The 288,358-nt window shown below is 35.8% G+C and overlaps 1 protein-coding gene and 2 non-coding genes across 3 annotated transcripts; all 3 read right to left on the bottom strand.

Annotated features, from left to right (window-relative positions):
* Positions 1-73,498: 73,498 nt before the first annotated feature.
* Positions 73,499-191,688, bottom strand: PARM1 (prostate androgen-regulated mucin-like protein 1). The gene is made up of 4 exons (XM_049790299.1): positions 191,470-191,688; positions 111,409-112,110; positions 90,541-90,619; positions 73,499-74,860 (listed from the first exon to the last, which is right to left on the bottom strand). Exons 1-4 carry the CDS (start codon positions 191,510-191,512, stop codon positions 74,776-74,778), a joined length of 909 nt encoding a protein of 302 aa, XP_049646256.1. The 5' UTR covers positions 191,513-191,688; the 3' UTR covers positions 73,499-74,775.
* Positions 87,330-87,493, bottom strand: LOC126033322 (U1 spliceosomal RNA). The gene has a single exon (XR_007504430.1). It is a non-coding gene; the product is annotated as a U1 spliceosomal RNA (small nuclear RNA).
* Positions 106,363-106,469, bottom strand: LOC126033099 (U6 spliceosomal RNA). The gene has a single exon (XR_007504253.1). It is a non-coding gene; the product is annotated as a U6 spliceosomal RNA (small nuclear RNA).
* Positions 191,689-288,358: the final 96,670 nt, after the last annotated feature.

Below are 288,358 nucleotides of genomic sequence, written 5' to 3'. Positions count from 1 at the left end.
TTTGGATGCTGAAAGGAGATAAATATGTGAGTGATAAGCAAGATTGCCCTTTAGTAACAATATTGCAAACCAGTGTCTAAAAGGAAAAATGTGTGGAAGAGAGAGAGAGAGAGAGAGAGAGAGAGAGACAGAGAGAGACAGAGAGAGACAGAGAGAGACAGAGAGACAGAGAGAGACAGAGAGAGAGAAAGAGAGACAGAGAGAGACAGAGAGAGAGGCAGAGAGAGACAGAGACAGAGAGAGAGAAATGTCAGCCATGAAGGCAGGGAGGGATGGACAGCGGGGAGGGGGGAGGGAAGAAGAAAAATTGGGGATATTGGAGGTGGAAATGTGTGTGGTAAAGGGTGTTGTACATTGTATGACTGAAACTCAACATGATCAGCTTTGTAATTGTGTATCTCATGGTTATTCCATTAAACTATTTATTTATAAAAAAAAATCAAAGAAAAAATAATTATTCAATTAGAAGGTACAATAAAATAATGAATAATAATGTAAAGAAAAGGAATAGAGTAACAGTCATAATTTTTTATGGTTTTACTGATTTCCTAACTCAAGATGTTTATCCTACATAGAGAGCCAAACTTTTTGTTATTTATGAGAGCCAATTATATGGTATTGTTTTCACATACCTTAAAGGTTACACAGGTGAAGTGGGGGGGGGTGTTCTTGTTATGACTGAAACTCAACTACAATTATGTTTGTAATCACGGTGTCTAAATAAAGAAATTTAAAAAATAAAATAATAGTATTCATAATAAAAAAGAATTTTAAAAATAAATAAAATATAATTAAAAAATAAAACAATTTATTTTAGGGCCAGAGCAAATTCACAGCAGGTAGAGCATTTGTCATGCATATGGCCGACCCTGGTTCGACCCCCAACTTCCCATGTGGTTCCCTGGACACTTAAAGGAATAATTCATGAATCCAGAGCCTAGGGTAATCCCTAAGCACTGCTGAATGAGGCCCAGAAACAACTGGAAAAAAAATAATTTTTTTTCTTGGTTTCCTAAGAAATTTAAATTTGTCTTACTTTGTTCTGCTTGCCTTTATTTTTGGTGGGTACTAGTTTGTTTCTAAATTAATATAGTAGTTCTCTGCCTTTGGCACTTCTGTTTTCTGACTGTATTTTCTTTCATTTAAAATCATATTATGGATCTTTATTTTCTATTTCTGTTGTCTATTTTTCCTAATGCATTTTGCTCTTTTTTTGACTTACATAGAAAGATATTTTTGTTCATTTTTAAAAATCTTGTTTAGATATTAAAAATTAAGAATTTATATTTTTAAGTACATAGCCAAATTGAGAAGGCAAAGTTTCTCCATATAGCCCCTGTCACATATCATTAACCACTTCCCACCATCATTACCTCCTATTACTTGGATATATTTCTTATAATTGATTAAGCCACACTGGCATATAATAACTCACAAAATTTCTAATTTGAATTATGGTCCAGATAGTCTTGTATGTTCTATGAATTTGGACAAATGTATAATGAGTACTTTTATTATTATTAATAACAGAATATTTTCATCAGCTTTAAAATACACTGTGCTCTATTTACTTGTCTTTCACACTTTCAATCCATGGCAACAATCATTTTTATACCATCTTGATTGTTTTTCCTATACTAAAATGTTATAATTGAAATTGTAATGTATACAACCCTTTTCAGAGGTTTATGACATGTAATAATATGCATTTAAAGTACCTCCATGTCTTTTCATTGATTGATAGTTTATTTATGTTTTAGCATTGAACAGTGTTTCATTATCTACTTGTTTTACAATTTAGCCCTACATTCAATGAGAGAAGTCTTGGTAGTTTCCAAATTAGAAAATTATGACTAAAGCAGTTATAACCATTTGCAAGCAGCCTTTTGTGGGAACCTCTCGCTTCTTTTGGGTTAATATCAGAGTATAACTGCTAACTTTTGTAGCAAAATATGTTTATATTTTTTAAGAAACTAACAATTTATCTGTTCAAGTGGCTGAGAGTTTGTGTCTGCACCAGCAGTAATAAATAAAATTCCTGTTACTTCACATCTTCATCAGCTTTTGGTATTGTAGTGTTCAATTTTTTTCCTTTCTAAAGACTTTCTCATTCTTGTCTGTTTTTTGGGGGGGAGGGGCAGGTTTCACTGTTTCTGGTGGTAAGAGCTTACTCCTGACTCTTTTTTTTTACCTTGGGGTAACTATTAGTAGTGCTCAAAGAACCATTACTAGTGATCTGAACTCAGGTCGGCTATTTTCAAAGCAGGCGACCTACTTGTTATACTATATTTCATGAATCCTCTCATTCTTTTCTTAATAGTTTCTTTTGGGGGGTGTTGTTTGTTTGTTTTTGGGTCACACCTGGCAGAGCTCAGGGGTTACTCATGGCTCTGCGCTCAGAAATTGCTACTAGCAGGCAAGGGGGACCATAAGGGATACCAGTATTTGAACCACCATCTGTCCTGGATCTGTTGTGTACAAGGCAAATGCTCTATTACTTTGTTGTCTCTCTGGCCCCCTTAATAGTGTCTTGATGCAAATAATAAGATCAGCTTCTTACATGCTTTTTGGTTATTTTATATATAATTTATGGGGCTGTGCCTTATCATCTTTGTCCAATTTTTCATTATTATATTTTTAAAGTTCTCTGTACAATTATATTTCCCATTTCTTCCTCTATGTCTTCTTCCTAGAAGACATATGACACATTATTTCCCAAAACTTTAATTTTTTAAATGCCTGAAGGCCAGGTAATACATAATTGGCTCATCGCTATCCCCAGTTAGAATTTTAAGTTCTTTTTTTTCTTCCCAAAGCTTATTATTCAGATAGTGGACGTGAGGTATAGAACAAGTGCCAAAACAAATTTGCTATCATCTCTCTTTCTGGCAGTAACTACTTTTCTTTGGGCCCACACTTAGTGGTACTCATAACTTATTGCTATAGCGCAAGGATCACTTCTGGTAGTGCTTGAGAACAAGATGGGGTGCTGATTTTGAACATTGGTCAATTGCTTGCAAGCCAAGAAGCTACTCACTGTACCATATCTTGGTAGGTTGGCTTGGCAGGCGCGGGGGACCATATAGGATGTTGAGAATTGAACACGGTACATCCTGGGTCGTCTGCGTGCAAGACAAACACCCTACTACTGTGCTATCGCCTGGCCCAACAGTAAATTCTAATACAAGAAAAGATAGTAAGCACCAAAGTGTCCAGTTTTTGCCTTTGAGATGAGGTAAAAGGAAGGTATAGTTTATAAGAGAACTTTTGATTTATCAAAGTTTAAAGGCTAGAAGTTAAGATTCATGAGTCCCAGTTAACAAATTAAAAATTACATCACAGGGACCTGGAGATTGTATAGAGCTCAGACCCAGCTTCTCTCCCTGCACAATTCTCAGTAGCATCACCAGGTGTAATCCCCCCACAGTGGTGGGGTGACTCCCTAAGACTCTGCATCCCAATACTAAAGTATCATTGTACCCTGGAGTAGTTAAATTAAACTTTTGGCCTACTCGGCCAAGAAACACCTATGGGAATCCCAGGCTTCCTGAGCATATTTGGAGGTTCCCCCATATTGTCATTGTTTTTTCTTAAAAATGATGAACATGGGTGATGAGGAATGAGGCAATATGGTGTGGGAAGATAATTATTAACTACATAGTTGGGATTAAAAAAGAATATAACCTTTTTCAAAGGGCGTATTTTATATGTTAATATGCATTTACCTCATGTTAATTAACTTGCTGTGTACGATCTACTGATTAAATTGCCTTGTGAGTGAATCCACCCTGTTTATTATCTCTCCATTAAATCTTCTCGGTTTTTGTTTGTATTTTACTATCAGATCCATGATCTCATATAAGCAACTTTCTTGTTATGTGATGCTTTGAATCCCATATAAAGGGTCCCTTTGTTTTTCCTGACAATTTCTGTTACTCATTGTTCAGCGTAAATTGCTTTATTTTCCTCTTAATGAACTTATCTCCAGAGGGTATTAGCTCAATACATCCTTAAATATATGCACATGCTTTCTTTATTTCCCTTTCTTTTGCTTTTTTTTTTCCAGAATATGTTTCCATTCAAGATTATTGAGCACTCGAGTTTAACATAGAGTGCATATTAATTTAGGGCTGATATTTTTAAAATTCTCAGAACAGTTTTAAGTGTATATATAGTTCAGTGAAATTAGGTATATTCATATTGCTGTGCACCATACCCAGAACTTTTTGTTTTTTAGCAAAATGAAACCTTACAGTCATTTAACAACTTCCTTTTTTTCATTCAGTTTGATTATCTATGAGAGAATGACAACACATAATGAGACAATTCTCTGGACTGTAATGAAAGGGAAAAAGAAACTCCTAATTCTTGGATCCTAATCTTATGGTAAATTGAGAGAATTAGAAATATTATCATAAAACCATGAAGAGAAATAATTTTGTCCAGAGTATTACATATCTTTCTATATGTCCAGGTGGGATAACACTTAGCCTCTGAATCACCTTAAATACAAAACTACCTAAATCATAATTGATGTGCAGAATACAGGACATAGATCTTTTAGTGGCAATTTTCAAATGCATTTATAGTCATAATACCCTCTCCTCCTAGTGTTCTGACTTTATACCTTTTCTCTTGACAAGACAGCCCTAAAATTCTATTCCCAGAGGAAGCCTGTCATCTGTTCATCAAACTTGGAGAAGGAGCAGCTGTGATTTCTGTCTGAGTCTGAATGTGTATGGGTTAGTCATTAAGAAAAAAATTAGTGTTCATTTATGTTTTGAGTCCTAACTATCTCACCAGTTGGTCCCAACAAAACTGTCAATGGCAATCTTAAGGAACAAGATCATGGTTCTGAATCCAGATGTCACTAGATTTTGGGAATCTAAAAACTGAAAATCTAGAATTGATTCCTTGGAAAGATAAGATTAGTACTTATATCTTGATCTGAAATATAGAAGTTTTTATTTTTATTTTTAGTTGACTTCATTTTTACCTTGTTAAAAGTAAAGAGGCAGAGTATTTTTTTAGCTTCCATATTTTATTTATTTATTTAATTTATTTTTATTTTATTTTTTTAAGAGGCAGGGTTTTGAACTCCTGTCTGGCTGTTTCTAAGAGAGTAGTTGTGTTCAGCTCAAGGAGCAAAACTCTTCTTAAAGAGAGAGTTTAAGGTCAATCAAGGCTAAAGGTTGTGATCAATCAGTCTACTGTATATTACTGGTACATACATAACCAAAATCACATTAAATTAAATATTCTATTTAATAAACCCTATCATGAACAGTATTATAAGTCACGGTGCTGCAAATAAAATAAAGTATTTGAGGTTTGGGGCATCAAGATAGCTCAAAGAATATACAGGCTTTGGGGCGGAGTGATAGCACAGCGGTAGGGCGTTTGCCTTGCATGCGGCTGACCCAGGAAGGACCTGGGTTCTATCCCTGGTGTCCCATATGGTCCCCCAAGCCAGGAGTGATTTCTGAGTGCATAGCCAGGAGTAGCCCCTGAGTGTCACTGGGTGTAGCCCAAAACCAAACCAAAACAAAACAAAACAAAAAAGATTATACAAGCTTTGCAGTCTTAGAACAAGGATATGTTCCCCTTACTGATAATAACAACTCTGGAAAATCCAGCCAGAAGTAGACTCCGAGTTTAGTAGATTGTCTTCAAGCCCTATCCTGAGAGAGAGAGAGGCGGGGGGAGAAAATACTGAGATGAGGACATAGTTGAAAAGTAGAATTAATGCCTAAGATGTGGAAGACCTTCAGTTTGATTCCAGGCACCACTTGCCATCATGTCCCTTTCAACATGGCTGGGCATAAGCTGGTGACCCTGAACATTGCCAGATGTGATTCAGATCCAGAAAGTAAGATAGCATTTGTTTATGAGCACTTTAAAAACATATAAATAATTTCCCACTTCCCCTTAGAAAACTGGAATGCAGGACTGCTCATTTTTAACTCAGTTTTTTAAGACATGGAAACATAAAGGGTGAAGGAACAATCTCTGTAATAATCTTATCTGTAATATAACCTGAATAATTTGGGGAGATAAAATAGCTTTGTAAACATCTTAGAAAAATGTGAAATATATTAGACATAGGAGTAGAAACTCAATAAACTCCAAGCCTTGTGATCAAAACAACTTTTAAAGTGTGGTAAATTTTACTGGGTATTTGTATATGACAATTTGGATGGAGAATAAAGTTCTCTGCTGTAGGCGGCTTCTGTCCCACAGCCATCAGTGATATTTCAGTGAATCCACTTTAGAGAAAGTGGGTTGCACGGATGGCGAAATATGAAATATAAAATAAATGAAACCACACAGAGTATGTGGGGTCAACACGTTTCTGGCAGGAGTGCGACAAGTTTAATTTTTTGAGCAGGAGATTTTATAGGGGTAAAATTAGCCAGAGGTAAAGAATAATTATAATTATAAAGCATAGTAAAACAGTAACAATATCTAAACTATGGGTGTGACTGTAAAAATTCTAGGTTATAAACGAGAAGGTCACAACTCAAGGTAACTCTTTGCAAGCTTACTTTAAATGCAAAATTAGAATTAGGAAGGAGTAGAAAATATCTAGGAACTTGATCTTTATTAGACTGGACTCTATTGTTTTAGAGGTTAAGTGAAGGGAGGAGCCAAAAATGAGTTTCCCTTTTTCTAAAGGAGGGTCAATAGTCAAGATCTGCATTCTGGTTACGCCCTTGATTACCAGAAACTGCAGTTGCAAAGGACAAATTTGAAAAAGAGAGAAAAATTGTCTTTGCTTTTAGGGCTGGCTATATCTAGAAAAAAAGGGATTCTCAAATAAACTTTGGTGCTGTAATTTCTGAGCCAAATTATTTGATAGAGGCCGTTATTTTGCCTGACATATACGAAGGAGAGATAGTCAAATACTGGCTGAAATACTGCCAGGCATCTCTTTGGAAATTCCTCAACCATCCACACAGGGGAAAAAGGCGTCCACAGCAGCCCTTTTGAGGAGCCCCCTGGGGGTTAAATTAGTTCTGAGGATACATCTGGTGGGCTGAGCCACGCCTAAAAGCTTAGGTATGCTCTGGCAGTTCTCCATAAAAATATACTAACTTTTACTAACTACCAGTAGTTACTAACTATTACTTAGGAATGAAAGTTATTTTGGTTATCAAATAATGGAAATATCTATATTAGGATGATTGCTCTAGTGCATCATAGAAAATGAAAAAGATGCTATATAGACTAAAAGAGAGGAATAGGAGGTGTTGAATCAGTTGCAGGAAGCGCACTTGACCAAATCTAGAGAGCTGTTTTCTTAGGCAAGATGTGGGCATGCAGGGAGAAATGGCATTACTCTCCTTCACTTACTTTGTAAAGACAAATAGAATTAAACTAGGATTGGAATTAAACTAAATTGGGAAGTAGGGAAGTATCTGAGCAGTTGTCTAATTTGTGTATGTGGTTGCAAGATGAGGTATGACGATAATCCTAATTCTGCACTATAGCAGAATCCTCCTGAGCAAGGAGGATTATATAAGGGATGATAGAGAAGGGTGAACATAATGAGAAAGTCACCTGGGACCCACAGATTAATGACATAGCTTTCACTGTGAATAAGCATTTTTGCATCTAACTCAGTTCACAGTGAAAAGCACCATACTTATTTTATTTTTTGCGATTTCTCATAAATACCTCTAATAGTTTCCCCAAAGATAGCATGACAGTTAACATTCTGTGATATCATCTTCATGACTGCAGAAACAAACACTTTAATTAATATCGTGCATGGCATCAAAATTAGTCTTTTTTCAGCTAATTGCTGCAAAAGAAACTATCTGCAAATGCAGTGGCTAACAAACACAACAGTTTAGCACTATAACTGTCATGATTTCTTATTAGTAAGGTCTAACAGTTGTGGCTTTCTTCTATTTTGTATTCCTCCTTCTTTTGCAACAATAAGTCTAGATTGTTTTTTTTTTATGTTGATGGCAGAAATTCAAAAAGGCAAATGGAAAAGATAAGCAACTTTTGATGTCTTTGCATACCATTACTTTCCTCTGATTCCTTAGACTACAAATTGTATGGCAGAACAAAAAGTGGAGGGCGGGGAAATATACTTAATCTATATAATACAAACTATGATATCATTTTATGCATAGGATATGGGTACAAGGATAATGAAGAATTATGGGAGCGGGGTGTTTTAATTCAGTAGCAATGTGTGAAGACAAGAGACATGCATATTTCATCTCTTCTATTTTCTGGTTAAATCTTAGAGGTTTCATTTTAGTTTTCATCACAAAAATTAAAATAATACAATATTGGATTTAGTAAACATCTGATAATGGAACTATTTTTTCTTTTTTTATAAAAAGAATTTTATCATCAAATTCTTATAACAATAACCAGATGTTGTATTGCTCAGACCAGCTTTTGTCAAGTTGCAAGCATGTATTACTGATTAATAGAAAATAAAAATAAATTATTTTCTTAAAGAAAAAAAAAGAAAGAAAATGTGGAATTTTTCCCCATTGATATAGTGTTTAATAATGTAAACCTTGGTAGGTGAAAACTTTTTTTCTTGGCCTTTGAATGACTATCAACATCATACTAATTTTCTTCTGGATAATATTTTTACCAAAATATTGAGAAATTTGCTAAATACAAATGATAATTGCTTGCACACTATATCCCCAATTATTGCTCACAGAACACTATTTGATACATTCAGTGAGAGTGATCTAATTTCTTGTTCAGTCTACATAGAGAAAATGTGTAACTTCTGTATGGAGGCTTTATTTTATAAGACTATCTTCAGAAGGCAGTAAAATGTTGTCTTAATATAAAATAATAAGTCCTAGTGTTGGTTTTGGGATGATGAGGCCTTTCTGGACTCGACCAGCTCCGAAGCCCCTACGGCCTGGCGGGTCTGACGGTTACAGGGTGAGGGTGGAGAGATTCACAAAGCAGTCAGATGAAGTTTGAGGAGTCAGCCAGCTTTATTTCACAGTCCCTACTGCCATGCACATCTCCTCACATGGCCTTTCTACTAAACCTTTTCCTAGCAGCTACTTCTCTACTCCTGGCTCTCTCAGCCTCCGTCTCCCTTTCAGCTGCTTTTTCCTGGCTTTCTAACTGGCTTCCAGGCTGACTAACTCCCTTTGGTGATGCTACTGCTCCTGCTTCCTTGATGATACTTAATTGCTGATGCTGAATCTGATGCTGTATCTCTGATGATGATGGCTCTCTCTCACTTCTCTCTCTAACTCTCCTTATCCCCTCTCTCTCACCCCCTGCAGACCCCTCTATCTGTCCATTCCAGGTGTGGGCATTCAGGTGAGATAGATGAGTTGGGGGAGGGGATACCCACAGTGATAAGGATTATAAATAATGAATAGGTCATATCCTTTATTTTGTTTGGCTCCAAGACAGCTCTGTGAAGTACTTACCCATTTAAAAAATGCACTTGTTAGCAATTACAAAGGTAGAAGAATTTCTCAATAGCACATAACTCATAAGTTTTGCAAACTAGTCTTATAGATATAATTCTAAGGTCTGTATAATTATTAGCCATTTGTATTATTTAAAGAGTAAAAATATATGAAGGAGTGGCATTACTGATTTAATAGAACTAAACAGCTATGTTTAATAACTGGTATAAATGATTTAATAAAACTAAACAACTTATGTAATATCTGGTATTTAATATATGATAGATACCAAAGGTTATAAAATGTTTTATTGAGTGTTGTAAAATATGTCTCCAGTATATTGTTAGTAATACTTAGTCTTGAGCCAGCATAATAGTGCAAAGAGATGGAGTGTGTGTTTTGTGTAAAGAAGCTTCAAATTTGATCCCCAGTGCCACAGTCTCCTTAGCATCCCCCGAAATATCACTGGGGTTGAGTGCTACTGGAATTGGCTCTTGGACACTTTGGTTTATTGCTTAGAAATTAAAAAAAAATTTTTGAATATATTTATTGGGCCACCTCGTTTGATGCTCAGGGATTACGCCTAGCTAAGTGCTCAGAAATTGCCCCTGGCTTGGGGGGACCATATGGGATGCCGGGGGATTGAACCGCAGTCCTTCCTTGGCTAGTGCTTGCAAGGCAGACACCTTACCTCTAGTGCCACCTCATCGGCCCCCAAAATTTTTTTAAATGTTGCTTACCTCTAAAAAATTTTTCAGGGCTTTGGGGATAAAACTAAGGACACTTCTTTTTTTTGGAGTCTCAAGAGGAATTCTGGATGAATATTCTCTCCTTTTGCCTTTTGTGGGTAGATTTTTGTAGCAATGGAAGTCTTCCAAATTATTTGACTGTTCTCAAGTTGAGACCACTTGAGAAAATTTAAAGTTTGATCATTTTTTTCCTTAAATAGCTATTACAACAGCTAAATATTTGAATCCTTGGCTAATGATTTGTATCACAAAAATCTAGAGAAGAGACAAATTACACTTTCTTTTTGTGTCTTTCATTCTTTGATTTCATATGTTTATTTTTCAGTCTCTGTCCTACCTCAATGGTTCAAAGAAGTTAACAAAAATGAATGTGGAATTCTGGATGTGCTAGTTTTTTGAAGATAGGCTTTATGATTTGTACTCTTACACAGACTGGCAGACTCTTGGGGCTTTTCAGAATAAATGTCCAATTTAGGTTGCCTGTGTCACCACACAGAGAATGTAGGCAAAGTTAGTGAAATTGAAGCATTTTAATAAAACAGAGAAGGAAAGAGGCACCAAAAGATCTAAAATATACCAAATGTAGGGAAAATTAGTTATTACAATTAAAAATTTGATAAACTTTCTAAAAGCATTTAGGGGGTAAATAACCTTTTTTCCTTGGGTTTTATGATAGAACAGTTCAATTTTCTTCATCACTCTCTCTCCCTGAGCAGGACTCCTTAGTTTCTTTTGCATACTCTCTTGACTATTTTTAAATATAAGCATTTTTTAGAGTTTAGCACTAATTTTCAGTTCACTTTACATTTCCAAACCATGTTACATATCATTTGTTTTCCAACTGTTTTAATTGTTTTCTTTTTCTATCTTGGATTTCTTCCATGTTTCAGATTTATGAACTATCACCAATTTGAATCCAGCAATCTCATGGGCATCACAAACTCAAAGGCTTAAAACTTGTTTATCACTTGATTTTCTTTTTCTGTTAGTTTGTGCAATTGTTAGTATACTTGGTTGCTTATGCTAGAAACTCAAGACTCATTCTTTTCCTTTATTTTCTCTTTCAAAACAGTAATCTAAAATTTAGACCATCTAGGGGTTGGAGCGGTGACACAGCAGTAAGGTAGATGTTTGCCTTGCACGTGCTAGCCTAGGATGGATCACGGTTCAATCCCCCAGCATCAAATATGGTCCCTCAAGCCAGGAACAATTTCTGAGTGCATAGCCAGGAGTAATCTCTGAATGTCATCGGGCATGCTACCCCCAAAGAAAAAACGAAAAAAATTAGACCATCTATAATGCAGGTTTATCTAAACCCATTTCCAAGACATTATGTTGTGCTTGTTTATCTGATTTATAGATCTGTGTACTTTTTGACACTAGAGCATCTTTGGAGTTTGGTTGATAAAATAGTGATAAAATGAGGAAAAAAAGTTTTGAAATAGTTGAGGTAAGCATGTGCTGTGGTTCTAAGACAAGTGTCTTTATTATTATTTTGTGTTTGGTTAATAAATAAGAATCATTTATATTTTATATTATTCTTTAAAGTTTAATATGTTACTAGTTGAATGATGAATTATTTTATGTAGAGTTGTCAAAAATAAAAAGTATTAATAAGGACTCTCATTAGGGTCTATAATTGGAGTTTAGCAATTGCTATGTTCCTTTATTAATGATATTAAAGCCATGGTCTTTGATTTATTTTTGTTTTGTGTTTTACAGATTTTTTTATAATTTTTTATTATGAATTATGAGAACAAAAGATGCAAAGAAAGAGGATAAGGTAAAGTTACAGTGGAAGGACAATCACCCATAACATAATTATCAGAAGAAGTCCCCTTGCTGTTATCTTAACTTTGAACTTTCACCAAAGAAAGTTAAGATAAATAAAACAGAATCCATGTGCAATTACTTTGTCCCTCAAGTCCCCAGATTGTAGCACATTATAATATTTCTTAACAGCACACAAGGCAATCTAAAGCCATCAAACTTACATAACTCCTTAAACATTAGAGGCATAGTATTTTTTACATTTCCATGTACATGCATATTAGCTTAAGTTAACCTCAAATTTTAAGTGGCTGTGTTTTAAGGATTAGAGTCAAAGGAGCACAGTAAAAACGGTGTTAGAGTGGCAATTGTTGTTTGCATAGGCCCACCAAAATATGAGAGGCATGGAAAGGAATAGCCTTGGCCTAAATACAAAGAGATCCTACCCCTGAAGTTTCCTGGCATAAGACCAGCTCTAGGCCTCAGGAAAGTTATCGTTCGCTCCAAGACATTGTCCGTAGCGCCAACACACTTATCACACAGTCTCTGTTGTTGGTCTCATGTTTCTGTATTAAAGATTCTGGAATCTGCATGTCCTACATTGAAGTCATGATGTGGAGTGCCTTCTCATTTCACCTCACCATGAAAGGGGAATGCAGGAAGCCCTTTCCTGTAAGCAGGTTGTTGTTGTTAAGTCTTCTCAGTGTTAAGGGAAGTCTCTTTTGAGCAGGACGATGTCTGAGCAGTGGTAGGGTCTTCCGTGGTAGAGGATTGCTTCCAGGTGATGTTATAGACAAACCTCACCATAAAGGGGCAATACAGCAAGCCCTGTCCAGTAAGCAGGTCATTGTTCTTGTTGTCTTCTCAGTGTTAAGGGATGTCTCTTTTGAGTAGATCGATGTCAGAGCAGCTGTAGGGTCGTCCCTGGTACAGGAATGCCTCCGGGTGATGTTATATACAACCTTGGATGTTTTGTAAATGTCTTCTGTAGATCAAGGGGTAAATGGAGAATGCCCATTTTTCTGAGGCCTGTGCCAGGTCTTTATGTCAATGTTCAGGGTGTAAGGTCTCATTGCACTACAAGATTTGTGTGTTCCCATTTCTATTAGATAAGAACTTATTGGTATGTATAGTATTTTCCCATGTTAGTGTGCCTACGCAAACAAGATATAAAGCTACGTGGTGCTATCAGATATATGGGGGCATAAGAACATTTCCAACAAGACCCATGACTTGGTTCAAACATAAGTATTAAACTGAGGGATTCTTTCACACCAAATTCCATATTGAGAAGTTCACAAAGAGAAGATAAAAAACATGTGGGGGGGGATCATCACTGTATAAGAAAGTATTTAGCAAAAGTTATAGCCATCAAAGAAAACACCCATAAAATGTTGAAAAGATATGTATCCTTTTTATGCCTTTTAAAATAGTTGGGTGGGTGTTAACTCTAGGGCACCACTTTGGTCTGTGAATTAGGACTCAACAGTACTTAAGTTAGAAAGGGTAAAAAAGGAGTAATGATGATAGGAGATAAAGAATTTAAAAAGAAATATGAACTTATGAATGGGTATGCAAAAGGGCAGAGTACAAAATGGACATTCTGCATACATAAAAACATAATTCAATGATAGTGAGTACTATTAATGTTTCTTGTGAGAGTACTGTTAATGTTTCTTGTGTGCGCGGGGGCAATAGCCCCCGCACAATTTTGAAAATGTAGACTGGACAGAGATTACCAGTGCCAGCCAAACCTCCTCCTGCTAGACTCCCGGCTCCCAGGAAGGAGAGATCCTTCATGAAGCTGGGAGACCAGAAGTTCAGAGCCCCACCCAGACCCTCCCTAAGGAGCCGCATGGATAGTGGGGGAAGGCCTAGGGTACCTTCAAGCTCCACCAAGGGACCCAACTCACCGGCTTGCCCAGGATTGTGGCCCGGGGAAGCTCTGGAGATCTGGAGCAAGGCGGCAGAGGGGTGCTGGGGTTACCCAAGTTCCGCACCCCCCCTAGGCCTGGCCAAGCAGGCCTCCGGCATGGCGTGGGCCTGCCAAACCTCCTCCTGCTAGACTCCGCGTTTTACAGATTTTTACTCAGGGTGAATGTATTATCAAACTCCAGCTTACTGGAGAACTGTCTTTTTGCCTTACACCATTTTTATATAACACAGATTATATAGGAAGGACAAGTCAGAATGGAAGATGGGTTGAGAGGCAAATCAGGACTGAGTACAGGGTCAGAAAGGGACAACATTGAGACACTGGGAACCTACTTTAACTTCTCCTTTTCTCAATCCCCAATCTCTCTATATTACACCCTGGAAAAATGACTCAAACCCATCTTTTTATTTTTATTCCACCAGTTAAACAGTCTTTTCTTGTATTATTTATTCACCACCTCCATATTCTTTTTATTCTCCACTTTAAATGCATTATACAGCAGTTTCCATAAATATATGAAATGATATCTTTTCCCCCTTTAAAATCTTTGATGGTTTTCTACTACATTCAAGACTAAATTAAAAATCCAAAATTCATAAAGTTCTTTTTTTCTGCATCATCTGTTTTCTTCTTCATAATCCTTTTAGTGCAGATTCTGATATTCCTTCCACTTCAGCCATATTTTTATCAATATCCTTTAGGCTGTTTTTCACTTATGGTGGGGTATATATACTCTCTTGTGCCAGGAGGCTCTGCCAAACTAAATCATACTCCCTTCAACTCTGAGTTAAATTGTTACTCCTTCAAAGGCTAGTTTTTAAACTCGTTTTGATTTAAATTGTTTATATTTACACAAAATCTCACTTTATTTTGTTTATCAAAATTTCCAATTTTATATTACTATTATAAATTGTCTACCAGTTAGTAGGGTCAGTAAAAACTTTGCCATCATTAACACATATCTAGCTCATGTGGTCAAAATATCTATTGGAGAGGCTCCACAGCAGACAGGTGCCATCTCTCTCTCTCTGTCTGTGAAGGGGGTTGGTGTCTGACCCCTACTGTGTGCTGAACCACAGGAGAAAGCCTGAAAAAAATCTCTCTCTGCCTCTGCCCATTTGCTCTTCTGTCATCTGAAATTCTCCTGAGGAGGCCAAGAAAGATCCAACGAAAACTGTCTCCTAAAAGCTCCACAGCAGACAGGGGCTCCAGAAGAGGGTGGCCACTCCTCTTTGCTTAGTGGCTTCGTGCGTTTTCTAACTAATGAACCCTACCATAACAAGTAAAAAAATCACACTTAAAGCATGACAATAGGGAATCCACATAGGCAAATACCATGCACAGAGAAAGATGATAATAGTTCTGATGACCAAAAAAATACCAATCACCTGATTAATCTCTTAGGTAAGGTGTTTAGAATAGAAATATGGAAATCCTCATAGAAATCAAAGAAAGCATAGATCAAGCTGAACAGAAACGAAGATAGAAATCAGAAAACTCCAAACTGACATAACAGGTCTGAGAAACACAGTAGATGAATTGAAAACCTCAGTGGAATGCCTCTCAAACAGGGTAATAGCAGCTGAGGACAGAATCAGTAAACTGGAAGATGAGATGCATAACACCTTTATACAGCAAAAGAGGTTGGAAAAGAACCTTAAAGCAAATGATTAGACAATGGAAAAAATACTCAAAGAATGTAGACAGATGAAAATAGAAATTTTTGATAAACTCAACAGAAACAACTTAAGACTCATTGAAGTTCCAGAGGTCTAGGAAGAAGATTCCCCAAAAAGAATAAACAGTCAAAGACATCATTACAGGGAAACTTTCAGAGTTAAAGACTGCATGCAACCAAATCCCTCTGCATGCCTGAAGAATACCAGCTAAAAGAGACCCAAAGGAAAGCACCCCTAGACACTTCCTAGTCACAATGACGAATCCCATAGATAGAGATAGAATACTGAAAGCAGCAAGATGTAAAGGGGAAATTACATTCAAAGGAGCATCCTTAAGATTTGCAGCAAACCTGTCACAAGAAACCCTCAAGGTCAGAAGACATGATGGGATATTGTGAAAAGACTGAATGTAATAGATGCTTTTCCTAGAATACTGCACCCAGCCTGACTCAAGTTCAGGTTTGAAGGAAGGATACATAGCTTCACAGTTAAGCAAAAGCTTAGAAACTTTACAGATGCAAAACCAGTCTTAAAAGACTGAAAGTTCTACTTCAAGACAAGACAGACCAACAGACACACCAAACATATACACAAAGATGACATTAAAGTCCATGGCAATTATCTCCCTCAACGTCAATGGACTAAATGCACCAGTTAAGAGAGACAGAGTGGCAAAATGGAGAGGATATCAATAATAACACAGTACTTGTGGGAGACCTCAACACAGCCCTGTCAACACTTGATAGGAAAACCAGACTGAAACCCAACAAAAATATACTAGCCCTGAAAAGAGCAATGAACACTTTGTCAAAGAAGAAATACAAATGGCCAAAAGACACATAAAAAAATGCTCCACATCACTAATCATCAGAGAGATGAAAATCAAAACAACTATGAGGTGCCATCTCACGCTACAGAGATTGGCAAACATCACAAAGAACAAGAACAATCGGTGCTGGCGGGGATGTGGAGAAAAACGAACTCTCATTCACTGCTGGTGGAAATGCTGTCTAGTCCAACTTTTATAGAAAGTGATATGGAGATTCCTCTAAAAACTGGAAATTGAGCTCTCATATGATCCAGCTATTCCACTCCTAGTGATACACAATGAAATATTATGCAGCCATCAGAAGATGAAATTATGAAATTTTGCTATACATGCATGTACATGGAATCTATTATGCTGAGTGAAATTGTCAGAGGGAGAGAGATAGACACAGAATAGTCTCACTCATCTATGGTTTTTTTTTAAAGTAGACATTATTGTAATAATCCTATAGACAGTAGAGTAAAGGGCTGGAAGGACTGGCCCACAATATGAAGTTCACTACAAAGAGTGGTGAATGCTGTTAGGGAGATAACTACACTAACTACTAGCATGCAAAGTTAATAAATGAGAGAAGTAGAATGCCTGTCTCGAATACAGGCAGGGGTGGAGGAGGAGGGAGATCGGGGCATATGTGGTGGGAATGTTGCACTGGTGAAGATGGGTGTTCCTTTTTTTTTTTTTTTGGTTTTTGGGCCACACCCTGTGATGCTCAGGGGTTACTCCTGGCTATGCGCTCAGAAGTTGCTCCTGGCTTCTTGGGGGACCATATGGGACGCCGGGGGATCGAACCGCGGTCCGTCCTAGGCTAGCGCAGGCAAGGCAGGCACCTTACCTCCAGCGCCACTGCCCGGCCCCAGGTGTTCCTTTTATGACTAAAACCCAACTACAGTCATAAATAGTAAAAAAAAATTTTTTTAAATCTATTGGAACATAAGTAATATAACTTGTATTGTAAATGGAAGAAAATGTTTTTCTGTAAAATAATATTTAAGTGAACCAAATTATTTTGAAGACTATCACAAACTCATATAAAAGACATTACTAGGTAGTACAACAAGTTGTATATTTAATTGGGATTTATTTGAAATAAAAATGTTCATTAAATGATATTAAAATTGAATAGCTGAATTTAATAATAAAAAGTAATGCTTACATAATAGATGTTTTCAACAGGCAGAACTCTAGGGATACATTCAAAATTCCATTTATATTTTATATTTCACTTTGTTAAAATGTAATCACTGGAAGATAAGATTTTTATCTCTGGTCTTTCTTCATGTAATAATAATAAAAGTCATGGATTCTTTGAGTTCTTTGAACATAACAAAATATACAATAATAAGCAGCTATAGTTTTGTCTTACTTTTTTTTTTTGGTTTTTGGGTCACACCCGGTGGTGCTCAGGGGTTACTCCTGGCTGTCTGCTCAGAAATAGCTCCTGGCAGGCACGGGGGACCATATGGTACACCGGGATTCGAACCAACAACCTTTGGTCCTTGGATCAGCTGCTTGCAAGGCAAACGCCGCTGTGCTATCTCTTCGGGCCCTTTGTCTTACTTTTTAATGGCAGTATAGTATTCCACTAGACTAGGCCCATGACTCGAGGCCCATGTTTTTTTTTTTATTGCCAACTCTATTTTCTTTTTGTTTTATATTTTTAATTTAATCACTATATTTACAAAAGAATTTCATACTGGGGTTTCAGTCATAGAATGTATACTAACATCACCAATGTGATCCTCCTACCATCAATGTCCCCCCATTTCCTCCCCCAGCCTCTACCTATCTCTTTTACAGGTATTTTTGCCTCTCTCTTTCTCTCACTGAGATTTAGTAGCCCCTGAATATTATTAGGTGATCCTGCCTCTCAAATAAATAAAAAGCAAATATATTGTCCTTGTTGATCCTTTATATCTATCTGGAGTAGGTCATAAACAGGCCCTGAGATTCAACATTTGTAACACACTCTCAGATAATACAGCTGCTTCTCAGACCAGACAAAGCTATAGGAAACCAAAAGCCAGGTCAGGGATGATTTAAACATTCAGTCCTTCCAGTTGTCAAAGAACCTGGCACATCCAGGAATGACTAATATAACTTCTAGGAAATGTGACATTCATCTTAAAGGGCTAGAGAGTGATCAGGGTGTGTAAAATGGAATAATCCACTTGTACCAGAAGAAATGCTAAGAGATCACATGGTGAGGAGATCTACTAGCAGGAATTTTTTTAAAACAAATTTTCTCTTTCTTCTAGCCTCTTACTGATATAAGAATATTAAAATTTTAAAGAAAAAAAATTTGCTCTTTATATAATTTGTCACTGTATGTTTTAGGATTAAAAACATTAGTATTGACACTGGTGGAATGGAATTGATGTTGAAATATATATATATATATATATATATATATATAATACAACTATCAATAACTGTATGTTATGTTTCTTCAACTAAATTAAAACATTTAAAAAAACATTGCTGATTTCCATTTACTTTTTAGTTGTTTTCAAACATTTTTATTGGGAAAGAGTCTGATTTAGGGAAGGAGGACTAGAGACAGAGGATTTATTACATAGTGCTCTAGCAGCAAGCAAGCAAGACACTTTTTCAAAGAACAAGAAGGAAAGGAGAAAAACAGAAAGACCCAAGGGAAAGAAATCATATTTTCTTCAGAAAGCTTGACTTCAATGCAAAACTAAAAGCAGAAGGCCCTAAGGAGCCCTTCTGCTTTTGGGGACAGTGCATATTAGATTGACCTTACGCTAATCAAATAGACCTTGATGCTAATATCTCTTAAATCTTGTCAGTGTAGCTTTTATTTGTTAAGCTTGTTTAAATTTTGTGCTCATAATTTTAAATGAGGAAAACAGCAAAGGAAACAATTATGTAAATGAGCAAGACATGTTCACTAAGGGAGTTGTAGACTAATTGGATAACTCCATTGTAACACCCATAAGCTAGTAGGCACTTGCTCTGGACTCAGTTGACCTGAGTTTGATGTGTGGTATCCATGTATGGTCCCCCAAGTAACTTCTGAGCATTATCAGCTATGGCCAAAGAAGATCCTCTAAATAAATACATTTATAAAATTATAACCTCTATTCTGAGAGCTCTTTAAATATATGACTATATTAAGATAGACCAAATGTTCAACCACAAACATTAATTTCCAAAGACTGGGATGTGATTCAGAGTTAGAGCACTTGTCTTATGTGTGAGACTTTGGCTTTGATTCTTAGCATCTAGAGTACCTATGGTCTCTAGAGTACTTCCAGGAGCAACCCCCAGTACAAAACAGGAATAACACAAGAGTACAGCCATGGTCATAAACCCCCCCCACACACACAAGTACACGCACACGCACACACACACACACACACACACACACACACAAGAAATTCCAGATGAACTCACCTAAGATGAGGGGTAGTGATCAAAATAACCAGTCTTCTTTCTCAAAGCTAAATAAGTTGTCTAAGACTGAACTTCTCCCAGAAATATCTCCTTTACAGCTTGTTCTATGTTGTGTAATAGAAAGAACTTTTCCTTGCACATGGCTGACCTAGGACTGATGATCCCCCGGCATCCCATATGGTCCCCCAAGCCAGGAGCAATTTCTGAGTGCATAGCCAGGGTAACCCCTGGCTGAAAAACAACAACAACAAAACAAAACAAAAAGGACTTTTCCTGTACAGATCTATTGTTTTCACTTAATCCTCACTTTAGAATGTCTTATTTGTTAATCTTATTTGTTTTTAATTATAATTCAATCTAATTAAAATCTTTACTTATATGGCCTGGTTCCTTTCTGTTTTAAGTACTTCCTGACACAGTGCTCTCATCACAAATGGTATTTGTTCAATTTAAAACATTTTGACATTGCTTGCTGTTTTTTTTTTACCTAAAATTGATTTTTCTCCCCAAGGAATCCTTTATTCATATTTATTAGAATAGATCAGGAATAGATACTGAACACATTTTTTATGTTGCCTGATAATTCATCCTTAGTTGTTTATATTTGAAATTAGTTGGAGTTAGAAAATAGTCTCTTAACTTTGTCATTTACAAGTATTATATTTTTTTTCAGATCTCAAAACTAGCACAGGTAGGTCTCAATAAGAATTGCACTCAGCAACAATTATCAAAGAGGTCTAAAATCACCCCAAAACTTGTTCTGTATGTTTTTTGAAATCTTATATCTTCCTTTTTATGCTCCAAGAAAGTTTTTTATTTGAAAGGTTCATAGGAGTTAAATTTGAAAATTCAGCAAGTGGAGTGAACCAAATTTATAATTAGTATCAAATAGCAACTAAATGGTAGGATTGAGGCTAGAAGAAATACCAGGACCTAAGGCATCATTTTTTTAAAGAGATAATGTTATCACACTCAGTGGATTTGCTGTTGATGCATACTGAGCCAAAAGACAGGGTAGAGAAAATGAGTTTATTACTTGCAGTGAGATATGTAGACAGGGAAACTGATTTTTCAAAACACTACTTTCCCAAATTTTTCCTCTGGGAAGAATTTGTGGACTTCAAGGATTTTGTGTACTTGGAAAGTCAAGTGATTGGATTACTTGCTATTGGGTTGTTATATTTGTTTTGTACATGCCTGAGGATAAAACATTTAGCTAAACTCCCATTAAATGGTAGTAAAATTTCCTTTCTGGGTGGCAATGGTATTCAGTTTGTAGATGAAAGTGAGATTCTTTGGGTTCTGTCCATATTTTGGTGGGGGTTTAGATCCTCAGCAAAAGCAACTTTCAGGGTCCAGCTAGATCTGGATCTGTAATATTTCTTTTGAAGCTTCTAAAACAAGACTAACTGGGAAGACAAGATATTCTACTACTAGAGGGATAGAGTTGTGATAATAGGCATAAGGTATGATGGTGGATGATAAATATCGCTGGCCAAAAACAATCCCTTTCCATTTGCTAGACTCCTATATTTACTTATGCAAGATTGGAAGTGCCTCTATCATTTTTATTAGTCAAAAATACTGGAAGATGATTTATTTCACCAAATAAATATCATTTTGTTGTTGATAGAGTGCAAAAGATAGTCACAGAGTGAACAGAAGGAGCCACAATAAACTGTTTTACCACTATCCTGCCAACTCCTCCTTGATGTTGCTGGCAAAGACAGTGCAGAGAGTTCAGGAAGGGCAAAAGACTGCATGTACTCCTGATCATGTTTACAGTGTGGAAAATGACATTCTTCTAGTGTTGCTAAAGCAGCAATCACAATGTACCTAATAGCATAGAAAATGGCTTTGCCACTTTGATTTTTGAGGGAGTCATGGTTCTCAGGTTAAGGCAAAAAAGAGAAAGACCATTGTAGCAAAAAAGAGAAGGCCTCAACTTTTTTCTTTTAGTCTCTCTGCTTTCTCTTAGGCTAGTAATTAAACCCAGGATTTCATACATCTGAGTATGAAATGCACTCTATCCATTATGCACTGTGCTCTATGCACTGAGATACAGTTCTGGTTTAAATTATCATTTGGAAACCTATTTTTTAAACACCTCTATGTTCAGCGTCATGCCATTTCATTTCACTTTTGTCTTTTTTTTTTGCTTATAATTACTTTATTTAAGCAACTTGATTACATACAGTTTATGATTGAGTTTCAGTCTTACACTGTACACCATCTTTCACCAGTGCACTGGTTTTCCACAATCAATATCCCCAGGTTCTTTTTCACCCTCCCCATGCCTGCCTCTTGGCACATTTTACTTCTCTCTCTCATTCCGTCTTTCTCTTCTTTCCTCCCTTTTTATACTGTGCAGTTTGCACTATCATTAATGAAGAGCATGTATCAGGAATTGTCACTTAATCCCCTTTTAATACCTTATTTTTGTCCAGAGGTATCAGTTCCAACTATCATTGTCATAGTAGTCCCTTCTCTACCCTTAATGCACTGCTCTACTATATTTGTGGCACACTTCCTACCTCACACTGGTCCTCCTGGTTCTCATCTATATTAGTTCTGCATATTATTACCATATTATTATTATTATTAATTATCACAATTAGGTAAAAAATTTATGTCAAATCCTCCTCCTCTGACTCACTTTACTCATCATAATAATATCCATATGCACCTAAGTATAAGCAAATGTTATGACTTTATTTTTCCTACAACTACATGATATTTCATTGTTCACTTATCTATTTTCCATTTGGGCACTCATTTGTTCTCAGGCATATGGATTGTTTTCATTTCTGGCTATTGTGAATAGTGTTGCCATGAATATAGGAGTGCAGAGTTTTTCTTGAATTCTAGGAGTATCTGATATACTTTGTTGAAAAATATCATGGGTATTCTTAAAGAAATTGCATTAAATCATTACAATGCGTTGGGAAATATTGCCATTTTGATTATGTTAATTCTCCAAATCCATGACTGTACCCCTCCATTTTCTTGTGTCCTCTTTTATTTCTTGTAGCAGTTTTATATATTTTTTGTATAGGTCTTTCACCTCTTTGGTTAAGTTAATTAGAATATACTTGATTTTCAGAGGTACAATTGTGAATGGGATTAATTTTAGACTCTCTTTTTCACTATTCGTGTAGAGAAAAATACATGGATTTTTGCTAATTATTTTGTAGCCTGCCACTTTACTATACAAATTTATTGTTTCTAGAAGCTTTTTTGTAGTCTCTTCAGAATTTTCTCAATACAGTATCATGCCATCTGCAAACAGTGAGAGCCCAACTTTTTCCTCTCCTTTGTGGATAGCCTCAATATATTTTTCGTGCCTAATTGCTATGGCAAGTACTTCCATCACTATATTAAATAGAAGTGGTGAGAGGAAGAGACCTTGTCTTGTACCATATTTTAGAGGAAAGGCTTTTAGTTTTTCCCCATTGAATATAATGCTTGAAATGGGTTTGTGGTAAATGGCTTCGAAAATATTGAGGAAATTTTCTCCAATTCCCGTCTTGTTGAGAGTTTTTATCATGAATGGATGCTGAACACTGTCAAATGCTTTCTCTTCATCTATTGATATGATCAAATAAGTTTTATTTTTATTTTATTAAAATGGTATAACAATTGATTGACTCACATATGTTAAACCTTTCTTGCATCCCCAGAGTGAATCCTATTTGGTCATGGTGTATGGCCTTGGTGAGTTGCTGAATTCTGTTTGCTATTATTTTGTTGAGAATTTTTGTTTCTGTGTTCATCAAGGATACCAGCTTATATGTTGCTTTTTTGTGATGTTTTTGTCTGCTTTTTGTATCAAGGTGATGTTAGTTCCATAAAAACTATTTGGGACAAACATTTAACAAAATAAAAAAGAAATAAAAAAAAATAAAATGAGTTAGCGAAGTTTTTAAAGGACCAAAGTGGTGCAAAAGACTACTTTACATTTGGGGGAGAACAGGTAAAGAGGTGGTGTATTACAGGTCTTATGCCTATGTTGAAAGTACGGGTTTTCCCGTTGTCTTTTGGATTTTTCTTGTGGTGTGTGGGTTCCCAGGCATCTTCCAATCACACCTCCTGACCTTCTTCAGATTGGTAAAAAATTTGATCCCCAGTCCCAAAGGTCCGGCAGAGACAATTGTAACGGAAAGGGGCTTCTGGAAGCACAAAGAAAGACGCTATCCTAGGTGCCATCCTAGGTTCAGGGCAAAGACCAAGATCACCAACCACAGAAGATGGATTAAAATGGCACTGAGGTAACAGAACCTCTAGATTCACAAAGACTGACCTCACCATAAGTCCCACCTCAGGATCTGTATAGATACTGAGACCTCTAAACACAGAGCTCTGATTGTATCACCCTGGACAGAGCAGAAGTCTTCCACACACACACACAAAAAAAAAAAAACAAAAACAAAAAAACACCCACCACCGGAAGAGCAATTATCCTGAGCAAAGACTAGAGCTGATCCCATGACAGTATACTCCAAGGACGGAGAAACCCCATATCGCATAGGGCAAGTGAATTCCTTTTCGAATGACCCCAATATTTACTGTGCCAGGGCAGGAGGGAAAAAAACAAAAATACAAAAAACACAAAACCTTGGACATTTATATATATATATATATATATATATATATATATATATATATATATTACCTTCATTTATTATTGTTATTATTATTTTTATTTACCTAGCTATTTTGGTCGATTTCTCTGTTTGGATGTGATTATTGAAATTGTTGTCCCCAATTATCCCTATTTTTTTTCTCTTCCTTTCTTTTCTTTTGATATGTGCTATGCCATGTTTCTTATTTCAAGACCACGGCGTGTTTTTTGTTTGTTTTTGTTTTTTGTTTGTTTTGTTTTGTTTTTTTTTATCTGTTTCTTTTGTGGTGCTTATCGATATAGCTGGAGTCCTCACTGGATATTTGACACTTCTTTTGGTACTGGTGGAGTGTTTCACCTTCTTTTTCTCATTCATTTCCCAAATCGATGATGAGAACCTCTAGAAGGATTCAGCCCATTTTCGGGGCATTAGACTCTTACCCCCAGTTTATTTATTTTCTCTTTTTCAGGCAAAACCACGCAACTTGAACTAGCTAGCCCTGCCCCCACTTAGAGGGGGAAATAAGGGAGGCATCAAGACCAAACTGATGCAAGACTACTAAGTAGTGGGTTAGATACAGAGGGGACCACATATTCTAGACGCCCTGGAGGTGAGAGAAGAGGAAATGGGAGGTAGGACAAAAACGGAGGAGTAGGGAGGACAATTTAGGGATGGGAATCCCCCCTGATTTTATGTAAATATATACCTAAAATATTAATGTCAACAATATGTAAGCCACTATGATCAAAATAAAAATTATATTATTAATAAAAAAACTATTTGGGAGTGTTTCTGTTTCTTAAATTTCATGAAAGAGCTAGAAAAGTACTGACATTATTTTTTTTAAAGGTTTTTAAAGAATTCACTAGTGAATCTATCTGAGCCTTGGCTTTATTAGGGGGAAAGCATTTCGGTTGCCATTACATTTTCCTCAATCATGGTAGGTAGGCTCAGATATTCCAGATCAACTTGGTTCAACATTGGAAGGTTATAGGAATTCAAAAATGTATCCATTTCTTCTAATTTCTTTTGTTTTGTGGCATTATATTCTCAAAGTAATCTTTGGTTACCCTTTGAATTTCTGTAGTTCCTCATTTCATTTCTGATTCTTTTTTATTGAGTTTCTCTTTCTTGTGCATCTTATTAATGATTTATCAAACTTGTTAGTTTTTCAAAGAATATTTTTCAAACTCTTGCTTTGATTATCTTTTGGATTGCTTTTAAGTGTCCAGTTTATTAATTTATGCTCTAAGCATAAATTTCCTTCCACCTGCCTTTTTTTTACTGCATTTCCTTGATCCTTTCAATTCCATCAGTTGTACCATTGCTATTTATGTAGTCCTTTTTCTTCCTTCCTAATGAATGCTTGCTAAGCTTTGAAATTTTTACTTACCACTTTTGCTGTGTTCTACAAATTCTAATGATTCATGTCTTCATTCTCATTTTTAATTTTTTCTTTGATTTTGCCTTTGACCTACTGATTGTGTAGTAGTGAGCTGTAAAATTTCCTGGTGTTAAAGTTGCTTTTCAATTTCTGGTTGTGATTCACTTCTATTATAAATGCATTATGATAGGAGAGGATAGTTGCTATGACTTTTATCCTCTTAATTTTATGGAGATATGTTTTATGCCCTAGCATGTGGTCTATTTTGGAGAATATTCCATGTGCATTGGAGAAGAAAGTGTTTTTAGTTTTTACAGAATGGAAGATTTGATATATATGTACTAAGCTACTCTTTTCACCTTTTTTTTTTAATTTTTTCTATTTATTTCTTCTAAGCCAGTGTATCCTTGTTGAGTTTTATCCTGGTGCATCTATCAAGAGGTGACAGGGCAATGTTAAAGTTTCCCACTACCATTGTGTTCTATTAATGTTTTTCTTCAAGTATATTAACAGTTGTTTTAAGTATTTTACTGCCCCCTCATTTTATATATATATATATATATATATATATATATATATATATATATATATATATATATATGTTTAGGAGTGTGAATTCTTCCAAATGTACATTTTCCTTGATTATTAAGAACTGACCCTCTCTTGGGCCTGTGAGGTGGCACTAGAGGTAAGGTGTCTGCCTTGCAAGCGCTAGCCAAGGAAGGACCACGGTTCGTTCCCCTGGCATCCCATATGGTCCCTCCAAACCAGGGGCAATTTCTGAGCGCTTAGCCAGGAGTAACCCCTGAGCATCAAATGTGTGTGGCCCAAAAAATAAAAAAAATTAAAAAAAAGAAAAGAAATGACCCTCTCTGTTTCTTGTAACCTTCTTAAGCCAGTAGGCTTTGTCAGTCTCTACCTATGATTTTTGTCATTGTGACTAGGATGTGCCCTGAGTTGCTTTAATTTGTGTCCCTTTTAGCTGGTCCTCATTGGTCACTGGTGCATGTTTTCTTCAATTCTGGGAACTTCTCAGAAATGTTTATTTTTTTTTTGATCGTTGCTTTTTCTCCTTTTTTTGTGGGAATAAGTACGTTTTAATAATAGTTTTTATTGTGACCAAAGAGTTAATAACAAATCTTTCACAGTAGTATTTAAAGTACATAGTGACAATGAGTCAGGGCCATTCCCACCACCAGGGGTGTCCTCCCTCCAACCCTTTTTCCCAGCATGTGTCGGTATCTTCCCTTTGTCCTACTGAAACTGTTCCCCTCTGTGTATAGCTTGTTGTAGGTAGGGTATCAATTCTATTGTTGACTCTAGGTTTGATGTTTAAGTAGGATCATTTTTTAATTCCACTCAATGTTCATACAGCTGTTTGGTCCTGGTACCATTCATTTTTATTTTTTCCCTTCAACTCATGAGGCAGAATGAGATCCAAATTGCATGGTTCTGCTGGAAGAAGACAGAGAGAGAGAGAGAGAGAAAAAAAAAAAGAAAACCCAACCATTTTTTATTTTGGATTTTAGGTTTTTATTTCAGTTAAAATTATACTTATATCACTTTTTCTATAACACAGGAAATTGTGGTTCCTAATGATATGAGTGTGTTTATCATTGCTCTGTGGTTCTTTTTACCCTTTGTCTCACTTGAATGTAGAGTGAAAATATCATCTCTAAAATAATTTGAACAATACGTTCCCTTGGCAGTCATCATAAATTTGAATGGTTTTGCATGTTTTTTTTTATTAATTTCTGACTTCAGAAATTGTTTTACTATATGTTAGTTTTACATTCTGTGAGTTCACTAAATTCTCTTATTATCTTAAACAAGATTTTATTTGGTATCCTGGATATATAATTATATCATCTTTTTTTTTAAAAATTTTAATCAATGTACATCACAAATGTTTCACAGCAATATCTTAGGTACATAGTGATAGTAAATCAGAGGCGTTCCCACCACCAATGTTGTCCTCCCTCCACCCCTGTTCCCAGCATACATCCCATATCCCCCTCATTAAACCTCCAGGCTGCTAGTATAGGTGGTCCTCTCTGTGTTTGGTATGTTGTAAATTGGGTATCGATTCTGTTGTCATTGGCTTTGGATTTGATGCTTAAGTTTGAACCTTTTTTATTTCTACTTAATGTTCATGTGACTGTTTGTTCTTGGCACCCTCCATTATTTCCCCCTCCATTTGTGAGGCAGAGCAAGATGGTTCAAGTTGTGTGGTTTTGTTTGAAGGAAAGAGAATAAAATAATAATAAAATAAAATGGGGCAGAAATCAAACAAGCAAAAAACGAGAGGAGTCCTTCTAGAGGCTATATCTATCAGTTTAAGAGCAAAGTGGGGGGCTGGTGAGGTGGCGCTAGTGGTAAGGTGGTAGTGCCTTGCAAGCACTAGCCAAGGAAGGACCACGTTTGGATCCCCCGGTGTCCCATATGGTCTCCCCAATCCAGGGGCAATTTCTGAGCGCTTAGCCAGGAGTAACCACTGAGCATCAAATGGATGTGGCTGAAAAAAAAAAGAGCAGAGAGGGAAAAACCAATCATTTTTATAAAAAAAAAAAAATGCAACTGCCAAAAAAATAAAAAGCACACAGCAGCAAAACAAAACAAAACAAACAAATAATAAACAGAAGAGTGAAAAAGAAAGAAAGAAAGAAAGAAAAGAAAGAAAGAAAGAAAGAAAAAAGAAAGAGAGTGAGAAAGAAAAGAAAGAAAAAGGAGAAAAAGTAAAAATAAGAAAAAAAGAAAAAAGAAAAAAGTGGTGTGGCAAGATTTTGTGCCCCCCTCTTTTTTCTTTCTTTCTTTCTTTCTTTCTTTCTTTCTTTCTTCTCTTTTCTTTCTTTCTTTCTTTCTTTCTTTCTTTCTTTCTTTCTCTTTCTTTCTTCTTTTTTCTTTCTTCTTTCTTCTCTTTTCTCTTTCTCTTTTCTTCTTTTCTTTCTTCCTTCTTCTTTCTTTTTCTTTCTTTCTTTTTTCTTTCTTTTCTTCTTTCTTTTTCTTTCTCTTTCTTTCTTTCTTTCTTTCTTTCTTTCTTTCTTTTTTTTTTTTTTTTTCTTTCTTTCTCTTTTCTTCTTTCTTTCTTTCTTCTTTCTTTCTCTTTCTTTCCTTCCTTCCTTCCTTCCTTCCTTCCTTCCTTCTTCCTTCCTTCTTTCTTTCTTTCTTTCTTTCTTTTTCTTCCTTCTTTTCTTCTTTCTTTCCTTCCTTCCTCTTCTTCCTTTCTTTCTTTCTTTCTTTCTTCCTTTCTTTCTTTCTTTCTATCTTTCTTCTTTCTTTCTTTCTTTCTTTCTTTCTTTCTTTCTTTCTTTCTTTTTCTTCCTTCCTTCCTCTTCCCTTCCTTTCTTCCCTTCCTTCCTTCCTTCCTTCCTTCCTTCCTTCTCCTTCCTTCCTTCCTTCCTTCCTTTCCTTCCTTCCTTCTTCCTTCCTCCTTCCTTCCTTCCTTCCTTCCTTTCTTTCTTTTCTTTCTTTCTTTCTTTCTTTCCTTTCTTTCTTTCTTTCTTTCTTTCTTTCTTTCTTTTCTTTCTTTCTCTTCTTTCTTTCTTTCTTTCTTTCTTTCTTTCTTTCTTTCTTTCTTTCTTTCTTTCTTTCGTGTGTATGTGTGTGTGTATATGTGTGTGTGTGTGTGTGTGTGTGTGTGTGTGTGTGTGCACGTGCTTGCATAGGCACAGCAAGTATTGGGGAAGTAAGAAAGAGAATTCCCCTGACTTAAGAGATTCAGGGTTTCTCTGCTCTTGAAGCAAACCTATCATGGGAACAAACTACTGACTCCTTACATGCTCATTACCACACACAAGGTCTTTTTTGTGGTTCCAGGAAACTTTCCACTCAGTTGTGGATGACAAAATCAGGCCTCTGTAACTAGAGATCTTGCTGTTTGCACAGGTCATAGGACAAGGTCTAGGATATAGTCTTCATGGTTCTAGAAGTTCTGTTTCATCATTGTTGTTGTAATCAGTCTTCTGTAATAAGTGGTCTTGGTTTTTGCTCAGATCTGAGGCCGAGGCCTAGGATAGAGTCTTCAATGTGGTTCCAAAAATTCTGCTACTCTCTGTTGTTAAAGTCGAGCCTCTGTAATTAGAGATATTGATCTTTGTACAAGTCCTAGGCTATAGCCTAGGGTAGGTTTTATTATTGGTCCCAGGATAAGTTCTGCCCAGTCATGGTTGTCAAAGTCAGTCTTCTGTAGTTAGCGCTCTTAGTTTTTGCAACAGATCAAAGAATGACATGTCTTCTGATTTCCTCATACTGTTAGGTGAGAAGAGCAGATTGTTCTCAGATTTTTTTTTTTAATTTAGTTTATTTTTCATTTATGTTTCATTTATTTTTAAAGGCTTTTCTCCAGCTTCTTCTGTAGTATGGAGTTGTTATTGCAGCTTATGTTCTAGCTCACTGATTCTGTCCCTTAGCAGGCTGTTACTCTGTTATTGAGTCTTCCAGTGATATTTTTACTTTTGCCACCCAATTTTTCAGTCCTGTAATATCTGTTTAAAGTTTTTCTCATTCCTATTCTTATATCCTCTTGAGTCTTATTGCTGTCTTTTCCATGGTTTCTTTGAGTTCTTTGAACATCTTCCACATTTCCTTTCTAAAGTCCTTATCAGAGAAGTGATCTAGTGATGGTTGATATTAGTTGGGTCCTCAGAACTACAATGTTTGTTCAATAGGTGTTGTGGGATTCTGCATTATTTTCCCATTGTGACCATTGTAGTGTGGTGGTCTTTTTGTTATGTGTTGTGGTGGGACTCTTTGACTAGAAGAAATGTGAGGCCACAGAATAAGGTGGAGCAACTGTGCTTATCTCTAGGTGACTAGCCTGAGTTCTAAATAGTCCTGATTCCAGAAGCTGACCACCATCACTGCAGCTGCTGGCCTCTGCTTTTTGCCCTCTCTCAAGGCCAATGCTTTTGTCTGAGGGTAGGAACCTAAGCTAAAAATGCAAGGTTGGCCCAAGGTCCTGACCTGAGCTGCCAGGGAAGTGAAACCCGGGCTGGGCAAAAGAATGCTCACAAGTAGAGTGGCTTCCAGGCCTGATGGATGAGGTTGGCTTGTCTGCCTGTCTGTAGCTTTGCTGAACATCATCTGCCAAATTACAGGTCCTCGCCTCCTTTAGCTTCACTTCGTCAATGGCTTAGCTGCACTCTAATGCCCATGTCCTGAGAGCTTGGTCCCTGAGAGTTTGGACCTGAGCTGCTCTACAAAGCTTCAGCTCAACTCCCTTTGTGCCTTCAGCTGTTCATGTTCTGCGAACTTGGTCTGGCAATGGACCTATTCTACTATTCAGAGCTTCAGCCCATGGGGACAAAGGTAGGACAAAGTTCAGGCACCACTCACTATATTACCATCAATTTCTCTAGAGATCTTTTTAGAAGGTTGATTTTTCCATCCATTGATGGCCAGTGTTTCCTCTTCAGTAATTGGGTCCTGTCGTGGGCTCAGGAATTATCTGAGTTTCACTCTCAGTCCTAAGAGACAAATTGCTTTTCTGCCTCCACGTTCCACTGTGCTGCTACTGTAGTAGAGGCTACTGCTGTTGCTGTATTCTACCATTTTCTATGAAAACCCTAAAATTTTTCGTCTCATAAAAACAGGGTTACAAAATTATTTATAAGTTTCAGAGATATAATGTTCCAAAATCATCCCCTTACCAGTGTTCACTCTCCCTGTCCTCACTGTCCCATTTTGCTCTTGCCCATCTCAGCATGAAATTATCTCTTGATGTTTATGGCCTTTGGCTTTGAGTCAACATCTTAAGTCTGGAGCCTACTGCTGGTAGACAGGATAACTACTAAACATTTCTTAATTTATGACTTCATGAAATTAATTAACAAAGTCTCTCACTGTCTACTTAAGCTTCCTATGCTCTTTATCACAGGGGAAAACTTACTATGGATCATATATTAGACACTGTAGATGACATTGGAATAGGAATTGCTTTTTAAGGAATAGCTCCAGTAGTGTGGTTCTGTTTCAATAGTCAGAACTTGTGCTGTGCTTCTGGCAGTTACGAGGCTCATAGGACCATCCAGAAGTGCCAGTGATTGAACACAGGACCTCACATATGCTAGATACATGCTAAGCAATTTGTGCCACATCCTGACTGGATGTGTACATTATTTTTAAATTTAAGTATTTTATTTATTTGTAAATAATTTATTTAATTGAAAAGTTGTTTATGATTGAGAACAATTGAGTTTCAGTTATTCAATGTCTCCAACATTCTTCACCAGTGCACATTTCCCATCACCAATGTCCATCAATATCCCTCCCACCCTCCCATTGCCTTCCTTTCTTCTGTCTGTCTCTGTAGAGGATATTTGTCTTCTTTCTATTCTCTTTCTTTTAGATGCTGGTGGTTTACAATATTGTTACTGAAGGGATATCATGCATAACACTTTATCTTCTTTCAACACCCAGTTCTCGCCCAGAGTTATCATTTGCAACTATCATTGTCATAGCGGTCACTTCTCTGCCATAAACTGCACTTCCCCCTTTATCTTTGGCAAGCTTCCTATAATAAACTTGTTCTCCTGGTCCTCTTCTCTATTGCTTTTAGATAGTATTAACATACTACCATTTTTATATTCCACAAATGAGTGCAATCATTCTAGACATAGCCTTTTCCCTCTGACTCATTTTTCTCAGCAAAATACTCTTGATACTCATCCACTTATAATGAAAGAATAATTACTAACTTCATTTTTCCCAGTAGTTGCATAGTTTTCCATTATATAGATGTACTACAGTTTCTTTAACTACGCATCTATTCTCCAGCATTTAAGTTGTTTCCAGATTCTAGCTAATGCAAATTGTGCTATAGTGAACATAGAAGTGCAGATGATATTTCCACATTGTGTTTCTGGGCCCCTGGGGTATATTCTTATGAGTGGTAATGCAGAGTCACATGGAAGATAACTTTTAGGTTTGTTTGTTTGTTTGTTTTTAGGCTACACCACAGTGATACTCAAGGATTACTCCTGGGTATGCACTCAGAAACTGCTCCTAGCTTGGGGAACCATATGGGATGCAGGGGATTAAAACTGAAGTTCATCCTGGGTCAGTCATGTGCAAGGCAAATGCCTACTGCTGTGCTATCACTCCAGTCCCAGTCTCGAGTTTTTAGTTTTTGAGAAATAACCATATTGTTTTCCCACAAAAGACTAGTTCAGTCTACATTCCCATCAGCAGTGAATGAGAATCCCTTTCTCCTGCATCTGTGTGAGCTATGGTTGTTCTTGTTCTTTGTATCTAGTCACTGTTTCTATTGAAGTTTAACTTCTCAGTTTAATGTAGTCCCATTTGTTTATCTTTGTTTCCACTTGTTAGGTTAGTGGTGTTTCTTCCATGAAGATGCCTTTAGCTTCAGTGTCATAGAGTGCTCTACTACATTTCCCTCTAGCTAAAAACTTTATGGTTTTATCTCTGATATCAAGGTCTTTATTTATTTTTATTTAACTTTTGTACATGGTATTAAAGAAAGGTCTGAGTTTTTTACATGTAGCTGACCAGATTTCCCAACATTACTTTTTAAAGAGAATTTCATTGCTCCATTATGAATATTTTAATTGATCATATACCTGAGAAGCAGTTTAGGATATTCAAGTCTATTCCATTGATCTAAGGGTCTGTCTTTTTTCCAATAACATGTTGTATTAATGAATATCACTTTACAGTACAGTTTGAAGTTGGTAATAGAATTTCCTCCCATCTTCATTTTTCCCAAAAATTGCTTTAGTTATTTGTGGATATTTATTTTTCCATATTGTGCTGTCAGCTGCTAAGAATCAAGTTCATTCTCCCTGTGCACTCAGGACAGAGAAAATTTTTTTTTCCAGCTAATAATTGGGAAAGAATAGGTACCAGGCTGATGAGACACTTCATTCAATTCTAACAATGCTTAATTGGGAGAAGAAGAATTTAGATAAGTACAGGGTGGCAGGACACAGCAGATGCATAGCCAAGGGTGTCTGAGGCACCAGGGATAAAAATAAACATTAATACCGGGACTTTAGAAATACCTCAGGAGTAACACAAATGTTAATATGTAATTGATCCTTTAATCAGAGGCCTCTGTTCGGGAGGAGGCATGGCCTGGCATCAAGCCTGATTAACCACTGATCCTGGGTAGATGGTACCCTTCTTTGTGCTGTCCTTTCTCCATCTCTGAGCCGTGTTTCTTTTAAGTTTTTCACCTCAAGAAGAATTTCCAGGAACAGTTGCTTTATGGGATTCCATCTGGTTGCTTGCATACAGGGGGATACAACAGGGAGATATAGCACATATGAATTATATCAGTGTTTGATCTGTTTCTTTGAAAATGTCATGGGTATCTTTATAGGGATTGCATTAAATCTGTATAGTGCTTTGGGAAGAAACTGTCATCTTAATGATGTTAAATCCTCTCAATCCATGAGCGGGGATTGGTTTCCATTTTCTTTTATCCTCTTTTATTACTTGAAGCAGTTTCTGTAGTTTTCTTTGTTTAGGTCTTTCACCTCTTTCGTTTAACTTGATTACAATGGTACCTACTTGCTTTCCCCCCCTAAAATTACATGTTTTATTTATTGAAAAAATTACTTCTACCATTTACTTAGACTCTAAGTCTTAGAGCATTCTAGTGAACCTGATTTCATAACCGATCTGAAGAGATAAAATCAGAAGACAGGTACTTAAATTGAAGAAAATTAATAACAATAACAATATAAATACATATCTTCGTATGACATAAAATATGTCTACATTGCTTTATTTATTTGATTTGATATTAGTTAAGGCAGAAAATAGATAGACTATTATGACAATAATAAGTGGAAATAATCACTCTGGCTGGACAAGAACTGGGAGATGAAAGAAGAGTTAAGATAATATAGATGATAGTTGTTCAGTAGCTATATTGCAAACTACAGTGTCTAAAAGTAAAATAAAAAAGGAAGACAGAGAGGAAAGACCAGAGAAAGACAGAGACAGAGAGAGGACAAAAACAGGACAGAGAGAGACAGAGACTAAGGCACACTTGTGAATAGGATTTTTTAAAATATTTCTTTTGTTTAGGTCATTATTTCAATATAGAAAAGTCATGGATCTTTGCATATTAATTTGCAGCTTTCAACCTTACTATACAAATCTATTGTTTCTGGAAAGATATTTTAGAGTCTTAGGATTTTTTTAAATGCTAGTATATCATCTGCAAAGACTAAGAACTTCACCTTCTATTTTCTTATCTGGATTGCCCTTTATATCTTTTCCATTGCCTAATTTCTATGGCAAAAAATTCCAGGTTACTATATTGAATAGAAGGGGTGAGAATGGGAAACCTTATCCTGTGCCAATTTTTAAATGAAAGGCCTTTTAGTTTATTCCCATTGGAGTATAATGTATGCCTTGAGTGGGTGGTAAATGGCTTTGACTATATTGAGTAAAGCCCCATAAATTTCCATCTTGTTGAGTTTTTATCATGATGATGTGCTGGATCTTATCAAACACTCTCTGATTCTAATGCTATGATTATATAATTTACTTTCTTTTATTGACAGAGTGCATTATGTTATTTGATTTGCATATGTTACGTTGGTCAGGGTGGTATGACCTTTTTGATGAATTGTTGAATTCTATTTGTGAGTATTTTGTCTGAGGATTTTAGCATCTCTGTTCATTATTAGATTATCCTGTAACTATTTTTCTGTAGTGTCTCTGTCTGCTTTTGTTATCAGGGTGATGTTAACCTTCATAGAAACTATTTGAGTGTGTTTTCTGTCTTCTTAATTTCCTGGAAGAGACTGAAAAGAATTGGCAGCAAGTCTTCTTTAAATGTTTGAAAGAATTCATTTGTGAATCCATCTGGCCTGTGTTTTTGTTTCTGGGAAGGTTTTTGATTACCATTTCTCAATTTTCTTAATAGCGATTCTTCTGTTCAGGTATTCCACATCATCTTGGTTCAACCTCGGGAGGTTTGGAGAAGTCCAAGAAATCTATTTCTTTGAGGTTTCTTATTTTGTGGCATAAATTACTCACAACATAAACTCTTATTTATCCTTTAAATTTCTGTATTCGTAATAATGTGATATTCTCCCTTTCATTTCTGATTTGGTTTATTAGGGTTTTCTCTCCTTTATGAGTCTTGCTAAAATTGTACTGATCTTGTTTACTTTTTTTTAAAAAAAAACTATATTTTGCTTTTATTGATCTTTTGGATGGTCTTTTTTAGCTTTCCAATTTATCAACTTGTGCTCTATGTTTTTTATTTGCTTCCTGCTGCCAGCTTTTGGCTCATTTTGTTGGTCATTTCCCAATTTTTTAAGCTGTGCCATTAAGTTATTTGTGTAGGCTCTTTCTTCCTTCCTGATGAATGTAAGACTATAAAATTTCCTCTTAGTACTGCTTTTGTTGAGTCCCACAAAATTCTGTATAATTTATGTCCTCATTCTCCTTTTGTATCCAAAAACCTTTCTTGAGACTTGGTCCTGGGTGGAGTCAGCTGGGCCTGGCTGGAAAACTTTCCTTTTCCTGTGTGCTTCTCTTTTCCTTGGGGTTCACTGAACTGGGATGATAATAACACTTCCGAGTCACAAGTAGGGCCCCACTACCCGACTGTCTGCCTGCCTTGGTTTCTTGGAACTGGAAAGTAAATTTTTATTATAACCTTTGAAATGCAGACTAACTCATTCTGAATGGAGTAGTTTAGCATTAACCAATTACTGGAATTTCATGTTATTTGGATTTACTTAATGGAATGTAAGCTCCTCAGAGAGGTAGAGTACATATTAATCTACATAGAATCTGCCAAACGCCAGATCCATAAGGACTCTCAGACTTCATGGAGATCATTCTGCCCAACCTCATTTCCATCCTTTCCAATTCTTTCTACCTTCTCATTTTTTTCTTATCATGCTATTTTTTATTTCTTTTTTTTTCTCTCACTTTATTTTTCTTCTTTAAGTGGAAAAGTCTTGACCTTTACATAATTCTGGTTGAATAATCTACTCTTGAAAACCAGTGAGTGTTTAATATTTGCTTTATATTGCATAGTAGTAACTTTGAGACTTTACTAATCTATTAAAGGAAAACTCGTACCTTGTTAAGACTATTTTGAGAATTTGTATAGTGTTTTTATAAAACACATAATACCACCTTGTAGTCATACTTATAATTTAATTAGAGGTCCCCATTTATTAATTTTGTAATTACTTCAGTTTCTTTTATTATGATATAATGATTTTCTCTTACCTAACTGGTTAAATTAAAATATTAAATTATCACATCTTTTCTTAGATGTGTATGTATATGAGATAGATGAGGCAGGTCAAAGACACTTTTTCTCTCATAAGCTATTTATTTGTTTAATCTTTTTCTCATAAGCTATTTATTTGTTTAATCTTTTTCTTTATATGCATTATATTATGTTGCCAACTTCAAAATCATGAGGATAAAATAGGTGATAAATATGATGAAAGTTGGCTACATAGATGTTCAACAAAACTTTGGTGGGATTGACTGATTCATTTCAACAAATGCATCAGACTTCAAATGAAAGATGACCTGTTTGAACTTCTGGATAAAGAGGTAAAGCAAGAAATAATTCAACCTTATATAACTGAGAGAGGCTGCAGAAGTATCTGAAGGATGTAGAGGAATACCTTAGAAGAAGTCAATGAATCTTCAAGACAGGCAAATCCAGCTACCAGAGTGAAAACAAAAGAGAGTTGATGTGAGTGGTTTGTATTGATTATATGTATCCACAGTCATTTATATATGAGCCTGGAAACTCATTAAATATCAAACATGAGCAGTGTTTAAAAAGTACTTGACTTGGAATGGAGAAGAGTTTTTAAGAATGCGAAGCCCTTTGCTACTTGCATCCTATGAGCCATGTTTAAGTTTTAATAGCTTAGAGAATAATAAATATTCATTCATATAGTCCTTCAAGTCTTCATCCAAATTTTATGTCTAACTTTAATTTTTTAATAATATATAGGTCATGCATTCTAGGAAATGTATTTTATCTTCTACTAAGCATGACCTCAAAAAAATACCAATATTTTCCATTTTGCAAACTAACTTCTTTTGATTTTGATTTAAATTACCTGTTGTTTTCCTTCAAGAAATTCTAAAGATGACTTTTTAGCCATGTTTATAAATTTGTGGAGTTACATAAATAATTTCTTTGTGGATAATATCTTCTACTTCACATCTAAAAATATGATCTCAAACAAGACTTTAATGTGAACATGTATTGGTTTCTTTACAAGGTAGAAAGGAGGATTCAGTGACTATAATATGGATTTAAAATTTTAAATGACCTATAAAATCAGAGTCTTTATCATTTATTTGCTATTTTTCCTGTGCTACTAACTTTTGAGTTTCCTGATAATGGGAACATTGTCTATATCTGAATGCCATGGGAATTCTCGCACAGAAGCCCGGATTTCATTAAAACTTGAGATTCTTCATTTTCTTTTTTTTTAAATTAATATCTTTATTTAAACACCTTGATTACAAACATGATTGTGGTTGGGTTTCGATCATGTAAAGAACACCCCCCCTTCACCAGTGCAACATTCCCATCACCAACATTTTCTATATGTTAGATAAAGACTATCTAGGAAGGACTTTCTCTATTCAGTGCCTAAGGGCGTTAAATACCAATGTTAGAGCCCTATATAATTCTTCTTTTTATTGATGATTGATTTTTGCTGTAGTTTTGGAAACATAATTCTAGTCGTGTTAATACTAATAATTTTGATGTACAGTAAACTGCACCATCACCACCACCAGTGTTTAAGACCTCCCCACCATTTTCTCTCATAATATTTCCTAGATCATCTTTTTTTTTTTCTCTTTTCCCTCCGCTTCCATCTTGCTTTATAATCTGAGTTTTATGATCAAAGGAAAAGGATTTGTTGTTCTTTACTACCTGGTATTTTGTCTCATTTCTCTTTACACCACCTATAAGTGATATCCAGCATTTTGCTCTATTTTCCTCTGAATTACTTTGCTTAATATGATGCCCACTAGGTTTATTCCAGACTCCAAGGTTTGATTAATAAAATTTTCTTGTTTGCCCTGAGTCTGGCTAAATAACGTAAGTGTTAGATTGCTCAGTATGGGAGGTCAGTATAATTGAAGATAAATCTCTTCTTGTTAAGTAAGTTATGGGGAATGGAGGATGAAGAGGTATCTGACATTATCTCATAGAAAATAAGATGTAGTGTGTTGTGGGGAGGGGGAAACCAACAATGTAAATATAGCTTGGACTTTGGAGGAAAACATGTTCTACCTAAGAGACAATAGCAACCAGGGGGTAGTAAGCTAGAGAAGGTTGGGACTTAGTGTGTTTCATTAAGCAAAGAATGCAGCAGAATGATTATTCCCCAATAGAGATAATTTAAAAAGTTCAGAACATTTAATTAATCTTTTAGCAGTTCTGGTTCAATGAGTTGCGATGTTTAGTTCTTATTTTAACAATTGAAACCCAGCAGCAGAATGATATTGATCAGATATGAAAGAAAGCTAAATAAAATTTTTGTTATCTTTGTTATTTTGTTATTGCAAAAGATAGTTTTTAGTGGGATGAGGTTTATTTTATGTCATCTCTGTCCTTTGGGTCTACACTTATTTTCCTTTACAATTAGGATATATGTAATCTAAACTAGAATTGTTTCTTATTTTAATATTATAACTTGGTCCACTAGCTGAGTCTATTTTCCCAATTAAACTTTGTCTTTATCTGATTCATTGGGGATCTCAATTGTTTATTAGACTATATTTTAATTTTAAAAATAATTTATTTACAACATGCTAGACACAGAGGGGACCACTTATACCAGCAGCCTGGGGGGTAAAGGAGAGGGATATGGAATGCATGCTGAGAATAGGGGTGGAGGGAGGACAACATTGGTGGTGGGAATGCCCCTGATTCAAGGTCGCTATGTACCTAAAATATTACTGTGAAAGATTTGTAATCCACTTTCGTCAAAATAAAAATTAAAAAATATTTAAGCATCATGAGGATGTGCAGTTACTTGAACTGTTAGTGCCCCAGATCTTCAGGGCCATTCCCAAGATGATTGGCTATTAAGTTTATATTTTAGTCAGAAATTCACTCATAATTCAATTATCTTGCATTTGTAGTTTCATAAATTAATACTATTTATTGTAGCATTCCATTTGATAAAATTATTAGTATCTCTTTACATAATAATTAGTATCTCTGGATGACACATTAATATAACAACTGGAGGACTACTGAAAATAGACCATGATCCCCTGAATACCTTGAATTTACACAGTTGTTTAATCTCTGTAGAGTATTTTTATAATATAACTATTATTGAAGCCTCCAAATAATAAGAATTTGGAGCTAGGGTAAAAAGAAGAACAGATAACTTGAGGTTGAAGGGCTTTTAGCATCAATATATCCACACTATGCAACCCCAGGGGTGCCTATGACATGGTGAGGAAGGAGAAAAGAGAGAAAGAGGAAAGGAAGGAGGAAAAGAGAGAAATAGGAAAGGAAGGAGGGAGGGAAGGAAGTAAAGAAGAAAGGAGGGAAGGAAGAAGAGAAGAATGGTATCTCTGAGCCATAATATGTACTACCAATGAGTTGCTAGAACAGAAATTCTGTTGAAGCTAATGCTTCATACTCTTGGATCTTCTGTCTGTGCCCTAGAAAATGGCTTACACTTACCAGTCAGCAATGAATGCAAAATAATTTGATGGAGGAAGAATTGGAATTTAGCCCTACACTTCCCATAATGTACTAATTCCCAGACCCTTCTTCTGGGAGTCCAGAGATATTCATAAAGATAAATTTGGCAGAAATATTTTGCTCTTCAGACTCACAGTATTTCTCCTGGAGTTATGATTAAATCAGATACCAGAGATTATAAAACTATAAAAACTGATCCTTTCTCCTAGGTAGCTGTCATTTGCAGTTTAGTTGCTATGATAATGTTGCCAAGGACCAGCAGACAGGATGCTGTAATTTTTTGTTTATCTCGATGAATTCAGAAGGTTCTAGCGAGGTAGAAATTATTTGTAAGATTGCTATGCCCTGATTGTCAGTGCCCTTTCTTATTAACTGTTCATACTAAAGTGGCATCTTTAAGTATCCTGGTGTTACTGCTGTAAACTTATTCTCTCCTGTGACACTTCTGCTCCAGAAGTTCAGCAGGTCTTCAGAAACTATTAGTTGTACCAGTGGACTATTAAGAAGCTCCCCATAGTGTGGCAGTTGTGCTAGAAAAAGCAATGTGAGATTAATTATAGGCTTCAAATAAATTGTTACAATTTGAACAACCCAAAAATATTCTAAAAGACCTTAGAGGTCAGCTGTCAATATTCACTATATTTTTTTTACTGCTTTTATATTTTATTTTAGTTGCAAAAAGCTTATAATAATTATCTCTTACAAATGCAAATAAACTATTTAGAATATGTAGGGACCATTTTATATAACGGAGGCAAGGTTTCTTTTACTAGTCATTTCTTTACTCTTCTTACCATTTTTTCCCTCTCTCCCTCCCTCCTTCCTTCCTTCCTTCCTTCCTTCCTTCCTTCCTTCCTTCCTTCCTTCCTTCCTTCCTTCCTTCCTTCCCTCTCTCCTTCATTTTTCCCTTTCTCCTTCTTCCTCCCTCTTTACTTACTTCCTTACATTCTCCTTTGCTTCCCTACCTCCTCCTTCCCTCATTTCTTCCCTCACTTCTTCTTTTCTTCTTTCTTTCACTTCTTCCTTCTCTGTTTCCTTTCCTTCTTCCTCCTCCCCCTTCCTTCCCTCCTTCCCCTCTTTCTTCTCTCCATCTTTCCTTCCCTTCCTCCTTCCCTCCCTCATTTTCTCCCTCTTCTCCCTCATTCCTTTCCTTTCTCCTTTCCCTCCTTCCTTCCTTTTCTCTTTCTCTTTCTCCTTCCCTTCCTCTTTCTCTCTTTTCCTCCTTCCTTCCTTACTTCCCTCTCTCTTTTCTCCTTCCTTCCCTCCTCCCACCTTCCTCCCTCCCTTTCTCTCGTCCTTCCTTCCTTCCTTCCTTCCTTCCTTCCTTCCTTCCTTCCTTCCTTCCTTCCTTCCTTCCTTCCTTCCTTCCTTCCTTCCTTCCTTCTTTCTTTCTTTCCTTGTGCTCTGTGTTCAGGAATCATTTCTGGTGGTTCTTGGGAGACAAGTATGTTCTGTTGAGAGTGTTTTTAGAATCTGTCATGTGCAGGTTTATCTTTACATTCTGGACATTCTCATTTCTATAATACAGGCTAAAGGTTTGACCACATTGATATTGTGTATTCTCTTTTTAATGCTACTCTGCATACCACTAATAAATGAGAATATCTAGTATTTATACCTTTTATTATGATTTACTTTGCTTAACATGACAACTTCCAGTTCCATACTTTTATAGTGCAGCAAACAACATGTGGTTTCTTGTGGCTGCATAGGGTTTTATTATGTATATATTCTACAACTTCATTGCCACTCACTTGAGTGGTTTCTATAGCCTGGTTATTGTACTAAATTCTGCAGTGAACATGAGTATGCATTCATAGTTACGAATTAGTTTTTGGTGTGTTTTGAGGGTAAATGTCAAGAAGTGAAATTACTGGGTAAAATGGAAGCTCTGGTCTTACTTTTTCCAGAAAAATTTATACTAATTTCCACAGGGACTGATCCAAACAGCATTTCCACCAGCAGTAAATAAGAGTTCCTTTTTTTTTTTTATCATATCCTTGCCAACATTGGTTCTTTCTAGTATTTTTGACATATTTCATTTTCACTGGTGTAGAATGCTATTCATGATTGTTTTGCTTTGGATTCCTCAAAATATTTTTGATGTGGTTATTTAACTACAGTTTTAAATTGGAGCAACAAAATATTAATATTTTGTACCCAAGAAATGACAAATCCTAATAATAATAATAATAATAATAATTTTAATATAATATTTCTGAGGCATTGTGAAACATCCTCTATTAAACTAGAGCAGATTTATCCATCTTGTATTTTCTACAACCAGAAACACAATTTCTGAAAAAAATTTATTTCTAGAGATAGGGTCTTTGAAATATTGATTTAATATATGTATAGACTGAAATAAGAGATTGTGAGCTACGCCTGGAACCCAGTTCATAAAAATGATCTGCAGTAGGTACAGGATATAGAGTCTCTTAAACATTGAACTTGGTGCCTATTGCAAATATGCATTTACCTTTTTTCTGGCTGCAATGTCTTAGTCAGTACTACTTATTAGTGGCTTATAAAGAGTTTTGATACTTAAGAAAGAGACCCGAAGGACACTGCATTGGACCAAATTTTGTATTGTAGAGTAGAGTAGAGTAGAAGAGCTATAAATTTATGACTAATAACTAAGGTCCTATCATGTTTCCTAATCCCACAGACTTTGGGACTAACAGAATCCATTTGAGACACTGGAGAAGACTAAGTATGATTTACTGCAGATGCAATGCTGTCCAGTGGGAAATATTATGTAATCTAAAGCACCGAGTAATAGATAGTGCTTTTTTTTTTAAGATGTAGAAGGCACGGGTTCAAGAATCAAGAAGTGGAAGAAGCAGGGGTCCCTCTTATCATCAGCTTTTAGTAAATTTGTTTTTTATTCTGTATTCCATATTTTGGTGTCTTGGGTTTTTAAAAGGAAGTGCTTCCACCAAGAAGTAGTAGGTTTATTCAAAGATCCTTTCATGGCTGTAAATACTATTAAGGCCCATTGTTGTTTTTTTTTTTTTTTTTTTTTTTTTTTTTTCCCCATCCAGTGATGTTCAGGGGTTACTCCTGGCTATGCACTCAGAAATCGCTCCTGACTTGGGGGACCATATGAGATGCCAGAGATCAAACCAGAATCCGTCATCAGCTAGTGCCATCAAGACAGATGCCTTACCACTCCGTGTCACTGTTCTGGTTCCAAGGTCCATTGTTAACTTCAGTGATTTTTATCCCACCAAACAAGCAACCAAGAAAATGAATTACTGTATGGAAAAAATAATTAGCCTTGGCACTCAAGCAGATGTAGACCTGCTGCAGCACAATAGGGAAATTGTGCCAATGCCACAATCTGGGATGGTCATGGTGATCATTTATGGCCATTCTTATTTAGAGAGAAGTATATAGGATAGGGCAACTGTTTACTTATCTAAATTAATAGAGATGCTAGTGGAGGACAAAAGCTAAAATACATATATGTGTATTACAGTGTGTCAGTTATTTCCTTAAGAATTATGGGGCCAGAGAGATAGATAGCACAGCTGTGGGGCATTTGCCTTCATACAGGAACCTGGAAGGAACCTGGTTTCATTCCTGGCATTCCATATGGTCCCCTATCCTGCCAGGTGCAATTTCTGAGTGCAGAGCCAGGAGTAACCTCTGGGTGCTGCTGGGTGTGGCCCAGAAACCAACCAATCAATCAATCAATCAATAAAAGTTAAAAAAAAGAATTACAATGAGACTGGTAGTTTTTCTAACAGACATTTCTTTTGTAAGGCAAGAATATTATTGACATATAACTGAACTAAGTTTTCTTTATAACAATTATGGACACAAGAGGACTTCATTTTCCAAAGTTTTGCAAAGACAAATTTTTCACAAACACTCCAATTTGTGACAACTCTGAACAATCACCATTAGTCCCATAACTCTTATAGAGTTGCCCAAGATCTTGCTGTTTTGATAAAGCAATTTCAATTCACCGTCAGCCCAATCATTCTGCATTTTTTTCCTTTTAGAGGATAGTTCGAGAGGAGCTATTCCTCTAGTCTACCCCTCCCCACCAATAAGTCTATGGTACACAAATCTGTTTCCTGTAGTATGATATGAGACAACAGGTTTTTAATCTATAATAGAAGGTTTGTGACAAATTATAGTTCCCCAAAATTGTAGGAAAAAAATAGTTCATCAGGAAATTTTTGCTATTTAGCACCTTTAATTTTGAAGTTGAAGGTCTAAGAGAGATGCCACATTTTATGCATACATTTGTTATTCAAAAATATGCATTCAATTTTATATAAAAATTTAATCAATACTATAAAGGTTGAAAATATTCTTACATGTTCATCTTTAATAAATGTCTGTAGGCATGAATATTGTTGGACCTGATCCTTTTATGTCATCTAGAATAATGAGGATTATTTTATATTTCTTTTTCTCTCTCACATATTACCATTTTGAATTATGCTGGTATTGTTTACAATCAACCAAGACACTATTCTCTGCTCCATATCTCCCAAATCCAAGAAGAATCAATTAACGAATCCATGTGTGGATTTAGATGGAAAATGTGCTAAATATAAATAGACTTATTATTAAAGTACTATAAACATACTCATGACTTTTCTTTGTTTGCTTAAGCTTTTCACGTTTGTGACTTCAGCTTTTCCAAGAATGGGCTATTTTTTCTGGATGTAGTACTAAATAGTTTCTGACTAAATGTGCAGACAGAGCATCCAGCATCCATGGCACTGTGTTAGGATTGCCTTCAGACTGACAAAACCTTGGGTTTCGTCTTACTTCATTAGAAAAGACTAAAAACAAACTTGAGGATATTTGGAAGCCTTTACAAAAGTCAGGTATATTTTAATTACCCTCCAAATTACTATTGACTTCAAAACTTGATTATGCAAAGAAATTCATCTCTGAAACTTGGAATTGTTAACTGCCAAAAATAACTGAATTGAGAACTAGAGTTTTTTTTTCTAGCTCTGAGAGAGCAATGTTAGTAGAATCACCTAGCAAACCAGAAACCCCAATTTGAGCAAAGGCATCATACGTGATTAATGGAATATTTGGAAATAGGCACCTCCTAACTTTACAATGACATAATTTAGGAAGTTTAAGACTTATAAGCTTATTGTAAGTGGAACTCTAATTTTAATAACTTTAATAAAGTTTTTTGTGGCTAGTAAAAATCTGAAACTCATGTACTTTTTTTTTTTTTTCAGGCCACACTGGACAGTGCTCAGGGCTTGCTCCTGGATCTGTATTCAGGAATCACTCTAGAAAGTGCTTGGGAGACCATCTGACAATTTGACCCCAGGGATCCTGAGGATCAAATCTGGGTTGGCTGCAGAAATACTCTTATAGTTAAAGTAATGTAAATAAATAGTGTTAAGGCAACGTGATATGCTGATTTGAGAGGTGAAAATAACTTAATTAGATTTATGATTAACTAAGGTGTGTGTTTCCTAAAATAATGACAAAAACAACCATTACCACTTTAAAATTCTTGTGAACAGAGCTTAGGAAATCAGTAAAAGAGGGTAAGAGAAGCAAATGATGATTAAATCAATCAGACAGAGAACTGGTAGATATATTACTAGATTAAAGGGTAAGTAAAGGGTTTGTGTAAAAATATGGAAGACTCTTTACTATAAGAGAACTTAGTGAAAGCTTTAAAAATTAAGGCAATTACTTTATGCTTAAGTGATTTGTGGCTTTGGATCACCAAGAGAAGTCACTTTTAAAAATCCTCCTTTAAAATTGATTGACATTTAGACTTACTAACTCATTGTTAAATGACACCTGTGTTTAATCAAAATAAAGGCATTTCCCCCAATTTCCTCTTTTCTTTTCACCTAGCCCTTTGACTTGTAAAGTGCACTTAGATTTCACTAGACACTCCCACTCCTGTTGAATTTGTACTGGGAGCATAAGAAAGATTAGTTTTTGTGCAGAAAAATCACAAAGCAAGAAGCCAAAGGACTCCATAATTCTCTCTTGACTAGCTTGGTTTACAATTCTTTGTGGCTACCCGTCTTCATACTTGTCTACATGAGGTTGAAAATACAGCACTTACGGGTGATATCACAACTCATGAATTGCAAATTTTGCCTCGGGTAAACCAAATAATGAACATTTTAGGATTCTTAGAGAGGTCAAATTGCTGAGAACTCTACTAGGAGATGAAGACATCTTTGGTGTACAGAAACCAAAATATTTGCCTATCATCAACTCTAAGCTCTCAAATATTTTAAAATAAAGATTTTTGGTTACATACTTTTTTTTGTTTACATACTACTTAATATGTCAAACCAAATCATTATATTTTGAAATGATTAGACTTTCAATGACTTGAAATAAATTTTCAAGAGTGAATTATGATAATGATGATACTATATGATAATATTACAATACTCTTACTTATCAATCATCCCAAAACTTACTGGTATACAATAGATTTATATCTGTATTTCTAATTCCAGGTATTTTTTATTCCTTTTTTTAAAAAATGTAGGAATTAGTAAGTATTAAAGCTATGCAAAAGAAATCTCATTTGGTTATTAAAAAGAAATTGCATTTGAACTGAGGTGTTCACACCAGCAGGAATGGCTGTGGTCTATGGCTGGAATTTGGACCAAAAGAGCCATTTTGAATTGAAGTAAGATTTGTGAACCCAATAGATTGACTGTGGACTGTGGCCAGAGATTGGACTGAAAAAAGAAGCAATGACATTTTTTTTAATCTGTGTTGTTTATTTTCCCCCTCCTCAGAACCTGGAAATTATTATTTTTTATTTTTTGACAGTTTTGCATTTCACAGTGTGATGTATATATGGAATTAAAATGTATATACATTTTTCAGGCTAGCTTCTTTGTCTTGGCAACACACATCTAAAGTTCTTTATAAATTTCCATAATTTAATAACTGAATTTTTATTTCTAATATCTTTATTTAAGCATCATAGTTACAATCATGTTTGTAGTTGATTTTCAGTCATAAAAAGTATGCCCCCTTTCATAGTGCAACCTTCCTGCCACCAATGTTCCCCATCTCCCTCCTCTCAATTCCCTGCCTGTATTTGAGACAGGCATTCTATTTCTCTTACTCCCTACCGTTGTCACGATAGTTGTTAGTGTAGTTATAGCCTTGGCTTTTAACACTAGTGAATTCACACTAGTGAATACATTCAAACCTTTAAAGAGGAATTACTGTTGATCCTTTTCAGGGTCTTCCAGGAAACTGAAGAAACAGAAAAACTTTCAAATAGTTTCTATAAAACTAAGCTATACTACTCCTAGGGATACACCTTAGGAATACAAAAATGCAATAGAAAAACCAGTTTCTCACACCTATATTCATCACAGAGGTATTTACAATAGTCAGACTCTGGATACAACCAGCTGCCCTTCAACAGTTGAATGGCTAAAGAAACTGTGGTGCATATACACAATAGAATATTATGCAGCTGGCAGGAGAGATGAATTCATGAAATTTTTCTATACATGGATGTACATGGAAACTATTATGCTGAGTGAAATAAGTCAGAGGAAAAGACACACACAGAATAGTTTAACTTATCTATGGGTTTTAAGGGAAAAAAAGACATTATTGTAATAATACCCAGAGATGAGAGTTAGGACAAGCTCATGACATGAAGCTCCCCTCAAAAAAGAGTGAGTGCAGTTAGAACAATAACAACCACCATGACAATGTAAATGGATGAGAGAAGTAGAATGTCTGTCTCGAATACAGGCAGGGAGTATGGGTGGAGGGAGATGGGGTGCATTGGTGGTGGGAATGATGTACTGGTGAAGGGGGTGTTCTTTTTGTGACTGAAACACAACTACAATCATGTTTGTAATTATGGTGTTTAAATAAAGATATTTAAAAAAAGAATAAAAAAGAAATAAAATTAATATGTAAGCATAAAAAATAACATCACATGAATAACAAAAGCAGACAGAAATGTCACAAAAAACCCAAAGAAATATAGGCCAATAGCCTTGATGAACATAGATGCAAAAAGACCCTCAACAAAATTATAGCTAATAGAATCCAATGTCTTATCAAGAAGGTCAGACATTATGACCAAGAGGATTCATTTCAGAGATGCAAGATGGTTTTATATAGCAAGCCAACCAACATATTACACCATATTACCAAAAGGAAAAATAAAAATCCTGTGATCATATCAAAATGTACAGAGAAAGCATTTGGCAAGATCCAACATCCATTCATGATAAAATAAAACTCTCAGTAAGATCAGAATTGAAAAACTTTTCTCAATATAGTCAAAGTCATTTACCACAAGCTCATGGCAAATATTATATATAATGGGGAAAAATAAAAGCTTTTTCTCTAAGATCTGACACAGACAAGGTTCCCCCTCTCACCACTTCTATTCAACATATCAATGGAAGTACTTGCATAGCAGTAAGGCTTGAAAAATATACCACTGGTATCCTGATAGGAAAGAAAAAAGACAAGCTTGCACTGCTTGCAGATGACATGATTTAGAAAATCCTAAAGACTCTACCAAGAAGCTTCTAGAAATAGATTTGTATAGCAAAGTGGTAGGCTACAAAATTAACACTCAAGTATGCATGGAATTTTTGTTGAAGTTATAATTTTTTATTTAAACACTTTATTACATACATGATTGTGTTTGGGTTTCAGTCATGTAAAGCCATCACTAGTGCAACATTCCCATCACCAATGTCCCAAGTTTCCCTCCTCCCCACCCAACCCTTGCCTGTACTCTAGACAGGCTTTCTATTTCCCTCATACATTCTCATTATTAGGATAGTTCAAAACGTAGTTATTTCTCTAACAAAACTCATCCCTGTTTGTGGTGAGCTTCATGAGGTAAACTGTAACTTCCAGCTCTTTTCTCTTTTGTGTCTGAAAGTTATTATTGCAAGAATGTCTTTCATTTTTCTTAAAACCCATAGATGAGTGAGACCATTCTGCGTTTTTCTCTCTCTCTCTGACTTATTTCACTCAGCATAATAGATTCCATGTACATCCATGTATAGGAAAATTTCATGACTTCATCTCTCCTGACAGCTGCATAATATTCCATTGTGTATATGTACCACAGTTTCTTTAGCCATTCATCTGTTGAAGGGTATCTTGGCTGTTTCCAGAGTCTTGCTATGGTAAATAGTGCTGCAATGACTATAGGTGTAAGGAAGGGGTTTTTGTATTGTATTTTTGTGTTCCTAGGGTATATTCCTAGGAGTGGTATAGCTGGACCTATACAAAGAAAGCTATAAATCCCTGTTTCAAGAAATAAGAGAGGACACACGAAAATGGAAACACAAACCCTGCTCATTAATAGGCAGGATTAATGTCATTAATATGGCAATTCTTCTCAAAGCATTATAAAGATTTAATGCGATCCCTCTAAAGATACCCATGACATTCTTCAAATAAGTGGATCTAACAATTCGGAAAGTCATTTGGAACAAAAACACCCTCGAATAGTTAAAGCAATTCTTGGTTAAAGGAATATTTGAGGCATTACTTTCCCCAATTTTAACTTGTATCACAAAGCAATAGTTATCAAAACAGCATGGTATTGTAGTAAAGACACACCTTCAGATCAGTGGAATAGGCTTGAGTACTCATAGAATGTTCCCCAGACATACAATCACCTAATTTTTTTTCTCTTTTTTCCTTTTCTTAATTTTTTTTCTTTCTTGGGTTCAGGAAGTTGCTATGATGAGGAAGTGGCCCAAAAGGAGTTCCAGTTGGGTGTGTAGCACCAGCAGCGGAGAACAGAGTGGAAGGCTGGGCCAGGTCATGGGGGTGGTGGATAGCTCCAAAGAGGTTGGGACCTGGGGGGCGGCTCAGGAACTCAGGCTTTAGTCTGAAGTCTAGTTTATGTGGGTCTGACTGCATCTGTTTCTTGACTTTCTGTTGATGGTGATATATCTGCCAGTTGATGTGAACATGCATAGCATACCACTTCCTGGGTTTCTCACAGGGTCTTCAGAATCTTGACAGACAATCACCTAATTTTTGATATGGGGCAAGAAATCCTAAATGGAGCAAGGAAAGCCTCTTCAACAAGTGGTGTTGACACAACTGGTTAGCCTCTTGCAAAAAAGCCAACTCAGACCCCCAACTAACACCATCTACAAAAAGGGTAAAATTTAAATAGATTGAAGTCCTTGATATCAGACCTGAAACCATAAGGTATATAGAACAAAACGCAGGTAAAACATTTCATGACATTGAGACTAAAGACATCTTTAAGGAGGGAACAGCACTCTCCAAACAAATGGAAGCAGAGATAAAAGGATGAGAATATATCAAGCTCAGAGGTTTCTGCACCTCAAAGAAAATATTGCCCAGGATACAAGAGCCACCCACTGAGTGGGAGAAACTATTCACCTAATACCCATCACATAAGGCTAATATCCAAAATATACAAGTCACTGACAAACTTTACAAGAAAAAAAAATCTAATATCAAAAAATGGGGAGAAAAATCAGACACTTTGTCAAAGAAGAAATACAAATGGCCAAAAGGCACATGAGAAAATGCTTCACACCACTAATCATCAGGGAGATGCAAATCAAAACAACTATGAGGTACCATCTCACACCACAGAGAGTGACACACATCACAAAGAATGAGAACAAGCAGTGCTGGTGGGGATGTGGAGAGAAAGGAACTCTTACTCACTGCTGGTGGGAATGCCATCTAGTCCAACCTTTATGGAAAACTATATAAAGATTCCTCCAAAAAACTGGAAATTGAGCTCCCAATGATCCAGCTATACCACTCCTAGGGATATACCCTAGGAACACAAAAATACAATACAAAAATCCCCTTCCTCATACCTATATTCATTGCAGTGCTATTTACAATAGTCATATTCTGGAAACAACCAAGATGCCCTTTAACAGATGAATGGCTAAAGAAACTGTGGTACATATACACAATGAATATTATGCAGCCTTCAAGAGAGATGAAGTCATGAAATTTTTCTATACATGGATGTACATGGAATCTATTATGCTGAGTGAAATACGCCAGAGGAAGAGAGATAGATGCAGAATAGTCTCACTCATCTATGGGTTTTAAGAAAAATAAAAGACATTTTTGCAATAATTCTCAGAGACAAAAGAGAGGTGGGCTGGAAGGTCTAGCTCATGACATGAAGCTCACCACAGAGTGATGGGTGCAGTTATAGAAATAACTATTATTGGGACAGGGAAGGTGGCGCTAGAGATAAGGTGTCTGCCTTGCAAGCGCTAGGGTAGGACAGACCGCGGTTCGATCCCCAGGCGTCCCATATGGTCCCCCCAAGCCAAGAGTGATTTCTGAGCGCATAGCCAGGAGTAACCCCTGATCATCAAACGGGTGTGGCCCCCCCAAAAAGAAAAAACAAAAAAAAGAAATAACTATTATTGAGAACTATCATAACACTGTGAATGAATGACGAATGTAGAAAGCCTGTCTAGAGTTCAGGTGGGGGGTTGGGGGGGAGGAGAGATATTGAAATTTGGGACACTGGTGATGGAAATGTTGCACTGGTGAAGGGGAGTGTTCTTTACTTGACTGAAACCCAACTACAATCATATTTGTGTTTAAATAAAGATATTAATTTTAAAAAGTAACTATAAGTTGTAATTGGCACAATTTATTTTATAATTCCAAGCTTTTTTAATATAGTTTGATCATAAGATACCTTAATATAAAAAGGGAATATGACATAAAATAAGTCGGAAATAAATGTGATTTTCACTTGTATTTATCCAAAAGTATGATTATTAGCTCAGTGCCAGTATATAGTAGCTGACCAACATGATTATATGTAGAAAGAGATAAAGCATAAAATATTGATAGTAGTCTTCAGAATCACCCTCCTACACTCTTGTGTTAGATTTATCACTAAGCAGAGATTGTCTCAGGCAAGTACCTTTTTTCATGTGATAATGGGAATAAAATATTCATTTTGGAGCATGATTGTGGTAACTAATGGAGTTGATGCTAGCGAATGATTTAAAATGTCTGGTGGGTGGAAAGATAATATAGGTGGTAAAATGCTTGCTTTGTGTTTAGTCAACCTGGGTTTGATCTCAGAGTTTTTTGAGTTCTAATAGCACTTATCCTTGAACACAGTGGCAAAAATAAGCCCTGACACAGATGACTGTGGCCCCAAAACAAAAAAGAAAAATGAGTGGTGTATAATGACTCTTTATTGAATATTAATTATTATGGCTAATTTTAGCTTTCATAAGAATATGGGTAAGATTTTGCGTCCTCATCTGTAATATACAAAAAAAATCCAAATGTATCTTGTACAGCTATTTTATTTACAAAGACTATATTCTTCTATAGACTTTTTTCTGTAGCCCATTTATGCATTCCACAGGAATTTACTTAGTTTTTCTTACCAGCATAATGGGGTAGTTCTATTTTTTTTTTTTTTTTGGTTTTTGGGCCACACCCGTTTGACGCTCAGGGGTTACTCCTGGCTATGTGCTCAGAAATCGCCCCTGGCTTGGGGGAACCATATGGGACGCCGGGGGATCGAACCGCTGTCCGTTCCTTGGCTAGCGCTTGTAAGGCAGGCACCTTACCTCCAGCGCCACCGCCCGGCCCCGGGGGTAGTTCTATTTTGACCCACAATTTACAGATAAAGAAACAGAAGATAAATAACATTGTCAAAAGGATGCAATTAGCAATTACCTGAACTAAAATTCTGACTCAGATGCTGTATCTTCAATTTGAAATGACTCTCCCTTTTTCACACCTATATTTATTGCAGTGATATTTACAATAGCCAGACTCTGGAAACAACCAAGATGCCCGTCAACAGATGAATGGCTAAAGAAACTGTGGTACATATACACAATGGAATATTATGCAGCCATATGGAGAGATGAAGTCATGAAATTTTCCTATACATGGATGCACGTGGAATCTATTATGGTGAGTGAAATAAGCCAGAGGGTGAGACAGATGCAGAATAGTCTCATTAATCTATGGGTTTTAAAAAAAAAATAAAAGACATTTTTGCAATAATTCTCAGAGACATAAGAGAGGAAGGCTGGAAGGTCCAGCTCACAACATGAAGCTCACCATAAAGAGTGATGAGTGCAGTTAGAGAAATAACTACATTGAGAACTATAACAACAAAGTAAATGAATGAGGGAAGTAGAAAGCCTGTCTAGAGTACAGGTTGGGGCGAGGTGGGGAGGAGGGAGATTCAGACATTGGTAATGGGAATATTACACTGGTAAAGGGGGGGTGTTCTTTACAACTGATACCCAACTATTACCATGTTTGTAATCAAGGTGTTTAAATAAAGATATTAATAATAAATAAATAAAATAAAATTACATCCAGGGGCCAGAGTGGTGGTGCAGCAGTAGGGCATTTGCCTTGCAAGCAGCTGACCCCAGCATCCTATTTGGTCCCCTGAGCCAGGAGCGATTTCTGAGTACTTAGCCAAGAGTAACCCCTGAGTGTCACCGGATATGGCCCAAAAACAAAAAAAAAAAGAAAAGAAAAAAGAAAAAAGAAATCACATCCAAAACATTAAAATTTCTTTGAAATAAGGTAAAAAAAAATGACTGTTACTCCTTGCTACATATTCAGTACAATAATGTTTGATGTCACTCTTCAGTTTGTAACACATAGAATAAAATTAGGAGATATCTGCTCCTCCTTCATCTATTCAATAATTATCTTTGATAATTCTCATGGATTGAAAAATGATTTGATTTAATGGGTGGGTTTTCAGATTGTCTTAATCTGTCCACTTTTGGAAGTAAAAGGAGAGGATGCAGTCTGAGTGGTAAAAAAAAAAAATTCAACTTTGTGTAATAGCAACATCAGAGATCTTTTAGACCAGTTAGAAAAAATGCACATTGTCCTCTCTGACTAGATTCTTTATGGAATATTATTTATATTGACATGTGGGATATTCAGGAAGCAGGACTCAACATGCACTCATGCATGTGCAGTGATATCACTTAGAACAGATGCGCATGATGACAATGGAGAACAGAACAGATGGAGGACAGAACTTTTGTTGGTAATGATGGAGAATAAGTAATAGAGCTATGGCAGAAAAATGGATCATGTCTGACAGCAGTGCACAAAGCCTCAGACTGTTTTTATAATTTATCCTGATTAAAAAAACTTTAGATGAATTAACTCTTGGTTGAACTATACGCCCCTGTAAAAATCTGGATTATTTGTTACCTAGTAGATTTATAATATCCTTGACCGCTCAATAAAAATACAAATAACTTTACAATTCTTAGCTACACTAAGAGCCCAACCCAAAATTTGCTGCTGAGAAGTAAGGGGTTGGATGGAGAGGTGTTATCATACCTGTTGAGAACTATTCCCTTCATGGTACTTGAGTTTGCCTGAGATTATGCATACAGGCACATCTTTATATTGCCTTGCTATTCAAAATGAGGGTGCAATGGGGGGAGCCTCTTGCATTAGCATATCCTGGGAACTTATTACAAATGCAGTCTCAACTCCCACTGAGACCTATAAATCTGCATGTTAACAAGATCCCAGTCATTTGCATGCACATTAAAGATTGAGAAGAATGGTACTACTAGATAGAAAGTGCAATTTGGGGACCTGCCAGTAGCTACAGGCACCCAGACAAACATTGCTTCCAAGAGCAGAGACCCCTGCCCCTCCAGTGAAGAACAGCGCATCAACACAGGTGAATGGACTCTGCCGTGAAGGGCCGAGACCACACTCTGCAAGCTATGCCTCTTGAAGCTGATGAATGGATTCTGTTGAATCTGCCAATGGCACTGGGCGCTTAGACAAACATCATCCCGAAGAGCAGAGCCTTCTCATCATCCATTGGAGAGCAGTATGAGAACACAGGTGAAGAGACTTTACCCAGAAGGGCAGAATAAGAGTGCTCCATGCACTTCTCCTAGTAAACGAACTCCAGAAAAACATGAGAAAACACCATACTACATGTGTGACAAAGGGGAAACAAAGCAGGCTTCTACCAGGCTTAGAGAAAAATGATGGCAGCTCTGATGACTCGAAAAGTACAAACCACCTGTTTAGCCTCTCAGATAAGGACTTTAGAGAAGAAATATGAAGGGTGTTTATAGAACTCAAAGAAAGCATGGAACAAACTAAATCAACCACAAATAAGAATCAAGAGGATATGAAAGTAAATATGAGAAAGCTCCGAACTGAAATAACAGGACTGAAAAACTTGATAGGTGAAATGAAAACCTCATTTGAAAGCTTTTCCGACATAAAAACAACTGTTGAGTACAGAATCAGTGAGCTGGCAGATGAGATGCATAACAACTCCATACAATAGAAGAAGTTGGGGGAAAAAAGCATTAAAACTAATAATCAGGCAATGGAAAAATCCTCAAAGAATGTAAATAAGTGAAAATAACAGTCTTCAATAAACTTAATAGAAACAACATAAGAATCATGGAAGAGACCCAGAAAGAAAATCCCCAGGAAGAATCAACAGTCAAGGACATCATTGTAGAAAAACTCCCATATCTAAAGAGTACACGCAACCAAATCTTACATGCTCAAAGAGTATCAGCTAAAAGATATCCAAAGAAAAGCATTTCAAGGTTAGTCATAATGATGAATCCCCCAGAGAGAGATAAATTACTAAAAGCAGAAAAATAAAAAAGGGAAATTACATTCAAAGAAGCATCCTTAAGATTTACAGCAGATTAGTCAAAAGAACCCTCAAAGCCTGAAGGCAGTGTTGGGTTATACTAAGAAAAGGAAATAAGTGTTTCCAAGAGTACTTTAAGGTTTGAAGGAAGGATACACATCCACTTCATGGATAAACAGTGGCTTAGAAAATTTATGGACTCAAAACCAGCCTTTAAGGATGATCGGGGAGATGCAAATCAAAACAACAATGAGGGAACCGGAGCAGTGACTCAAGCTGTAAGGCATCTGCCTTGCAAGTGCTAGCCTAGGACAGACCGTGGTTCTATCCCCCCGCATCACATATAGTACCCCAAGCCAGGAGCGATTTCTGAGCATATAGCCAGTAGTAACACCTGAGTGTCAACAGGTGTGGCTCCCCAACAAACCAAAACAACACAAAAATACAACAAAGAGGAATCATCTCATGCCACAGAGACTGGTACACATTATAAAGCACAAGAACACTCAGTGCTGGCAATCAGGGATGTGGGGAGAAAGGAACTCTCATTCACTGCTGGTGGGAATGCCATTTAGTCCAGCCCATATATTCATTGCATTGTTTCCAGTCTCTGGAAACAACCAAGATGCCCTTCAACAGATGAATGACTGAAGAAACTATGGTAATATACACAATGGAATATTATGCAGCCATCAGAAGAGATAAAGTCATGAAATTTTCCAATTTTCCTATACATGAATAAACATGGAAATTATTATGCTGAATGAAATAAGTCAGAGAGAGAGACACACACACAGAATAATCTCACTTATCTATGAATTTTAAGAAAGATAAAAGACATTATTGAAATAATGCCCAGAGATGAGGGCCAAATGACTGGCTCATGATATGAAACTCACCTCAAAGAGGGGTGAGTGTAGTTAGAGAAATAATATACTAACAACTACCATGATAATGTTAATGAGTGAGAGAAGTAGAATGTCTGTCTCAAATACAGGCAATGGGTGTGGGAAGAGGTAGATGGGGTGCATTGATGGCAGGAAGATTGCACTGGTGAAGGGGGGTGTTCTTTTTGTGAGTGAAACCTAACTACAGTCATGTTTGTCATCATAGTGTTTAAATAAAGATATTGTTAAAATATATAAAATAATAAAGATGTTGGTCTACTTAAAACAAGGCAGACCAACAGACACACCAAATTTACAGAAAGATGACGCTAAATCCCATCATAATTATCTCTCTCAAGATCAATGAACGAAATGCATCAGTTAAGAGACAGCATGGCAAAATGGATTACAAATCTAAGTCCAACATTCTGGTCCCTATAAGAAAACACATCTGAATATTCAAAATAAATATAGACTTATAATCAAAGGTTGGAAGACAATCATCCAAGCAAACAAGTCCCTTAAAAGGGCTGAAGTGACTATACTAATATCAGATGACACAGACTTAAAACCGTTAAAAGGGAAAGAGATAAACATTTCTTAATAATCAAGGAATATGAGGCTAAAGAGATAGCACAGTGGTGGGGTATTTGCCTTGCACACAGTTGATTCAGGACAGATGATTCTTCGAATCCCAGCATCCCATATGGTCCCCTGTGCCAGGAGTGATTTCTGAGCATAGAGACAGGAGTAACTCCTGAGTACAGCTGGGTATGACCCCAAAAACTACAAAAAAACTACAAAAAAATCAAGGAATATGTACAACAGAAATAAATGACAGTCCTAAACATATATGTACTCAGTGAAGGACAGCAAAATATTTAAAACAAATGTTGACAAACTTAAAAGAACACATTGATAGCAACATGATAGTAGTGGTAGACTTCAACACTAAACTGTGACCCCTTGATATGTCAACCTGGTTAAAGTCTCCCACTATTATCATGCTGCTATCAATGTGTTCTTTTCTTTCTTTTTTTAAAAACTTATTTTAATATTTTATTTTTCCTTATTCTCATGGTTATTATATGTAGGTGGCTGTTTTTAGTAGCTGTGCTTTCCTTTTTTTGTAGATGCTGATTATTTTTGTTTGTTTTTTTTTGGCCTTGTTTTTCTTCTCTTTTTCCCTTTCTTCTTTTGCATTGATATTTATAACCTCTAGAAAGAAGGATATTTATAACCTCTAGCCAGGGGTTACTCCTGGCTCTACAATCAGAAACCACCCCTGGCAGACACGGGGGACCATATGGAATGTTGGGATCCTAACCATTGTCCTTCTTGATGCAAGGCAAATGCCCTACCTCCATGCTATCTCTCTGGCCCCCATCAGTTGTTTGGTTTGTTTTTTTCTTTTTTTTTTTCCCAACAGAACCACATAACATGAATCATCTTGTTCTGCCTTATGAATTGAGGGGAAAGAAATAAAAATGGAGGGTATCAGGACAAAACAGTCAAATGAACATTGAGGGGCAATAAAAATTATCAAACTCAAACACCAAACTCAAAGCCAATGACTACAGAATCGATACCGAATCTACAACAAGCTATACACAGAGGGAGCAGTTACACTAGGAGACCGGGGCGGGGGGCAAGAAAGGGATGCAAGCTGGGAATAGTGGTGGAGGGAGGACAACATTGGTGGTGGGAAAGGACCTGAGTTAATGTCACTATGCACCTTAAATATTATTGTGAAAGATTTGTAATTCACTTTGGTACAATAAAAATCATTAAAAGAAAAAAGAAAATTTGTGAAAATTGCTATATCTCAAAATAGGGTCATCAAAGTGATTGTGTAAGAACTTAAAAAATGCAATCAATTAGCATTAGATAGGGTGCAAAAATACAAAATGGAGCAAGCGAAGCTTCTTCAACAAGTAATGTTGGGACAATTGATCAGTTACATGTAAAAAAGTGAACTCAGAATTCCATCTAACACCAGGCACAAAGATCAAACAAAAATGAATTATATATCTTGATATCAGACTGAAATCATAAGGTATTTAGAAGAATACGTTGGCAAAATACTCAATGACATTTAGACTAAAGTCTTCAAGGAGGAAACACCACTGTCCAAACAAGCAGAAACAGAGATAAACAAATAGGACTACATTAACTGAAAAGCTCCAGCATGTCAAAGGAAACAGTGATGAGCATACAAAGGCCACCCACTATAGGGGAGAAACTATTTATCCAGTACCCATCAGATATGGTGCTAATATTGAAGATAAACAAGGTACAGATAGATCTTAACAAGAAAAAAAATCTAACCCCATCAAAAAATGGAGAGACGTGAACAAACACTTTCCCCAAGAAGAAATACAGATGATCAAAACAACAATAAGGTATCTCACACCACAGAGATAAAAACAAGAACAACCATCATAAAAGTATACTTTATAAAAAGTGAGAACAGTCATTTCTGGGGTGAATGTTAGGAGAAAGGAACTCTCATTTACTCCTAGTAGGCATGCCATCTAATCTAGACTTTCTGGAATACAATATAGAAAGTCCTCAAAACACTGGAAATTGAGCTCTCATATGATCCAGCTATATCATTGTTAGGGATATACCCTAAGAACACAAAAACACAATACAAAATATACACTCTGCTTGCCTAAGTATATCCCTGTACTATTTACAATAGCCAGAATCAGCAAACAACTCAGGTGCTGACAACAGAAGAGTGGAAAGATACTGTGGTGGTACATCTACACAATGGAATAGTGGGCAGCTATTAGGAGAAATGAAGTCATAAAAATTTCCTATACATGGAAGGACATGAATACTGTTATGCATATAAAATGAGTCAGAGGTTGAGAGATAGAAAAAAGAATATCTATAATATGGACATAAAGTGGGATTTAAAAAAATACAGTATGATAATAATACCCAAAGGCCAAAGTGATGAGGGCCAGAGGACAACCAATGGTATGATATGTTTACCACAGAGTGGTGAGAACAGCTAGAGAAATAACTACACAATCAACTACAATGCCAATGATAGTGACATAGAGAAATAGAATACCTGTCTCGAAAACATGCATGCTGGGGGAGGGGAAGGAAAATTGGAGGACAAAGATGGTGGGAAAGTTGCACTGGTGAACTCTGAACATATTTCCAACCATGAGGCTCAAATAAAGAAATTATTTTAAAAAAAGAAAAGCAAACTTAGTAATTAGGGTGTCTAGATTTGAAAGTGATGTTTTTCCTTTATTATAGCTGTATGTCCTTAGGAAGTTTACTTATACTTCCTGAATTTCTTAGTCTATAAAATATTTTAATATTTTAAAACAATTTTAATGATATAAATTCATAGGTGACATAAAATATATTTCTTTTTCTTTTTTCCCTTTTATTAGAGAACACACTAAATCCCCATTTGGTTCTTTGGTAGTCATTAGGAAGTTATTAATCATGAGACATTGTTGACAAGCTGTAAAGAGGGTGATATTCTTGCCAATAGATTTTTCTTTGCTTATGATTTCTCTATGGTTGGGTTAAAAGCCTATTAAGTGTATCTTCTGACTCAGTGCTTAGGAATATCAGAAGAAAATAACTGGGGAATTTGTTTTAGTCTTTTTTTTTTTTTACTTTTTTACTCATGAGCTACCTGTCAGCTTCTAGATAGAATGGCCCAAATTAGGACCCAATGTCTCTGATGAGAACATTTTAAGTGATGTATGACAGACATACATAGAATCTATCTTTCTCTCTAATGGTTGGGGGTATCAGATTATGAGGGAAACTTTGAGGGAACAGGCAGAACAATAAGGCCATTCACCCTTGGGGAGGACTGCTTAGTGTCTTGGATGATTTCCCCGAACATAGATATTCTGGAGTAGAGGGCATAATGCCTCCAACAGCTTGTGTACCTCAGGGCTGGAGATTAATTCCCATTGGACATTAATCATTCTGTAACAGTTAAATGCACAGTCATTTCATTGCCTGCCAGTGCCAGAGCTTATTCTCATGGATTAATAAAACCATCTACAGACAGGTATTTATTTCCTTGTGGAGGTAAAGAATGGTGAATTTGTAGGATATGGAGTAAGGAAGACCATAGAACTTGTATGCTGAAAATAAATAAATTGAAAAAAAAACCTGCTTTTCTTTTTTTAATTTTTATTTTGACCACATTGGCTAGATAGATTGCTATCTACAGATGACTGATTGTTACAACCATGACTGGACAGTACGCATCCCGGGACCACCACCAACAACAACATAAAAGCTCTAGCCTAGGTTTTGGTCTACGATCTGTTGGACAAACAAGATCTCCAATTCCAGAGGTCTGACTGAGACAATTGCAAAACTGAACGGGTCTTCCGGAAACATAACGAAAGACTCTATACCAGGCTTCATCCTAGGAGCAGTATAATGACTAAGACCACCAATTACAGAAGATGGATTAAAACGACACTGAAGAAACAGAACTGCTAGAACCACAAAAAAAGACTTCATCATAAACTCTATTTCTTGAGCTGTACAGACAAGATCTCTAGATACAGAGGTCTGATTTTACCATCCATGAGGAAGCAGAAGTCTTCCATAGACCACAAACGCACCGAGGGAGGAGTAAATGATCATGCAAGGAGTCTATAGTATACTTCAAGGATGGAGAAACCCTGTATCTCCTAGGCCAAGGGAATTCCCTCTATAATGTCCCCAATAGTTACTGTGCCTATGCAGGAGGGAAAAGAAAATAAAAAGCACAAAATAATCCTTTCATCCACTTATATATTTATTGATTGATTGATTTTTGACTTCTTATTTTGGTGTAGATATTGAAGTTGATGTTCCAATTTTATTTTATTTTGTTTTGTTTATTTTATTTTATCTTTTTCTTTTTGCACTCTGGCATGGTTTGATTTCAGGACTGAGACTATTTTGTGGTGCTTATCTTTATTGCTGTAGTGCTCACTGGATATTTTATTTGATATTTCTTTCTGTATTGTGGTGGTGTTTCAATTACCTTTTTCCTGTCCTCTCTCAAGATGAGGTTGAAAGCCTCTAGAACAGGGGTCTCAAACTCACAGCTTGCGGGCTGTTTGCGGCCCTCCATACAACATTTTGTGACCCATGGTGGGCCTTCAAATATAGCAGTATTTGTAATTATTCGCTTACCAAATAATAGCAATAAAAATAGCATTACTAAGAAAAAATCGGGGTATGCAAATGTTTAATGCGATTTTTTGCGTTTTTTTTATTGCGAATATTCGGTAAGTGAATAATCGCGAATACTTTGCGCCTAGCTCAAAAGTCATTTCCGCTGCTCCTGCCCGCTGTCCCTTGCATTATCAGAGGCCTACGGGAGAGAAGGGAGAGAAGTTTATTACAGAATCAGATTTTGTCATACCTTTATCATGACTTCATGAAAGCCTGCAGTGAAGAGAAAGATTGATGACAAGCACAGACAATTTCAGGAAAACTTGGAGACACAGTATTTCTTTGTTGAGCACAGGGGCATCCCCACATGTTTTATTTGCTCAGAGAAAGTTGCAGTGCACAGGAATACAACTTGAAACGCCATTATTCAACTAAACATGCTGAGGAATGTGCAAAATATCAAGGAAATGAGAGAGCCAGGTGGATTGCCAGTCTTAAAGCACGTCTAATGAGGCAACAAGATTTCTTCAAGAAATCAACCAAAGAGAATGTTGTATCAGTCGAAGCTAGTTCTATGGTTAGTGAGATGATTGCTAAGGCAGGGAAACCATTCACAGAAGGAGAGTTTCTTAAAAGATGCATGTTACAGGCTGCAAGTATTATCTGTCTGGAAAAGAAAGGTCATTTTAAAAAATCAGCCTTTCTGCCAACACTGTGGCAGAGTGCATTTCTGACATGTCAAGTGGCATTGGTGATGGGAATGTTGCACTGGTGATGGGTGGTGTTAAGAAAAAAAATATTGTTATTCAATAATGGAATACAATGTATATACAATATATTATTATATACAATACATTGCATTATTTAATACATTGTAGTTCAAGCTAAAGCAAATAGCAATTAAAAGATAAAAAAAAAGTTCTACACCCCAAGCCTTAAAAAAAAAAGTGGCATTTATCATCAATTGTGTGAGAAAGCCAAATGTTTTGATGCATACCCAGTTGCTCTTGACGAGGGCATAGATATAACAGACACTGCGCAGCTCACAATTTATGTCTGTGGTATTGGTTGCAATTTTGAATTGACAGAGGAGCTGCTCACAATAATTCCAATGCATGGCCAGACCACTGCTAATGAGATATTTCGGCATCTGTGTGATGCCATTGAGAATGCAGGTTTGCCACGGAAGAGGTTTGTTGGAATAATAACCTATGGAGCACCATCGATGACAGGGAGAAAAAAATGGAATTGGTGGCACTTGTTCAAAAAAAACTTGAAGAGGAGGATGTAGAGAAGGCCATTGCTCATCATCAGCAGGCCCTTTGCAGTAAATGCCGGGCTTGTGACAATGTGATGTCTGTTGTTGTGAAATGCATTAACCAAATCAGATCCAGGGGCTTAAAGCACAAGAGGTTCCATGCTTTTTTTTTTTTAGAGAAAATGGAGGTCAGAATATGGAGATGTGCTCTATTTCACTGAGGTACATTGCTCAGCAGGGGAAATGTCTTCCTGAAAAAGATTTTTTTTGAGTTGAGAGAAGTTGAAAGCCTTCATGGAGAAGGATGGGAAATGCTGTTTCTGAGTTTGAGTGATCACAAATGGCTCATGGACTTAGCTTTTTCTTGTTGACATCACACATAAGCTGAATGTACTAAACAAGATGTTACAAGGCCCGGGGCAGCTTTATCAGTGCTGCCTATGAAGCGTGAGAGCATTCTCCACAAAACTTGGTGTTATGAAATTCCAGCTCTCATCAGACAACCGGTTGCCATTTCCCAGCATTCAAAGGAACTTGTGATGCAGGCTACCATTCAGTGGTGAGAAATATGGTGATGCTATTTTTAAGCTAGAGAAGGAATTTGATCACAGATTTGCAGACTTCAAAAAGCACAGAGCCACTTTTCAAATTTTTTTGGATCCCATTTTCCCTTTGATGTGCAAGATGCCCCCTCCTGTGCTTCAAATGGAGCTCATTGACACTGCAATGCAACTCTGATCTCAAAGCCAAGCTCAGGGAGATTAGTGGAAAAGCAGACTGTATGGGCAATTTTTGAGAATTGCCCCCCAGCTTCCCTGAGCTTTCCCGAATGTTTCAAAGTGCACCATGTACCTTTTTGGGACCACATATTTTGTGTGAAAAGTTATTCTCCACATTGAACTTCAATAAGTCAAAGTACAGGTCTAGACTTAATGATCATCTTCAAGCCATACTGAGGGTCTCAGCTGCTTCCTCTCTAAAGCCAAATGTGGTTCAGATTTGTGAGAAGAAGCACTGTCAAGTCTCTGGCAGCAAGGAATAGGCAAAAGATGCCATGTTCAGAAGAACTGTTCATAATCTTCACCCTCAATGTTCTATTCAAGTTCAGAAGAAATAATTAAAAACTGTTAATAATGACGTTTGAGGACTCTCTTTTGTGAAATCCCTTATGTGGCCCTGTTCACTCCGACTTTGCCTCCTGTGGTCCCCAGGTAAATTGAGTTGAGACCCCTGCTCTCGAAAGACCTCCTCCCATTCAACTTATTTGATTTTTTAACCCCAATTCTATTGCTTTTCTTTCCTTCAACAAACAAAACCACATAACTCAAACTATCTATCTCTGCCTCTCAAATAGAAGGGGGAAAGAAGAGAAGGTACCAGGACCCAAATAGATATATGATCACTAGTAGTAAGCTAGACACAGAGATGACCACTTACTCTAGCAGGCCCAGGGGGTGATGGTGGAGATATGGGTTGCAGGAAAAGGGAATGGGGGTGAGGAGGGAACAAATTTAGTGATGGGAAATTCACTTAATTTAATGTTAATATGTACATAAAATACTACTGTGAAAGATATGTAAGCCAATATGGAAAACTACTTTTCTCTTCCCACTTCTCCTAGCTGTTCTCGAATCAACTTCTATTTTCTGAAGAATGCATTGTTTTCCTAGATTCTTCTTTTTTTCTTAATAATATCTTTATTTAAGCACCATGATTATAAACATGATTGTAGTTGGGTTTCAGTCCTGCATTCTTCTGAAAATAGCTGTAATAAAAATCAGAGATAGGAGAAGTAGGTAGGTGAATGGGGTGTTGGGGGATGTTGGGTGTTGATTGATTCCAGGTGCAGCAAGCTAAGTACTGGAAATAGTTTTTTTTGTTATTTTATTTTTGTTTTGAGCCACACCTGGTGATGCTCAGGAGTTAACTCCAAGGCTATGCGCTCAGAAATCATTCCTGGCTTGGGGGACCATATGGTGATGCCAAGGGTCTAACCAAGATCTTTGCTGAAATTAGTCATGTGCAAAGCAAAGCAAAGAGCTACTTAAATCATATATATTAATTAATATATAATTAATTATAATATTAATTCATATATATGCACACATATATATGGAAATTAAGTAGCTCTTTTCTAGTTTCCAAGTTCTGGCATTTTGAACAAAAATGTTGTTAACTGCCATGTAGAGGACTGTGACCAAGTGGGGATGCCTGTGGGACATAAAGAATATGCGAGTGGCAAGTGGAGGAGGAGTGGTATGCATACTAATGGCCCATGGGGCCAATTGCAGCAAGGAAAGTCTTTTGGAATTGCATAATATTATAACTTATATATAAGATACATATATACAGTACACACACAAATAAAATCAGTTCTTTATCTTTGCTTATAGTTCTTTAACCCTTGCTCACTTCTCCTCTATCCAATAGATAGTGGTTAACTTTATAATTTATTATATAAGAAATAGGATACCAAAAAAACCTCTGATCTAGAGAATAATGAATTATTACTAGAGATAAAGTGACATATGGGACATATATTTAAAGAGGGCATGTGAATAATCCTCTGTCATGTCATGGCTATTGTGTCATATCAGTGATGAATATCATTGCCCTTTTATAGGAGTCCTAATCTCAGATCACAGGGAGACTCTGCTCACTTATTTTCAGTACAGCTTTGTTACCACTCTTTTCTAAGACCTTTTTTGGCAATACTGAGAATACAGAAGCTGCATTTATTTAAAATCCTTTCTCCTGTATGATTTTAGCAAAGGATATCTCACAGAAATTCTTAAGCAATACATGGAAGATGGAAAAAGGGTAAAGTTAATCTCCAAGAACCATTGCCCTCAGGTGTGTGAGCAGCTGCAGTTTCCCTTGAGCTCTGAGGCTCCTCCACCCACACGCCCCCCCCTTCAACCCCACACTCTAGCCAGGTGCACCCAGAGACAGTGGCAGCTTTTCAGAGATCTAAGAATTTTAGTAATTATTGCCAATGGTTTCACTAACCTTTTCCTGCTTAGCATTTGTGTAAGATTCTAATATTTATGTAGATCTGTTAACCCACTATATATAAACTCTTAAAGACTTTAACACATGTGCTGGAATAACAGAGGTGTGATCTTGTTTTTGTTTTCTAATGACCTTCTGTTATAAGCTGAACTTACTGGCCAGGGAACTGGTGCCCAGCATGTCTCTTGCACCTACAGCATTCAGCTTCTGATTGACATGAACTTTTCAGCACTCTGCTCAGCAATATTTGTTGCAGTAAATTTTGCCAAATGCCAGTGAGAAGCCAGGTCAGCATTCTAGACTGTCTCACCACAGCTGTTATGTGGATCCGGTGACAAGGGGAGGGTCAACCTGGAGTTCTCAGCTGTTAAGTTGCTGCTGTTGAGTGGAAGACCTTGTCTGCAAGTGCAGAGAGAGGCAGCTGAGTCAGACAGGCTGAGTGCTATGTATGGGGCCTTTGAAACCTTCCCTCAAGTAGGACCTTGTACTATGGTAGACACTAACCCTGGAGCTCAGATTGTCCAACAATATATTCAGACATGACAGCCTTGTCTCTAGGTTTGGTAAATTTATGTGTCTGCACTAAAATGGGAAAATACTATACATACATTAGTTCTTATCTAATAGAGATGGGAACACACAAATCTTGTAGTGCAATGAGACCTTACACCCTGAAACATTGACATAAAGACCAGGCACAGGCCTCAGAAGAATGGGCATTCTCCATTCACCCCTTGATCTACAGAAGACATTTTACAAAACTCCAAGGTTGTATATAATATCACCTGTGGCATTCCTGTACCAGGGAAGACCCTACAGCTGCTCTGACATTCTATCTACCTCAAAAGAAACACCCCTTAACATGAGAAGACAACAAGAACAATGACCTGCTTATTGGACAGGGCTTGCTGTATTGCCTCTTAATTGTGAGGTTTTGTCTATAACATCACTGGAAAGCAATCCTCTACCACGGAAGTACCCTACCACTGCTCTCAGACATCGTCCCTGCTCAAAAGAGACTTCCCTTACACTGAGAAGACTTAACAACAACAACCTGCTTACAGGAAAGGGCTTCCTGCATTGCCCTTTCATGGTGAGGTGAAACGAGAAGGACACTCCACATCATGACTTCAATGTAAGGACATTGCAGATTCCAGAATCTTTAATACAGAACATGATACCAACAACAGAGACTGTGTGAAAAGTGTGTTGGCACTACGGACAATGTCTCGGATCGGACGATAACTTGCCTGAAGCCTAGAGCTGGTCTTATGCCAGGAAACTTCAGGGGTAGGATCTCTTTGTATTTAGGCCAAGGTTATTCCTTTCCATGCCTCTCATATTTTGGTGGGCCTATGCAAACAACAATTGCCACTTTAACACCATTTTTACCTGTGCTCTTTGACTCTAAACCTTAAAACGCACCCCACTTAAATTTGAGGTTAACTTAAGCTAATATTCATGTACATTGGAAATGTAAAAAATTACTATGCCTCTAATGTTAAAGGAGTTTACGTAAGTTTGATGGCTTTAGATGCCTTGTGTGCTGTTAAGTAATATTATAATGTGCTACAATCTGGGGACTCGAGGGACAAACTAATCGCACATGGATTCTGTTTTATTTTATCTTAACGTTCTTTGGCTGAAAGTTCAAAGTTAAGATATCAGCAAGGGGACTTCTTCTGAGAATTATGTTATGGGTGATTGTTTTTCCACTGTAACTTTACCTTGTCCTCTTTCTTTGCATCTTTTGTTCTCATAATTCAAAATAAAAAAATAAAATAAAATAAAAAATAAAAATTTGCTTATAAAATAAAAAAAATTTTTTTATGTGCCTGGGGAACCTGGAATAGAGTGAGGGCTAGGTGGAGGTGCTTCAGAGCAGGGACTCTAGATGCCAGAGTTGGCATTTATTTCTGCCTTCTAATAGCAACATTTATTACTTCTGACTTGGGCAAGTTTAACCTTTTTGACCTTTACTTTCTGCAGCTGACTGATGGGTTGATTAAGCACATTCTACAAGGATGTTAACCCATGCAAAGTTTGAACTGTATTTGACTCAGAGTCAGTGCCACTTGAGAATGAGCTTTTATTATCATTTATGACACCAAGGAAAGGCCAGTTCGTGGAGGTATAGGGTAGAGAAGGGTATAATTCCAAGACTAGTACCCTATCTCCAAGACTCATATCTGACTTTTGAGGGTAGAGAGAAAACTAAGTGGGTTTTATAAGACTATGGAAAACAGTGGGGTCATATTTGGACACCTCAGCAGAATGAGTAGTGAGAATAGATAGTGGGATACAGCTCAGCAAGGTACATGAGTCAGCAAAAAGGTCACAGTGCCTGGCAGGGAACAGATACATAGGAGTTACCAGATTGTTTGAGTTGCACATTAGGGCAACCTCAAAACTACCTAAAATAATTGAAAGGAACTTCGTGAAGGGTGGAAACACCTATATTATTAAGAGGCCTGGTTTGATTCTTACCTTTGTCACTTAACTAAATTGTAAAGATTTAGGAAGCAGAGCCCATCTTCTTCATTATGGAGTGTTTCAAAGGATTTGATATAGGCTCTAAATGTAATATCTTGAAACCTCAGTCTTCCCATATGTAAAATTAATTCCATTACAGTTGATATAAAGATCACATTTACCTATGACCAGTGGCTTCCAAAATCTCAATGAGCCTTTGATTCCTTTTATTTGTGGGGGGTCACACTCAGGTGTTCTCAGGTGTTACTGCTGGCTCTGCACTCAGGGTCATTCCTAGCAGTGCTCATGGGACCACCAGAGATTTGGGATACCAGAGATGAAACCTTCCTTGTATAAAGTAACTATTTTGTGTTCTGCTTAAAATAGAAACAGTACATAGTTTGATTTATCAGTTGAAATGAATCCATTCTATTTTAGTACAATACAGTCTGGTCTATATTTGGCAAATTTAATCCTTAAGAAAAAAAATTCTGCTTTATAAAAAGTTTCCTTTGCTCCTAATTTTATCAGTGCTTTGTAACTGTTTTTTAAACCTCAGTATTTTTGGACAAAAATTGAAAAATAAAGAAATTTATGGCTAGTATTTATATATGGGTGCTATGAGATTTTAAGAGAGTAAAAGATTGCAGAGTAGTTGTTAGATAATTGAAACAGATTATGATATGATTTTGAAAAGTTATACTACCTAAAAATAATTGATTTGGACCCAAGAATACATAGTTATAAATACTAAATAGTATATAAATACTATCCATGAGCAGCCTTTTTGTTTTTTCCCTTTGATGGCAACTTTCAGCTGTTCTCAGGAGATACTCCTGGTTCTGCACTCAGAAATTATTCTTGGCAGACTCAGGGGACCGTATGGGATGCCACGGATCAAACCCACGTTGGCCATGTGCAAGACAAACTCCTTATCCACTGTGCTATCACTCCAGCCCTCATGATCAGATGTTTTTTGTTTTGTTTTGTTTTTGTTTTTGGGCCATACCCGGTAACATTCAAGGGTTACTCCTAGCTATGAGCTCAGAAATCAGTCCTGGCTTGGGGGGACGATATGAAATGCTGGGGGATCAAACCACGGTCCATCCTAGGTTAGGATGTGCAAGGTACATGCCCTACCGCTTGCGCCACCACTTTAGTCCTTCAGACGTTATTTTTAATGAACACTTGAAATGCTTGCTGATGAATCTTGTTTAAACAGGCTATTGGAATACTGGGATCTTTTGTTTATCTGTTCAGAACAATTTTTCGAAAAATGAATAATAAGTAAAAAAAGATGTTTTCATGCTTGGATCACCCCATCTTGACTCTTCTCTGTCAGTCCTCCATATTGTACTAATAAAGTATGTTATAAGCATATTAAGCCTGACCTTCATTTTCATCCATCATTAAACCTATGTCTTCTAGTTTGCAGGTGATCTAGTTCTTCTCCCATGTTAAAAAATGCATAAGCTTTGTTGTTGCCATTTCTTAGAATCAGCAAACCTTTGGTTAGCTTCTGGATTTGAAATTATATTTGGAGTAATTAAAATGGCCTGTTGTTTACTATTAGGTAAGGATGAGTATACTAATTTTAATTTTGTGCAGACTGAAGCAGACATCAAATGTGTCACTAATGCTGATCTGTGGTAATGGGACCTATTATGTTTCACCATGTACTTATTGAATCTGTTTATTTTTACATGTATTCTCTATAACATGTGTAAAGCTATGAGTAACATTGGTAATTAAATAGGTTCTTCATTTTTGACATTCTTCAATTCTGTTTCGAGATAAAAAAAGGCCATCTTGCTTTACAGAAAATATTATTTAGTAATGTGATATAAATGTTCCTCAAGAACAAGCTAGGGCTATTAATATGTGCAGTATGAAGCATATCGAATGAATTCTTTGAATACAAAAAATCAAAATGTGAGCCACTGTAAGGTGCAAGCTTTTAAAACTTTAATTGATATAATAGATATGCAATATGTTTTACAACAAATGTAGATACAATGGCATCAAAGAAGTTGAGTATTTTTGCATCTTTTAACGATGTTGGCTAACGCACACTAAGAAAACAATGTGGCATTGATCTCTTGATTAGCACTATTGTCAATATTAACAAGCACTTTACAATCAAAGTTGAAATGGTACATTCATTTGCCAAAAGGAGATTAAAGGCAAAGAAGGTGAATCACGTGCAAATTAGCATCTGGCCCAGTTGCAAAATTCATTTCCCAGATGCTAGGTATTGAACTATGCACCCTTGCATGCAAGATGAAGGGCAAATATGACATCAAACCAAAATCATTTCTACAAAGAACCCTGTAGATTTGAGAATGGCAGAGGCTAGAGATCTCTTACAACTAATTCTCAGGTTACCTGATCCGACCTAACCTCCTGGAGCCTTACTTAGATTATTTTAATTTTTAGACAGAAACCATCTCTAGGAATGGTTCACCTTATAATTAGTCAGCTGCACCGAGGAATATCCCAGGACAATTGTCAGATGTGGCTATGACACAGTTGTTATTTTATAGATTTAAGTAAAATTGACACACTAATATAACAACAAACAAAAACTGAGATCTCTTATATAGCTAATTAATACTTAAAATATTTAAAATGTTTATAAATATTTTTCTCCAGAAACTAAAAACACTGTCAACATGATTTCACTAGTCCTCACGATACATTTGTGAGGTAGCATTGGATAAGGTCAGTATGAAAGTATCAACCTTTTAAGGAACAAAGACACAGATATCCAGGAAGGGAATGAAATATCACTGAAAATATGGGAAAAGAAAAAAAAAAAAGATGAACCCAATTCTTTCATTATTTTCAGTCAATGTTTTAGAAGAGATTGATTGTCTCCTTCTAGGTCTGATGTTCTCTCTTACACTCTATGTTAAGTCCTATTTTTGGGTGGTACATGATTGTTTATATTCACTAGAGCAGTGTTTCTCAAATTTTATTTGGCCATGAACCATCAGGGCTTGTTTCCCTCCTATAACATCCTTGTCCTACAGGTTGGCCTCTAGTTGTTTCATGCTATCACAATCACTGACCATTTATGCATTTTTTTTTTTTACCTTCGGTCTCTGAATATTCTAGGGATTCACAGTGAGATCATATTGACCCCAGTTGAGAAACACTCCGCTAGCTAGCTGTACTACCTCTACCTTGGTTAACCTGACCAGACTCTCTCTCTGAGGTAAAAATGTTAGTTAGGTGCATATAGTTCTGATGTATGTATGCCATGTGCCTGTGGGTATGAAGAAGTCATTAAGTAATTTTTTTATTGAGCTCAGTTGCTCATATATTTTGATCAACACAAAAATAGGGAAAATAAATTTGTCAAAATTAGGTTCAAACCATAGGTGTTTTATACTAATATAATGAGATTGTCAGAGTTTGTTAGAATATTGTCACCTTGTTTAATGTATCTGCTTTAGGTCCAGATGCCTATTTTCCCCATATAGTGCTGCTGCAAGTGAGTAAGACCAACAATTCCAACAAATGTCTTGCACAATAAACCCACATGGAAATATGCTAACTGAAGCTGTGACTTGTCATAATTCAGGATACCATGGAAAAAGGCTGGTCCCTCTGACCCAATATTTAGGACTAAAGCAATATCCAGAGTACAGTTCTCCAAATATGCTTCATGGACAATTTATCAGAATATTTATGGTCAGGGAGGAAAATATGGAATGTCTTTCATAGAATGATCTATGAAAAATGAAAAAAAATGACCTCAGGAAGAGAGACAATTATTCTATCTATACAGGACCAGAGAACACATTGTGTTTCTGAGAATATATACATTTTGTCTTATAGTAATCTGAGATGTCAAAATTCCAAATATTTTCTATGCCTGTTATAAAATCACGTCTTGATGTTGATCATTCTCATTTGGGTTTGGAATTCTCCTTTGGTTTAGCTTGTGGGGTAGAGGATTGTGAGATGACTCTAATTTAGTACCTCTGATATGAGAGGCTCAGAATGTCATGACGGTGGGCTTTTATTCTAATAACACTTGAGCCACAGCTAGTGATGAGAAGGAATTAAGAATTAGGTTTTTAAAAACTAACCAGACTCATGCAGAAGGTCCAGGTTTTAAAATACAAATTGGTTCAGTTTTAAGTTCTTTATGACATTTCAGGAGAATATAAACACATGCTGAAATAGGACCTAATGCATGTTTTGGTTACATGAAATTAGGACATAGAATGCTGGGTAATAATCTTGGGTATTACAGGAGGACATTCATAGCCGTGAAATAAAGCTCTTGAGAAAATGGTATGGAAATAGAAGGGAACCATGTATGCTCCAAACAGCTTACTAACTAGCATACTTAACATTGAAAGAAAAACACTTAGTGCATTATTTAATTAAAAATTAAAAGGTAATACTGTGTTGTGGGCATAACAATCAATCAAAATTTCTCAAATTCTTTGTTGGGATGTTTATCCTATACATTGCAGATGTTTAGTAGATCCATGGCTCCTATTCACTAATAGCATCCCCAGATCGTGACAGATTAGACCATTCCCATTTTCAAATATTTCCTGTGAAATGAGAGGACTAGGAGCAAAATAAACTCTTGGTTGAGAATCACTACCTTTAAAATGATCAACTCTTTATAAAAACATGTAATGAGAAGTTTTAAGACTATATACCCAAGGGAAAACATTAAAGAGAAGAAATAGTAAGGTAAATAGATAATTAGGGTTAAAGTATTATCATGTTGTCTTTTTCTTATGGAAATGTCCTTCTGAGCAACTGAAGATAGACTAATACCTCAGAAAAAGTTTATAATAATAAACAGCAGTGAACCAGTTACTTGATGGAAATAAAGCAAGATTCTGTAGGTTCAGCCCAGAATCGAATATTTCTGACAGTGCTGGAGGGCTGACTTTCTTAGGGAGTCTCAATGCTAGCCCCTACCTTGTCTCCTACTCACTCCCCACACTCGCTCTCTGATCATAATGATCACACAGCATGCTTCTTTTCACTCTACAACTCAGCTTAATTCTCATAACCATCTCCTGTGGAACTGTGCTCTGCTTGAAGCTTGTGGGCTGAAATCCTGTGGTTTACTAGAACTGGCATCTTAGCAGACAGGTGGCCTGGAGTAGGGAACAGGTATAGGGCACACTGAGATATGACAGCAACCTGCTACATTGCCCCTGGGCTCATGGAACTCACCTGGCACTTTGCTGGTTTCCTTTCAGTTAATTAGGCAACTCAGAAGAGCTTCTAACTGGCCTGCAGAGTCAACTAGACATTCTGTCAGACTCTACCAGTTAAAAAGAGATTTCAAACAGAATTGGAGAAACTCTGGCTTCTTCACTCCTGACAAAAAGAAATCCTCTCAAATACTCATTCCTTTTTCCTGCAGGGTTATTTAATGCAGAGTTAACTTCCTAAATTAAGAGTTGGGAAATACCACAAATCAAAAGTGCCTCTAAAAGTAACTCCTGATAGAACAACAGAATCCTTCTTCAGTACTTCTCAAAGTGGGTTCTGTGGTGGCTGCAGTTGTCTCTACCATGGGTATCTGGTCTGGCTTTCTCCAGCTTGACTCATTTTAATCACAAATCAGCCTGCACACACCATTAAAGAATGATTCTCTTTGGATCAGAAAGGGGAAAGGGTTGCAGCCAGAGGTGAGGGAGGAAAACAGAACAATCATACCAATAAAACAGGGCTTAAGATTGTCGCTCAATGTGCATCAGGTACTTATGAATTCTACTGGATAAGCACTTATAAATAAGGAACAGTTATTCCACATTCCAGGTCTCATTCTTCTGTTAGGAATCATCATAGAGAGGATTGTTGTAGTTTCCCCAGGACCCGTAGTCATGGTCATCCAAAAGCCTTCCATAGGAGGAATGCCTAGAAAGACAAAAAAGGAGTTAGTTGGAAAAATTGCTCATCCAAGGAAATCCCTAGGCACTATAGACTAAATTGGGATTCACAGAACCAACAAGAGGAATACAACAAACTTTACTAGGACCTTCCTTTGGCCAGAGGCCAATCAACATGATAGCCCCATTCCACAAGCCCCTGACAGAATTGAGCCTCTAGGAATTTGACTGGAATTTTCCATAGAAAAGAAGAGGAGGATCCACTTCTGTGACCATTTAATAAGAAGTAATTAAAAGAGAAGTTTGCATTTCTGGAATTTTGACTTAGATCCTAGACTTATTTTCCCTAAAGTAACTAATTTTGTCACTATTCCTCCAGACATTTTATGTAGTGTTTTGTTATATACAGCATTTGCTTCTAAATAGTCAAGATTTGTTTGATCCTCAAAATAAAGTCATGGGGCTGATATTGTTTATCTTTATTTATATGATGAGGAAAGTGGGAATAAAAATAGTAATTAATATAGGCCGGAGAGATAGCATGAAGGTAAAGCATTTGCCTTGCATGCAGAAGGACGGTAGCTTGAATCCTGGCAATAGTCCCCTGAGCCTGCCAAGAGCGATTTCTGAGAGTCGAGCCAGGAGTAACCCCTGAGTGCTGCTAGGTGTGACCCAACCCGCCCCCCCAAATAATTAATGTAGTCAGTCAACAAAGCTATGAGTCAAATATGTCCCCTAATTTAATATCTAGTATTCCAAATTCAGTTTGCTGGAATAGATTTCCACCTTATTTCAATGGTAATATCTTTAACTACTTTCCCAGAACAAATATTATTTTTCTTTTTCTCTTCTTTTCCTTTTTGTGGTTTTTGGCTACACCTGATGACACTCAGGGGTTATTCCTAGCTGTGAACTCAGAAATCATTCCTGGCTTGGGAGACCATATGGGACGCCGGGGATCGAACCCAGATCTGTTCTGGATCAGCCACATGCAAGGCAAATGCCCTACTGCTGTATTATCACTTCAGCTCCTAAATATTATTTTTCTAAGAAAACAATGTCATATCATTATTATTCCTCTGTCCAAATCCACTGAGTTGATCCTCATCTCAGAGTCGTTCTAGATCCCACAGAATCTGGTGCTTCTTATAATTCTAAGCATGTCTACTGTGACTAAAGATTCTCATGTTTCCTCTGCTACTCACATCAATCTCTCTGCTCTGGCCCCTAATGCTTGGCACTTCTCTTGCTCAGGGTCTTGATACTTAACTGTTCTCTCATTGCCCTGAGAACACTGACTTGAGACATCTACAAAGTTCACTTTCTTTGATCTTTTAAGGCTTTGCTCAGATGTCACCTACTCAGTGAAGACTTCCTTTTGAACTTGAAACTCTCAACTACTAACACTACTGCATAATTTTTCTCACAATAATACTCATCACCTTCTAGTACATTATCATTTACTTTAACTATTATTGACTCACTAGACTATGATATTATTATTATTCTGCATATTTTAGTTGTATCTTCAGCATTTAATAAATACCTGGAAATAGTAAATCTTTAATAAACATTTTTGAAAAGACCATAAACTACATTAACATACATATTACATGCAAATATATATATATATATATATATTTTTTTTACTTTGGGAGGTTTCTTTGTTTTGATTCACACAGAGCAGTGCTGATTCTGTGCTCAGGGATTGCTCCTAGAAACCGTGGGGGATCAGATAGGTATTAGGAATTGAATCGGGGTCAGCTGCATGCAGTGAACTATCATTTCGGTACAATTATATTCTGAACCCTTTTAATGTGTTTTAAACAATTTATTCACAAAGTGGAAACATCTTAGAGATGACCATAGTCATTGCAATGTAATAACAAGATTGGGAAACACCACAAAATGAGAATTTGGTACCTTGAGGTTTACACTGGTATGTGAGTTATTACACCTTGTCACTGGAAATTAGAGATGCTATTCATAGACAAACATGTCTACATTATCTGTTTATTCTCAGGTGAAAACTGAATAAACTGGAAATACATTTGAGAGCCATAATAATATTTTTCTAGATCAGTTCTTAAGCTAATTGCTGTGGCTCTTTGGAAATTTATTTACATCAACTTGAAAAGAAATGATCTGCTTCATAAGACCATTCAAAGTTTTAGCCTTCAATATTCTAAAAACCAGGGTCAGAGCAATGTTACAGTGGGTACAACACCTGGATTTGATCCCTGGCTACACATAGGGTTCACACATCATCACTCCAGAAGTGATCCCTGAGAATACATCTAGACTAACACCTGAACATTGCTGAGTGTGGCCCTCAACAAAACAACAAAACAAAACTTCTGATGTCCACCCAAAGGGCTTGTTTAGTTGGCCCTTTCTATATGTCTGGGAACTTGAGGTTATTTCACTGTGTACTTTATTTCCCCCTGTTGACCTATATGCATTTTTGTGGCTCCGAAAAGGAAAGAAACTATATAGAACACACCCTGGGTCCATTGGAACAGGATCAGAGAGTGGGAGGAAAAGATAATGACCATCCATCTCCAACACATCACCCACATTTAACAACTCCAGTAACAATGAAATTCTTTAACAGCAGAGTTGACCAAAAAAAAGCTATAAAATTCACAAGTAAAAATCTGAGAATTACAAAACTGAAGGTAGGTCTATGCTTTATCATGGCTTTACTGCTGCTGGGTTGGTGCACATTGACCTCATAAATGTTTCCCTTGATTAATGGGCTGTCTCGCCCTGTCTCACCCCTGTGTATGGCCATTAAACTTCTCACATTTTATTTCTATCATATAGTTTTACTCCTATAAAATGTCAACTTGGTCAATAATTAGATGTCTCTCCTTGAATATGTTTTCAGGCCCTTGTTTCTTCACTGATAAAATAAAAAAAATAAAAAAAAGTTGTTCTGGCATTTTTAGAAGAATTAAAACAGTGTAAAAGACATGACACACATATATGCACAGTAATTACCACCCAATATTGCTGTTTTGTTTCTGTATAATGAAACTTATATAAACACATGCATATCTGCAAGTAGTAGTGAATAAGTGAGCCTCCCCATACTAGGAGCTCCTGAAACTACTCTCCTGACATAGTTACTGCTCTGGCCCCCAAATCTAGTGTCTTATATTATTGTGTTTAGCAGGGAGGCCAGGGAGATAGTGCAGTGGGTATGCTGCTTGCCTTACACACAGCTGTCCTGGGTTCAATCCCCAGTCTCCCATGTAGTCCCCTAAGCTCTACTAGAAGTGATCACTGAGTAGAGAGCCAGAAATGTGTCTTGAGCACTGCCAAGTGTGGACCCAAGACCAACAAACAAAATTTATTCAAGTTTTGTTGTTTATGCTATTTTATGTGAGACTGTTACTATAGAAATCAGAGCTATAACCAATAATGAAGCATTAGGAAAAGGCATCTTTGATATAAACACTAGTAAAATAAAGGGAAAATGGATTGTTTTACTCAGTTTTCTCTGCACATTTACTTGGATGAATAGTAACTTGGGAAAAATGTGACAGGCAAAAAGTATGAATATAATAAACCATATGAATGGAATGAACTGAACCCACAGGTTTGTTTTAATATGTTAATGATTCTAAACAAGGAGCATGTGATCTGGGATGCAAGCCATATTTGGATAAATTCCACAATACTAGAGAAAGATCGCCAAACACGTGTGTGCATGTACCTATATAAATTCAAATATGTGAGATAAAGGAAAAGTAGTAATTTTAAATTCTCTCTAGGTTAGAGCTTCATAATTGATGGATGTATTAGATGTAATTAGGGAAGTGTTCAGATTGATATAATTGGCATCTACAGGGTGAAAAACTGCCACTTGCATGTCTAAGAAAGTGAGGCTCAAGGAATCTAGTGACTTTATCCATGTGATTCAACTGCTAAACTGGTAGTAAAACTTCATTGCTGACCAGAGCAATAGTGTTGTGGGTAAGGTGCATGCCCTAGGTTTAATATGATCCCCTGAACCCTGCCAGGCCAATCCCTAAGCAGAGCCAGGAATAAACACTGAACACCATCAGATGTGACCCTCCTCCACAACAAAACCAAAACAAGCAAAACAAAACAAAAAAATTGATTTTTTTGTATTGATAATGCAATATGCCCCATCTAGTTTCAATATGAATAGACTCTGTATGAATGACACCATCACTGGGTTAGTCTTATTTATTATTTACTCAGTTCCTTTATAAAGTTTGGTCCCTGTTCTGTTTTCTGCCTGCTGTGCCTCAGCACCCCTTAAAGGGCAAATTTACTTAAGGGTATACTACATATTACTTTTCAGAACTTTTAAAATGTTTTTCATGATTCAACAGTTCTTTTATAAAGATTTTATTATAACAAGCTGCAATTAGTAGGAAATAAACTGTTTATAGAAAATCTACTTGGTCAATACAAACAATGTGCTATAATAATTCAGTGTGCAATATAACTGTGACAAAGTGAAAATATTTTACTAAAGGAAACAAAGGGCAATATATCATTTCTCCCTTAAAGACATATATTGTAGAAGTGAGTTATAGTTAAATTTCTCCCATAAGATGGGTGGGTATACAGCACTCAGTACAGAACTTACTCTCTCATTAATTGATGGTACTGTGCCTATTCACAACACTTTTTACTATTGTACAGTTAAGTTAGGTAACAGAGAATACAGAGAGAAAAAATAATTTAACTCTTTTATTTTCAAGTATAGGAAGCAGTATTCACTATGCCTTATTACTGATGCTTCCTTGATGACAACTGGTACATAATGTGTTGACATTTGCCATAACTGAATAATGGTTTTTAAGATAACTGTGGCATTAATATTTAATATAATTCAATTGACTTTGAAAATAGGTGAAGAGTTTTATGTTCCTTAAGTTTGAAGCTGTTTTAGAAAACCTTTCTCCTTTTAAATGTTAACACCAATTCTCCACCAAGCCTCCCACTTTGTTCATTGTTACCCCTTCTAAAGTCCTCTTCTCTTTTGTCAGCTGAGTCTGCCATTCCATCAAAAGTGCCCCTAGAGCTATAAATTTGAATAAGAATTTGGTGTTTAGTTCTATAAAACACACATTAGAGGTGTTTTCTAAATGGATGAATTTGTGACTCTCTTACCATTAGTAAATAAATCCTAAAGTCTAATAATCCATTAAAAAGGTTAATTTGGGATATCCATGACTGTCTTTTTATTGCATGCTTCTTTTCTTCCTATTGGTGGCTTTAATTCTATGTCATTTCCTTGCCTGTTTCTTTAATTGAAATATTTATTGAAATCTAACTATTAGATCCTATTCTTGTATACAAAGTGAACAGATTTAAATTTTTATCCCAGGGAGCTTATAATTTCACTGGTTAGGGAAACAATAAATAAGATAATGAAAACAGTATGGTAGATAGAAATAAATGTAATAGAAAATAATATAAAGCAAATATAATACAAAAATAATATTATATATAAATATATAATATAATATATATACAATATATGTAAATAATATAAAGCAAGGAAGGAAATGAAGAATTCCCAATTATAATTTGGCGGGCTTATAGTTTTAAATATGAAAGTAAGGGCAAGTCTCACTAAAATGACATTCAACAGGCAGGTAAGCAAAATAGAATTGCATAAAATGGTTGCATGAAATGCTCTGCTGTAGGAGCAAGTAATGCTTTGTTTTACTTTATTTTAATAAATAAAATATTTTATTTATTTTATTTTAATACTCTTTTTACAAAATATATTTTTATGATGGAGTGGTTTTAGATTTATTGAAGTTGAAAAGATAATACAAAAAATTCTTACCGGTATATATATTTTTTTTTTGGGGGGGCACACCCATTTGATGCTCAGGGATTACTTTTGGCTAAGTGCTCAGAAATCACCCCTGTGTTGGGGGGGACCATATGGGACACTGGGGGATTGAACCGCGGTCCGTTCCGTGGCTAGTACTTGCAAGGCAGACACCTTACCTCTAGTGCCACCTCACCGGCCCCCCCGGTATATATTTTTTAATGAGCTTTACTGATCTATCATCTACCATAATGCATGGCACATTAATATTATAAATTACAATTTTGAAGCTAAGAAAACTCTGTCTATTAGGGAGGAATTTATTTGCCCATAGTTTATACAGCAAGGCATAATGAGTATCATAATTCAACAATCATCTCAGTTCTGTCTTTTTCTACGCAAATCCCAATGGTAGAAATATCTTTAAACATTCATTTTTCAAAGCGCTTATTCCATACTCTGGGTTTCTTTGGAAAAATGATTACTTCAAATTTATCTTCATATAGTCATCTGTGCTCTGAAAAGTCAAATGAAATTTACTAAAAATTTATCTGCTAGATATCAAACTGGTAGACACTTGTCATAAAATATGCCTGTACGTCAGAACATCTATCTATAAATAAGATCAGACGTGAAGTATCTGGGCAAAATCCATTGTTGATCTCCTTCCCATTTCTTTTGATTTTAAACAAACAAATAATGCTTCCACACCCCGGACTTCCTTCTTGGAATCATTTACTCAGCAAGCAAATATTTATTATGCAACTTTTTATCCCTCTAGTGGAAAAGACTGGCAGAGAATACAATAGTTGCAGTGTGGAGAAGAGAGAGGCCCAAATTTGATATGTGTAGCAAGGAACTCACCAACAAAAGGAGCAGGGCCGGAGTGGTGGTGCAAATGATAAGGCGTCTGCCTTGCGCACACTAGCCTAGGACAAACTGAAGTTTGATCCCCTGGTATCCCATATGGTCCCACCCCACCCAAGCCAGGAGCACACAACCAACCAGGAGTAACCCGTGGGGTGTGATCAAAACAACAACAACAACAACAACAAACAAACAAAAAAGGGAGGGACAAGCTTTCCTAAAGAGGTCTTTTTTGAATCAGAGAAATTAGATAAATGAACCAAGCACTTTCAATTAGGGTATAGAGGAGATATAATAGGAGATATACTAGTATTATAGGAGATATACTAATATATATAATACAGGAGATATACTAATATACTTGTTAGATTAGTATATTCAGAGTTCAATGTTCAAAATCAAAATTCAAATATACATAATTAACATGGCGCTAGTTCTTGGAAACTCAAACAAAGCACGTATTTAGAGGTGAGGGTAGTGCTGCTCTATACAAAATATGGTCCACTGATTAGTAGCATTGATCTCAGTTGTGAGCTGCTAAGAAATGCCAAAGCATGACTCCACACTGACTTATTATTTCCAACTCTATGAGGATGATGCCAAGAAACCTTTTTTTTTAAGAAGCCTTCTCATTGATGATTAGGGTTACTAAATTGAGAACCATGTCAATTAGATTGATAGAATGTCACAAGCTGATCTGAGTCAGCCTGTTGTAAACCAAATCTGGAGGCTTTCAGATGTCACAGCTATCTGGGCATTTTTTTAAACTAACTAACTAACTAACTAACTAACTAGCTGGCTAGCTAATTGACAAACCAACAACCAACTACTAGCTAGCTAACAACCAACAAACTACTTAACTAACAACCAGAAAGAAGCCAGAGTATAAAATAAAATAACTAGAACTCAAGTAAAACAAACGACTTCTAATAAGATACTTAAGAGATAGGCCCTGTTGTATCTATAGATCAATATCACATTTATTTTTGTGAAAAGAACAGTCTGTGTTGCCTGTGTGGGTTACCAGCACAACTAATTATAGCAGCAGCAGCCACACTGCTGGTGATAACAGATATAATCTTATGCTCAGGGAATTATTCAGTGGCCAAACAGTTTTGAGCCAATTTAAACCAAATGAAGCAGAGTCACCTCATACTTCAATCATCACTAACTAAAGATAACCCTTTTCATGAGGGAGGCAGCGCATTTGCTCTCTTTGAAAGTTTCACACAATCTCTCAAATAAAGACTGCTTAGAGACAGTTTCTATTTGTGAATGTATAACTTGGACATAATTTCTAAGGCATATTTTTGGGACCATTGAAATTTCCAAAATAGTGCAAGGCACTTCTCAGAGATACTTGGGTTTGATTTCAGACTGTTGTAATAAAGCAAATATTACAAAAGAAATTTACATGGATGTTTTGGTTTAACAGTGAACATTAAAGATGTGTTCATAGTATACTGGAACATGGTAGGTAGACAATTGTATTATCTGAAATGTATATGTCTACAAATTCTTTAATAATAAAAACTGCTAAGCATCATCACATGTTGCTATGTTGAGAATTGTTCAACAATGGATCATCACAAATCTAAAATTTGTAAAAAGTATAATAGAGAAAAGTTAAAGCAAAGTATGTTGTACAGAAAGTAGGGTGCTTTCCTTGCACATAAACAAACTGGGTTTAATTTCCAGCACTAAACTATGGTCCCCCAAGACTGCCAGAAGCAGTCTTTGAACAGAGACAAGAGTAAGCCCTAAGTAATTCTGCATACAATCTCAGACCTTCATCTAAAACCATGCACAAAGGTCAAATTCAAATGGATTAAAGACATTAATATCAGACCTCAAATCATAAGGCATAAAGGATAACATGTAGGTAAAACAGTTCATTACACTGAGTTTAAATGCAGCTTCAAGGAGAAAATATCACTCTCCAAACAAGTGGAAGTGGAGATAGACAGATGGAACTATATTAATCTGAGAAGCTTCTGCACCTCAAAGGAAATAGTGACTAGGATACAAAGGCCACTCACAGAATGGGAGAAACTATTTACCCAGTACCCATCAGATAAAGGGATAATATCTAAGATATACAAGATACTGACAGAAATTAACAAGAAAAAAACATCTAACCTCATCAAAAATGGGGAGAATAAATGAACAGACACTTCCTCAGAGAAATACAAATGGCCAAAAGGCACATGAAAAAATGCTCCATATCACTAATCATCAGGGAAATACAAATCAAAACACAATGAGGTACCATCTCACACAATATACACTGGTACACACCACAAAGAATAATCAGCATTGGTGGGGATATGGGTAACAAAGAACTCTCATTTAATGCTGTTGGGAATGTCTTCTAGTTCAGCCTTTATGAAAAGTAATACAGAAATTCCTTAAAAAAATGAAATTGAGCTACCATATGATCCAGCTTTCCACTCCTAGGGATATGCCCTAGAAGAAAAAAACACAATACAAAAATGCCATCTGAACAACTATATTCTTATAGTGCTATTTACAATAGCCAGAATCTGGAAACAACCCAGATTCCTTTCAATAGATGAATGGCTAAAGAAACTGTGGCACATATACACAATGTAATATTATGCAGCCATCAGGAAAGATGAAGTCATGAAATTTTCCTATACATGGAAACTATTTTGCTGAGTGAAATAAGTCAGAGGGAGAGAGATAGACACAGATTAGTCTCACTAATCTATGAGATTTAGGAAAAATAAAAGACATTATTGTAATAATGCCCTGAGACAATATTGATGAGGGCTTTGAGGACTGGCTCATGATATGAAGCTTACCACAAAGAGTGGTGAGTACAGTTAGAGAAATAACAACACTAACAACTATCATGACAATAGTAATGAGTGAGAAGTAGACTGACTATATTCAATACAGGCAGAAGGTGAGGGAGGAGAGTGATGTGGCACATTGGTGGTGGGAAGGTTGCATTGGTAAATGGGGGGGGTGTTCTTTTTATGAGTGAAACCTAACTACAAATATGTTTGTAATCATGGTGCTTAAATAAAGATATTATTTAAAAAATAAATAAACCAAACAAACCAAAAAAACAAACAAAAACCCACCAAAACTAAAACACCTTGCAAACTAAAAAACAAAAATGACCTCCAAACAAACTAACAAGATTTGTGTAGGCACAATTACAAATCTGGGCTGCTGCACCTTTTTCTTCCTCCTCTCTTCTGAGTCCTTGATGCCTATCTGTTGCAGGTCAGCCCCTGTCACAACTTAGGGTAGGGCACGATCACCGATCAGGGTAGGATCAGTAACATAATAATTCCATAAAATATTTACATACACAACACCTATCAATGGTAATTACTATTTTACTAAGCATCTAAGTAGTAAGCACTGTTCTTAACAATTATAACTGTATTTTGTCCTTCTATTGCCCTTACCTTGTACTCAGCATGGAGTTTAATCTATCATAATTCAATTCATATATCAATCCTGAGTTAGGTGAAGAAACTAAGAACAACATGATTAAGAAATTTGTACCTACCCATTCTTTATCTGTCACATAAACTCTTCAGGTTCTATCCTCAACATTTCATATGAAACAACCTTAAAAAATAGGCTTTATTCTTTCATTTTTGCATGTGGATGAAGAAATTAATAAAGTTGTAATTTGCCCAATGCCATTTACATAATAAGTAGAAAGGTTAGTATTAAGCTTATCTGAAAGTATACATTCCTATCTTTACTTCATAGTAGCTAAATAAAATGGGAGGACCAATAAGAGAGAAGAATTTGGGAAATTTGGGGAAGTTCATGGAGGTGAGTTGGTTTACAACTGTTAATGTCCAGGAGCTATTTTTGCTCTATGCTAAGGAGTGAACCTTGGAGTTGTTCCAGGGACCATATGCAGAAGCTGGACATTGAACTAGGAATGACTCAAGTTAGACAAGCACTTGTAATGTCTTTCAGGCCCTGAGACAATTTTTTTGTGGGGTGTAGGTTGGACACAATTAGTAGTGTATGTGGCTTACTTTTGGCTCTGCACTCAGAAATCATTCCTGGCAGGTGTAGAAGTCTGCATAGGCTATCAGCAAGATCCCTATCCATTGGTACTAGTTCACTATCTCTGTGATAAATAATTCATGTAAACCATATCCCAGGGTGCCTTAGATTACAGAAATAGGTGATTCTGTAGTTACGGAATAAAATGAAAAAAACAAAAAACAAAAAACAACAAACCTAGACTTTACAGGTCTTAAAGAATAGGAGTATGAAAGTAAATTGGTACTGAGTTTAGAAATACCTTCAGAGGTAATTGGAAATTTGAGAAAAAGGTAAAACTACTGAATCAGTAGAGTGAAAGAGACATGTCCTTTTTTTTTTTCTAGTTGTGCAACTGCTTTTTCAAGCGGTCTCTTCTTTTGCAGGTATATAGTCAGTAATTACAGGCTCAAAACTAATGATTCCCTATGGGCTCTCATTTCAACCACTTGTTACTTTAGCCACAGACAACAGACTTCTTGTCATGTTATTGTTTCTAGCAATCTAAAATGATAGTAACATAACAAATTTTCATCCAATGCAAAATTTGCCCTCAAGCAACCACACTCACAATCAAATACACACAAACATATCAATTGAACTAACTGCATATTTGATGAGTGATTGGTATTTTCTGAAATTTCCAAAAAATAATACTGGAAGAGGGTTTCGCACAGCTTTTAAGATTCATGAGTGTTATTAACCTCCTTTTTTTTTTTATTATTTTGCAGAAATAAATTAACAGCAGCAGAAAGGGATTTTCCTAAGGGGGTTTATAAACAGAGGGCTGATCCTTTACCCTTTCCCCATCTTTACACTTGTAGTACAAGAGATAAAAAGCAATCTTATATTTACTCCACAGGGGGCCTTTCTGCATTCAAGGGGTGGATTTATATGGAGGAAAGACACAAATAATAATTCAATTTAATCATTCAATGAGTTTATCTAATGTTGAGAATGCCTGAAGAAAATAAACTTTAACTGTTTAAAATAAAATTTAGTGTTGTTTTAATCTGTGCTCATTAGAACTTTTAATGATCTGATAACAAATTTTTCTAAACACAGTAAATTCTGTTTCTAGAGCTTTAGGCAACAAGGCTAATGCTATCAACTAAGCAATTCCCTGACAAGGTCCATTTCAGTTGACAACTCTGCTGCTGGGGACAATAGTACCATATACTTGAAAAGTACCTAGTGAGACTCTTGTAAAAGAGTAAATGAGAATTAGTAAACTCAATAGCTTTAGGTCTGCTAGAAAGTGACATGTAGGTAGGATTTTAACTAAGATCTCTGTTCGATTAGCAGTCTTTATCATATTCTAGTGTACCTGTATATTCTAGATATCGGTAGATTTGAGATGTAAATAAAAATTCTTCCCTGAAATAAAGGAATGGGGCAAAGAGAATAATAAAAGAAAAGAGGGATGCCATAGAGAAATGGGTGTTGAACCTTGTATGACTGAAATTCAATTACAACAATTTTGTAACAGTGTATTGCAGGGTGATTCAATTAAAAAATTCTTGTTTGAGGTTGGAGAAATAGCATGGAAGTAAGGCGTTTGTCTTTCATGCAGAAATATGGTGGTTCAAATCCTGGCATCCCATATGGTCCCCTGTGCCTGCCAGGGGCAATTTCTGAGCATAGAGCCAGGAGTAATCCCTGAGTGCTGCTGGGTGTGACCCCCCCAAAAAACAAAAAAAAGTAATTGTTTTTGTTTGAAAGCAAGAATCTGTAGATTATTTTAAAAAATATATTTTTTCAGGGAAGAGCATGAATACAGTCCCCTGTTACCAAAAATTATGTAGTTGAATTTCCCATATTTGGGGAAATCGCAGGGGTCAGCACATCCGGAGTGCAATGGATAAACCTTGCCCTGGGGAAACCACCTTTGTGATCATGGTATTTCACCTTCCAGGTAAGTATTCATAGACTATTTTAATATCATTTTGGCAAGTATATAGTAGATAGTCTAGAGCAAACCATAGTTTTGGTGACAAAGACCTTCAAAAACTCATCTATGGTGATTCAGAGAAATTCAAAGTAGTGATTTTCAATCACCACTACACCTTTGTAAAAAGGTTAAAAACTACTGGTATCACACCTTGGTCATAAATGCAGGTCTGTGGACCGGTTTGCAGGACAAATGCTGGCCTGGCTGTGCAAAGATGTTGAACACTATTCTAATGGTTACCAAAAGCTGTCTCTATTTTATCTCTTCCCCATCGAAAAAAAGTAATTTTGTAGTAAAGTGGAAATAATTTTCTGATAGCAGCTTATAAAAGCAGTATCAAGTTATAATTAAAACACAGTATCTTTGTAACTATACAGTAGAAATTAGATTAGCTGGAATAGAGTGTCATCCAGGTAAGAAATAATTTATAAAATTTAGTTTGCAGATCAAGAAAATAAAGACTTAATCAGAAGAAAATTTTTTTTTCTAAATAAAGGTACTTGAAAATATCTTTATGATAATTTTTCATATTAGAAGCAAAAGATCTTTAATTCCCAGTTTGTCTTTGAAAGCTAGTTTTCCTTATCTCTGTACTTTAGATTCAGGTGATGTTAATAAAAAATTTGATTGACTGATACACGTAAAAAATGAAAAGTAAAAGACAATCTAGGAAGACAAAAGGGAAGGTAGAAACAGAAGGAAGGATACACACCTTGAGAGGAAGCCAAAGACTGTGTGGAATGGTTGGATGTTTTTACACACTGTGTACATGTGACTGTATTCTCGGGGTTACTCATTACTTGACTTATAGCCAATCTTAGTAGTGTCCAGCACTATGTCCACTTAAGATCTGAGTTCTCCTGGGGTTTACATTCTTATGAGAGAGATAGTAGAAAAATCAAAAAAATTATAAAACTCAAAATGGCAGGGAATGTAACTAGGATAAAGTGATAGCCGGTCTTCAATTACATTGCTTCACTCAGTATGAAGAGATTAAAAAAAAAATAAAACCTTGATTCTCAGCAGCAGGACTAGATGTGTGGAGTTTGTACATACTCTTCATATCTGCATGCAATTGTTTTTTTGCCCACATCCCAAAATATTTACAACCAGTTCATTGATGTGTCTGAATTGTCCCAGCTGGAGAGAGTATGGCAATAAGTGTGCCCTTGATAGAAAGGCATCCTATCCAGGGGTGGGTCTTGCTTCATGTTCTCATCTAGCAGGATAACTCTGGGCACTGGCACACTAAACTGGACAAGAGTTTGGAAAATGAATGAATGGATGAATGAATGAAAATGATTTTTGAATCTTAGCAGTCTTTGAGGTCTTTATTTAGAAGATTGGTCATTTTCTTTTTGTGAACAAAACCATGTCTCAGAGGTACATAATTGGTCAAATTAATTTCATTATGCATATTTTTATTTGTATTGCCATTTCCAAGGGCATATTGTTAACATTAAGCAATCACTTAGTATAACTCAGGCATAAAAGAATAAATGAACAAGTGAAGTAAATGTTCCCCTGCAGGGTGTGATGTGAAGGCCACTAACAAGGAAGAGCTAGAAGGACTTCAATTTAGGGAGAGAGAACAAAAAGAACAAAAGTTTTGTAGATACAAAAAAACCTGCCGTGTTCTAAGAACTACACAGAAAGGTAGGGTGACTGTAGATCAATGGTCAAGAGAAAAAGAGAGGGGCCGGTGAGATGGCGCTAGAGGTAAGGTGCCTGCCTTGCAAGTGCTAGCCAAGGAAGGACCGTGGTTTGATCCCCCACGTCCCATATGGTCCCCCAAGCCAGGGGCAATTTCTGAGCGCTTAGCCAGGAGTAATCCCTGAGCATCAAATGGGTGTGGCCCGAAAAACCAAAAAAAAAAAAAAAAAAAAAAAAAAAAAGAGAAAAAGAGAGAAGAGCCAGGCCAGAATAGGCTTATGAATGACAGGACCAACCTAGAGTTAGAAATTCATTTTATGTGCAGGAGATAGCACTGTGCTACTGAGCTGGCCCCTTAGAGGGAAAGGGTTTGACCCATACTCAGTAGAGCTAAGGATTTACTCCTGGCTCTGCACTAAGGGGTCACTCCAGGCAGTGATCAGGTATCCTTATGGGATACTGGGTTCAGCAGCATGTGAGGTAGATGCCTTCACCTTGTACTATCTCTCTGGCCCCACTAGGGTTTTAAAGGGAAATTGTAACAGGGTCAGAAGCACTTCCATAAAGAAGGTTCTGGCTGACAGGAGAAATATGTTGGAGTTCATGTGACTGTCCATCATGGTTGCATATGTTCTTGTGTCCTTTGTTGCTGTACAGATTGATAAATCAGACTGTAACTTGCAGTTTGGGGTTTTATAGATGAAGGTAATTCTGTGAATACTGTGACTTTGACCCTTTGTGAATTTACAGAGCCACAAGCATTAAAATTGAAAATCTGTAGAATACTTCAATGTTCTATTTGGCTAAGGAAAATAAGAAATCAGTTAACATCTGTGATCACATTCATTGCAGACAAAAATACCTTTAAGCCAAAAATATAAGAATGTAATCTCAAGGGAGAAAAGAAATTGATACGTCTTCTATGTGTTGCATGCAGAACTAGTGAAAAACTTCATTAATGATTAGGTATATAAATATGCATCAACATTCAGAAATATGAATTTAGAAATCAAAGAGTACTCCACTCTATCCTATATCATGGAAGAGAAAACTTGAGGTTCAGGAGACATGTGGCTTTTGCAATGACATCATTTAAGGGCAGAGAGCCAAGGCCTAAGACTCCTGACTCAGGGTCATTTTCATTCCATTACCTCATCATGCTATATATTTCAGTCTATGCCTTCTACTTTGCCAATATTTCATCTATTTCTATCCAGTGCAGTTACAGTGAACAGTTTCACTTCTCTGCCAGTACTTCTTAAAGTAAGATACTTATCAATAAGCAAGCACTCAGCAAAACAGAGCTCAGGCTGGAGCCAACAAAATAAAATTCTTCTCTGCATAATGAGAGTATAGCATGCCTCACCTGATCTTCAGATATGCTGCAACTCCAAACACCAGCAACACCACAGCAATGACAGTCACTGTAATGGCAGCGACACTGCCTATGAAGGAGGAGAGCACAGGGGAAGAAAAAAACACCAAGAGAGGTTATTCAATTCGGAGCTATAGTAAATGCAGGAGTTAATTCTGTTACCAAATGATTCTCCTGTTAGGCAAGGTTCAGGGTATGATCAATATTTATTAAGACATTTGCATAGCCTGGAGTTGAGAGAACAGATCACAGTAAAATTTGATTATAAAAATGAAGCCATCTATTATTGCTGCCACTGCTGTTCAAGGTTGTAGTCAATTTAAATATCCTAATGTGTCACTTTATATTAATAAGTATATATAAAGCATATGTATATACACAAATATATAATATTTTTCCTTTAGCCTTTTGGTACATCTTGTATTGCTTATCTCTTTCCTAACATTATGTTGAAAATTGCTAATAGCCTAATAAAAACTCCTGTGCATGTAACAAAAATAATTTTTTATTACTGCTTTTATATCCTGTCTTTTAATTTTTAACCTTTTTAAATGGAAGTATCATAATTTACAATAGCATTATTATCAGTGTTTAAGATATACAATTAATGTACAAAATTATGTACTCACTACCAGATATTTTTATCATTTTTAATTATAATTTGTTTTGGTATTTATCTCCTTAGGTTCCTCTTATTTGGTACACTCTGAGTTGCCTATCTCTGGAAATCTATTTCCTTCTCATGATTAGGGCATTTTTAAACATTGTTTTTTGAAATAATTTTTCTAATTCTTCCTTTTCTTCTAGTATGCCTATAATGTGGACATGATTCCAATTGATGTTGTTCCAGAAGTCTCTGAAAATGTCTTTATTTTAAAAAATAACCCTCTCTGCTTTGTTGTTCTCAGTACCATTGCTCTATTGTTGAACTCAGGATTCCACACCTCTGTTTTATTATGTCTTCCATAGGATAATTCATTATTCAGTGATCTCATTGTATTTTTAAGCTTTGTAACTTCTTTTTTCTCTTTTTTTACTATCTTTATTTAAACACCTTGATCACAAATATGATTGTAGTTGGATTTCAGTCATGTAAAGAACACACCCCTTCACCAGTGCAACATTCCCATCACAAATGTCTCAAGTCTTTCTCCTACTACCCCAAACCGCCTGTATTCTATCTAGACAGACTTTCTACTTCCCTCATTCATTCATATTGTTATGGTAGTTCTCAATATAGTTATTTCTCTAACCGCACTCATCACTCTTTGTGGTGAGCTTCATGACATGAGCTGGACCTTCCAGCCCTCTCTTTTGTCTCTGAGAATTATTGCAAAAATGTTTTTTTTTTCTTAAAACCCATGAATGAGACTATTCTGCATCTATCATCTATCTCTCTCCCTCTGACTTGAAGCTTTGCAGCTTCTATTTGTATATTCCATTAGTTTTTTTTTTTTTCTGTTTTGGTGCCCCACCTAATGATGCTCAAGTGTTATGTCTGGTTCTGCATTTAGGGATCACTCCTGGTAGGAGCTATGCAAATACTACTCCATGACCACTCGAGTTTACTCTCTTCTAGATAATTCCATAAGTAGTTGCAAAATAGTTGTGTCTGAGGAAGGGAATTTGGGAATTTCCTATACCAACACTTGAATTTAGCATAAAAGCATTCTAACACAAACACACACACACACACAAACTGTAGTGAAACTCTTCTTTGGGGAATATGTCTGGTTTTCCAACTTAAATGCTGACTTTGATTTTGTAGGGAATGAAATTGGTTTTAGTATATATACCAAATCTGGTAGGTAACACTCAGTTTTGTTTGTAGAAATAACCAGGTGCAATTATAAAGAAACATGAATGTTTTATTGTATAGTTTGAAACCTAATTCCAAAAGCAATTATTAATGGGCAGTTAAAAAAAATCTTTTGAGCATGTAGCCTTATAAGAACAGCCATACTCTTTCCAAAAATTACAATTTGAAGCACAACACTTTTTTTGTGTGAGCTTTGGACTATAAATGTATATACTTCAGTTTTATTTCACCTTAGACATACCAAGAATCAATTGAGTTATTGTCTCCTCAGAATTAAAGTGACTTTTTGGCACTAACTGGTATTAGTGGTTTCTTTTGCCTTTTTAAGGCTGCTGGAAAATCATTTACTACTTTAACAAATGAATGGGACTCTAAAACACATTGGAAAAAGCACCAAAGATCTGGAGTCTAATTATACTGCAATCATTATTATTTTTATGAGGTTCTGTCCTTATTTTCTGTATAATCATGCTTTATTAATTAACCCTCTTCATGTACTACTTTCTTGCAGCACTGGAGAAAGAGGACTTGTTCTACTCTCTTCCACAACATTGATGATTGAATAGGATGCAATGAGCATTAATCTAAAGTCCTATACAAATTTATCATCCTGGACTTGAGTGTACCAAATATCAAAATGTGATAACTTTGACTCACTTTTGGAGATTTATAATTTGGACATTATTTACCTATAAATAGTTTGTTGTATACTATTTGTCTCACTAGTTCTTTTACAAAAGGTGTTAGAACAAAGCTAAGAAACAAGTTGATTTAATTATTAATCCTTTAGGAACTCCCAAAGAAAGCACTCATGTTCTCCTAGTTATGAATTTGTAAGACAGCCACAGTAGTATATGCTAACATTGAAGCTAAGTCCAGAGTTTGATATATGTAGGAAGAAGATTGATCAGGCTGTGCCATTTAGGAACTTTCACCTTCCTGGGACAATATATACATACATTCATCTCATTGTTCCCAGAATCCCTTTCATATATATTAGTATATTTATTAGCATATTATCTCCTCTTTATAAAGACTATCAGTAAAGGTGGAATTTTGGAACTTAATGCTGAAATGTACAGATTTGATTGAGTAGATCTATTTAAGATCAGACTTTCTAGAAAATCTCCAGTCCTACTTCATAAGTTTGTACATGGTTTCTCATTCTCAGAACTGTGCTGAAATTAGAAGAATTCAAGTCCACACTGATCAACAACTTTTTAAGAGCTTGTGAAATGAAGACTATTACTGCAAGGCAAACTGATGGGGGTATTTTATGATCTAATTGATATCATGATTGCAAGTGGATGCAGTTTTATAAACTGATCCTTAAATTAATCTCTTTTACAAAAGTTGGAAAGAGAAAGTATATAGTTGACTTTCCTATAAAAAGATCTTTTCTGCCCCAGGTCAGACTATAGAAAATCTTAGGTTTGATCTTTTCAGTTTCTTCCCTAATTCTAGGCAGTTAAGTTTCTTCCAAGACTTTGATTTACTGAATTGGTTTATACACCACCTCTTCATAAAAATAAATTACGCAGGGGCTGTAGAGATAGCATGGAGGTAGGGCGTTTGCCCTGCATGCAGAAGGATGGTGGTCGAATCCCAGCATCCCATATGGTCCCCCGAGCCTGCCAGGAGCGATTTCAGAGCATAGAGTCAGGAATAACCTCTGAGTGCTGCCGAGTGTGACCCAAACACCTTCCAAAAAAATAAATAAATTAGGCAATTTCTAACTCAAGTCTTGCCCTCCATCTCCTTCCACTTTCCCTCTCTCCTCTTCCAACCTCTCCTCCCCACCCTTTACCCATGTCCCCTCTCTGCTCTTACTCTCTTCCCTTCTCTCCTCTCTTATCTTTTCTTCTTCCCTCACTTTCCCCTTTCTCTTCTTTTTACACAATGTAAGAAAATGATCTGTTTCCCCTTATGTGAATTGGGGTAACACCACTCTTTTAAAGGGATCTCCTCAGGTCACCCTTCCTGATTCACAGAGGATAGCCCCCCACAATCAAAGCTAAAATTAGCAGGTGAGGGGCCGGTGAGATGGTGCTAGAGGTAAGGTGTCTGCCTTGCAAGTGCCAAAAAGGACCGGGGTTTGATCCCCCTGCGTCTTATATGGTCCCCCCAAGCCAGGGGCAATTTCTGAGCGCTTAGCCGGAGTAACTCCTGAGCATCAAATGGGTGTGGCCCAAAAAACCAAAAAAAAAAATTAGCAGGTGATTATTACTTGAAGTTCCTTGAGGACAGATAAACAAAGGGCTCTTCAGAAGGTTAGTACTGCCCAAAGAAGCCAGAATTCAGGAGGCCCTAGAGTTTACACTAAATATTCAGATTTTCTCATTCACTATTCTTCCACCTTCCACTCTTAGAGGATGTTAGCCTGGGAGCCAAGGTCCTTAGGAGGGAAAGACCTATCAGGCACAAGACTTAGAGTGTCACCATCTTGAGCTCACATCACCTCCATGACTACTTCCAGAAGAAGCCGGAACTTAACTCAGTACCATTCTGTGCCTTGGGCCATCCTGGTTTGAGCAGAGGAGGAATTGAGATAGCTTTAGCACAACTTAATTTGGTAACTGAGAAGATCTACTTTTCTCCTCCTAAAAACAAATGTCACTTCCATCCCTTGAGTTCTATTTAGACTAGATTGGAATTCCACCTTTCCTCCTACTTATTCTTTTTTTTTTTTTCCAAAGGGCACAGAAAATGGGAAAATGAAGGTTTGACCAGAGCAGGACTGATGCTGTGGAGATGAGATGGATAACAGGTGGGTAATGGGGTGGGGGGTGCATAGATAGTTGGCATTTGAAATCTTTTTTATTGAAATTTTAGAGTTGCAGACTGGCTGTGACTCATGCAGTAAAACACTGGAATCAGAATAAATTCAGAGAAGGGAGGAACTTATCTGTGTACTATATAAACCAATATGCAAGAATATTCACTTTGCTAGCACATTACACTGTGCCAAGATGTTCTGCCCAACTAGAGGTTTGTTCAAGATTTATGAGCCAGTCTTCTCAAAATTGGCGCAATCTAAAACTATTCCCATTTCTAGAGACTATGCCTCTACGGGTATCATTTTACCATTTTTTAAATAACAATCTAAAAGAAAGGACTCTAAATAGCTGCATTTGCATTATTAAAGAATTAAACTGTACTATTACTTTAAGATATCATGGTGGTAAGAATTCTAAATTGTCATCACATGGAGATCTCTCCATGAGAGGTATGGAGTTATACTCATTTTATAGATGAGAAATTTTAGGCTTAGAGAGATTAAAATAGTGAGTTGATTTGGCTATCTGATAAATGATCAAACAAGCTATTTCATTTCAGGCTTTGTTTTTTTTTAATTGATTAATATACTGGTTACAGTTCCTGATCCTTTTCTTAAATTAGCTAACTTCTTTTTTTTACAGATGTATTTTCTCCAATCTTTCCAAAAAAATTCAGGGTGTTGTCTGTTCTCAGCAATTTGTCTCTGCTTCTGGATTATATTTATCAGCTCCCCAAGATGGATTTTAATATCATCATAATCTTGTATCTCTTACCTCTTCTTCATATTTTAAGCATCAGGCATAGTAGCTAGTTTAGTGGGCACATAGCTGAAATGGTGACTGTAACTAAGAGTGAGTACAGAGGAGATTACTAACTAGCGACCTTTTGTTCTGGAGGAGTGGGTTGGGCTCAGAAATGACTAATAGCTCTGTGTTCAGGGGTCATTCCTGGTGGTGTTCTGGGGGAATTAAAGGTATCATCAGGGTGTCAATTGGGTGGATTATAAGCAAGGCAAGCGCCTTAACCCATGTGCTATCTCTCCAGCCCTGACAGCCTTTGATACAAATAATGGTGCTTAGCACATTACTACACAGCAGCAGGGTCCCCATCTTGGCTTTAAGTCTTACCTGAATATTTATTCCTAAATATTCCTAAACCAAATGAATAGCTCTTGTTTAACCACTGCAACAGGCTTTTTGTGAGTCTCTCTGGATTCCCAAGCTAGGGAGAATTATTTTAGGAATATATGTCAGAATAGTTAGATAATATTCTTCAAGTAGCCGGGGCAAACTTCCAGAAGACCACACTCCTGTTGGACACTTGGTCAGCCTGGACTTTGTTCTGAGAACCAACAAGTCTTATAACAAACTGCTTCTTCCTGTTTCAAAGGTCACTCTCACACCAGCAGCTCATACCAGACAGGCACCTTTTTTTTTTTATCAGACTCCTTTCCCTCCTTTTGATAAAGGACTTCTACCACACTCAGATGGGGCCCTTGTCTTAACCAAACCCTCCTTCCCCTTTTTCCTCACTGTGACCTCAGAATGTCTTTCTATCTTCCAGGATTTAGCAATATTTGCAAAAATTCAAAAAGTCCTCTGGGGACTCTTGTCAATGAAGGATTTTCTTATTTCCCCCCTTTCAACATAGAATAAAACACACATTTCATCTGACCTCTGGCAGAAAACTTGCTCATTGTATACAAAATGAGAATATTAAAATGTGATGGGGTGAATCCAAGAGCCTTAGGAGAAAAAGCATTTTATTAAGTTTTTTTTAAAATAGGCAGAGGAAGTGATGGGGGCTTCCAGAGGTGAAGCAAAAATGAGTCTCACAGAACACAGTAGATGATTCCTGAGCTACATTCTCCTTATAAAGTTTACTGTCAGCTGATTCAGAAGGGCTTTGCAAGCACTTGGAGGGAGTACTGGGGAAATGTGTGCTTCTGATCTATTTTGAGAACAGTATTTACCAAATCTCTTGACTGTTTTTTAATATTCTTGTTCTTTTCTTTCCTCTTGCTAGTCCAGAGATTAAGTGAGAAATAGAGAAGATGAGCAGAGTATGAAAAGTATATGGAGCGTCCTTCCATGAAGGTTGTTGAGAAGATAGAAACATTTTGCTTCTATAAAATTCTTTTTAAAACATGTGTCTGTACTAGTGTTGGAGGAGGAATGGGGAGGCAATTAAAGAGCTTTCTATTTAAATCGCCATGTGAACCCAAATTTCCTGTATTAGATTAGAAAGAAGTCCTGCTTTCTTTAAGCAACAGTCATACATCATATCTTTTCTCTAAACAATACCAATTATACTAATAGTAATAAATAATGCCAAAAATAATAACTGACTATTTTCTTGTTACTTAGGACCATATCCTGTTTGATGAACATCACTAACTTTAATTCATTTGATTCTGACCAGGACTCTATGAATTAAGTACTTTTGTTATTTTCATTTTACAAATAAGAAACCAAGGTACAGACAGACTGAAGATCCTGAAAGATATGGCCAATATTTAAAAGGACTGCATTGCAGCTAGGCAAATAGGGTTCTTAATGACCTTCTTATGGAACTTCCTAAATTCCAAACCTGGTATGGAATTTAGATATGGAGTTTTATACACAAATTTAGGTCCTAAGTTCCATGCACCACATACCTTAGCCAGTGTGGTCATTGGTTGTAGCCCTGGAGACCTTCAGACATTACTGGCTCTTACTATTGACCTTTCTTACTCAAGAAATATTGGAAAGTCCTTCATGTCATTCAAGCTCTCTGAACATTTATTTTTTGGAATTAACCTCCACAAAAATGGAAAGAATTGTAAGGCCCAGAATATGTTATGATTAGGTACCTATGCTACCTTTATAACATTACATCTTAGTTTGCTTGTAGTTAAATCATATATATTTTGTTTGGATCGTTGTATAGGTGGTGGTAAAAAAGGTAAATATTTAATAGGTCAAACAGGACAAGGAGTCATTTGAAGCAGATAATAAACCAGTAGTATAAAACTGTCCAGATCATTAGTTTGTAGAGTGTGGTCCTAAGCAACTTCTGGGAATCCTGAGAAATGTTTCATATTATAGATTAAATAAGCCAAATCTAGTATTGAATAACCCAAAATTTATGAAAGTGATTTTGATCACTGATGTTGGCTTATGCTTGGATTTATCTCCTGTTTAGTCTACCATTGTTTTCTATTCCAGATGAAGCTAAACTAACCATCTCTAAATCAATTCTCATGGGTTGCTTCTAACTAAACTACATGAGCTGTGTTTTGAGCTTGGACAGTTCAGAATATGGAAAATATCAGGCCTTGTCTCTGAGACTTTTACTATCTAGAATCAGAGCTGTATATCAAGCCCAAGGGACCATGCACAGGAGCATAGGATAAGATGGAAAGGACAGAAGACAAGTGACACCAACATGTATTTGTACCTTTCCCCACAGATATCTTTAAAAGCTGGAGCAGTCTTGGGATAAAGGGGCAATGAACTAGGAAGAATTAACATTCTTAAAGGATGTTAAGATGTTTAAGATGGACTTAAACAGATGACAATGAAGTCTTGGGTTAGAAAGTAAATAGGAGGGGAGCACATATTTAACATTTTCAGGCTGAAAGGATAGCACTGAGTTTGGAGATAGAAGCACATCAATTGGGAATATATCTAAAAAGAATACCTTTCCTCTTCACTAAATTGGGCTGAGAGAAGAACCAAATAAGTTGAAGTGCTGAGAAAAATGATCATATAAGAAGAAGACTATTGAGATATTATAAGCTTTTACTCTAGGTTAAAGACTAGGATATTGAGGGATTAAGGAAATACCTAACTTATGGTCCTACTTAACAGAAGTACTACTTAACAGATAAAACCAAGACAACTTTCTACACACAATTTTTTAAAAGGAAATTAATGGACACTCAGGGCATGATAGTGATACTGTTAGGACCAAATTATAAAATTCTAATAGAGATAGGAACACAAAGGTTTTTTTTTTGGGGGGTCACACCTGGTGGTGCTCAGGGGTTACTCCTGGCTCTGTGCTCAGAAATCGCTCCTGGCAGGTATGGGGGATCATAAGGGATGCCGGGATTTGAACCACCATTCGTCCTGGATAGGCTACATGCAAGGCAAATGCCCTAATGCTGTGCTATCTCTCCAGCTCCAGGAATACACAAATTTTATACTGCAGTGGGGCCTTACATCCTGAATACTTAGCATAGTGACTTGGTTTAGACATCAGTAGATGAGACATTGACCATTCACCTCTGAACCATGGATACCATCTGTGGAAACAACCACAGCTTTCTACACCCTCATCAGGAATTAAAAAAAAAGCTACCAAGGAAGGCCCTACTATTGCCATGGCACTGATTTACACCCTCACCAGGAATAAAAAATCTATTATGGAACCAAGGAAGGCCTTACTACTGCCATGGCACTGATTACAGTAAGGGTCCTTACAACACCCTGAGGACTTGGTAACAGCAACAGTCTACTTTTTAGGACAGAATTCTCTGCATTGCTACCTAACAGTGAGATAAAACCAGAAGATGCTACCAGTACTCCAGACTTCTACATAGGATCTGTACAGAAACCAAGACCTATAACTACAGAAACCTGACAGCACAACTGTGATGGTGAAGAGCTCTTACTGGGACCTTTGATAATGACTTTAGGATTTGACAACTTAGTATGCCGAGAGTCTGGACTTGGTCTTATGCCAGAATGCTTCATGGGTAAGGTTTCCCTGTTTATAGGCCAAAGATTTTTCCTTTCCATTTCTTCCATATTTTGCTGTGCTTATGCAAACAAGAACAACTACCATACACACATCTTTTTTAGTGTATTCTTGTATTTCCTAGCTTAAAAAAAGGGGGGGAAGCATACTAAACTCTTTTCTATTGTAATAATAGCTTTACTGGAGATACAATAATTTTCATGAATGTATTTGCTAATGAACTTTTCTTTCTTTTTAATATTATTATTATTTTATTGTATGTTTTATTTTTCTATTTTATTTCTATTTTTTAATAACTTTGCTTTCTGTCATCCTAAAGCAAATGACTTATGGTCAGTTATATCAACTATGCAATACATTTTATTTAAATAAATTAATTTAAAATAATTCTAAAAGCCAGATATAATGTTTGAACTTGACAATGTGGGACATAGGACCATGAAAGTTTTTGATAAAACACATGATTTGAGTCTTCTAGAGGGGTGCTGGAATAATAACACAGCAGTTAGAGAATTTGCCTAGTTTGTGGTTAATTCAGGTTTAATTACCCATCATCCCATATGGTACTCTGAACCTGTCAGGAGTAATTTCTTAGTACAGAGCCAGGAGCAATTCCGGTGCACCATTGGGTGTGGCACCCAAAGCCAAATAAATAAATAAATAAATAAATACATAAAGATAAAAGAAAAACATTTCCTAGAGTTCAACTTTCTCTTGGAAATCATCCAATGACATCTACTCACTTTAAGCTTTCTTTGTATAGAAGTTTACCCTTTCACTTTGTATGATACAGTTGAGTAAATTTATTCAAATATATAACCAATATTGCCATGTAGCTTGGGTTACTATATATATATACAATAGAGACATACATATGAAATGCAGTTATGCTAATGGTTTTATGTGGGTGTTATCGTCTGGATCTTGATTCTGGAAGTCTCTTAAAGCAAAGGAAACCAAGTGTACCTTCTTATTTATCTAGGATAAACATAAATAAATTACACTTATTTCTTCTGAAAGTATAACAGTTTTTATTGAACTTTCATTCCAATGATCAGAGATCTGGTCTGAAGATTGACTTCACTTGTATCTCAAAATTATTCACTGAAGTAGCATAGCACAACACATAGATCAGAAACATTAATCTCTCTTGAGATTATAAAATATTTGCATTTGCCCAAATCAAATGCTTGTTTCCTTCTCATTTATTTTTTTTTATAAGGTCATGACAATTTTACGTTCAGGACACAGGGATTAAGAGTTTACAATTAATGCAATCCAAGACACATGAGGAGAGACAGTCTTAAGTTAATATGAAGCTGAAATTTTATTTCACTTATAATCACCATCTTCCTTAGTAGAAGGGGGCATAACGCCCACCTGGAATTTATTATACCTACCTGTTTAAATTGTTGGATTCCAACTCCCCTCTAGTACCTATAGTGATTAAGCTGGAATTCTAAGAACAAATAATGGTGATTCTCATTCTCTTCCCAGAGCATTACAAGATATTTCGTTACCATATAGAAGCTCTTCGCCCAGTCACAAAACATTCTTCTTCATTCAGGTACTAACTAGACCAAAACAATCTTGTCCCAAATGAGAATGACACTGGAAATATGGGTGAACCCTACATCTGAGTTCTATTAACAGAATCTCCTTGAAGAATGCTCTAACTCATTCTTGGCTTAATAGCAATTCTCAGGGGACATATATGATATTTTGCCAAGAAGAGTAATAAAAGCCTAAAGAAAAACAATCCTGGTCATAAGTCAATGCAGTCATCATTTCTGCAGTAACTCTGGGTCTGGTGCTGAGCTAGCATAATTAGGTAAATATCACTATGCTGGAAATTAGAAAATAAAGGTTCTAAGCAGCTAACAAGAAACTTGTTGAACTGAACTATAGGCAAAATATAAAACAGTCCTTGAGTCTGAATTCTCCAAACCTGTGTGTTCTATTTTCGGTGATCAGAAATTCTGATATGAAGACTCACATAGTTAGTACACTAGCTAAATCATCAGGAGCAAATCATTACCTTTCTCCATGTTTTGTTTGTATTTTTGCTGCTACCCAAAAAGTGAGAATTCAGCCTGTCATTCACAGAATTGATTTATATCTTTGGTATATGCTAAATTTTGATGAACCACTCATTTTCTTTCCTTTCCTTTCCTTTCCTTTCCTTTCCTTTCCTTTCCTTTCCTTTCCTTTCCTTTCCTTTCCTTTCCTTTCCTTCCTTTCCTTTCCTTTCCTTTCCTTTCCTTTCCTTTCCTTTCCTTTCCTTTCCTTTCCTTTCCTTTCCTTTCCTTTCCTTTCCCTTCTTTCTTTCTTTCTTTCTTTCTTTCTTTCTTTCTTTCTTTCTTTCTTTCTTTCTTTCTTTCTTTCTTTCTTTCTTTCTTTCTTTCTTTCTTTCTTTCTTTCTTTCTTTCTTTCTTTCTTTCTTTCTTTCTTTCTTTCTTTCTTTCTTTCTTTCTTTCTTTCTTTCTTTCTTTCTTTTTTGGGTCACACCTGGCAGCGCTCAGGGGTTTACTCCTGGCTCTACATTCAGAAATCGCTCCTGGCAGGCTCGGGGGACCATATGGGATACAGGGATACAAATCGCTGTCCTTCTGCATGCAAGGCAAACACTTTACCTCCATGCTATTCCTTGGGGCCCAAATCACTCATTTTCTCTCAAAGATTTCTACAAATCACTACTGAACTTAAATCCTTTGTCCAACATGAAGTACTATACTAGGGTTTCACTCTCTGTCACGGGAATTTCTTACCCATAAAACAATTAAATATAGGATAAATATTGGATGTAGAAATTTGAGCCAATTGGTTGTGAATCTCAAGCTAAGTTTTTATTTTATCCAGATTATGATGAATGTAATAATGCAACTATATGGGTGAAAAAAAGGGGGTTCATTAAATTAATCTCTTTGTTTTATAGATAATGAAATGAAGTGTTGTAGAAGTTCAGAGTTTTGGTTAAGATCAGATCTTATAAGTGGATTTTACTTTCATACATGGTGTTAGCTGGGGTGATTTAATCATTTTTCTAAGTACTCCAGATAGTTTAACTTAAGTTGTAATAGATATACAATCATAATTTAGTGGGCTTTCTTTGATTCTTTCTTCAAATTTATAGGAAAGCAAAAATAGGTTTAATAAAAATTAATAAGCTCATAATTATGCATTTTCAGAGATACCATATTTATAAAAAGATGAGATACTGGATACTCTGAATACCTCCATGTACTAAATTAGGGGTAAGCCATCTGTTAGAGCTTGGAAGAATCAAACATCTGGGGCTAGTAGCATCAGTGTAACACCTGTCATTGTTCTAGGAAATGTGCTAGACTTGTGAATACTGTATTTTGGTAAAGGCCACCACTGAGAAAGTGTGAGGGACAACCTATTCATAGTAGCAGCAGTGCAAGACATGAAAAAAAAGTTCACTTTTAGGTGCCAGAGCAATATCATAGCAGGTAATATGATTGCCTTGCACATGGTCAATGGGGTTTGATCCCTGGCATCCCATATGGTTTCCTGATAGAAGTGATTTCCGAGTGCAGAACCATGAGTAACCCATGAGAACTTCTGGATGTGCCTGACAAAATAAAAAATTTCACTTTTAGTTTCATGAGATTAAGTCCTGATAACTGTCTTTTAATATGATTCCATTCAATTTCTGTCTTCCTCTCTCTTTTTTTAGAAAGGTATTGGGGATGAAAATGGTGTGTAGGTTTGGAGAGATTTGTGGAATAAAATAAAAAAAATGAACAAAACAAGAAAAAATTATCTTATTTATCCTGGATGATGTGAATTTTCCTTTTCCTTTTCTGAGAATTCTGATCTATAGAGAAAATTGCCAGATTTGGCACGTTAGCTTATCTAACTACTTTGATTAGTTTTTGCAGATACTTCAATTTGGCAATTAAGTCAGAGAGAGGAATGAAAATTCCCACCAACATTATTGTAGTGAGCACTGGGACTGCAAAAATAAAATAAGACAAAAATAAAAAAAAAAACAAACCACTCACAGCCTTTTATGGGGAAAAAAAGAATTTCATGAAAGTTTCCTAGTTTGAGTTAGTAGGAGGTAAGTATATTCTGAATTTTCAGCTTTTTGGGACCTCTCGTTTTCAACATCAAATGCTAGCTTTCTGATATCAATTCTCAAATCATTATTTTTTGAATGTCAAAGAGAAGGGCTTCCTGATTACCACAATCTTGCTCAAACACTGGCATTTATCTTTGTGAACATTGGAGAAGATTTTACTTCTTCCTTTGTCTCTTTAGTATTTCAGTGATGACAATAAGGCTTGACTTTGGGTAAATAAATATTGAGGAAAGGTGATAAATCATAAAGGTCAACCAAGATTCCTTCTGAGATATTTTTCTGTAGAAGCTTCTGACGTTATAGAGAAGAGGTCCCTCCACCCCACTTCTACTAGCTTAAGCAAGTATGTAACATCTTCCACACAGGTGTTTTTCCTGATTCTAAGGACATAATATGCAAGAAGGGAAGAAATTCTCAGAGATAGAGACTGTGTACGTATCCTATTTGCTAAGTATAGTGCAACTCAATTTATTTTATATTGGGGCATGGTTAGGGAGAAACAATCACAATTTCAGGTTCCCTTTTCCAACAACTTGGTCAAGGATAGCAATATGAGTTTAATTACATCAGCCTAAGGTCATAAGCATCTCCATGAAATCATCAATGTTTTTGGCTTTACTTCCATGTAATTATAAGCACTAAGGCCAGGTTGGAATGGACTTGTAATTGCTGTATTTGATCAGACTTAAATTTCTCCCATACTAAGGATCCAAAGTTTTAGAATTAAATACTTGGGCAAGAAAATAATTTACAAACTTTTTGGAAGTCCATCATCCATTTATTCTTATCTATAGGGGCAAGTGAGAAATTGTAAAAATCATAGAGTTTACATTTTATGACTGTCCCTTCTCTAAAATTTCTTTCTTAGTTGACTCTAAACATATTTTCATGAAGTTCTAAGGTTTCATGAAAACATTTTTATAGCAAATATGAATAAAGTTATTTTTCTTATTAATACTTCTTTGGATTATGATTATTTCTTCCTTATTATAACTAGATGAAATAATCAGTTTTTATTACCAAAGTCTTTTAAGTATTATTATTCCTTTGTGAGTTTTTCAGTCTTGTAAAGCATTCTATTTTTTTCAAGGTAAGGAAATCAAGTCTAGAAGAGTCAAATTTTTATTGGTACGCGTGGAAGAGTCAGGAGTCTAAATACAATAATAGCCAGCATTAATTTAGTGCTAAATATGTATGAGATACTTTATATACTTGTCTCATTTAATCTCATTGAATTTAATTTAAAAAGTCAAAACCACAATGTAACCATTGTTTCTACCCCCTGAGAACTCTGGTTTAATGACCCAGATCACTCGTTTTTAACATATCACATTTGTCTTCATTTAGAAATAAAAACGAAAAGAGAAAAATCAAAATAAAAACTTGTTTTTTCCAAATTGCTACTTTTCATGACCTGTTACCCATTTGCTTATATGAAACAGATAATCCCATTCCAAGAGCCAATTTGTAAGCACTTGGCATCAAACATAGCCCAAGTATGAGCCTCATTTAGAAAGCAGACCTAAAAGCTATTGGTCCTCTCCAAACTTTTCATGTCTACTAATTTTTGAAATGAAACCGCTTGACTTAGGCTCAGTCAGGAGTACTGAATTTGAATCCTGTCCTAATTATTCAAACGAGAATGGAAGTATATCAATTTATCCATGAAAAAAGTGATTGACATATTCATTGTCAATCCCAGTGTCTGGACAGATGCCAGGCTCATAGTTGAACAGAGAATTGGTTTACAGAATTGAGTTTACCAGGACAATCGAGGTGAGGGTTGGTAAAATGAGAGTGGAGAGAACACTGGAGAGAAGCAGACACTGATGAAGGGTTTGATGTTATAATGCTGTATGCATGAAGCCCTATCATGTACAGTATTCCAAATCACGATGACTAAAATAAAATTTAAAAAATTGTCACATAGTGGACATACTTCATCATGGTAAATATAATAGTAACAGTAATTGTTGCCTTGCAAGAATGACTGTTAGTATTAAGTAATAATAGTAAAATAACATTTTCATCAACTGAGCCATTTTTCAATAACCCTTAGATAAAATACTACTTTGTTAAATTTTACAATGACTTCTTCTCAAAGAAACTATCCTTATCACACCTTTCTGAGGATCAAAGTGATTAAATAGTTTTTCCTGATATTGACTAACTGCCTCTTTTATGTATGAAGAAATTCATAGAGGGTTAATCATTTGTCAGATTCTATTCTATTTTTAAATTTTTTTCTTTATTTAAGGACCATGATAACACACATGATTGTAGTTGGGTTTCAGTCATAAAAAGAACACTCCCCTTCACCAGTAAAACCTTCCCACCATCAATGCTCCCCAGATTCTATTTTTTTTTAAATATGGAATGCTTCACGAATTTGTGTGTCATCCTTGCACAGGGGCCATGCTAAACTTTTCTGTATTGTTCCAGTTTTAGTATATGTGCTGCTGAAGTGAGCTCCCAGATCCTGTACTTGAGGAAAGAGAAGTAATCTATATTTAATTGTAAATAAGATCTTTGCTGGTATAAAACAGATTCCAGCTCACCAAATAAATAAAATGTCATAAAGTTTTAAGTAATCAAAAGGAAAATAAATCAGAATAAAAGAATGAATGGTTATGGGGTTACTACTGTAGAGAATAAGGAGCATCCTGAAATAATAATGCGGCGAATTAAAAACAAAAAAGGAAGTAGAATGCATATTATCTCTTAGTGAGCCCCTTCAACAAGCCCTATCAGGGTTTTCAGAGGAAGTTCCCTCCCATTATCCTGCTGGAAAGGCCTGGGATGTTTTCAAAAGGAAACATTTTGTAATCTCCTCTATATCCAACACCCTCATGTCTTCCATTGACACATCATCATCAGGAAAAGGCAGTATAACTGGCCCTTCACTGATCACAACAGTGCCTACAAATTACAAGTCTGATCAACAGGTGGAACTTGCTCCTTTTAATTAGTTACTATCACATATTTCAGAGCCATGCAATGTAGTTAGCAATTCAGCTTATGAGGTAGGATTGTTCAACAATTCCATAGGAACTGCCTCTTTAAATGCTCATAATCATGTTGTTCAAGACTTGCTTCAGCAATTACCAGCCCTTCTACAAAAATGTTTTGAGTCAATTTTTATTACTCATATAAGAGCACATTTTGGCCTCCATAATGGCTCAAAGGAATGAAACTGCTGATAGTCTGGCCATGCCAATAGTTAAATCACCTGCATAAGAATATGCAGTGCTACATACAAATACCTTCCACCTGCATGAGAACTATTGTTTTCCATGGAGACAAGGAAGATAGATGGTCAAGTGTACCTTTTGAGCGCCTTTGAATAAATAACACATGTAGCTGTGACCCAACCCGAGGTATACAGATGAATTATAGCAAATGTATGTTACACATGTTGACTTCTTTATAAAGATCCCTATCTAAATGTGTCATTAATACAAATTCACACTTTGGGGAACACCAATGACTTCTGAAAGAGCTAAAGCTGTATGCAATTTCATGCTACAAAGTTTTTATGTCATTAGCATCCCTTCCATCCATAAAAATGGACAATGGTCCCGCCTACACAAGTAAATCTTTTCAAAAATTTTTCAAAAAGTGGAAACTCAAACATATCATTGAAATCCCTTATAATTCACAGGGACTTCATCTATGACTGATGGTAACCCTGCCAAGAAACTCTGGGTCTTTACTATACCTTGTTAGAAGCAAGATTCTCACAAATAAAAAAAAAAACACCTCATAACAAAATACCTGCATAATAAAACACCCCTGAGACCCAACACAGTCTACTTGAAAGGACACAAACAGGAAACAAACAGCATTGACAACAATAAGCTGACACAGGGCCCGGAGAGATAGCACAGCGGTGTTTGCCTTGCAAGCAGCCGATCAAGGACAAAAGGTGGTTGGTTCAAATCCCGGTGTCCCATATGGTCCCCCGTGCCTGCCAGAAGCTATTTCTGAGCAGACAGCCAGGAGTATCCCCTGAGCACTGCCAGGTGTGGCCCAAAAACCAAAAAAAAAAAAAAAAAACCCAAAACAACAACAACAACAAAAAAACCAATAAGCTGACACCACACACTGAGGCAGAGACTATTGGGAGTGGAAATGACTAGTCAATTCACTATATGAGGGAACTGGTCCTGCTTTCACTGGACTTCATAATTTTGGAAAAACTTGTTACGTGAACCCATTGTTACCATGTCTGTATAATATTTTAAGGTTGATGAATTACTTTTACCAGGAACAATACAAGAAGGATATTAACTGGTCAAATCCACTAGGACATAAAGGCAAAGTGGCAGAAGAATTCAGTAAAATCATAAAAGCCTTGTGGGCAGGACAACAAAGGTATGTCACCCAAAAGACTTTAAAATGACCATTGGAAAACTAAATGAACAATTTTCATGGCAGTGTCAAGATCCACACGAACTACTTCTATTTCTGCTGGAGGGTCTTCATCAGGATTTGAACTAAGATGATAGGCAGAAAAACCATGAAAAGAAAAACTGAAAGTGAATTTGTTAGTGTATGACAACATGACACCATAGAAAACAAACTCATGATTGTGAGGATGGCACTAAAGTTATACAACTGAGAGGTAGGAATTGACAACACTTTTTGTCAAAGGAATGGCAAAAGATAAACAACTGGTTGAGTAGAGGAAGGTTGAAAAAAACAGTAATTCATTAGTATTATTTATAAATACTGAAATGCTCATGAGCTTCCTATTGACTAGAAATAACCATCTTTTATTTGATAAATCAAAAGGACAATAGAATTTTATAGCTCAAACCTACCAGCATGAGCATGACATTTTAAATCAGGAGGGAAGATGGGATCATTTTAGAAGCAAAGAAAGGGCAGCTTGAGTGTGAAGAGGTCAGGCAGAGTAGGGTAGGATTAATTTTTGGGATCTGCAGGATAGGAAGATGAGAAAGTGAAGTCAGATAAACATGAAAAGGAGCTGCCATTCTGGCAAAAGAATTTAGAGAAGTACATTTTCATGTCCTGGAGGTTTGATTGAAGACAGTACTTTGAAATAAAAACAATAATCATCTGTGAATGCTAATACATAAATCATGCTAGGTATAAAAATTAGCCTCCTAGCAATCCAGAGGGCAATGGATATCTCCACAAGAATAATTTTGGCACTTAATCTAAATGGATTCTGAATCCCAATATTTGCTATTTCCTTACCACTGTAAACACATTCCTAAATCTTGCCTTTAAAGTCTGTCAAATCCAAATTTCTTTCATCTCCTACAACCTAGCTCTTAATTTCTTTCTATTCCAGACTTTACCTTAATTCATTTTGTCAACTTTAACTCATAGCATTTGCCTTGTTTTAGAATTATTTATTGGTGATATGAATGTATGAGTCTTTGGTTCAGCAAAAACATATTAACCCAGAAAATAAGACAAAATGCTAAACAAAAGTGTGATCTTATTAATAAACAATTTTGTAGCACAAAAACCTCTAAACAAGAACATCTCAAAAAAGTAGCCTGTAAACAGTCATATAAAGTGCTGCAAAGGCCGTTTACTTGAAAGAAGAACAATGAAGCAATGTTGGTGTTAAAAGTCTTGATGACGGTTTTAAGAATATGGGCTCAGGCCCAGCTTACTCACTGAGCCTTGTGTTCTTGGGTGAGACACTCATAACTTTGAGACATAATTTTTCACTTTTTTTTCCTGTTTTTTTTTTTTTTTTGAGGGGGAGTCACACCCAGTGTTGCTCAGGGGTTACTCATGGATCTGTGCTCAGAAATTATTCCTGGCAGGCACGGGGTACTATATCAGGTGCCGGGATTTGAACCACTGTCTGTCCTGGATTGGCTGTGTGTAAGGCAAATGCCCTACCGCTGTGCTATTGCTCCAGCCCAATTTCTTCACCTTTTAAAATTTTAAATGAAGTTAAAAATTTAAAACTAGATTCTGGGTTCATTCAAAATTAGAAACAAACCAATGATCTTAGCAAATAAATAGTTCTTATTTCTAAAAATAAGCCATACTTTTTTTTGTTTGTTTTTGGGCCACACCTGGCAGTGCTCAGGTTACTCCTGGCTCTGCACTAAGAAATCTCCCTATTCGGCTTGTGGGACCATATAGGATGCTGGGATTCAAACTGGTGTCTGTTCTGTGTTGGCTGCATGCAAGGCAAACATCCTGCCACTATTTTTTTTTTTATAGATCACAAGGCTTACGTCCTCTTTGTTATAGGAAACACATGCTGTCTGTACTCACTAATGTCAATCTACCCTGCCATGTTTCTTTACATATTAAATCATCTCTTCATTAATTGATTCTGAAGTTACTATTGGGTGCAGTATTCCCATAAACTATTGTAAGTATATTAATATGAATCATGTTATTGATATGAGAGCTCTATTTTCCTCCTGTACTGTCAGTATCTGTTCATATTGGTTATAGATTAAAGGTTTATTAAGAGATATTAATTTCACTTCAGTTACAGGTTTTACTTTGACCCCATTTCATCATGTCTGGTTTTGTCATAGTTCTCTTTGAGGACACAGCACTTACAGGCCACCAAGGAAGTACCTCAGTCTCTATTTACCACTACACTCTGGCTCTTTTTGTCTCAGTTTATCAATCATGAGGCTAAATATTTTCACTAATGCCTTTTCTGCCTAAGATCCTAAAGTTTACAGTCTTCATGCCAATGTCAGATGCATACTAACTCACAAACAGCACGAACTTTTTCTGCATCATAAGTTTCAAGATAGTAAAATTAAGATGAAAATAAACATATAAGTTCATAAAGTTGCTGGGTAAATAAAAGCAACTGCCATATTATATAAAATAAATTGTATTTTACATAAAATATATTAGGAACTAAAAAATAAGTAACTTCTCTACATTATTTAGTTACTTTATTTGACTGGTTTCCAAAATGTAAACTTTCATTAATACAGTAAGAAATAGTAACTGACATTTTTTCTCAGCACTCTTTGTTCTTAAAAGTCATCTTATTTTATTCTCATAGAAAACATATACTATCCATAGAAACTATATTATGCCTTTTGGGGCATGTGAGAAAAATAAAGACACAAAGAGAAGCAACAACTTAGTCAGAAAGCAGAATTAAAACAGACATTTGACTAAAAGTCACATTGTTAATCCTTCTGTACACAATTCCATTTGCTTATCTCCCCATGACATGTGAAAAAAATCACAATAATGGCAAGTGGCCACAATTAGTGAGTATCATGTGAAAATTATTAAGTGACTAAAAATAAAGTGCACTGTCATGAAAATTCTTGTGGATCCAACTCAGGCACAACAATCCCATTCTTGACCTGGATCAACTGTTTACTTAAATGAACTGCAGAGCAATGTAAACAATAATGTTCTAGAAAAGGCTTACCTGAACTGAGAGCATGTTCCACTTCCTGCATGATCACCCCAGGGGAGGCAGTGGTGATCTCAGTCTCCTTGGTCAGGCTATTCACAGTGGTTGACTTAGTTGTCTGTGGTGTTGTCTCCATGGGCATAGGCTCAGTGGTGACATGCGGCAAGGGTGTAGGCCTTGAGCTGTGCTCTTCGGTAGTGGACTCTGGTGAGGTGGGTCCACTTGTAGGCTTGGTGCTATTCTCAGAGAAACTGTGGTTGGAACTGACAGAGGTTGACGATACCTCAGGTGATGTGGATGACAGGGGTGAGGGTGATGTGGCTGGCACCTGAGGGGAGGTGAATGTGGATGACTCAGTAGAAGACTGAGATTCTGTAGTAGTTGTCACATTTGATTCTGGAGTGCTTGAACTGTGTTCCCTGGATATTGTTAAGTGGATGCCACTGCTTGTTGAAGAGGGTTTTGTGCTTGTAACTTCCCACTGGGTGACTGCATTGGTGGTCTCCTCTTTGGATGTTGCAGTAACATTCTGCAGGTGTGTAGATGTCTGAGTAGATGTTGTGACAAGTGATGTAGTTGTGCCATTTGTTGTGGCACTAGTGGGGGAGTCAGGAAGGCTTTGTGGAGAGCTTGTCCAGATGGTTGTTGGTGGATTAATCTTTGCCGAAAGAGAAACAGGCAAGGTGGCAGGTGTAGGCGTGCTCTGTGCCCTCAGTCCTACAGAAAAGGTAGTACAGACTTGGTTAATTTATGAAAATCTCAGAGGAAGCTTATTAGTATTTTCAGTGGGTTTTCTCTTGTGGGTTGTGTCTTCCCTTATTTTGAAGGTGATTTTTTTTTTTTTTTTTTTTTTTTTTGGTTTTTGGGCCACACCCGGTAACGCTCAGGGGTTACTCCTGGCTATGCGCTCAGAAGTTGCTCCTGGCTTGGGGGACCATATGGGACACCGGGGGATCGAACCGCGGTCCGTCCAAGGCTAGCGCAGGCAAGGCAGGCACCTTACCTTTAGCGCCACCGCCCGGCCTTGAAGGTGATTTTTAAAAACATTATTTTCCCACAAATTCCTAAAATTCTCTCTTGTGATCATCAGTGGGTCAGTCTACAGAAATGGAATAAAACATAGGATAAACTTATCTTGCTTGCTCTTAAACTGTGGAACTCTCTAGGGAAAGCCCACTTTATGAGACTATGTCAAGATTGATGATAATCTTGCTCTATAGTACCTGCCGTGTGTGTTGAGTTAAAGCTACGACAAGTGCCTCTCATTTACTGGCTGTTCTCTTGTTGACTACTCACTTATAGGTTGTTCCCTGACCTGAGGCTGTGAATTCTACATTTACATACAGGGACAGAGGTGTAGTTATTTTCCTGGTAGGATAGGAAAACCTGGGATTACTGGAGCCTAATAATTCCAAATTATATTTTGGGATTATGATGATCACGATCATATCATTTTGCAAAACATATGTTTTGTTAAGTTTAGTATTTATTACATGTCTTCTTTACTTTTCTCTATTTGTCTAATTAATTTTATTAATTAATAAATGCCTTCACTCTGTTTCAGCACTCTGATATTAAACTTATGATTTCATATTTTTTGTCAAGCATTTATTAATGGCCCGAACATTTTCCCAGCTAGCTTCACTCCACCCTTGTCCCCTAGTTATTTCCAACTCAGTAGATGTTTCTTGCTTTCATTTAGTTGTTTATTTAAAAGTGAAGATATGATAATTGATGTAAATTGTTCCCTCAGACCTTAAAGCAAATCTATCTAGGACTTATGATGATTCTACGTTAAAATATATCTCAATTTAATCACTTTCACTACCTTTTGCTCTTTCTTTCCCATCGCTGTCCTATCCAAAGTGACATGTTTCTTACTGAATAACAAATCTTCTTCCTTCCTTCCTTCCTTCCTTCCTTCCTTCCTTCCTTCCTTCCTTCCTTCCTTCCTTCCTTCCTTCCTTCCTTCCTTCCTTCCTTCCTTCCTTCCTTCCTTCCTTCCTTCCTTCCTTCCTTTCCCTCTTGCTTTCTCTCCTCCCTCCCTCCCTCCTAACCTCCCTCCCTCCCTTCCTTCCTTCCTTCCTTCCTTCCTTCCTTCCTTCCTTCCTTCCTTCCTTCCTTCCTTCCTTCCTTCCTTCCTTCCTTCCTTCCTCCCTCCTTCCTTCCTTCCTTCCTCCCTCCTTTCCTTCCTCCTTCCCTCCCTCCCTTCCTTCCTTTCTCCTCCCCTCTCCTCCCTCCCTCCTTGCTTTCTCTCTTCCTAACCTCCCTCCCTCCCTTCCTAACCTCCCTCCCTCCCTTCCTTCCTTCCTCCCTCCTTCCTTCCTCCCTCCCTCCCTTCCTTCCTTCCTCCCTCCTTCCTTCCTCCCTCCTTCGTTCCTTCGTTCCTTCCTTCCTTCCTTCCTTCCTTCTTTCCTTCCTCCCTCCCCTTCCCCTCCTTCCTTCCCCCCCCCCCCCTCCCCCCTCCCCCCCCCCCCCTTCTTCCTTCCTTCCTTCCTTCCTTCCTCCCTCCCTCCCTCCCCCTCCTTCCTCCCTCCTCCCTCCTTCTTCCTTCTTTCCTTCCTTCCTTCCTCCCTCCTTTCCTTTCTCCCTCCCTTTCTCCCTCCCTCCCTCCTACCTTCCTTCCTTCTTTCCTTCCTTCCTTCCTCCCTCCTTTCCTTCCTCCCTTCCTCCCTTTCTCCCTCCCTTTCTCCCTCCCTCCCTCCCTCCCTCCCTCCCTTCCTCCCTTCCTTCCTTCCATTCTGTTTTTTGGGCTACACCCAGTGACGCTCAGGGCTAGGGGGAATATAGGCTAGGCACATTACCACTTGAGCTCTGGCCCCTCTTTTCTTTATTTTTCATTGTGATGTTTGGACTTCAATTTATTCACGTATTCAAGCTCATATTGACCAACTTTTCTGCCCAAGGCATTGCCTTCAGAAACATACTATCTAGTATAAAGAAAAATATACCCAGTTTCCTGTAATAGGATAAATAATAAGTCTTTACAAATATCAAAGCATGTTGCAATGAAAGATCCTGTAGGAAAAATGAACATATTCTATTTAGAGACAAGGGATGTAAAAATATAAAGTTCTCTTCTTGTAAGATCACTAATATTATTATAAGTAGCCTACTATTACAACCCTTTATAAACCTAATTTGCTTCCCAAAGCTTTAACTTCATATTCTATTATACTGAAGACTGGGCTTCAACATTAAAAATTACTGAGTTAAGTTTGAGAAAATATACTTTGTTTCCTCATATGTAGGGCATGCTTATATATATACATATATATACATACATACATATATATGTGTATATATACATACATACATATATATGTGTATATATACATACATATATATATATGTGTATATATACATACATATATATGTGTGTATATATATATATAGTTTTTTTGGTTTGGGGGCCACATCTGGTAGTGTACAGGGCATATTCCTAGCTCTGCACTGAGGGATCACTCCTGTCAGTGATTGGGGAACCATATATGAGATTCCAGGAATTAGACCTGGGTCTGCAGTATGCAGTGCAAGTGCCCTACCCTCTCTATATATAGTTCTCTAGCATCCTATTTAGTTTTTATAGGTGCTTTCCTAAAAGGCATGATGGCTCAGTGCTTAGACATGGCAATGCCAGGGAGCCACCAGAACTACAATTAGTGTTATTTGGGGGCCAGGCCTTTTCAGTGTTTGAACTTGTCTCCTAAAATGCAAAGCATTTGCTTTTCTCTTTTGAGATCTCTTCCTGTTTTAGGACACACGTTTTGAGTGAATGTCAAATTGAATAAATCAAATAGGGATGATTTTTAAGACTAGATATAGATTTTCAAAGTTTTAAAAATTGAAATAGAGAGTGCTAAGTGGCAAATGAGGGGCCAGCATAAGAAGATAAATGATATCGTTGAGCTAAATATGTAGTATTCCACATATCTTCATACTACAATGGGGCCTTTTTATTTTAAAGAAAAAAATTAGAAATTTTTCTTAATGAAAACACGAGTTAATAGAATGTATTAATTTCTTTTTTTAAATGAATCCATGGGGCATACCCAACAGTGCTCAAGGATTACTCCTGGCTCTGCACTCTGTATCAGTCCTGATAGGACTCAGAGGATCATATATGGGACCATGGACAACCCCCCAGTTTGCTGCATGTAGAGCAAATGCCCTTCCCACTCTAATATAGTTTTGACTCTGAATCTATTAAGTTTTGTATGAGAGGCAGAAGAAATGTATCAAAAGAGAATGCCATTTTCTCATACCATGGGTCCTATCTAGGATGTGAGGGCCTGAAATGGGATATTAATTCAAGAAGAAAATCTCATAGACTTACTTGGACCAAAAGAGTGGTGTAGGACCATGATGACCAATTTCAAAGGAATCTAAAATTCTTTTAAGGTAAAAAAATGTCATATTTCTTCAAGTTTGGTCAGGTCAAAGCTTTTGTGTTGTAAAAATAGCAAACTACTGCTCAGAAGAAAAGTAGATTCTTTGTTGGAAGGAAAACTATTTGTTTCCCTGTGTATTGGTTTTCATTTAGGAGACCAAGAGCTTGAATTATAACTCTTTGATATGGGAAAGAACTATGTCTATCTAACTTGCTCCCAAATTTCTTTTCTGGTTAGGAATATGAGAGACTAACGTGTGAAGACAGAAAGAGGAAGATAGGATTTCTGAGAGGAGTTTCAGAGGTAAAAAGTTTATATACTTTCCTGTGTTCTTGATTATTGAGGCCAATAATTAGAATTAGAAATACAGATTTGCACCATAAGCAGTCAATAGACAATGAATGCCCTGAACTGGATTTCATGAAACAACAACATGGGCTAGGTCTCAGAAAGCCTGGTTACCTGTACTACTCACCTACCTATCTGCCACCACATGTCCTTTCTTGGCCTTGGCTTGTAAAGTATCCAAGAAAACATGTGACACATTTTTTGGCAAACTTGTTGAAACTTGATAAAAACAGTAACACCATTTCTGTTGCTGACAGGTCGAACCCCATGCTTTCTTTGACTCCAGGCCTACCTGGCAGAACCCCATAGTTGTTGAACAATTACAGGCTAAGCAATGTACAAGGGTTATACTTCACAGCCACCACCAGGAGCTTCTCAAAAGGTCAACTGCACCATCTGACTCCCTTTTGGTAGTTAAGAAGAAAGAAAGCCTGCACTGGCTTCTCCTACACTGAGGAGAATTAAAAAAAAATAATAACAATAATTCAGTAATAATAATAATTTTAAAAAATCATGAAGGTCTAGAAAGTTCTCCATGATCCAACCTCAGTCTGCCTTTCAAATATACCATGTTTTCCCAACTATCAAGTGCTTCTTTTTTGCCTGAAATACTTCTCTGTATTCTTCCTATTGTTTCACCATTTTACCTTAAGGTACTCTGTTGATTACCTTTTCAATGCCTATAAATTCTCTCTGTAGTGTCCTTCACCCTTAATTGAGCTTACAGATTCTTATATCTTAATTTCATAATGCTGAATTTTGCATATGACTACATAATTGTTTGTGGGCAGTTTTACTCAATGTATATTCAATTCACCCATTAGATTCTAAAATTCATATGGTACAGGGAGAGCAGATATTATCTCAGAGAGCCATATTAGAAAATCTAACATTAGATCTAGAAACTGAACGAGTGAATGGTTGAATGCTTATTTCTTTAAAGGGGGGGGTACTTAAGCCACACTTGGGTATACTCAGGGCTTATTGCCGACTGCACTAAGAAATCACTCCTGGCAAGTTCCCTACCCTCTGCACTATTGCTCCTGACCCCTAAAGTGATCTTTATTTTTTATTTTTATTTTTGAGGGAGTGGGGCCACAACCAGCGTTACTCTTGGCTCTGAGCTCAGAAATTGCTTCTGGCAGGCTTGGGGGACCATATGGGATGCTGGGGATAGAACCTGGGTCAGTTCTGGGTCAGCTGTGTGCAAGAAAAATGCCCTACTGCTGTGCTCAGGTCCCTAGCGTGATCTTTAAAAGGATGGAGATGGGGGGTGCATTGGTGGTGGGAATATTGCACTGGTGAAAGGGGGTGTTCTTTTTATGACTGCAACCCAAATACAAGCATGTTTGTAATCATGGTGCTTAAATACATTATTTAAAAAAATAGGGGCTAGAGTGGTGGCACAGTGCTAGGGCGTTTGTGTTGCATGTGGCTGACCTAGAAAGAATCTCAGTTCGATTCCTGGGTATCACATATGATTGATCCCCAAGTTAGGAGTGATTTCTGAGTGCATAGCCAAGAGTAACTGCTGAGTGCCACTGGGTGTGGCCCCAAAACCAAGGGAAAAAATTATCTGACCATACCAGTCCTTCCTTGTAGTTGTTATACAGATACATTAATGCTTTCAGTATAAACCCTGATTTTCTTGCTATAGAATATAACTCCTCTACTGGATTCCTAAAGAATCCTGAAATTTTAGTAATCTAAATCACCGTGTGTTTCTGCAGTTCTCTACCTTCTTAACTTTCACTTGTATCTTCCTATCCTTTTTTCTATCTCAGCTTTGAGAGCTCGACACAGCACTTCCAGAAGCATTCACCTTGATAAAATACTTCTTTGTGTGATCAGACTTCCAATGTGACACATATTGCCCCCAATCACAATTTCATGTCTGTCTTTTACCAAATTAGCAATCCCAATAAAAAAACTGCAGATTATTTCTTATGTGCCTGATGTAGAGTTTTTAACTGCATATGCTGAAGAAAAACACACAATTGTCTTTTTTTTTTTAACAAATGCTCTCAGGCTTTTACACTGGATGATGGTATCAGAAATCTATAAATTATTTCATTGATATATCTGGAAGTTAATAAAAAACTGACAACTCAGCCACTAAATTTCTGCATGGGCTTCTAAGCACACTATTGTGATTTTTTGTGCTTGCTTATTATCACTTAGGAAGCTACAGGATCTTCTTCTCTATTTGATATTGACCAATCATTAATTCTTGCAATCCAAGTCATTAATTAGCTGACTCAAACATAGGCTGGTCTTTTGATCATTGTATCAAGTGGACTAACTTTAGCAAGCATTTCTTAGAAAAGGAGTAAATAAAAAATAACCGTAAAATAATAAATATACTCTAATATCTAAGTTAGGTATGCTTATTTTTATTTTATTTTTATGTATTTATGTATTTTTTTTTTGTTTTGGGGCCACACCTAGCTGTGCTCAGGGGTTATTCCAGACTTTATGCTCAGAAATCGCTCTTGGCATGCTTGAGGAACCATATGAGATGCTGGGGATCGAACCAGGGTTTGTCCTGGGTTGACAACACACAAGGCAAATGTCTTACTGCTGCGCTATCACTCCAGCCCTGATTATTATTTAGACTGAGTAAAGTAACTTGTTTGGGGCTCACATTAAATACACCATATTGTCTTGCCTTTGCTTGGGACATCTACCAATCTAAAATGTTTGTATAACATCTGCAAAACTATATTAATCCTATCTAGTGCAATCATATGGTATTTGTAAACTATTATTAGTAATAGTAACTATTGATAGTAATAATATTACTATTATTATTATTAGGATTTGGGCTATATTTGCCGTAAAAGACTACCTCTCTTTTAATGCACACCAAATGGAAATTAAAAAATGTAAGAGTAGAACCCTCAAAGGTTAACAGTACATGTTTTATAAAGCTAGACTTTGGAGTGCCAACAATCATTTTACATTTGTCATTTGATTTGAGTGTCTGTGATTTTTTAATTGTGATCTACATTGAGAGCAGGGAGAGGGGGCTCCTCCAAGAGCAGCTGGATGTAGTGCAGTGATTAATAGGAAAACTAGAGGGAGACAGAGCACCTCCTTGGTGTCCCATAAAAGCTGAACAGAGGCCTGAGCACAGGAAAGCTGCATCCCAGCAATGATACCCGGTGGCTGGATGAGATGCAGCTCTTGGGAACTCAGCTCCTCTGTGTGCCCTGAAAGATGAAACAGGACAAGCAGAGGACTGAGTGTTGTTGTCTGGCTGCTGGATGGGATGCAGTGATAAGAGTGGGGCAGATCACTTGTCCCTGAAGCTACAGTAAGTTTCATCATGCCGTATACTGGTGTATAAGATGATCCCTTACTTTTAAGAAGTTTTTCTATGGGTTAAAAAGTCATCTTATATGCCAGAAAATACGCTATATACTATTTTCTTTTCTTTCCTTCACAATGTTTTTTTTCAGTCAAATTAACTTAATCTTTCAATATATCTTTGAGACTGAGGTTTAAAGTGAAGGTTTTGGAAACAAATTCTTGCATGAATAAGGTCCTTAGTTACAAACTCTGACACCAAATGGTAACTCATGAACCATCAGGTATGACTTGGAGTGCCTGAGCACTGAGCACTGAATCATTCTCTTTGGTTACTTGAGTATTGTTATGAGTGGTCTCTGATCATGAGTACTTTTTAGAATTTCCCCTCAAAAATTATCAATCTCTTTTAGTTTACTGTGTTGGTTGGCCTTAAAAGGAGACCATGCTGAACAATGATGGCAACAGGTGAAATTTTTGGTATTTCTTTGGGTTCTGTGGTACATTCAGAGAGAGGCCTGCATGCAACCTACTGCAAGTGGCCACTCTAGTGACCTCAAAACTAATGCAATTAAGGATATTCTGGAACCAGGATTTGAGAATCCTGAAACCACTATTTTATGGTTGTTGCTGTTTAGAGCCTACAATGGCTATGCTCAGTGCTTACTCATGACTCTGTACTTGGGATTTTTTCTTGGCAGTGCTTGAGGAACCACATACAATGTTGGGAATCAAACTTGTGCTAGCTAAATGCAAAGCAAATGTCTTATTCATTGTATTATCTCTCCAACCCACATTTCCAAGGTAGCTTGAGTAGACTTGCTCCCCTTCCCAGACTTCACTTTTCTGGCAGGATTTTTAGTTTTCCTGAGCAACTGAGGGGAGGAATGCAGGTAGCAACTCGCTGATCTGGAAGATCAGCTTTAGTCACTCATCTGGTTATGAGACTGGTGTTTTCTACTATACTTATTCTGGTGCTAATAGGCACCACATCCTCTGTCCTGGTGACACACTTAAATTTCCCAAGCATTTACTGCTGGTTCAATTACTAAAGTTCAAAAAGTAATACTTACAGGATTGAAAAAAGTTTTTGGTTCTTTACAAAATGCTATGGTTTCTTGCCTGGGAGTAACATACTATTATTTGTAGCCCACCTACTAGAGGTCCAAACACAGTGGTCATTTATAGACCCTGTTGTTTCTGGAAAACTTAAAGACTTTAATAGTACCACTCAACTATTGTAGTTATTAAAAATGATAAAGTCTTGCTTTCTTTTTTTTAGGGTTTTGGGTCTCACCCATATGTGTTTGGTGGTTACTCCTGGATCTGCAATCAGAAATTACTCCTGGCAGTCTTCTTTTTCTTTCTTTTTTTTTTTTTTTTTCGGGCACACCCGTTTGATGCTTAGGGATAACTCCTGGCTAAGCGCTCAGAAATTGCCCCTGGCTTGGGGGGACCACATGTGACACCTGGGGATCAAACTGCGGTCTTTCCTTGGCTAGCGCTTGCAAGGCAGACCTTACCTCTAATGCCACCTTGCCGGCCTCACTCCTGGCAGTCTTAAATGCCTCAGATCAAACCTCAAACAAGCAAGGCAAACACAATCAACACTGTGCTATCACACCAGCCCGTCTTGATATTTATGACATCATAAAATCTGAGGGTATGATGTCAATTAATATTAGCCAGAAAAGAAAGACAAATAATGTATAATTTCACTTATTTGTAGAAAATAAAAACAAAACAATATAAAAACAAACTTAGATCTAGAGATAAGATACAGTGGAAAGTGTAGAGGATAGGTAAGAACAGTAAGGGGTTGATACAATGGTGAAAGCAATTTAGACTTTCATTGCGTCTTCCAATATTTCTTTATATCCCACATATAAGTGATATTGACCAGCATTTACCATTTTTTCTGCCTTATTTTACTTAGCATAGCTCTCTCAAGTTCTACCTATGTTGTCACAGCAGAAAATAATTTATTTCATTTTATTTACCCTCACTTCCTCTTCCTTTCCTCCTTCCCTTTTTCTTTCAAGCCTCACTCCCTCCCTCCCTCCCTCTCTTCCTCCCTTCCTCCCTCTCTCCCTCCCTCCCTCCCTCCTCCCTCCTCCTCCCTCCCTCCCTCCCTCCCTCCCTCCCTCCCTCCCTCCCTCCCTCCCTCCCTCCCTCCTTCCTTCCTTCCTTCCTTCCTTCCTTCCTTCCTTCCTTCCTTCCTTCCTTCCTTCCTTCCTTCCTTCCTTTCCTCCCTCCCTACAATTAATGATGCTAAGGGTTGACTTCTGATTTCTGTGCTAAGGGACCACTCCTTGTGGGGTTTGGGATATCATAGAGAATGCCAGAGATTGAACCTGGGTCAGCAGCACTAAGGCAAGCAGTATACCCATTGAACCATTTCTCTATCTTTTATCTTTCATTCCAACAGAGTAGTATTCCACTGTGTATTAATACCACATCTTCTTTATACAATCTTATCTGTCATTGGACAATTGGATGGGAAGAATAGACTTCTAGTGATAATGATAATGAAATATATGCAGATATTGAATGTGCTTAACACTTGAAACATCTGCTAAAATTAGTTTTAATTCAATAAAACTTAAAAGCAACTTCATAATAGCAGCCTGCTTTGATTCTGAACTTCTTTCACTGGCAAATCTTTTTAGACAGGAAATATCCAAATGGTTGAGGAAGACTTGATTCAACTGTATCACTGCCTTCTAAAGTTAAACGTATTTACCTTGTCCTGACTGATCTTGTCTCCAGAAAGTATAATATTCATGACTCAAAAAATGGATGGTACCAAGACCAGACAGTAATATGTTTATTTGGTGAAAATAAAAAATGATCAGACTTGAATGCCAAATCCAAAGTCAATGCCAACAGAATCATTACCCAATCTACAACAAGCTGTACAAGGGGGGAACTGTTGCACTAGTATTACAGGGGTTAAAGGAGGGAGATGTAGGATGAATGCTGGGAACAGGGGTGGAGGGAGGATAACTAACTGGTGGTGGGAATGCCCCTCATTCATTGTCTCTATGTGCCTTAAATATTACTGTGAAATATTTGTAATTCACTTTGACCACAATAAAAATTAAAAAATAATTCATGACTCCTTGATTTACAAAGGTCTGGAATTCCAAAAATGGCCACCTCCAAAGCTATTAAGCTTTTAGAAGGACAGTTTATTTTCTAGGGAATTCTGGAATACATTCTGGTATTGTACTGATGATTCAAAACCCTATTTGACTCCTCACAGAATAATACCATAAATGAAATTAGATATATATTTCTGGTAGTTATATCATCAATGTCTACTAACTTTTACTCTGGTGCCGGGAGGGACGTCAGGGATGGTTCACCTGCAGGCATGTCTCTACAATGGAGACTATGACTCAGAGAAGTCTCTGAAGATGTAGGAGAGAGCATCAAGGATTGTCTGAGAGATAATTCATGAGACTGATTGTTTTTTTTTTCCTTTTCTTTGCCATCATTCTATTCTAAGTGTTTTTTTTTTTTTTTACCAAAGATACCAAAAATATCACTGGTACTTTTCAAATTTCCTTATGTACTTTTAAAACAAAAATGTATTATATATAAAACTACATATATTATACAACTACAAAGCAATATACTTTATTGGTGCAAATACTTACACAACAAGCACTCATAGAATAAAACTACATCGGAACTTTAATGAATACCACAGACAACTTCCACTTCCTCTTTCTGATTCTAGAAGGTATAAAAAACTAAAAGTTCCCTTCTTACTTTTTCTATATGTGTTGTAGAGGTGTGTCCTGATGTCTTAGTTTGGGGAAAAGAGATTGAGAAGGAACTTCTGGAAAAAAAATTTTTTTGAATTTGAAAATGCATGTAATTTGATTTCAACAACACCAAAAAATAAAAAAGTATCACCACTGGGGTTAAATGAGAAAAAAGTAAATTAGATGAAAGATTTTGAGTAAGGAAGGCTTAAACATGAATAAATTAGGAATATATAAACAAATAAAACATGGGACAGCAGATATAGCACAGTGAATAGGGTATTTTCCTTGAACGATATGTCATGGGTTCAATTCACCACACCCCATATTAATCCCTTGAGCCCACCAGAAGTAATTCTTGAGCAGAGAGTCAAGATTAAATGGTGAGCACAGCTGAGTGTGGCCCCAAAACTAACTAAAATAAATGTTTATCTATAACCAGGACACAACAAAATTAAAAGTTCTCAATGATAAAAAAAATATTACAAAGAAGTTAAGAATAAAGCTTCAAGTTAGGTAATTAATGCCACATAAAATGTTATTTTTCAGTATGGTTTTGACTATTCCTTGCTCTCAGAGTACAGGAAGTAGGAAGAAAGAACTATAGTGAAGGGGCAGAGGAGAAAGACAGGTGAAAAATAAGGGGGTAAGGACAGAGGTCAAGGGGATTCAGGTGCATTGGTGGTATTAGGGAGGACAGAGATAAATATTCAAACCATAGAGTTAACGATACTGAAATAATGAGACCCCAAGTTTAACAACAAAATTGAAATAAAGTGCTTGACAAGATGGCAGGCTTGGGGAAGGAATGAGCAGAATCTGGGAGGGAACCTAAGCACATTGGTCTAGGGAAGTTGACACTGGTGGTGGAATTGGTACTGAAATATTGTATTTATAAACGCAACTATGACTTAGTAAATTTTGATAGTAAAATTAAACAAAATATTGAATTAAAATAAAATGAGGGTGTGTGGTAGATTTCGTACTGTATTTTACTTTATAATTTTCTATAAATATCAAACCTATAATGCCCTCTATTAGATCAAACAGGAAAACTGAATAACGTCAGTAACTATATTGTGAAAAAAGAACATTCTTTTTTTTTGTTCTGGAAAACTTTTAATCCTTGTAAAAGGAACATGTAATGCTCTATTCTATATTCTAATCTATTCCTTTTTATCCTTTTCTTTTTTAAATAAAGTTACTTTATTTAAACACTGGTAGCTTACAAAGTTGTTCATAATACAGTTGTTTCTGGTATTTAGCCTTCCTACATCAATCTCACCATCAATGAACATTCCCTCCACCAATGTCCCCATTGTCTCACCAACCCCTAAGTCTTTTCCTTTGCGAGGCACAAAATAATTGATTTTTCTATTAGCTGTTACAATGAAATGATAATAGAATTATTGAATAAAAACTTTCAGTATAAGAAAATACAACACAGAGACAAGTGAAATGATCAAACTTAGGTCAATTCGTAACAATTATATCACTAAATGGTGTTACTTAGGCCAATGTCTAAGGATTTACATGGCTGCAGTTGGTGCTACTTAAGCCTTCTGTAATACTCCTTAGATTCACTGAACATGGTAGTCTTCTATGCAACGTTCTCATCAGATTTGTTGACATTCTTCTCTGCTAACTCTACTCTGAAACTCTAACTGTGTTAAGGCCACATTTTCAAGGATTTGTAGATCTGGAAAAATTAGGTAGCTTCGCAGTTTGATAAAGCTTAGTTGAGGAGCCTAGTCCTTTCTGTTCAAAGGTGTTGGGTGTCACTGCAGGCAGCTGTGCCTTCAGGTAGAAAGAGAAATTTGTTCAATGCCATTCTAAGTAAGCTCCATAGTTATCATCCCAGACCATTCTATCCTAGGATGAGATGGAGACCATTATTACCTTTTGGAGTTTATTAGTAGATTTGTGCTATTTTTCTGTCTCCTATATCTAATGTAGAAATCATGCATACACAATGGTTGCCATTTTGTGAAAATAGAACTAAAAACCTCAAAGGATAATTAAGACACAAGAGAAATAATCTTTATCCTTAATACTGTTGACTCTGCCAAGGTGTCTGGGATGTCTGTCTCCGGACTTCATATTAAAACACAAAGTAACATCTTTGAGGATTCAGGAACTACTTTTCCATTAGTGGAAATAGAAATAATACACCATGAAAAAGGCTTATCACAGTACCTGGATCACAAATAAGAGCTCAATAAATATTTAGCTATTCACTTGACCTCTGTCTATATAATAGGAATTTGGACCTCAAATGCATTCACCCAATTTAACCTGATAATGATTTTTCAATGGGCATTCTTGTTTAAGCTCCTTAAGAGGGTGATTATTATTCCTCATGGCATAATAATTACTCAGAGAGGCAGTACGTTTAATTAATAGGCAGTTGGGCCTGTCAGTGTGCCTGACAGCAAGTTAAAGACCTATGCCTATTCCTATGCCTCAGCTGCCTCTTATATTCACACTAGGGCATCAGAAATGAAAAAAAAAAAAACCCAGTGATAAGATAATTTATATTTGTTCACTTTGTTAACTTCTTCTTTTTTTTTTTTTTTTTTTTTTTTTTGGTTTTTGGGCCACACCCGGCGGTGCTCAGGGGTTACTCCTGGCTGTCTGCTCAGAAATAGCTCCTGGCAGGCACGGGGGACCATATAGGACACCGGGATTCAAATCAACCACCTTTGGTCCTGGATTGGCTGCTTGCCAGGCAAACGCCGCTGTGCTATCTCTCTGGGCCCCACTTTGTTAACTTCTGAGGGCAGTTCCCAACAAAAGTCTTGAGACTGAGTGACCTCAATAGGCTCAGGAAGCAGTGGGATAACCCTCGACAGTTATCAGAACCTCTACCTTATTTCTTTGCAAAAAGTTGCTCAAGCATTATCAGTGCTGAGTTATAAGAAAGTGCATTGGGATGGGAACTAGAATTATATTTAAGTTTATTAAAAACTTATTATCAGTTTATTAAAAATTTAATTGGAGAACTGAAGAACTAGGGATTACGATGCTTCCTTATGTGTGATTGACCCTAGATTTATAACTGGTACAACACATTGTCCCCTCAGTATTTCCAGGAATGATTCCTGAGTACAAATCCAGGAGTAGTCTTTTCCCCAAAATTCCTATCCCCCATTTCAATTGAATTCTAATTTTTTTTAGCTCTAAAACAGGCGAACAGGGAGGTTGGAGACAATAACTAGCTGTTGAACAGAGATTAAGTGATATGCGATGGTATCCTTTCTTTAACAATAGTGCAAACCAGAGTCTAAAAGGAAAATCAAAAAGGAATAAAAGAGAGAAAAAGAAAGAGAGATGGAGAGAGAGAGGAGCAAAATGCCTGTCCCAGAGACAGTCAGAGGAAGAGTGGGAGGAAACTTGGGGCAATGTTTCTGGTTGAAGGGTGCTGTATATAGTAAGACTGAAACTAAATCATGAACAACTTTGTAATCACAGCGTTTAAATAAAAAGAAGAAATAAAAAAAAGTGAAACAACAAAAAAGAAAGCTCCATGTGAGACATGTAGGGAGAAACCCTATAAATCAGCTTGGGACAAAGGAGCAGCTCACATGAGCTACATAGGCCTGATGCCCAAAAGATGCACATGTGTTCTACATCTCTCCTGGAGATGTAGACTTTCACACTGGGTGTGTACAAGGGCTGTCTCTGCCTTTGTAGAAAGCCATGATGTTTTATGAATGTGCTACTCTCTTCTTTTCTTATCCTCTCCCTCCCCTTCTTCCATACCTCAAAATCAAACCTGTTTTTACTTCACTGCTCTTTTCCTCCTAAAATTCTTTTCTGTAAGGGAAGAATGATCCAAAAGACCTCAGCAAGGTGTAGGACTGACTTTTCTTTCCTTGCCAGAGTAAGGCTAACAGTCCTAGATCTTCCCAGCCACTTCCCTAGGTGTCAAGAGAAAACTGCAGATTCCCTTCTTAAGCTGCCACTTTATACAAGACACACAGGGACCCCCCCCCCACAAGTATTAGTTTAAGTCAGCAAATAGAGCACAAAGTAAGGTATATACATTTTATTTACAGGTTTTTTTTGTCATTAGAACAGCTTGTTTTTGTAGGAGTAAATCTTCTTGGCCAAAATATAATATATATTTATAATATATAAAAATCATCTTTTATAAAAGATGTTGTGACTAATGAATTTTAATAAAATATTTTGATATGAGAAAAACTGGCTCTTTGAAGAAATTCCATGTTGGGGCCTCATTCAATATGATTAATTACCTCAAACCAGTAGCCTGAGGTATGAATATGCTTTCTGATTTTCATTATGCCTAAAATCTAGCCTCTCTTAGGTCCAGGCTTCCTCATACAATCACTGCTCTAGAAAGAAGTATCTTTCTTTTCTAATTCATGGTGTTTGCATTTCTGCTTAAAATAATATAAATCACTAGTTGGACACACACCACCACATAAACACTATCTCCAGGTTTCATTTGTCATCCAACCTCCAAATGCTGCCATCCTCAGAATCTTTTAAACGCCTGCAACATAACCACCTCTGCTAAGGAAAGTGTCAGCAGCATCAACTGGGGAGATGCCAGTGGCACTGTTACTGGAGCACAGCATATTCTGATGAAAACTTTGGAATCCATTAAAATGCTACTCCACAGTCATTGCTGACAGATGCTATTAAATACATCAATCTGCAAGGACAGAATCTGGCGACATGAGCTAACTTGAGCAAATTACTGAAGCTGGCTCCACTGGTAGCTCAATTTATAGAATAACTTTGCTTTTGGTATGCATATTAGAATAAATTTCTGAGTGTGGCTGCTTAGGAAAAATATTCAAAAAAATAACTTTGCCCATTTGAAACTTCTTAAATATATTCCTATTTTCCCTCTGGGGATGTTGGGATTAAGCAGTGACACCTTAACTGAATTTGAAGCAGAGGCAGTTTTACTGCCTGGCTTTGTTTTTAAAGTGATTTCAGGTCTAAATATCCTGTATCTTCTCTCTCCAAATGGTTTTTGGGCTTAAAACTCAAAGTCAGTAAGTCTAACAATCAGTCTACCTTTCTCCCAAATCAAGAATCGAATAAGCATTTTTGTTTTTCTTATCTCTCATCAACCTTTTTTTAAATCCAAGTTATTTTAATTTTACTTTTCAAATAAAAACTGTATAGGAGCTGAAGATAGGTGAGTGGATAAGGAGATTTGTCTTACCAGACAGCCTACCCAGATTTAGTCCTGGCATTGCATTTCTGGGAGTGATCCCTAAGCAAGAGTCAGTACTTCATAAGCCCTACACACTGCCAAAAACTGAAGGGAAAAATGTAAAATTGCATATATGTAAAATGAGTAACAATTATTTTCTATATACATACACAGTAAAATAATTACTAAAGTCAATATATCATCTTCCTATAGTTAATTGTTTTTGGTCATGAAAGCACAGAAATCTACTCTTATTAAATACATTTTTAGCACTCAATCTAGTTTTATTAACTAGAGTGAGCATGCTGAAATTAGACTGCCAGACTCATATCTTAGTTCTTAGTTTTTTATTTCTATATATTCTCCATTTTTAGACTGCATATAACATGTGGCTCACCTCATTTAGAATAATGTCCTTCACATTCATCATACTGTGGCAATTAGCTATATTTTTCTTTTAGTAAATATTTTATTATATGTCAATCTATCTACCTACTACCTGTGTTGCAATTTTTAAATCTATTCCTCTGAAATGCCATCATTTACAAGAGGGTAGGCTGGGGTTTGAGAGCCCAAATATGTCTAACCTGCTCCAATTACCTTCCAGCTTTTATATAAGAAGAATCTTATTTTTGTAGCTATGGAGTCCAAGTATTCAGGAAATACTTGGTTTGCACTGTGGCAAAATAATAAGCCACATATGAACACATCCAATATAAATAATTATCAAAAAGGAAGAAACTTTTATGCTTAGTCAAACATACAAATTCCTCATATAGCTATCCAAGAAGGAAATAGGTGAGGCCATCCTTTAGGACAGGATGCAACTACCCACATTTTTCATTGGCAGTCTATCTGTCAGTCAGACTACTCACATACTTCTAACTCAGAGACTATTGTAGCATAATGGAATCTCATCTCACCCCGAAAGCACTAATCACTGTGCAGGTCAAAGCACAACTCTTTAGTTTGCTTAAGCTATGAGACTATATGCACTTATAAGTCTTCATCCAGAGAATCAATCTTTAATGAAGTCCTTATCAAATATTGCTATAATGAAAAGTCAAAATTATTCTGTATAATATCAGAAACAGCATTTCTATTTGCTGTGTAATTGAATCAAAAGCATTTCATTCTTGACATCTTTCTTTCTTTCTGAAATCTAACTTTTCATTCAATACCTATGAAACTAATGCAAAATAAAAAAAGATAAAAGTAAGCTCTTTTTAACTATATAGAGAAAATTAATTTTCAATTCTTTTTTTTTTTTTGGTTTTTGGGCCACACCCGTTTGATGCTCAGGGGTTACTCCTGGCTAAGTGCTCAGATATTGCCCCTGGCTTGGGGGGACCATATGGGACGCCGGGGGATCGAACCGTGGTCCGTTCCTTGGCTAGCGCTTACAAGGCAGACACCTTATCTCTAGCACCACCTTCCCGGGCCAAATTTTCAATTCTATATATGACTATACAAGCAACCTAGAGAAGAATATGTCTAGTAATAGATTTGATTGATTTCTGTCTCTTTATAATAAGCCAAAATAAGTCTTGATAAACACTACTTCGTTCACTAAATGTGGTGGGGTTCTACTTTGTTTTCCCATTATAACCTTTACAGTGTGGTGTTGTTTGTAATATGATGAAGTATGGATCATTGGCTGGAAGAAATGTGTGACTGTGGAGTAAAGCCACAGTGGAGTAAAGAGCCCAGTGGGTAGCTGAAAGACCCCTACCCTTGTTCTGGTGCTTCTTTTTTCCTCTGGAAACACTGACCTAGGGGGAAAATGGCTTTTCTGAATCACAAAGAGAACCCTGCTGCCAGTATGTTAGTATGACTTTGTTATTCTTTATTTCCCAACCTGTAGTTTTATATATATATATATATATATATATATATATATATATATATATATATATATATATATATATATATAGGCCCTCCATGGAATTATCTAATGGGCACCAGTGAACATAAATGGGGAAAAATCAAAGGAGACTAGAGGTCAGAGCTCAACCTGTAGATAGTGGGGGAAGATGGAGAGCACAGGAAAAAAACAACGTCAGAATGGGACTTCAGTCAAAAAATAGTTGAGAAATACCAGTTTAGGGCACTGTATAAGTATACTGAAGAAATCTTCAGGCAAATGGGTTGAGGTGTTGAGTAAAGAACAGACTTTTTTTGACAGAAATGAAAAGCGAAGGGTTGGCAAAAATAGAATAGAATATAATTTTATTTTATTTTACTTTTATAAATGAGACGCTAATTTATTATTGAAAATATATAAAATCACATAACAAGCTGTGAGCAAACATATCTTTGTTAATCTAGCAGAGGGCAAACATAAGCAATATAAATAAATGCCAAACTCAGTGAGTGTCACATGCTGTTTGTCCTGTCCTTTAGAGAAACTTCCTTAATGCTTCTTGTAAAACTGGTTTAGAGACAGTGAATTCCTTAAGCATTTGCCTTTCCCTGAAGCTCTGTTACTCTTTCAAATATAAATAATAATCTATCTGGATTAGAGTTCTCTTAGATTAGATTATTAGATTAATCTCTTCTTAGATTAGAGTAATCTAGAGTATTCTTGGCAAGGTGTTCATGTCCTTACGTTTTTATGCTATATCTCTCCATTACCTTCTGAGTCTGATGGTAGAGATCTGCTTTGAATCTTTTGGGCTCTCCTTTCTATGTGAGTTGCTTTACTGATAGTGGTGCTTTCAATATTATGATGTCTCTACCTTTGGGATTTTTTTGTCTTCAGTATAGTGTGTCTTCGACTTTTCCTAGTTGGGCTCTTGGATCTCAGTGCCCATAATCCTGAAGTCTAGGAAATTCCTGTCTGTGATTTTTAAAAATTTAATTTAATTTAAGCCATTGTGATTTACAAAGTCCTTCATAGTTGGATTTTCAGACATACAATAAAATCAGGGCCAATTACACCACTATTGACCTCCCTCCACCAATGTTCCCCAAGTTTGTCCCATACCACCCCCTGCCCCCAAGCCTTCCAGTGTAACAGATTCATTTTAAGTTTAGATTGTTAAAGTTTGGATCTCTTGATTCCACTGTTGTTGCCTTTGGCTTGGATATTAATCCTGTCCTTTTTAATACCACCAATGAACTTGAGACCACTTAGCCCGGGCCCCATCCTTTCATATTTGTTTTTCTACTCTTCCAACTCAATTTCCTTCCTTCTCCTTGCTATACTCTGGGGTCAAGGTAGGGAGAACAGAATTTTAAACAAATAATTTCATGTACAAAATCCTAGAAATGAGAGAGCATGGAGTCTTATGACCAAAAGCTAGAATGCAAAAAAGGAAGAGTAAGACACATAGATGAAAAGATAATCAGAGTGAATCACATATTATACACATATGGTTAACTTAATTATCAGCACATATGATTCAGTTAATTATAAGACACATATGGTTCACTAAATTATAAAACACATATGGTTCACTTAATTATTGACATAAATTTCTAGTATCATCATGTGTGATGAATGTCAGGGATTTTGAACAAATGGGTTATGTGATCATTTTATGTTTCTGAAAGTTAACTGCAGTAAGGGCAAAATGCAGATTGGAGCTGGAAAATCTGGAGCCAGGGAAAACAACTAAGTGCTGTTTCTGAGAAAAGTCTCTTTCCTGGATTAAATAGTGGCCAGATGAAAGAAGTGAAGTGGATCAACTCACGATCCCTCTTGTATTGGGAACATTTCAAATCCATTTCAATATTATCTTGGGTCACAAGACAAATATGCACAGGTCTGCTGAAGTCAGAGGGTTTGACTCTGTTCAAACCTGCATTTTTTTCCATTATAAACTCTTTAACCATGAGCATATTACTTGATTTCTAGTCACCTTGGTTTTCTCAAATGTAGAAGAGCAATAATAATAGCATATACCTATTTCTTTTTTTTTGTGCATGGTAAGCATGGTACCTGCTGTACTATCTCCCAATCCCAATAATATACATCTTAAAGAAAAGTCATAGCTAATACTCTTAGGTTCAGTGTCAGGCACTTAAGAAGAATTCACATTTTGGTTGTTTTTAATTGTTATTATTAAATGTATTTAGCACTGCACTATCATTTCCTTTATTCAAACTTTTATTATAATTTTATTCAATTTAGCCATTTTCTATCTCATGATGACTGCTGACACAGACTTTCTGCTTCATTCTTCATTTTTCACCTCCATTCTAATTTGCACATAACTTCTAGGTGAATCTTCAAGACATTTTTTTTTTTTTTTTTTGGTTTTTGGGCCACACCCGGTAACGCTCAGGGGTTACTCCTGGCTATGCGCTCAGAAGTCGCTCCTGGCTTGGGGGACCATATGGGACGCCGGGGGATCGAACCGCGGTCCATCTCCTAGGCTAGCGCAGGTAAGGCAGGCACCTTACCTCCAGCGCCACCGCCCGGCCCAAGACATTTTTTAATGTCATTCTTCTTTGCAGATCTTACAAACCACTTCAAACCCTTAATCTAAAATGTAAATCCCTCCTTAATCCAGTTTTATTTACTTTTTCTAAACTAATTTCCCATTATCCCTAATGACATACTCTTTTGATTTGCAAGAATCAACTTTGCAAGGAGTTTTATCTTATATTTGCTTTGCCTTATTATGAAATGTTGCTCATATTTAAAAACTATTTATCCCAAGAAACTGAACAGCAGAAAACAAGAGGTCTTTGGTTTGCAAGTCTATAGTAGTGACAAATATTATAAACCATTTGCATTGTCTTTATTGATTTATTTTGTCTTTTGTAGACTGAGAGATTTATAGTAAAGGTCCAGATGTATCATATGCAATAACCATAAAAGCCAAACAAAGGCACCCAGCCTTATCACAGAGTAATTAATAAAAGAAAATGGCCTTGCAAGGACATGTCATACTAACTAATGTTAACTACTGAAGCAACAGTGTCAATTTTAAGCAGATTATTTTTTTTTTTACTTTGGGCCACACTAGACAGTACTCAACATTTACTCCTGGCTCTGCACTCAAGAATTACACCTGGCATTGCATAGGAGACCATGTTGGATGCTGAGGATTGATTCTGGATCTTCTGTGTGCAAGGCAAGACTCTCTCTACTGTAATATCACTCAGGCACCCAAAGCATCCTTTAAAATAGAATTATTTTTCCACCCCCCCCCCTTTTTAAGTAATATCCATTTTTAGTCTTGAACCCAATAATTCTATGCATTACAAGGTATTTATGAAGTTTCTTATCTTCACCTCTGGCTTCAGGGAACACAAATACTTTTCAGTTTTAACTTAAGGTCAGGATTTATTTTTAGTCAGTTTCTTTCTGGTCATTCCTTCTACAATCTTCAGAAATTTTAATACAAAGATGAATCCATCATTTAAAAATTTATATTTAAATAGAAACAGAAATGGATTGAGTGTTAGAGTGTTTGAGTTGCATGTGGCGAGCCAAGGTTCAATCCCCAACATCCCATATGTTCACCCTATCTGTTCACTCCAGTAGGTCAGAACCAGGAGTAACACCTGAGTATTGCTGTGTGTGGGCCCCAAAGAAAAAAAATTAAAAGATGATTAAAATAAATAAGTGGAATCCCTACAGAAATTCTTCAGGTTCTGGAGAGTTTCTTTTTGTGCAGTTCAAAGCCAGCAGTTAAATGTCACCTTGAATACTTCATAGCATCCAGAACTGGGAATCTGTTTCAAATGCTTTAGTGTCCTATAAGATAGTTCTATACCTACCCCCATGTTTCACTTATATTCCATTATTATGAAAATAAAAAGTGCTTCTGAAAGACAAGCCTTCATAATTGACTTCACTTCTACCAACCTATGCTGTGTACATGTGGTAAATCTTCTCCTTTGCAATGGTTGATTGTGAAGTGTCTTCCCTTTGCATACATAATACGTCTTCTTTTTGTTCTCCTCCTATGTTTATCTTCTCCATAGTTAGTTCTTTTTAAATAGAAGCATTTCCATCCACAATATCATACAATCTGATAGCTTTAGTTATTACCTTTGACAAACATTTAGTATAACTTTATAATAGCAGAGAACTTCAAAATAAAATCAATGTGCCAAATATTTGAAAGGTAAAGATAGGCAGGCATTGCCAGCTGGTAAAATCATCCTGATTATCCTCATCACTGTTCTTCATTGACACCCATTATGTAGACTATTTCTCTACTTTCCAATTCTGAGTTCCCACTATTGTGAATTTTAAGGTCTTCCCAACTCAGTTGTTAGAAAATTGTAACCTGGGGCTGGAGAGATAGCACAGTGGTAGAGCATTTGCCTTGAAACAGACGAATGGTGGTTCCAATGCCGGCATCTCATATGGTCCCCTGAGCCCGCCAGGGTTTGATTCCTAGCACAGAGCCAGGAGTAACCCCTGAGTGCTGTTGGGTGTGACCCAAATACGCACACACCCCCCAAAAAAGAAAATTGTAACCTTCTGAAACTTTCCCTGGGCTATTCCAAATTCAGTCTCTTGGACGACAGAACAAACCTATGGTCCATTTACTGTCTGTGCTACTGTTCCTGCATATCTAAGTGTCAGATCAGTGTAGTGCTGTGTTGTGCTGAGCTCAGTAGCAAGATCTAGCCAGTGCTGTATTGTACAGACATCAATAGCAATATGGTGACAGCTGACTAATCCCTGTACTGTTGTTGCAAAAATTATTCCTTCTTAACTAGAAAAACTAGTTTTGTTGGTGTAATATCAATGAAATTACTATCTTAGAGGTGAGAATCAGTTTCTTAAAGACCTACTGCAACTTTTGCTTCCTTATATTAAATATCATGTTAATAGATGTATTACTATTTCTGTATGAGCAGCCTATTCTTATATCAAGCCCAAAGTATACTAAATTGTTTTTGTTTGTCTATTTATTTGTTTGTCTACTTTTGAGGCCACACCTAGTGGCATTCAGGAGTGTTACTTTTCTCTCTGTGCTCAGAATTTGCTCCTGGCAGGCACAGAGGACCATATGGGATACTGGGGATCGAACACAGCAAGGCAAACTCTAACTATTGTGCTGCTGCTCCGGCCGCAAGGGTATCCTAAATTTAAGTTCTCATTTTCCCTGAATTTATGACCCCTTCCTCTGTGGTTCCTAGTTTTATTAATAGTACCTTTAATCTTCCAAATAAGTAAGTTTAAAGTTCAGGTGTCATCTTTTGCAACTTGGTCTTTATTTTTACCTGTCCTATGTTCTAGTTTTAATGCTTCTATATTTGTTATGTATCGGTTTTGGCTCTCTTATTTTTTTCTATTTATTTTTTCTAAATTCTCACTAAGAATCCTTTCCTGCAAGGTATCAAGCTAGCATCACCAATTCATGCCACACGGTATTTCCAGGCAAATCTCCCTCAATACTAAACTGCTTCAGAGTAATTTTCATTGCCAAAATTTCAACAACTCCTCACTGTCTACAAAAAAATAAGCACAAGCTGCTATTAGAGTATTGAGGTTTCTTTCCTCAGTAATTTTCGCTTTTGTACTACCTTTATAATCTTAATCATTGCACCTCACACCACACCTGTCACTTCCAGTTATATTGTACCTCTATCTTCTCTTAGAATTATTTCACCACCACACCTGTCACTTCCAGTTATACTGTACCTCTATCTTCTCTTGGAATTCTTTCAGGTCTATTATCTCTGTTTAAGTCTATGAATCTGAACTTTATAGCCCAATACACATGCCAACTCTCTTATGTCATTTTCTCAGTTTCTAGCCAAAGTAATAGCCAAATATTTATGCTTAAAACAGTGCCCTAAACATTAGACATATTAATTTGATGAATAACAACTCTTACAAGCTTTCACAATATCTTATAATTGTCTAATGACACTTACTTTCCTCCTTTGATACATCAATTAATTTTCTCATTAAAAAACAGCACCATGATATAAAAGGTTCCAGTCTCAGTCATGAATGAATGGTATCTCACCATAGCATGGCAAACATTTTTATTGTACACACAGCTGAGTCTCTCATAACAATGTGTCTATAGTATATTCAACTGTCTTTTCCTCCAGAGTGTGAATATGTCTTCTGTATACATAACTGTTCCCCACTGCAACTGTGTATATTATCTCTGCAGCCATTTTTTTCACAAGGTGAGAATCCCAAGGGAAAAGACTGCATCTGACTCCAAATCACTTTGCTCTCAGTCCAATATGATCATCCATGACATATAGTGAATGATGAATTCAACAGACATGGTGGATGCTTTTCTAAATGAGTGAAGTCAGGGCGAGTATATGGTTAATGAGTCTCAATTAACTGAGAGAAGGACAAAGGTCACTTAACATGCCTGGAGAAATTAGGTGGTGACTTGCTTCTTTGTATTTGACTTTTATTCCTTGCAAAACAGAAATCAGTTCATATTGATCAACAATTACAGCAGTGTAAAATTGCAGATACACTTAAGATAATAAATGCAAATAACAGGAAATATCAGGTTTATATTCTTCAAAAGACAATCAAGCTAGGGGAATGACAAATTTCAAAACTTCCATAATTTCTTTTGCTGACATGAGCATATCCTGGTTTAAATAGTGCCTTGGATTTCTAAAATTTTAAGTGCAAAATAGTCAATGTTGCTGTTACTTTAAAATCATTACCTCACAACCTTCTTTTATACCATTTAAAGTAGGGTTTGCAATTTCCACACACTTTTGTATTATTTCTTAATAAAATCACTATTTGTAGATATAATTACTAGAATATTTATTGATTTTCATGTATAGCATAAGTAAATATTTGTTTGCATTTTGGGGGTGGCCACACCCAGCAGTTTGCATGGCTTTCTCTTGGCTCTGCAGTCAGGGGTCACTCCTGGTGGTCTTTGGGGACTCTATGTGGGGCTATGGATCAAATCCAGGTAGTTGTGTGCAAGGCAAGGACCCTATTTATGGTATTATCTCTCTGGCCCTATAGAATATTTATAGTGAATGCAAAAGTGTGATAAAAATGCTTTATATCTTTTCTTCTTACATCCAAGTAACTAGGGTAGGGGCATGGCAGAAAGATAGTACAGTGGAAAAGGCACTTATTTTGCACATGACTGACCCATATTCAATACCCAGCAGTACATATGGCCCGGCCCACTGATTACTGTCATGAATGATCCCATAGCACAAGCCAAAAGTAAGCTTTGACCACATCTGAGTATGACCTCAAATAAAAAACAAATAAAAAAGGAACAAAGGGGTGGAACCCTGTGGTGAGGCCTAATCACTGATGTTATTCTCTAAGTATAGCTGATTAATGGACAAGTCACTGCTTTGCCAAAATGAACCAATCGGATTCTTTCCTCAAAGAAAACTTGCATAATCTGTCAGAATTAATGTTTAGGTTTATAGGGCATCTTCCCATTTTCCACAAAGAAGGAACAATTTGTAAAAACCTAAAACAACATGAATGATGAAAATCATAAGCAATTTTGAGCATTTGATATGTATCAGGTACCGTCTCATTTAATTTTCAATGAAGTCAACTAGGTTGAGTTTGATGAAGTGAAGTGGCAGAATATAAATGTCATTTCAACAATCTATCTTTTGAGCCCAGCTTGTTAGCCTAGCATTAAATGGTCATGCTCCATTTATAAACAGAGATACATTCTGAGAAATGTATGGTTAGGCACTTTCATTATTAGAAATGTAAGAAAGCTGCATAAACCTTGATAATATAGTGTCTACATAACTAGACTATATTATATAGCCTATTGGAACCACCATCTTATATGTGGCTGTCATTGACCAAAATCACATTAAGGAATTCATAAGCGTATTGTCCTGATGCAAAGACAGAATAACAAACCTTTGATCAGAGATATCTATAAGTTGAAATGGTTTCCTGATCTTGCTAGAGACTTATCTCAATTTTCTGCTTTTGCCTGTAAGAAAAAATTATCGGGCCGGAGAGATAGCATGGAGGTAAGGCGTTTGCCTTTCATGCAGGAGGTCATCGGTTCGAATCCTGGCATCCCATATGGTCCCCTGTGCCTGCCAGGAGCAATTTCTGAGCCTGGAGCCAGGAATAACCCCTGAGCACTGCCGGGTGTGACCCAAAAACCACAAAAAAAAAAAATATCCCTTTCCCTCTTTATGCTTAAGGAATTTCAGGAATTTTTGTTACCTGCAATCTAAAGAACAGATGTGATAGTTAGCTCCCTCCTTTTAAATTCTAGTGGACAACTTTCACTTTGTCACTGCAGTTCATACACATATGCTATATAGCCAATCCAGCAAACTCTACTGCTATTTTTGTTGATTTTCTATACATAAGTGCACATGCACAGCATAGCTTTGCTCTTGCTTATTCAACTAGACATACATATCAGGTACTTTGTAAAAATGTAGAGGAAATTTAAAGATTTGTAATAAAATGTCTAACAATTTAATTAATGGGCATACTACTTTGATTCTTTCCTGCCCTTTGCCTCACTTTCCTCATATATAAAAAAAGGACCAAAGAATTTCTACTGCTGATAATTTTTTATAAGGATAAATGGAAGAATCTTGTTAGGAAAGTCAATGTGCCAGGACACCATAAATCTGTATACTATTTTACTGGTTGTGCCATACTGCCAGGCCTAATTGTCCTCTGACATAGAGCCCTTTGGTAGTAGTCAAATAGCCAGTTAAGTAGGTCAGAGTTACACCAGGTGAGTACCTTATGACTTTGAGCCCTTGGGAGGAGGGCTGGATTACTCACTACTCTTTTTCTAAAAACCCAGAGTCCTGGATGTTGTGACAGAACACCAGTACCATGTGATAGTGCTTTTTTACTTGTGTTGTAAAAATAAACAACAAAACCAAAAGCCTCTTATATAGATTCACATTTTCTACTTTTAGCAATTATGGAATTTGGTTAGGTAAGTTTTCCTGCTTAATTACTCATTCCCTTTGTGTTCTTTAGGGAATTGCATTTTCTTTGCCAAGCCTATGACAGGCATTGGCAAAGGTTTTCTATAGAGGCCATATAGTGAATATTTTAGATGTTGGGGATATACTTGGCCTCTCCTACATATTTCTAGAGTATTTTAACAACCTTTTAAAATGCAAAAAAAAGTCCAAACAAACCCTATTCAATTTTTTTAATAACTTACAGGTTGAACAAAAATTGGCTGAGAATTGCATTCTCATAAGCTAGGGTCATTTTCCAAGAGAGAGCTGTATAAATTATTTAAAATAAGAATCCAGGAGCTGGAGAGAGAGTACAATGGGTAAGTAATATGACTTGCACAAGACCAACTCAGGTTCATTCCCCAGCATGCCTTATGGTCCCCAAGCTTAGTTTGAAGAAATTCTTAAATGCAAAGGCAGGATTAATCTCTGAGCACCGTCAATATGGCCCCCCAAAACAAATCAAAATGACTCCAAAAATAAAACCGAACCAAATCAAGACTCTACTTGATTAAAAAAAAATTAGAAAGTGAAAAGAAATAATAGTAGCTATTCTTGCACTGAATACTTACACTAAAGTGGCAAAATGAATCAAAAACCTAAATCCAACATTTTGCTTCCTACAAAAACACATCTGCATAGTCAGAATAAAGACTCAAAATTAAATGTTGAAGGACAATCACACAAGCAAAAATAAAAGGCTGGAGTGACCATATTAATAAGACTTTAGACTTATAAAAGTTATAAGGGGAAAAGATAGACTATTATTCTGAGAGAAATGAGTCAGAGGGAGAGACATAGACACAGAATATTCTCACTCATCTGTGAGATTTAAGAAAAATAAGACAGTATAATAACAATACCCAGAAACAACAGAAAAGAGGGCCAAAAGGACCAGCCCATTATATGAAGATTTCCACAAATAATAGTGAGTGTAGTTAGAGAAATAACTACACTAACAACTACCATGACAATACTAATGAGAAAGAGAAATAGAATGCCTGTCTTGAAGACATATGGGGGAGGGAATAAGAGAAATGTGTGACAATAACTTTGGTAATGACTGAAACCCAACTATTAACATGTTTTTTTTTTTTTTTTTACTTTTTTTTTTATTTATTTTTGATCATAGTGGCTTACATATTGTTGACAATGATATTTTAGGTACATATTTACATAAAATCAGGGGGAATTCCCATCACCAAATTGTCCTCCCTACACCTCCGTTTTTGTCCTACCACCCATATCCTCTTCCCTCACCCCCAGGGTAGCTAGGATGTGTGGTCTCCTCTGTATCTAGCCTACTGCATAGTAGTCTTGCACCTCTTTGGTCCTGGTGTCTCCCTTGTTTCCCCCTCTAATTGGGGGGGCAGGACTAGCTAGTTCAAGTTACGTGGTTTTGTTTAAAGGAGAGAAAAGTAATAAACTGGGGTAAAAGTCTAATACGCCGAAAATAAGTGGAATTCTTCCAGAGGTTTTCAACATCGGTTTGAGAAATGAAGGAGAGAAAAAAGGTGAAACATTCCACCAGTACAAAAAGAAGTGTCAAATATCCCGTGAGGGCTCCAACAATAAGCACAAGCACCAAAAACAAAACAAAACAAAACAGACAAAAAAAAAAAAACAAAAAAAAATAAAAACCCACAAAAATAAACACAAAGCAAACAAACAAACAAACAAAAAAATGTCATGGTCTTGATATAGGAAACATGGCATAGCATACAAAGGAAGAACAGAAAGGAAGAGAAAGAATAAGTATAACTGGGGACAACTTCAATTATCACACCCAAACAGAGAAATTGACCAAAAATAGATGGGTAAATAAAAATAATAATAATAAATGAAAATAAAATAATATATATATATAAAAATAATGATTTGTGCTTTTTTTTCCCTCCTGCCCAGGCACAGTAAATATTGGGGTCATTCGAAAGGAATTCACTTGGCCTAAGAGATATGGGGTTTCTCCGCCCTTGGAGTGTATTGTCATGGGATCAACTATAGACTCTGTTCAGGATCACTTACTCTCCTGGTGGTGCTTTTGTGGTGTTTGTAAGACCTCTGCTCTGTCCTGGGTGATACTATCAGGCCTCTGTGACTAGGGATCTCAGTATCTGCACAGATCCTGCGGTGGGAGTTATGATGAAGTCAGTCTTTGTGGTTCTAGAAGTTCTGTTCCATCATTGTCATTTTAATTCATCTTCTGTGGTTGGTGATCTTGGTCTTTGCACTGAAGCTAGGATGGCACCTAGGACAGTGTCTTTCTTTGTGCTTCCAGAAGCCCCATTCCATTACAATGGTCTCTGCCAGACCTTTGAATCTGGGGATCATGTTCATTGTGCAGATCGTAGTTCATGGTGCTCAAATAAAGACATTATTAAAGAATAATAAAATCACACTATGAATCTCACAGAGGGTGATGGGAAATGTAAATCAATGTTCTCAATTAACATGCCAACTCAACCTCATTTTGGTTCTTTCTTTTCCAAAACTGACTAACTATATTGTCATTGTTGAAGAAGTTAGAGTGTCTTTTTCTAGGAGCAATTTTTTTTTTTGTATGTGTGTGTGTGTGTGTGTGTGTGTTGTCTGGTGATTTGGGGATCTTTCCTTTGTCAATTAGTTTATGAAAAAGTAGAGAGAAATAATGAGATTAACAAGCTCATAATCTAGGGTCAGAGAACAGGATTTATTCTCTAAATAGTAACTGATTAGCACATAAAAATGTCTTTTATTATAAAAATATGTAGAACTAAATTTTATGTATTTTAGAATAACAACAACTTAATCCAAGCCTATAATTTGGAAATTTCTTTTGAAACTTGACCAAAATTTTCAGAAAATGTTACAGAAGGAAGTGTTTCTTAATGTCACTATAGGAATGGAAGCAAGCCTCTCTCTCTTAGTAAATTCACATTTATCAGTAGAAGCCTGGTTTGACATTTCAACTCCAGCCATCATTGGCTGGATTTGAAAAAGAAACTAAAAAATAACAGTGAATAGTGGTAATTATTTATAAAAGATCTTTTATGGCCGACCAAAAAGATAGTACAGTGGGTAAACCAGTTGCTTTATATGCTACTGACCCAAGTTTGATCTTCAACACCCCTTAGCAGTCTCTGAAGATCTTCCAGGAATAGGCCCTGTTCACAGAATCAGGAGTAAACCCTGAGAACAGCCAGATGTGATCCCAATACAAAATATTTTTAAAAATATTACCTAAATTGTGTAGCTCTTTACATTGCAAGCTCTTTGCAATTGTAGTAATGCACTTTTAAAACTTGAAAATTTTTTGAAAAGAAGAAAATAATTATGAAGTCATGTGGAATTCCTGACTATATAGAAATCGATACTATAACGGCTTATTTTCTCTTCAATATATAACTCTAATTAATATAATAAATTGAGTCAATGTTTCACAAACTTCTCCCATATGTAAATTCTTCTAAGATGCCTGGGAAATATTAAAACCTAACAAGGGATTATTCCTTCCTTTGTATTCCCAGACATACTCATGTCTTCCAACAACCATTCTTTTGAGGGAATGGGAAACACACCTGGTGGTGCTCAGGGGTTACTCCTGGCTATGTGCTAAGGAATCTCTGTTGGCAAAATCAGGGACTATTTGTTGGGGATCAAACATGGTGGGTCAGTTGGCAGTGTACAAGACAAATGCCCTACCCACTGGGATATTGTTCCAGCTCCTTCCAATGATCTTAAAACTCACAAGATAAAACAAGGAAATAGACTACTGAACCATTTCTGTTGGAGACTCATGTCTTATGTTTTTCCATTATGTTTTTTTTTTATATACAGAAACAAATAAAAATCACAACTGGTATGACTGAGCAACTGAAAATTATGAGATTGTCTGGTTTTGTCTAATTAGAATTCAACTTTTATAGTCATTATAATAATAATACTTTTAAAAATGATGTTAAACTTTATTGTATCTCATATAGCTTTCAAACATTGGATTCTGGGAGCTACCTGGTCTAGCTTTACAGAGATTACATTGACATTCAAAATTTGGGTAGTGGGACAAATTTCACATTATCTAATGAGGAAGATGTAATGGTCTCATCAGTTTTCAAGTGTCTAGAGGTTTGATTAATGTGGCCTAGAGGGATGGCAGCATAATTGTAAGTCCAATGCTCCCTTTAGGCAAACACTGCTGTACCTTAACTTTATCTATTATATCTACAATATTATCCAATTTCTATGAAAATAAACTAGGTAGAGTATGCAGATATTTTGACAAACTAGTAAGGCCAGTGAGAGACTTGTATGTCTCCACATGTCCTAAGCTTGACTAATCAGAACCATACTGGCATAATTACTATACTTGCTAAAACCAGACAATTCCTCTTTCATGTGCTATTCAATAATTCCTAGTAGCTTTGGGGTTTCAGGAGAGGAGCTGAAGAACTTAGAATTGTTTAACAAAAGAATATAGCTTAGGTTTCCCTGGCCAACTGTTGATAAATTTATATCCAGAGAAGAAAACCATAGTCTACAGTGTGAACAGAATGGTGTTTCCTCATGCCTGAAAAAAAGTTTATTTGATATCATCAATAGTTAATTTGAGTATTAACTCACTACAATAGTGTCTAGTTAGAGTAGTTAATAGTAATCCACACACTTAAAGACTCTGGCCTCAATTTTACTCCCTTCTAACATTCAGATGCAGTTGAGAGAATCTAACCCACCAGCAGACTTTTGAAGAAACAAGGTCCCCAACTGTTTTTGTGGACTCTGATGTTACAACATCACAGAGAATGGGCTTGGTTGGTTTCAAGATTTTGAGATATTTTTGTGGTAAATGGCATATTTAAAGGTCTGAGATCACTTGTTCTTTGAAATGCTTTAAAACAGGCTTAAATTTTCATATTTACTCGGGAAAACATTACTCTCTTCCACATATATTTTGCAGTATTGTTTAACTGGCAACATTTACTAATATTTATATAGTAAGTTTAAGTTGTTCAGTGTGCATTTTCCTGGGATAACATCCAAATTCTGTACTTGAATGATGCAAAACCAAAAATGTAATAAAAGATAAAAAATAAAAATAAAATACATAAAAACTTAAATAAAAGATCACAAAACCAGGGGCCGGGCGGTGGCGCTGGAGGTAAGGTGCCTGCCTTTCCTGCGCTAGCCTAGGACGGACCGCGGTTCGATCCCCCGGCGTCCCATATGGTCCCCCAAGAAGCCAAGAGCAACTTCTGAGCGCATAGCCAGGAGTGACCCCTGAGCGTCACAGGGTGTGGCCCAAAAACCAAAAAAAAAAAAAAAAAAAAGAAAAAAAAAAAAAGATCACAAAACTTAGTGAATAAGCTTCTATAATCGGCTTAGGGACTGAACGAAACAGGGAGCAAGTGTTACAGAAGACTGAACACCACAACAACGATGGATAGGAATCTCTAAAACCTAGAGATTCTATCCTAGACCCTGACCTATCCCGTGCAAATATCAAGATCGCTAGCTACAGTGGCTTGATTTTCTCACACACAATCGAGAGGAAACTTTCCTGGCACCACAAAAAAGCCTTTGGGATTGGGTAATGAGTATATATGGAACCAGGGGTTGATCCCATGATGGTATGCTTCAAGAATGGAGAAACCCTGAATCTCTTAGGCCACGGGAATTCCCTTTCTTCCCCAATGCTTACAGTGCCTATGCAAAAAAAAAAAAAAAAAAAAGTGGGGAAACGCCAAACCCTACCACTCCAGCATCCATACTTTTTCTTGTTTTGTTTTGATTTGTTAGCTTTTGACTTTATTTTCCTTCTCTTTTTTCTTCCACTTTTCTCTCTCTTTTTCACTCTTGTGTTTATTATTTAGAGATTTATTTTTATTTTTATTTGCTGGATCCATTTATTTTTCTTTTTTCTTCCATTTTTCTTTTCTTTTTTTTCTCTCTCTTCTTTCTTTTTTTGGTAGTTGTCACCAAATTTTTTTCTCCCTTTTTTCTTATCCTTTTTATCTCCAATGATGATGGAATAAATGCTCAATCTACAACAAGCTGTAAAGTAGAGACCAGTTGCACTAGCAAACTGGGGGGTAGAGGAGGGAGATATGGGATGCACACTGGGAATAGGGGTGGAGGGAGGACAGCACTGGTGGTGGGAATGCCCCTCATTCATTGTCACTATGTACCATAAATGATGCAGTGAAAGATTTGTAATGCACTTTGGTCACAATACAAATTAAAAAAATAAAATTAAAAATAAAAATAAAATAAATAAAAACTTAAATAAAAGATCACAAAAATTAGTGAATAAGCTTCTATAATCAATGAAAAAGGGAAAGAATTTTAAAAATTCAGTGTATGATAGAAATTGTAGTAAATACGTTTATTTGTTATTTTCTTTAAGGTTTAGAATAACACTATAACGTAATAGTGTCTCCCTATTATAAACCAAATAAATGTGGCACAGAATAATATAGATCATATGATAGGTAGGGGCAGATCCAGTATAATTCTTGAAAGAAAACCCCTGAAAATCTCCGTTATTATTTATCAACTTCCAATTATCTCTTGCCCTTATAACAAAACCATCATTTTTACTTTATTTTACTATTTGGAAGCACAGGTACATCATCAGGACTATGTCATCAAGGACTTAACATTGTCTAAAATTTTTTAAATTAGAGTCTTATTGTGCTATAATATATGTAAATTTCAGTGTACATCACTGAAAATCAACACCGCCACTGAAAATCCAATTATATTCTTTACCATATAATATGTACCCATTTTGATCTTCTTATTCACCCTTCCCCTGTATCTGGTCATCACTAAGGAATGAACATTTAAAATAAAATTATTCAGAGAACACAAACTTGTTAATAGTTTTAGCTTGTATCCATGTTACTCAGAGTCCTTGCAGATCAGAATAAGAAACTGAGAAGTAATGCTTTGTGTATTTACCAGAAAAAATTTTTATACGGGTTTGTTTTACAAAAGGCGAGTACCAAATATAACTCTTGATTCTAAGAAGCTCTTATAGCAGACTATCAGTGCTTGCATAATGCTCAGAAAAGCTACACTAAGAGAATTTTGAGAACATTTAGATGGAGCTGTAGATGTAAAAAGGACAAAGATTTCAACTTGGATTTTTTTCTGAAGCTGCCATATTATTAAGAAATATACACTTAAAACTCAGTGCTAAATGCAAGGTTCTAAAAGAAATATATTTCAAAACCACAAACACATTTTTTGTAGGTTTTGAGAATTAAAAAAAAAATGTACAGGGGCTGAATTGATAGCACAATGGACAGGGCTTTTGCCTCGTATGAAGTCAGCCTGTATTCAATCCCCGGAATTCCATATGGTCGCCTGAGCCTGCCAAAAGTAGTTTCCGAGTGCAAAAGTCAGAAGTAATCCCTGAACATCACTGAGTATGGCCCAAAACAAAACAAAACAAAACAAAGAAACAAAAATGTACAAAATAAAACAAAGTAAATTTGATATTTTGTAGAAAGATTAGACACACCTAAATCTGGGACAAGATCTTGCGAATGACAAAAAGGCTACAGAGCCATAATTTTCCTCTGAATCTGTTCTCTTAGGACTATGCAGTCAATCCTGTGCCACTGGCTGTGACTCAGGAATGTTCAAATTTTCATCCCAGCTCAGCAAAAGATGATGCACAGACTGTTAATAGCAAAAAGCTTTAGTCAGGAACCAACTACCAGTGACATCAAGAAGATAGAAGTGCATAAAAAAGTTATCTGAGGCACAAAATCATTGTCTATCATTTGATTTTATTAGCTGGGAAGCCACAATCTATCCAGTTGGTGTTATATGAAATATGTTCTCTAGTAAGCTAAGACTCCTCACTGTTCATGTGTAATTTCCTCCCTTCCAAAAAATAGAAAATAAGACTCTAGACTATATTGGGATAAATTTGTGACTGAACTATGTCATTAAAGATTTCCCCAGTTCCTCCTTAACCTCTCTAATTAAGGAAGGCAAGAAAGCAGCACCCAAAATATCAGTGCTTACCTAGTCTGATGACCTCACACGTCCAGTCCTGAGATATGATTGGACTATACAAAATTTAAAAAGCAGCAGCTAGTAGATAGGCTATTAATTCATGGTTCATTAACAGAGAGGCAAAGTGCTGCTAATGAAGGACAATTGGCCATTAACTATGAGAAGCATCATGGTTTCTGAGGTGATACGAAAAGGGAAAAAAAATGGGTGAATTAGTATTGAGGTGATGTAATAAGCAACATTTTTCTAAATGATCAGTACTCTGTCCTTAGTTCTCTGGAGACCTAAGACTAGATTCCATTAGACTCTGGAAATCCATTTCACAGGAGAGACCTAAGCATTCAGGAGAAACCTGAAGTCATTGAGCTAACAGAATCCATGTTCCAAATCCTACATGACTCTGCCTTCTCATTCAAAATGTTTCTGGAAAGAACAACTAAATTTGTCCTTGAGATATTTGTCTCCTGATTATTGATAACATGCCATGCAAATAAAATCACTGACCTGAGCACATGTATTTAGGTTGTGAGCCACCTGTTTACATGTTTGTCAGTAAGAAAGATAATGTCTTTGTATTTAAAATGTGCTCAGGTACATTTACAAAGTCGGTGATCCAGAGACTTGGCAACTTAAGTTACTTTGGATAGTTATATTTGACATCCATCTAAATATAGACTTAATGTAATGTAAGAGAGGGATTTTAAAGACCTTAAAGTCTACAGAACTAGCCCTTTCCTCTACCTGAAATCTAGAATGCTAAGACTTTGCTATGTCTATTTCTCCATTTCTCCTGTGACACTGCATTAATGTGGAAAAGCTTGTTACTCCTGTAAGTAAAAACTCAGGTGGCTGACATTGAAATGCTCTGATCCCTGGGTGGCACAAAACTTCCTCTGGACTTAAGAATGGTGGCACATCTTTTTGGATCAGATTGGCACCAAGGGACAAATTAGGCATAAACAATGATAATCTGGAATGTCTCATTTGGGTGCTGCCTCAGAATTTCAGAATGTTATGCATATCCTATCTATTGTCACATCTAAATCTACATACGGAAAGTATAATATCTAATTCTTGAGAAAATTTTCTTTGAGCATAGAAAATTTCAACACCTGAATGAACATTGTGGAGAGATACATTTTCTCTGTGTATGTCTCTCACTATCTTTCCATATCTCTAGCTCTTACTCTCTCCCTCACAAACACAAACACACATACATATGAGTTTCTGGATGTCTCTTTTGATTTAAGAGTGGTCTTAAGAACAGTCTTAAAAGCATCCAGTATTTTTGAGATCATAGTGCACTTTGCTCTTGAGAAGATCTATAGCTGATACAAGGCATTTGAAGGGCATCCACAAAATTGGCTGCCTGCTGGAAGATAAACAAAGGTATCTCCTCAAGTGTTTGATTCCATACACCACTACCTAAACTTTTGACCCTAGTTTTCTTTACTGCATCAAAAAAAAAATCTTCAAGAGGCACCTTCAGACCAGTTGCTTGAGAAAAATGAATGCTTTTTCTCTTGAGGCTTGGACTGGTTTTTTTTTCCCCTTTGTTTTTGTTTTATTTTTTTCCAAGTAAAAAGGGTACCTTATCTCTTGGGGTAAAATGTAATGTCTTTATGCTCCATCTCCAAAGGATATAGAAAATAATTGTGTATCTAAAAGGGAAGATATACACATTGGGCAAAATGATGGGATGGAACTTCTTTCATCCTAATATGATGTTTACTTATCTGAAACTTGAATAACAGAGTATTATGGTCTATTCCCTCCTTTTAAGTCACATAGTATATGCTACATCAGTTTGTGCCTTCCCTCTAAATGCCTAAAGATGCTCTTTAAGCTACCGAACAGCCAAAAAGTGTCCTTGCACACTTCTCACCACAAAACAACAAGGCACCATACACATTTGCCTTCCTGTCAAGTTCCTGAATGTGAAGTGGAACAATAGAGGGGGTCTGGATTTGTCTTCCTCAAGCTATCCCTCACCAATATAACAAGACCCATGCCCACATGTCAAAGTCTATTTTGATTATAATGCCAGTAACGACTGAGTTAACAACCAAACATTGTTTATTAGTCTCTGTATTCATTTAAGTCTTAGTCTCTATGTGGAAGGTTATTTCTATTTTTGAACATGAGCAGCTTTAATAAATCATCTCAGACTCTCTTATTGTCTTTCTGAGCATTTAAAAATAAAAAATATTTTGCACAACTGTGGCTTTCAATCCCAATTTATACATTATACAGACAGTCATGTTAGAAAATTACCAACATCCAAACTTAATCCTTACACATTTAGGTTTAGATGTTCTAGTAGAAGGTAATGACATAAAATCACAGGAAGTATCAAATTTCTAGCTGTTACACCTGTAGTTGAAGATGCTTTTAATTAACCACAGTGATTTTTCATCAAATATGGAAATACCACTGCCTTTAGAACTTTCAGAAACAAGGGGAAGCCACTGAACTCTGCTGGAACTCAGATGCCAGCACCCCTATCTGCCTGTCTTCTGTGCTGTGCTTCATTTTCGGTCTGATTTCATCGTGTGGCTCATCTGCAGACGGCTCACCTTCCCTTGAGCCTTCTCTGGAGGTGAGTTTACAAGCCCAGAAAGGGTGGAGCCAGAGGAGCACCTCCGCCACTTTGTTTCCCGGCCCTGCACATCATTTAGCCAATGAATACAACCACAACACATAGAAAAACCACAATACAAGTGTGACAATGGGGAAACAATGCAGGCCAGTGCCAGACATAGAGAATGATGATGGCAACTCTGATGACTTGAACATGACCAACCAACTAGTCAGTGTCTCAGATAAGGAGTTTAGAGTCGCAATATGAAAGATGTTCAAAGAACTCAAAGAATGTATAGAAGAGAACACTAATAAGAATCAAGAGAATATGAAAATAGAAATCAGAAAACTCCAAACTGAAATTCCAGGTCAAATAACTGGTCTGAAAACCTCAGTAGATGAATTGAAGAAAAACATGGTTGAGCTTTCCATGGGTTAATAGCAGCTGAGGATAGAATTAGTACACTGGAAGATGAGATGAATAACAATTCCATATAGCAGAAGAAATTGGAAAAAGAATTCTTAAAGCAAATGATCAAACAATGGAAAAATTACTCAAAGAATTGGAACAGATGAAAATAGAAGTCTATGATAAGTTCAACAGAAACAACTTAAAAATCATTGGAGTCCCAGAGACCTAGGAAGAAAATCTCCAGGAAGAATCAGCAGTCAAGAACATCATTAAAGAGAAACTACCAGAGCTAAAGAGCACATGTGATCAAATCCTGCATGCCCGAAGAGTAGCAAATAAAGGGGCCCCAGAAAAAACACCCCAAGATACATCCTAGTCACAATGACTAATCCCACAGATAGAGACAGAATTCTGAAAGCAGCAAGATCGAAAAGAGAAATTACATTCAAGGGAACATCCTTGAGATTTACTGCAGACCTGTCACTGGAAACACTCAAGGCCAGAAGGCTGTGGTGGGACATAGTGACAAAACTCAATGAAATAAAAGCTTCACCTAGAATACTGCACCCAGCAAAACTCACTTTCAGGTTTGAAGGAACAATACATGGTTTCACAGACAAACAACATCTCAGAAACTTTACAGCCTCAAAACCATTCTTAAAAGAAAAACTGAACGGCCTAGTTTAAGACAAGACTGACCAACAGACACACCAAACTTCCATATAAAAATGGAACTAAATCCCAGGAAAATTCTTTCTCTCCACATCAATGTACTAAATGCACCAGTGAAGAGACACAGAGTGGCGAAATGGATCAAAAAATTCAATCCAACCTTCTGCTGCCTACAAGAAACACACCTGAATAGAACAAACAGACTCAAAATAAAAGGCTGGAGGAAAATCATCCAAGCAAACAACACCCATAAAAAAGCTGGAGTGGTCATACTAATATCAGATGATGCAAACTTTATACTTAGGAAAGTTGTAAGGGACAAAGATGGACATTTTGTATTAATCAAGGGATACATAGAGCAGGAAGAAATTACTCTCCTAAACATATATGCACCGAATGAGGGGCCAGCAAAATATTTAATACAATTGTTGACAAATCTGAAAAATAATATCAATAACAACACAATAATTGAGGGAGACCTCAACATGGCATTGTAAACACTTGACAGGTCAACCAGACTGAAACCCAACAAGAATATACTAGACCTGAAAAGAGAAATGGAAGAAAGAGGCCTAGTAGATATATACAGGACACTCCACTCCCAGAAGCCTGGATACACATTCTTCTCTAATGTACATTGGACATTCTCCAGGATAGAATACATGCTAGCACATAAAACATACCTGCATAATATCAAGAGGATAAAAATTTTGCAGGCTACTTTCACTGACCACAAGGCCCTGAAACTATATGTGACCTACAAAGGGACACAAAAGAAAAACTTTAATACCTGGAAGTTAAACAGCCTAATACTGAATAACTAGTGGGTCTGAGATGAAATCAAAGAGGAATCAAAACCTTCCTAGAAACAAATGACAATGGAGACACAAATTATCAGAACCTATGGGACACAGCAAAAGCTGTACTGAGAAGAAAATTTATAGCTTTGCAAGCACATATCAGGAAAGAAGAGGCATATCTGAATAGCTTACTGACGCAGCTCATAGAATTGGAAAGTACTCAACAAAAGGACCCAAAAATAGGGAGGCAGAAGGAAATAACAAAGCGAGAGCAGAAATCAATGAAGTGGAAACCCGAAAAATAATCCAAAAGATTGATGAAAGCAGAAGTTGGTTCTTTAAAAACAAAACAAAACAAGATTGATAGACCACTAGCAAAACGAACAAAGAAAGAGAGAGAGAGAAACTTGATAACTCATATTAGGAATAAAAAAGGAGAGATTTCTACTGATATGGTAGAGATCCAAAGGGTAATCAGAAACTACTTTGAGAAACTCTATGCCACTAAAAATAAAAACCTCAAAGAAATGGATAAATTCTTGGACTCTTATAATCTTCCACGGTTGAATGAAGAGTATGTAGGATATCTAAACACACCCATCACTATTGAGGAAATTAAGACAGTAATCAAATGTCTGCCCAAAAACAAAAGTCCAGGCCCAGATGGATTTACTAATGCATTCTTTTAAACCGTTCAAGAGGAACTTTTACCAATCCTGGCAACACTCATGAAATTGAAAAATCAGGAACACTTCCAAATACCTTTTTGAAGCCAACATCACCTTGATATCTAAACCAGACAAAGATGCTACCAAAAAAAGAAAATTACAGACCAATATCGCTGATGAATGCAATGCAAAGATCCTCAACAAAATCCTGACAAATAGGATTAAATGCCTCCTTAAGATCATCCACTACAATCAAGTAGATTTCATCCCAGGAATGCAAGGCTGGTTTAACATCTGTAAATCTATAAACACAATACACAATATCAACAACAAGAAAACTATAAATCACATGATCATATCAATAGACACAGAGAAAGCATTTGATAAGGTCCAACATCCATTCTTGATCAAAACTCACAGCAAGATGGGAATGGAAGGAACCTTTCTCAATATAGTTAAGGACATCTATCACAAGCCAGAGGCAAATATTGTCCTCAATGGAGAAAAACTGAAAGCATTTTCTCTAAATTCTGGCACAAGACAAGGTTGTCCTCTCTCGCCACTTCTATTCAACAAAGCACTGGAAGTACTTGCTATAGCGATTAGGCAAGAAAAAGTTATCAAAGGAATCCAGATATAAAAGGAAGAAGTCAAGCTCTCGCTGTTTGCAGATGACATGATACTCTACCTAGAAAACCTTACTCTATGGAAAAGCTTCTAGAAACAATAGACTCATATAGCAAGGTGGCAGGCTACAAAAGTAAAACACAAAAACTCAATGGCCTTTCTATACACCAATGGTAATAAGAAAGAATTAGAAATCAGGAAAACAACCCCATTCACAATAGTACCACACAAACTCAAATACCTTGAAATCAACTTGACTGAAAATGTCAAGGACCTATACAAAGAAAACTATAAAACTCTGCTCCAAAAAATAAGAGAGGACACGTAGAAATGGAAGCACATACCCTGCTCATGGATTGGCAGGATTAACATCACTAAAATGGCAATACTTCCCAAAGCATTATACAGATTTAATGCGATCCCTCTAAAGATACCCATGACATTCTTCAAAGAAGTGAATCAGGCACTTTTGAAATTCATTTGGAACAATAAACACCCTCGAATAGCTAAAGCAATCATTGGGAAAAAGAATATGGGAGGAATTACTTTCCCCAACTTTAAAATGTACTACAATGCAATAGTTATCAAAACAGCATGGAAATGGAATAAAGACAGGCCCTCAGATCAGTGGAATAAGCTTGAATACTCAGAGAATGTTCCCCAGACATACAATCACCTAATTTTTGATAAAGGAGCAAGAAATCCTAAATGGAGCAAAGAAAACCTCTTCAACAAGTTGTGTTGGCACAACTGGCTAGCCACTTGCAAAAAATTGAACTTAGACCCCCAACTAACATCATGTAAGAAGGTTAAATCCAATAGATGAAAGACCTCGATTTCAGACCCGAAACCATAAGCTATATAGAACAACACGTAGGTAATACACTCCAGGACATTGAAACTAAAGGCATCTTCAAAGAGGAAACTGCACTCTCCAAGCAAGTAAAAGCAGAGATTAACAGATGGGAATATATTAAACTGAAAAGCTTTTGCACCTCAAAAGAAATAGCACCCTGGATACAAGAGCCCCCACCCTGAGTGGGAGAAACTATTCACCCAAAACCCATCAGACAAGGGGCTAATCTCTAAAATATACAAGTCACTGACAGAAATTTACAAGAAAAAATATCTAATCCCATCAAAAAATTGGGAGAAGATATGGACAGACACTTTGACAAAGAAGAAATACAAATGGCCAAAAGACACATGAAAAAATGCTCCACATCACTAAGCATCAGGGAGATGCAAATCAAAACAACTATGAGGTACCACCTCACACCCCAGAGATTGGCACACATCACAAATAATGAGAACAAGCAGTGTTGGCAGGGATGTGGAGAGAAAGGAACTCTTATCCACTGCTGGTGGGAATGCCATCTAGTTCAACCTTTATGGAAAGCATTATGGAGATTCCTCCCAAAACTGGAAATCGAGCTCCCATACAACCCAGCTATACCACTACTAGGAATATACCCTAGGAACAGAAAAATACAATACAAAAATCCCTTCCTTACACCTATATTCATTGCAGCACTATTTACCTTAGCAAGACTCTGGAAACAGCCAAGATACCCTTCAACAGATGAATGGCTAAAGAAACTGTGGTACATATACACAATGGAATATTATGCAACTGTCAGGAGAAATGAAGACATAAAATTTTCCTATACATGAATGTCCATGGAATCTATTATGCTGAGTGAAATAAGTCAGAGAGAGAGAGAGAGAGAGAGAGAGATGCAGAATGGTCTCACTCATCTATGGGTTTTAAGAAAAATGAAAGACTTTCTTGCAATAATAACTTTCAGACACAAAAGACAAAAGAGCTGGAAGTTACAGCTCACCTCATGAAGCTCACTACAAACAGGTATGAGTTTAGTTAGAGAGATAACTACGTTTTGCACTATCCTAATAATGAGAATGTACGAGGGAAATAGAAAGCCTGTCTAGAGTACTGGCGGGGTTTGGGTGGGGAGGAGGGAGATTTGGGACATTGGTGATGGGAATGTTGCACTGGTGATGGGTGGTGTTCTTTATATGACTGAAACCCAAACACAATCATGTATGTAATAAAGTTGTTTAAAAAAACTATCAGAAACATAGAATTCTACAAATTTGTCTTCATTAGTTAGATATAATTTTGATACCATCCTAAAATCAGCGTGTAATTCTCTACAAAGAAATCACAACATGTATTTTGCTGCCCTTCAGACATGGAGAAACCAGAAAACAGTCAAAGTTCCTTGTTTTGTTCTAGAAAAGTTAAAAAGTGCCAAGCTGGTCAAGAAAAGCAAATGGAACAACTTATCTTATCTAAATTTCTTTTTTTTTTTAATGGTCAGCAGGGACTATTATGTAAGGGGTATGTAACTGGTTTCACAAACAATTATATCTTTTTTTTTTCATTTAAATGCTAGTATTTTTTTCTGCTTTTCCTGTATGAACTAAAAAAATAAGGGTATGAAATTAAAATTTTCAAGTCTTATTGAATTTCAAATGGTACAGAGTTTAGAAAGTAAAAAAATCTTACAGCGCCCTTATAAAGGGTGAGGCATAAGACCAGACTACATCAACTTTCCTATTTCCTGACCTGTGCAAATTTAATTATCTGGACCTTATGCTTTAGTAATCTGATTTCTCTTTCTTAATTTTTCTTGAGACAAATGCTCTAATTTTGTTTGTAGTATTTGGGAGGAAATAAAGTTCAATGTCTAATTTTTCTGGTATATTTAGAACAATGTTCTTTTGCTTTCTAGGAGATGATGACATTGAGAACTAGAAATGAGACCAAATTCAATAAATAAATCATGGCTGGTTTGTCCTTAAATATCATAAACTACTGAGGAGAATTTAAATCATAGACATATTAATTTTATTTTGAAAGCTGTCCAAGAAACAGTTTTAAAAGGCAAGAAGTTTACTAGAAGGAAAATGAAAGGAACAGGGAAAGCACCAAGAAGACTGGGAATAATGAAACATAAACATTGTCTTGCCAGTCATTTTCAAATATCAGCATCCTGTATTTGGTACTTTAACTACTGTGTTGAGGAGACTCATTAGTGCCCTACCAAAGTCTTGGGTATTAGCTGACAATTTCTCAAGGTAGAGCTTGATAATGGTGACATTTTGTTCAATACTCTAGCCACTAATTTTTTCTCAGCATATTAAATTATATCCCCAAGTAAAAAAAAAACACAGGCCCAGTAAGAGCATAACAAGAAGACCTTATAGGTAGGCATGGGTTTGGTTAGATTTATATCCCTCTTTCATGTCCTTTCAGAATTTATTTAAGGCATGGGAGAGTCGTAATGTATAAACCTATGAAATTTTCATTGGAATGAAAACCTAACAAAAAAAGGAACAACTTTGAACTTGAATTTTCACCATCTTAGGTAGGTGCCAATGTCAACCCCTGGCAGCCCTTTTTGACAAGTTCTTCACTTAAGTGCTTTCCATGACAGTTTGTTTCCCTGCAGACAGGGTTTGAAGGTGTCTCTATAACCAAAGTTAAGTGAAGAAATGGTGCTATTGTGAAGATAATTTATATTAGAGTACAGGCAAAAAGCCAAAACTGGTTTTGTTTGAAACTGCCTGGCTGTCATCATTTATTTTATCATATGACTTTACAGTGAAAGGCACTGCCTCAGGACTTATCCAATGACAAATAACCAAGAAAATCTACCAAAAGAAATACAAAGTTAAAATTGAGCTTATCAAGTTTTGGAAAGCACCCTGCACCAGGATAGCATGGAGGTAAGGCGCTTGCCTTTCATGCCAAGGACGGTGGTTCAAATCCTGGCATCCCATATTGTCCCCCGTGCCTGCCAGCAGTAATTTCTGAGCATAGAGCCAGGAGTGGCTCCTGAGTGCTGCTGAGTGTGACCCAAAAACAAATAAACAAACAAAAAAAAACACTTTTTATCTATAATTGAACAGGTAGGAATTGGCATCCACTTAGGGTGGGGGCAAATTGTCAGTGTGGGAATCTAGGATACCAAAAGGGTAAATAGAAGCTTATTTTTACTAAATGTTCTGTATTTATTTCACAGTTAAATTAACAAGGTAACCACAAAATTTTCTTATTACTTAGTTTTAATTGTCTCCTACTGCCCTCCTTATCCATGTCCTCAAAGGTTATTAGGCAATGCTACTTATAAATGTCTTAGAGAAGCGGAAACTCACCTTGAAATCTTTGCACAGGTGATTCATTCATGTTTGTTCACTTACTCAACAAAAATTCTCTGTGAGTAGTTGCCAAGTAAGCTAGATCTTGAGTATGATGCATTTTTTTATTTAGGTTTTAATTCAACAGGTATTTTCTAAGTTAAAAAAATGCCTGGAACTGAACTGGAACCTAATAACTAGGTAATAAAAGACATAGGTTATACATTCAGTTGTAGATAACGTGAGACATTTAGTTATATGATTTCTCATGAAATCTATAAGGAGATATATTTAAAAAATGCTAAATAAGATGTTAGTATAAAATGACAAAAATCAAATGAGAAAAGCAAGGTATTCAATGAGACCTACTGTGTGTTTATGTGTGTGTGTCTATGGATTGCATGCTGTGCTCATTTACATACAGTAGTTCTGAGAGGCAGATTATCTGCAATTACTGCTGGAAATTTGGACCTTATGATTTAGTGCTCAGCTCTTCTAAGAGCCACCAGAGCCAGTGATAGAGTTGGTGGGAATTAAATTCAGTGCCATGCACATACTCGGCATGTGCATGTACGATTTCAGCCATTTCTTTAGCCCAGAGAGTTAAAAGCCAGGTAATGCTTACCAGAAGGCATTTTTAAGAGATTTGCAGGATGAATAATAGTCTTGTTTAAATTGACAAAGAATAAAAAGCATAGTCCAGAATAAAAGGAGATCTGTTGCCATGTTTTTGGAACTACAAAAGAGGGAACTAGAAAGCCTGTGTAGAGTACAGGTAGGCATGGGGTGAAGAAGAGGGAGAATTGGAACATTGGTGGGAATGCTGCACTGGTGATGGGGGGGGGTGTTCTTTACATGACAGAAACCCAACTATAATCATGTTTGTAATCAAGGTGTTTAAATAAAATATTATTTATAAAAAAGAAAGTATACTTTAAATAAATAAAAGATATAACTTACATGAACAAAATAATTTTAATGGACTATATAAGAAATGAATAAATGGGGGTAGTGGGGAGGATGGGAGGTAAACTAAGAACATAAATGGCAGAAAATGTGCAGTGGTGAAGGTTGTTGGACATTGTATGATTGAAACTCAATAATAAACTACTTTGAAACTGTAAAAATAAAAGACTGTGTCTGTAGCATGAAGACTTGTAACCTCAGCAATTTATTGTGCAGGACTAGTTGCAATTCATATTCAAGATTATGAATGTTGTCTTCTATAAGTAGGACAATGGAAAATGCTCAGAAGGACAAGTTAAGTACCTTTATAAGTACCTTCACAGAAGAGCACTTTGAACTGTTAATAAATGCTAACTGACCTGTTTTAGCAATCCACCACTCTGATCCTTACAAATTCACTCCTCTCTAGCAATCCCTTACACCCTGTCTCTGAAAGCAGAATAGAAAGGCCATTTTTCAGGTCAGACTCTTGATATTACATTATTTTCCTAAGCAGACTCTGTTACAGACAAAGAACTAAAACTCTCACAGAAGAAAGAAGGAGCCACATTTATATATCAGATATCACAATAGTCCCAATGCATACTTATCTCTTAAAAGCATAACTAAATAAACTGGCTGCTAAAAATCTGGGCTTGCATCTAATCATCTTCATTAACAGCAAAGACTATGTTTTAAAGCATTTAAATCACCTTAACTTTGCAATGATAATCTGGGCTCATGCTTTGTAAATAGTAAAAAAAAGGTTCATATTTTTACAATTCTATTTTTATATAGTCATCATAAAATTACAGTTTTTTATAATTGAGTTTTAGGTATACAATGTTTCTACACCAATGCCTTCACATGAATCTAATTCCCTCCACAAATTCCCTCATGCCATTTTTGTCTCCCACCAGTCTTATTCTACAAGAAGTGATCAATATATATTAATCACTTATTATATATTATCATATATGAATATATTTTTTGCACCATGCCATACAGTATGCTTGCTGAGATGGTTTAATATATAACATTTTACCTTCTTTCAGCATCATTTCATACTTTTGTTAACATTTTAACATGCTGAAACAAAGAGCAAAATCAAAATAGTATAATGCAACAAAAAAGTGTGCATACAGTAGTGAGAGAAATTTTGTACTAAGTGATCAGCTGCCCATACATAATGATCACAGTATCCTGTCAAAACCAGGAGCAAATATATATGTTGGGTGGGAAATATGAATTGAAGCTGATCTATAGGGATGTTACTATAATTAGAAACAAAGAAGTCAAAGATTCAAGGAAAGAAGGTGGAATGAAATGTGAGATTCCATGTTACTTGAGCAGAAAGGGTAGTCCAATTAGTAAAAATGAACTTTGAGACCTGAGACCCTCACCTGTGTAGCCATAGAAGTGATGGGTCCTGGTTCTGGGACTGTCTTTAGCTAATGGTATCCCCTTGGGAATGTATCTCTAGGCCTCCATAACTATAATAAAAAATGGCCTTGATCAAAATGAAATAGAGTACAGCAGGTGAGGTGCTTGCTTTGAATGTCACTACAGCAACTGCTATCTAGGACTTCCAGGATTCACTCCTAAGCAGGGCCAGGAGTAGCCCCTGAGCATCATGGAGCTCCAAAATAAACAAGCAAAGAAAACAAAAACAGCAAAAGAAAACGTTAGAACAAGCTCTAAATTCCCTTATAAATGAGCCACTTCTTGATTCCATCACACTAGACCTGTATGGTCTAACACAGAAGATACTAGTCATATGTGGTTAATTAAGTTAAATAAAATTAAATATTATAAAACCCAAAGTTTTTAGGAGTATCCTACTCATATTTCAATGCTTGGCTAATGATGCTGAAGATGGCAAAAATTGTCTTAAAATAATTAATTTATATTTATATAGTATGAATTCTCATGTATTTAACTTTTCTCTCTGCCTCAGGCAATATAGAGCTCTGTATCTAAACTGCACGTTTCTATTATGTGAGTGAAATAAGTCAGAGGGAAAGAGATAGACACAGAATAGTTTCACTCATATATGGGTTTTAAGAAAAATAAGAGATATTATTGTAATGATGCCCAGAGACAATAGAGATGAGAGCCAGAAGGACTGGCTCACAATATGAAGCTCACCACAAAGAGTGGTGAGTGCAGTTAGAGAAATAACCACACTAACAACTATCATGACAAAACTATCATGTTAATGAGTGAAAGAAGTAGACACCTTCTAGCAAGTAGCAAGGCAGACACCTTACCTCTAGTGCCAGCTCACCGGCCCCATATGTCTCTTCTTTCTAACACTCTTCCAGAATCAGATCATTTCTCTACTCACTACCTTGAAGTTCTTTAATCCAATCACAGAGCAAGAAAAAAAGTTATCTAGCCTTTTATATAACCTAAAATCATAAAGACTCCATTATTTTAGGTCTTCTTTTGCATCTTCATTTTTAAAAAAGACCTAGGAGCCAAAGAGTTAACCACCAGTTTTAGGTGGGCTTCTTGGACAAAGTTGAGCCAGGTTTGATCCCTTATAATCCATATGGTTTCAATTCCTACAATGAATGGTTCATGAGCACAAAGCTAGAGTAAACCCTCTGTAGAGAGGGTATGGCCCAAAACAAGAAAGAAATAAAAAAGAGAGAGAAAGAAAAAGATGACTGAGATCCAAATCTAAAACTCAAATTAAAATTCTAGTAAATAAGCATGAAACAAAAAAAATAGCAAACAAATGAAATCAGAAAAAGAAGAGTAAAATAATTGAATGCCATTTATTAGAATTGTAATCTCTTGTAATCCAACAATCACAAAAAAATGTCAGTGGTCATATTTTACATACGAAAACACTGAAACCAGAAACACAGTGCCAAACAATGGAAAGGCCTTGAGTTTCAAGGTAGAGAGATATGGGTACCTTTTGGTTTTGGGTACCTTTTATTCTGAGACTTGGGAGAAAATACTCAATTTCTTAAGCTTCTGTTTTCTCATTTGAAATAGCAAGCAGTACCAAACAGCCAGTACTATTGTAATCAAGTAAAGAAAATGAATCTAGGTGCCTAACTATCATTAGCACTTTCTTTGATCTATTAGTTTTCCTTCCCTTTGTATGTCATGATTCAAATCTTAATTCCTTACACATCTGGAATGAGAACTAGTTTGAGCTGCTCCTACATCACTCTGGTGAGTGAATTAAATGAGCTGAACTAAAGTGGTTCATCCTTTGTACTGGAAAAATACTCTACTGTTTTATATATCTATGCCCAGATGTAAATCTTTTAGAAGTCAAAATCAAAAGACATAAATCATGAATCTCCCAGTGCATTATGTGTCTTCAGCACAGTCTGATCATAAAAATAACCCCTGCCAACCACTTACTGTCACAGAATTACTTAGAAAAAAGGCTTAGCACTGGCAAAAGATAATAGAATAATTATTATGTTTCAGTTCCTAGGGAATTTGCAAACAGCCAGTAAGACACAGGGAGTAACAACAGCCTTTCTTATCCTAAAAGTCTCTAAAATTCCCCTGTTTTGAGAGAGGCTAATTTTCTAAGCAAAGGAAAATAAAAAATCAATTCCATGAAAAAGTTACTGGAAAGAACTGTAGGCTGCATTTAGATCTGGGGATGATTTTTATTCAGTAATTCTCATGCTGATCAGGAATATTTGTGCTTTTCTTAGTAACAAAATTTTGGCATTTCTTGATTTTAACGTTTTAGGAAATTTTATGAACCTATGGTTCAAGGAATAAACTATTTTTCTTGTTTGTCTTCTTTTGTAGACAGCTCCCTCTCCAACACATATTTCTGAGTCTCATTTATTGCCACCCTTCACAATATGTACAGATTTCTTTTTGCCACATGTTCTAAGAACACCAGGGAAACAGCTGGGACTCAATGAGCAATCTTACACGTGCTACTTTGAAATAAGCATTGAGCTCTGACTCTCCTCGTTCTGTGATTCTGAACATGTCACTTCACTTCTATATCAGTCTTCCCCACTTGCACCACAGAATACTGACTGCCAATAGTACATGTATGTCAAGTGTCATTTTGCACCTAAAAATTCTAAGGAAATCACAAAGGGATATTTAAATGCGGGCAGATGTCTGTTGGTCAGCCGGTGCCATAGAGACTGCTAACTCTCTCGAAAGAGAGGCAATCAAAGTCTCAAAAACTTCTGGATAGACTTATCTCAATGATGCTCAATGATGCTGGAGCCTCTTGGCGAGTGTGTGTGTGTATGTGTGTGTGTGTGTGTGTGTGTGTGTGTGTGTGTGTGTGTGTGTGTGTATGTGTGGTGGTGGGGCCAATCCTCTACCTTGCCTAAGCTTTTGCAGCAGCACACATAGACCCATCCAACAACTGCTGCCAAGACAATGTCCCAGCTTTACTGCTTTTCCACTAATTTGTCAGACTGTCAGAAACAGGTTTTGTGGCTGACATCTCCCGATTTTCTTTGGAGCCAGGTCAGGCAACCTCTCCTCTGATCCATAATCCTGTATTTCCAGAAGTTCCAGACCCATGAACAACTGCTGCCACCATATGAGCTCACAGGTCCAGCTCCACAGATCCTAGAAGTTCTGGACTGCACAGCCCACACACCTAGGTCATTTTAATGCTGACAGCCTGGTAGCAATACACTAAATTAGATGTGCAATTATCATAGAAGCCACATAAGCTCAACAAACAAAACTGAGAATAGAGTACTCAACTAGCATAAACAGCTTAGTAAAACTTCAGACGACATAATGACCATATTGCAAGATATGACAATGTTTCACAAATTTTCTTTTAATGAAATCTTTTTGTTAATTCCATTCCATTTAGTTGTAACGAGCAGTATTAAAAATATATTATTCATACCTGCCAAGGAGCAGGCTTGTGGGAGTTTGGAATGGAACAAATGTTTCTCTAGTGGTGGGATTGGTGTTGGAACATTGAATTCCAGAAAAACTATTGTAAGAAACTCTTTAAAACATGGTGTTTAAACTAAATAAATTAATATTTGAAAATAAAAGAATAAAATTCAGTTTTGATGATTAATTCCTATGAAGTTAACCTGTTATACCTATAAATAAAATAATCTAATAAAATATTTTAAAAATAATTTAAGGGGCAGAGACTGTTTAGAGTTTTGTTTTCTACTTTAAAATATGATTCGTTATTAATTTGCCATAAATTTTTTTGCTGTTGACTTACTTTGGTTTAGGGGATTTTACTCATGTAAGTAATTTAATTTTACTTTCATAAGTCACTTAAAATACTGAGCTGAGTAAAATACAGCTTTCATGACGATCACAATTCATAGTAACTACAATAATAACACAACAGATATCTGGGCCTGAGTTCCAGAGCTCATATTGACTGCTCAATTACACATCTATAAACTAGACAATCTTATCCCATATTTCCCGAACTTTTAAAGAACCGTTTATTCCTTTGAGAGTGATGTAAGGGTTAGGTGAATGCAATCAAGATCAAATAGTATGCTAGAAACCACAGCAGCCCAAACAAACCTTGTAATCACTACTGATAATCTAAGGGACATTCTTTAAATGAATTTTTAAAGACAGATGAAATTAATTTCAGAATGAATGTTATAAATTCTTAACCTCATTGAGACAGATATCAAGTACTGAATTATATCTGTGAATCTTCTTTAAAGGGTGGCATGGGGGTGGTGAAAACTTCACATATATTCAATGCCAAGTATAAATTTAGGTGTTTTGTGAATTTCCTGGTGCTCATTTATGGATCAGATAATAATCAGAAGATTTGGTAGATCTTAGGTTAAAAATTTTAGAAGAACTATGGAGACTTGGAATTTATCAATGAACTTATTGCAAATGTTAAAAATGTTTGAAATGTGGTTTTCCCTACTTTTAAAACACTGCAACCAGTTTTATATTTAGAAGGTTCAATTATCTACTGTTTACTAGAACATATAACCTGTCATCCCTGTTCAATCAAAACAAACTTATGCATATCTCATTCGTTTTCCATAACATATATTGAATTTAGATCTTGAAAACAAGCCAAATAGCAAGAAAGCAGATTCAATTAATCCACTGTCCCATTTAATGCCAAACTGTTAATGCATTCTGAAAGGAATGTCATTCATTTGGGAGTTTAAACCAAAACACATAGATGATTTCAAATCTGCTAATCTGGCCCTGGATCATCTGTGGCAGGTGTAGTCACAATTTCAAATATAGATAACTATGAAGCAAAGCCTTTAAAGTTCCATAAAATTGTAAAAATAAAAAATGTATACAAATAAAATAAATTAAAAAGGGGTGGAGGGAGAACAACATTGGTGGTGGGAATGCCCCTGATTCAATGTCACTATGTACCTAAAATACTACTATGAAAGATTTGTAACCCACTTTAGTCAAAATAAAAATTATTAATAACAAAAATAAATTGACAAGCAAAAAAAAAAGGGCCATAGCAATAGTACAGCTGGTAAAGCATTTACCTTGCATGCAGCTGAACCATGTTTGATTCTCTGGTATCCCATGTGGTCCCTTGAGCACCACCAGGAGTAATTCCTGAGCACAGAGCCAAGAGTAAAGCTCTGAGTACTAATGGGTGCAACAACAACAACAATAAACCAAAACTAACCAATCAAAAAAAAAATAAGGAAGGAGAAACTAGTGTTACTGCTGTATGATGCTGAGAGAATACATTTTTATAGAAAAGTAGATAATTTACTATTAGTATAAATACCATATTTTGAATTTCTAGTGATAAAAGTCTACATTCTTTAGCAGATGTGGAATTGAAACGAATCACTTACTCACATGTATCACAACCAGTGGAAATTGCACTTCTACATGTTTTGATTCTTGTTTTCTGAACTCAATGTGAGAATAAACCATGGACGTCACAAATGGAAAAAGAAAACAATCATGCAAACTACAGAGTTTCAGTGAAATTTCATGTACGCATTGTTTACAATGTAACTTCACAAGAGCAGCACTTGTTTTGTTATTGGGGATCATGAGTCAAATACAAATCAAATTTTGATTGCAATTCAGCAAATGTTTAATTGAGAACAGAGTTGCCCTGTTACAATTCAAGATGCAACTTTGCTAAAGGTTTTTTTTTTTTTTTTTGCTTTGTTTTGTTTTTGGGCCACACCCGGCGGTGCTCAGGAGTTACTCCTGGCTGGCACGGGGGACCATATGGGACACCGGGATTCGAACCAACCACCTTAGGTCCTGGATCGGCTGCTTGCAAGGCAAACGCCGCTGTGCTATCTCTCTGGGCCCGCTAAAGTTTAACTAGAATAGACATTGCTTAAAAGAGGAGGAACAATGCTACTTTGACTAAGACATTGCAGCATCAACCATTATGTGCCAATACATCTTGGCTCACTAGATAAAGTTGTGTGCCTTCTTAGACACCAAAACTTGAGAAGTCAAATAGAAATTGAGTTTGTTCCCCAGAACTTTCACTTCATGGAACATATGAGAAGTCTTTTGTTTGTTTTCTAGCTAGTATTTGCTTTAATACTGAATTATTTCTTCTCATTCATTTATCAAATTTATAAATAATTTAATGAAATAACCATGAGATATACAGTTACAAAGATGTTCATGATTAGTCATACAATGCACATCCTTCACCAATGCACATTTACCACCACCAATGTTATCAGTTTCCTTCCTGACCTCCCCAACTCTTCCTTTGCCTGTTTCTGTTGCAGATATTTTTAAAATTTAATTAACTTAATTTAAAGAGCATACAACACGTAGTTGATCATAATACATTTCTTTCCAGGTAAGTGGGAGAGAATTTATTAAAAAATTAAAGAAAAATCAAAATAAAGAGAAAAATAGAAAAAAAGCACAATAAACAAATTTGTAAAAAGATATTGTATCTCCAATGAGATCAGTAAATCATTGTCAGAAGGTTTAGAATCTCTTTTTGCTGTTGACCATTCTGTCACTTCACTTGTTTCTGAATGTCAGGTGCTTCCGATGCATTTTAGTGTCTAAATTGTTGTGTTACTATGGTGATGACAGTATTAAACAAAAATGAAGCTGTCCAGAAATTCCAAGAACTATGGTTTTTTAGCTTTTCTGGGGTATATTCTTCTGGAAGTGTAAGAAAGTGAAGAGGTGGGGTGAAGAGTGCCCATTCAATTAAAAAAAAAAAGGCCTGGTGATATTAGCTCAAATATTGGCATACCTGGAGATTTTGTCAGATTGGTATTCTGCAGAGAACCTTAGATGAATAGTGAAGCAAAACTATTGGCATAACAGTGACTGTAAATGATCCATGCAGAAAATATGGCTAATGCAGGGCAGGAACTTGACATGTTGTCTTCTCCTGAGATTGCCAGCTTTCAGTTGCATGACTGGTATATGCATAATTTTCCACTGCTTTATTTCTCTTTAGAGAACAGAGTGAGTCTATGGAAGATTCAAGTGCAGACATCGCAATTCAGTTAGAGAGCATGGTTTTGGCTGACAGGGCTTTCAGGTGTATGAAAAGAACACATGCTTTCTCTTGTTCTTCCTTCTTTATCCTTTTAAACACAGTGGCAAGCAATGTTATTACTGAAGGGTTATCACATATATCACTTTGCTCCTTTTAGTAGCCAGTTCTTGTTCAGACAGGTCAAATCCAATGATATTTGTCAGAGTGCTTTCTTTAATGGCATAACTGCACTCCTCTTCTATTTATGGCAAGCTTCCTAACATGGATTCATCCTCTGGCCCTTGTCTCTATTATCGTTGGTTGTTAATATATACTGTCTTTTTTATATCCCATAACTGATTCTGATCATTCTATGTTTATCCCATTCCCTCTGATTCATTTTGCTAACATAATACTCTCCATATCCATCCATGACAATAAATACAATGCCTTCATTTTCTTGATAGCTGCATAACACTTAATTGCATAGATGTATGACAGTTCCTTTATCCACTCATCTGTTTTCCATCACATGTTTTATATTCAAATTCTAGCTTTTGGAAAGCATACTATAAATGAACATAGGAGTGCAGATGCCTTTATACATTGTGTTTCTGGGTCCCTTGGAGCAGTAGTGATAAATAATATGAAAGTTCAGCTTCTAGTTTTCAGTGGAATATCCAGAATGTTTTTCAAAAAGGCTGGACTAGTCAACATTCCCAGAAGTAGTGAATGAGTCTTTCTTTATTCCTGCATTCACACTGGTACTGATTGTCCTTAGATTTATGTGTGCCAGTCTCAAATGTGAGATAATATCTCATTGTTCTTTTGATCTATGATGATCAAACCTGATGATTAAAGATGTGGAGTATTTGTTTATGTTCTTTTTGGCCATCTGTATTTCTTCTTTGAGGAATTTTCTGTTCATCTCTTCTTCCTATTCTTGGATTGGGTCAATTTTTTTTTCTTGTTAAGTTCTACCAGTACCTTGTATATCTTAGATAGCAACCTCTTATTAGAAGAGTATTGGGTGAATAACTTCTCCCATTTCATGGCGAGTCTTTTATTGTCGTCAACATTTCCTTTGAGGTATAGACGCTTCTTAGTTTAATATAGTCCCATTTATTTATATATGCTCCCACTTGCTTGGCCAGTGATGCTTCATTCTTGAAGATGCCTTTAGTTTTAATGGCATGGAAAGTTCTTCCCAAATTGTCCTCTATATAGCTTCTGGTTTCAGTTCTTATAGCAAGGTGTTTAATTCATTTTGACTGGATTTTTTTTTACAAGATATTAAATAGAGGCCTAAGTTCACTTATTTTTTGTATATAGTTGACTAGTGTTTCCAACATCACCTGCTGAAGAGGCTTTCCTTGTTCCATTTCACATTTCTTGCACTTTTATCAAAGACTAATTGCTCATATACATCAGGGTCAGTCTCAGGATATTCAAGTCTATTCAATTGATCTAAGGGTCTGTCTTTATTCAAATACCATATTGTATAATTGACTACCACTTTTACAGTATAGCTGAAATTGGGGAAGGTGAAACCTCCCAACATTTCTCCCACAGATTAGTTATTCAGAATGTATGATCTATATCTTTGAAAAATGTTATGGATATTCTTCTAGGGATAGAATGTAGAGTGGTTTGGCAAATAATGCAATTTTAATTATATTAATTATACCTATCCATGAGCAGGAGATGGGCTTTCATTTCCTTGTATCCTCTTATTTCTTGAAGCAGTGTTTTGTAGTTTTCTTTGTATTGATCTTTTACCTTTTTAGTCGACTCCAAGGTATGTGATTTTTCTGAGGCTTATTTGTGAATGTGATTCTTCTTTTAATTTCTCTTCTCTTTTATTATCTGTATATATGTATGTATTTTTGCATATTAATTTTATAGCCTGCCACTTTACTGTACAAATCTATTGCTTCTAGAAGCTTTTTTAGTAGAGTATTTAGAACATTATAAATTTACTATCATATCATCTACAAACAGTGAGAACTTGACTTCTCCTATATTGATGCCATTGATAACTATTTCTTTCCTAATTTCAATGACAAGTACTTCCAGTACTATAGTGAACAGAAGTGGTGAGAGTGAAAAACTTTTTATTTTTCGATCTGGGCTATTGATTTACAATAACTTAAAAAAATTTATTTCCTGCAAGAAACTTTCAAATTAAAGACAAAAGAAACCCAGGTAGAAAAAAATATGTAGGAAAATGTTTGGTCTTATGAAGAAGCTAATCAATTCTTAAATCTTTTTCATATAAAATGTTATTTAAGCACTATGATTACAAACATGATCTTGCTTTGTGCCAGATCTTAGTGGAAAGTATTTTAGTTTTTCCCCACTGAGTATAATGTTTGTTGTGATCTTGAGGTAAATGGCTTTAATTATATGAGAAAAGTTACTTCAATTCCCATCTTGGTTGCAAGTTTTATTATGAATAGGTGCTGACCTTGTCAAATGATCTTTGTGCATCTCTTGCTATGATAATCTGACAAGATAGTTTGTAAAAATTCTATCCTAATTTTATGGAGGTGTGTTATATGGCCCAAAATGAGGTCTATCTTGAAGAATATTCTGTGTGCATTGGAAAAGAAAGTGTATGCTGCTCTTGGGAGTTGAAAATCCCTAAATACATATACGGTATATATTACATATATACCTATACATAGATTTACATATATACTATGTAGGTGTATATATACACTATATATATAAATAAAAAATACCCCTCTTCCATTTTTTCTTTCAAAGCCAGTTTATCTTTATAGAGTTTTAGCCTGGTTACTCTATCAAGAGTAATACTGTTATCTCTCTTTAAATCTATTAAAGTATTTTGCCACCACTCATTGGGTACATATATGTTTAAGACTTATTTATTCCTGATGTGAATAACCCGATTATTAAGAAATGGCCCTCTGTTTCTTACAACCTTTGTAAGCCTGAAGTCTATGCTGTCTGACTTTAATACGGTCACCTCTTCTTTCTTAAGTTTTTTTTTTTGTTGTTGTTTTTTGTTTTTTTGTTTTTTTGTGGTTTTTGGGTCACACCCAGCCACGCTCAGGGGTTACTCCTGGCTCTATGTTCAGAAATCACTCCTGACAGACTCCGGGGACCATATGGGATGCTGGGATTCATGTCCTGCTGCATGCAAGGCAAACACCTTACCTCCATGCTCTCTCTCCGGCCCCTTAAGTTCCTTTTTAAGCTCATTTACTGAAAGAAATGTTTGGTCTCTTAAGGTATATACTCTGAATGTGGTCAACCCTGGTTTCTTTCCTGGCATGATCCCCAGCACCACCAGATTTCCTGTGCATCACTGTGTGAACCCAGAGGTTCTCAAGGATCATTGGGAAGATTCAAAAAAGTACCCAGAACTGGCAAAAAAAAAAGATCCCCAGTGTTGTAGGACCTTAGCAGGACCATTCCCGGACCTCCTGAACACTGCTATAGGGCCCCCATCCCATAAAAATTAAAGATTTCTCCAAAAAAAAAAAAAAAAAAAAGAAATGTTTGGTCGTGGAGTGAAGTGGAATGGTCTGACCTGAGTGCACTGACCTGGGGTGAGTCACTAAGAGGACCTGGTTGCCAATTTGTCTGCTTTAGTTTCTTACAAATGTGTGACTGGGTAGAGCCCACTTAAAATGGCTAGAAAACCTGGCACTTCTATTTCTCTCAGGGTCCTTTGATCTGGGGTAAAATGGCTCTTCTGAGTCTCAAGGAGGACCCAACAATTGGTCTGTCTCTCTGCCTCAGTTTCCTGGGATTTTGTTTCTGAAAGAAAGCTTACTTTGTCTTGGTGCTTTTCTTTCCCTCAGGGAATCTTGCTGGGGTAAAAAGGGGTCTTCTGAAATCACAAAGAGGATCCTGATATGGGTCTGTCTGCCTGTTTTTTGGAGACTTGTCTTCTCATTAATTTTTAGAATTTAAAGTGATTTTTGAGTCAGAATTTCAGAAGATATAATTCAGATCTATTTTTATTTTCTGCCTGAAGTTCATTGAGAATTTTAAACAAAAGCTCTTGCACTATTGGAGATAAGGGGAGGTCAGGTGGCCAGGCCAGCCTTCAGACAGTTGGCAGCTTCCAAACTGGCAAACATAGGTGCCAAGTGAGATAAGGTGCTTCATCAGACATGACCCACTTTCCTTCCTCTTCGGCTCTCCAAGTTTCAAGCCCCACCTGAATCATCTGCTTTCCTCTGTCAAAAGTCTCTAGAGAGCCCAAGATGTTCTCAGGTGTCTGTAATGATGTGAATTGGTTTTCAAACTTTAATCTTTTCGTCACTTCTTTCATGCAGTAAAAATGATCACATAGGATAATCTTTAGTGGAAAAGTTTGTTTGTACAAACAAAACAGTTGTTCCAAACAGTTCCAAAACAGATGTACAGGAAGGTTAAACTGCTCGCGCATTATGTAACTTCAGATTTTTGGATTAACTATTTTAATCTTAATTGTTTTAGAAAATATTTAAAGCTTCTCAAACTCTTCACTGCTGCACACTGATATACAGCCCCAGACTGACTTACCATATTGCTTTGGCAAAACAATGGATTTCCCTAAAACATAAGAAATTGTTTTCTTTCTTTGTACCTTTTTGCCTCAGCAGGAATTCAGTTTTCATCAAGGAGTTTTGCTTATATGTCTGAACTTTAAGTAAATATATACATTTCATTTTTTATAAATAACTCAAATCAAAAAGCTTTATACAGCTGGCATCTCAGAATATTTCTCTTGCCTCTATAAAACAAACTCCTTAAGGAATTAAATAGACTTTTCATAAATAATTTTTTCTAACGTTTCAAATGTTTGTTTTTCACTCAGATTTATCAGAAAAGCAAGAATTAAATATATAGGTGAAGATATATTAAATAGAAAATAACAATAAAAAATATATGATCTGGTAACATAAATATAGCATAATATAAACAATAAACATCATCCTATTACTTTTGTCTGTTAAATTTAAAGACTACACTACTTTTATTAATTGGGAAGAGTTGATTGTAGATATTCATAAAATATATAAATTCAGTGAATATTGATGCTAATATGCATACTCCCTTGAAAAAACATTCTTTCTAGTGCTACCCCTTTGAAATTTTAATTATTTTAGTGAGTAGTAGAAGGTTAAAAAAGCAGACAATAAATTCTCCACACAAATATACAAATATTATACTCATAGACACATACTTCATGTTGACATGTAGAAATTTATCACTCTAAATTCTCATAACTTCTACACATCTTCTAAATGATTCATGTGACTTCTTATAAGCTATATTCAATATCTAATAAATGGAACTTGGGGAAAAATTCTTCTTCAGAAGTGGGTCATTCCCTCTCTTTCTATAAAGGAACAATGTAATGAACAATATCAAAAAAAGGAAGATATTTGCATAGCATATAATCTTTTTTTTACCTGATTATTGATTCTACCTCCAGCACAGTATTTTTAAAAATACCATAGTAAGTGGCAGAGAAATGAAAGGTAGGCTAAAATTGTCACATGCTTCTCAAATTCCAAACCCACCATCAACATCCTTGTACAAATCAGGAAGTTCCCAAAATTTTTATAGATGTCTTAGAGGTAGCAAGATAATTGAGTAGCAGAACTATTAGTCCAAAACTCATCCAATGTGGAACTTCAAGAAGGGTTATTGGTGGGGCCGGGCGGTGGCGCTGGAGGTAAGGTGCCTGCCTTGCCTGCGCTAGCCTAGGACGGACCGCGGTTCGATCCCCCGGCGCCCCATATGGTCCCCCAAGAAGCCAGGAGCAACTTCTGAGCGCATAGCCAGGAGTGACCCCTGAGCGTCACAGGGTGTGGCCCAAAAACCAAAAAAAAAAAAAAAAAAGAAGGGTTATTGGAAGAAATTCATTAATTTATACTATAGGTTTTCATAGTTTTTTAAATTTAAAATCATTTCTTTTCTCCTTTCTTCCCTTCTCCCCTTCTATGTTTTTTTAGTCTTTCTCTTTTAACTTTCCACAATGCCTGTATGAATTCATGTAGCTTTGATTGATCAAGAAAGAGGGATGCTGTTATAATGTTTGTTCCCCAAATGCCATAATATTCTAGTTGAGAAATAACTGATTGAAAAATTTTAACAGTTCTTGACCATCAAAAATGATAAACAAGTAAATAAACAATTGAGATGATAGCAATAACTATCTAGAGTAAAATTTATTAGTTAACAAAGCTACTAAGAGCTTCTTTTGTAGTGGAAGGAAGTAATATCCCTTATAAAGATTGAAATGTGTCCTTCTCTTCCCCTCAAACACTATACCCCCCACCAGCACCCATTTCCAAAGAAAAATACTTTGAGTTCATAACCTCTAGTACCAATGAATATGGCTGTATTTGAAATTCTGGACATGGTAAATACAACTCAAGTTAATGCATACCATACTGGAATGGGTAGAATACAAAACCTTGGTGATCAGTGTCATCATAATATAGAAATCAAGATGGATGTAGATAAACTCAGAGAATGGAAGCTATAAAAGATGGAGCTAAAAATGAGCATCAATATATCTACAATTTAAGGAGTACCTGAGACTACTAGAGGGGGGAGAATTTTTCCAGGTCTTTTAGTTAACATGGCCTTGAGAAATATTGATTTGGTATTTTTAGTTTCCAATAAATAGTGAGACAGTAAATATTTGTTGTTTTGAGTCTTTCAAATTGAAATCTAAGACAATACAGTTATTTTAAGCTAACCTATATTTAACCCAAGATTAGGAGTTGGCATAATTCAAGAGATCAAGATGTTCAAAGCAATTTAAAAACTAGTACTGGAGAAACCTAATCTCTACCAACTGAGAAGAAAAGAGGAACTTTTCACTTTTTGCTCAGAAGAAGGAGGGTACATTTAAAAAAACACTTTTTTAACATTGGTTTATAGCACCAAAGGTAGATAGATACAATCTCTAAAGTTTTCAATTCAAAAGAAGAAAAGCATCATTCTAATGAGATGAAAATCAAGAGATGAAAATAAAACTCCTTTTGTAGTGCTGAAGCAGATTTCACTGAAAAGAAGGGAGCCAGCTGCATGCCACCAATTTCATTCCATGGTACATATTTGCCTTCAAGAATTCTTGCTTATTGGTCTATTCCATGCTCTGTTTTGACAAAACATTTGAAAGGTTAAATTGTGAATTGTAATGTCAAAATAAACCAGTATAAATATATCCTATTCTTTATCTTTGCATACCAAAACAAACCAAATAGGGGAACACTTCAGAGAACACAAGCTGATTATCTTGTAGAATTCTTCCCTTGGGTTAAACAGGCTAACTCTGCATGTGGATCATTTTAAAGTCTGGAGTCACTTTGCTAGATGAAAATTTTATCTCATAAATATATACATATAGGTAAATGTAGATGCCAAAGATAGCAAACTTGGCTGGAAAGCAATTACAATCTTTTCTGAATTTTTTTTGTTTGTGTTGGGGATACACTTGAAGGCATTCAGGGGTTACTCAGAAAATTTTCTTAGCAGGCTGGGGGAGCATTTGGGATGTCAGGAATTAAACTTGGGTCAGGCATGTTGCAGGAAATGCCCTATTCTCTGTGCTATCTTCTATCCCCTCAAATATTTTTTTAGAAAAATATATTACACATTAAGCTTTTTTATTATTATAATCACTAGTCCTAAAAGGACATTATTTAAATCCATGACTTTCTTATCTTCCTTATTGTTGTTTTCATTTAATTTATAGAGTATTGTTGAGGATACCATGTAAGTTTTAGGATAATATAGCACAAGTTCACCACATCAAAATTCTAGTATCATTCACCATTCACCACTTTTCAATTTACACATCAACCTGCTTTTTCAATATCTTTTTCCTTTCCTTTTGGAAAATATCATATTCTGAGTCTAAGAGTAATTTTTGTTGTGTTTTGTTTGTTTCTTTATATTCCAAATAAATGTGAAACCATCAACGTTTTATGAAAACATGAATTAAAAAATAAACATACTCATGTTCATGGCAGCAGTATTTACAATAGTTAAGCATAGAGTCAACCCAATATCTGTCAGGTAGCTAGTAAAGATGTTTTAGTAAACACAAACAATGGGAAAAACTCCACTTTTAAAAGGAGATAAATTATTGCTTTCCATGAAAATATGGCTAATATTTTATTATTAGCTATATTAATATTATGATTATATTATATTAAGATTATGATAAGCTAAAGAAGTCAGAAAGAAAACATAAATTCTGCATGGCTTTGCTCATAGATTGAATATAAGGTGCAAAAAAATGAATTAAAAGGATTGAACTCAAATCATGTATGTAATAAATTTGTTTAAATAAAAAAATTTAATAAAAAAGGATTCAACCAAATTAGCCTTTTCTTCTATTTATCTATTATAAAAATAATGTGCTTGTTTATTATCTTTCTCCAGTAGAAATCAATATATTTTTGTCACTTTTTTCAGTATTATTATAAATTTATTAATCTAAATAATGTATTTAAAACCATTATCATTATTACCTATTTCAGTGCTCACATTGTTCTATTTTTGGCCACTGAGAGACTATTAGGTGGTGAGAGAATTGTGAGAGAAATTTGGTGTTCTTTCATCACATTTTTTTTTTGCTTTTTGGGCCACACCCAGTGATGCTCAGGGGCTACTCCTGGCTATGCACTCAGAAATTGCTTCTGGCTTGGGGGACCATATAAGATGCTGGGGGATCAAACTACTGTCTGTCCTGGGTTAGTGCCTGCAAAGCAAATGCCCTACTGCTTTGCCACTATTCTGGTCCCATTATCACATTTTTGATATCTATTATTAGCAATATATTTCATTTCTATCTTATACATTTTCTAATTCAGACTTGGAATTAACTACTTCCGAAGAGAAGTAGGCTTTACTCTGTTTAGTAAAAATTAGAATTTGAAAATTACAAAAAAATATCTGAGTCACAGGGGTGGCGCTAGAGGTAAGGTGTCTGCCTTAAAGCGCTAGCCAAGGAAGGACCACGGTTCGATCCCCCGGAGTCCCATATGGTTCCCCAAAGCCAGGGGTGATTTCTGAGCTTCTGAGCACTTAGCCAGGAGTAACCCCTGAGCATCAAACGGGTGTGGCTAAAAAAAACAAACAAACAACAAAAAAAAAAAAGAAATAAAGTTTAAAAAAATATCTGAGTCTTGTCTTCTTTCTTTGAACCTAGTTTGACCTGAAAGAGTCTTGCATAGCAAAAGACTGTGGAAAGACAAAAAAATTCCTAAATTGTGAAAGCTCTATCATTAGATGAGTATAGCATCCTTATTTCTCATACAGAGATTGTCACAGACTGTGTAATTCCCGAAACCAAAATAAACAAAGTAAAAAAAAAAAAAAGACTGTGTAAAGAGAATAGGAGATTTTTAGGAGTTACTACATTAATTCAGGGAGAGATGACAAGGTTGTCAACCAATAATATAGTTGTAGGGATAAAGAAGAGGATCCCAAATTGCTAAATATTATAGAAATTACATTTACACAAAAGAATAATCAATTGATTTGGTAATTCGAGGCAGTGGTGTGTGAAGTAGATAAAAGATAGAAGACTACATTCAAAGCATGACCCATGGTTCAATTTTTAATTACTAAGGACTCAGTGAGCATAAATGTACAATGAAAACAGTACATGCCTATTTGACAAAATACTTGGAAAAATTCAGTGACGATTCAGATGAACTAAACTTGGTATAATATATCATAATGAGTACAACTAAAAACAATAAAAGTGCATTTACCACCCTTTCTCAAGCATGCCTATCTTTAATGTGAAAGGTTGATCTGCAACACATCCAAGTTTCCTTCAGGCCTATCTGTTCCACCTTCTCTCTAGTCACATCTGCAATATCCTCTGGTAAAGCCAAGTATTAAAATGGCTCTTTGTTCATTGCCTAAGCCACATTTTATTGATTATTTTATTGAAAATATAATCTAATCAATTTGTTGTTGCAAATACAAGTTCAAATTTCTATAGAGTGCAGTTTTCCTTATTTGATTTCTCTGCTGAACAAACTTCATTTCAGAAAAACTTAGAATCTATAAAACCTAAAAGATAGCTTCAATTTTTCTCAGTTCTTTCTCTTAAACTACTATCCAAAATGGTCGTGCTGATCAATAATTTATGCAGCACTCTAGTTTTAAAAATATAATATTACTACATGTCAATTCCTTCCCAGAATCTTTCTTGCATTCGTTACATCAATGATATCCTGTAAGCCTTTCTGTAGTTACTTGTTTTACAAAAAAAATTATTTTAGATATTGCACCAGAAGGATTTTTAATCAAAAATTTGAGGCTAGAAATAGCTAAATATAGTTTAAAATAGCAATTTTCAGGAATCACAGTGATAGTATAGAAGGTAGGACCTTTGTTTTGTACGCAGCCTACCCTTGTTTCAATTTCCAGAATCCCTTATGAATCCCCTGTGAATCCACCAGGTGTGATTCCTGACTATAGAGCCAGGAGTAAGCCCTAAGTACCACCCAAATGAAAAAGTAAACAAACAAACAAATAAGCAATATTCATTGCTGATAAAGAATCATTAAAATGTTAATAATACCTTTTCATTTTTTTCTATTTTTTTAAGTTTGAGCCACGGACTTGTGTCCAGTGCTTAGTCCTAACTAAGGGAATCAACCATACCTGATGCTAGAGATAGAACCTGGGTCAGCTTTGTGTAAGGAAAGCTCCCTATCATCTGTACTCTATAGCCCCTATTGTTATTTATTTATGTTTAAGTATAAGGCAATTTAAGCTGTTAAAAAATTTAGGCAAAACCAAAGTATAGAGAACATTAAAATTGAAAATGATTTAAAGCTCACTTGTCAAAGATGACCATTTCCCACTAAGCCTTTCTCTAATGGCATAAGCATAAAAAAAATTTATATATTTCTTCCCAATGTTCATTTAATTCTTTTGCTTGCTTCTTTATTATGTTGTGAAATATAAAGTTACAACTTTTTGGTGCAATATTTTGTAACCATTATATCTATCGGTACATAATGAACCACCTCATTCTTCAGGTTCTTTATATTTGGCCAGCTGAATAGATGGAACTTATTATCTCATCAGCACTTTATAAACATATTTCCAAAGAATTAATATTTAAAAATTCCTAACCAAAATAAACAAGCAGAACTTGGAATGGATGATATATACATTCTCATCAATTTCTGCATGTTTACAATATGTTTAATAAAATGTTTTAATTATCAGGGATTGAGTATACTAGCTTTTACAGTTACAAAACAAAGGATAACTGTCACTGACACAACACATTTATAACCAACATTTTGCCTGTAAATATCTGAGTTTAAAAAAAAAGCACATCTCCCCTCTTTTTGTTAATGCATTCCTGGGTTATTCTATGTGGTCTCCTCTTTATTTAATGCCATTATGGGTTTTTTTGGATGTGTGTGTGTGTGTGTGTGTGTGTGTGTGTGTGTGTGTGTGTGTGTGTATGTGTGTGTGTTTGTGAACAGGGCGGTGCTCAGAACTTAACTACTTACTGGTTCCAAGCTCAGGGATCATTCCTGGTGGGCTCAAGGGACATATAAAGAGTCAGGAATTGAATCTTTTTTGGTTGCATGCAAGGCAAGAAACCTACCTTCTATTCTATCATTCCAACCTCACAAGCCATATTTTTAAAGAAAAGTGTCATCCTGTCCCTTCTATAATAGATTTTTAGGCTTCTCTTTAAGTTGACAAAATCTAAAATTTAACTATTGTCCCTAAAATTTAAAGATAAGTATGTGTGTGTGTGTGTGTTTTTTTTAAAGATAAGTATCTTGTCATTTCAAGCTCTTGTTCTTTTCAGAAGCTTTAAGTAATTAAATAGTCCTATTCTGAGTAAACCAGAAAATTTTTTGTATATTTATAAACAATGAAACTGGAGGATTATGCTAGTCTGAGTGATTTTAACATTAGCCATGTAAAGTCAGATTAGTATTTCATAACAAACATTCCTACTATACAACTTTGATTTTAATTAGGACTTCACTGCTCTTCTAAATATGCCTTTAACTGAAAAGTACGTTCTATATATATTTTTTTGTTTTTGGGCCATACCAGGTGGTGTTCAGGGGTTACTTCTTGGCTCTCTGCTCAGAAATTGCTCCTGGCAGGCACGGGGGACCATATAGGATGCCACGATTAGAACTACCATTGGTCTTGGGTCGGCTGCTTGCAAAGCAAACACCCTTCTGCTGTGCTATCTCTCTGGCCCGTGAAAACTAAATATATTTTAAACTCACTAATGAAGGCAAAATATGAATATAGGATTGGTAGGGCCAAGGAACTCCCATTTTATTCCTAAATTTATTAATGATTTATATCCCTTAATATTTAGCATTCGAATTTATATAATTTTTCAACTACGAGTGGGAATTGCCAGTCATGCTTCCCTTAGATTCAAACCAATTCTCATCATTAGTCTATTTTTAGCTAATCAGAAAATGAATTTTAGTTAATCAAACATGTTCAAATAATGGAAGCCTCTTTATCTTCTTCAGCGGAACTCAAATTGGCATTTTCTTAATTTTCTAAGGTTTAAGAGTTTCAGATATTTCAAATTAAGATTCATGGCCCCCAAAACTGTTTTGCATGTACCTAGTTTGAGAATAGCTAACTAAAATTTTAGCTTTTGTTATCTCTAAATAAAGAACAAAATCTGACTGTTTTTGGTTCAAAGTCTACTTAAAACACTAGACATGCTCTTGATAATAAAAAGGTTTGTCAATTTGGGGGTGATATTTTAATATCTTCATTTTTTCAATCCTCAAAATGTAATTTGATCATAGAGAGTTTAACAAATGTGTTTCGAGTACTCCCAAAGTGCCATACTTCTTTTATCATTGGTAGATTAGGTAAGTATCTCCAAAATGGTGAGATTTAAGTGACAGTTTTAGGGTGATGAAGGCATTCACCATGCAATAACTAGAAAAATTATGTTCTAAACATGAAACCAGCTATTGCATGACCTCAGAAAGTTAGTGTAACTGGTACAGTGGAAGCAAAGGAAAAGGTAGAAGATCAATTTCAAGTAAGAATGCTTATCAATTTATGAAGATTTTATGGTCACCTTAAAAACCTGGAATTTTTCTGTGAATGCAATGAGAAACCACTGCAGCAAGAAAATGAACAGGGCAATAACATTATCTGATATGTTTCCAATGAATCAATAGCCGCTGTGTAGAGAACACACCTTGGGAGTAAATGGCCCCGAGATAAGGCTAGTGCAGAAGAAAGTCAATGACAGCTTAGATGAGAATAAGTGCAAAAGGCTATTTTTCATCATTAGGCTATTTTAAGTGAATCAGAAAATAAGAGAGGTGACAATGTATTTGAATTCTGGATGCATTTTAAAGATAGGAAAAACAGGGTTTCTTGTAGGATCATATGCAATGCTAATAAAAATATAGATACCATAATATGCTTCATAATTTTCATCAAGCAAATAAAGAGCTGGAGTTGTCATTAAATGAAATGAAGGAGGCTTTAGGCAGTCTTGGAGATGGGGGAAGCCTAGAAAATCATATTTGAACAGACTGAGTATAAAATGAGTTACTAGCTACTCAACTATTGGCTTTCTCCTAACCAAGCCAAAATTTATAATTCACAAGGAATATAAATTTCTTAAAGGTAGAATTTTGCCTATTTTATTAAATGCTGTAGAATTATATATTAGAGAATCTTCAGTAAATGTTAGTTCTCAAATTAATTTCACAAGTATTTCTTTAGCACTTGTTATTAAAGTACATACTCGAAAGACCAGACCACACAACTGGAATAAAGTTTAATACTTTAATCCATCTTCCCATAAGACCCTGGACTGGCCAGCCAGGGTCATTTCCCAAAGGAAATAAACTCCACCCAAGGTCATGAAGAAGATTATATAGAGAAGGGATATAGGAGATTCCAGCTTTCTGATGATCTTTAAAATGAATGGCTATTGCGTAGGGTTACCTTCCTACTGCTCCCTTGTCCTTCCCTGATAGGCTGGCTACCTGGCATGGCCAAGTAGTTTGGGGCTGTTTTAATGGAAATGGACTTGTGAAGATCTAGGATGTACACCATGTAGTTTTTACAAAATGGTGTCTCTACCTGCTCAGAACCTGAGAAGAAGCCTGCCATATGACCTTTACAAAATGGCATCCCTTCTTGTTCAGAACTCAGGTCCCAAAAACTCATGATTTTCTTTATTCAAGATTTTTTAAACATTAAGTCACACAGAAAACTTAAAATTCTAAATGTATTTCTAACATTTATAATATATATAACATTATAATAGTAGGTTGAGAATCAGACCACAACCTTGATAATAACATTAGAATCATTCTTTTTTTTATTTGAGTTTTATTTATTTTTTCTCTTGATTCCTTTCTTATATATATATATATATATATATATATATATATATATATATATATATATATATATAAAACATTCCTATCACCAATATCCCAAGTGTCCCTCTTCCCCACCCCACACCGGCCTGTATTCTAGAAAGGTTTTCTACTTCCCTCATTCAGTCACATTTTGTTATGATAGTTCTCAATGTAATTATTTCTGTGACTGCACCCAACAATCTCTGTGGTGAGCTTAATGTCGGGAGCTGGACCCTCCCGTCCTCTATTGTCTCTGAGAATCATTACACACATGTTTTTCATTTTTCTCAAAACCCATAGATAAGTGAGACCATTCTGCATTTATCTCTCTCCCTCTGACTTATTTCACTCAGCAGAATAGAATCATTCTTAATAGTGGAAACAAGCTTCAGTTATTATCATGTCTGTTCAAGTTATTTTAATCTGCTTTTTGGGCCAAAACAGATAAAAACTCTGCTCCCGACACCTTTATCTAGTAGTGGAGGCAGACAAGCAAATAAAGTAAAACAAGAAAAATCTTTTATCTATATATTATCATCCTTTTAATCAACATTTACTGGTTATTACATGGCATTTGATTATATACATATGTGTATGTATATACAAATACATACATTTGTATGTTTGTTTATATAAATACAGATAGATAAATAGATAAATAGTGTCATAACTTTGCAAGAAATAAAACAAATCCCTGAACTGGCATTCTGTGCTAGGCTTTTTCCAAAGCCCTTGGCCATAGGTAGAACAGGAGGACATTCAGTATGGGATGATATACCTTCTCAAAGGTATATATACCTTCTCAAAGGTATATCATGTATCACATCTTTACCTGATCAATAACAATACTGTAATGTCTCTTTGTATGAATATGTAAAGGTGAGTCTGTTCATAATAGAACTTTTTTTTTTAAGTGTAGTCCTAGGAATGCTGCCTGTAAGTAAGCAATTCCAAGGCACTGGGCCTCCTCAATGTAGGAAACCACTAAGCTGAATTTATCTTGCATTATAAGGCATTTCCTCATTCCTTAACCCCTTTCATAGGGCTGAGAGGCCCCTAATTACTAGCCATAAAGGCTACCACACTGCTTTATCTCAAAAGCTCAATTTGCAACCTTTCACAGAATTAAAAAGTAAAAAGGCTTGATTTATCTAAACTTGAGGATGAATTCTTTATCAGACCCCCTATCATGCCTATACCAAATTCAAAGATGATTATTTCATTCTTAGGAGCTTCAAGGGACCTTAGTACACCCATATAATTCTGATTATTACTCTTTCTTAGTCATTTACAGCTCAGGAGCTATTCTGGCTCTGTGTCAGAGGTCAATTCTAATTGTGCTTGAGGAATATTTGGGGCTGGAGATTGAATAAAGTCTTCCTGCATGAAAAGCATGCACTCAGTCCATCCTATTGTGCTATCCCTCCAGCCCTACATTTTATTTTTTATCCAGTTCTTCATGTAATTTGATATTATGCATCTGTCACCACCAATATATCCTAGAACATAAATGATAGATAAATATTTATGTTCAAAAACTCAACATCTTTTCTTTTACTCAGTCCTGTCTGAAGACTTCTTTAAGAGGAGAATTCCAAGAATTCCAATATCTCTATAAATATTTTAATTTTAAGAAACATCATTCAGAGTCCCCAGTGGTTAAGTGGAATGTTGCAGGGTTTGGTTTGCTGTTTCACTTACAAGCATGTCCATCAACAGCAAGGATTTCTATGACTGCTTCCAGAGTGATAGGATAGTGAATAAGATGCCTGTTTTGTATAAGGCCAACCTGGGTTCAATCCTGGGCACCCCATATGATTGATCCCCTGAATCTCATCAAGAGTGATCCCCTGTTTACACAGTCTGGAATAAACCCTGAGAACCACTGGGTAGGACTCTCCCTCCCAAAAACTTAAGCTAAGATGACAGAAAAGAATTCCTATCACTGGTAGATTCATGGTCATGAGAGCCAGAAAAAAAGTTTATTATCACCAGATTTCTTTAAACTATCCCAATGAATAAGAAGCATCCAGGCCCCCTTATGTAAGCCTGAGATCTACTGAATCATCTCATAATTGACAGTACACTAGCTCAGAGAATGACTAGTTTTCAATATTTTATCTTGAACATAGTGAATAAAGAAAGCATCCTTTTTTCCAAATGATGTTTTCTTGCTTCCTAAAGAATCAAAATTATAGTACAAAGCAAGCATATAGAGTATGGAGTGTAATTAAACAATGCCAACAGACTGGCACTTGTCTGCAATCTGTAAGGAATCACAAAAACTTTACAATGAAAACTGAAAAAATACCAGTAAACTAGACATTATGAATATAACAGAGGATAATTAAGCTCAGTTAGCAATGAAGATATGCTGTGGACTAGACAAATGTGACAAAAATATAACTTAAAATTAATATATAATTTTCCAAACCTATTTAAGAAATAGAATATGTCCACCGGTGGGAATTCTGCATGATAGTTTAAAATTTATACTTATGTAAAAAAAATCAAATCAAATCTCTTCTATAATTCTTCTCATGTTCAACACCTGCACTTAAGTTCTCATGTCCTTATTTTCTTCTTGAAGGGAAAGCAAGTTAATGTCAGAATTTGGGCTAAAATGGGAAGATATTATCATCAAAGTTGTATTCTACCATTCATCTTGCTTTGTACTGAATAGACATGTTTTATAAATATCACACCTGGCAATTTACTTCAAATTTTTCCCCCACATAACAGTAGTTACTTATTCAGATGTTTTGCCTTAGGTATAAAAGGTGCAGGTTTCTACTACAGTCCAATTACTTTAAAAAAGGTATTTTTTTATATCAATCTCTCTTGAAATTCTGCCTAATATGTTCCTTTGGCACTGAGTAGCTATTGCTTTCAAGTCATGTCTTAAATAGACCTATCGTGTGGGAATTAAAGAAACCTTATGTAATTAATATTTGTTAGATGCACTAGAATTCTGGAACAGAAAAGAACAATGTAGTCCAAAAATAATTTATAACTATCTTTCTCTCCCTCCCCCTCCTCCCCACCCGCCTCTCCTTTTCTTTTGGCCATAACTGGCTGTGCTTAGGGCTAACTCCTGGTTCTGGGCTCAGGGATCACTTCTTGCAGTACTTAGGAAATTATAGTGATGCTGAGGATAGAACTTGAGTTAACAGCATGACAGCAGGTAAGCAAGCAAGCATTTAACCATATACTCTTTCTGACCTCTACAACTATCATTCTTAAGCAGTTGCCAGTTATTCAAATAATATCCCATACTTATCTTCTGATCCATAGAATTTCACTTGTTAAATTTGCTAAGAGTCTTAAGTAATTTCCTTCTTTGATCTTGCTTTCAATATTCTATCTCTTTCTTTGACTTTATCTTTCTGATAATGATGTTCCTTGGAGTATTTTTATTTAGGTCTCTTTTGGCCTTCTTGAATGTGGGTACATTTCTCAATTCTGGGAATTTTTCAGCTATGTTTTTTTTAATGACTCTTCTCCAATTAGATTCTAGGTGGTTTCTAGTTTCAGTTCCACTGTAAGTACAGTGTTACTGCTTAGAATACATTAGGTGTTAAATTTTTTTTTAAAGAGAGATGGGTCAGAAGATGGTGAGCTAGTTTAGCCTCAAAAGGCCAAGCAATCTTACCTATTGTTCTTAAATATATGTGCAAAGTTAATAGAAATACAATCAGATTCAAAACATTTCACTAAAGAACCAACACTGAATCTTAATCCTTGTAATTACTGAAAAAAAAGAGTTGCTCTGAAACAACAGTTTTCCCACGAAGATATTTTTTTTATGGGAAAAATGATACTTTCCTTCATGGGAAAAATATTTTCCCATGAACATATTTTAATGGATTTTATTTTAGTATTATTATTTTGCATGCCATAGGGTCTCATACATCCAAGAAACTGCTCTATTGCTGAACCACATCCCTAGCAGGTTATTTTTTTTAATATTTTATTGAGATTCCATGATTTACAATATTGTTAATAGTTTCTCAAGTACATAATTACAATACCATACACATCACCAGTGTACCCACACCAATTCCCAACGGCACCAATAACCCTCTATTTTAGATTATTTTTATAGTGAATTTTTAAAAATAATTTTTTTTGGTTTTGGGCCACACCTGGTGGTGCTCAGGAGTTACTCCTGGCTCTTCATTCAGAAATCACTCATGGCAAGCTCAGAAATCACTCATGCAAATTCAGGGATTAAACTTGGGTCAGTCGCATGCAAGGCAAACGCCCTACCTATTGTGCATTCTTTCTGGCCCCTAAAATTTTTTTTAATTGAATCACCATAAGATACGCAGTTACAAAGTTTTTTCATGATTCAGTTTGGGTCATACAATGCCCCCCATACATGCACCAGATACTTTCTTTCTCTCTCTCTTTCCCTCTCTCTTTCTCCATCACTCGTTCTTACTTTCACTCTCACTCATTTCTTCTTTTCCTTTTAGACATTATGGTTTGCAGTGTTGTTATTGAAGGTGTATCATATCTATCATTTTATCTCTTTTCAGTACCCAGTTCTTGCTCAGAATGATCACTTTCAACTATCTTTGCCAAAGTGGTCTCTTCTCTATCCTAACTGCACTCCCCTATTCTTTGTGACAAGCTTCCTACCATGGACCAGTCTTCCTGGGCCTTGTTTTTATTGTCTTTGGGTATTATACCATATTAGCTTTCGGTTTATTTTTAATAAAATCATTCAGATAAACTCATATTAGGTAAGGCAAGTTTCAAAATATAGCTAATTTTAAGAGTTAAATCCATTTCATAAAAAAATGTAGATAAGAAAGGGCAAAGGTAGAGTTACTAGTTAAACTAATAAATTTCTAGTTATATTTTATTCAAGATAAACAATAACTAATTATTTAATTTAGTTTAGTATGGCATAGGAAACATCAGCATTCACCATTTTATTGAAGTTTAATTTAAACCAAGTGCCCATTAATTTTGCTTGCACCACTAATAAAGTAAAATGAAAATATTTCATTATCAACTGACATTATACCTACCAACCTAAACCAATAAAAAGTACAAATGAAAAGAATAATGTAATTGTCTTTTTAATGATTTCCATTACTAATAAAATAATAAAAATCTCAAAGTTTATAAATTACATTAAAACCTATAAAGGAATAGGCTATATTAGTATAAAGAATAATGATTAATAATCAAGTATCCACAAATTGGCAAACATGATAGTCTATTAATTTTCATTATTCAAGTAATTTAAAATGTAACTTAAAAAGCAAAGCCATGAACAACCTGTAAATAGCAGTCTTATTATATAGCCATCCTGTTCGGATATCAGTACTGCATTATCCTTTCTAGTGAGCACTACACCCATCCCCCAAGAGGAAGGATATTGTTATGAGAATCTGATTTAAGAGTGTTGATACTTGGGGTCAGAGTCATAGTACACAAGTAGGGTGCCTGCCTCGCATACCACAGACCTGTATTTGATGCCCAGCAACCTCTGAGCCCACCAAGAGTGATCTTGGACTGCAGAGTCAGGAGTAAGCCCTGAGTATCACTGGGCATAGTCCAAAAAAAAAAAAGTAAATACTTGGCCAATATTTTCATCAGATAAGCACAAATACAATTAGATATGTTCCTACTCTTCCCATTAAGTTAGAAATTTAGAAATTATTGATCATTTGGGTCTGGATTGTGCTGATACCATGAGTCATCTTTTCCTAAAGTGTTTGATCTAGATAATCCAAACCTTGTGACTGTGGAAACCCAGCCTTAAGTTTTAGCTGAATTGGGCTTTTGAATACCAATTTGCAAAGGACACTGTGGAAAGTTCTTGGTAAAAATTCTCTGCTCTTTGTTATGAAGTCTTTTTGAATTGTTTTGCTAAATTTGAGTTGGCACATTATTAATCTTTTCAAATTAGGCGTTTAGTAGGCTCAGCTGATTATTTTCTTAATTTGCATATTCAAATTTGCCAGACCAGCTGTCATTATGTTGTGATAGTAATTGCAAACTTTGCTGTGGTCCAAGCAAAGACTTATAAACTCTGGTTTTGGAGATGATGACCTACTCACTGTCAGATAAAGCAAACTTTATTACGAAGAATAGCAACAAAAGCTGCTTACACTGAGACTTTCTAAATCCTGGGTGCTGTGGGTACATTTGGTCATTTAATACTTTCATCAACCTGATGAGGTTTTATTAGTCCAACTTTATTAATAAGAAAACTTCCATGTGGCTTAGTTACTTGTTCTAAATTCAAGTAAATAAATAGTTAAAACATAGCTTTAGGATCCAAACAATCTAACTACAGAATCTCTGTGTTCACCACTTTGCAAGCCTCCCTTAGCAAGTGTCTCAGATAACAAAGAGAGCATCCACCAATTTGGGTCAAGTTTCAGGTGAAGGAGGTTTCACTTTGAAGGTGACACAGACATCAGGTGTACAAAAGGTAAACAGGCTAAAGAAATGCAAGCAACCATTCACATTCTTTGCTAGACTTGCTTATCTCCCCCTATCCTACAGGATCCTGGTTGTTCCTGTCAATGCGTATGTGCACATTTTGATTTATTTTTAATATATATACCTCAACAGCTATGTAAGTCTATGATATGCTGATGAATCTGGACCTATAGTCATAAAAAAGAAGGGTATCTCCCTAACAAGGAAGACATTCTAATTATGAGTTGCCTGGAGAAGTATACTATCTATCCAGTCACAAGTTATAAGCAAACATCCAGCTAGGAGGCAGGCAGGAAACCAGTTCTTCAGTCTTGATCACCAAAGGGCTTGTAAGTTTTAAGTAAATTAGTTGAATGCAGTAGTAATTTCTCTGGATTAACACAGGCATAGAGAGATCTAAAACCAGGGTATGAAAAATAGAATTGTAGAAGATGTGCCTTTCTTAACCTTGTTTCTCTTTTATATCCTTTTTTTAAATTTGTTTTTGTTTTTGTTTATCCATTCCCTTCCTCCCTTCCTCCCCTCCCTCTCTTCTTTTATATCCTTTATGAGAATTTGAGGAGAATTTTGAAAACTCCAGTGTAATTTAGATATCTCAATGAAAGACTTGTTAGACCCACTGGGCCCCAACACACTGATGAGCATCCTACTGTTGGTGGGAGAGAAGGAAGAAAATCCAAAGGTGAACTGAGAAATAAAGTTATGTGTGACTTGCCATCCACCCTCCTCTGTGCTCAGGTTTTATGCAATCCTTGGAGGTCCTGGCTTGCATATTATTTTATTAAGATGTATTATTTTATAGTGACAGGGTTCGGGTCACTCTTGGTACTTTTCAGGAAATCATATACAGTATCGGATATAGAATTAGAGTAGGCCAAAATCAAGGGAAGCTTTTTAAGTCATGTACTCTCTTCTACTATTCACTTGTATTTTAATTTAAAGACAGTTCTTTTGCATATATTGTATAAAAGAGGGGTGACATACAGTGCAAAGTAGCTTTTTCTTCTTTATAAATGTATTTGGGTACAATAGCCAGTGGTGTTCAAGGAGTACTCCTAGATTGTGTTCAGAATCACTTTTGACAGAGCTTGCGGGATCTTTTGCTGTGTTGGGAATCAAACCTGGGTCATTGCATGCAAGGTAAGAGCAAAAACTGCTATATTGCTTCTTAGATCCTCTCTTTCTTGAAAAAAAAGTAAATATGGTAGTGATCTATTTTTGGTTTGTTGATATGCACACATATTTGCAAGTGTCCATTGTGCATGTTAAAGAAAATGCTCTGCATACCATGATGTAATGGTTAGCACTCTGGACTCTGAAAATGCTCTGCATATACCAAGTAGATTTATTATGTTTCAAAAAAAAAGTTGCATGCAAAAACTAATTCCTGCCTCAAGAAAGTACCATCATAAGGTTTCCCTGAAGTTATCTTTAAGACTGGAAGAAAAGAGGGAAAAAATGCAACTAAAAAGAATCACCTGTCTCCTGAAACTAAGTAGAGATTTGTCAAAAAAATTTTTTTTCTGGGGATTAGTCCTATATATGCCATTTTCATTTCATTTCTTCACCCCTTTCTCCATTACCATCACATTAATTTTTTTCTAGAAAAGTGATATCTTACTTTCTGAAAGCAATATACTTTGGAACAAAAAGCATTCTATGCATATTTCTGCCTTATTTTATATTATTTTCCTGACAATTTATTGTAAGTACCTCTAACAGCACATTGACCCCACACCCCAAAGTGATTCCTTCCAAAGCATAAGTCAGACGAGGAAGGAAGAAGGCACATTTCTCTCTGGGAAATGTATATAGAATCATAACTAGATCTTCTGGGGTTAGGAAAGCCACAGAACTGAGAGAATCTGATCATGGTGGTGACTTCAACTGAACTGAGCCAGAGAGGATGAAGCTGTTTTTGCAGCTTAGCAGCCTTTCACTATGGTGATGAAAAAGAGTTCCTGCTGAGCAAGGTAAGCCTCCAGTTCATTCTGGTCACAGATGGTCCTGGAACCGCTTATTTCATGGTCTGGTCCCCATGCAAAGGACTTATCACACTTCTGGCACCTTCCTTCCTAGTGACTGCTGCCTTGTCACTCTGATCATAAAACAATCACTTCAGGTGATTTTCATTTTTGCATACTTGGTTTGAAAGACTAATAATCAACACAAAAACAAAACAAAAACAGAAACCTAGGTTCCAACTCTAGATCTGTAGATAAATAATAAAGATTAAACTTTATATTATATAAGCACATTTTATATCTCTTACATTCTTTTTATATACTAAACTCTAAAATTAGTCACTGAAAAAAGTCCGACTCACTTAGCAAAATATGTCCATACACTGTCTAGCAGAGCTGAATCTGGTCTTGCCAACTGTCAGAGCTGTTCAAAGGAAAGAGGAAAAAAAAAACACAACAGCAAGGAGATAAAATTAGCAAACTCACATACCTACTGGCTATTCACGGACTCAAGATTTTCTCAGCCTTGAACCTCACGAAAAGATTTGTAGTGAGGTAAGAATAACAGATCCTTTCATGCATTTTGTAAGCATGTCTTACTTCAAGGGTTATGGGAATTACCACATATGGCAATCCAAGCTGGACTAATACACCTGCGAGGAATCCTGGTGCCTTCGGCCAGCCAGCTTGACACTACACAGCCACAGCAGCCTGAAGTATCCTACCTACGTGTCTACAATCCCCACAAATAATAAGGCAAGGTGGGATCTTCCATTTTAGAAGCTAAGCAAACAGAGAGTGGAAAAAGTCTTACAAACCTCACGTTAGCAAACTTTCTGTTAAAAAAAAAAAGGCATTATCTTTTGTGAACTGCCAGGAAACTCCTAGCATCTACTTTTTTTTTTTTTTTTTTTTACAAGGGAATGTTGGGTTCCCGTGTCCACAATGACAGGAACCCAAAGAATGGAAGAAAAACACAAGGATTTACAAGCCTATGTCAGAGCGTCCTGTGCTGTGTGACTCTGGAATATTCTTAGCTGAGCACACCAGTGACCGCTGCATTCGAGCTTTCCACTGGTGCGCTATCTATAGTTCCTTGTTCTCTGTCTGGTTGTTTTTTAAGAGGGTGGAGGGAAACGGTGCACACCCCAACTCTACTTAAAGGGTAGTCGTTGCAGATCTTTCCCGGAACTTAAAGCAAGCCAGAACACCTTTCCGTTCCACACAGCCGCCGGTTAGAGGTGGGGAAGTTGTCCCCTAGACTCTGTGATTCCAGAGAGGGTTTAGGGGAGTGGGCGACTTTGGCAAGGTTTTTTAAGTCGAGTTTATAGTTCTTGCACGCCTATAATTTGGTGGAGACTCCAACCAAGTCTACTAGAACTGCAGAACCCCTAGTGATCGCCAGCTTGAGGCGGCTTGGCGCTGCTGCCCCATAGTAATGCTGCATCAACCCCCACTGTAACCGGCAAGGAACGCAGCAGATCAGAGACCACCAGGTAGCCCAGGAATGCACACCAGCATCTCTGGGCGCGCAGTCATTGCTCAAAGCCTCCCCAGTAGCAAATCCTTCCCCTCCACCCGACAGTGCACGCACTTTTCATCCTTTTTTTTTTTTTTATCCTTCCAGAAAATACCCTGCGTCAGGTCCGTCTGTGCCCGGCTGAAGGGGTGATCTGGGAATCTCCAGGAAACCTAGAGTCCTAGTCCTGGTGGCGTCCAGCCAGAGTGGGAATGGGTCGTGCGGCCACCTGTTCCACCGACCTGGCGTTTGAGTGGGCTCAGGTTAAAGCAGAAACGACCCTCCCATTCACTTCGTCCCGGCACAGCCCAGGATCCCCCCAAAGACGCGCGTCCCCTTAAACCCAAGTACGCACCGATCGGAGCGCGGCCCGGGGACGCGCACTCCTCTGGCCGGGGCGCAAAATCGGACTTCCCCCGCGGTCGCCCCTGCCCCAGAAACTGCAGCCGGGCCCCTCCGAGACGATAGCACCCCCGAAATACCTGCGGTGAAGATGCAAAGAGCGAAGAGAGTCTTGCAGATCATGGTACCCGTGTGTCGTGCCCAGCCCGGGCGGGCGGCGAGGGCGAGAGAGTTTGCCGGGGATGCAACGGGCGGACTCACTCGGGCCGCTCCGGGAAAGCGGAGCGAGCTGCTGGGGACGGGGCGATGGTGCGACCGGCTGAGATGCGAGGCTTGCGGAATGAATGCAGCGCCGCTAGATCAGCTGCGTGTCCCTTGGCGCCCGGCGTGCTTCTGCTCCATCCCGCGATCGCGGCCCGGGGCCGCCTCCGCAGCCACCGCGCCCGCAGCAGCCAAACTCCTCCCCGCGGCTGTGACAAGCTTTTCCTTCCTTCTGCGCCTCGCACCCCGGGAGTCCCGGCCCAGGGCGGCCTCTGCTGGACAGTCTGGGAGCGAGATCCCAGGTTTTGATATTATTATTATTATTGCAATTATTATTGTTGCAATTATTATTGCAATTATTATTATTGATGTTATTGCAATTATTGTTGTTGCAATTATTATTATTGCAATTATTATCATTGCAATTATTATTATTGATGTTATTGCAATTATTATTGATATTATCATTATTGCAAGTCTTGAAGTGAACGACTAGGGAACTAAGGGGAAATGCACAGGAGAGAAGAGATAACTGAATTTCTCCCAACTTTCCTTACAAGGAGTAAACAACCTGTCAAGATGCTCTTAGGCAATTTTAGGTGTCACTTCGGAGAACCAGGCCCCACCTTTATAAATTAGCGCATGCAGTTCTTTCTAACTATGAGAACCTTCATTAACTTCCTTCACTTTCCCCCAGAGATCTTGTTGTCCATTCAAGGCAATTTACTTCCCACCCCACTGCACTTTGCGTTGCCTGAGCCAGGATATTTTTGATCCTGTTCCTTTCTTTCTAAAAGTGGGCCTGATGCCACGAAGAGAGGTGGTGGGGGGGGGGCACTATCTATGAGCCTGGATTGTTTGGGTGTATCCTGGTTTCCTCTAACAACGTGGTGATGGATGCATAGTATTGTATTTCTACTTGTGAGAAAACATGCACAAAGATAAGTAATTTGACTTAAGGTGACGTCACTGGACTCCAAAGCCGGAAAGTTCATGAACTATAACTATAATAAAGGCAGTCATTTCCTGAGGAATAGACGCACTTTGGACATCTATAAGTCGAGTGCATGGAATAATCCTTTAAGATGGACACTGTTAATAGATTCGATTTCAGGAAACTGAAACGGAAGTTAAAGTATTTGCTCTCCAGGGGAAAAAAGCTCACGCAACTCAGTGGCTGCCTAAGTACCCTGGTCGTCCCTTGTCCTGAATTTTTGTGATGTAAGGGTTCTGTGCATTGACACAAATCAAAGCTGACCCTGCTCTTAACTCCCACACTGTCGATGTGCTTATTTCTCACTTTTCCATCAGCCTAGCAGTCAGGGCATTTCTTAGAATCTAAGTTATTATAAATCTTGTGGTCCCTTAACGCCGTAGGGGATTAATTAGCCTTCTTCAAGAATTGATATGTGCAGAACAATTAGCTCTGGAAAACAACTTTCTTTTACTGACTTTTCTATCAACCATTGCCTTGGTTTTTACTGTCTCTTCGGGGCTTTGCCATGTAGTTTTTCTTTTATCCTATTAAGTATATTGGTTCATGTTGGAATGAGAAATAAGAGAGATTTCAACCCCATGCTCATTCCTCCTTTCTCTTTCCTGTTCAAAAAATAATAATTTCATGTATTTAATATGTTCTTAAAATATTTTTGACCTTCAGGCCCTTCCTCTTTTTGGAGCAATCTATGTGATTGTGGTTGTCATGGAAGCAGAGACCACACACAAATGGGGTTTTAGCAAGGCCACTGTGGCACTGGTGACTTTCAATAGAGCCATTTAAGTAACCAAGACTATGACAGAAATAAAGGATTTTGCTAAACCACTTCTCAGGAAAAAAAAATACTCAATTGAAATTTAGCAAAACTTTAATGGAGTCCCTCTAGAGACCAACGCATATGTGTCGCTGACTTTAATATCCAAGATGGTGCTTTGATACCAAAGACTGTTGCTCTTTACAAACTAATCAGGTGAAAAGCCCAGCCCAATGCTTCTCCTCATACACAGAAAAGAGTAGAAAACAATTACTTTAAAAACATTCATTTTTATGAATAATTAAAACTTTTCATTTGTGCCTTAGTTTATGGCTCATTTAACCAAGCACCCCGAGGTCTTCCTAGTTTCTAGTTCTTATGTAAGACTGTAGAAATGTAATAGTTTTTAGTAGGCAAGATGAACCAGGTTATGTCTGTGTAATAAATCACCTCCAACTTCCAGAGGTTTAAGCAATGAGTTTATTTCTTTCGTGTCAGAATCAGCTGTGGGACGTTAGGGAGATAGTTTAGCAGTTAAGACACCTGCCTTGCCAGCAGCAATTCCTGATCACAGTCAAGAGTGGCCCCCAAATTAAAAAAATGTTATAAATCAAGGTTATTAACCAGAGAAGCTGAATCAATGTTGTACCCCCCAGATGAATTTGTAAAAAATCACTAGCAATTTTACATTTACTAGCAAAAGTGAAAAGTGTAGAATTGGTTGTTTAATTTTACATTCTGAAGTGCTTACACCATAATTTGCTTGAAATAATGTTCATTTTGCATTGTTTAAAGTAAATCATGCTCAAATGTAGGAATGTAGGCAGGGGCCAGAAATGTTGGTCAGTAGTAAAATGAATGCCTGGCTTCTGTGAGGTCAGGTTAGTTCCTAGCATCACACATATAGGAGGGAAAGAGGGAGGGGAGGTGTAAGAGGGAAGGAAGGAGGAAAGGAAGGCCATTTATAATATCTTCTACAGTGTTTAATCACCCTTCCATTAGTAAACCTATATTCTAGTAATACATAGTCAAATATTGAATTTTTAAAAAACATATTCAATAATATGTTAAATGTTACAAATAATATCCAACACCATTTGTTCACTTTCTGCGGTGTAATAGAAACTATTTCAAACATTTTATACAATCTATTTAAAGTTAATACTTCATATGTTTGAAAGAACTGAAATATACTTTGAATAAAGGAAGCCAAAGGTTTCAATATGTTCTCAGTGGGGTCAGGCATAACATTTTCATGTAAATCTTAAATCAAACCTTAGACCAAAGGCCAGCTTGTCGTAGAATTTTCCTGATTCTTTTATACTATTTTTATATGTAGATAAAAATATAAAAATATATCTCTTACTATTTTCTATTATTTTTATTATTGAAATGATTTTTGGTGTTATGAACATCTAATATAATAAAAAGTGCCTTTTCTGAGTTAATTTTCATGTTATGAATTAATTATGACTTAAACATAATTCTACATAATATGTTAGATAATATAGGCGTGTTCTGGACTCAAATACATAATGGCACAAGAGACAGAAATTGTTTGGAGAGCTGGGTAAATAGTAAAGTGGTTAGTAGTTGAGTTCTGAAGACTACTAGCCCATGAACCCTGAATAGTGAATTATATTTTCCTATTCTGCCATCTTATAAACTGAGTGATTCTTGTACTTGGCACTTCTATGCCTCAACTTCTGGCTTTTATTTAATAAAAGATTTTGACTTACATATGTGAAATACTTGACAATGTCCTAAATATTAGTAAATTCTGTTACTAAAGGAGAAATTTTAAAAAGTGTAAAATTTGAAGTCGGGGTGGTGGTGCAGGGCATTAGGCATCTGCCTTGCCATCGCTAGCCTAGGATGGGCCACGGTTGATCGGCGTCCCATATGGTCCTCCAAGCCAGGAGCAATTTCCGAGCGCAGAGCCAGGAGTAGCTCTGCGGCACCAGGTGTGGTACCCCCCTCCCCCCAAAAAAGGTGTAAAAATTTTAAAGTTTGAGATCTTTAAAGGGGAAAATGCAAATAACTGTTGTAGCTACTTTTTTCCCCTCACAAATACAGTTTTTACAAATACAGATCTTGAGTTCTGCCTAGAAGACTAATCCCACTCTTAGTATATATTAGCTGAAAAGAAATTCTTATTTTTCATAATTTTTATTGAGACCAGTGTGGATTACAAGTCTTTCACAGTTATATTTAAGGTACATAGTGACAGTGAATGAAATTCTATTGTGTTTTTGACAGTTCCTTTCCCACCTCACTTTCCTCCCCAACTGCAAGAATGCAGCATTTCCATACCATATATTTTACCTTGGTTTTATCTCATTTTTTGAGTTTCATCACAGTATTTCCATGGGTTCCACTATGCTCTCTCTGATCATTTTAATTTTTTCTCTTTTTAATTCCAATTCTTTCTTTTTAAAAATAAGTTATAAGCCAAAGGGCAATTTGGAATGTGTCCAAGAAATATTTGCTTGAACAAGGGCAGTTGTAAAAGGGCAGGATGACACATTGTTTCCCTGATCTTAGTAACTTGTTTGAAGCTTCCAGAGGTCTCAGAATTACTAATTTTTATTATAATAAGGAGATAACCTTTAAAATATTCCAGGAAGAAAGAAACTGGCTTCTTGGAAGTATACACACAATGAACTCTTGTATTTAAACAAGTTTAAAACTGGATTGAGTTGGTACTGTAGGTTTGCCTCACCCAACAATAAAAATAAGAATAAGAATTTCTAGAGTCACACTTAAACAATATAAAAATGATGTGAGAGTAAGTGTAACTATATACTTTACTTGACCCAATATATTTACAATATGTCAGCATGCAATAATTTAGCAAAGTGTGTTAAAATATTGTATTTCTGAAATTTAACTATGAAAAACTTTGTAAATCATAGTATCTTAATAACGTTTTAAAAATAATAATAGGGTACATTCTTTTTCTTCTTTTGAACTCTTTAACTTTCAGTTTTATCTTAATAATATGTCATCTTAATTCCAATAAGGCTTATTTTGAATACTCAATAACTAAATATGACTAGGGCCTTTCTAGAGAGTGGGTAGTGTAGCTATAGAACTTTGGCTTAGTCTTTTGCTTTTCTGAAAAATTCATGTGCTAGCACTATAATATAATAAAGGTTGTCATTCAGAGAAGTGTTGGTGGAACTTAAGTAGAAGTGGAGTAGTTGGAAGATCAATAATTTTAGAAATGATTATTTTACATAGGTATAATGTATATTTAATTATTTTATATCCAAAGTTACACATGTTAAAATTTTATAAATTTTAGTCTGTTTAGTAATTTTTTTGTATCATTTTTAAAGTTCTGGGATAATAGTTTTGACTCATACACAAAGCAAGTTAAACATCTTAAGTCATTTTAGAACAACCAATAGATATTAAATGTTTTTATTTCCCCTTTAGGTATTAATATTGTTAGGTTTAATGTAAGGCACCATCCTCCATATTGTCTTTCTTCAGAGAAGTCTGGCAGCTGTAACCACACCCACAGTCACCAAGTTCGAACCTGCCAGCTCCATAGATTCACTTTGCATGAAGGAGGTATAAACTGAGCTGTGAAAGATTATGGATACACCAGCCAGTGCAACAGAAACAGAGGGTGGCTCAAGTCTCCACCCTGATGAAGCCAAGTGCAGGCACCCTTTCCTTAACAAACACAAACACCATCTTCCTTCCTTCCTTCCTTCCTTCCTCCCTCCCTCCCTCCCTTCCTTCCTTCCTTCCTTCCTTCCTTCCTTCCTTCCTTCCTTCCTTCCTTCCTTCCTTCCTTCCTTCCTTCCTTCCTTCCTTCCTCCCTCCCTCCCTCCCTCCCTCCCTCCCTCCCTCCCTCCCTCCCTCCCTCCCTCCCTCCCTCCCTCCCTCCCTCCCTCCCTCCCTCCCTCCCTTCCTTCCTTCCTTCCTTCCTTCCTTCCTTCCTTCCTTCCTTCCTTCCTTCCTTCCTTCCTTCCTTCCTGACGTTCCTCCTGGTTCTGCGCTCAGAAGTAGCTTATGGCAGGCTCAGGGGACCATATATGATGCCGGGATTTGAACCACCATCCTTCTGCATGTGAGGCAAGCGCCCTACTTCCAGGCTATCTCTCCGGCCCCACCATCTTCCTTTTTCCAGGAGGCCTGGCAGTTATAAACATGCCCTAAAGCTCATAGTATCAATAATAGTGCTTTAAATCTCTGGACAGTTTTATTTATTTAATGCTTTCATGCCTATAGGAACATACCAATTTAATAGACTGGACAGCTAATAACAAGAGCTTACTAAAACTGCTGTTATAGTAATGACTTCATTGAAGATACAATGATTTTCATAAATGTGCTTGCTACTATACTTTTTCTTTTTTTAACCTTTTTTAAAATTTTCTTTTTCTTTAATTTTTTAAAATTTTCTATTTTTCAATAGCTTTGTTTCCACTTATCTGGAAATAAATGTATTCTGATCAGCCATGTAATGAATTTTCTTTAAATTAATTTTTAAGGGGCCAGAGCAATAGCACAGTAGTAGGGTGTTTGCCTTGCATGCCGCAGATGCAGGAGGGACTGGTTCAATCCCCAGTGTCTTATACAGTCCCCTTGCCAGGAGCGATAGCCAGGAGTAATCCCTGAGTGTCAAGGGGTATGGCCCAAAAACCAAAAAATAAAATAAAATAAACCAAAAAACTAATGTTAAAGATATAGTTAGTTTTAATTAGAAAACCCTTTCTTAACACTTAAATATTTGTTTTAAATCAAATGTCTTAAACATAGAAATGATGACTTTATTTCTTTCAAATGTCCTGATTAAAGAGTATTTAAAATCACAAATAGAAATAATGTACTTATGATGTTTAAATAGATTGATAAAAATGACTATATTGATAGACCAAATTCTGTACTACATAAAATTGAAAATATTCATATATTTCTATACCACCATTGTTGTTATTGGTTTATGACAGATATGTCTTAGATATTTGTAAGTTTAATTATAAATCTTCCTGTGTTTCACATGTTTACTGATGACAGTCATGCAATCAAATCACCAGACATTTTAGAGGTGCCTCCTCATGAATGTAATGACTGAAGATATTGGAAGAAATGATAATTTATATTTCTACGGTAAAGCACAATTTATTGAAGAGTTTAGCCTCCTCTACTCTTTACTGCTTTGATCATAGATGCATTATTCTGTAACTAATTTTTACTGAATTGGGCATTTCTTTGTCACTTAAAATAATTGCAAGTCCTTTGAACTTGACTGACCTTTCTTATGCTTCTACTTGGTAGAAACGTTGTACCCTTCAAGCCATAAAAATGATTTTCAGTGAATAAATATTCATCCTCATGCTACTTTATCTTCTCTTTGTTGTGGCTCTTATTGTTATGTTCATTTCTGTTTTTTTTTTTTAATTTCTGTTTTTTTCAAATGCTGAGAATTGCATACACATGGGTTGTGACATTTTCCACAAGTTGCATACTTGGATGTGGTGCTGGAATCACAAATGACAATGTTGTCAGATCGCACATCCAAGAAAGAAAGTGCTCGGATCAAATTGGTGAACCTGTGCCTTGAATACTCTCTCACTGAACTGCATCCCTGGTACCAAAACCTGTTTGGGGCTATTTGATCATTTATTTGAAGATCATTTTATTTTTAGGTTTCTAAATTTTGAGCTATAGAAATTGATTTTGGCTAACTAGCTGAAAAATGAATCTATATAGAAAAGTGAAATTTACTCTTTGCAACAAAAAGGTAATTCAATGGAATTATAAGAAGAAAATAAATCAAAAATAAAAAGTCATGTTGGGTGAATTTACCTATCTGTGCAATATAAGAGCAAATAATTGATGAACAGGCAATACAAAATCAAAAGACAAATGAATATTGATATTAGAGGTCAGGGTACTTAAGGAAAAGAGAAGGGAGACAGAGAGAAGATGGGGTGATATAAGAAATAAGTTTATGTGAAGACTCTGGATTATTCAATATTGAAGGAAGATAATCAGATCTCAGAAACTATGCATTTTCTTTATTAACAGAAACTTAACAATCCACATTATTTAGGGAACTCTGTCAAGAATTTCAGAAAGCATTACCTTCATCTATTTCTACTTGGTAAAGATAATTCACTCAAGACTGAAAAATCTTGAATAAATAAGTTTGATTAGTTTAAGTTGTGTCAAGTAGAAGTCCCAGAAGGAAGAAAGTTTAAGAAGAAAAACTCCAGAAAAGTCAAAAACTAAAACTGCCATTTCTGGGTGTGGCCCCCAAACCAAAAACCAAAAACATCAAAAGACACTAAACCTGCAATGACTATGGATATTTGGGGATAGTACTTGGTTAGATGTTTTGGGTTTCTTTTAATCCAATGAAAATAGATCACTTCTCAAATTACAGGAATGTCATCAGTATGGCAAGATTAGCCTCAGTAATTAGCCAATATTGATGTTGCTACCATTTTAAACAGAACTCATGCTAGACAACAAAATAGTTGCAGTGTAGTTTCTCTACAAAAAATTAACTTTTTAATTACTTAATTCATACATTAGTAACAAGCCACTTGTCTGGAAGGAAAATAAGAACACATAAAGAAAATATTGGGTCAATGCAACTGCCTTTGGCTAAAGAGCATTATAAATTGACTTTCCAAAGTAGTGAGGGTGCGAAAGGTCACAGTAGTGACCTGAACAGCTACTTTCCTGCATCAGCAAGCATTAGAGGGAACATATTGATTATTCAGGAGAGCATAAATAGTCATTATATTAGCCACTACCATAGAATTAGAAACACCTGCTTTTGATGCACTTATTAAGTCAAAGTGACTTCACAAGAAAATTATCTTGTGAAAATTGGTTCTATTGACATTAATATTAAAATAGGAATCCATTTCTCTATAGAAATCCAGGTAAAGTTGAAAGAGCTTTCATAAGTTTGTTTTGACTATTAGTTGCTCTTATCCTAATGATTCCACTTGGCATTTAGGCACACACTTGAATACTCAATATTTAGTAATACTTTGTGTTTATAAAATATACAAAATGATTAGTAATTTCTGTCTTCTTACTGTGGCAAGAGTTTTCTAAAATCAATTAAAGATCTTTTATTATTTCTTCTTTTACATGCTAATAAAATATACTAAGCTTTAGTTTAAACTCTCATTTTTCTACTTTAAGCTATTAATAATTTGAGACATCTTTCAAGGCTAATTCTGGGTAAGCAGTCATGCCATCTTGAGTTATAATACTTACAATTAAATAAGAGTAGACTTAGAGGACTTTGACAGCCAAGGAAATGTTAGCTTTATGTAAAATATATAACATTAAAGGTATAGTAACAACATAGTAAAGGTACAAAAGCTCCAAACTATCTTAAGAAATTTGTAAACTTTACTTTTATTAATTCAAAACATCAGTATAAAAACACATTACTAGATTATGAAATCCCATGCATACACATTATGGATTATTAACCAGCAGTGCACAGACCAAATAATTTGGGTTCCTATGATTTTTAGTAGGGACTGTTGTTTTAACTGAAAATTATATGGATTTTTTTCTAAATTGTTTATCAATATCATAAACTTTAGTAGTTCTCTAAAACTTTGAACTCATTTTTGTTTCACATGTGACATTGCCACTTGAAGGTGTAGTGTCCAGACAAGAATTCCACTACATACTGCTTCTATTTCTCTAGATGTTGCAAGTGATTTGTCATCTGAGTGAAGTATAAACAGAAGTGAGCTATGCCCCCTAAAACCTGATATTTGTAAGAATTAAGTTATTCTATAGAGACTTCCCCTTCCTTTTCCAAGATAGAAGCCTGGAGTTTGATGCATTGGAGAACTCCTCTCTCCAACCAAGAATATCTGTATTAAAGCATGATGTTACAAAAAGCACATTTCTATTGCTTTCACCCACTGTAATTTTGATGCACTGTTGTCAAAGCTGGTATTTTATGCCGATCAATATAGTATCTTTAGCATGATAATTCTGTGATTCTCTTCTTTAATTAAAATATTGGAGAAAATGGGTGGTGTTCAAATTGCCATGCAAGCTAAGGAGCAAATCTAGGGTTTCACTCAATGCAAGGCAACATGTCTTTTGAGTTACATTCCCAGGCCTTATCCTCTACATTATTATCCTTTCATGCTTGTTACTCCTCCATTTAATTACCCACCAGATCATTCAAGTGTTATTGAGTATATGTTATCTACCGCACTTTGTTAGGCACGAAATAATGAAATAAAAGGCAGAATCTTCTGCTTACAAAGGAAGGGTTACATTGATTGCAATGAAGAACAGGAAGAAATAGGAGAAGACAAATAGACAAATAAAGTGTTGAGTGAAAGGAGTACAAGTTGCCATTTGGGCAGATGAACGGGAACCTCTGTCAATGTTCAAGAATTTGGAGGCATTTTCTGTGAAATTGAACTTTAAAAGTAAAGATGGATTAGGGATGATCTAGACAAAGGCTGAAAAGTGAAGAGTAGAAGTAGAACTGTGTAGTTGAGAAAATGAGAGAGGATATTTTTTATTTTATTTATTTATTTATTTTTGTGTTTTTTTTTTGGCCACACCCGGCGATGCTCAGGGGTTACTCCTGGCTGTCTGCTCAGAAATAGCTCCTGGCAGGCACGGGGGACCATATGGGACACCGGGATTCGAACCAACCACCTTTGGTCCTGGATCGACTGCTTGCAAGGCAAACACCGCTCTGCTATCTCTCCGGGCCCGAGAAAGGATATTTTTAGTTAACAAAAATACAACCAATGTAGGGCTTGAGTAACAATACAATGGGTAGCATTTATTTTGCACAGGCAGACCTGGCTAGGTTTAATCTCTGGAGCTACCAGGAGTGAATTTTGATAATAGAGCCAGGAGTAAGTCCTATATACCATCTGATGTGCAACCTCACAAAAATACCCCAAAACTGAAAAAAACAACTACTAGTAAGAGTTCTTAGGTTAAGAAAATATGTGATGTTTAGGAACCCAAAGATAATTATGTGCAAGGAGCTGTCTTGTAATTCAGTGGTGGAGCACATACCTTGAATATATGAGGGCCTTTGTTTGATCCTTGATACCTTACCCTTCCAAAGGATAATGATTCATATATCATTTTATTTATGTTATTCTTCAGTAGACAAATTAAAGCATTAATTTATTCAAAGATATGTGACAAAAAGCCCTTTTTAACTAAGACACTGGATTTATTGCTAAATTATGATGGTAATGAGAGCAGATATATCTTATTAGCTCTTTATCTTGTAAGCTATCTTGTTACAGTTAGACAAGAAATAAGCAAGTTAATTATGAATAGACTTATGGGAGTTGTCCTTTACTGGTGTGATAATAATGTATCTGATTCTCTAGCAAAATATGTTTTTGATAAATTGTCCTATGATATTTTTTTACCTAAATGCAATTCTCCAAATCAGAACCATATTCGGTCATATAATGTCAATCATACTTTGTTCTTCCTTATAATTTCAATTTTCACTTTTATTTCTCCTTTGTCACCTTTTTGGGGGGAGATAGTAACTCTATGTTGGATGGAAATGGGAGGTAAAATTACCTGAAGCAAATATTATATTGAGTTAGTTTCTTATACTAGAAACTCATTTAAAAAGGCCAAAGCCAGTTAATAATACTGCAAACAAAATACAAGTAGCCAGAAGCTTTGGGAAACTTCTTACGAGGAACATTTATCATATCAACAATACCCTTCTCAAGATTATTCTCTTTCACCTCCATTCTTCTCTCTTTTCTTCTCTCCCATTGATTTCCTCCATTATAAAATAGGCAAAGAGCCCAAGAGGAAAACAAATGAATTTTGCAACAGCTATGTTGAATCCTCTTATTGTTTTGAAATATATAAAGGCACAGAGAGGTGAAAAGGTTTGTCTAGTAAAAATAAGTCAAGAAGAGTTTCATTAGGTCTTGTTTAGGTTTAATTCATTAGATTAGGTGAAAATTGTATACAGCACGTCTCTCCCTTATTTCTATCTATCTTTGCATAAAAAAAAGCAACAGTGTTGGGACGGGAGAGATAGCATGGAGGTAAGGCGTTTGCTTTTCATGCAGAAGGTCATTGGTTCAAATCCCGATGTCCCATATGGTCCCCCGAGCCTGCCAGGAGCGATTTCTGAGCATAGAGCCATGAGTAACCCCTGAGCTCTGCCGGGTGTGACTCAAAAACAAACAAACAAAAAAGCAAAAGTGAAAACAGCTTCCCATTATTTCATTACTGTTATATTCCAGATCCTGGTAAATCTATTATCTCCAACAAAGCAGGTCCTTACAACAGTACTGTTTTGATGCAGTTCTGGTCAGAGTTGGCCTAAGGTCAGTAAGCTCTTTCTTATTCTCATTATAATTTCAGTGAATGTATTTGGCTATTTTAGAGTAAAAGAAATGCAACTTATACTATTTTTGTTTTATCATTTCTATTATAAATAGAGAAGGAAGAAACTCAGTGTGTTTAAGTGATCTTCCCAGAGTCACATATCTAATGAGTCCAGAAATTTCCTGAGCATTTACTCTTTCCTAAAGCTACCAGTAGTCAAACATCTCCTAAGATCTTGAATCTCTACCATGTTATTAAACCATCTCCAATATGTTTTATTTACTTGTTTAGTTCAAAATATTTATTGATTTAGGCCCTGTGATTTATAATAATGTATTTTCCATGTGTATAATTTCAACATCATATATACATCACTAGCTTACTCACCTCCTTCCAACAAGGATGTGGATGCCCTTCCCTTTCAACGTCAATTCTCACCCCAACTCAGTTATATGGCTCAATACTCCTGTTTCATTCCCTTTGGACCTTTGTTGTTCACCTTGCTGTATATGTTTGTATAGGTCCAACATATAAAGAGATCATTCTGTAGTTATGCCTCTCCTTTTGATAGACTTCACTTAGCATGATATCCTCTAGTTCTATTTATCTTGCAAAAAATCTTCTTTTTTAGAGTTATGTAGCATCCTAGTTAAAAAAAATATATATATAATAACACAACTTCTTGATCCATGCATATGCATTTGAATTGTTTACATATATTTTTCATTTCATTATCTTATCCATATCTCATTCATATAATTTGTTTCCATATCTTTGTGATTATAGTAAGTGTAGCAATGAACAAAGCTATGTTTATAGCCTTTTGTAATAATGATTTTTTGCATTTTTTGTAATAATGCTTTTATTATCTGGGTTCATGTTCTGAAACTCAGTATGTTCCCCCAAATCCACTACAAGTGATTCCTGAGTACAAAACCAGGAGTAATACTGAACACCCCATATGTAACTTTCTCAGAAACCTAGAACAACAGCAAAAAAGATTCCTTGTTCTGTTTTCTGGCCCCAGGATACTATCTGGTCCTGGTCTCTACTCACTACCTGAAACCTGCTATCCCATTCATATTTGTTCTGTTACTGCCAGCAAGAGTGTAAAAGCATGCTGCTCTAGTGAGAAAAGAATGAGTCAAGGTGCTTAATCTTTACAGAATTTCATTTGTTGTTTGTAAAGCTAGAATAGTAATGGCCACTTCCCAATATTACTTTGAGAAGTAATGAGGTAATAATTTTAAATATATACATAATATAGCAGTAACTCATAAATAGTGTCATTAAATAATATTATGAGGAGCTTTTATAAAGTGCTTAAAATTAGTGCCTAGAACATATTAAAAAATTACTCAAAGGTAAGCTATCAATTAGATCTAAAAGAATTCTTTGAGGTCACCAATTTCTACTCTATTTTATCTTCTGAAAAAATATTCTTTAATTTATGTTTAGTTACTTTTTTATTTCCCTGCTTTTAGTAAATAATTACACTGAGAAAATATCCATTATCACAATTTCTGCCAAACTTGTTGTACAGTTTCTAGCCCAAAGGACAAACAAATACACAAGGACTTTTTAAATTTTAGGGTCCCCACTGGCAGTTTATTCAATACAGTATAATTCCCCTACCCTGACTCTAAAAATGTATGCCATTATTTAAGTTTATGGAAACATTAAAGATAATTAGTTAGCACATCAAAATTCAATGGGTACATTAAGAAAGCTGGCTTATTTTGCTTAGTGAATCAGCTGGCACACTTAAAATATAAAGTGACAATTTCCTACTCAATTTTTGCCTATCTTTCCCTCTGTATCTGAAAGACACTAATTTGTTTTATTTGATCAATTTTGGGGCATAGCACATTTGCTATCCAATTTTATTCTAAAAGGCCTAACAGTAAGGTGAAATCAGAAGACATGTCCTTTGATCTGTGCAAAAACCAAGATCACTAATTTCAGAAGACAGACTTTGACAACCGCGACTGGGCAGAACTTTTCCTGGGACCAATAAGAAAGCTCCTGACCTAGGCTTCGGCCTAGAATCTCTAATCCCAGAATTCTGACTTTGACAACCATGACTGAGCAGATCTTCTGGAGCCATAAGGAAAGACTGTCCTCGGCTTTGACCTAGGATCTGTGCAAAACCAAGATCACTAATTACAAAAGACTTATTACAACAAACATGACAGAGCAAATCTAGAACCATAATGAAAAACTCTATCCTAGACTATGTGGAGAAACTCTATCTCCTAGGCCAAGAGAATTCCCTTTCTAACTTCCCAAATACTTATTGTGCCTGTAAAAAAATAAAAAATAAAATAAAACAAACAAACAAACAAATTCAAAATCATACACACACACACACACACACACACACACACACACAGAGTCTTGCCACACCAGCCCTTCATATTTTTTTCTTTTTTCCCCTTTATTCTTTTTTACTTTTTTTTTACTTTGATTTCTTGTGATTATTGTTTTGGTGATGATTTTTTGTTACTGCTGTTGTTTTTGTCATTGCTTGTTTTTTTTTGATTAATTAATTTTTTGTTTTTTTTTTATTCTTTCTTCTTTTAAATTGATATTTATATCCTCTAGACAGATGCCTCCCAATTTTTTTTTACTTCTTCTTTCTTTTCTTTTTCCAACAGAACCACAGAACTTAAAACATCTTGTTCTACCTCATAAATTTAGGGGGGGGGGGGAAGTGCATGGTACCAGGAACATTGAGTAGAAAAAAAAAAAAGATGAAACTTAAGCAACAAACCCAAAGTCAACAACACCAGAAGGAATACCCAATCTACAATAAGCTATACACAAAGGAGACGTGTAACACATGGGAGAGATAAGTTATGCATACTGAAAACAGATGTGGAGGGAGGACAACACTGGTGGTGGTAATGGCCCTAATTCATTGTCCTATGTACCTTAAATATTATTGTGAAAGACTTGTAATTCACTTTGATCACAATAAAATTATTTAAAAGAAGTCTATTTTCAACAATATTTTAAGTATACACAGTATGGTACTGTTAAGCATTTAAAATAAAATCTTAATTAATTTATTTATGCTAATACAATTTAATTGATTTAATAAAATTAATTTTAAAAAACTCAAAAAAGTTTTAGGCACAAGTACTGAGCAATCTTTCAAACTTAAATAAGGATGAATAAAACCAATGACCTATTTTCCCATTTCTCTAACCCCTCCATATACAGGGCATCAGGATATTAAAAACTCTCTCCTGTTGAAGACTATGCATGCATCCTATATTCTTACAAAATCAAGAGAAACTTTAAATTTAAGTAATTTAACTAATCAGTTCAGACAATTGATGCCAGCTTTTTCTGAACTGTGACATAACTTTGTAAATTGACTCATTTCTCAGTAAATGGGAACTTTCTTCTGGGAACTCAAAAATGAACCTGAAAAAGGTTTATTGAACTTGAAAAAGATTCCCCAACAAAGTTCTTTCCTAAGGTCCTATATTAGTTACTTCTGGTTTCTGTGCAAAGAATTTAACAAGTGGCTTAATATGACAAACATTATTTCACAGTTCTGTAGGCAAGACGTCAAAATTCAACTTGTTGGTGGAGACATACTTCTGAAACAGTCAGGGTTTCTAGTGCTTCTAGTGCTTTAAACCTTGGCCTACCTTAGCACCTCAAAGTATCACTCCTATCCACCTCTATTTTCAAAAGGATTCACATTTATACTAAACTAAGGGCCCACTTTAATTCCAACATGATTTTATCTTAGTTAATAACATCTACAACCCACCCCTTTTTGTGCCACACCTGCTCACTGGTTATTCCTAGTTTTGTACTTAGGAATTACTCATGGAAGACTTGAGGAGCCCTTAAGTACAAACCCCTATCTTAAGAAAAAGGTTATTCTCTAAAATGTCATTCTAAAAGTTGAATCTATCTTTTAAAAGTGAGTAACAATTTATATTGTAGCAATATTCTTTTTTGTTTTGCTTTGGTTTTGGTTTTTGGGTCACATCCAGCAGCTTTCAGGGGCTTCTCCTGACTATAGGCTCAGAAATAGCCCCTGGCAGGCTCAGGGGACCATATGGGATGCCAGGATTCAAACTACCATCCTTCTTCATGCAAGGCAAACGCCTTACCTCCATGCTATCTCTCCGGCCCCCATAGCAATATTCTTAAATAAAGATTAAAAAAAAAGATTTGGTTAATAAAAATTTACGCTTAGAAACCTAACTTTCTGCAGCTCTTCACTTAGACAAGGTTTCTTAAATAATAAGGAGGGGAACAGTAGATACCAAAAGGTGATAATTTGGCATTAAAAACACAGAAATATCAATTGCAAAACATTTAGAAAAAATTATGTTGGAGGGTCAAATTTAAATTTCAAACTTTCAAACTTAAATAAGGATAAATAAAACCAATGACCTATTTCCCCCATTTCTCTAATCCCTCCATAGATAGGGCATCATCTATATCAGGATATTAAAAACTCTCTCCTGTTGAAGATTATGTTGAAACTACGAAGACTATGCATTGATAATACAATGGGTAGGGCTTTAGCCTTGTACTTGACTGGGCTGAGTTTGATCCCCAGCATTTCATATGGTTTCCCTCTAACCAACCAGAAGTGATCTCTGAGCTCAGGACCAGGAGCTAGCCTTAAGCACTGCCAGGTCTGATCCTAAATACAAGTAGTTCTTTTGTCTAATTTTGAGTGAAAAATAGAAATCAGCACTTGTGAGATTTTTTTTTCTTTTATTTGGTTTAGGTTTTGATTTTTGGGCCACCCAGCAGTGCTCAGAGCTTGCTTCTGTTTTATGCTCAGAGAACACTCCGGATAGTCAATGGGAAACATATGAGGTGCTGAGATCAAACCTGGGCCAGTAGTGTGTAAGGCAAGCTCTATATCCTCTATACAATCACTCCATCCCCAGCATATGTTGTTTAAATTAAACTTCACAGTAACCATGGAAATCATAACTTACTTTAGTGTCTATCTTAACTCAGTTTTAAAAAACTCTTCTAAGATAATAAGTACTCTGTGAAATTAGAGGAAGTTTCTGCTCAGCTAAACTCAGTGCTTAGCTCCTAATTTTGTAGACATTCCTTCTGGCTGAGAATACAAAACACTTCTAGTAAACAATTAACCTTTATGGGATTTTATTACTTTCATCTTCTCACACTTATCTTTGCCACACAATAAGTCCTGTCACCGTCCTATGATAGGATAATAAGGAAATCTTATGGTTAGTTTACCTCAGGAAACTTTTAGTGCCTTCTCTGAGATTTATTACAGATGCAGATTGATAACCTTGGCCTATATATTTATTTAATAATGGATCATAACTGAAAACTAGAAGTACAATCTATCAAGTAGGATCTGTTCTCATTGTTCTTTTTAAATATAATATTCTATCTGTAATAAATTTGGATAAATTATTTTATTTTTAATCTTATCAACTATTCCAAGACTAGGATTGAACGTATATACAAGTATAAAATATAATTTTAGTTTAGTACGTGACATTGAGATCCTTTAGCTATAAAGTAAATTTCTTATTTTTGCTGAAACCCTCCTCAAAAATAACTAATAGAGAGATGGCTATTTTAGGGTTTAAGTCAATGTCAAAAAAAGAAAAAGAAAGAAAAGAAAAAAATGAAGAAGAATTAAAGAAGTGTTCTACCAAATTACTATACCAATCAAGTTATTATAACCAAGGCTTTATAGATCTTAAATCCTAAATAATAAGTCACTGGAGGAACTTAGAAACTATTGTAAAACACCGGGGGGCCGGGCGGTGGCGCTGGAGGTAAGGTGCCTGCCTTGCCTGCGCTAGCCTAGGACGGACCGCGGTTCGATCCCCCGGCGTCCCATATGGTCCCCCAAGAAGCCGGGAGCAACTTCTGAGCGCATAGCCAGGAGTAACCCCTGAGCCTCACAGGGTGTGGCCCCCCAAAAAAAAAAAAAAAAAGAAACTATTGTAAAACACCAAAATTACAACTCTTGATTTGGACAAGAAAGAATGGTAAAATATGTTTTATTTTTTATTTAAATAAACCTAATTTCTTCCAAGTTTATCTACTTGAAAACATTAAATGCTTTTAAATAAATTTTAATTAAATTTCTCGAGGAAACTGCTAATGATGATGCAGATAGTTTTATTATCATTGTCCTAAATTAGCATTAATGGGAATACTTTACAAAAATAGTTACAGGCTATCTATGATCTCCCAAGCGTAGGAAAATTATAAAGGTGAGTCATAGCTATAAATCAAGGTTTAATGACTCTTTGAAGACCTGCAAATAAATTTTATCCTGCTTCTAGCTTAGTAAGGATTTGAACTATCTTATAGCTTTATATTACTGCTTTTTGGATTAACAAAACTATATCTTTGTCAAAAAGCATAACCTCAGTGTGACTATAAAGCAGCTAAATTTGTTTTTTATGATCTGGGATATAATCATTTTATAGAAAGAAATCAATAGATGCACTCATGAGAAGTCATAAAAAGGTTCAGTGAACTGTTATACATTACTTAGAAATTACACTGCCTTAACCATTTTCAACCTTTTGTAAAGGAGGAAAGAACCAATGTAATTTACTAATTAAAACTGACAATTTTCAGAAATCCTTGAGTTTTTATAGCCCTAGTACTTCTAATACTTCTACCAGTTATGCGTCATCTTGTGAACATATTAATAATCTATAAACTGGTTACTGGAAGACTCAGTTAGATATTTACCTTTAATACTAGATTATGCATTTCTTATTTTGGGAAGAGCACACCCAGTGATGCTCAGCGGTGTGATGCTCCTGACTCTGTGCTCAGAAATCACTCCTGGCTTGGGGACCATATGGGACAAAGGGGGATCAAACTGCAGTCTGTCCTAGGTCAGCTGTGTGCAAGGCAAACACCTTACGACTGAGCCATCGCTCCAGCCCCTAGATTATGCATTTCTAAAAATTGTGAAGTGTATTGTAAAATAATCATGCAATGTTCAGCCCAATAACCAACATATTAAGATACCTTTCCTACAGATTCTTTCCAAAGAAGCCCTTACTGTACTGCAAAAGATACAGATGAAATAAACTATTGTTCTATGTTTTTCTTTTGTTTGAAGGCAGTAGCTATTTGTACCTAAAACTTTCTTCTGCTTCTGTGCTCATGGATTATGCCTGGAAATACTTGGGGACCACATATAGTGCCTGGGATTGGACTGTGGTCTACTCTATAGAAACACTTCTTTAATCCCTACACTATATCACTAGTCCTGAAAAACTATTCCTTAACCTCATTTAGACACAAATTCAATGGGCATGCTTAAAAACAATTACAACTATAAAACTAAGGTGAGACAAGTAACTAAGGTGATACAAAAATTACACAAAAATTGCTAAAAGAGCAATCAGAATTTCAAAATACTAAAATGCTATGCAATGGAAAATCTAAAATTAAGGATTTTCAAAAACCCTGTAGGACCAGCAGTTCTTTTTTTTTTTTTTTTTTTTATTTAAACACCTTGATTACATACATGATTGTGTTTGGGTTTCAGTCATGTAAAGAACACCACCCATCACCAGTGCAACATTCCCATCACCAATGTCCCAAGTCTCCCTCCTCCCCACCCGACCCCCACCTGTACTCTAAACAAGCTCTCAATTTCCCTCATACATTCTCATTATTAGGACAGTTCAAAATGTAGTTATTTCTCTAACTAAACTCATCACTCTGTGGTGAGCTTCCTGAGGTGAGCTGGAACAGCAGTTCTTCAAAAGTTCACCACTGACCTAAGATCATCTGATAAGACCGTGATCTCAAACATTAGATTAGAATTTCTGAATAACTGCTGTTCTGCTTTCTACTGTCTCTTTAATTCTATAAATTCTTGAAGTTGAAGTTGTAAATTTTGATTCAGAAACAAGCTCCAAAACAATGCCACCCTTTATGGGGGATCAATGACCCTCAAACAGAGCAGTGTTTCCAACTGGGGAACCATACAAATGGAAAAGACAGAGAAAATCATCAGTGACTTTGACAAAGGTATTAATGAGAGGAATGGAGAAATAGTAGGTGGGTAGGGCATTTTCCTTGCTGGTAGTCAAACAGGGTTTGATCTCTGGTACCTTATATATTCCACTGCGTACTTTCTGAAGTAAGCCTTGAGCACATCAGGTTATGGCCTCAAAACAAAGCAAAAAGGGTACTAATGTGACCACCTGTGCTTCATATAAAATACATATTGATGTCAGCTCATATGCATAAGGAATTAAGGCCAGTCAAATTTAAAGAGAAATCGGAATTTATGTTGGATAGTGGTTTTAGCATAAAAGCCATCATTAATTTTTGCTCTACTTATTTGATTGATAAAATATTGTAGAATTATACCAATACATAAAATAATCATAATTAAAAAATCTACTTCTCTCTCTCTAAGGTTAATTCTTATGATCTATAACATCTGTTCTCAACCTCACTTGGACAGTTGAAAATTCAGGCTCTATGCATTTTATAGAAATTATTGATTGTTATTATTCTGTCTTACTGATAAAATGATTATTGTATTGATCCACTATATTTGGCTCCAACCAGTTGATCTCTCATTAGATGATTACCATGGCATTATGACCAATAGATCAAAATAATCTGGCTATTTAGTTTAGTATGAGGTTGTAGAATCATCTCTAAGAAATTTAGTTTATATCTCTAGCCTTTATTACTAATATAATCTCTCACAGGTAAAATACTGACATAAAAGGAGATAACAGTGAATACACTAACAATGGCCAAACAATTTCATGTATAACAGTAAAATTCTGAGCCATAACTCCACAGCAAAAAGATTGAAAATCCAAGACATAATTTCTTCAGCAATGATTTTGAGTTCTCAAATTGTAACTTCTGGGATCAGAGCACTATTGCAGTGGGTAGGATGCTTGCTTTGTACATAGCCAACCTGGATTCTATCATTGGCAACTGGTCTCCCAAGTGTGTCCAGGAGTAATTCCTGAGTGCAGAGCCAAGAGTCAACCCTGACCCTAACTGGATGTGTCTCAAATCAACATGCCCCAAATATGACTTTTTTGGCAAATAAAACATGGGCCAGACTCCCTATTTTTGCCTATTTCTAACCCAGAACCAGCCAAATATATTCCCAATATATTCCAAATTCAATCAAATAATATCTGACTTGTTTCTTTTATTCCTGTAAACTTTCTCATCCTTGCACATCTCTGGGACTCTGCTAAATGCTGAAAAGGTTGCCTAACTATCAGGCTCTCATAAGCTCTGAATCAAGATCCTTATTTGCTTTGATTTTAGCAATCTTTATTTCTACAAATTCTATAACTCTGGTTTTGTTTTAGACTATTTCTTTTCTTTTTTTTCCTTTGGTTTTTGGGCCACACCCAGCGTTGCTCAGGGGTTACTCCTGGCTGTCTGCTCAGAAATAGCTCCTGGCAGGCACGAGGGACCATATGGGACACCGGGATTCAAACCAACCACCTTTGGTCCTGGATCGACTGTTTGCAAGGCAAACACCGCTGTGCTATCTCTCCGGGCCTGTTTTAGACTATTTCTAACAGTGGGCAATAAAGGTAGTAAAATTATGAAATGAATCTAAGACATAAAAAATAACTGTGAGGAATAGTGAGTGTAAGTTTTTTTGTTGCATGAAGGCAAGTGGTTTCTGAAAAATAGCTCATAAATCTTTTGGAAAGTACAAAGGGAAAGAAAATAAGTGATTTGTTTGGCTTTGTAAAATTACTTGATGGGTCAGATTCTTATATTTTACAATAAGAAAAAAAGAGAGGAAAAATTGTTCAGTGCTTTGTATCTGAGAGCAATCTTTTTACCTAAGTTTTAAAACCACTTTGCAAATGGTGTCTGGTGTCAAGTAATAAAAATCCCTTTTCAAAAATAAAAAGTGGAACATTTTATCTTTCTAGATATTGTACTTTTCCATTAAATATTACAATAATTATGCCAGTACAATTTTATTCCATAAATCATTCTGTAAGGCAGGCTTTTATATTATATTTTATGTATGCTATGTCAGCTCCTAACAACACCAACAAAATTTTTGACTTTTAAATTTAGTTTTTTTCTCTACTGTTTAAAGAAAGCTGACTCTAAAGTTGCATATTTATATGAAATGAGTTTAAAGCTTAATGTAATTCTCATACCTCATTTATATACTGTCGACAACACTTTCTATTAACTTGAATTTATTCTCTTTTTCTTGATTCTATAAATAAAGGAAAGTACCTTACCATAATCTTCATTTTACTGCTTTATTCTGAAAGAGTGCTTCAATATAACAAATGTGCCTGTAAATCTAATTCTGTGAAGCAAGGTTTATTTTCAAGATTCCATCCGGAATGTATAGAAAACATAATTTAGGATATAAATTCAAACTGTCATATGCTACTTTTAAATCACAATTTTCTATGATTGTTAACTTTATAGAATGCCTCTATTATTTTCTAAAAAATTACAGAAGAGTAATACTGAAAACAATGGGCGTTTGGCATAAAATATGCCAGGGGTGATTCCTTCAGCAGAAAAAAATGAAACCTCTGTAATCCAAAAAATATAGACAGTGAACATTCTGATATTTTAAAAAATATCTTTATTTAAACATTATGATTTAAAATTTTATTCATAGTTGGTATTTAGACATGATGTTTCAGCACCAATCCCAACACCAGTGTCAATGTCTCTTTATCAATGTTCCTATAGTACATCCCATGTTGTCTGCACCCCACCCCAGCCTGCCATTGTATCAGGTACTTTTTAAAATTTTATTATTAAAGTCTGGGTCTCACAATTTTATTGTTTTTGATTCCATGGCTTTGATAATTATTTAGTGCTGCCCTTTCTTTCCTTTTATTTTGTTGTTTTTTTGGGCCACACCAGGTGGCACTCTAAAGTTACTTCCTGGTTCTGTGCTAAAAATTACTCTTGGCAGGCTTTGAAGACCATATGGGATGCCAGGGATCGAAGCTGTGTGCAAAACAAACGACCTTTCCACTGTACTATCACTCTGCCCTAGTGCTGTCTTTTTTATTTTTTAACTTTATTTGAAGAAAATGAATCACATAGTTGACATAGCTGACCATAACTACATTTGTTTCCAGATAAATGAAAGTATTAATTAAACAAAAGAAAAGAAGTAAAGACAAAGAAAAAGGATGAGCAGAAAGTTTAAAAATAGAAAAAGTACAGTAGCAAGCACATTTGCGAAATTAGTGCATCTCCAATGAAGTCATTAATACAATGGCAGAAGGTTTAGTAAGCTCTTGATAGCTGTCCGCTCTGTTTAACTGACGTATTCCTATATAGATGATAGCATTAAGCAAATGAAGTTATCCAGAGACTTAAAGAACTTAAAGAACTGATACTGTGGCTTTTAGGCTTTTATGTTTTCATCTGCCAGACTAGGAGGAGGGTGCCCTCAGTTGCTCCAAAAAGCCTGATTATATCATTCTAAATACTGATGTACTGAAATTTGATCAGATTGGTATGCCCTCAGGGAATTGTAGAGGGATGATGAGTTCAGAGCCATTGGCAAAATGGTGATACTGGTGATGAATACAGCAGGCTTGGCTTTGTCTGGGTCAGGAGCATGGCCTGCCCTCTCCTCTTAAGATAGCCAGATTTCTACTAATATACCCATAATTTGTTATTGCTTGATATATATCTCATTAGAAAAAAGAGTGAGACTTTGGAACTGGCCTGGTTCAAACATAGTGACTGTATTAGTGAGCTTGGGTTACAGCCAGTGCTGTCCTTCTTTTATTTTTAAATTTTTATTTATTTATTTATTTATTCATTTATTTAATTGTCTGATAAATTTTGGGGCCACACCCAGTAGTGCTCAGGTGTCACTCCTGGCTCTGCACTCAGAAATTTTCCCTGGCAAGCTGGGAGACCATATAGGATAGTGGGAATCGAACAGGGTCTCTCCTGGGTTTTCACAGCCCTACTGCTGTGTCTCTCGGGCCCCAGTGCTGTCCTTTCTTAACACCACCAATGCAGCTGAGTCTCCTTGGCTCCTATTCCCTATCATTTCATATATGACCTTTCCTCCACTCAATTTATTTTCTTTTTCTTACTATACTCTTATGTCTTCTGATATTTTTCAAAGGAATCTTTCTATGACAATTTAGATGCTTCAATTTCTATGTTAGAGGAGGAAACTAGTTTTTGAACTGAAATTGCATAAAGTTATAGACCAATTAATTTATTTTGCTTATTTCCTGTTACTATAGCTATTGATGCTTTATATATATAATTATATCTTCCTGCCTTATAGAGATAATAGAATAATTAATCACCGAAGTGACACTGTAATGTCAGGGATAAGCTTTTCAACTGGTTGCTAATCCTTTCTAAAAATCTTTGCACAGTTTTATGTTCTTCTATAAGATTTCATTTTTCTTCTTTAACTTTTTTCAATTACTGAAGTTGCCCTTCAAGTGTGAGAATGCATGCTTTCCAAGAGTAGAGATGACATGGAAATAAGTAAATATTTTTCATTTTATAAGTTTTAGATATGAAATCTAAGTTTTACTCTTTTGAATTTTATATTGTTTTTCACACCAATGACAGATATTTGACTTTTTATAATGAAAAAATTTTTTTTTGTTTTTTTGTTTTTGGGTCACATCGGCGATACTCAGGGGTTACCTCTGGCTCTGCACTCAGAAATTGTCCCAGGCAGACACATGAGATGCCGGGATTCAAACCACCATTCATCCTAATTGACTGAATGTAAGGAAATTGCTCTACTGGTGTGCTATATAATGAAAACATCTTTAAGTTTCTCAATGTGTTATCTTTTTCAATACTATAAATCACTATTTTTGTGTGTGACATAGAAAATAGGTTGGATTTTGTTATGCAGGGACCCAGATTGTTTTCAAGCACTAATGATACTTCCAGGAGAAATTCACCACCCTGGACAATATTTTGTTGTTTTGGATTTTACAAAACAATCTCATAGTTACCTCTCTCTGATTTCTAGATGTCTCTGATGACTTTATTTCCCTTGTGTATCATTTTCTATGGTTGGGTCTTCCTTTTTCTATGTACTAAACGGACCCAGATGTGAAGATAAACACACTTTCCCTGCATTTCCAGCAGTTTTGCAAGATGCATTCTTGCATGCAGTATTATTTACTGAAGGTTTGTCTCAATTCAAACCACAACCTGTAGATCACAATCACAGTTTACTGTCAATCCATTTTATTACCCAAAAGTCTCTTTCCTTAATAGAGTAATGTTGTCTCTATCATAGTGGTTTCATTTTCTTTTGGGTTTAAACAACAATGTAACTTATTCCTCCTTACAATGGTAAGCAACATACTGTGCAAGGGATCTCAATAGAGATCTAGAATAGAATAGTATATTTGTTCAAGGACACTCAAGGAAGGTGTTAAAGAGTCACAATGATAAGATTTTTTTCTTTTAAATATATATTTGGTGGTGATTATGCTCTATTTAATTGCCAGAAAATACTTTCTGTTCTTTATCAAAATAATAAATTATAAAGATAATTTTTCATGGTCAAATATTCTTGTTGGCAGTTTTTGTCTTTTAGTATTGTGTCTGTCATTCTACTTATTCCATAAGTATTTCTTGGGTTTTGGCTGAAAATTTTGAAAAAAGTCTGATTTCAGCATTTTGTATTGAAGAGCATTTTGTACCTGGAGAGAAGGTGGGCTGTAGAATCCCCAGGATTTTCATACAGTGCCTTAGACATGCCTGAGTGCTTCTCAATATATACAGTGAAAAAATGAAATTTTCTGACAAAGCTAAAACCAAGCTTCACACTCTAGGTCGTGCTGGAATGATGATTTATGGAGTTCAATTGTCATACAAACTTTTGATAGGAGAAGGTACTTATTCAGCCCACCACAGTCAGGCAACTTTACCTCGTGCTGTTTTGGAACTGACCTGTCATATTGCACTATGTGCTTGGGAGAAGATTGAAGCAGATAAAGGATTTAAAGGTTCTCAGGGCCTTATGCAGATTTATTGGTCAAATTAATGGATGCTGTCCAGAGGCAGATTAGGGGCAAGGAAGTAAAACAGTTTCTGATCAAAATGTTAGCTTTTGAGAATTCAAATGAGGACTGCCAGACAGTCTTGTGCTTTCATAAAAAAAGAGTATGTTATGGGGTTTCTGTGGGCTTGTATACATGTTGGATAGATAGAATGTAAGACTCATGTGAATGCTTATATGAATGATTTGGCAATCTATTCTGTACAAATGCAAAACCAGAACAAATAAGGCTATTTTTCTAGAGGATACAGATGCCTCCACAGTGTTTCTCCTCCAAGTGGACCACCTCAACTTTGTCCAAGATGGGGTAAAGAATACCACTGGGAAAGACACTGTTTCACATCTTCGTGTAATGAGAAACTGAGGAAGAGGTTAAACCTCAGCTACACGATTTTATGTCAGACGCTTTAATTGTGGAAAACTGGAATGTGTTTGCAAACTTTGGCTTCCCCTGGTCCTGTCATCTCAAGACTGAGACTTTATCAACCAGTTTCATGAAACTGGGTGAGGGTCCAGTCCCAGGCCCCATAAAATCAGGGAACATTGTTGTCAGTAATTCCACTTCCCAGCCTTGGCCAAGAAATCTGTAATCAATAGCTTCATTACAACCTGCCACTAAGGGAAGCTTGCCTTAGATATTCTCTGTCCTCAGACTGTGACTACAACACAAACCTATTGCCCTTAAAAATTAATATATGGTATAAGGGGTAGATTCCCCAGGTACTGGAGGTTTGCTAATGGGAAGAAGCAGTCTATCAAAGATATTACTATTCATCCAGGAATTTTAGATTTTGATCATGTTGGAGAAATAATACTTGTTATTTCTGTGCTGACAGTTTGGACTTTTTAAAAAGAGGAACATATGGCTTTAATTTTATTACTTCCCTTTGTTATGCCTCGTTGTTCTGATAGTACTAGGGTCTGAGGATTTGGAAATACAACCCCCATGCCTCTGTTAATCTTTAGTAGCTGTTCCTGCTAAGATTACATAAAAACAACATTCAATGTTAACCCTTGAGATTAATGGCAAGAAATTTAAAGGCTTATTTGACACAGGTGTGGAGGTCTTTGTGATACCTTAAGAACATTGGTCCCATAATTGGAACTTGCAAAATATAACTTAGGGCCTGGAGGGAATAGGTGGTATTTTGTCTTCATCCTCTGTCTGACAAAGCACAAAGCAACTCACATGTATTGGCTGTGCAGGCCAACAAGCAATGTTTCTACCATATATAGCTCCCATTTATGTGAACCTCTAGGGCTATGAATTGCACAAAAAATAGGGGACTGAGTAATATATCCCATGTCCAGTCCTCTCCAAGGATACTAGCTCAAAGGTTTCACCTTTTTTATTGGGACTGCTGTGATTCAGTGCCTGTTACCTCTCCATATCCAATGGAAATTCAACATATCCATTTGGATACCCTCATGTTCTCTGAACAATACAAAAATAAAGGCGCTTATAAATTTTATAGAATAACAGTTTAAATTGGGACACATTGAGACATCATTTACTAACTAGAATTCTCCCATTTTGTTCATTCAAAAAAGTCAGACAGTTGGTTACTTTTAATGGATTTAAGAGTGGTAAATGCAACAATGGTTCCAACAGAAACCCTCCAATTCTGCTTAGCTTTTTGAAAGACTGGCCTTTGGTGACAATTAACTTAAAAGACTATTTTTTACATCATTCCCATATACCATAATTGCCACAACATTTTGCATTTTCGAAATGGCTCTTATGTGGCAATTTTAATGGATAGTTTTACTTCAGGGCATGGGGGTTACTTTGAGAATCTCAGAGCTGCAGGGTCTTGGCCATTTACAGGGTACCTCCTGCTCTCCATCGATTTGTCACCAGGTGACCCCAGGTTTTGGGGACTTTATGCTATGAGTCTTGCTGCTGCAAAATGGGGCCACACCATTTTATGTGCTGTGCCCAGTATGTGGTGACCTTCAATGTGTCCATGAGTTTCTCCATAGAGGAGTGTCCATACTAGGATGCCTCTTAGAGGAAGCTCTATAGAGACATGATGCTGGAGACCTAACAGCACTTGCTGGCTACTGGGCATTGTGGGGTGAAATTTGCACTCATCTCCTGGTTTAAAGAAGGATCCCTGGGAAAGCTAAAGAGAGGCATGTTTGTAGGTGCTTTGTGCAAGGATCTTGGCCCAACAACTAGCAGAAACTTATCAAGGTCACTGATGGGGTAGAAGTCAAAGATCAACAGCAGAAACATGAGAAAGTCCCACACCTTGATTCTAGGCCAGGTAGCAAAGGCCTTTCCATTCCAGGCAACACCGGCAGCCTACCACAGGAGATGGAGAATCCAAGCCCAGGCAAAGACAAACTGAGGAAAGCTGTTTTCAAAAAGTCCTGCAACTTTCCTTTTTTTTTTTTTTTGTTTTTGGGGCCATACCCTGTGACACTCAGGGGTTACTTCTGGCTATGTGCTCAGAAAAAGATCCTGGCTTGGGGGACCATATGGGACTCTGGGGATTGAATAGCAATCTTTCTTGAGTCAGCTGTGTGCAAGGCAAATGCCCTACCACTTATCCACTGCTCTGACCCCAAACATATGCCCCAAACTTTTTTAAGCGAACTTTAAAATATTTTGGGGTAGCTCTTTCCCATACACTAAAATATAAAGTATATAAATGCCTATTATTTTCTAGTTGTCCTTTTTCCTTAGTTTAGGATTTAACATTACTGAGGGTTGAACTGAAAAAACTTGGAATTCTGTGATCTAGAATCTATTGCCAGAAATCTATTAGACATAATAGAAATATGACTCTTCCATATAGTTTTTGTAACTTTTTTCTTTAACCTGAAAAACCCAATAGGATCCTTCTTGAGTCTTCTAACTTGGGCCTACAAATAATTTAAAAAATTCCATGGGAATAACATGCTATCTTTCTTATGCATGGTCAATATATATAAAAATCATGTTTATTTTACCCTGGCAAACCTGAAAACTCCAAATCAAACCCAGTGAAGTAATTATATATTCTCTTCCCTATTGAAACAATAACTTAGCTATCTCATGCCCCTTCTGTCTTTAAGCTATAACTCAGATATTTATCTTTAAATATGTGTGGCTCCTCTGTTTTTACTGCTTATGGCCAGCAGTTTTTACTTCTATCTCAAATGCAGACTTATGAGTAGTGCTAATCTTCCACATAGCAAGTTTTCTAATGTATTATACTTTTCTTATTAACATGTTTTTACAGGATAGAGCTAATGATGAATTAGCTCTAATCACACAACTACTTTGTAAAGTTTAATTTTTATCCATAATGATCTCATACTATGATAGTGATTATTGTTTGGGTGGGCATTGGTTTACAAAAGCATGTAATTGTATATATTTCAAATCTTACCAGGTTCTATATTCAACTTGGTATTAATATATTTTTCTAATATAGAGATGCCATTACTCTTTCTCATTGTGAATATAAAAGGTATAAATGTAATTCATACTGATTTGCCAAAATATAGATTACATATGGTCATGTATATAACACATATGACTATATATTATATATAATTTCAAAATATAGTTATCTTGTACATACGTTGTTGAGCCACACATCATGATACTTGAGAGATTACATTTCCGGTAATTAAACCAGGACCTCACAAATACAAGGTAGGTGCTTTATTAAACACTTAAGCCACATATCTGGCCACCAAATATATATAGCAAAGAATGGTAGAGCCCTCTCCCTTCTGATAACCACTGTTTTGCTTTATGTAATTTGTTTTTACTTTGCTTTGTAAAGTCATTTGTTTTATTTCTTAAACTAGCAATATATGAGTGACATAACATTATCTGTATTTTGCTGACTGTATTTACCAAACAAAATATACTCAATATTCATTCACGTGTTACATATATTTTATCTAATTTTATCTTTTTGACCTATTTATAATCATCACTTTATAAGTCATTTATTGAGAACTGCAGAGGTTTTTTTTAATTGTTGGGCCATATTTGGTGATACCCAGGGATTAATCCTGGCTAAGCACTCAGAAATCATTCCTGGCTTGGGGACCATATGGGATGCCAGAGATCAAACCACAGTCTATTCTGGATCAGCTGCATGCAAGGCAAATGCCCTACCACTGCACCATCGCTCCAGCCCCACTACACAGATTTTTACAGCTCTTTTTTTTATTGTGAATAATGCTATGATAACATAAGGAATAAATGCAACTCTCTTTTTAAAATTTAGGTTTTTTTACTTATTTAGGTAAATGCTCAGCAGTAGGAGAGCAGGATCATATGCTGTATCTATTTTTTTGAGGATTTTTAAAAAAGTATTTTTAGTGATTGCAGTATTTCAGCTTTAATTAAATTGTTTTATTGAATTTAGGGAGTTATAGAAAAATAAAATGATAAAATCTATGTATTCAAAACCAATTACTTTTATCTCAACCAATGCTTTGGTTTCTTGTTATGCTGTAGGACTTTGGATTCTTTTTTAAAAGATAAGAACCTCCTAAGAACCAACTGAATCTTTTTGCTGTGACCAGCTGTCTGTTATTCAGCAGTCAGCAGTCTACTGCCATTATAGTGTGCCAAACATGTCCTGACATGTCCACATAGTCTAGGAGGCCAGATTACAATAACAGGTTATCAAGTATCATAACAGAAACGCAGTTTACGTATATAGATTTCTATCATTTGGCAAATGAGGCAGCCAAGGTTGAGAGAGGTGAAATAACTTGGCTAAGACCATTCAGTGCTATCCTGACAGAACAGACTGAAGATAAGGCTCAAATCTTCCTAACATCCTGATAAGTTTGTGCTCTTTCTACTTTATGTTTTTGGTTTTTTTTTTTATCAGATATTAAAATTATAAAAAGATATTTTTTTTCAGAAATAAAATGACTTCATGGTCTACAATCAAGTAAAGTAAAACCATGCCACTAGGATTTAATTCAGGACTATTAGGGCCTGAGTGATAGCACAGCATATAGGACTTTTGCTTTGCACTTGGCTGACTCAGGTTTGATCTCTTGCATCTCATATGTCCCCCAAGCTTGCCTGGAGTAATTTCTGAGCACAGACCAGGAGTAACCCCTGGTCACAGCTGGGTATGGTCCCCAAACAAAAATAAACAAAAACTTCAGGACTATCCTGACAATCCTATGTGGTAAAATTGCGAATTGAAATAATTACACAAGGAAGAAAAAGATGTGATTTCTTATGGGCCAGGGAGATATCACGGTGGTAGGGCATTTGCCTTGCATGCAGCCAATCCAGGAGGGCGGTGGTTCAAATCCTTGCATCCTACATGGTCCCCTGAGCCTGCTCAGGATTTCTGAGCACAGAGCCAGGAGTAACCCCTGAGCACTACTTGGTGTGACCTCCAAGTCCTCCCCCCAAAAAAGAGCAAACAAAGAATATTATAAAAATGATATGATTTTTTTTCTTTTCCAATTATACTATGGGTTTTCTCTTTTGTTCTTTTCATATCTTATCTAAAGCTTGGAAGATTAAACATAATTACATCTTATTCATCCATATGTGTGAAAGTCCTTGGTGATTTATGTTCGATTTTTGTGAGAAACTTAATATTATTGTAAACCACAAACTTTCAATAAAAATTTAAAGTTATATAAAAAATATAAAAGAGGAATAGATATATAAAAAAAGTTTTCATCATAGTTTAAAAATATGCTTGTAAGGAGACAGAGCTGCAGAAGTGGGAAAGGAGGCATCTTGACTATTTGTGAAGGGAAATTGACACTGGTGGTGGGATTGATGTTGGAACATTGTATACCTGAAACCAAGCTATGATTAATTCTGTAAATTAATGTGCTTCAATTAAAAAAATAAAAAAAGAACAACTTCCAGATTTCCAAAAAAGTAACCAATGGAAATGCTGGTTTGAAGAGTAAATATTCAATGTAAGTTCACCAATTTTCACATATCAGAGTTACAATAACAATAAGAAAGTTTTAGATGGGTAAGTTGGAGGTAATTCTCATAAAATTCTTCCTTGGCGGGGCCGGCGAGGTGGCGCTAGTGGTAAGGTGGTAGCGCCTTGCAAGAGCTAGCCAAGGAAGGACGGCGGTTCGATCCCCGGGTGTCCCATATAGTCCCCCCAAGCCAGGGGCAATTTCTGAGCGCTTAGCCAGGAGCAACCCCTGAGCATCAAACGGGTGTGGCCGAAAACCAAAAAAAAAAAAGAAAAAAAAGAAATTCTTTCTTGGCAAACAATATGATGTGGCAATATATAATAGAGTCTCCAGAAGCTGCAGAGGAAACAAAATAGAAAGGATCTCTGGGTTGAATTAGAAAGGCAGAATGTATTGTCCAGAAACTGGAGGATGATGAGCTAGTTATGGACATATTAGTTGCTATGAGAACAGTGATTAGACAAAAGAACTCGATTAGTCAGTTCTCAGTGAAGCTTTGAAGAGATTAGCAAATACTTTCTATTTGATTAAGGGTCAATTTTTCTCTAACTTAGGTTGTGTTTTTTGGGGGGTAGGGCTGGTGGCATTGAACTATACCTTGTTGTGCTGAGGACTTTATCCCAACTCTGTGCTCAAGATTTACTATTCCTTGCAGTGTTCAGGGGAACATATGTGTTCCCAGAATTAAACCTGGATTGGCTATGTGCAAGGCAAGTGATCTACCACTATACAGTCTCTCACACCATTGAATCCTTCTTTTGACTGAGCCTAAACTTTGGGTTTATCCTACTTTAGGCTTTTCTTGTCTAGCATTAGTAAATAATCTTACTAAATTATTCCCTAATCCAGTTTCATCCTACTTATTATGAAAACATAGCCTACTTTTTCCAGAATTCTATTATGTCAAATTTAGGGAATTTGCATTAATATTTTTCTTTCTTCAGGGGGTAAGTATTAATCTTTATTGTATCAGACATTAATATCTTGATTTTTTATTTTACTTTTTTATTTTTTATATATTTTATTTAAACACCTTGATTACATACTTGATTTTTTATTTTAAAACATTACTTTAAATACTATACAAGTTGTTCATAGTACAGTTGTTTTCTGCAGCTACAAAGTTATTCATAATTAATATTCGGTCAGTGTATGTACCACATTTACTATATTTACCAGTGCATGTCATCAATTTTCCTCTCATCTTCTTCCTTCACCCTCTCCCCTGCCTGCCTCTGTGGCATATAGTTTCTTTTCTTTCTTTTACATATTTAATCTTAGAATTGTGGCTTACACAGCTATTGATAGTGGAGTTTTAGGCATAAAATATTTCAACACTTGGGGCCAGAGCGATAGCACAGTGGTAAGGCATTTGCCTTGTATGCAGCAGATTCAGAATGGACCTAGGTTTGATTCCCGCTGTCCCATATGGTCCCCCAAACCAGGAGCGTTTTCTGAGTCTACTGGCTGTGCCCCCCCAAAACAATAATAAACAAAAAATTTTTAACACCAATACCACCACTAGTATCAACTTCCATCATCAGTGATCCTATACTCTATATCATCTCCCACTCCTCAAGTAAACTCTTCCTCTCTCAACTCCCGCTCTTGCCTACCACCTTGGCAGATCATTAAGGTTCAATTGTTTCAGCTTAGAGCTCATGTTTTCAGTGATACTGAATATTTTGTTTGAATATATACCTCTAACATTCTCTCAGGTACCCAATATAACTGAAGCACTGGCCCTTGTTGCCCCATTACTTTTCTCTCTCATCTTCCTTACCTGCTTGATCTCTTTTCTTCTTTGTCCTTTTTCTTCCTAGGCTCTGGTGTCAAGGATGATCTAGGCATCATCACTTTACTACATATATTTCCAAATACAACAATTTTATATACCACAGATAAGTGAAATTATCCTGTGTTTGTTTTCCTTCTTCTGATTTACTTCACTCAACATAATATCTTTAGTTCCAAACAAGTTGCAGCAAATTTCATGACATCATCACTACTTGCAGGTGCATTGTATTCTACTGTGATATGTACCACATCTTCATAATCCATTCATCTGTTCTTGGACATTTAGATTGATAATATATCCTAGCTATTGTACTTATTGCAGCAATGATTAATGGTTTGAATAAATAATCCTTTTGAATGAATGCTTTTAAGTTCTAGGGATAGATACCCAAAAGTGAAATTGCTGGTTCAAATGACTATTCAGTTCTAAGTTTACCGAGGACTCTCCATACTATTTTTTTTTTTGGAGGTGAGGCACACCTGATGATGCTCAATGGTTGCTGCTGGCTATGCACTCAGAAATCCCTCATGGCTAGGGACCAATGGGACGCTGAGGATCAAACCAGGTCAGTCCTGGATCTGCCACAGGCAAGGCAAATGCCCCACCACTGCGCTATTGCTCTGGCCCCTCTCCATTGTGTTTAACACAAACGTGTAAGAGGGTCTCTCCCAGCACAAATTGTTCTGTTATTTTGATGTGTGCCATTCTCACTGGTATAAGATGATATCTCATTGTTTGATATAGATTTAGCTAATGATACATGCTGATGAACACTTTTTTCTGTGCTATCTTCTTGTTTTCCTCTCAGAAGTGTTTTTGCTTTTGTCCCATTTATTCATAAAATTTTTGAATTTGATTTTGTTAATCTTTGTTAATACTTTATGTACCCTGGACATTAAGCCCTAATTTGAAGTGTTAAATTTGAAAATTTTCCCATTTACTCAGCTGTGTTTAGCTATAGCCCATGATTCTTTTACTATGCAGACAATCCTTAATTTAATGCAGTTTTGTTTTTTATTATTATGTTTTATTTTGCTAGTGTTGTCAGATCATTCAATATGCCTTTGAGGTCCAAAGTGTTTTATCATGTTTTCCCAAATTACTTTGTAGCTTATTGTTGGGTCTCTAGGTCTTTGATTCAATTTTAAATGACTTTTGTGTAAGGTGTGATATATGGATCAAATTTTAATTACTTGTATGAATTTGATCCCTCTTTTTGATTTTTTTTTATCCAAAATGTGTTTATTGTATGGTTTCCCATTCATCTTGATTTAGGAAGCTTTTATTGCTGCATCCTCTTGTAAGCTTTCACTCCTGTAGGCTGGCAGAGTACAGGGAGCAGCCCACACAAAAACTACTGTTTGTGCATGGCTGAAGATGGTGTTAATTTTGTAGCATCCTGGGCATTTGACATCCATGAAGTAGGAGTTGGGGCTCTGCACCACCCACTTCTTCTTGTGCTTCTGCTTCTCCTCCAGGGAGGAGTGAAGGAGATCCTTGGCGAGAGGCATCTTCTCGAGGGGAGTTGTCACCACCAGAAAAGCGATTCTTGAGATTTTTAATCATAAATTGATGTTAGAGTTTGTCAAAAGCTTTCTCTCATCAGTTGATCAGACCATGTGGCTACCTTATCTCCTCTTATTAATGTGGTATATCATGCTAATTTATTTGTGTAGATTGAACCATCCTTGAATCCTTTGGTTGAATCCCACTTAAACTGGGGTGTATAACTTTTATGCTATAAATTCTGTTTTTTATATATTTTTATTTATTTATTTATTTATTTATTTATTTATTTATTTATTTATTTATTTATTTATTTATTTTGCTTTTTGGAACACACTCAAACGGTGACGCTCAGGGGTTATTCCTGGTTATGTGCTCAGAAATAACTCCTGGCTTGGGGGACTAAATGGGGGGGGGATCGAATCACACGTGCAAAAGCAAAATAATAATAAGCACCCTAATGCTTGCACCACTGCTCTGAACCCTTGTGAGATAACTTCTGTGATTTTTGTGTTGTTGTATTTTGTTAGCTAATATTTTTGTTAATGATTTTGGCATCACTGTTCATCAGGGAAATTGGGCTGAAAATTTCTTTTCTGGAAATATCTATGCCTACTTTGGGTATTAGTGTAATGTTAGTTTCAAAGGAGGTCTTGAGAAGAATTTCAGTGTCTTCTATATTTTGTAATACTTTGATGAGTTAAGGCAATAACATCTTTGAAGGTTTCATAGAACTTACCAGTGAACTCTTCCAGGCAAGACCAGAGATTTTAATTATTTCTTTCAATTTTCTTATTTTTGATTGGCATGTTTAGGCTTTCTACTTCCTCATTATTCAGCTTTGGGAGACTATATATAGACTAAGAATCCATTCATTTCTTTTAGGTTTTCAAGCTTAAGATAATAATGATGTTCATCATATTTTGAAGGTACCATTAATTTCTACCCTTTCATCTCAGATCCAGTTTATTTAAACATTTTCTCTATGTTTCCTGTGAGTGGTTTCTCTATTTTTATTCTTAAAGACAAAATAAAGCAAAAAACCTTTCTTGTTTCATTGATTTTTATCATTGCTTTCTTGATTTATATGTTGTTGATATCTACTCTTGTTTTTACTCTCCCCTTCTACTATCTTTTCGATTTGTTTGCTGTTCCTTCCCCAGAGTTTTGACATGTATTTTTGGGTAATTGATTAGGGATTTTTCTTCTTTCTTACTGTAGACATTTAATGTTATGAGTTTTCTTTGTATAACAGCTTTTTACTATATTAAATAAATTCTGATGGTTTATATCTTATTGTCATTAGTATCAATAAATATTTTTATTTATACTTTGATTTTCTCTTTGGGTTTATTTTTTGTTTGTTTGTTTGTTTTGAGGCCACACCTCAGGGTTTACTCCTGGCTATGCGCTCAGAAATCACTCCTGGCTTGGGGGACCATATGGGATGCTGGGGATCAAATTCTGGTCTGTCCTAGGTCAGCTGCATGCTAGACAAAAGCCCTACCACTGTACCACCACTTAGGCACCTAATTTTTTTCTTTGATCCTGTTGCTTTTTAGCAGTGTTTTGTTCAAGTTCCATGTGCTGAAAGTTTTCTCTATTTTCTTTCTCTGGTTAATTTCTATTTTCATGGCATCATGGTCTCAGATATTACTTTGCACAATTTTATATTAATAAATTTATATGTGTTATGTGCTTATATGTGATCTATATATGTGTGTTATTTGTTTATATGTGATCTTTATATATATATTTCATATATATTAGAAAAGAAGTGTATATAGGGGCCAGAGAGATAGCATGGAGGTAAAGCATTTGCTTTGCATGCAGAAGGAAGGTGGTTTGAATCCCGGTGTCCTATATGGTCCCCTGTGCCTGCCAGGGGTGATTTCTGAGCATAGAGCCATGAGTAACCCCTGAGCACCGACGGGTGTGACCAAAAAACCAAAAACCAAAAAAAAAAAAAAAAAAAAAAAGAAAAAAAAAAAAGTATATAGTTGTTTTTAGTTGATAGTTAATTGTTCATGGTTTTTATTATAATGACCATCTTAATTTTACCTTTTTAACTTAAAATTTTAAAAAGTCCATTTCTTCATGAGACATAAGGGGCTAGAAATTTGACATTTGATTTGGAGGGCACAAAGAAATCAATAGCATTTTTTCTAATGGCATTGTGGATTTTTTTCTATATACTCTTCTTTGCCAGCTGATTTGTCTTGAGGCTTGTAGCTTCATGATTAATAGATAATGTCTGTATCTTTAAGATTGTTCCACGTTCCAGGTAGAAAGCAGAGATTCTAAAAGTGCATTTTATCCTCATTTGCTACCTTATACTAGGAAAAACATGACATGGGTTTTTTTCTGTACCATTAAGTTGTGCATAGTCAAGAGTTATCTTATGAAGTCAAATTCAGCTACAAGAAAATCTGGAAATAAAGTATTTTACTTCCTAGCTGATCTCTATAAGTAAGGAAAAGGTAGAAGAAATTGAGACCATGTATTGAGTAAATATGTATTAATTGCATATCATGCCAGCTTTATCTTTTGTCTTATCTTTGTTTTTACCACATCTTTATTTGTAGGATCTAACCTTAGATTATCTGATTATCTGTCTTTTTTTCTGACTATATTCAGGATTGGTGAGAGCTCTGAAGGAAACCCATCTTTGAAATTGGGACTATTGGTCTCCAACAAAAAGGGCCTTTGTATTTTTGTAAATGTTGTTATATATCTCTAGTTAGTTACTTCTTATTTTCTCCATTACAATTTTAAACCTTCAGATTTTAATTATTTGGTCTTTTGAAAATTCTCTCTCATTATGAAAATTATGATTAAATTATGAACAAGTTTAATTTTACTTTTCTTAACCTTACTAGTTTATGCTTTCTTTTATGGTTTCCTTTTGTTGATTAAAACTCAATTCTTTAATAAGGCTTTTTTATTATGTTTTATCTTGCAGTGCCTGAAATTTTACTTATGTGTTTCTACCTCTGTTGTCCAGTTTTAAAGCCTTTTCCATTCTGTGTTAAGTTATATAAATGTCCAATTTTCTTTCACAAAAATTAAGCTGAAAAGCAATCCTTTACTGAGCAAATAAACTAATGTCTCACTATATTCACTTCTTTTTACTATCATTATAAACAAAATAGAGTAATTTTCTTGTCTTAAATTTTTATTCTTGCAATAATTTTTAATTTTACTAGAGCCAATTTTCTAAAATTCATTGACAACAATGTCCAATGATCTTCAATTGCCTACAGTGACCAATTTCTTTAGTCCCTTTGACTTATCTGGGACATATGGCATTGAATTTTCTAATCTCATGACATATATTGGCTGAGTTTCTCTAAATATATTATCTTCTCACTCTAAACCTATGTGGGAGCCCCCAGGGGTCTGGGCTTGCCCTTCCCTTTCTGGAAACCCTACACAACCACATGCCTGCAAGCCTAGAGAACCCCATTCATATAATCTGTTCCATCTTACTGTGCCACTAGAGAATGACCTTGCTTAATATCCGTCCATCTTCTAAACTTCAAATTGCCTGGTCACAATCATATCTGCATTAAATTTATCTCTTATATTTGGACAAAACACTCCTATTTTTCAGACAGTATATAGTCTTTAATCTGTTAACTCAACAGAGTAACTAGATGAAAATTCCCTGGACATGCTCAAATATAAGAAAAATAACCTAAACAGTATATGTATTCATCATAGCCATCTGGTATTAACAACTCAACAGATCAGATTTCAATTAACTATACAAATCTATACTTTGCCATTGACACTCAGAATACTTGAAGATCAATGAAAAAACTAATGAACTCTCCTGCAGTTTTATATAGGGACAGAGAGAATAAACAAGATAAACAATCATATATTAGACTCATAAGCTAAAAATGGAAAATGTTTAAATAAATCAGATCAGCAATGAAAAGGGAGATATTACAATAGAACCCCCAGCAATCCAAAACACCATGAGAGCTTACTATGAACAGTTCTATACTCTTGTGGTTATTATTTGGTGAACTATTTTGTTGTTGTTGCTGGGTGCTTTTTATTTTTTTGGTAGTTACTGTCTTTTTTTTTCTTTTTTACTGGTGTTTGTTGTTTTTTTATGTTATGCTTTTCTTTCTTTCTTTTTTTTTTTGTCTTTTCAGAGCAGAACCGCACAACTTGAATCTTCTTTGTTCTGCCTCATGAATTGAGGGGGAAAATAAAAACGAATGGTACCAGGGCCAAGCAGCCATATGAACATTGAGTGGAAATAAAAAAATGATCAGACTTAAACACCAAACCCAATATCAACGACAACAGAATCAATACCCAATCTACAACAAGCTAAACACAGAGGAAAACAGTTACACTAGCACTCTGGGGAGCATAGGAGGGAGATATGGGACGCATGCTGGGAAAAGAGGTGGAGGGAGGTCAACCATGGTGGTGAATATGGCCTTGATCAATTGTCACTATGTACCTCAAATATTACTGTGAAAGATTTGCTATTCACTTTTTGTCACAATAAAAATTATGCTAAAAAGAGATGGAAATAATAAGAAATGTACAGATTCTTAGAAACATGTAATCTCCCAAAATTGAATGAGGATAAAATAGAAAATCTCAACAGGCGAACATGAGCAAAAAAAATTGAAACAGTGATTAAGAATTCCTTAAGAATAAAAGTCCTTTTCCAGATGGGTTTAAAGGTGAATTTTCTCAAAGCTTTAGAGAAGACTTACTGCTTTTGATCCTTAAACTCTTCCAAAATATCAAAGAAATAGGAAAAATTTCTAATAACTTCTATGGAAGTACATTGCACTGATACCCAATGCTGACAGAGATACTACAAAAGAGAAACTCTCAGATCTCTCCTTGATGAACATTAATGCAAAAATCCTCAATAAAATCTTAGCAAGCCAAATTCAAATGAAAAATATCCTCATATACTATTATCAAGTGGGATTCATCTCAGAAATGTAAGGATGGTTCATTTTATGCAAATAAATTAACATAATACATGGCATTGGCAAAAAGAAAAGAAAATTATGTTCATAACTATTAATGTAGATAAATATTTTTTACAAGATTTAAATCCATTCATAAAAATGCCCTCAACAAAATAGGAATGGAAGGAATATTTTTCAAGATAGTAATAACTATACATGAAAATCCCAAGTCAATATTATTCTTTTTTAGACGACTACACTGAATGATGCTCTGGGCTTTTTTGGAATATCACTGTAAATGATGCTCTGGAGTTATTCTGGGCTCTGCTCATGGCAGTTTTCAGAGGACAATATAGGATGAAGGGGATTGAAAGCTGTTCAGTTGCATGCAAGGGTAGTGCCTTACCCATTGTATTGTCACTATGACTTGACAAATATTATTTTTAATGGTAAAAAAATGGAAAGTTTCCTGTTGAGATCAGGCACAAAGCAATGCTGTCTACTGTCTTCACTTTTATTCAATATTGTATTAGATATTCTATCAAGAGAAAAAATTAAAGGTATACTAATTGGAAAAGAAGTCAAATTACCCCTATTTGCAAATGACATGATGAAACTCATTAAAGACCTTAAAAATCCACTAAAAGTTTCTAGAAGCAAATAAAGCAATGCTGCAGCAAAGTAATCAACTACAAAGTCAATGCACAAACATTAGTTGCATTCTTTATACAAATAATCAGAGAAGAAAGTTTACAATATATTCCACTTAAAACAGTGCCCTAAATATTATGTAGTAATCAACTTAACAATAGAGGTTAGACAGCTATACCGTACATACTTCAAAATAATTTAGAAATAAATTAAAAAATATCTTAGGAAATAGAAAATATTCCATGCTTCTATATTGGGAGAATCAGTATCTGAAGCATAAAAATAATCATCCTCTCTAAACTATTATATAAATTCAATTCATTCCCTATCCAGATACAGAAAATAGTCTTCAAATATTTCTAGCAGTCAATTATAAAGTTTGTGTGGTATCATATATAATTCTGATAGTTAAAATCATACTGAAAAATAAGAAACTGGAGATGTCTCATTACCTAACTTGAGGATATACTCGAGTCTAGAGCCATAGGGATCAAAATTGTCTGTTATTGTAATAAAGAGATGGTCTCTGACCAATGGTTCAAAATAGAATATGCAAGGACAAACTCCCATTTTTTTTACAAAGGAGCCCAGAGATTAAATTAAAAAATAACCTTTTTACCAAATGGTTTTGGAACAATTGGATAACCATGTGTAAAAATTAAAGCTGGATCCATATCTCACACCTTCTCCAAAAGTCACCTTGAATATATACAGTACACTCAGGAAAAAATAGGCAGAATCCTCCAGGACCTCAACCTCCAAGGAGTATTCAAAACTAAAAAAATGAAACGACATCAAAATAAAGTAAAAATCTGTATGGCAAAAGAAACAAGGACTAAAATTAAAAAAAAAACTAACTGAATGGGAAAATATTTCTATTTGATAATCAGATAAAGGGTTGATATACAGGAAATATAAAGTATTAAAAAGATAAATAACAACAAAATTTAATAACTACCTCAAAATGTGGTGAGAGGAAATGAACAGACACTTCAATGAGGAAGACCAACAGATGGCTAATAGGCATATAAAAATGTGGTCACCATTATTTATTTTAAGGGAAATTTAATCCAAGAAAACAATTAGATATTTTTTTACATCAATAAGAGTGGCACATATAAAAAATATTGAGGAGAATCTGTATTGGTAGGAATGACTTGAAAAAGGCTCTCATACATGTCTGGTAAAAATGTATGGTCTAACCTTATATAAAACTGAACAAAGATTTCTCAGTAAACTCAAAATTGAGGTACCATAAATGGAATTTATGACTCATAAATTTATTTCCAGGACAGAAAAAATATTAATTCAAAAATCACATATGCACACATTTATTCATTCAACACTCAGTACTTGATTTGGAATCAAGCTAGATGCCAAAGCAACAAATGGAAAAATTATGAAGCAGTGGTATGTATGTACAATGGAATACTTCATAGTTGTAAAGAATAATAATATAATAAAATTTACTACACACAGATGGAAGTGGAAGATATGTTAAATAAAGTAAACCAAAAGAAGAATAATAAACACAGGATATCACTTATATATGGTATTTAGAATAACTGAATCAGGGAATTCAAATATTTAAAGGGAGGTCACCTTTGGCCCTAGAGTATAATGAGGAGAAGGAAAAAATACAGTGGAAGATATGGGGAGAAGAGATATATGAGAAGCAATGGCATGCAGGGATCAAAGGGATTAAGACACATCAGTGCTTTTAAGGAATGATAGAGTTAAATTTCCAAATTACAGAGACAATACTAAAATAATGAGACCCAAATTTTAACAAGGAAACTGAAAAAGATGTCTGCCAAGATGGCAGGCTGGGAGCAGTTAGGGAAGGGAAACTGTGAACATTAGTGGAGGAAAGTCAACAGTGGATGTAATATTGGTGCTGGAACATCTTATGCAAAAAATTATAAAAAACTCTACTTTAATAATATATATGTATATATGTGTGTATATATGTATATATATATATATGTATATATGTATGTATGTATATTTGGTTTGGGGGCCATGCCTGGTGATGCTCAGGATTTACTTCTGGCTATGCACTCAAAAATCACTCCTGGCTTGGGGGACCCATATGGAACACTGGAGGATTAAACCGTAGTCTGTCCTAGGTCAGCCGCAAGCAAGGCAAACACCTTACCACTGCACCACTGCTCTGGCCCCTAATAATATTTTTAAATTAAAAATTTTCTCTTTTATCTTTTTCTGACTTCTTTTTTCATTGCTTTAACGTTGCATACACTTGGGGGTTTCTTCTTGACTTTTTATTCTTTTGGTATTCTACTTTATCTTTTTGGGGGGCAATAAAATAGATTCTTGTACCTTAAACATGACATAAGTCTCCTAATTTATTTTTCCTCAAATTATGATTATGTCAAACTACCCATCAATTGTTGATTCTCAATTCCAGTTTTAAAAAGTCCATATTCTCATGTACATTTTCCTCTTTTCTTTTCAACCTAGAAAAATATGAATTGTTTATCATTTGTATACTTTTATAGTCCTGCCATGAAATTCTAATCATGCTTTGAGAAATTCTTATACTTAATTTTCTTTATATTTATGTATTTACCCTTGTTAAGATCACTATATTTTTCCAGGTCTAGAAAAAATATAAAAGTATATAATATATATAACAGTATATATATGTATATAATATATATAACAGTATATATATAGTTATATATATGTATATAATATATATAACAGTATATATATGGTTAATTTTCTTTATATTTATGTATTTACCCTTGTTAAGATCACTATATTTTTCCAGGTCTAGAAAAAATATAAAAGTATATAATATATGTAACAGTATATATATGTATATAATATATATAACAGTATATATATATATACTTAAAATTAAACCCATGCTTGAAATAAATCTTGTCGCATGACACACTCTACTTTGGTACTAAACCCATGATCTTTGGTCTTTATTCTTGATGTCTTTCACATCTTCATATTTCCTATGCTCTAACTATATCAAGTTATTGCAAATTTTAGCGAAAAGAACATACCATAATTTTAATATCCAAAGCCTTTGGTAATATGTCCTTCTAAGGTCAGAATGCCCTTTATCATCATTTGATGATGATATGCTCATATTAAGTGCCTGTCAAAAAATAAAAATCTCTTTCTCCTTATTCTTTGAGGAGAAATGTCTATATGCCTTTGTGTTCCTTTCATATATATGCCAAATTTTCTTTATACTTTAAAAATGCTTTCTTATGTATATACCTCATATTTCTATCCTCATGAAATTAGGAGTAGAGACTAAATTGTGTGTTAGTGTGTGTGACTGTGTGTGTATCCAGAACACCTACAAAGTCTGAAGTAAGTGAGTAAATGCCTATTCATACTAAAACATATATTAAGTTTAAATTTAAAAGATAAGTTCCAAGTGCTGTTCATTTATCATCTGAGTGACTTTGGGCAAGCCAACTAACCTTTATGACTCCCAGTTTTGTAGAAATATTTTGAGCCATTATCTTTTTGCTACCCAATGCATTTAAAACTTACTTCATCTATTATTGTACCTCTAGAGACATAATATGTATGGAAACTCTTTCTAAGCTGTGAAATTTATTCCAATGTCAGCTTGCGTTACACTGTGATTAATGCCTAGATATTAGCTAATGTTGATGAAAATAAGAGACCCTATTAAAAGATGAACAACGTTGGCAATAAACTGAGTTTACTACCATTAAGAATAATGGCATACATTTATTTTCATTAGCTGAGTAGCATTTTTTAACTCAAGTTTAATAAACAAAAAGACTTGTTCTTTCTTTGTTTATGCTTGAGCATGAAGGACTATTTTATTTTACTTTAGAAAATACAAGTAGTTTAAAAGAGATAAAAAAATACCCTTGGAACACAAAATTACATTTAAATTTCACAGGCTTATGACCAAATAGTTAACATATTAACCTTTGTTCTATAATCCTATTGTAAGAGGTGAAGTTACATTACTGCATATTCTAATTTTAGTATTTAATTTGCTCATGAGATTGTGTGTTTTTTAATACAGCATCATTATGAAATCAAAAGTAGAAAAACTCATTGCTTGAATAAAATTTTCTCCTTTTCTGTTACACTTGGTGGTATTTGGACTTACTCCTAGTTCTATGCTAAAGGATAACTTTTGGTGGGGTTCAAGGAACTATATTGGTGATGAGAGTCAAACCCAAGTTGGGCATGAGAACCTTATCCATTGTACTGTCTCTCCAGTTCTTTAAAAAATTATTTTTTAAGATAATGTAAGGTATAAAGTATTTAACTGAATTCTACTAAGTTAAACTTTTCATCTTGATATCTTCTCTTCTTGCTTCCCCATTCATTCTCTGTCCTCACCTTATTCTCTGCTTATTAGAAAGTTGTCTCCAGAAGAAAAGACAGCAAATGTGAAGGTTATTGTAAGAAGCTTAATTGTTACCCTCCTTAATTTATATTCATAAGCCCTAACTTCCAGTAATTCAAAATGTCACTCTCTTTGGCGATGAAGAATTTAAATCAGTGATTGAGTTAAAATGAGGACTTTATAACTAATCTAATTTTATCCTACTACAATCTGACTAGTGTCTATTAGAAGAAATAATTGGACATAGAGTAGTCCCTCTTTATAGTTTTTACTTTCTGTGGTTCTCTACTAGTCAACTGAGGCTCAGAAAGTATAAATAATGTAACATATTGGGAAAGAAATCCTACATTTACATAACTTTAATTGCAGTTTATTAAATAATTATCTTATTTCACTATTCGTTGTTATTAGCTTTTAATTATGCCTTATTTTAATTTTTAAATTAAATTAAAGAACTTTTAATTCTTATTTTTAATTTTGCTTGTTTTATCTAAAACATAATAATTGTGTTTGATACTAGACATAGTTTCAGGCATCCTGTGGAAGTTTGAGAACATATTTCTGATGAATAAAGGGGGAATTATTTTGCAGAGAAACCAGGAGTGCAAATGCATAAAGACCATATGAAGACAGACAGAATAAGAAAATGTTTTTTAAGCCTTGGTAAAAGACCTCAGAAAAAAGCAACTTTTCTATTATAATCATTTTGGACTACAAGTCTCTATAAATATAAAAAACTAATTTCTGTTATGCTTAATGTTTGTATGTTAGCTTATACCTTGTTTTACCCAAAACAAAGATCATCCATGGTTTCTTTATATCTGTTACAACTTAGTTTCACCCAAAACAAAGTTTATCATTTAAAAAATGTTTATTTTATTGAAACAACTGTGATCTTCAGAGTCCTTCATAGTTGAATTTTAGATATCCAATGAGTCAGGGTCCTTCCCACCAACAGTGTTAACCTCCCTCCACCAATGGACCCAGAGTGCATCCTATAACACCATCCTTTGCCCTTTGGCTTGCCAGTATAACAGGCCCCTTTAAGTTTAGATTGTTAAAATTTAGGCTTCTTGATTCTATTGTCATTGACTTTGGCTTGGATATTTAGTTCTGACTTATTAAAGCTTATCTTATATGTAATCCTGGGTGGGACAAGTTCAGAATAGCCTGAGCTATCTGTCCTTATTCAGTTCTTACTCTGGACGTGGTCTCTGTAATCAATAAAAACACTTCTGGCAGGCAGCTTGCTCTCCATACAAGGTAGAATATTCCCAGACTATACTTGTTTCACCTTTAGCCTGGTTTAGATTATTTTATGTGTAACACTGCTTTAGACTCGTTTGCCTGGGTTAGAGATATAGCACGTGGGGCGATTTTACATTTTTAGATTTTTTTTCTTTTATGTCAGACATGTTAAACTAATATAGCTGCCAAGTTAGAAAGAATAGGCTCCTTGTGAGGTTGGAGAATGATAATTGTATTTAGTCATACAGGCACTTGTTAAATTATTCTTCCCCTCTTGTAATCAAAACTCAGTGGGCTCACCCAATTGCTAAAATATTGCTTGGGATCAGTGTTTGCGGGGTTCACCAGAGTCACACCTCTTGATACTATAGGACCAGGACAATGCGAAGATCCAACAGAGGGACTCAAGCACTAAAGGGATGTGCTCAGTCTTTGAGCTAATTCCCTAGTCCTGTTACACATTTAGTTTTGTTTTCTGGGGGCAAAAAGTTTTGTTTTTTTGTTTTTGGGACCACATCTGGTGATGATCAGGGGTTATTTATAACTCAGAGTTCAGGAATTCCTCTTTGTTGTGTTTATAGGAACATATAGGATGCCAAGAATTGAATATGATTTCCTAAGTGCAAGGCAAGTATCCTATCTGCTGAACTATCTCTCTGGTTCCTGCTAAACATTTAAAGTCGTCTAATAAGAAAAAAAGAAATCTATGTTCAATATTAATAAAAAGAAATTTACATCAGGTTAGTGCTTCAAATTTTTCGCTAAAATATTATTGTATTGAATAGAGAAACACAAAAAAGATGAGTTGAGACTTACTGTTGCTTTGGTTTGATCAAGGGGTTTCCTGTGGAGATGGAAATAAATGAATAAATTTGGGCTATGTTAAGGAGATTGTCTATGTGTTAGCTGTCTTATACTTCATAACAAATTATTCACCAAAATTAGCAACATAAAATATCAAACATTTATTCAATTTAGTTTTGTAGGTAAAAAAAAATCACAAAAACTTATTTGGGGAACATTTGGCCCAGAGTTTCTTGAGAGGCTGTTGACAGGGACTTTAGTCACATGAAACCTTAACTGGAGCAAAATTACACTTCCAAAAAGACCTATGTAATTTTTATCAGGAGCTTCATACCATTATTTCATAGCAGTTTAGTATCAAAACTCTTGGAACAACTTATATATAGGGCATCTAAAGGTTTTCATGACATTCCAAACTGATTTACTTTACAGCCTGGGCTCCAAAAACATCTCTACCAAAGAACTTTAATAACTTAGGTACACATTTTCACTTCCAGTCCTTAATACACAGTGAAGATGACTCACTGTGTCTAGTTTGCATGTAAAGACAGTGAAATTATATACTATCTGTTGGAGGGAATCGTGTGAAGAGTTTGTGAACACAATTTAAAGCCACTGCTGGATATTGTTATTGTTGTCCAGAGTAAAAGTAATTAGATAAAATTATACTGTAATAGTGGATAGAAATGGGGGTGAACAGAGAAACTGTTTATCTATAAAAATTAAAACTTGGTGATTATAGATATCATAGATATCATAGAAAGATGGATGAAAATTAAAATATGTTTAGGTTTCTAGTTTGAATCTTGGTTAAATTCTGGTGTCCTTAATGTAACTGGTCTCTATGGAAAGATGAACTGTGTGTTGCTGTAGTGTGAGAGAATAATAGGCCTTCTTGGATGAGAAAGTTTAGTTTTATTTTGTCCAGGGGGCATTGCAATGGTATGTTTAGCAGTCATGTGCTAATATTCTATTAAATGTGTAAATTTACATTTGGGAAGTTATTACCACCCACAATGTAATAACACATAAAAATAGTTTGTACACACAGGGGCGAACAATTTTGTTACCATCTTCTTCACCCATTGGATATCTGCCATTGGTAGATGATGTACTCTATTGTGATATCACAGTTTATGAATAATGGGGAAAACAAGAGCTGAGGAAGGAGATGAGAATAACTGTCAGAGAAGCAGGAACATGCATATGGGTGAAAAGAAAGCCAAAAAATGGAAAAGTGTCAGCAGGAGAACATATTCTTTACTGTTTAATGGCTTTAATTATTAAAATTCAGGCAGATGATGACACCTGCTTAAAGAAATGCTTTTTAACTAAAGGAGTTTCTCCAGGTTTTCTTTTACAAGCTTTTCCATCACATTGTGGAGATGACTTGCTATCTTTTTTCATTCTTGACTCTAAAAACCTGATTCTTCTTGCCTAAATTTAGAGTGGTGCTTCCTTCCTCTAAGAAAATACATTAAAATTATCTGTTCTTATCCTTATCCTCACACTTGAAAATGATTTAGGCTTGAATTTGTTTAAGAAATTCAAGCACCTATGACTTAATCTAAGTAATGTGATAATAATAATAATAATAATGTGATAATAAATGTTTAATAACATTTGTTTTTAAAAACTGTTTTGTTTTTGTTTTTTGGGCCACACCTGGTGATGCTCGGGGGTTACTCCTGGTTAAGCATTCAAAAATTGCTCCTGGCTTGGGGGACCATATGGGACGTCATGGGATCAAACTGCGGTCTGTCTTAGGCTCTTATGCGCAAAGTAGATGCCTTACTGCTTGCACCACCACTCTGGCCCCTATTTTTAAAAACTTTTATTTAAAATTATTCCCTGGATGTAAATAATTGGTATTGAAATTATTGGTTATTTTATATTTTATAAGGAATTATAAAATTTGTTTGTTGGGAAGTTTCTTTAGGATTAGCTTCCTCTGGTTAATAAATTATTTTAATAATTTTCTTGATAAAATGAATATTCAGGCTATTAAAGACTTTCTGAAGTTCTTTGAATTTCTGGTAGCCCTTTCAATCTTGGTTAGATGGTAATTTTGGAACATACAGTAGAGTAACTCCCAGTATGCCTTTGTGTACCCTGGAAATGAGTATACCCCAGGAAAGAATGTGCAACACTGGGAAAGTGGAGATTCTCCTTTGAGAACTGTTTCCATCATGAGTATTTATATTGTGGTGCAGAACTTCCAATCAGTTGATATTGCTTTGCAAAGATAAAGGTAAAATCCTCAACATATACTCTATAAGCAATGAGCTCTGACTTTATCTCTCAGACTTTTTATCTATCTTTCACTTACTAATGCTAGTTCTGTGAATATAAAATGGTGGAACAGATTCCACAACCTTTTAAAATATGTGTCAGTCATTTTTTATGAAGAGAGCTATCACATGGTTACTTAAGACTTCAGGGAAACTTTCATTCTTTGTAAAAGGGCAAGATTTTTATATTCTATGATTTTATTCTCTCCCTGTAGATGGAATTTAGTCCATTATTTTCTTTTGAAACTACCATACATTCTGCATAGGGAGGTAGAAGTTCTTTTTTACTGTATTTCAGCGAATGCACTATGCTGAGAAGTTTTTTTTTTTTGCCAAATCACATTATAAAATTTTCATATGAATTTGTACAATTTAACTATTTGAATATAGATTTGACACTTTATTTCCTTCTATTTTAACCCCTCTTATTTATATGAGTTTATTACTCTTCAATTATTAGTATCTTTAGCCTCAAACAGTAAAATTAGTGCATTTAAAAATGCTTTTGTGATAAACCAATATCAATAACTTACAGTTTGTGTTAATTGAATTATTATTTTATAAATACAATTTAGACTCAAGTCTCAGTTTATTTTCATAATGTTGGTACAAATGTGAGACATCATTGCACTTGTCATCTTAAATACTTTCTGTCAGGTGACTGGACCAGTATAACTTGACATCCCAACTGAATTTGACTGACACTAGTTACATCATCACAGTGGTAGCTTTCTGTGCATATTTAGCATCTTGATGGCACTTCTTGGGAATTTTTGGACACTCAAACTACAGTAGAATATTGAGAAACCTTTCATGTAGACAGAGAAAGAAAAATATAATTCTTGCTAAGTCAGAAAAAGTAATGGTTTTATTTAGAGTCATTGTGGAAAGGTATCTCATAGAAGCTTCTCTTCCTAACTTGGTGGCACTCCTTGTTTAACTACTAAATTGAAAAAACTAGAGACATCTAATTAAGTATTTCATTTTACATTAGGAAACTGCCTCATTGTGAGCTAGTGAAGAAGTACTTAAGTTGGCATGAAATATTTGACTGCTTTCAAGGAAACCAGTAGCTATTTGTGAAGAGATTCAGCTATGAGGCCAGTGTGTGAAGAATGTATTTGAGAAATGGGACAAGACATATTGATGACCTAAGGACCATAGAAAAATATTTAATCTTTTCATGTTCTCAGGCTTGAGTTAATTAATATTAACTTCTATATCTTCATTTGATAAGGGTAAAAATGAAAATCACTCAGCCATCTTTATCTTTCTTAGTCTATAAATATGTAAGGCCAAAAGTGATTTCCTTTTCCCCCCTCAAGGTCTAGCTCGGTTGCTCTGTTGTACACTGACATCTGCTGGCCACAAAGGATCAACCCCTGAGGTAAAATTTTTTTTCAAAGCAAAACATCAAAGACATGTCCATGTTGTCAGCTCTCGTCAGTAAATGCACCATACAATTATTTATTTTCTTTTCTTTTGTGCATAACCCATAGTGGCTGCCTAAATTTGACCATATTTATTAGTCTTTAAAATACTTCAAGTATTTGACTTAGCATTGCTACTTTTAAAAAGTGTTCTTTAAAGACCCTTATATATACATATATATTTATGTATGTATGTACATGTATAATAACAAAAATAGATCGTTAAAATTAGAGTGCTCCATTACATTATGCACTCACATTTTACAGGGCTAGTTAATGTCATGGGAAAATGCCTAAGATGTTATAAATGAAACCTATTTAAAAAGCAAAACACCACAATCTTGGTTTTGGTCTTCAGTGTTTTTTTTTTTCTTTCAAATTCATGAACATATAATGTCTTGGGAAATAGGAAAACATAAATATCTCCTACTTGTGTTTATTTGCATGGTAATTATGAATATCAATTTTGCAAAAATAACAAGTTTTGTAATTTGTGTATTCAGAAATCTTGTCAAGTAAATATGCTCCTAAACCTTTTAAAATTTTATTTTTATATGGTCACCTTAAATTACAGTTATCACTGATTGGGTTTAAGGCATACAATGTTTAATCACCAATTCCTTCACCAGTGTTCATTTTTCTTCAATATGCATATATTAAAAAGGCTTCTGAGCTGGAGCGATAGCACAGCAGTTGGGAGTTTGCCTTGCACACTGCCACTACTGACCCAGGACAGACTTGGTTCGATCCCTGGCATCCCATAGGGTCTCCCAAGCCTGCCAGTAGCAATTTCTGAGCAAAGAGCCAGGAGTAATCCCTGAGTGCTGCCACCAGGTTTGCCCCCTCAAAAAAAAAAAACACCCTAAAAATAAAAAATAAAAAGAGGTCTGATGGGGTCAGAGAGATAGTCCAGTGAATAGGGCACTTAACTTGCACATGTCTGACATGGTTTAATTCTCCAGCATCACATATACCCCCTCAGAACATTGCTTGACAAATGCCTTACCCACTATACTACTGTTCTGCACCTTTATTTATACCTTCAAAGTTACCAACTCTTGGTTTTATTGATCTTTTGGGTTGATTTTTTTGTTTGTTTTGACTCAAGTTAATTAATTTCTGCTCTAAGTTTTATTATTTTCTTTTGTCTGCCTGCTTTGGGTTCCTTTTGCTGGTTATTTCCAGGTTCTTAAGTTGTGTGTCAAATCATTTATGAGGATCCTTTCTTCCTGATGAATGCTTGCATAACTATGAACTTCCTCTCAAAATTGCTTTTGCTGTGTCTCACAAGTTTGTATAAGAATATATATGTTTGTATGTTTCTAGAAATCTTGTGATCTCTCTGACCCAATGTTTTTTTTTTCCCTCAGGTGTTACAGTTTTTCTCTTTTTTGTTTATGATTGACTTCTATTTTGAGTGAATCGTGGTCTGAGAAGATAATTATATAGATATATATTATATATTATATAGATATATATTATATATTATATAATATATATTTATTAGTTATTTATAATTTATTTATAATTATTTATTTATGTATATAAATATATATTTATATATAAATATATAAATTATATATAAATATATAAATAATATATAAATATATATAAATAATATAAATCATATATTATTTAATATATATTATATATAAATAAATAAAATTTATTTATAATTATAAAATAAAAATTATTTATAATTTATAATATAAATTATATATAATATATAATATATTATATAGATTATATAGATATCATAATTCCTATGATATCTTTCCTCTTGATTTTGTGGACACATGTTTTATGTTCAACTGTGTAGTTTATCTTGGAGAATGCCCCATGTCAATTGTGTTGCTATTAATACCCATCTTCATATCTATAGGCAATTGTAATTATTTTGCTTGTCCCTTATTAGATAATATATTTAGAGAAGTCTAAGTTATTCATAACTTACTTATCCCTTGATAATTAAGAAATGACCTTCACTGTCTCTTATAACCCTTTTTAGCCTGAAGTTTATGTCATCTGATACAAATATGGGCACCTGGTATTTTTAGGAGTCTCTTTGCTTGAAGGATTCTTTTCTAACCTTTGATTTTGAGAGTCTGTATTTGTTCTGACTATTCAAATGTGTTTCTTGCAGGAAGCAGAATGTTGGATTCAATGTTTAATCCTGTCACTTTATGTTTCTTATTGGGAACATTTTGGTTCATTGTCATTGAGATAGATTAATGTCATATAGTTTGAGTTATCTACAGAGGTTTGTCATATATTTATAGAATTTATCTAGTTGTAAAGTACCCTCCTTAGTTTTTCTTGTAAATACAGTTTTGAGTCTATGAAGTTCCTGAGATGTTGTTTGTCCACAAAGTTGTGTATTATTTCTTCAAATTTGAAAGCAAGTCTGGCTGGTTAAAATTTTTTTTTATTTGGGGGGCACACCTGGTGATGCTCTGGGGTTACTTCTGGCTATGTGCTCAGAAATAGCTCCTCACATGGGTCACTGGCAAGACAGACATCTTACCGATCTGCGCCACCATGCCCCGGTAAAATATTCTTGGTGTGCCATTTATTTTGTTAAGTTTTTCACTATATCCTGCCATGACCTTTGGTTCTAGAGGATTTCATATGGCAAATACACTATAAATCTTAAGGATGATCCTTTCTATGTGATTTCCTTATTTGATCTTGCTAGTTTCAGTATTTGATGTATTCTTTACTTCATTCTAATTAAAATGTATCTGCTGCTCTTGGTGTATTTTTTACACCCTATTTTCGAGCTCAGTGATTCTGTCCTCAGCTACTATTACTCTGGTGATGTGGCCTTCCAGGGAGTTTTTCATTTTTTCCTGTTTTGGGTTTTTTTTTTTCCAGTTGTTTGAAGTCATAACCTCTTCTGTTTTATTTATTGGCTGTACATTCCATGGTTTGTTGGCTATCCTCAACATTTTCTTGCTAAAGTCTTCACAGAGAGGTTAGATAGCTAATCAACACTAGTTGGTTCTTCAGGACTATACCCTGATGCCACTCTGCCTCTTGTTTCTTCCCTCCTACAGAATATTAGTACAAAAGCTTACAAGAAATTGCCTCACTGTTCCTGGAATAATCAAGGAAGTTAAAATACATCACTACTACTTAAAGTTTGCTAATGGATATAGTGACTGATAGAAAAATTATGCTACGTCTTGCAAGGCCCTAAAGACTAATTAAGTAATTCTAAGGCGTATTTGTTTCCAGAAGTTGTTAGCTGGAATGTGGAAGAAGATATACTGAAATTGCTGTGCCGCACATCAGTAAACAGAGCTTTACTTTATAATTGGATATAGTCAATTTCTTCCATGGATTTTTAGACTTAAGTTTAGGATTTTTTTTACTACATAACAAAAAAATTGTAAGTAGACTGCTCACTTTACTAGGTGATTAGAAAGTGATAGAAGAAAGGTTTTCTTCAAGGGTATTAAGAATAGCTGTGTACCTAGCCAAACCTACTTAGGTGGTCCTCTCATGGGTATTTAAATTTAATATTTGTTTTCTTAACAATTTTGGACATGGTCAATTTTGGACACATATTATTAGCATGTCTCTTTGGTAGCCCTAAGGACATGACCAGGTGGCTAGGTCAAAAAGAGAAAAATTACTTTAGAGCTTCCTGCTGCCTCAATCAACATTTTCAGTTTTGTTAATGATGTATTTAACTTCTTTTTTCATTCAACCATTTGATCAGCAAAACCTTTGATGAGTGCTATAGGAGTAGTTTATGATTTTCATACTTAAAATTTTAACACCAGTTTATTAAGTTGATGAATATATCTATTCCTCCTGTTTTTGTTAGAAAAATATCTTCTTACGGAACTTTCCTTGCGTTAATTCTACTGAATTATTGGTAGAAGCGAGCGAATGTCAGTATTTAATCATTTACAAAGAAACAGAAAGAGAATTCTACTGGTATTACATTAATGTGTGTGCTTCTTAAATAAATGTTCAAATTTAAATTAATTTAACCATTTATTTGGCTAATACCTACAGATATTTTAAAAATAACTTCATAACAGGATGTGAATATTAAACATTTTTAGATGTTCAGTAATTCTATCTCCTGTATTAAACAGAATTTAAGAATTAATAAAGTATTAACTTTCTTCTAATTTATTTTCTTGGGGGAGGGTTGCCACACAGAATGTTTACTCAAGGTTTATTACTGGCTTTGTTCTCAGGAGTCATTTTTGGTGGGCTCAGGGGATAATGGGGGTTGCCAGGAACTGGAACCAAGATGGCCATATTCAAGATAAAGTCTTTTTTTTTTTTGGTTTTGGGGCCACACCCGGCGATGCTCAGGGGTTACTCCTGGCTGTCTGCTCAGAAATAGCTCCTGGCAGGCACGGGGGACCATATGGGACACCGGGATTCGAACCAACCACCTTTGGTCCTGGATCAGCTGCTTGCAAGGCAAACGCCACTGTACTATCTCTCCGGGCCCCAAGATAAAGTCTTACCCACTGTACTTTCATTCCGACCCCTATTTTCTTCTTTTAATCTAAGTAAAACACTTTAAAATAAACCCCCACATTTTATTTGAGAATGTGATATGGTTGGATGCACAAATATACACTTTATGCATAGTCTTTTGGGAATATAGTCCAGGGTCAAGATCTATTGTCATAAAGATAATTAACATATGGTGGATGTAGAATATCAATATCTAATTAAAAAATTTAGGGGCATAATTTTATTTTCAAACTAACCTTTCATAAACCTCATGTGTTCAAATAAAAAGTTAATCTTTAAAAATTTGCTCTCATAACTTTTATGCTTTGTACACTTGGCTACTTTTTGAAGTGGATGATTTTTCAAAGTTTTAGAGGAAATTTTTTTCTCTTTTTATATCAAGAAACTTATGCAGAAAAAATCACTTAGTTTAGTTTACTGATGTAAATTATTCACCTGGAATTTTTATATCAGTAGTTCACGTTTTATAAATAGAAAACAAAAATTAAAAGAATAAACCTTGTGCATTAAAATTGATCTATTTCCAAACTTTACAAATTGATAAATAAGGAAACAAAAAGAATATGGGTTCACTTATTATCATAGAATAATACATTTAATTTTATTGAGTACTAATTCCCTAAATTGTTGGCTAAAATACATGTAGGAGATACTCATATTCTTTATTATAAAATGCAAGGATGTTATTATTGTACTCTACACATAATCAGAATGAAGAGCAAGCATATCTTGTGAAATGTACTAAGAGTTTTAAATTCTGAATTTTCTTGCTTGAGTTCAGAAACCTTCCCCTCTTACTTCCATAACTTCGGACTCCTAATATTCAAGTCCCAAGAATGTAAGCTGGGGGCCGGAGAGATAGCACAGTGGTAGGGCATTTGCCTTAGATACAGAAGGAAGGTGGTTCGAATCCCCGCATCCCATATGGTCCCCCAAGCCTTTCTGCCAGGAGCGATTTCTGAGCACAGAGCCAGGAGTAACCCCTGAGTGCTGTCGGGTGTGACCCGAAAACAAAACAAAACAAACAACAACAACAAAAGAATGTAAGCTAGTTTGTAGAATTAGCACTAAAAGCTGACCCCTTCTAGATAAACTTATTTGCTTGCATTCTCTTCTGGAACCTTTCAGTTCTTTTACACTGTCCAAGGAGTTAGGAAAATAAAATGTAAATAATATAAATGATAAAATTGTATTGGATTTTCCAGCCAGCTTATGCAGTTTTAAAAAAGTTATGTGAATTATTTAGCTGATGTGATTCTAAAATGTGTTTTTTTTAGGCTTATTTCGGGGTCTGTTCACTCCTGGGAGGCTTAGGTGACCATGAGGGGTGACATGGAATAAAGATGGGTTGACTATGTGTAAAGCAAATGCCCTCCTTACTGCTCCAACCCCAGAATATATTTTATTAATATTCATGATAAATTGCAAGAATTAAATATAGTATGTTTTGAGATAATATAACTTTCAAAAATCAAAATGTCTTAAAAAGTTATATATAAGAAGCCACAAGGTTGATCTGAACACTGATGCATACTAAAGGTTTACCAATGAATCTTTAGAGTATAGATGGCCAATTACCTATTCCTTATTTTATTCATTGCTGTGGCAAACTTATAACATGTTTTTATATTATCCTGTTAATTTTTTTAAACACTTATACTACCAAAATGTATTTATGTATTTGTACCTGAAAGAGAGAAGCTTTGAAAAAAGAATATAATTTAAATAAACAGCTCATATATTTCGAGGAAAAAGTGAATAATCAAGCCTCTGATCCTTATAGAAATTGTGCATTTAAAGATGAAATAAAGACAGAAAAATAATTACAGGACTACACCTAGTGGTGCTTGGGGGCAGGGATCTTGGTCCTAAAATAAATACTTTCTACTGCAAAGTACAAGATGAAAAAACATTAAAACCTTTCTGCTCTGTGCTATTTTCTTTGATGCAAAATGTTTGTGCAAAAACATCATATTTTTGTAGGATGTGATGATGGAAACAGAATGGAAAATTAGTTTAGGACGGATTCATGTTTTGATGTTGCTAGAGCATTCGTAATATTATGCAAAATATAACTGGCACAAATACTATTTTTTATTTAAAAATAGTTCATTAACTTGACATACATTTTCTTTTTATTAAGGAAGTGATTATCCTTCATATATATTAGTTATATATAATATATATGTTATATATAAATCATTTTAATAATGTGTACTCTTTTTTGCTTGTTTGTTTTCTTGGAGGCTACAGCAGATGGTGCATAGGGCTTACTCCTGGCTCTGCACTCAGAGATTACTCTTTGTGGCTGTTTAGGGTCCACATGGGTTTTCAGGGATTGAGCTCAGATTGATCGCATACAAGGCAAATGTCATAACACTGTACTATTGAGGCCAGCCCCTTAACTACTATTTTTTTGGCTATAAATCATAAAGAAATGAACATGAACTGATTTTTCTTATTTCTCCGAAATGGATAGCTTTCATAATCAATGAAATTGTTAAGCAAGAAAAACATAATTTGATAAAGTAAAGATTTCTATAAATTGAGGAGAAACAAAAGTATAAGACAATTCAGTGCAATGGGTATAGGATTAGAAATAAAGTTGGGTAATGAACTTGGTATATTTTATTTTAGCTTCAAATAAACATATAAAATGACAATACTTGGATTTTATTATTATTTTTTATTTATTGGAGGGGTGTTGCTAAATTCTGGGCTCCAGGCTCTGCACTTTATATTCACTTTTGGCAGATGGGGTGCCAAAGATTGAACCCGGACCAGCAACATGTAGGGCAAGCACAATATCTGTTTACTATCACTCAGTCTAGTACTGAGATTTTTAATAACTTCCAGGATTCAAATTCTTTCTCTCTTTCTTATTCTTACATTCTAATTATTGCTTCCTAGCTAAAAAAAATATTATTTAGGAAAATTTTCTTTTTTTTTTATTTTTTTATTTTTTTTTGGTTTTTGGGCCACACCCGTTTGACGCTCAGGGGTTACTCCTGGCTATGTGCTCAGAAATCGCCCCTGGCTTGGGGGGACCATATGGGACGCTGGGGGATCGAACCACGGTCCGTTCCTTGGCTAGCGCTTGCAAGGCAGACACCTTACCTCTAGCGCCACCTTCCCAGCCCCAGGAAAATTTTCTTTTCTTTTTTTTTTTTTGTTTGTTTGTTTCTGAGTCACACTCAGCTGTACTCAGTCAGTCAAGGGTTAGTCTTGGTTTGACTGCCGTCAAAAATCACTCGTGGGATGACCACAGGCCATATATGGTCTGGGGATCAAATACAAGTCAGATTATTGCAAAGCAAAATTTTTGCCTCTGTACTATCTCTCTGGCCCTCTCTTTCCATTTTATATAATTCTAATAATAATAGACTCTAACTCATGAGATGGCTGAGAGTATTAATCAACTACAAACCCGGTATACAAGGATCCTTGAGCATAGGACCTGGAGGTACTTAGAACAATCTGCAGACACAAGGATTGAATGGGGAATGATCACGTGCAAGAAAAGCACCTTACTCCATGCTGTCTCTGGTATCATGTTACTTGCTTTTAAAAAATTGTCCAGAAAATGCTTTGAGTGAAATGCACAATTTTAAAATAATCAAGCAATGTATATGAAAATCCTTTAGTTAGCTAGGTCATATGTTGAGAATCTAAGTTTTATTTCCAAGCTTTTGCTGTCTTTATGGTTTTTCTTAGAAAGAATCACAACCTGGGATGCAGAACATGTATTTTGAAGATGATGATGTGCTCTTTTACATCTTTGATGGGACCAGAAATTAGATTTATTTTGCCCATCCACTCTCATCTGCTCTGGCTTTTCAGATCCTGGGAAGGTGTCGCAAAGGGTTTCTGTAGGATATTTGCCAAATGCCAGATGCAAAAGGGATTTTAGTTCATACTGTTTATGCTTGTGGGTGGCAGCTAATTCCAATTTTATTTACCATAGCTGTACTTTTATGTTAACAAACAAACAAAAAACAAAAATAGAAATGTTGATTTAAATATAGGAGGGGAAAGGAATGAATATAGAAATTCAAAGGAATTGAAGGAAGAAAGTTATAGTTATTGAGACTATTTATAGTCAGAGATAAAATCTTTGATATATTTCTTTCTTTTTCTTTTTTTTTCTTTCTTTTTTGCTTTTTGGGCCACACTATGTGACACTCAGGGGTTACTTCTCGCTATGCACTCAGAAATTGCTCCTGGTTTGGGATGTTGGGGGATTGTACTGCTGTCAGTCCTAGGCTAGCACAGGGCAAGGCAGATGCCTTATGGCTTGGGCCACCACTTCAGCCCCATATTTCATGTGGTTTCATTAGACATCTTATATTATTCTTTTCTGTGTTCCTTGTTTAAAATACCTTTGTTTTATTCTTCTACTTTCTGGCATTAAGCATATGTAAATTTCAAAATTAATTTAACAATACTTTCCTGTTTTAATGGTGGCCTCACTATATTTATCCTTGTTAACGGGTAGAAGATGTTGATGGAATGCTATGAAAATTTATAACAGACAAGAGTAAACTACCCACTGGAGAGAATAGTGAAGGTGCTTGTGCTGTGAAATAAATGTACTGCAAACCAATGGGTACAAGAAGTAATCATACATAAAGTATTACATGTCATACTTGCTACAGCTTCCCATTTTTGAGAATGTGTGGACATTCCATAGATAGAAAATCATTCCTGTGGGCTATGTTTAAATACCCACCCTATTTCAATTCACAGTGACATGCCAGAACTATAAATTATAATCTTTAAAAATTAAAAATGTCACACATGTTGCTGGGCAGGGTGGTTGGAGAGACTTCTCAAGGCTGGGTGATAAAAACAAAGTAGGTTAGACAAAATGACACAAGGGCTGTTCACAAATAAAAGTACTTTTATTAGGAAAGGCTACTGCCTCGCTCCCTGCCTGCTTGCCTGCTTTCCTGCATGAGGCAGCCAAGACGACAGTGAACATAACCTCTTTAGAACCCAGCACAGGTAAGCTGTCTCTGCTAAATAAGGGTGTAGCCAGAGTAGTGTGACTGCTCTTCTTCGCATCTTCTAGCCTATGAATCTCACGACAACATATAGTAAAAACCACACTATAAGCATGTCAATGGGGAAACAACGGAGGACAACACCATGAATAGAGAATTAAGATGACCTAAAAAGTACCAGCCACCTAGTTAACCTCTCAGATAAGGAGTTTAGAATAGAACTATGGAGGATGCTCGCAGAAATCAAGAAAAGCATAGCTCTAGCTGAACAGACCACAAAGATTGAACTCAGAAATAAGATAACTGAAGACCTCGTTAGAGGAAATTAAAACTGCAATGGAAAGCCACTCCAACAGAGTAACAGCAGCTGAGGACAGAGTCAGTGAGCTGAAAGATGAGATGCAACAACTCCATACAGCAGAAGCAATTGGAAAAGAATCTTAAAGCATATGATCAGACAATGGAAAAAAATCCTCAAAGAATGTGAACAGATGAAAAGAGAAGTTTTTGATAAACTCAACAGAAACAACATAAAAATCATTGGAGTCCCAGAGACCCAGGAAGAAAATCCCCAGGAAGAATCAACAGTCAAGGATATCATTACAGAGAAATTCCCAGAGCTAAAGAGTGCATGCAACCAAATCCTGCATGCCTGAAGAATACCAGCTAAAAGAGACCTGAAGAAAGCTCCCCAAGACACATCCTAGTCACAGTGGTGAATCCCATAGATAGGGATAGAATACTAAAAGCTGCAAGATCAAAAAGGGAAATTACATTCAAAGGAGCACCTTTAAGATTTATAGCAGACCTGTCACAAGAAACCCTCAAGGCCAGAAGGCAGTGGTGGGATATAGTGACAAAACTCAACGAAATGTCCAGGGCATGGCTGGGTGCGGTCCCAGGCAGCCAGAAAGGTGGGTGCCAGGGAGGACTCTACAGGGGACCCCAGATCTACTCCCAGCCCCACCCAGCACATGTGGGGAGGAGAAAAGGGAGGGAGCGGGAGGATTTCTAGTTTCTGGTTCTACACCAAATCCTTTTCTGTTCTGAAGGCTCACTCTTGCCAGCATAGGGTGTGGGGAGACCCCATGCCGAAGGCCCTCTCCCTAGTTTGGGAAGTGCTGGGAGGCCAGGGAGGCTCCCAGCCATCTTCTCCTTTATTGATTTATGAGATTAATCAATAGGATTTCCAATGATTAATGTATGTTTTGCAGATGCAGAATATCCATATTATATTCTGCCCTTGCCTACTGCCCTACAAGCTCATGTCTAGTTCTTCACTCCCACACCCCAAACCATCATTACCCCCACATTTAACCCTTTTTACCTTCAGTTCTTGGATCCTCAAGAAGCAGATCATTATCCCCATACAAAGCCAGCTGCCAACTGCACCCTAAGTGATATGAAAGATTCTCAGCCTAAGAAGATCCCAATACATCGTTGCTATTGATCTACTCTCAGAGGCCTCCTTTCCTCCTCCTTCCTTTACTGTGGGCCTTTGCTTGCTAAGAGATTCAGTTTCTGAGAAGTAATGGCTTAAGGATTTTTCCTGATATGGGTCCATCATCAGCCAGTTATCAGACTGCACATGCCAAATCACAGACCAAAGTGATGCACTGAGTTTAACACACCCCCAATTACTTCAGAGACATAAAAGGGACACATATATATCATTTGAGTATCTTGTATGTATTCCCTTAACAGCTATAACCCTTATTTAATATTCTCTTATACAGTGACAATTTCCCCCACTGTTTTGTCTGTTCTTCTCTTTGTAATCTGTTCAATAAATAATTCTAGTAGAAGAGTCCCTAGATTTAGAGCTTATATTAGAACCAAGTTACGGGGATTGTTGAACTTGTTCCAGCAGTTCCCATATGCACCAATAACACCATGTGGCATTGTTCCACTTTTGTACAAGCACGTTAAAATGGGAATATATTATATATACAAGCAAGTTCTTATCTAATAGAGATAGGAACACACATCTTGTAATGCAGTGGAAACTTACACCTTGAACATTGTCATAATGACTTGGCTCAGGCCTCAGAAGAACAGGCATTGTCCATTCACCCCTGAACCAGGATGCCATCTATGAAACAACCATGATTGTCTATAACATCACCTGGGAGCAATCCTCTACCACAAAAGACCCTACCTCTGCCCCAGCATCAACCTACTCCAAAGAGAGGTCCCTTAACATTGAGAAAACATAACAACTACCTACTTTCAGGGCAGGGCTATCTGCATTGCCCTCTAACTGTGAGGTGAAACTAGAGGACCCTCCACATCATCCTGACTTTGATATAGAATATGCACAGATTCCAGGATATTTAACTATAGAAACCTGACAACAACAACAGCGACTGTGCTGGGGGCATGGGGGGGGAGGTTTATTGGCACTACAGACAATGACTTGATTTGGACAACCTAGTATGCCTGGTGCCTAGAAATGGTCTTATGCCAGAAAACTTCAAGGCTAAGGTCTCCTTGTATTTAGGTCAAGGGTTTTCCTTTCCAGGTCCCCCCAATTTTGCTGTGCCTATGCAAACAACAATTGCCACTCTAATACTGTTTTTGCTGTACTTCTTTAACTCTTATCCTTAATAAAAGAAGGAAAGCTTCTGCTAGGCCTTTATTGAGTTAATTGGTGATTCAATGATTTTCAAAAAATATACTTACTACTGAAGTTTTTCTTTCTCTTTCATTTTGTTAGTTTTTCTATGTTTTTTAAATAACATTGCTTTTGTTCTTCCTGAAACAAATGTATTATGATCAAGTGTGTCAACTATGTGATAATTTTCTTTAAATAAATTTAAAAAATTATAAGTAATATACTGTTCCATATGTTTTTATGTATTATCTTTGTTTTTTTTTCCCCACTGGGAATGCTGCAGTATAAGTAAGCCTATTAAAATGCAGATAAAATAGCATGCAAATAAATAGTATATATTAAAAATGGAAAAGAACAAAACAAAACAAAACAAAACTTCCACGAAGATGGCTCTAAATCTCATGACAATTATCTCTCTCAACGTTAATGGACCAAATGCACCACTTAAGAGATACAGAATGGTAAAATGGATCAAAAAGCTGAATCCAATGTTCTTCTGCCTACAAAAAACAAATCTGAATAGTCAGAACAGACTCAAGATCAAAGTTGCAAGCACACATCAGGAAGAAAAAAGGACCTACATAAATAAGCTTAATGACACAGCTTATAAAATTAGAAAATGATTAACAAAATTTTGAACCCAAAATGAGTAGGCAGAAGGAATTAACAAAGCTTAGAGCAGAAGAAAACCCCCCCCCAAAAAAATAAACTGAAAGATTAATGAAAGCAAAAGTTGGTTCTTTGAAAAAAATAGACAATATTGATAAACCACTACAATATTCACAACAAAAGGGAGAGAAACTTAATAAACCAGATTAGAAAAGGCGGAGGCCACTACAGATAATACAGTAATCCAAAGGATAATCAGAGACTACTTTGAGAAACTGTGCCATGAAACATGAGATCCTGGAGAAAATGGGAAAATAAATAAATAAAAGACACTATTGTAATAATGCCCAGAGACGATAGAGATGAGACCCAAAGGACTGGCTCACTATATGAAGCTCACCACAGAGTGGTGAATGGAGTTATAGAAATGACTACCCTAAGAACTACCATGACAATGTTGAGTGAGAGAAGTAGGATGCCTGTATCAAATATAGAAGATGGTGGGGGAAGAGAGAGTAGAGGGGCACTGGTGGAAAGAATTTGACTGGTGAAGGGGGGTGTTCTTTCTTTGACTGAGGCCCAACTACAAGTATGTTTGTAATCATGGTGCTTAAATTAAAAGAAAATAAAAATACTATAATTTAAAATTTTTTTTAAATGTCAAATTGGTTCATGTAATGAGCTTCATTCACATGTGCAGACTGCTTGTTTCCTGATGTGGTGTAGAAAACAAAAAAGAAATCAACAAACAAAATTCCACAGCTACAAAGAAGTTTGTAGACTATCATTTTGTTGCAATCTTTAGCCATGAATGGATAATAATAGCAAGACTACTTGACTTCAAGTAAATGCTCTCTATTCTCATTTTCATGTCATTGTGATATTTTGGGAAGCATGACTCCTGGAGCTGTAATCGTGTATGCCCTGCAGATTTGACAAAGTGTACTTTTTTAAGTGAGATAATTCCCTCTCCCACAGCTATCATTTTTCTATGTTTAAAATTGCCATGCCATTAATGACAACTTTTGAATAAGGACCAACCTTGTGATGCAGCTTAGCTTAGGTAAGATGCTTGAGTATTTGAAATGGATTACTTCAGTTTTGGATGGGGAAAAATAGTTCTGTAAGGGATAAAGGCACAAAGACAGAGGCAAAGATAGAGGCAAAGGTGCTAAGATTTGAAAGAACCCATTTTGTTTGGGTTCTGCTCTGCTAGAGGCTAGAGCTTTTTACCAGCAGGTGGCTTCATTGCACTGGGTCATTTTCTCCTGAGTAAATGGAAAATGAAACTAGATGACTGCTGTAGTCCAAACCTTCTTCTCTACGGCATTTGATTATGCATTTAAAGAAGATTAAAATTACTTAAATGATAAACTAAGGCTTTGCTGACTGAAGTTTTACACCATGGCTTGGCAAATTGCAGTCTGAAGAGCAACCTTAATATGAAATTTGAAAGGAAAATTTGTAAAACTAGAAATTAGATTAAAATGGCTATATAGGTATTTACAAAATATCCTCATACTGGGCCTGAAAAATAGTAAATAAGGGTGCCTTTCCAGTAAATGGTCAACCCATGCTTGATTTCTAGCACTGCATGTCATTTCTGAGCATCACCAAAAGTGATCCCTGAGTACAGAGCAGGGAATAAAGCCAGAGAGCTACAAGTCATAGATCGTTCCCCAAAATCTCTAATATTCTCTTTTTCTCTTTTCCAAAATGTCTAATATATTTATTTATTTTCATTTAGTCACAGTGAAATTACTAAGCTCTTTATAATTAGATTTCAGATATACAATGTTTTAACACTGATCCCTTCACCAGTGTCCATTTTCTCTGATCTATTTATTATCTGGCTCAATGCAGTAAAAGTTTGCCAATCTTTGTTCCTGTAAAGAACCAAAAATCCCTGTGGTGATTTTTAGTTACCAAAGAGAAGCTCTGTCCCACCCTTATCTTCAAGATGGGTGAAGATATCATATTTCCCATGTATTAAATTAATTATACCTTTATATTTCTATCAGTGCTTTTGAAAGCATTGTATTGCTGTTTTATTTTTTAATGTAAATTTTTAATTTGGTTTTGTCTTTAAGATAGTATTCGTGTTTAAAGTGGTGTCACTCAAGTCCTGTGGTATCTGGAAGTAAGCTGGGTATCAAATGGGTCGTTGAATACCAGGGATATGTCTGAATGCTGTATAATCTCTCTAATCTAAAATAAAATTACTTTTTACAAATGTAAATCATGGGGAAATGCCAGGGCATACCTAGGCTTTTAGAGAGGCTCAGCCCACCAGATGTATCCTCAGATTTTCCTGGTGGGTAGAACTAATTTAGCCCCCAATGGGGTTCCTCAAAAGGCCTGCTGTGGATGTCTTTTTTCCCTGCGTGTATGGTTGAGGAATTTCCGAAGAGATGCCTTGCAGTACATTTTCAGCCAGTATTTGACTATCTCTCCTTTGTATATATCAGGCAAAATAATGGCCTCTATTAAATAACGTGACTCAGAAATTCCAGCACTAAAGATTATTTGAGAACCCTTTTTCTGGATATAGCCAGCCCTAAAAGCAAAGACAATTTTTTCCTCTTTTCAAATATGTCTTTGCAGCTGCAGTTTCTGGTAATCAAGGGCATAACCAGAATGCAGATCTTGACTATTGACCCTCCTTTAGAAATAGGGAAACTCATTTTTGGGGATTTGGCTCCTCTTTTCACTTAACCTCTAAAACAATAGAGTCCAGCCTTGAAAGATCAAGTTTCTAAATATTTCCTACTTCCTCCTAATCCTGATTTTATATTTGAAGTAAGCTTGCAAAGATTGCCTTGAGTGTAACCTTCTCTCTTGTAACCTAGAATTTTTACAGTCACACCCATAGCTTAGGTATTGTTACTGTTGTACTATGCTTTGTGATTATAATTATTCTTTACCTCTGGCTAATTTTACCCCTATAAATTCCCCTGCTCAAAAAATTAAACTTGTCACACTCAGCCAGAAGATGTGTTGACCCCACATACTCTGTGTGGTTTCATTATTTCATATTTCATATTCGGCCACTCGTGATACCCGTTTTTCTCTCGTGAAAGGACTCCATCCCACTAGGATTGCTGAGATGCAAGAAGGCTGCAGCAGGGAAATATTAGCATAGAAGCAAATTTGCAAAAGTACTGGATTGACTATGAATAGGAAAATATTAACATAGAAGAGGCAAATTTGCAAAGATACTGAATTAACTATGAATAGGAAAAATAAGTCAAAACAACTTTCCCCTTGTGACTAAAATCTGAGAGATCATACCCCACCTATGTTGGCTACCATGACCTGACTCAGTGGTTACTTTTGCAAAACTCCCTGCCATTTTTTCAGTGCTAAGTGCTGTCTGCTATAAGCCCCTAAGCCAACAGGAAAAAGGCAACCATAAAAGTAATAAAGTAACTTCTCAGCCCAGGGGAGGAAGACACAGCCTGATACCATGGAGCCAAATCTCCCATAGCTTAAATTCCTGAGTTAATAGCTAGTCTCCATCGCCCTATGCAACAAAGCTTGCCCCACCATAAAACCTGCTGAGAGTTCCGGAAAGTGGTCTGCAGACCCTACCCAGGGTCATAGGGCAATTCCTTGAAAGCTGCTGATCTAGCAGGACTTGCAAGATTGTCTCACTGCCCTCCTCCCTTCTGGAAAATGATTTACTTTCTTTGTTTCTCCTAACCTATACTGGGCTTATACCTTATTTGGAATAATGAAGCAGTTTGCGCGCCAAACGAATGATTGACATTGCCTTTTGCCTGCCCCCCTTTACCTTGTCTATATAAGAGAGTGTAGACTCATATTAAAGCGCCTTTGAACAAAGTTTGGTCTTGGGCCATTTTTTACTAACCTCTTAGATTTTTACAGGTGCGGTTTTGATCTGAGCTACGCAAAATAAAGGTGTGGCTGTCCGTAAGCCTCTCGACTGATCCCCGCTGGCCGGGCCCCCCTGGGGGGCTTGCAGGCACCCGCACACCTACATGTAGCATCCCACTGAAGGTGCAGGAACAACAAGACTGGTCAGAATCAAAACTTTCACCTAAAAGCAGAGTCAAACATTCACCTAATCATTTGGTGAATTTTTATCTTTGTTTCTTTAAAAACTTATTTTTATTGAAGAACCATGAATTAGTTACAAATATATTTGTAATTGTGTTTCAAACGTACAATGTTTGAACACCAATCTCTTCACCCAGTGTCCACATTTAATCTTTAGTTTGTATGTCCTTGCAATTAATGGTCCCAGCATCGAGATAACAATCTCAAGTCCAAATGACGCATTTTCTGATATAGTATTACTGCTAAAATTATTATATGCCTGGCCAAAGGAAAATACTTCATTATTTTAATAATTGTCAGAAAAATTTTTTGTTGAGAATAGTTTGTTTTCTAGCATTTGTATCTATGCCAGCTTGCCAATAGCTAGTGCATATATTGGTTGTAATCTACTGTACAAGAGATGAGAAATAGTCAATCAAAACTCTGTACTGTGTTCTTCCTGTGAGAAACATTCAACTTAAGTTGAAAAAAATAAAAGCTATTTTCCTCCTTTCCTTCATATAGTAGTGTTATTTTTATTTTAATTAACATAAAAATTCCAAGTCATAGCATTTGTTTGTTTTCTTTATTTGGCAGTAGTCTCCACTGTTTTTTCTTCTTTATTTGCCATTAGAAAACTTTTTCTTTCTTTATATGACTTATACAATAAAGCTTTCTTGTTTTGTAAATGTCAATAAACAATATTTCCCTGGGATTTTCTATATTAAAACTGGATAGTTTGTGCTAATGTTTGACTAAGAGAGATGCTAGAAGACTTACAGAGTCCTCTTAGGAAGGTGGGTGCAGGAGTCTGCAATGGGAAACAGAGGCCACACACTCAGAAGTGAGCTTGGATTTGAGTCCATTTATTGAGGGCTACAGGTATTTAATCAAGATCTTTTGGCAAGTCATGATGATTCAGCAGTATGTAAAAAACTCACATCTATTTTTCTGTAGGGTTAAACATTATACTTCTTTGTTAACAAAAGCTTAGATAAGTATCATTACATTCGGCTTGATCTAGAAACTTCATCACAGTAGGTCTTTAATTTTAGGGCTTCTACAAATGTATACATCCTATATATCCTCTAAAATTTGACTAAAGATAAGCTTTAATTAATGAGGCAAAAAGGGGGTCTCTGGGGCTGGAGAGAGAGCACAGCAGTAAGGTGTTTGCCTTGCATGTGGCCAACACAGAACAGACCCCAGTTAGATTCCTGGCATCTCAGTGTAGAGCCAGGAGTAACCCCTGAGTGACCCCCCAAAAAACAAAACAAAACAAGAAACAAAAAACAAAAAATAAAAGAGAGTCTCTGCTTGAAACAAAAGTTTTCCTGGGAAAAGCTTTCTGTCATTCTCAGTGCATTGTTCTACTTCCAGGCCATGCCTTGGATGTAAGTTCCAAAGTAAAAGATTAACAGGTCACCAGGACTCCCTATACATCAGACATGTCCCAAAAATATCCTTTTGATTTGAGGAAACAGAGGATTATCAAAATATAAAGGCACAGGACATTCTTTTTTTGTTTGCTTGTTATTTGTTGGGGGGGGGGCGGCACACCCGGTGACGCTCAGCGGTTACTCCTGGCTATGTGCTCAGAAATCGCTCCTGGATTGGGGGACCATATAGGATGTTGTGGATCAAATGTGGGTTCCCCTGGGTCAGTCGCACGCAAGGCAAACGCCCTACTTCTGTGCTATCATCACTCCAGCCCCAAAGGCACAGGTCATTCTCTACTCTACACTCTTTCTAAGTTTCACTGTGTTTCTCTGATGCTCTGTTTTCCAGATTAAAATAAATATTTAATAAAGGCTGCATTTGCCTGTATTAATTCTTTCACCTGGAGGTAAATGTTTAAAATATAACCATATTTATCAACAGCAGAACAGAGATTTATATTTCACAGGTCAATAAATGTATGCAATTATTAAGAGATACGCCATAACCTCTGTTAGGGAAGGGGTTCTCCTTGAGGCTCTGTGTCAGTTAGTCATTGCACTTGTAATGGAGTGGCTACCTTGTGTCTTCTTCTTGGCAGGCATTGATAATTCTTAGTCTTATCTAAACTGAGGTTATGGCAAGTTTACATCTGACCATAGAGATAGGTGGCTATGGATGTTGGTGCTATTAGCAGTCCTATGTAGGATGAGAGAGTGTAATTCATGTGGAAATATAAAAGGATGAAAAATTAATGGACAAAAAACAGGGTAATGGTTTTGGACTCTTGCTTCATGCTATGGCTCTTCCTACTTGTGTGAGCCCAATTTTTTTTTCTTTTGTCTAAATTAAGTTGATGTCACTTGTAGCTAAAGTGGTTCTTGATTATAAGGAGCAAGCATTTTCTTAGAACAAGGCTTATTAGGATATCAGACTGAGACATTATTTGTAAGCTGGATCTTTGCGAATGTAATTAGGTAATGATCTCTGTAACAAATCATCCTGGATACATATTGGACCTATGTCCAATGATAGATGTTCTTGTAAGATGTCCTCTTCTTTTAGGACACAAAATGACACATACAAAGAATGTCTTGTGAATATGGAAGCACTTCTAGAAGTCACGGAACTCCAGAGGTCACTAAAATTTGAAAAAAGCATAGAAGGGTCTACTTAGAGACCAGAGTGAGTCTTTTTAAGAGTCAAACTCTTTAGTGATCATGTACCATCCTTCTCTCCTGGTGCCTAATAAATTTTTTTTGCAAGAGTAAATGAATGAATGAAAGAGCAAATGAATGAGTGTGTGGTCAATGGTTTCTAACTTCATATAGATATTGAGAAATAAGAATATGAAATTTCTTTATGATTTAAATGTATAGAGGGAGAGTACATTTTGGAAGCATATACTCGAAGTTACTATTAATGCAAAGCAGTCTCAGCATGACTAAAGGAAGGCCAAGCATACATTTCATTTTCAAGGTTCCTCATAACTGTCCCCTCCCTTGGATCTCCATATAATAACATCTACTTTGCAATCAGGTACTCACTGCATCATTCTGGTCTGCCACTTGAGAAGTTTTGTGATTTTGCAGCCAGTTTTCTTAATGGTGCTTTATTTTTAGGGGGGTTATGTAGGTCAAATAATATAATACATATAAAGTGCTTTGATAATGTCAGGCAACTGGTAAGTGTTCAGAAACTGTTAGTGGATATTACTGTTATTATTCAAGTCTCTTCTCTCCAGGCACTGTTGCTTTTTTCTACAGAACACTTTGCTGTCACCTTGAACATGGCACTTAAAAAGCCCAGTATTATCTCCTCAACAATCATTCCTTTCATCTTTAGAGTGAATCCTCTTCCTGTCAACTTTACTGAAAGACTTCAAATATGCTTAACTTCTTGCTCATATGAGTAAGTGGACAAATTACTTGATGTGTGTCTGAGAGAGAGAAAGAGTTGATACAGTTTCTTTTCTCTTAATTCCGCTAATATCATAATTAAAATTACAAAGTTATCAGTACCTCACACTAAACTGAGTTAAAAATCATGGTTAAAAATATATGTTTGAGGGGCCAGACAGATAGTAGCTATCTTTCATTTAGCCAAACTAGGTTTAATTCCCAGCATCCTATATGTCCTCAGAGTTCACCAGGAATGATCCCTGAGCATAGAACCAGGACTAAGCCCTTACCACAGCCAGATGTGGACCCCAAACCTATCATCCATCCATCCATCCATCCATCTATCTATCTATCTATCTATCTATCTATCTATCTATCTATCTATCTATCTATCTATCTATCTATCTATCTATCTATCTATCTATCTATCTATCTATCATCTATCTATCATCTATCATCTATCTATCTATCTATCTATCTATCTATCTATCTATCTATCTATCTATCTATCTATCTATCTATCTATCTATCTATCTATCTATCTATCTATCTATCTATCTATCATCTCTATCTATCTATCTATTTATCTATCTATCATCATCTATCTCTGTCTATCTATCTATCTATCTATCTATCTATCTATCTATCTATCTATCTATCTATCTATCTATCTATCTATCTACCTACCTATCTTTCTACTAATCTTTTAATAATTCCCACATTTCAGAAGTTCAAGAATCCAAAAGGAGTCTTAGAAATATGTCTTAGGCTGGAAAGATTAGCACAGATGTAGGACGTTTGCCTTGCATGCAACCAACCTGGGACAGACCAGGTTTGATTCTTGGCATCCCATATGGCCCCCTGAGCCTGCCAGGAGTTATTTCTTTTTTCTTTTCTTTCTTTCATTCTTTTTTTTGGGGGGGAGCGGGTCACACCTTATGGCGCTCAGTAAGCCAGGGCTTACTCCTGGCTCTGTCCTCAAAAATAGCTCCTGGCAGGCTCAGGTGATCATATGAGATGCCTGGAATTGAACCATGGTCCATTCTGGGTTGGCTCCATGCAAGGCAAATGCATGGAGCCAACCCAGACACATATCAAGTAATTTGGTAGACAAATGCCCTACCACTGTGCTCTCGCTCCAGCCCCTTCTGCAAATGATTTCTGAGCACAGAACCAGGATTAAGCCCTGAGTGCCAAAACCCAAAAATCATAAAAAAAGGAAGAAAAATGACAATCTAACCACTAGAGTACTAGACTGCTTCTGATTACAAAATGCAAGGACAATGTGAGGTGCACTTTTTAAAAGTTAGTAAGTTACTATTTTCTAAATGAAATGGGTAATAACAATGACAATAATAACTACAAAGGACCCACATTTCTTTGGTAGTTATAATCAAAATGTCTTGTGAGATAGGTATTTTCTCTTGTTTTAGAGAGTAAGGAATTGAATCCAAGTTGGGAGGACTATATTTAAAACTTACTGGAATAAAATCCTATATTATTTTGTAAGGAAAGCTAGTAAGTGACAAACACTCATCTCCTCTAAGGTGATGCAATATTCCCCTACTACAGTTCTAGTGAAACAGCTTTAGGGTCTTGATGGAAAATGTCCAACTTTAAAATTTTCCATAGAGGAGTTACTGGCAAAATCGTGGTGATTAACTTTCAATGTTAAAGACATTCAAATACAAATTTAAAACAAAATCCATTTTTAAAAGCAATTTTATGAACTGGATATTGAAGGGCATTTTGTTTTTATTTTTGTTTTGGGCTCACACCTGGCAGTGCTCAGGGCTTACTCCTGGCTCTGTATTTAATCACCCTAGTGGGCTCAGAGGACCATGTGGGTGTTAGAGATTGAATCTGGGTCAGTTGAGTGCATGGCAACTGCCCTAACCACTATATTGTCACTCTTCCCCCTGAAGGATGTATTATCACTAATCATAAGGATAATACTGAAAGGGAGATAATTCTCATCACTATTCTATTTAATATTTACTATTCTAACAATATGGTCTGTTCAATCAACTTCCTAGCAATAGTTAGCTAAATATATTTATTTATTTATTTTTTAAATAATATTGCTTATTTAAACACCTTGGTTACAAACATGATTGGGGTTGTGTTTCAGTCATATAAGAGGACACCCCCATCACCAGTGCAGCATTCCCACCACCAAGGTCCCAAATATCCCTCCTCCCCTCCCCGCCCCAACCTATACTCTAGACAGGCTTTCTATTTCCCACATATATTCTCATTGTTAGGACAGTTAGCAATGTAGTTATTTCTCTAACTGAACTCATCACTCTTTGTGGTGAGGTTCATGAGGTCGGCTGTAAAGTCCAGCCCTCCTCCCTTTTGTCTCTGAAAATTATTGCAAGAATGTCTTTCATTTTTCTTAAAACCCATAGATGAGTGAGACCATTCTGCATCTTTCTCTCTCTCTCTGACTTATTTCACTCAGCATAATAGATTCCATGTATATCCATGTATAGGAAAATTTCATGACTTAATCTGTCCTGAATTCTGCATAATATTCCATTGTATATATATATATATGTATATATATATATATAAATAAATATACCACAGTTTCTTTAGCCATAATTCTGTTGAAGGGTATCTTGGTTGTTTCAGACCAAGTGAATTGCTATTGCAATCAGGTATCAGGAAGTTTACTTTTATTTGTTTTTGTTTTGTTTGTTCTGTTTTGGCTATACCTGGCAGAGCTCAGGGCTTACTCCTGTTTCTGTGCTAAGGGGCCATTCTTTATATATATATATATTTTTTTTTATATATATAATCTATTTTATCTAAAGACCACGTATTACATAATTGCTCATGATACATTTGTTTCCAGGAAAGTGGAAATGAAATTATTAAGAAAAGAAAAGAAATAAAAAGAAGAGAAAAAAAGAAAATTTGTGAAAATCATTGTATCTGGCAATGAGGTCATTAAGTCATTGTCTGACAGTTTACAAAGCTTTTTTTTAACAGTTAATATTTATGCTACTTCTGTTTCTGAACATTAGGTGGCTTTAAATACACATTGGTATCTAAATTGGTGGGTTCCTACTGGAATGATAATATTAAAAGTTTTGTCAGTTTCAGGCATGCAGCCTGAGAATTCCAATCATGGTGGCTGATACTATGGCTTTGTGGGGTGTGGGTTCTGCTGTCATGCAGTCTGAAAGTACATGAAGGTGGCAATGAGAGGATGCTTGTAGTCACTCAAGGACCACTGATGGCAGAGCTCAGAAGTCCATACTTGGTATTGGTGATAAAAACTTGGTTGTCTGTGCTCATCAAGTCAAGTAATTTACCCTCTGTACTATCTCTCTGGTCCAAGAAGTTAACTTTATTGACTTTCAACCCCCAAGACCCAGTTTTTGAGTCCCTTCATTATTCATCACTACTATACAATCTTGAGGCCTTATTTATTGTAAATAAGGCAAGATAGGTTTCTCTTGCAGAAAGAGAACTACCAGCAATAAAGTTTCATTTCAACCACCTGGTGTCTATTTGTTACACATAATGTACATAGGCATACATTGTGTGGCTATAATCTTATTCACTCAAAATAATGTTCCACATGTGGTCTTGCCCATACTTGGTATAGGGCTCTATTTACACTTATTTAGATTCAATTATAACTTACTCTAGAATTATTTCCTTCCATAAATCTTTAGTGTTATATTTTGCTCCATTATCACTTACTAGTAAGATTTTCTCACCTTTTACTGGTGACTATTTCTGTCTATAATCTGTCTTGTTAGGAAAACCTAAGTTTTCCATCTTTTGTTATATGACAGATTTCTAACTTGAATTTTTGAGAATCAGAAAATTTTGCTCATTTATGTGTAGTGCACCTACTACATTCAAGGCACTGACTTTTTAAAATTGTTCATTTCTTCAATGCCCCTATTTGGGCAAATAAAGGGTCATGTATTTCTTCATATATCTTTGACCTGGAACCATCTTCTTGAATCCACAGGCACTGTAGATAAAAGAGAACCTATTCTTCACATCTATTTTGAGAAGACATGAAAAACAAATTTAAAAATCAAGTACATAGAATGTCATAAACACTATGAACAATGATTGAATACATGTTGTTGAAGAAAATGGACATGAAAAACAAATTTAAAAATCAAGTACATAGAATGTCATAAACACTATGAACAATGATTGAATACATGTTGTTGAAGAAAATGTGGTATTCATTGCTATTTTATGTAGGGTAGGTATTACACTACTCACTGAGAAGAGACTATGCATGCTTGAAAGAATGCTGGGATAAGTAAAGCAGCAATCTAAGGAAATGGTGTTTTAGTTAGAGAACATTGAGGAAATTCAAGTCATATGATTGCTGGTTGTACAACCTGAAAATATCAAGGAGTAGAGAAGGAATAGTAAAGTAAGAATCAGCTGATGAGTTTTAAAAGGCAATAAGAATAAAAGAGCCAGATATTAGACTGCAAATTTTATAAAACTTTAGATTATATTGTGATAGCACAGCATGTTGGGCATTTTTCTTGCAGTGGCTGACCCAGGTTTGATCCCTGGCATACCATATGGTCCTTGAGTCTGCAAGGAGTGATTTCTGAGCATAAAGCCAGGAGTAATCACTGAGCACTGCCAGATATGATTCCCACTCAATTTTTTAAAACATACTCAGTGTTAACTGAAAATAAGAAGAGATCTTATTAGAGAAATAGAGCTTACTTGCTGTTCTATAGATCTGGTGCCATTAATCTATATTTTGAAAGAAATGAATAATCTTTAAAATTAATACAAATCGGATATTATAATATATTATTTTTAAGGAAAATAAGGTTTAAAATTACTGGGTGATTAATAGGTCTCATTTTCTTGAGAAGGTGGTGGCACAGAATGGAGTCATAAAAGGGGCATGGCTCTCTGTAGATCAAATAAAGTATATCACTTTATTCATAGCCTTATGAAAGAGATTAATCTATTATTTAGTATTAGTAGTAATTCTTTTTGTTTTGAGGTCACACCCAACTGTGCTCAGAGTTTCCACTTGGTTTAGAGTTTAAGGATCATTTCAGGCAATGTTTAGGGAACAAATTGGGTGCTGAGATCTAATCACCCTAGAGATTACAAAACAAGCACCTAGCCCTTCATACTTCTCTCTACTGCTGGGCTTGCTCTTTAGAGAAATTTTGCCTGCAAAAGATCAGAGATTTAGGGCACTTCAGAGGCAAACATAAATATAACAATGTGTGAGGGCTATAATGTGCATTCTTCTCCCCTTTTCTATAACTGCAGCCAGTGGATATAACCAGATTAAAGCACTGATGTCTTGGATTAAATGTCACTGTCAGAAAAGATGGACAAATTTGGACATCAGGTAAAATATATGACCCTATATCTATTATTGAAGATAGTCAGTAAGCTTCCTATGGAGGATATCTAGTCACTTTGATGCACAGGAAAGGAGCAAATTAGACCAAGACAATAAGAAAGGAATGGCTTGATGCAGTAATTTATCTCTGAAATGTAGGAGGAAAGGCAGCATTTCCATAGCTAATAATAAGCCATGCTCTAGTGAGAAATAATAGCTAAAGAGATGAAATGGGTGCACTTAGCAGAAGGAAGAAATGAATGAGCAGTGTGGTAAAGGACAACTTTCCAAGAAAGGATGTAATAACTTTGGATGATTTGAATGAAAAAATAATAAAAACTCCTGTAGACATGTGAGAGATTAGTGTTAGAGTTTCACAAACATCCCACAAAATGCTTGTGTAGATGCTGTGGAGGAAAATAATTATGAGTCAAGGGGCCAGAACAGTAGTAGAGTGAGTAGGGTACTTGTATAGCACAGCGGTCATCCCCAGTGCCCCTGAATCTTCCAGGAATAACCTCTGAGTAAGCCCGGAGTAAGACCTGAGTACTGCTGGGTGTTCCCTACCAATAAATAAATAAAATGAGGCAAGTTTATCCTCTTTGAAGCTCAAACTGATGAGGAAAAAAAAAAGCTCTTACATAGTCAGGGAAGGTTCTGCAATGTACATACAGGCAGTAAGAGGCACAAGGAACATGATAGAGTCAGAGCAGGGTTTTGCAGAGATGAGAAGTCATAGATATCTTGGCATAGGAATGGAGCTTGTGCTATATTCTGAGAGATGTTGTTTGAAGGGTTGTGGTCATAGTGAAGAGGTGGGAGGGGAAGATTCCTGGAAGAGGGAGTAAATAAACAAAGACTGGAAAATATAAAAGTTTGAATATGATTTACACAATCTTTATTTATGTCATCCCTACCATGGGGAGAAATGGTTACAAAATGAGGCTCTACAGAGTGTGAATCTAATCAAGGAGCATCAAGTTTTTATTTTAAAAGTGAATTTAAAATGCTGAAAGTGTCCCTGAAAGGCACTATGCTCACCATTAATACTAGCCCTCAATGAATTCTTGGAAGATTATTATTGTATGAGAGACCATAATTAATAGTACTATAAACCATAGATTCTCAATCAATAAAAATTGTTAATAGGTTCTTGGAAGAAGAATGGACATGACCATATTTTAGGAATATAGTTCTAGCCTAATCAAGGGAATTAATTTCAATTGGACAAGAAAAGAATTGGATAAATTGTAGTTATATCATTAGTGTCTGGACAAACTCAGAGCCACCTCAGCAAAGCATGCTAGTTAATGACATGAAGGGAAAGTGTCATCCAGTACAGCATGGGCATATGTTCAAATCAGGGCCTTGTCTCTAACTAACTCACCATTATATCCCCAAAGGAACATCTTTTTCTTATGTGTTTTCTTGATTTTGGCCAGCCCTAGTCTGCCTTCTGACACTATTGCTACAAATTTATTCTCTTCTAAATTCACTCTGGCTTTGAGTTCTCACACTTCTTTCCTCTTAGAATTTAGGCTCACTGAAATGCCTTCCTTTCTCTCATTAGGATTCTTTGTTATGAAGTCCTTAAAAATTTACATTTTAGAGTTTCTATTTTGGCATTTGGGTTTTGATGATCTGGTCTCTGGTCTCTGTTCTTCTCTTTAGGTCATTTACTCTTGTTGATGTAAACATTGTAGGCCTCCTGTAGGTTGCAGTGTGGACTACATGCACAAGTCTCCACCCTCTGACTGACTCACATATCCCTAGACACAGGGTGACATATGCTAGACACCAGCAACTTTCACACTTCCTCTTCTTACAGGTTACATGAGTGGAATGGACTTGAATAGAATATTTGGTATAGAATGAGGTAGTGTAAAAGAGGAGGAAAATTGTAACTTCAGGGAACACCCAGCTCCTAAGAGGGTATGGTTGTGCTTTTGTGTATGTGATAACGAGTGCATAAAGTATGCTCTCTCAATGTGTGTATGATCTCATATGCCATTATGGGTTTTATGTAGTAGAGGATCTTACCTGCTATTCCAGAAAATTTCTATTAGACTGTACCTCACAATAACTCAAGTATTCTCAGATGCTTATGTATGTACATGCTGTGAATGATGTTTGCTTTTATGTAATATAAAAGTATAATACACAGTATAAATATATAACTAGTTTTCTGTATACTCAGGTAGATTTCAATAATTTGATATTATATATTTGTATATAAAGGATAACATCTTAGAAATAAACACTTACCAAATAATTGTCTCAAAAATGATAGTAGATCATGTAATATCTTAGATCTGGGAGCTTGTAAAAAAAAAACATTTAAAATACTCTTTTTTTCTTCCAATTATTTAGGACAATTCTGAGCCCCGTTTGGTGATGCTCATGGCTTTCTTCTGGCTCTCCACTCAGTGGCCACTCTTTTTTATTATTTTTATTTTTATTTTTTTCTTTATTTGAACATCTTGATTACATAAATGATTGTGATTAGGTTTCAGTCATGTAAAGAACACCCCCTTCACCAGTGCAGCATTCCCACCACCAATGTCCCCAATCTCCCTCCATCCCACCCCACCCCCACCTGTACTCCAGACAGGCTTTCCAGTTCCCTCATTTATTCACTTGATTATGGTAGTTCTCTGCCACTCTTGATGTGTCTCTGAGTGGTGGGGGTGGAGTCTGCATCACCTGCTTACAAGGCAAGTGCCCTATCTTCTGTATTATCTCTTCAGATCCAGCTTTAATTTCTTAATTGTTGTCACAGCATTTCGAAAAGGCCTATATTTCCATTAAAAAAAGTGTGGTTTTTAGCAGTCTTATACATCATTTCCTTCTGTGCCATTTGACATGGCCACACCTCTCAGGTGCAGATTGCTGCTTTCTGAAATGACTGTCACTCTAGAACACTAAAATAGCTAATTACATACTGCTATCCCATATGCTACTCAAATTAGTGTGACTCTAATTATTTCTCTTGGGATGACCTCAAGGGTTCAGAGAGTCTCAGAAATATTGGAATAAGACTGTGACTTAATATGAGGCCAGACAGGGTGTGATGGATCCCCAGTAGGGCTTAACAGCTGTGGTCCATCCACATGGAAGCAGTGATGTACAAGATGTTACTATGGTAATCACCATAACTCAGAGGGTGTGGGAATATGGGGATTCCCAGGAGGATCATTGTAGCTCCTTTTACCAGGCGCCTGAAGCCTGGCATTCATGGGCTTTCAAATACAAATTAAGATCCTTAATAATCTGGTTCTCTCATATTTACGTGCTACATGCAGTAGCCAAGTGAAACTTGATGTATGAGGTAGATTTTGTGTGAGAGCACATGTATGTATACTAAAGAGGTCCCCTTGCCCCACTTTCAGGAATAGTCCCTGAGCACATATCCAGGGCTATTTGCAAGCATACCCAGATGTGGCCCCAAACAACAATAATTAATGAGGGAGTGGGACAAAATATAGCAAAATAAAAATGTTTCACATAATGAGGCACCTCTAGATAATTTTACCTCAGTAAGAAATTGAAAAGTAACATTTCCAATATTGATAAGAGACTAATATTTATCGTGTTAGAAATTTATATGAGTCAATTAAAATAACAGAATACAAGAAAGAAATTTACAGAGAAAAAACTGTCTTATTTTTAAAAACTTATTATGGTTAGGGATTGGAGATATAGTACAGACTACAAGTCATTTGCCTGGTATACTGATGGCTCAAGTTCAATCCCCTGGTTTGCTGAGCCTATGAGGAGTGATTCCTGAGCACAGAATCAGGAGTAAGCTCTGAATACTGCCAGGTGTGACCACAAAACAAAAAAAAAATGAAAATATTACTATGGTTAAATTTTACAATGGTGTGAACAGTTATGGACTCTGTGGAAACATGATTTCACCTCAGCAGCACTGAAATACCCAGGAAATAAATTACAAAATGGAATTTCTGATAAATACATAAGAAAGTGCTCCAAATAATAATTAATCAAGAAAAATACTAGCTCAATAAAAATGAATGATTACTTTGTCCACAATTCTGTCAAAATTTGTGGAAAGCTAGGTAACAGAGTACATGCACACTTGTGGAGAAAAATCCATCTCTTATAATTGGAGAGACTAACACGAGTCATTCTGGAGAGCACTCTGGGGTTCTTAGAGAACTAACTGTGAACACAAACTCTCTTCCCAATACCTCACACACAGATCTACCATAGTACTCTGTCTATGTAGAAAACAAAATGTGTCCTATGTTCACAAAAATATTTGTATAGATGTTTATAAAATAGAAATTACAAATAACAAATTAAGCAATATATATGCCTGATTATACTATAGATAAATAGAATAGAATCTTTTATTTAAGACTGCAGGGAAAATAAAGTATGAAAAGAATAGATAGGACATAATTTAAAGCAGACAAAGTTATTATAGAAGGTTAAAATCAAGATAATATTATTATTGTTTGAGAAGAATAAAATCTGCATGGAGGACCAGATGGGATTTCTTAAAAGTGTGATATATTTTTCTATCTTAAATGTGAGGATTCTTGTTTTGAGCTATACACCTATTATTTATATATTTTATAAATATGCTGCATCTGCACAAATTATATAAAAGATATGTGTCTAAAATATTCAATAAATTACAATATACTATTAGTTTGGACTCAGTGATCCTCAAATTATGGCCTGCGGGCCACATATTGTATTTGTATCTGTTTTGTTTCTTCATTGTAAAATAAGATATATGCAGTGTGCATAAGAATTCGTTCATAAGTTTTGTTTTTACTATAGTCAGACCCTCCAATGGTCTGAGGGACAGTGAACTGGCCCCCTGTTTAAAAAGTTTGAGGACCCCTGGTAATCATCACATGGTCTTTTCCAGTGGTTATAAGAGTTAGACTACATAAAAATTATCCAGATGTGATGTCTTATAGCTAAGAGAAATGGGAATAAACTGTGAGCAGAAAACATGAGTTAGATAACTTAAAGGAGGGCTTGAAATAGATTGTATGATTGTGTCCTATAGGCTGAGACAAAAAAACCCAAAAAAACAAAAAAAACCGATTGTCCCAATTTTGTACACCTGACTTTGAAGAGAAAAAAATTAAAATTCTATTAGTAACAAGTTTTAGAATGTACTAGAAAATGGGAAATAAAATATGGCCCCTGCCCTCAAAGATTCAGTAATTTTGAGGGAAGAAAGTCTTTCAGCAAAAAAGTACCTAAATAATATTATACATATTTCAATTAAATGGAAGTTGCCATTTCTTTGCATGAGTCTGAAAAAGTACTATGTTATTAAAGGATAATTTGAAATTATCATATTTTATTGATTCCTTAAATACGAGATGTAAATTTATATTTATTTTTATTTTATATTTATTTATATATGAATAATTTATTTATATATAAATTTATATATATTTATTTATATATAGATGGTCACCTAAAAGGTCTTAGAAACTTCAGTAAACACCAATTGTAATAATTAGAAATTTGGTATTTTTATCCCATCTTTATAAGTCTTATAGATTTTCTATAAATATATTTAATTTGGGATATTATCTAAAATAGAATTATACCCAACACCTCATTTGAAATTCAGAATTATTATTAGACTTAAAAATTTGAAGGCTTATAACAAAAAGCTTCATCAAAACAGGGCTCTTAATAAAATTTTATCTCAGTGTCTATAGATCTGCTTCAGCTGAAACAACCTTAATGTATTGAAAAACCAAAACCATGTTATATACCTGGCATATTACAAGGTATTATATATGTAATACCTAACAGACTGTTTCTGGAGAAATTTTATGGGTTGTTAAACACTGATATACTAGCAGAATTACAAACTTGCTTTTCATGTTTAGAAAGATAATTTCTATACAGTTATGAAGAAATGACGGTTATTTATATAGTGCTTTTATTTATTATTTAATAGTGTTTTATAATTATTATAATGATGTGTGTATAGATAATTTCTATACAGTTATGAAGAAATGACAGTGTTATTTATATAATGTTTTTATTTATTTATTATTTATAATACTGTTTTATAATTATTATAATGGTGTGGTTGGCTTGTTTTTTACTTAATTCCATCATTCTGTAGCAACAAGTTAAGACTATTTAATTAGTGAACTCAGATGTAGACCAGTAGCAACGCTGTTCTAATGGACTATTTGTTCATTTTAATGGTTAACCTCTTCCCTAGTGGTTAATATACTTAGAGTTGGCTTCCTTCTTTTTCACTGTTAGGGTGTGGACTAAACCAAATAAGCCAACAGAATGCAAGTTGATGAATGCGAACCCATGTGTAAGTAAAATGTTCTTGAAGATATTTAACTTGGACTGTGGCAAATCTTGAGAAAAATCTCCATTCCTCAACATAATGTCCTCCAAAGATAGTCATGGAGATGATCAAATTGAATCTCTTTTTGAGAAAGAATTACTTTCCAGTTGTATAGAGAGGATATACCAAAATTTTGAACTTGAAGCCAAATTCTTACCAAGCAACACTCAATCAACAAGATGGTAGGGTGGGGTTTCTTGGGCATTTCTGCCCAGTGGGTTTAGGATGACACATTAGGTTGGCAGAGGACTTTCAGACCCATGCCATAGTTTGAGGTCCACCCTATATAAACCTCTTTCTCTTTCCTTTTATTTTACAGAAGACAAATCAATTTGTTGCTTAAAAGGCCTTTTTCTCCAAACTTACACCACTTAATTTTTATTTATTTTTTGCAATAATTAATTAGAAAGTTTGGGAGGAGAATACCCTTATCTTTCCTCCAGTCTCCCAAACTATAATAAATAGATAATAAGCTAGAATAAATAGATTTTCACTTTTTCTAAGTTTATGGTTATGTTACTGCAGTCTGAATGAACTGACATCTTTCAAGAGCATTCTCACTCGCCTCCACATTTCTACTAAGTCTATTGCATTTCTAAATCTGTCTCAGTGTCAGCTGCTTGGAGAATCTATTGTTTATTGAATATGTGTGTGTGTGTGTGTGTGTGTGTGTGTGTGCCATATGTGTCCATGCTCAAAGCTTATTCATTGTTCTGTGCTTAGGGATCACTCATGGTAGTGATCAGAGGATTATATGTGGTGCCAGGGATTGAATCTGAGTAGGACACATGTAAGGTGAGTGACTTACCTACTGTTGTATTTCTCAGCCCCTTCCTGGAGAATCTAGACTGACATTATTTTCCAGTAATTAAACTCTATCTACTGGATTTTATGTTTTTCTTCATAGACAGTGGATGAACATGATTCAATAAAACAAACGAGTAAAACTTGACTACCCTTTCCAGGAAATTTCATCACCTTTCATTTGAAATTGTCTTGACATTATTTTAACATGTCATCAGAACAAGTGTCAATTCTCAAAATTATCTTTACTAATTTTTACATTTTTACAGTCTTATCTTTTTCTGGTTTTAGCATCACCAATTAATTGTCAATTGTTGTAGGGAGTTGAGTTCTTTGTTTCATTTGTTAGTTTTTTTTTGCTTTGTTATGGGGCCACATCCAGTTGTACTCAGAGATCATTCCTGGTGAGACTTGGGGCATTATATGTAATGGTGAGTATATGCAAAGCATGCACTTATTGCTCCAGCCCCAAGACTTACGTTCTAATACCAGCTTTATCACCTACTTCTAGTGAGGTTTTCAAAGGTAGCCTCCTCAATTTCTTTCATGTATAATGAGATAAGAACAAGTTATAATGTTATTGGGAGTAGTAAATAGGGCCCGGAGAGATAGCACAGCGGCGTTTGCCTTGCAAGCAGCCGATCCAGGACCAAAGGTGGTTGGTTCGAATTCCGGTGTCCCATAGGGTCCCCCGTGCCTGCCAGGAGCTATTTCTGAGCAGACAGCCAGGAGTAACCCCTGAGCAACGCCGGGTGTGGCCCAAAAACAAAACAAACAAAAAAAGCAACAAATATGTACATGCAGGGGCCAGAGCAGTGGCGTGGAGCGGTAGCCTTGTCGGTGCTAGTCTAGGACGGACCGTGGTTCGATTCCCCGGCGTTTCATATGGTCCCCCACTCCAGGAGCAATTTCTGAGCACATAGCCAGGAGTAACCCCTGAGCATCAATGGGTGTGGTCCAAAAACAAACAAAAGAAACCAAACCAAAAACTATGTACATTATGTACATTGATATACATGGAGGTCCTAGTTTAGTGATAGTGTCATATATTATAAGCTGCTTTTTCTCTTTCTTTCCTTTTTTGGGTCACATTTTGGGACATTCAGGGGTTATTCCTGGCTCTGCACTCAGAAATCGCTCCTGGCAGGCTCGGGGGACCATTTGGGATACCGGAATCGAAACAACTTCTGTCCTGGATTGGCCACATGCAAGGCAAATGCCCTACTACTGTGCTATCTCTCCAGTCCTGGACAACATTTTCTTTTAAATGTTTTTTGACCCACTTTAATTTACAATGATAGTGTTTCATGCATAGAATGCATAGTTTTGGGATCACGCACAGTGATGCTCAGGGGTTACTTTTGGCTTCTGAATTCAGAAATTACTCCTGGCAATGTCATGCTCTCCAGCAATGCCAGCTTTCTCTCACTATTTTGTCAAAATTCTCCCAAACCCCACTCCCATGGTGGTGGATTCAGGCCTGTAAATCATTTTTCATGTTCTTCTGTTGCTTTTGGCCATTTCTTATTACCACACTATGTTTCTATATTCTTTTATAAGTCTAAACTGAACTAGATGTTTAAAAAATTTACATATATCATTTTGTTCTAAATCTTAGGGGCATCCTATTTTTGGAATTATAACCAAATAACTTCCTATTCCAGAATACAATGTAAAAGCTTTGAGTTTTTTCTTTGTGTTTTATAATCAGTCTCATTGATTTTTCCAAAAATTTTTTGGTTTTTGGATCACACACAGTGATGCTCAGGGGTTACTCCTGGCTTCTGAATTTAGAAATTACTCCTGGAAATGTTTGGAAGACCATATGTAATGCTGAGGATCAAACCTGGTTCCATTACTTACAATGAAAGTCCATACTCACTATACTATCATTCTGGCACCTATTATTCAATTTTAACTTAAAAGACAGAGGCAAAAATGGTGATTACTTGGAAAAAGTACACATATTACAACAATTCACTTGTAAAATTAGGAATAAAGTTTCTACTATATTCTTACAATCCCTTCCCACAAAGTCTAAAATAAACCATATAATGTCTTTTTGAACATTATTGTATGAAAATGTCCTAGACTTCTTAAAGCATACATTTTTTTATAATTGTGGAGAGATGTATAAAAACCCAATTTTTTTTTTTTTTGGCACTTGGGCCACACCCGGCGGTGCTCAGGTGTCACTCCTGGCTGTCTGCTCAGGAATAGCTCCTGGCAGGCACGGGGGACCATATGGGACACCGGGATTTGAACCAACCACTTTTGGTCCTGGATCAGCTGCTTGCAAGGCAAACACCACTGTGCTATCTCTCCTGGCCCAAAACCCAACTTTCTAACTCTAAGTATGTTCTTGATGGGTTTTAGCTAGAGGACATTAATAATATAATTCTAGACGATTATTTCTCAATGTCTCCTGTACCCATTTATATGTTTAGTATTCACGTATTTATTCTACAAAATACTTAAGCACCCTCTATTTTTCTGAGAACTTTACTGAGCACTATAGACATCTGAACTTATACCCTATATACTGTTCTCCATGAAAATAATCACAGTGAGAAAGTAACTAGAATGTGCTACAAAACTGTGTTAGGCACCTGTACTAGTTGCTTGACAGAAAGAACCCATAAGGGAAATTCAGGTTCAATGTATTAAATAAAACTAGCCAGAAGACCTTCCAAAAAAAACCATTTTCATTGTTTGAAATAGTTTGAAAGCTCTTTTCTTCAGATAAATAGAGATTATACTTGGTATAGTATAAAAATAATAGTTTGTCGGCTTTAGAGAATTTCCAGGGGGGGGAAATATAAAAGAGAATGTACTCTGAACTTTTTCTTGATTCTAAATCCAAAGCAACTGCACAGAGTTAAAGTCTGTGCCTGGTTCTGTGTGGCCTTTCATGAATATTTCATTGGCAGTCATACTGCCATGAACTATAATGAGAATGCTGGGCAGAAGTGAAATCATCACTGTCTAACTCAATTCCAGCTTTTTTTTTTAATGGAATCAGAGCAAGGTCGAGTACTAAATTAAAGGCAAAAGTTAAAGAAAAGATTGAGAATTGGATCTTTCACTACTTACTTCTAATCTTATTATTCAAGCCACATTTTTAATTCTGTACCTCTTCATTGAAATAACTCAGTTTTGGGGTTATATATTTTTGACTATTTAAATTAAATTTAAGGACATATAAAAACACTTATAAAATGCCAAAATAATACAAAATAAAAGAAATAACACCAGTGACCCATGTTCCAGCATGATAAATGGACTTTTAACAGAATATATCTTCATTCAGATTTTTGATAGTTCCTTCCTTTTGTAAATTTCTGGGTTGTTTTGTTTTTCTTTTCCAAATTCTTGCCTAACTAATTTGCATTGTTTTTTAGATATATGTCTGTATTTTCAGATTTTCTTAGTATTTCCTTCAGTATTGTTTTCAACTTTTCAGAACTTTTGACAATGTGTCCTTGTTTTCATTTGTATCTATGTATTTTTTTTTCTGCTTTCATTCTAACTGGTTATTAAAAGCCATTTAGTCTTCACAAGCTTGAATTTTTACCAAAGACTCTAATGTCAAAGTTATTGTGCCCTCCATATACTGCCTTCTTGGTTATTTCTAGTAGAGCATCCTGTATTTTTGTTGGTTCATACTGTACTCACCTGCTATTGAGAGTCCAATTGTTCTCAGAGGACGACCCTTAGGTTTTCACTGGTTGTGTGCTCCCCTTCTATATGAGAGTGACTATTTCATTCATCCAAAGAGATTTCTCTACTGTCTCCCTTTCTTAAGTCTAAACTTGATATTGTTTCAGACAAAATAATTTTACAACATTCCTATCTTTTCTTACACTTTGATCTTTCAGTCCTTTGTCTTTTTTCAGAGACTGTTGTCATGTATATATATATATATATATATATATATATATATATATATATATATGATTTCAATATAGGCCTATATGTGTGAAATTTTGTTGATTCTGTGGAAAGAAAAGTCGAATATATTGAATATTCTGCCATTTTGTTATAACTCTCATTTGCAGACTAGTTTAGCCTATTGTTGTGGCCTACTGCTCAGAAAATAAAATGATTGCTTCCAAAATACTAATGTTCCACTGACAACACAATTTGTAATCCAAAAACTCTGATGGAGGTATACAACAATATTCACATCATTTTCTTTTTTTTTTTTTTTTTTTTTTTTTGGTTTTTGGTTTTTGGGCCACACCCGGTAACGCTCAGGGGTTACTCCTGGCTATGCGCTCAGAAGTCGCTCCTGGCTTGGGGGACCATATGGGACGCCGGGGGATCGAACCGCGGTCCGTCTCCTAGGCTAGCGCAGGTAAGGCAGGCACCTTACCTCCAGCGCCACCGCCCGGCCCCAACACATCATTTTCTATTCTGTAGTCAAGGACCAGAAGTAATTTTGACTTTCATGTTTTATGATTTAAGAAATTAAAAATGTTATTTATGGGAGCAGAGTGATAGTACAATGGGTAAAGTGATTTCCTTGCGAGTGTCCAACCCTGGTTCAATCTCTGACATCCCATAAGGTTCCCATAACCTTCCAGGAGTGATTCTTGTCTGCAGATCCAGAAGTAAGCTCTAAGCATAGATGGATGTGACGTGAAAAACAAAACAAAACAAACAAAAAAGTATTATTTGTGGTTATATTAGTAATTCCTCTGATAAAGCTTCATTTACATACTGGAAATGATTCACTGTTAAAATAGAATAAAAACATTTATGATTTATTGAGATAAATTAAATTATCAACCTAAATAGGAATTTAAGAAAATAATTTCACCGCTCATATTTGACTTTGAATGGTCCATGATATCAGTGGAGGAATAGCTACAGATATAGAAGTAATGTAATACTAGAAATGTTGTGAGCCTGAACATATGACTGAACTGTGGCGATCTCTTGCAAAATCTTTAATAAATAAGGATGTCATTTTGGGTGAACGAATACAATTATTTATTGAGTTACACTATATTTCTGTATAATGCTGTGTATAACAAAATGCTAATAAAAGATTTGAAATAAAAGAAGATGAAATAAAGGATATAAACTTAGCTGACCACAGCAGCAATAAGATTAGACGATTGATTATTGTACACATATATATTTTTTATTTTTTTAATATTTTTTATTTAAGTTTGCTATTGAGACAATAATCTTTGTTTGGTTCTGATTCCTCCTTTCATTAACAATTTATTTGTAGGACACATACTGAGTAGTATTTTACTTACTGTAGAACATCAGATCCTCTCAAGCGTCTAATCTTTTTTAAGTAGATAAGTTATACTATATATACATTTATTTTAAATATGTTATATATTGTGCACATATATTTTATAAAAAACTATTAAATACATATATGTGCAATATATAACATATATATATATATGTATATATATTTGTTTTTTGGGTCATACCGGGCTGCACTCAGGGATTACTCCTGGCTCTGTACTCAAAAATCACTCCTGGCAGGCTCAGGGGAGCAATAGGATGCTGGGATTCGAACCACTGACCTTCTGCACGCAAGGCAAATGCTCTCTATGCTATCTCTCCAGCCCCAGATTGGAATATATTAAGCTGAGAAGCTTCTGCACCTTAAAGGAAATAGGGAGGAGGATACAAAGGCAACACACAGAATAGGAGAAACTATTCACCTATACCACTAGAAGAAAACTATACCACCTAGAAGAAATGAACAGACACTTTCTCAAAGAAGAAATACAAATGGCCAAAAGACACATGAAAAATGCTCCACATCATTAATCATCAGGGAGATGCAAATCAAAACAACGATGAGATACCACCTCACACCACAGAGAATGGCACACATCACAAAGAATGAGAATAAAAAGTGTTGGCGGGGATGTGGAGAGAAAGGAACTCTTATCCACTGCTGGTGGGAATGCCGTCTAGTTGGACTCATCCTTTCTGGAAAACAATATGGAGATGCCTCAAAAAACTGGAAATTGAGCTCCCATCTGATTCATCTATGCCACTCTTTGGGAAATACCCTAGGAACACAAAAATCACAATACAAAGAGGCCTTATGCACACCTATATTCATTGCAGCACTGTTTACAATAGCCAGAATCTGGAACCAACCCAGATACCTTATAAACAGATGAATGGCTAAAGAAACTGTGGTACATATACACAATGGAATACTATGCAGCTATCAGGATAGATAAAGTCATGAAATTTTCCTACACATGGATGAACAAGGAAACTATTATGTTGAGTGAAATAAGTCAGAGGGAGAGAGACACACACAGAATAGTTTCACTTATATTTGGGTTTTAATAAAAATAAAAATATTATTCTAATAATACCCAGAGACGATGGAGATGAAGACTGGAAGGACCAGCTCACTTTATGAAGCTCACAACAAAAAGTGGTGAGTGCAGTTAGAGAAATAACTACACTAACAACTATAACAATGTGAATGAGTGAGAGAAGTAGAATGCCTATTTGAAATATAGGCAGGAGGTGGGAGGGATATTTGGGACAATGGTGATAAGAATGTTGCACTGGTGAAGGGGGTGTCCTTTTTATGACTGAAACCCAACTACAAACATGTTTGTAATCATAATGATAAATATTTTGTTAAAAAAGATAAAAGTCTTTACAGTCATTCTTACCTTTCAGTGACCAACATCTTGATTACTTTCTGCAATTAATATGGAGAAAAAGTCTTCAGTCAGCAAAAAAAAAAATTGCAATTCACTGAGGGTTAATATTTTAATAATAACTTTAAAAAATCTTAAAAAATAATTACAAGAATGCATGCACAAAACATTCCAATATCACAACCTTCACAAAAACATCACTTCCGTCCACCATTGTCCCAATATTCCGCACTTCCCCACCCCCATTTTATTCCTCTATTTTTTCCCCTTTGCCTTAGTAATTTGTACTTAACAGTTTTGAGTTTTATTTACCTTTTTTTATGGCATTTATCAATCATCTCCTTATTATGCTTCTTTATATTCCACGTATGAAAGAGATTATTTTGTATTTGCCCTTTTCTTCTGACTAACTTCACTCAGCATGGAACTTTCTATAGGGATCTATTCATATGCATGATTTCACCTTACAGCTTAGTAATATTCTATTGTGTACAAATACAATAGTTTCTTTATTCAGCCATATATTCTTGGACACTGTTTGTTTCCATATTGTGGCTATTATAAATGGTACTGAACTAAATATAAGGGAGAAAATGGTCTTTTCTAAGCAGATTAGTATGACAGTTGGAGTAAATGTCAAGTAGAATTGTTGAATTCCTAATTTTTGACAGGTGTCCCTATTATTTTCCCAGTTTGCTATGTTAATCAACATTTCAGTAAATGAAGGTGCTTTTTCTTCACATTCATACTTCTCAAGATATTTTTTCTTTTCTTTAATGTATATCCATATCACTGATGTGGGAGAATATCTCTCAGACTAAAAAATGTTATAATGCCGCTTCTTAACATGCTATCAATCATGCTACATTTTACTGTGATATAGTTTGGAACAAAATCTGCAGTATTGGAGGTATGCCTGCTTTTTGAGAAATTAAATGTAAATACAATTATAACATGTAAAATTTGATCATTGATGGGTATTTTAGAATTTAAAAATGATTACAAAAATGATGGCATATCAAGAGTCCTTAGCATAAAAGGAAAGCCAGCCAACTCTTCACTGGAAGTCATGGGAAGCTCACTTTACAATTGCAGATGTTGAATGTCAGAATTTCTTTAATTTATCAGGAAAATGTGAATTAGTTTACTTTAGGAGAAAAAGTATAGTCCAGAGTAAGAGGTGGTTCAAATCTTTTAAGATTTATTATTAAAGTATAATACTTTTTAATGAGAATTTTGCTCACTGTCTTTCTCCCTTCTCTGCCTCAGGTTAAACTTCTCAGTGAGACAAATCTTCCAAATCACATTTAACTATGGCCAATTTAACTATAGCCATATAAACCCCAATATTATTTTATAGTAACTGGTAATAGAGCTCTTGCTAATAATCTTCAGATATTTTTTCAGAAATTAATCCTAGCAAACTATGGGGAAACACCCTACACATTTTAGCCCCGGTCTTCAGATATTATTAAGAAGAATTAAAAAGAGAAACTAATTAAAATCTCTGCATATTCTTTTCTTTTTTCTCTCTTTTTCTTCTTTCTCTTTCTTTCTTTCTTTCTTTCTTTCTTTCTTTCTTTCTTTCTTTCTTTCTTTCTTTCTTTCTTTCTTTCTTTCTTTCTTTCTTTCTTTCTTTCTTTCTTTCTTTCTTTCTTTCTTTCTTTCTTTCTTTCTTTCTTTCTTTCTTTCTTTCTTTCTTTCTTTCTTTCTTTCTTTCTTTCTTTCTTTCTTTCTTCTTTTCTTTCTTTTAATTATTTAATCACTGTGGATACAAAATTGTTCATGATTGAGTTTTAGTCATACAATGTTCACTAACCTCCACATTGTATGCTTTCTGCCACCAAAATCCCAGTTTCCCCCTCCGTCTGCCTCTTGCTCACTCTCTCCTCTCTGTCTGTCTGTCTGTCTGTCTCTAGTTCTCTCTTTCTCTTTTATTCCACCTTTTGACACTGTTGTTTGCACTATTGTTGATGAAGGAATATATATCATGCATATCACTTTACCTCCTTTTCGCACCCCATTTTTGTTCAGTGATCTCTTCTAACTATCATTGTCAATGTGGTCCCTTCTCTACCCTAACTGTGCTGTTCCACTATTGTGGCAAGCTTCCTACCATGAACTTGTCCTTCTTCCCCTCATCTCTATTGTTTCTAATTTTTTTGGTGGGGTCACACCTGGAGGCGCTCAGGGATTCCTCTTGGCGCTACACTCAGAAATAGCTCCTGTCAGGAACGGGGGACCACATGGGATGCCAGGATTTGAACCACCGTCCTTGTGCATGCAAGGCAAGCGCTCTACCTCTGTGCTATCTTTCCGGCGTCTCGTTTCTAGATATTATGATCATACTATCTTTCTTTCCTCTGTGTATATCCCACAAATGAGTGAGATTATTCTCTGTTTATCCTTCTCACGCTGACTCATTTCACTAAGCATAAAAATGTCCATATCATCCAAGTATAAACAAAGTTCATGACTTCATTTTTTCTAAAAGTTGCATAATATTTTATTGTATAGATATACCTCAGTTTAAAGAAACTGAGCTAAACTAAAGTGCTACTCATTTGTTCTTGAGCACTTGTGTTTTCAGTTTCTGGAATTAAAGTTCTGCGAGAAACATAAGAAAGTGTAGGGCTTTTCTGCCTTGTGTTTTTGAGTTCCTAGGGATGGTGGTCATTGCTGAGTCATATGGAATCTCTATTTCTAGTTTTTTTTTTAAGAATATCCACATTTTTTTCTAAAAAGGCTGGACAAGTTAGCATTTCCACCAGCAGTAAGAGTCTCTTTCTCCCAACCCAAGCCATTACTAGTTGTTCTTATTCTTCTTCTTTTTTTTTAATCCACACTCGGTGATGCTCAAGGGTTACTCCTGGCTATGCCTTCAGAAATCGTTCCTTGCTTGGGAGACCATATGGGATGCTGGGGGAATCGAACTGAGTTCCGTCCTAGGCTAGGGCGCTCAAGGTTTGTGCCACCGGTGCCACCCCAGTGGTTGTTCCTATTCTTTGTGATATGTGCCTGTTTCTGGTGTGTGATAATATCTCATTGTTTTGATTTGTGTCTCCCTGATGATTAGTCACGTGGGGCATCTTTTTTATGTGTCTTTTATTCATCTGTATTTCTTCTTTGAGGAATTATATGTTCATTTGTTCTCCCCATTTTTGGACGGTTTTAGATATTATTTTTCTTTTCTTTGTTTTCTTTTATTTTCTTGCTAAGTTCTAGCAGAGCCTTGTATATCTGAACTATTCACACCTTATCAGAAGGATATTGGGTTAATAATTTCTCACATTCCCTGGGTAGTCTTTGTATCCTAGTTACTGTTTCCTTTGAGGTCTGCATTCTCTCTCCTCTTTTTAAAAATTTTTTTGGGGGGAGACATACCCGATGATGCTCAGGAGTTACTTCTGGCTAGGCACTTAGAACTCGCCCTTGGCTTTGGGGGACCATATGGGACGCCAGGGATTGAACCAAGGTCTGCCCGTGTGCAAGGCAAAAGAAAAAAGAGGTAAACTAATGTAGGAAATAGACAATAGCAATAGACAAAATACAAAGCATGAGGCTGGAAAACTTCACGATAGTGTCATCTTAGTGACTGAGACTTTTGAAAAGAATTAATTAAGACAGCAGGGAACAAGATTTCTGTTTCTGTAATTATTTGAAATCTAATAACCATAGTTTTCTCTAAGAAGATTAAAAGCTGAATGAAATGAGATCTGTATCAGAATAAACTGAGCACATGTAATAAAAGTAATCTCTGAGCCTTATCTAAGACCTACAGAAGCAAAAGCCCAAGATCATATCTGACACCACATATTTAAATTAACTCTACAAGAGACTTATATATACAATAGACTTTGAGAATTATGTTTATGAGGATAAGAAAGACCATAACTTTTCCTTATCTATTGTCCTAACATATCTTGATGATTGAAAATGAAGTAACACTGAATGATTTTAGGGTAAACTCACAAATCTCTTTAAGAAGTTAAAATGACAATATAACCTGTGACTTTGTAATTTGGAGATAAGTCCAATCATTATTGTATCTTCATTGAAAAAGACTGAGCAGCATCTGAATAACAATATTACTAAAATAGAAACCTCAGTGACTTAAAAGAGAATAACAATTTGGGTTTAAAAATGCATGAGACTGAAAACTAGCTGATTTTATAAGAAAAGAGAACTGCAGAAAAGAAGAGGACTTCTTCAGAGAAAATTGTTTGTGTGCTGTGAGTCCTATACCCCTCTTAAAGAAAAGGATGGCTGGATTTCCCCTTCATCACTAGTCAAAGGAAAGCATTTTTATAAGATCATTGAGATTATTGTGGGTTTCCTGAAGCTTGAAAGGTTTGCTATTAGTGTATGGAGGTCTTACTGAAGCTATAAAGTGCAAAGATGTAGGTGATGATGGTTAATGAGGTTGAGCTGAAGTCCAGGGATTCTGTGAAAAGATGCTTGTGTGTTTCTTTTACTCCAGATGTGGAATGCACACTGTGGAAATGCTGCTCTAAAGTTGTCTTAGACCTGGAAGATTCCTTGGATATTGCTGGATGGCCAAACAGACTTTAACAAAGAGAAACTGAAAATATAGTAAAATCCCTAGGATTTAGATTATAAGATACACTAGAGACATAGGCCAAAAAGTCCAGGAAGCTCAGGAAATCTACCCAAGTGATGGAAGTTTCATAAATAACTGGTGAATATAATTACTAAAGGAAAAGTGAGATTTACTGATTTATGGGCTTGTAAATTCTAGGTTAGTTTGTGACCATTTTACTCAAGTAATAACCTTTCTACTACCATTTCCTTTGATTTCTCTTACTTTTTTTCACATCCTGTGACCTTGGCTCTGCTACTACTCTGGCTTTAATTTCAGGTTCTCTGATTTCTTATTACCATGGCTACCATTTTGAAGATTATTTATGTGTGAGTGAGAATAGGTGGTTGTCAGGATTAATGTCAGCACTCTGTGATTTGGGCATCCAAAACACAGCAAAATGAATTCAGTACAATGTGTATTCCTCCTGAGATATGAAAGAAGGAAGCATAATGCAGCCATAGTCTCATATACATTGTGTCTTCACATGTATCTATGTTCCATTTATACTGGGAAGGCTTTTCCAGACTTTTGCATATATGCAAAACTGTATGACATAAAGTAAGTATACAAATAATGCCACTGAATAAAAATAAATAAAAAATTCTATATATCTATGATGGATTATAGATATCTAGAATAGCATTTACTCTGTCCTCCATGAATGCCTTAGGGTATGTCTGTACTCAAATCTGTCATCAGCCCTTTATTATATGTTTATTTATTCTTTTGGAGGCCACACCCAATGGTTCTCAGTGCTTACTTCTGGATCTGGGCTCAGGGTTCATTCGTGGCTGGACTCAAGGAGCCATATCTGATGCTAGGAATTGAAACCAGGTTAGCTACATGTAAGACAAGACACTAAGTATGGTACTATCACTCCAGTCATCACTTCTTTAAAAATAGTTGAACAAATAATTTACTCTTTCTTTGTTTCAATTTTCTCATTTGCAAAATAAAGAACAATGATAGGATTGTTTGAGTTAATACACAAATGAATTAAAGTCATTAATTAATATGTGGAAAATAATGTGATAGCATTTATTACACATTTACTAATTTATTGTTATTTTGACAATTATTATGTGACTATTATTCTATTTACCTTTCTTTACAAAAATATTTAATTATATTCTATGGTATAGTTTAAGCAGAGATGAATTTTATTTAGCATGATTGTCTTGCAATGTTCCTGGCATATTATGAGTGTATTTCCCCTAATTATTGAATAATTTATTAGAAGGTATTGAGTGTGAAACAAATACCTTGGATAGAAAAGGAAAGGAAGGCCTTTCACTGAAAAGTTTGAATAAAGTAAACAGCTTAACCCAAAATGTGTCAAAATTATGCCAGCAAGAACCAGAGCAATAGTCGAGTGGGCAGGGCTCCTGTCCCATAAATAGCCAATCTGGGTTTGATCTCCAATATGCTATATGGTACCTTGAGCCCTGTCAGGAGTGATCCCGAACACAGAGCCAGGAATAAGTCCTGAATATGGTAAATGTGGTCCCCCAAAACAAAAGAATAAAATAAAATTATGTCAGCAAGATAAGCTGAAGCACAGATAGACCATATTTTAGAGAAAAATTCAGCAATAACACTAAACTTAAAATTTTTGGTCTCTTGCCCCACAAAGTGAAGTTTAATTGACCTCCTTTCACAAAATCT

Source organism: Suncus etruscus, chromosome 16 (genome assembly GCF_024139225.1).
Source record: "Suncus etruscus isolate mSunEtr1 chromosome 16, mSunEtr1.pri.cur, whole genome shotgun sequence".
NCBI lineage: Eukaryota > Metazoa > Chordata > Mammalia > Eulipotyphla > Soricidae > Suncus > Suncus etruscus.
The sequence above is the reverse complement of the archived record's forward strand: the minus strand, read 5'-3'. Positions and strand labels throughout refer to the sequence as shown.

Excerpts from the sequence above, each read along its gene's own strand:
- PARM1 (XM_049790299.1), bottom strand. The coding sequence starts at position 191,512 with ATGATCTGCAAGACTCTCTTCGCTCTTTGCATCTTCACCGCAG. Across the intron at positions 112,111-191,469 it reads TCTTTGCATCTTCACCGCAG|GACTGAGGGCACAGAGCACG; the intron begins GTATTTCGGGGG and ends CCTTTTCTGTAG. Across the intron at positions 74,861-90,540 it reads GCAGCATATCTGAAGATCAG|GCATTCCTCCTATGGAAGGC; the intron begins GTGAGGCATGCT and ends TTGTCTTTCTAG.